Source organism: Sminthopsis crassicaudata, chromosome 2 (assembly GCF_048593235.1).
Source record: "Sminthopsis crassicaudata isolate SCR6 chromosome 2, ASM4859323v1, whole genome shotgun sequence".
NCBI classification, from domain to species: domain Eukaryota; kingdom Metazoa; phylum Chordata; class Mammalia; order Dasyuromorphia; family Dasyuridae; genus Sminthopsis; species Sminthopsis crassicaudata.
In genome coordinates, this window is record NC_133618.1 from 497,156,844 (window position 1) to 497,437,348 (window position 280,505).

The 280,505-nt window shown below is 38.9% G+C and overlaps 4 protein-coding genes across 18 annotated transcripts; 2 read left to right on the forward strand and 2 right to left on the reverse strand.

The window, feature by feature from the left end:
* Window positions 1-45,345: 45,345 nt before the first annotated feature.
* Window positions 45,346-217,615, reverse strand: RGS3 (regulator of G protein signaling 3). 12 transcript variants are annotated; one of them, XM_074293639.1, is made up of 24 exons: window positions 217,570-217,615; window positions 210,081-210,307; window positions 201,184-201,234; window positions 200,330-200,388; window positions 196,410-196,504; window positions 195,337-195,405; window positions 187,400-187,460; window positions 184,791-184,881; window positions 183,957-184,021; window positions 170,733-170,814; window positions 169,740-169,845; window positions 169,189-169,531; window positions 167,815-167,854; window positions 155,133-155,329; window positions 152,947-153,030; window positions 147,074-147,185; window positions 137,314-137,357; window positions 128,542-128,664; window positions 71,436-72,281; window positions 65,534-65,598; window positions 48,798-48,899; window positions 48,299-48,360; window positions 47,123-47,289; window positions 45,346-46,251 (listed from the first exon to the last, which is right to left on the reverse strand). In XM_074293639.1, exons 2-24 carry the CDS (start codon window positions 210,241-210,243, stop codon window positions 46,066-46,068), a joined length of 3,213 nt encoding a protein of 1,070 aa, XP_074149740.1. In that variant the 5' UTR covers window positions 210,244-210,307; window positions 217,570-217,615; the 3' UTR covers window positions 45,346-46,065. The 12 variants fall into 12 exon arrangements, with proteins under 12 accessions (XP_074149740.1, XP_074149739.1, XP_074149742.1 ...); XM_074293638.1 differs by lacking the exon at window positions 217,570-217,615 and adding an exon at window positions 212,800-212,938; XM_074293641.1 differs by lacking the exons at window positions 210,081-210,307; window positions 217,570-217,615 and adding an exon at window positions 208,054-208,205.
* On the reverse strand, window positions 212,884-239,102 carry C2H9orf43 (chromosome 2 C9orf43 homolog). 2 transcript variants are annotated; one of them, XM_074293652.1, is made up of 13 exons: window positions 238,526-239,102; window positions 237,626-237,824; window positions 237,381-237,525; window positions 235,198-235,282; window positions 225,335-225,459; window positions 224,901-224,988; window positions 224,249-224,409; window positions 223,500-223,641; window positions 221,780-221,861; window positions 221,361-221,446; window positions 220,949-221,036; window positions 220,047-220,256; window positions 212,884-212,960 (listed from the first exon to the last, which is right to left on the reverse strand). In XM_074293652.1, the coding sequence occupies exons 2-13, from the start codon at window positions 237,822-237,824 to the stop codon at window positions 212,947-212,949; spliced, it is 1,425 nt and encodes a 474-aa protein (XP_074149753.1). In that variant the 5' UTR covers window positions 238,526-239,102; the 3' UTR covers window positions 212,884-212,946. The 2 variants fall into 2 exon arrangements, with proteins under 2 accessions (XP_074149753.1, XP_074149754.1); XM_074293653.1 differs by lacking the exons at window positions 212,884-212,960; window positions 221,361-221,446; window positions 221,780-221,861 and having other exon boundaries at window positions 219,710-220,256.
* A 133-nt stretch (window positions 239,103-239,235) lies between these two features.
* Window positions 239,236-242,838, forward strand: POLE3 (DNA polymerase epsilon 3, accessory subunit). The gene is made up of 4 exons (XM_074293657.1): window positions 239,236-239,586; window positions 239,667-239,752; window positions 240,839-240,957; window positions 241,190-242,838. Exons 1-4 carry the CDS (start codon window positions 239,521-239,523, stop codon window positions 241,360-241,362), a joined length of 444 nt encoding a protein of 147 aa, XP_074149758.1. The 5' UTR covers window positions 239,236-239,520; the 3' UTR covers window positions 241,363-242,838.
* A 1,500-nt stretch (window positions 242,839-244,338) lies between these two features.
* ALAD (aminolevulinate dehydratase) lies at window positions 244,339-254,823 on the forward strand. Of its 3 annotated transcripts, none has more exons than XM_074293654.1 (12): window positions 244,339-244,867; window positions 247,915-248,048; window positions 248,836-248,886; window positions 249,332-249,428; window positions 249,589-249,724; window positions 249,881-249,964; window positions 250,173-250,261; window positions 250,573-250,628; window positions 250,750-250,837; window positions 251,028-251,114; window positions 251,454-251,583; window positions 252,129-254,823. In XM_074293654.1, the coding sequence occupies exons 2-12, from the start codon at window positions 247,936-247,938 to the stop codon at window positions 252,188-252,190; spliced, it is 993 nt and encodes a 330-aa protein (XP_074149755.1). In that variant the 5' UTR covers window positions 244,339-244,867; window positions 247,915-247,935; the 3' UTR covers window positions 252,191-254,823. The 3 variants fall into 3 exon arrangements, with proteins under 3 accessions (XP_074149755.1, XP_074149757.1, XP_074149756.1); XM_074293656.1 differs by lacking the exon at window positions 244,339-244,867 and adding an exon at window positions 245,306-245,328; XM_074293655.1 differs by lacking the exon at window positions 244,339-244,867 and adding an exon at window positions 247,290-247,427.
* Window positions 254,824-280,505: the final 25,682 nt, after the last annotated feature.

A 280,505-nucleotide genomic window follows, 5' to 3' on the forward strand; every position in this document is an offset into this window, starting at 1 on the left:
TTATAGCCCTACTTTGTTAGCCATTTTCTTTCGATGACCGGAACTCCTTTTCATTTAGGACCACTCAGCCAGGGGAAGCCTTCCTTTCAGGTCCCTGTTTGGGAATCAGTGGGTCATGGTCAAATGCCTACTGAGTGTGAAGACAGAAAGAATCACATGGATGGGCCAGGTGGGAAATGTGAAGAACAAGCTTCTTATTAATCTGAAGGTAAAAATTTAGATATCTTAGCTAAAGTAACAAGCATTTTTCCCAAGAAAACCTTAACCACGTTGCTTAGCTTGCAACTTCTGGGCACCGTGGCTGTTTCCTAAACTTCCTTATAATTTTAAAGATAATACTGAGCTCAAGAGATGAACAGATAAATGGTGAGCCAACATCTTGAATTTAAAAAGCCATCAGCTTCAAGATAAGCTACCGGGAAAACCTGGGCTGGTCTTAATCCTCTGATTTCAAAGCTGGCCCTCAACAGTCTAGCAAATAATGGGTACTTAATAAATGTTTATTAGTTCAATTTAGTTTGGCCTGTTTGCTACTTTCCGTTCCCCCCCTCCCATCTCTTTTCCTTTTTCTTCCCTGAAAATCCCCTATAAGCTGTGTGCTTCCGCATAAACAGAAGAGCAGCTGTGGAGCAGGATAGGGAGGGAAAAGAGCCCTGTACTGAGAAGCAGGAGCCCAGAGGTCCAGTCAGGACTAAGCCACTGACAATGATCTTAACACTTCTCCTCTCTGGGATTCAGTTCCTCCTCAGTAAGAGAAGGGGTTTGGCTGGATGGTCTCCAAGGTCCTTTTTGTGCTGTCAAATTAAGTGCCTCGGAATCAGTGAGATGGTGTTCTATCCCACCCATGAGGCAGAGCCACTCTGGCCTCTGGAGCAGACAGACAGTCCTTTGAGGCCCCCAGAGAAGAAGTGTGACGAGGGGTTGGCCAGGATTAAGACATGTCTGGGGGGATTTGCACCATCAGAAATTTCTGTACCTAGACAGGCTCCCATAGCAGGCTGGGTGGTCCAGAACTCAGCCTCCTTTTCTATAAATAGCCTTCTTCCCTCCAGGGGGAATTGCAATCTGAGGTCACCAGCTGGAGGAGCTCCACCCCCTTGCAGCTGTTTAGCCTTCATTCATTTCCCCTTGGACTTGACACTTCCAGCCTCTTCTGATTGCTCCAGCCCTTGGAGTTTGCTCATGAATTAGCTGCAGGAACATTGCAGACCCATCCAAGCAAAATCCACCCCACCTCCATCCTCTCCAGCAGATGGCCAGCATTATCAAAAAGACTCGACTTCCACATTCTTTTCAAATCAGGGTATTTGGGAGGAATGGAAAGAGTAGGTGGCCTTCTTCCTTTGGCTCCCTCCTCTTCCCCCAGTATATTTGTACAGGTGGTTGTGGCTATGAAGGACAGAAACAGAATGAGAAGGTCCGTGAATAGGATAAAAGCACCAAGCCAAGAGATCCAGGTTCTAGTCTCTGCTGTACCATCAACTAGCTTTGATATCTTGGAGAAGTCAATTCCCCTCTTTTGGCCTCAGTTTCCCAATATGTATATGATGGAGTCAGATGAAGTTATTTCTAAGCAAATCTTTGTGAGGTTCAAAATGAGGTAATGGATGTAAGCATTTTGCAACCCTTAAAGTGCTATATGAATTCCAGGTGTTGTTATCATCATCATTATCATCAAAATCCTAAACCTCCAATCTGGCAGTGTCTTCATTCCCTAAGCTTTCTACTGCACTCCTGCTGAACTCAAACAATATTTATAAAGTCATACAGGTTTCTTACTTCTCCTTGCTTTGCTTTAGAGATAGTCAAGAGGCTCCCATGGCTCTCTATTACTTTTAGGACCAAATGCAAAACACTGTTTGCTGTTTAAACCACTTCCTAAACTTGCTTCAACCTATCTCTAGCTCCTGTTCAAAGCTGCCTTGAAATCTCCCAGGTCCTGAGAGGAAGGATGAGGAATGTATTCCTATTCCCATTTAAATTTAATCTGCATTATTAATACTTTCTTAAATCTAGACAATGAACAAAACAATAAATCAAATTCTGATTTGTAGTAATTACTTACCCTAAAAATTGAACAATCCCTCTCCAGAGTCAGCTAGAGCTAACACTAGGACACCCTTGTCTCTAAACATTCTTTCAGCTCTAACATTCTTTAACTCTATGATTCTAAGTAAATATTAATTGAATTCAGCAGAAGACAAAGCACTGAGGTCTCAGAGGTGGAGAGGCTTGATAAATGACCTAGTCTACTCCAGGGAATGATGTTGGTGCTGGGAGATTTCAAGGCAGCTTTGAACAGGAGCTAAATAGATTGAAGCAAGTTTATGAATGGCTTTAAACACCAGAGTTTTGCATTTGGTCCTAAACATGACAGAGAGCCATGAGAGCTTCTTGACTATCTCTAAAGCAAAGCAAGCAGAAATAAGAAAAGACCACAAGAAGGGAATGAAACTTCTCCCATCCTCCAATCAAAAATGTGTAGCTAAATTACAAAAGACAAGCAGGATCAAAGAGAGATGACACCTGTATCCATTCCTTTGCAAAATGGGACTCGACTTGGCCATATTGCGTGGAATGTTGGCTTGTTTGATATATTGATTGTATTTTCTGGAGCATGGGGCTTCCTCTTTTTCTTTTTAATTCTTTGTCATAAGGAATTACTTTCTGTTAATGAAAAGGATACAGGGAAAAGCAAAATGATATAAAAATTTCAATAAAAATATATTTTAAAACACCACTGCTCATTGAGGTGTTTGGCCTGTCTCAATCACATGTCCCCAAAGACAATCAATTGCTAAGTCTTATGGATTCCATTTTCACTCCAGCTCTGAGCTCTGTTCTCCTTATGGTCCTCACTTTAGCCCCGGTTCTCATCATCTCTCATTTGTGCTGTTGCACAAATTCTCCTATTTCTCCCCTACTGCATCCATCCTCCACATAGCTACCAAAAGAATTTTCCTAAAGCATGCCTGACTGTGTGTCTTTCTCTCAGCTCAATAAGCTTCAGCTCCAGAGCAGCTGTAAGATAAACTATAAACACCTTTGTTTTATGTTTCAAATTCTTAACAGTCTTGGTCCAGCCTACCTTTTCGTCTTGATATACATATTTCACTTGATCAGCATTCCAACCAAACTGAGCTAGCTACTGTTAGCTAGCTTCTCATAGGCCATGAGCCTGGAATGCCTTCTCTTCTCACCTTTGCTCCCAAGCTGCTTCCTATCCCATGAGGCTCAGATCATGTGTCCTCTCCCACTGCAAGCCTTTCCTGACCCATTTAGCTCAATCCTTCCTCCTCAAATTATTATGTTTGCATGTTATATTCCCCAGGAAAATTACCCAGATTTCGGATATGGCTGATTAAATTGTGATATCTGAATGCTATAAAATGTTATTATCTTGAAAGAAATAAGGAATAGATGATTTCAAAGAGATGTGGAAAAATTTACATGAATTGATAAGGAATGAAATAAACAAAACCAGGACAATTTATATTAATATAATTATATATTATAAAATAATATATAATGACAATCAATATTATAAAAATCAGCAATTTTTAAATGAACAATTTCAAAAACTTTTATAAGCTAGTGAAGAATGAAATAAACAAAACCAAAATAACAATTTGAACCATGATAGTAACACTTCAAAAAAACAACCAACTTTAAAGGTTAAGAATAGCACAAATTTAGAACTGAAATGGATCTTAGAAATTATCCTTCATTTTATAGATGAGGAAAGTAAGGCCCAGAAGGGGGAAGGGATTTGCCCAGTCATATAAGTAATAGGTGACAGCATCAGGATTTGATCATAAATCCTCTGATTTCCTGATCCAATGTGTTTCTGTCTGTACCATGATGCCTTGTAAGGGCTCAGGGTATTTTTCATTTTGTTATTGTATTCTCAGTACCTAGCACAGTGTATCACACATAGTAAATATATAATAAATATTAGATGGATTGGATTGGATTGACAGCGCCTTGAGGCTAAGGGTTAGGGGGTGCTGAGAGGGGAGGGGGAAGATGGAGAGAAAGCAGATCATGGGGATCTGCCACCTACTGCAGATATAACACTTGGAGAGTTTACTTTGGAATGGTTAAGTATTTAGACAATTGTTTTCCCAGCATCAATCATTTAAAAATAGCAACAGAGATATTGTGGACTTGGAATGCCCCTAATGATTTGCTCCCAATTCCACTGCTACTGGAAGAACTATAAGCCAGAGTTCCAAAAAAAGGAAGGTAACAAAGAGGGAAATGGAAATTCAATCTGTTTCAGTATATCCCCAAGATTAGAACTTGTAGATCATCTCTTGCAGCCATTTTATTTCACAGATAGAAAAACTTAAGACCCACAGAGGGGAAGTACCTTGCCAGAGGTCACACAACAGGAGCCCAGAACCTCGACTCCTAATTCAATCCTTTTTATACTACATTGATAATCACCAAAAATGTAAAAAATCATAAGGGATATGCCTGGGGATAGCATTATTTCTAAAAAGGGACAAATCTTTGTATGATGAAAAGCAATGTTTCCAAAATAAATAGAAAATAAGCAGATTGGGAGGAATCTTTGTGGTAAATATGGTTACTTTAAATATGATATGCAGAATCCATAAGGACCTAAACTAAATCTGTAAAAACAATATCCATTCCCCAATGGAGAATGGATACAAACACACATCCAAAGAATATAAATAGACAGTGTTTGAAGGAGAAAGTATAGTAATAGTTATTTGAAAAATCACATATTTTAAAAATTGTAAAGTTTCTAGTAATCATAGAAATGCAAATTAAAATAATTTTACATTATTCCTTCCCCTTTTAAACCATTTTAATTGGCAAAAAATATTATTAAAAGTGATTGTATTCAATGTTACCATAGTTGTTTGGAAGCAGGCTCTCAGCTATATTATTTATAGGACTATAGATTGGTATAAACCGATGTAATTGTATCGTAAGAGCTGCAAAACTGATCCAACCTTTTGCCTTCTACTCAGGCTATGTCCTAAGGATGTCATTAAAAGAAAGGACATAACTGTATAAAAATATTCACAGCTATTTTATCTGTCATTAAAAACAACAACAACACCCAACCTGGAAACAAGTTCTGCAGCTGAAGAATAACTAGAGAATAATAATAACTAGCACTTTTTATATACAAACTCTTGAGCCTCACAACAGGACAGCTAGGAGTTGCTATTATTATGCCTATTTTACAGATAAGAAAACTGATACCAAGAAAAGCTAAATTACTTACCCAACATCCCACAGATAGTGTCCGATATAAGAATTTAGTCCAAGTATTCTTGATGCCAAGTCTTGAATGGGATTGATTGGATGAAATTTTCTCAGTTTGAGATTAAGTCACATGATCCCTATTCCCAAGAGCCAGAAGATCAGGTCTTGGACTTTGGGTTGCAGGGAGTCACATGGTCTCTAAAGGTCAGATCCATAGGAAATTAGGGTTAATTGAGGTCTAATGGCAGGTTCAGGGTACAGGGAGTCAAATAGAGCTCCCCTGCAACCCCTTTGGATTGGGCGCAAAGATATAGAGTTAAATGAAGTCTAGTAGTAGCACAGGATCCCCTGTAAAGGAATTTACAGACCTGAAAACCTAAATTAACAAAAGAGGTTTATTATGGGATTTGGAAGTAAGTTTAGAAGGTAGAAAGATACCAGGGCCAGGACTAGCACCGGGCAGACAGGAACCCTTGACATGGCCAGCATAAGGATGCCATGTTTGGGGCTCCTGCAAAGAGTGGACTCCAGTTTCCCTCTTTTATAATAGGGGGCTTTTGGTGAAGGGGCCCATGGGTGGAGTCCCAGGTTGGCTCCTGGCTGGCTTCAGCCAGGGTTAGAATTTGAATAGAATTCCATGGGTTTTTTCTTAAGGAACTGTTTGTGCTTGGGATAGGGATTGGGGAAACCTGAGTAGATCATTAGAATGGGGGCTGGGACAGCCCAAGTTAGCTCATATCCGATGGGGGATGGGAATTAGAAAGGAATCTTAACCCACATCATCTTGCGCCACTACTAAATTTCATTTAACTCTGTATCCTTGCACTGAATCCAAAGGGGTTGCAGGAGAGCTCTATTTGACTCCCTGTACCCCGAACCTGCCACTAGACCTCAATTAACCCTAATTTCATTTAGGTATTCCTTACTTAACTCTCATCATGTGGTTCCCTGACTGGGAACCCTGAAAACTGGAATCCCAAAAACTAGACATAATTTGGCTATCAAACGGAACCTTAACCTTTTCAGGGCTCTCAGAACCAATCTAGGTTTTCAGCTGTTCACGCAGTATTCTTCTGGAAAGGATATCTGTGTTCCTCCTTTCGTCTCACCCTATCTCTAAAACATAGTAGGCACCCAGACCAGGTCTGGGCTGCAAGAAATTCTCCTCATGAGGAGATAAAACTATCACTTTTTGCAGATGATTTGATGATATAAAGAATCCTAGAAAATCTTCCAAAAACCTATGTGAAACAATTAACAGCTTTAGCAAAGTTGCAGGATATAAAATAAACACACACAAATCAGCAGCATTTCTATATTACTGACAAAGCCCAGTAGCAAGAGATAGAAAGAAAAATTCCATTTTAAAAAATTGTAGACAAAATAAAATATTTGGGTGTTTCTCTGCCAAGACAAACCCAGGAGCAATATGAATACAATTATAAAACAGTTCTCACACAAATAAAATTAGATCTAAACAACATCAGTTATTCATTGATAAGCCAAGCTATTATAATTAAAATGACAATTCTGCCTAAATTGGTCTACTTGTTCAGTGCCATGCCAATCAAACTGTCAAAAAATTATTTTATAGTATTAGGAAAAAATAATAACAAAATTTGTCTGGAAGAACAAAAGATCAAAAATATCAATGCAATTAATTTAAAAAAAAAACAAAACTGGGCTACCAATACCAGATCTAAAACTATATTATAAAGCAACAGTCATCAAAACCATTTGGTACTGGCTAAAAAATAGAATGGCCAATTAGTAGAATAGGTTAAATACACACTACAACAAAAATCTATGATGACAGTAATCTAGTATATCTAATTTTGATAAACCTCCAAATTCCAGCTTCTGGGATAAGAATTCACTATTTCATAAAACTTGCTGGAAAAACTGGAAAATAATATGTCAAACTCGGCATAGACCTACATCTCACATGCTACACCAAAATAAGGTCAAAATGAGTACGAGATGTGGGCATAGAAGGGATACCATAAACAAATTAGGAGAACAAAGGATAATTTACCTATCAGATCTTTGGAGAAGGGAGAAATTTATGACCAAAGAAGAACCAGAGAACATTATGAAAAGTAAAATGGATAACTTTGATTATAATAAATTAAAAAGTTTTTGTACCAACAAAAACAATAAACAAGATTAAATTAATTTTAATTAAATTAAATTAAACAAGAAAATTAAAGCCATCTATAGTTATATGAAAAAATGCTCTAAATCACTATTGATCAAAGAAATGCAAATTAAAACAACTCTGAGGTAGCACCTCACATCTCTTAGATTAGCTAAGATGACAGGAAAAGATAATGATAAATATTGAAGGAGATATGGGAAAACTGAGACACTAATGCATTGTTGGTGGAATTATGAAATGATTCAAACATTCTGGAGAGCAAACTGGAACTATGTCCCAATGGCTATTAAATTGTGCATACCCTGGCTAGAAGCTGGAAGATGAATGGATGTCCATCAATTGGAGAATGGTTGGGTAAATTATGGTATATGAATGTTATGGAATATTATTGTTCTGTAAGAAATTACCAACTGGAGAAATACAGAGAGACTTGGAGAGACTTACATCAACTGATGCTAAGTGAAACGAGTAGAACTAGGGGATCATTATACACTTCAACAATGATACTGTATGAGGATGTATTCTGATGGAAGTGGATATCTTCAACATAGAGAAGAGCTAATCCAATTCCAATTGATTAATGATGGACAGAATCAGCTACATCCAGAAAAGGAACACTGGGAATTGAGTGTAAACTGTTATTTTTACCTTCTGAATCCAATTCTTCCTGTGCAACAAGAAATTCGGTTCTACACACATATATTGTATCTAGAATATATTGTAATATATTTAACATGTATAAGACTGCCTGCCATCTGGGGGAGGGGGTTGGGGGAGGAAGGGAAAAAATCTGAACAGAAGTAAGTGCAAGGGATAATGTTGTAAAAAATTACCCATGCATATGTACTGTCCAAAAAAAAAGTTATAATTATAAAATAAAATAAAAATTAAATAAACAAAAAAATTACCTATACATATGTACTGTCAAAAAATGTTATAATTATAAAATTAATAAAAAATTTAAAAAATAAAATTAAAAAAAAATTGTGCATACCCTTTGACCCAACAATGTCATTACTGGTCTGTATCCCAAGGAAATCATAAAGAAGGGGAAAGGACCCACATGTACAAAAATGTTTGTAGCAGCTCTTTTTTGTGGTAGCAAAAAATTGGAAATGATTGAATAAGTTGTGGCATATGGGGTAATGGAATATTATTATCCTATAAAAATAATGAATAAGATAATTTTAGAAAGACCTGAAAAGATGTACATGAATTGATGCTGAGTGAAACAAGCAGAACCAGAAATACATTGTATACAGTAACAGCAGGATTGTGTGATGATCATCTATGAAAGACTTGGTTCTTCTCAGTGGTTCAGTGATCTAAGGCAATCCCACTAAACTTTGGGTAGAAAATACTAATTGCATTCAGAAAGAGAACTATGGAGAATGAATGTAAATCAACACATGCTACGGTCACTTCTTTTTTCTGTTTTGTTTTCTTATTTGTGGTTTTTCCCCTTTGTTCTGATTTTTCTCTCCCAGCATGATTCATAAAGAAATGTGTATTTTAAAAAGTTAACTTACATGCAAAAGCACAAAAAAATTAATAAAATGAAAAGAGAACAGCCTTCAAAATATAAACTAGTGAGTTTGGCTTAAATTACTAGCAAAATTCTAGAATAGATCATTAAAGGGAAGGATGGTAAATATCTGGAAAGAGAAGCTTTGATTTCAAAGGGCCAGCATGACTTTATCAACAAGTCCTGCTAAACTAACATTATTTTCTTTTTATAATGGAGTTACTAAAACTAGTAGAAGAGGGGAATTCTATGGATATATATTATCATTACTTTAAATATCTCATATTATTCTTCCAGGGAAGGTGGAATGATATGAATTAGAATGGTTCAATGTCAACATGGCAGGTCACCAATGGAGTATTCCAGGAAGTTGTGTTAGACTCTGTGCTATTTGACATTTTTATCATTGACTTGGATAAAAACATGGGTAGAATGGACCTCAGATTTGCAAATGACACAAAGCTGGGAGAGGTGATATCATGATAGATAAAATAGTCAGAATTCAAAAGTATTTTAAGTAGGTGAGAGCATCAGATTGAATGTCATAGGATGAAATTCAACAGGAACAAATATAGAATCTTGCTCTTCAATACAAAAAAAAATCAACTTCATGGATATAAAATAGTGGATGTAAAGGTAAATAAATTATTCTGAAAAGGATCTTGGGGTCTTAATGGACTGGTGGGTCATCACAATGATGTGGCAGCCAAAAAACATTGTCATAGTCTTTGACTGACTCTAAAAATATTCCAAGAATTCCAAGAATATTCACTATGTTCTCTAGAATTCTCACTTCATAATAAATGAACTCCCCTTTAATTTGAACTCTATTCTCCCATTTATTAATTATTACCTGAGTCCTTGACACCTGAGTCTCCCAACCAACACTACACACTGCCATCCTATCCAGTACCTTCTCTCACCCTAAACACTAGTGGTAGTGAAAATGAAATATTCCTTGTTCCACATTCCCACTTCCAGACTCTCTTTAATCTCTACCACTCAGCAATCTTTCCTCCTTTGCAGTCCACTCAACCAAAATTTCCAGTCCAATCCAAATGTGGAGACTACAGTAACCAAACCCCGAGGCATTCTTCACCCTTTTTCCAGGGAGTTCAGTATTTGGTTCACCAACCACTATCCTTATATAAGGGGGCTTTAATATTTACATACATGCCATTTCAAACTGCTTAACCTCCCAAATTCTCAGCCTTCTTAAATCTCTTTCTACCACAACCACAAATATGGATGGTCACGCACTAGACTTGCCTATTATTTATAGATGTTCTACTTCCCTAACTATAAACTTTTATATTGCCCCAGAAGTATGCTGGAATTGTTTAAACCACTTTGTCAATAATTATATTATTAGTGTGAGCATTTACACTTTGGGAAAAAACACTATAAAACAGTACTTGATTTATTATTTTATTAATTATTTACTATTAAGAAAATGATGGGAAATGTTAATAATCCATATTAAACTTATAAGCATTAAACTTATAAGATACTTTTCCCACCAAAGAGCCTGGTTGCTAAACATTTACCAGCATGCCCCTGCACTCCCCTATTTGACCACCATACCTACCTACCATTCCATATTTCACTATACCTCATCGTATACCTTCATTCCTATACCTATATTTTGCTATCATTCTTACCTTTTTCACTTTTTTCAGTCTATTGTCACTGCTCTAATTTCATCTTCCTTTCTTTCCAATTTCATTCCAATTAGACATTTCAATTCTACACTGCCTTCTGATCTTGAGTCTTAGCCCCCTTGTTCTGTACCCATTCAATTTCTACCATCTTCTGCCCTCAGCATTCTTACTCATGAGCTACTGAACCACAGAAGGCAAAATCTCACAATTATGCAAACTGGGTTTTATCCTCCCTCAAATGGATCCTCAAGGCAAAAAGATAGTCCTTTTTTCCTCTCTAATTGAGTCTTTGCCTTGCTTTTTTACAAAATCTATTCCAAACCCTCCTCAAGTTTCCTACAACTTCCCCTTTCCCTACTCAACTGAACACCAAATCTTGTACTTTATTGAGAAAATTTAGACCAATATGAGTTCCTTCCTTTGCCCTTCCTTTCATCTTAAAACTCCTTGACATCACCCCCAATTCCTCATTTTTCTCAGTCTCTATCACAGAAGGGATAATTCTCTTTGTCAATGCCAATTTCTCTACACATGCCCTTGATGCCCATCCTTCTCATCTTCTCCAGCTAATTATAATTTCAATTCCTCCTCTTTATATTTAGTATTCAATCTTACTCTGATTTCTGATTTCTTCCCTACTACCTTCAAACATTCCCAAAACTCTCCCATTTTTAAAAACAAAAAGAAAACTTTGGCTAGCCACTACCTTTAAGCTGCCATAACTGCCATAACTGATCTCACCTCCTTTCCCTACAAGTCTTCAACTCATCATTTACACTTCATCTCCTTTCACTTATTCTTCAGTCCCTTACCATATGGCTTCCAGACTCATCATGCAACTGAAATGCCCTCCACAATTACCAGTGATCTCTTAATTGCCAAATCTGACAATCTTTCCCCAGGTCTAACACTCTTGACCACCATTGTCTATTGCATTTGACAATGATGCTCACCCACTAGATTCTCTTCTCCCTGGGATTTTGTTATTCTATTCCCTTTTACCTATCCTCCCCATCTGATTATGTCTTCTCAGTATAAGTTGCTGATTTATGACCCATTATCATAGCCCCTGATTCTGAGTATTTCCCAAGATTCTTTCCTTCTTGTTTTGCTCTACACCCTTTCAATTGGTAACTTCATCAGCTTCTCTTTATTCATAACTTCCAAAACTATCATCTCTATGCAGATGACTGTCACACTGATGTACGCAAGACAAATATAGAGAGACAGACAATAGATAGAGAGAGAGAGACATAGAGACAGAGAGATAGAAAAAGAAAGAGACAAAGAAAGACAGAGACAGAGACAGAGAGAAATCTTCAGAGTTCTAGGAGTACCTCTGAGGGGTTAAAGGTATCTTTCTCTACTGCCCTCAGCTCAAACTTCCATTTTAGCTATGTTCTCTCTACTGTTAGCAATCAGTGGTATTCCATTTCTATCCATTTAACAAATTGACATCAATTAAAATTTTAAAGGGGATCATTACTTTAAAAATATAGCAGGAATAGAGATTTACTTTCCATATACCATCTTAATCTCTGGAAAGAATGAGCCAAAACAAGACGATTTCTGCTTATCATTGGCCTCAAATGTTTACATCCAAATGCAACATCAACACTGGTTGAGTTCATTTCAGCTATTCCTAGGCTGGGTAAGACCTCAAGGGTCACTCCTCATTCCTCAGATATCACTATTAGGCTTCACACAACACTCAGCATGAGCTTTCATCTGGACTCCCAGATTCCTGAACTTCAGGTAATTCTCCTAATCTTTCAAAATTCACAAGGTCACAATCTCTAATCTATTTTTCCTAAAATGGAAGAATAAACACCAAGGCGAAGAACAAAGACCTGCATTCACAGATCACACATCAGCCTGTGATGAGGTAGGGCTGATGTCTCTCCCCCTTATAGCATTGTTTCTTTTCAGACACCATCAGCCACAAAGAAGTCAGGTGAAGGACAAGGTCCTAGTCACCTAGTGCCTTTTGAATGCACCCTCCATCTTGGCAGCTAATCAGAGAAGTTCCTCTTCACCATGTGACAGATGGAAACTAGTTATAGAACATTTGTGCATGTTCCAAATTTCTTCAAGGTACTTCCATTTCCCATTATATGTCATCATGCATCTCCTGGGAAATGCATGCACACACGCACACACGCATGCACACACACACATGCGTGCACACACACAATCGCCAGTTACTGATCAGAAATGATACATTGTAGTCTCAGAGACATCTCAAATTCAGCATGTCCAAAACCAAATTCATTATCTTTGCTGCCAAACTATCCCCTTATTCAAATAGCTCTGTTTCTTCCCAAGGCACTATCTTTCCTCCAGTTTCTCAGATTCATGACTTTAGTATTATTCTCAATTCTTCATTAGTTGCCAAATTTTGTCATTTCTACTTTCACAATATTAATCCATCATTTCCCTTCTTTCTACTCACCTAGCTACTACCTTAATGCAGATCCTCATCAACTTCACCTATTGCAGCCTCCTTCCAACTGACCTCTCTGCCTCAAGTTCCTTATGACTGCCAGGCATCCTATGCATGGCCACCAAGGGAATTTTCCTTAAGAATAGAAGCTGACCATATGAGTTCTCTACTCAACCAATTCCTGGTTTTTCCCTGTTGCCTCTAGGATAAGCTCCTCTAAAACACTTTACAACCTGGCCCCAACTTACCTTTCCAGACTGGGGAAGAGAAATGAAATATCCAATGGGCCTAATTTACCTTTCCAGGACCACAGGATATTTCAATCCTCTTCCTCAGTCTGTCCCCGGGTCAAAGCAGCCTTCTCTTTGTTCTTCATAGATAATAATCCACCTCCCAACTGTAGCTCATAGGAGTAGCCAACTGCCATCCCTTCAATGTAATCATTTCTTACCTTTAAGTCACAGAGGATCTCTCATTTCTTAGGATGCATGGTCATCTACCTGAAGTCTTGCTTGATCCCCCCAACTCTTAATATTCTCTCTCCCAGAATACTCTATGTTTATCATCTTGCATTTATTAAACTTTTTAATTATGCTATACATAGTTTTATATTACTTGTTTTACCCATTAGAATGGAAGGTCTTTGATAGTGATAATTTGCTTCTTTGTATTTATATCCCCTGTGCCCAGAATGGTAGATGCTTAATAAAAATTTGTTGACTGATTGATTACCTATACCCTGCCTTCAGCAGACCTCATCTAGAGTATCATATTCATTTCTGGACACCACAGTTTAAGAACATCAAAATTGGAGGATGTCTAAAGGAGGGTGCTCAGAATAGTGAAAGGCTTTGAATCCATGACATGTGAGTATTGGCTGAAGGAACTGGGGAAGCAGAGTCTGGAGAAGTATCTTCTAGTAATTGAAGGTTGCTATGTGGGAAGAAAAAGGATATTTACTTTACTTGAATCCACAAAGAAGAACCAGAAACACTGAGCTATAGTATAAATAAGATGAATTTAGGCTTGATGTCCGCAAAAAGTTGTTGACAATTAGAGCTATCCAAAAGTAGAATGGGTTGCCCACATAGGTGGAGGATTCCTCTTTCTTGGAGATCTTGGTAAGCAAGGGTTGTGCACATCTTAAATAAACATATTTAAGGAATAAAATAAACATAATAGGGATCCTTCTGGTACACGATTGGACATTGAGTTCCTTTTCAACTCCCAAATTCTTTTTTTAAAAAAGTTTTATTTTTTAAATTAACAGAAATCTATTTTCTCTCCCTCCCCATATCCCATCACATTGGAGAAAAAGAAAAACAAATTCCTTATAATAAATATGCATAATCAAATTAATTTTCTCATTGGTCATGTTTTCTAAAAAATATGCTTCAGTCTTCACCCTGAATCCATCATCTCTCTATCAGAAGGTAGAAAACCTGCTTCATCATTTCCTCAAAAATCATGGATGGTCAGAGTTCTTTCCAAAATTGTCTTCACAATATCATGATTATTGTATCAATTGTTCTCCTGGTTCTGTTCATTTCATTCTGAATAAGTTTATAAAAGTCTTCCATAATTGTTCATTTTTTTTTAATATTGATGTTAAAATATACAATGCTTCTCATCCTTTCTTAACTCTGCATGAGTTCATACAAGTCTTTCTATGTCTCTTTGAAATCTATTTCCTCATTTCTTATAGCACAATAGTATTCCATTATATTCCTATGTTGTTGTTTTGTCATTTTTCAGTCAAGTCTGACTCTTCCTGATTTCATTTGGGGTTTTTTCTTGGCAGTGATACTGGAGTGGTTTGCTACTTCTTTCTTCAGCTCATTTTATAAATGAGAAAACTGTGGCAAACAGGGTAAAGTGACTTTCCCAAGATCATATAGCCAATAAGTGTCTGAGGCTACATTTGAACTCAGAGAAATCTTCCTGACTCCTGGTGCTGCACTCCAGCTACTCTAGCACCTCACTGCCCCCACGAATTTTTCTGTGATTTGTGTTTTGTGAAGGAAATATTGGTGGGTGGGAGGGAAAACCAGTGGCTTGAAAGTCAATAAACTCAGGCATTCCTGATAAACCACTGTGTGACTTTAAGCAAATCCATCTCTGGTCTTCCCATTTCTAGATGTCAATATTCCCACCTATAAAACAATGGCTGTGTCTGGGTCTAGTTCCTTTCAGCCCACTGATAGAAGCCTTTGTGTGGTATTAATGATATCTCCCAAATTAGGTGTGAAATTACCTTTATGAATTTAACTCCTTTTTAAATTGTGACTGGCTGACTTGTTGATACCACATGAAGACTTTAGGTTACCTCCTTGGATAGAACCTTTAAAGGAGAAACTGGAGATCTGTGGAAATAAAGAATAAGAAAGGAAAGGGAAGATGACATAGAAAAGGTGGCTGGACACCTCTCTCCTTCCCAGGAGAGAAGCCTGTGGATATGCATGGTCTCTCCAGAAAACCATGTGCTCCAAGGAATTACATGACCTCTCCAGGGAACCATGTGCAAGGTACAGAAAAATTGGAGAAGCAAACTTGAATATCTTTTTTCACTGGCATTGTGAGTTATGTGGACTGTGCCAGTTCAGGAACAGGGGCTAGTTCTTTAACAAGCCTGAAGGCTTTCTTCTTAAGGAAGGAGGGAAGAGTTAAATCTTGGGGTAGTCCTATATATCTGGAGAACTCTATATATCTCTGGGGAAGGTGAGACTTACTAAAAAGGAAGAAGAACTGTCTTTACTGTTTATGGACTAGGGTGCAAGTCCCTTGGATTTTCTCTTAGGTTAAAAATAGGCTGTCCTGTAGCCAATGTTTTATTAGTTTGTGCTTACATGGGAACAGAAGGCCTTTTTCTTTTTTGTCATAGAAACACAGACACAAGCCAAATTCTAATGTTCCCAAGGGAAAACCTGGGTGGGGGCCCAACCCAAAGAGTGTGATACTGAGAAAAACTACCAAGGTTGAACCTAGTGCCTATAAATCCAAAACTTTAGTTTTGGGTCATAAGTTACATTTGTGGGGCATCTCAGAGATGTTTTAATTAATTTTATGTTTTTTATTGCCTAGCTTTTCTAAATTAGTAATCTTGAAATGCTAAGATAAGTGTGAAATTAGAGAAGCATTGTATTATTGTATAATTGGAGGCAAGTGATTGTCCAGTTGTGGGAGGACCTTACAAAGTATTGCTGACTTGAAGTCAGTGCTATGACAAGGACCTCACTGAAAACATTTCACACACTGCTTTGCACTTTTGGAGGAATGAGAAGTTCTAGAAAAGATATTATTGAAGGACAGCAACATGACAGCTACCCTGAACAAACTATCTGCCACTGTAATGCCTTCCAGAGTCTTAGGAATATACCCAGAATCTCAACTGTAGTCTTGTGTGTTGAAAGTAACTATAGTTTAATTTGCAAAAACTGCACATTTTAAAACTAGATCTAGGGTCCATGAACTTTTTATTTTAATTTTGATAACTACATTTCAATACAATTGGCTTCTTTTGTATTCTTACACATTTTATTTTATGCATTTTAAAATATTCAGAAAAGAGATTCTTAAGCTTCAACAGACAACCTAGGGAACTGACACTTTCACTCTCTCTCAGGTGCCATGACTTATGTAATGTTAGACAAATATTCCTCATTTTCCTCAACTATAAAATGAGTGGTTATGATATATTTTATCACACTTTTTATTAAAGATGTAGGGATAGTTTACTTTGGGCTACTAATTTATAGTTTCTGGGACCTCATTGGTTATTGAAAATTGAAAGTAAAATTATAGATTTTTCCCCTAGAAAATACACTCATTTATTTAAAATTGTATGCCTCATCACCAGAAGTTTTCATTTTTGTGCCTTCTGCCTTATTTGGTGGGGGGAGAGGGGAAAGCAGTTTCTTTCACACTCAATATTTCATACTTTTTCTCTCAAGATTAAAAAAATTAATTTTTAAAAATTAGTACCTATTAAGTTTAGATTTGTGATTTCCAAAATGGGCCACAGATTGCTAGAGGCCTAAGAAGTAAGTTGCTAAAACAGGAACCAGAATCCTATAAGCATTATATATTGTCATTTTAATCTTTATTTAGCTCCAAAAAATTATCCAGATAAGCAACTATACTTTAGGATTTATTCCTATACAGCACTCATTCCCCCTTGGCTTTGGCTTTTCCAGTGCTGAAGTATAGCTCTATTTATTCCACCTATAACATCTCATGGCCAGGTAAGACATTTCTGCATCTCCTACAGCTGTGCTCTACTGACCCCCCTGGACCTTGGCCTTGATGAGACAGACAGATATATCTCCAGTCTTAGAGGAAGCCAACAAATCCAACAAGGTCACAATTTCTCCTCCTGGGATCCTACCAGATGTGCCTATCCCTATTGCAATTGAGCAACTGAGAAGCTTTTTTTTAGAAGGCCTGTTAAAGACCTGAATGCCATCACCACCACTACCACTACCACCACCACCACTACACTGGAAGTCTTTCCTGCAAGCAGAATCATAGTACATAGGGCATCAGGACATGGAGAGGCCCAATTCCATCTTGGTGTGACCACTAATGACAGGATACTAAAAGTCTTGGAGCTGACTATTCACAAGATCTATATTTTTAGCCCCAGGACTGGCAGCTTCTCAAGTCCCAGACAGAGGTCCAGAGCACCACCATAAGTGAATAGTTTAAAAATTCTAAGCTGATAGGAACATCTCTGCTGAGGAGGAGACCTAGCCAGAGTTTGTTAAGGAAAAGGATCTAGGTTGGCATTTGAATAATTCACCCAACCCATTTTTAAAATTTTAAGCTTCCATTTATTATCATTGTTGTTAGACTTTACCTGTTTTTTTGGTTTTCTCTATTTTTTGACAAGGGGATCAAGGATAGGGATCAGACCTGTGATTTTAGGGAATTTTCTCAACCAATATAAAATCAGCACTTGCTCTGACCTTAGAAAGTTGCATGAAGCACTGAGAGATTAAATAACTGATCTAGGGCCACCAACTCAGGTGGTATCATCGGATTTGAACCTAGATGCAGCAGGCAGCTCACTAGCCATTATTAAATATAAAATGCTCTGTTGGCATCCAAAGCTCTTTATCATCCTGACCCTTCCTATCTTTCCAGTCTTTTTATATCTCATTCTCCACAGAGAACTCTTGGATACAGTAACACCAGCCTCTTAGCCATTCCATGAACAAGATCCAACATCTTTCAACTCTGGCCATTTTCTCTGTCCACTCTCCTATTCCTACTTACCTGGCTTCCTTAAGACCTTAAATCCTCCCTTGTACAGGAAGCCTTCCCCAACTCCTTTTTATTCTAGTGTCTTCCTTCTGTTAATTATCTGCTATTTATCTTATAGGGCAGGTAAGTGGCCCAATGGATAGAGCCCTAGGCCTGAAGTCAGCCCCAAGTTCAAATCTGGCCTCAATCACTTATTAACTGTGTGACTCTGGACAAGTCACTTAAGCCTGTTTGCCTCTGTTTCCTCATCTGTAAAATGAGCTGAAAAAGGAAATGGCAAAATGCTCCAGTGGTTTTGCCAAGAACACCCCAAATGGGGTCATAAAGAATCTTAAATGACTCAACCATCAGTATTTACCCTGTATGTAGCTTGCTTTGTATATATCTGTTTGCATATTATTTCCCCATTTGATTGTAAGCTCCTAGAGGGCAAGGACTGTGTTTTACTTCTTTTTGTATGTCCAGCATTTAGCACAGTGCATAGCATATCATGTGTTAAATAAATGTATATTGACTATAGATTGATAGATCAAGTTGTTTCTCATTAAACAATTTGAGACTATGCACAGGATGATGCCAAAAAAAGAGGAAAAATACATCATCATAATAAGGTATTTGATTTTAAAGGAACCAGAAATGAGCACTAAGTCAATTGGCTTTATGTAGATTAACCTAGAACTTTCCCCCACCTCTACTGCCCCACCTCCAAACCCAGATGTAGGACTGTTCTCAGCTGGCAACTTAACATCCACCCCAACCCCAGCCTACAAGGGAGTAGCAGATCATTTAAGATTTGGCATTCTGAAGTCTTTTAATAGATAAAGGGATAGATATTTAGAGGCTAGAGTCCTGTCTGGTTTCTCTCAAATCAAAACAAACTTATTGACAAGGCAGCCCTGAGCACAAGGAGAATCCGGAACCAAAGCAACTAGCAGGTTTATGCAGCTGGAGGCAAGCCAGGATTTTGGCATTTCCTTCTTGACCTGCATCCTCACCCAAAATGATGGCCTTTTACAGCAGGGAATGATGAGAGAAGTAGGCAAGGAAGCGATAGGTGGGACATCCATAGAGCCACTCAGGACACTTAAACAATTTCTTTTGATACATCCGTGAGGAAAGAATTGATGAAGCAGAGGCAGGGCATTTGTGGTACTGGTTTGAAAGGTGGGCCTCCTTATTGAGAACACAGGTAGAAAAGAAAGGAGGAAAAAAACAGGTCAGAGCTGAATAGACTCTTCTCTGGGAATAGGGAATGCATCTGACTTTTGTTCATTCTCTTTCTCCCAGACAAGTGACCTATATAAAGGGTGAGAGAACTCAAAACCAAGGCCCAGCCCACAGAACCAACTTCAATGGCAGTGGTTATTGTTTAGTTGTGTCCAACTGTTCATGACCCCATTTGGGGTTTTCTTGGCACAGATCTTGGAGTGGTTTAAAATTTCCTTCTCCAGCTCATATTTACAGATGAATAAAAGGAGACAAAAAGCTTTTAGTGACTTGCCCAGGATCACACAGCTAGCATGTCAGAGGAAAGATTTGAACTCAAACCTATGCTCTATCAACTATATCATCTAGCTGCCAACTTCACTGGCAAGGGCAGCTCTAATTATATTAATTTTTCCTTATATCAAACCTTGTCTCTTTGCTACTTCCCCCCAACCCCCACTGTCCTTTGGAGTTGAGCAGAACTAGACCATTGCCCAAGAGGAAGTCTCTGAGGAAGAAGGCACATATATGTGTGTGTGTGTGTGTGTGTGTGTGTGTGTGTGTGTATGTGTATGTATATATATAGATAAACATACATATATATATATAGATATACATACATATATATATTGCTTCTATGTAGATTTTTATTATACATATGTACATTATTTATATATATTTATATATTATATAGAGAAATTATTTCTATATAGATTATTTTCCTTGGCGAACTCATTTGCTTTCATGGATTCAATTATCTCCATGAAGATGATTCTGCATTTTAATATTTGCCCCAAATCTCTCTTTAGTCATACATTATCAACTGCCTGTTGAGCCATCATCTATGTTTCTCAGGTACTTTAAACTAACATATACAAAACAGAATTCATTAGTTTTTCCCTTAACCACAGCCCTCCTGATTTTTCTTTCTGGTCACCTCCCAGTCACCTAGGTTTACAAGTTAGGAGTCATCTTTGACCAGTCATTCTCCCTCATCTCTCATAGCAAATCATTTGCCAACTTTACCTCAATAAATGTCTCCCCTCATCTCCTTCTCTCCAGTCATAGCCATCATGCTAATTCCTACATCTCCTTTTCCCTAGACTGTCCCTAATTGCTATTCCTGCCTCAGATCCCTCCTCTTACCTATCCACACTCCACACAGTTGTGCCCAGCTATAACCATGTCATTCCCCTGATTCAGAAGTCTCCCTACTTTCTAATTCTTTTAAGATCAAATACAAACTTCTATCTTTGCTTTTTCCAATCTTTCACAGCCTGGCTCCAGCCTATTCTTTCAATTATTTACTCTTCCACACATTCTGTTTCAGCCAAATTAAGTTATTAAGTTCATTCTCCCATTCTATGCTTTTATTCAGGCCACCTGCCCACCTCTTCCAAAGGGCCCTCCCTTCCTATTTCTGTCTCTTAGAATCTTCAGTTCCTTTTTAAAGCTCAACTCAGGAGTAGCTACTTTGACATGCATCCTTATCTTGACTTCCACCCCTCTTCCCAGTTGTTAGAGCTCTCCCTTTCTGATATCATTTTGTATTTATTTTGTATTTGTATTATCATTGTATCAATTGTATCACTCCGGCAGAATTGTATCACTCCTTGAGGGCAGAAACTATTTCATTTTGTGTTTCTATATCTCCAAGGCTTTGCAAAATGCCTTGCACTTAGTGTTAAGCACTTTAAATGTTTATTGAATTGAGTTTCATTTATTCTTTTAACTGACCCTCATAAGACTAGATGAAAGAGGAGATTCTTTGCCTTAGTTGCTACCTATCCTTAATTATTGAATGGGTGCAGCCTCAGTCAAACAGACCTGTTAAAGACCTCATTTTTAAAAAGCCAAGGTCTCCCACTGTATCCAGGACCATCTCCAGTTGTCCTGACCTATGTCTGGCCAATGGATCCAGATGACTCTGGGGGGAAAGTGAGACTGGTGACATGGCCCTCCCTCACTTAAGTCCAATTCACTTGCATGTGATGGCATCACCTCCCTGATGGCCATGGTCCTCTTTAAAACAAAGGACAAACATGTCATGATATTAAGAGCCTTCACCATCTTACACTCCTGCAGAGAGCACATCTGTCAGCTTTCAAAAGTCCTCCCAATAAGTGACATTCAGAAATGAACACATCAATATTGTTGTGGTTCAATCTGAGCAGAGCATAGTGGGGACCATTCCCTCCCTCATTTGGGACATCTTGTCTCAATGTAGCCTCAGATTACATTAGCATTTTTAATTCCCGTATCATACTGCTGACTTACTTTGAAGCTAAAGTCCATTAATCCTCCTCCCCACCCCAATCTTTATCAGAGAAATTCATGCACCATTCCTCTCCATTAGACTTAGCTTGAATACCTGCAGTAATGGGGAATACAAGCCAGATCCTCCACCTTTGGATATCTCTGATTTATAGAAAATTCTGCCTTACATAGAATCTAAATCTGCTCCTTTGTAGCTTCCATCCTTATTCCCAATTCGGGCTTCAGAAACAAAGCAGAACAAATAAAATCCTTCCTTCACAATATGTCCTTCTCTGATACTCAAATTAAATCTCTTCTCCACATTAAAACATTGACAGGTTCCTTCAATCCTTGTGGGGTTGGTTTTCTGTCTCTGTCCATCCTGGTTGTCCTGGCCTCAGAAGCTAGCAGGCTTTCCCTTTCTGGGGGCTAGTTAAGAGCTATCTTTGAAATGGGACAGCAGACAGGATGACAATCAAGGCTGGGTGGGAAGTGTGGAGTCTAAAGAGCAGACATAAAAACTCAAGGGGAGTGATCTAGGTTTGGACAAGCAGTAACACACCCTTTCACAGGCCCACTGTGTCACATGCTATGAACAGATCATTGATTATGCATGTTTTACCGACCTAGAGTTGGAAGGGACCTTACAGGTCATTTAGTTAGGAGTCCTCATCTTACAGATGAGAAAACTAAGATCCTAAGGGTTACATGTTTGGCCCCAGGTGACTCAGCTAAGAAATAAATGAACTGGGATTCAAACTGAGATACTCTGACTAAGTCCAAAGCTTGTACACTTATAATAATAGTACTGACTCATTAAGAAAAGACTAAAGAATAATGATACTAAGAAGAGAACAAAAATCATAACTCATTTCACTCAAATGTCTCCATGGGTTCTCCTTATAGCCATCCTAGAGAGGAAGGATGGCACAAAGTAAAAAATTATACATTTATGTGGTCTATGTACTGTGGGACTGTACTTTGGGAAATGAGGAGGACTTTCAGGGAATTCTGAGAAAACTTCAACTGATGCAGAGTGAAATGAGCAGAGCTAGAATGTTTGTACAATGACCACAATAAGGTAAGGATGAACAACTTATAGACTATAGAGCTCTGATTATCTCAGTGACCAGGGGTCCTATGGTGAAGCATACTATACATTTCCTGGCAGAACCAACAAACTCAGGGTCAGAATGAAGCATATATTTTTTGGATTTGGCCAATATGGGAATATATTTTGCTTGACTATAATAGCTAGCATTTATAAAGCATTTTAAGGGTTTCAAAGAGCTTGACAAATAGTATCTCATTTGATCTTTACAACAACCCTAGGAAGTAGGTACTATCATTATCTCCATTTTACAGCTGAGGAAACTGAGTCAGACAAGGTCACGAAGTTAGCAAGTATCTGGGGCAGGATTTGAATTTGACTTCTTGACTTCAGGTCTACCTGACTCCTGGTACAACCCTCTTTCCACTGAGTCACCAAGCTACATATTTGTTATGAGGATTTTCTTTTTCTCTCTTTTTTAGTTTGGGATATGGGAGGTAGGAAAGAGAGAAGGTAGATTTTTATTAATTGAAAAAAATTAAAAATTTTTAAAAAGTTTGAATAACAGGTTTTTTACCTTCTTTCTAGATTCTATTTCTCTTATGCACCAAGATAACTATACAAATATGTATACGTATATTGTATTTAACATATACTTTAACATGTTTAACATGTATTGGACTACTTGCTATCTAGGGGAGGGGGTGGGAGGAAGGAGGGGAAAAGTGGGAACAGAAGGTTTTACAAGGGCCAATGCTGAAAAATTATCTATGCATATGTTTTGTAAATAAAAAGCTATAATAATATAATAATAAAAGTTTGAGTAAAATAGTGGATAGATGTTGAGGAAAAAAGAAAGAGACATATCAAAGTATTATTTTGAGGAGGAAAGCTGTCCCTTTAAAATACCAAACTTTCTTGAATTTTTTTTTTTTTTTTTGCTTTGAAGGCCCTGAATAATGATTTAATCAGTGCTCATTCCTAAGAAATTCTTCCCATGTAATTAACATAACATTTTCCTAGATACCAGAAGATTGCAAACTCCTTGAGAGTAAGGACTGGTTGGACTTTTTTGTTTTTTCTTTCTTCAGTACTACTTAATAAATATTTGTTGGTTGTCCAGAAAACCTGGATTCATAGATGTATAAGAATGTATGTATATCATTGTTGGTGGAGTTGTGAAAGAATCCAACCATTCTGGGGAACAATCTGGAATTATGCCCAAAAAGTTATCAAACTGTGCATATCCTTTGATCCAGCATTGCTACTACTGGGCTTATATTCCAAAGAAATACTAAAGAAGAGAAAGGGACCTGTATGTGACAAAATGTTTGTGGCAGCCCTTTTCATAGTGGCTAGAAACTGGAAGATGAATGGATGTCCATCAATTGGAGAATGGTTGGGTAAATCATAGTATATGAAGGTTATGGAATATTATTGTTCTGTAAGAAATGACCAGCAGGAGGAATACAGAGAGGCTTGGAGAGACTTACATCAACTGATGCTGAGTGAAACAAGCAGAACTAGGAGATCATTATACACTTCAACAATGATACTGTATGAGGATGTATTCTGATGGAAGTGGATATCTTCAGCAAAGAGAAGATCTAATTCAGATCCAATTGCCCAATGATGGACAGAATCAGCTACACCCAGAGAAGGAACACTGGGAAATGAGCGTAAACTGTTTGCTTTTTTGTTTTTCTTCCCAGGTTATTTTTACCTTCTGAATCCAATTCTTCCTGTGCAACAAGAAATTCGTATCTGCACACATATAGTGAATCTTGGATATTTTATAACACATTTAACATGTATGGGAATGCCTGCCATATAGGAGAGGGGGTGGAAGGAAGGAAGGAAAAATTCGGAATAGAAGTGAGTGCAAGGGATAATGTTGTAAAAAAAAATTACCCATGCATATGTACTGTCAAAAAAAAAAGTTATAATTATAAAATTAATTTTTAAAAATGTAAAAAAAAAAGAATGTATGTATATGTATGATTATAGATATCTATGTATAAAATTTGTATATATGGTTTTTTCTTTTTGTTTTTTCTTTCTCTACTTTCTTTTATTTTTTTCTATTTTCTATTTCTATTTATTTTCTATTTGTTTTAAATAAATAATTTTTAATGAAGGAAAAAAAGGGGGGGGAAGAAAACTTGGGTTCAAATCTTGAACCCTACAGGATGTTGCTCACAGTCTGTGTGATATTAGATATTATTTAACTTTTCTGGGCCTCAGCTCATTGTTCTTCTCCACTCTTCTACTTCTGCTGCTACTGCTTCTCCTGTTCTGCCCTTCAAGCCAGATCACCAGAGACTATATGTTAAGCCACTCAATTTGTACTTCTGGGTAGCTTGGATTCTTATTTTCATCCTACCCATTCTCTCCCTTGCCATCCTGTCTTCCCTTTCCTTAGCCCTTATCTCCCTTTAGCCTTTTGCTGTGAGAACTATAATCAAATCAGGGCCACCCTTACCTCTGGAAAGGATATATCAGCGTCTTACTTTCACTTCCCAAACCATGTTGCCCTTGCCTGACCACTGAAATTCACCTATCCGTGTTGTTTCTCCTCATTAAAATATAATTATATTCCTTGAGAGCTGGTACTGCCTGCCTCACTTTTGTATATTTATCCCTAGCATTTAACACAGTAATTGGCATGTAATTTGTGCTAAGTAAATGTTTTTCATTTCATTTCATTCATTTCATTCAGCTTTATAGATCAGAGATTGTTAACCTGACCCCCCAAAAGGGAACTTGGATGACTACATATAGATATAGATATATATATGTAATATATAAAATATATATTTATGTATGCATATATGTATATACACACATTCATATAGAGAAAACATAATTATATAATGTTATAGATTAATTTATACTAATTTCTTATTGAAATTTAGCATTTCCTTCCATTCTAGAATATTTTTTGCATGTTCTGAGAAAGATTCCATAGGCTTCCCTAAATTACCAATAGAGTCCATAATGTCAAAAAAGGAAGTATTACCAGACCAGATGGGCAATATCTAGGTCTAAATCTATGTTCCAGGTTTGAATCTATGCTTCTATGAATCCTATGAGGAAGTAGTTAAAAGGATGTTATCCCCAGTTTACAGGTTAGAAGGGTCATCTGACTAATACAATGCCAGCCTCAGGACTGGAATCTAAGACCCTTGACTTCAAATCCAGCACTCTTTCCATATACTAGGTTGATTCTTTCATCCAAGGTGCTGTTTAAGGAGCCAAGAAAGTGTTAGCAGTGGAAACTGCAGATTTCCATCTCAGCTGGAGAAATAGAACATGTTTTGACTGAAGGAGTAATCTGGAAAATTCTCCCCATGGTACAACAAGAGCAATGAGATGCTGTAGTAGAAACATATAAAAATCAATCATCAACCTTTACAAATGGTAACAGTTTCTAAACATGGCTCTGCCTTTCCCCACTTTGCCTTTGTCCACAAAGAGCTGACATGCAATCAAGACCTCAGATCCTATTGAGAGTCTGTGATGATTGTGACGCAGTAACTGAGGTCCCCTGCTCCTGGGACCAAGGTTCTCAGGTGTTTCCTCCTCCTTCCAGAGAAAAGGAACGTACAAGAATGGACCCCTGGCGTGGGAGACTCCTGCTTTCCTGGAATGTCAGGCCTTATGGCTGGCCAACAGGAAAAGGCCATATCCAGCTTTCCCTGTCCCAGCAATTGGCCTCCTCTAGAAGCAAGCCCAGTTCCAGGGTTACAGCTCTGGAAGCACCAAAAGCCAAGCTTTCCAACCCCAGTTCTTTGGCTCTGGGAGTATATTACAAATGTGGGAATATTTGTGTATATGTTTTTTCCTCAGAAAATAAATATGGTTTTGTTCCAAGAAAATTGTACAGCCTAAGGAATGTTTCTTAGCTGTGTTAGGACCCCTTTCTACCTCACTCCCCTTCCCAGCTCTGGGCTCTCATTACATCCCCTAACTCTCAAGGCAGGCACAGTTGACAAGACTTCTGACTGAGCCCCTTGCTCTACTATTGACTGGGTTATGCTGAAAGGTCAAACCACCTCCCTGAGTCCAGTGCCTTTCACAATGAAAAAGGCTATTCACTATTCTCTGAATATATTTTATGTTCATCATTGCATAACATTTTTCTCCCTCTCTGGAATTCTGTTCCCACCCTAGTATTTCTGACTCCTTTCTCCAAATCCTAAATTCTTCAAGGCCAGATTAACCGACTCCTTCTTCAGGAAGCCTTTCCTGCCTACCCCAGCCCACAGCATCTTTCCCTTCTTCAGTATCACTCATCCATTGCATAACACTTTGTATACACTATATGACTGGTGAGTTCTGGTCATTTGTGCCCAGGTCTTACCTTCTCTATGGGGCTAAGAATTCCTGGAGGGCCCAGACAGTGTCTTATTCTTCTTCTTCTTGTCCTAGAAAAGGAAAATCAGTGAATTCTCAGATGAGAAGTAGCCTGCTATGAACCCTATGAGGAAGTAGTTAAAAGGATGTTATCCCCAGTTTGCAGCTTAGAAGGGTCACCCAACTAATACAATGCCAGCCTCAGGACTGGAATCTAAGACCCTTGACTTCAAATCCAGCACTCTTTCCATATACCAGGTTGATTCTTTCATCCAAGGTGCTGTTTAAGGAGTCAAGAAAGTGTTAGCAGTGGAAACTGCAGAAAAGAGTCTCTGAGTTTAAATTCCCAGTATAACTCCTGAATTAGTCTTTGTCTGGCCTTCAGTAAACTACCTAGTGTCTTTTGACTCAGTTTCCTAATGTAAATAATAAGTCAGCTAGTCTGGAATCATAGATAAAGAATTAGAAGAAAGCTGAGATTTCAATTACCCTCTCTACAAATGAAGAAACTGAGAGCAGAGGAAGTTAAACATCTTCCCCAATGTTACTCTGACATTATTAGAAGATAGAGCTGAAATTTGAACCCAGGTCCTTTATAGTTCCAATATGATCCTATGAAATGCCTGTTGAATGAAAGAATAAATGAGCAAAGTGGGTTGGGATGGTGATCCTGGGATCACAGTGAGCAGAGGGAGATTCTACTGTTGAGAGAAGCCTCCAAAGTTTGTTCTTTGGGCTGTTTTACAGAGTAGTCACTCAGCCTGAGCTCTTTCAGGAGGGATGGAAAAACCATTCTCTGTAAGATGACATCAGTTTGTAAAAATGCATGCCTGGTGTTGCCAAGCAAACCCCAAGAGGAGAGGGGGAAGTGAGTCTAGCAAGAGAAAGGGAGGGGGGAGAGACAGAGAGAAGAGAGACAAAAAAGGAAGGGGGGAGTGGGCTCTAGCCATGATGGAAAGGAGGGGAAGAAGCATAGGAAGAATAAAAGGAGAAAGAAAAAGGAAGGAAAGAAGAGGGGAATGAGAAGAAGGAGGAGGAAGAAAAAGAAAGGAGGAGGAGGAGAAAGAAGAGAAGGAGGAAGAGGAGGAAAAAGAAAGAGAAAGGGAAAGAATAGAGGGAAAGGTGAGAGAGAAGGGGGAGTGGACTCTAACCATGGTGAAGAGAAGGGGGAAGCACAAGAAGAGTAAAAAGAGAAAGAAAAGTAGGAAAAGAAGGAGAAAGAGGAAAAGGGGGGAAGAGACAAAAGAAGAAGATGAAATAGGGGACAAGAAGAGGGGGAAAGGTGAGAGGGAAAGGAGAAGGGAAAAGAGGGCGAGAGAAAAGGAAAAAAAAAAAGGAGAGAGTGAGTGAAAAGAGACAAAGGAGAAAGAGAGCAGGAGAGAATAGTGAAACAGAACATAACAAAGCATATAAGTTCCAGGAGGCATCCTGAGCTGAGAGGGCCCCTTAGTGGAACAGGGGAGGGGAAAGACTGATTTCTCAGAGCAGGAACCATCCAAGAGGAAGCCATGATGTCAGAAAACCTAGATTCAGATCTTGCCCTTGCCATGAGTAAAGATAATATGATAAAATGCAAAAAAGACTTTATGAACTAAGTGACCCTAGACACTAAACTTCAGTTTCTTTATTTATAAAATGGGGATTAAAAATAGTTATACTTCCCAATTCACAGTATTGTTGTGAGTGTAAACCTTAGTGTTACAGGAATAGTCTCTTTGTCACCATAGGATACTACTAGGGGGTAGCAGTTCTAGGGGTCAGGGCTTAGACAAAGCTTTTCTTCCTCTTGTGGGTTGTGGGTTGTAACAAAGGTTAATCCATCTACTTTTCCCTATTTTTATTTTAACCCTCAATACAAGCCCATTTGACTTGGTACAAAAGGTAGCCCCCAAAATGCTCAAGAACTTCATTCCTTTAAGTAAGTTGAACATGTCAAGCCAGCCTAAGGACCTTTCATAACCCCAAGTCATCAGGATCTCTCTTGGGTATTTATTAGCTGTCTTTTGTTCACATATACTGGGTCTCATGATGCTTTGGGATCAGATAATACTCCTGGAAGAAGTTTAAGCAAAAGGAAGTCTTAGGGGCCAAAAATTAGCCTGATTCTAGTGACAGCAGGGAGATGGGGGGTTGAGCAGGATCGACTTTCCTGAACAGAGCAACAATAAAATTGCTCTCTGTGACTCATGAGACCAGTATTTTTGTCCCAGGATTTAGTCCTACTATCTGTGTGACTTTGGTCAGGTTCTCTCTCTTGGGATCTTTGTTTTTTCAAACATAAAATAACAGGTTTGGATTAAGTAGAAAAGAACAAATCTTAGAGTCAAAGGGCCTGGGTTCAAATTCTAGATATCTCTCACTGCCTATGTGCCATTGAGCAAGTCACTTTGATCCAACCAATACGTATCAAACTCCTAATATTTGTAAGGCACTGCTCTATTCTAGGTGCTAGGAATACAACAGTGAGAAAAGTTCTAAAAGAGTTCATCATCAAATGAGGAAGAGGGAAGGAGATAAAGAAGACAGAGAGGAGAAGGGAAGAGGAACAAAGGATGGGACAGGGTCCTCACAAAGTTCTCTAGGGGAGAAAAAATGGATTGGCGAGTAACTAAAAAGTCTTTTGGAGCACTAAAACGCAGAGGAAATAAAGTACGTGGTTTTCTCCCTCTTCTCCCAAATAAGTAGCTTTTTAGCACTATGCATTTACACAGTAAGCCTTCTGTTCAGAAATTTAATTTCACCTCTTTTCAACAATGAAGTGATTCAAAACAGTTCCAAATATTCAGTGATGAAGAGAGCCATCTACATCCAGAAAGAGGACTGTGGGAACGAGTGTGGTTCACAACATAATCTTCTCACTCTTTTTGTTGTTATTTGCTTGCATTTTATTTTGTTTCTTTTTTTTACTGGTTTGATTTTTCTTGTGCAACATGATAATTGTATAAACATGTATGCACATGTTGGATTTAACATATATTTCTACCATGTTTAACATATATTGGACTACTTGTTATTTAGGGGAGGGTGTGAGGGAAGGGAGGGAAAATTGGAACACAAGATTTTGCAAGGGCTAATGTTAAAGAATTTTCCATGCATATGTTTTGAAAAATAAAAAGTTTTAATTTAAAAAAAAGAAATTAAATTTCACCTTGGCTGCTTTCAAAATGGCCTCTGGTTTCAAATGAGAGTCTTTTATTGCTCATTAAAAAAACAAAAAACACTTCACAGTTTTCAAAACACTTCAGTAATTGTATCTGTAAAAATACCAAAGTATACCAAAGCATGATTTTGAATAAACATACAAGATGTGCCTAGATCATAGTTTCTTTAGCTGTAAAATAGTAGAGAATTGGACTCAAAGCTTCTTAAACTGTGGGTTGCAACTCTGTATAGGGTTTCATAACTTATTGTGGGGGTCATGAAATTATGTTTTTTAGTATTGATAAATGTTTAATTTGTATACTTATTTTATATTCTCATATACCTGAAGTCATATAAACATTTCTCAGGTGAAAATAGTCACAAGTAGAAAAAGTTTAAGAAGCCCTGTACTCAATAGCTCCTGGAATGCCTTTCAGTCCTAAATCTATGATCAGTTCACTAGACTGGGAGCTGCATAGGACAGAAGCCGTGTCTTAGTCAAACTTTGTACTTCTTGTCTTTTTTTTTTTTTTTTAAGTTACTTGGAGTTAACTGACTTGTCCTGGGTCACACAGCTATTGCCTGAGCCTGGATTTGAATTCAGGACTTCCTAACTCTAACTCTGTCCACTGCACCCTTGCATTTCTTTTTAGTGCTCAAAACTGTAGAAGTCTGATAGATGTTTGTTAGATAAATGAATAAAACATAATCGCACTCGATTTTTACAAAAGTTCTCTGGAGTAGGTAGCATAGAGAGTATTTGTCCCATTTGATAGATAAGAAAGCTAAAACTCATATAGGAAATTTAATTCCTAAATGCTGAGATGCTTACTTTAGGCTGGAAGAGCCTATAAAGTACGTATCTTTGCATTCTGCTAGCAGCATTACTGAAGTAGAGGGTTTCACTTTCTTCAAGATCCTTTCCTAATTCCTTCCACTGTGAGTGACCAACTTTCAAATCACTTTTTATTTGACATATAATCTAGATTTGCCTAAGAACAAGTTGTACTTCCCTGCCCCAAGCCCAGGAGAATGTAATCTCTTTGAGAGCAGGTTTTGTCTTGATTTTAGATTTTAGATTAGTATCTCCAGCACAGAGTATAAGGCCAGGGACTGAATCTGTATAGAGTACAGTATTACTAGATTATTAGGTATTAAAGGTAATAAAAGGTGATACTTCACTAATATGACTAGGTATTACCACTTCAAGCTACAAGCTAATAAAGTATGAGATTTCACTGAGACTTTAGGGACAGCCTGTGTAGAAAATGGCAGATGAGATCTTCCTCTACCAATATAGTAGAGGCTTTACAATTTGAAGTCTTGGAGATTTGTGTAGACTGCAGAGCTTCTTAAACTTTTTCCACTTGTGACCTTTTTTTGCCCAAGAACTGTTTACATGACCTTGAATATATAAGTACGTAAAATAGGTATATAAATCAAACATATACCGATAATAAATCATAATTTTGTAAGCCGCACATTCAATTACAAGACACTATATGGGGTTGTGCCCATAGTTTTAGAAGCTGGGTGCTAGAGCATTAGATGGGCAGCAGGGTGGCATAGTAAATAAAGCTCTGGGCTTGGAATCAGAAACACTCATCTTCCTGAGTGTAAATCTGGCTTCAGACACCTATTAACTGAATGATCCTAGTCAAGTCACTTAACCCTGTCTACCTCGGTTTTTTCATCTATAAAATGAGCTGGAGAAGGAAATGGCAATGAAACCCCAAATGGGGTCATGAACTACAGAGGAAGTTAAACAATTTGTCCAGGCACATGGCAATATGAATTAGAGACTGAACTTGAACCCCACCTTTGTCTCCTTAACTTTACCTGGCATTTAGTGGGTGTTTGTTTAGACTGAATATTAATTAACTCATGGGGAAAGATCAGAGAGAGGTAGTGTTCAACTTCCCTGATGAGGTGGCAGGGTGCTAAGCTACCCCATGTACCTGATGGAGACGTTCCCCACCTGCTCCTCCTGACACAGGAAGGGCCTCAACACTATACCGGGTGCAGGGCTATGGGAGGGGATGTTGAGATTTGAGGGAGTGGACAAGGATTCTCCGGAGCCAAAGCTTGAGGGACACTCTCTGCTGAGGCAAGCAGGAAAAAAAAGTTTTCCTTCTAAAAGGGAGAGAGAAGAGATTTTTATTTCTGTCCAGGAGAGCAGGGAAAGGAAAAGCTGAGCCTGAAAATAAGAAAGCAGGAAACCGTGATTCAGCCTGGGCAAAGCTGGCTTGTGGCTTGGCAGAGCAATTTGGCCATTGGGGCCAAGTGTAATAGGAGCCTCAGAGGCCAGTGAGAAAGGTTCTTCCTATGAGGCCGCTCCCCCAGCCAGACGTTCACTGTCCTGGTGCCAGGAGGCCGCCACAGGGCAGGCACTTGTCAGGGACCCACCCAGCCCTACACACCTACTCTCATGCCCCTTCCCCAAGGCAACGGGAGGAGTGCCAGGACCTATCAGTTCTGCCCTCTCCTGGCCTTCACAGGATGACAGTGCTCAGGCCAGGACTTCTGGTTCCTGCTGCCATGGGGCTCTCAAGCCAGGAGGAGCTGAACTGGATGCTTCTCATCCCATTGCCCCTCCTACCCAGAAGCACAGAACCAAAGATCTAGAGCTGGCAGGAGGAACCTCAGAAGCCATGGTAGTCTGCCCATCTCATTTTACAGATGTCAAAACTGAGGTTCAATAGGCTAACAATACCCATAATGCTTACACTCACAGAGCAATTTACTATTTACTTTGTTACTTATTTATTTTTACCATTTATTATGTCAGGGAGAACAAGACTTAAAGTATGGCTTTAAGAAAGATAGGCTTTTCTCTCTGGATTACCATCATTATTTGACAGAGAAAGAAAACTGAGGTCCATATAGGCAATTGATTAAGACAAGATCCCACAGTGAGTTAGCAGCAGAGGTAGGACCAAAATTACTCTCTGGGGACAAGAAACTGGGAGCACAGAAATAGGGGAGGGAGCTGACCTGATAGGCAATTTCCTCAGATTTCCAAGTTTTTCTGCCTACTGTGGGCCTGGCTGAAGACAGATTCTATACCCCAAACTCTAAACTCATCCCAGCCCTCAAGATTTATTAGTGTAGAGGGCCACAGTCCGTGGGGGAACTCTGGGTAAGGTATAAAGACCCTTCAGCCCAGAGGCAACCTGCTAACAATGTCAGGTTCAGCTCCCCGTCTCCCTCTGGTGCTCTCAGAAGCAGGGAGAAGTGTGACCATCTGTGTTCTACTTGAAGCAAGGGATACTTACAGTAAGAGGCATTTACAGGGTGCTTATAGCCCTTGCTCAGTGTGATGTGGTGATGTAATGGTTCTCTAGTTGGCACATGCTCAGTATGCTGTAGTGATGTAATTTTACTAAGGTATTTAAGGACTGAGAGGACTTGAAATAAACAGACTCCATCTTTGACCATCCTTGTAGGTCCTCTGCCTCATCACTCCTCCACTAAAACCAAGGACTCAGGCTGGTCCCAAGATCCTCCAGAGAGCTGGTCTTGACAGTATATTTTTGGCACCCCAATTTGGGGGCTCTAGAAAGCACACTACATACGAGGATACCACAAATTCCCTTTTCTATTCTGGTTTAACCAACAAAATTACACCATTTCCCATGGTCCTTCCTACTTCTCAGAGCTGTCCCAACTCCTCCTTCCCACATTTTAAGTTAGGGGGCAGGAAATAGGAAGAAAAAGGGCAATATTATAATAACTCCTATTTCTATGATGATTTTCGTAACAACTCTGTGAGGTAGTCTAAGGATTTTTTTCTTCCCATTTTATAGAAGAGGAAAGTGAATTCCTAAGAAGTAGAATGATTATCCCTTGGTCACAAATGCAAAGTGTTGGAGGCTAGAGTAAAACAAGTTGTTTTTGAAGCTTTCCTAAGCTCTAGGGAACCACCTTCTCCACACTGCAAACAACCAGGAATGTTTGCTTCGTCCATTTCTTGTTATCTCTGGGAACACAAGGGTTTCTGTGTCCTGGCCCAGCTTGACATTATGTCTTCTCAGGGCACTGGGCACATCTGGCAGCCTCACTCCCAGTTCAGGAGGAATCAGCCCTCATTCCAGCAAAGAACAGGAACATATGAAAAACAAGGCATTGCGAAGTCCTATGTTTCATGGAAGAATATCAAGATCACAGATTTAGAGCCAAAAGGAACCTCCGGGACCATCTAATCTGCTGTCCCAGTTGGGACTCCAGAATAATGGATGACTCAGAGCCTGGGGTAAAGATATGCAATTTCTTTAATAAAAACATATTAAGCAACTCCCATGTCAAAGCCATCCAAAAGGTTGTCAAAACAACTGTATAGGTGGTGACTGGACTAATTAATTCTTGTTGATTGGTTAAAGAGGTACATATAGTGAAAAAAGCAGAACCCAAAGAACAGTATCTTCAATGACTACAGTAATGTCACTGAAAGGAACATCAAGAGACAGCTGAGCTTGAAATAAAAACTTAATCTTGGTCCTGGAGGACAATGTGAAATATACTTCTCTCCTTTGGGGAAAGAGGTGGGGGACTACAGGTGCATATGCTTTTAGACATGGCCACTTTGTCAACTGGGATGTATTTAGCCTTTTCTTTGTTACAAGAGAAAGTTGGGTTTGAGGAGGAAGATTAAGAACTGAAAAAAATCAGTAAGCAGTACAACTCCTTAAAGATGGAGGGAATCCCAAAAGCAATGAAGTTCCCTGGAGCTTCTGTGCATCCCACCAGCATCCTAGAACTGTCTTTCTACTCTCTGCTCATGCAGCCCACAGCTAAGTCCCAGATCAATCCCCCTGGGAACAAGGTTAAGACAGACTGCTATTCCCTCCCACCCTTCATAGCTCTTCCCTCACAAGATCTAAGTGTTTTGGTGATAGTAAGAATACTGGGGATTAATTCAAACTGCCACAGTTCCAATAACGACAAGGCCCACAAAATATGGCATTTCACATATGGGGAAACTAATAGGCCCCAATGAAGTTATCTGCCTATGGTCACAAGTAGTATGTAGTAAAGCAAACCCATGAACCCAGTTCCCTCAGAATCCAGATCCAGCCTTCCATCCACTGCATCCCTCTGCCTCCAAGGAACAGCCTCCCCAGGGGAAGGACAGATAAATGGATACATAGAAACTTCTCCTGGTGTCCAGTGTCCTCCCAAAGCTTGGAGAATAAGGAATGAAAAAAAAAACAATACAAGGGATTCCTCTGGGGAAACCCTATTAGAGAAACTTAGGAAAATACTAAGTGCCATGTTATAAATAGGACTCAGGGTTCCAGAGAGGTCAATGCTTTCTCCAAAGACATACTGGAAGGGAGGTATCTTGGCTATGTCAGGATAGTCAAACAAATGGTCCCTGAGCTATATTAGGTCATAACTACAAAATATTCCATGCAGGTCTCCTTCAAACAGTTCCTTATCTCCCTAGTGAACTTAAATATTTGTCTATAGACTATTCATTAATGGTGGGGAAAAGAAATTAAGGAAAGAAGGAGGAGTCACAGAGTTATTATGGGTATAAAAGGAGGGAAAAATCAAACCAGGGGAATGGGAAATGGTTCATCTCTATCATAATCTACACCATGGTCCCAGGATGACAATGATCTTAGGACCTTAGATATGACCTAGAATCAGAAAAGCCTTTTCCAACCCCTCAACAGCTAGTGTCCTCTTTGTCCTTACACACTTTATATTAATTTTCATTGTATTTACATACATTCTTGTATGTCTCCCCCTTAAGAATGTAAGATCTTTGTGAATAGGAATTGTTTTATTCATTGCATCTGTTATCTCCAGTGCCTTGTACATAGTAGGTACTTAATAAATACATGTTTGATTGGAAAGAGCATTAGATTGGAATCAGAGAATCTGGTTTGAAATCTAAACTTTGTAACTTCTTACCTGTGTAACCTGAGGCCAATAACTTAAACTCTTCTAAGCCTCAGTTTCTTCATCTGTAAAGAGAGGGGATTGGACCAGGTAATTAGCTCCCATGATATGGTCCATCCTTCTCATTTTACAGAGAGAAACACGACTGTCAGAAGAGAGTATTCAATTGTTGTTCTGTAAGAAACGACCAGCAGGATGATTTCAGAGAGGCCTGGAACAACTTATATGAATTGATGCTGAGTAAAGTGAGTAGAACCAAGAGAACATTGTACACGGTAACAAGATTATGTAATGATCAATTCTGATGGGCATGGCTCTTTTCAACAGCAAGGTTGATTCAACTCAGTTTCAATATTGTTGTGATGAAGAGAGCACCTGATTTTTCTTGTGCAGCAAGATAATTGTGGAAATATGTACAAAGAAATTGCACATGTTTAACATATTGGATTACTTGCTGTCTAAGGGAGGGGATGAGAAGAGAGGGAGGAAAAAACATTTGGAACACAAAGTTTTGCAAGAGTGAATGCTGAAAATTATGCATGTTTTGAAAAGAAAAAAAAGGCAAAAAAAAAAAAGTATTCATGTAACCTTAAAGATAATCAGATCTAACACTTCACTTTATAGAAATTGAGATTCAGGGAAGGTAGGAGCTCACCCTAAGTCTTCCAATGAGTTGGTTCACCCTGGCCCTACATGATCCTCACAAGTAAACAGGAGTCTATTTTCTAGTGAGCTGGCACAGTCCGAGGTCTGTGGTTCCAAAGGCCAACAGTTTGCTCAATGGATTTCACTGGGAATAATTTCACCCAGTACCCACTTTGAGAACTTCACTAATATTGTTTTCTCTTGATCAGCAATTTGGCTGGAGCATGTGGAAGACTTTAATAGGGGCGTGTGTGGAAGGGTCATGTGATTGCAATTGGTTTTGATTGAACAGACGCTTAAAAAAAAAAAAAAAAAAAAAAAAAAAACCTGAATATTTTTAGGGGAAGGAAAGAAACTTTTTTTTTTTTTTTTAAATCTCTGTCCCAATAGCAATGACCCAAAATGAGGCTTCTTGCCAACCCTCTACTTTCTTTTTGGGGTAAATGCCCAAGAAGGAACATTTCTTGGTAAATATGGTACTTTGGTAGAAGTTGATGAGATCATGCAAACAGCAGCAAGAACAGATAGCCAAGGATGAAATCCATGAAAGCACTTGATTCTGACATCAATTAGGAAATAATTAAGAAAAGTAAAGAACAATAAAAATTCAATGGAGATCTTAGAAATGTAGACTCATAAAATGTTAGGCCTAGAAAAGATCTTAGCACAGAAAAAGTTTAAAATGGAAGGGACCTTAGGGACCTTCTCATTCAGGGACAGAGGGGTCAAATTTGTCCAAAGTGAGTGAGTGAGAGTGAGGGGAGAGCTGGGAGCATTCTCAAGATGGCATCATGTTGGAGTTAATAACTGAGAGCTTTCTTAAACTTTTCCTCCAGATAACAAGCATTTGAATAGGAATAGAGTGTATAAAGTTTTGGATTTGGAATGTGAAAGACGAGTTAGAATTTTACTATCAGCAAGACTATAGGCAAGTCACTTAAGTTTTTTAGGTCTTGATCTCCTCTTCTGTAAAATGGGAATAGTATTGTCTACAGTATAAGGTTGTTGTGAGGAACAAATGAAATAGTAATATACACAAAGCAAAGAAATAGTAATATACACTATATAAATGCCAACTGGCAACCTGCTGGATACCCCAACAAGAGATGATCACTTCCCTTAAAGAAGTTAACAGTGTATTTGGAGAGATAAAACAAAGTCTTATAGAACAATCTGGGAAGCTTTGAGGGAGGCAGGCAGTAAGTGAGGATGCTGGAGTAGATGGCAGAAGACCTGGAACTACTTCCCAGCCTTGCCATTTATTTGCTCCTGTGGACTGTTTTGGGGTAGAACTGGTATCTCTGGCTAGAATTCAAAGTGCCTTTCTCTCTCTCTGATCCGTTTTCCTCAGTCCTGCTTCCTTCCTTATCAGGTTTGTCACAGAGGGACTGATCAGTTGAATTCTGCCCTTACGAGGAAGCTTAGGAAGCTTGGACCCCCGAGGAAGGGAAGATGTGTTTGCTGGGAGTCACTGAGGTGCCACTTAGTTACAGAGGCAACTTTAGTTAAAATGAGAAAGTCTCCCTTTTCAGCGAGCAATCTTAAAGAAAAGGAAACCCTAAGCCTATCCCCGGTCAGTTTCTAGAAAGCAGTCAGAGGCACTTCCCCAGAGCAGATCTGGGGAGGGAGAATTGTGGAGAGGGTAGCCATAGGCCTGGGCCATGACAGAACCCACTTCCTGGCCTTGCTCCAGTGACTGAGGACATGAACTTTATCCTTTCTGACTAATAGCCGAGGCCCCTCTCTTGAGGCTGCTATACTGCCTGTTTGCCTAGGCAGGATTCAAGGCAGCAGAGCCTGCCAAAGTGCTGGTGACATGACAGTCTGACCTTGTGATGCTTGGACATTAGCTTTAGCACGAGAAGGGACTGCAGAAGTCAGTCCTCTCCTGTCAGAAATGAAAGAAGACTGAGGGACCCATGTAACCTAAATCAGAATTTATTGTTAACAGCAGTTCCCCTCCCGTTCCCGCCCCCCAAAGACAGTAGTCTTGTCCAAAGAGACACATCAGGTTGACAGCTAAACTAGGATTTAGAAGCAGGTCCCCCAGTTCCCACCTTTCCACTGTGCTGTGAGGAATAGTGCTGGGAAACAGGAATGGCGCTTTGGGTGAAGAATTTTCAAACTTGGGGGACAGTACCCTGAGGTGGTAGTGGGATGGAGAGAGGGAAAGGAGAGCTAGCCAGTGCCAGGGAGCAGGTCAGGGTCTCGAGACCAGGAAGCAATATGGAGCCTCGGCCTTAGATTTGAGACAAGCTACACTTTGAGGCAAGAATACTCAAATCTGAAGAACCCATGCCTGAGTTTGAGTTCAAGACTGTTTGCGGTCACCAGCTTAGCACTCACCAACACTCCTCATTCCTGACTCAGAGTTCCCGTGAGCCAGACTAGCACCTGGGCTCCTCAAGGCTCCCACCATCGCAGGAAATCCAGGAACAAAGGGTGTGGAACAGAAATCTTCCTGCAAGTCAGCTGGAATTTCATTCATCTTTTCCTCCAGCATGCTATATCGGAGCATCAGCCTCTAATCTGCAGAGAATTGGCCCTTTCTTTGAACTGTCCCTAAATAAGCTGGTCTTCATATGATCATTCCTTTCTATCTCTGGACCTCAGTCCCCAGAATAATACTCTGTGGCATCATTGTTCTCCCTTCTGCTTTCAATGAGAGACATTCTGCCCAGAGGCCAGGAGTGCTGGGAACTGGGCTCTCCCTCAGCTAAAAATAACCCCAGCCAGCCACAATTGTTTGGTTCTTGCTCCCTTATCTGTCCCCCTGGAGGTCAGAAGCCAACTTCAGCCCAGAGCAAAAAGTGCTGTCCCTGACTCTTTTGGCAAAGACATTCCGCTGCACTGTTGAATTACATAGCCCCAGTCCCAGCCTCCAGCCTCTTCCCAGCTAGGAGAAAGGCAGCTAGCTCTGGAGTTTAATGTCATCTCCTGTCTATGTGATCTGGGCCAACGCACTTTCCCTCTCCAAACATCTTATGAAAATTATTTCTTTCTAATGAATATCCTCTTTATAATCCCCTCTGTGCCCCCCCACATGCACACCCATTGAGAAAACAAGAAAAACAAAACACTTATTACAAACATGGATGGTCAAGCAAAAAAAAACATTTTTTTTCATTGACCATGTCCAAAAAAAATAAGCTAAGAACTAAGATTATTTCATTCTCTAAAAATTAAGGGGATTGGACTGAAGATAGTTTAGACAGTGTCTGGCACATAGTGAGTGCTTACTAAATGTTTATTGACCATTTCATTTCATTTTTCATTTTCCTTCAAATTACTCTTAAGAAACTAACACCTAAGGTAGTATATAACTCTGCCCGCTCCAGGATTCTAAGGTACCAAGACATTCTTGAATGCCTCCTTTCAGGAAATGTGCTTCATTTTAACAGGGTCTTTTTAAAGATCATTCTTTAAACTCGAAGCTGGGACCCCAGGGAGATCAGGCCTCTCCTTTCCCCCAATTGGAACTGGAGGTCCAGTCCTGGTAGCATGACACATACCTTCCAATATAACACTTCAGATTTACTACAGACGGGGTCTCTGAATGAGGAATGCTATTCAGAAAGAATTGGAGGGTTTTTTCCATTTCTCAAACGTTCCTTATTTTCTTTGAGTAATCTAAAGCCAGAGGCTTTAGTGGTTAAAAATAACCTGGAACAGCACTAAATTGATGGAATCAGAGAATTACAGAGTTGGGGGAGGAGGGGCAATGTCAGCTAGGATCTCATAAAATCTCTACCCAAAACATGAATCCTGGCTATATTTCCCCTGACAAGTGGTCATCTAGCCTCCAGATGAAATGACAGGAAATGCACCATGTCTCCAAAGAGTAAGTTCCATTTGAGGGGAGGTTTTAAAAATTAGGACACTCTAATCCCTTCTCCTCCTTCCTTTCCCCATCCCCCCTTGCCCACCCTGCAAGTTCCATCCATTGACCCCTTATGGTCCTTATTCTCCAGGACCACACTGAAAGCACTGAATCTTTCTTCCACAGGACAACCTTTCATACAACTGAACATAACAATTTTCCCTGTTTCTGTTACTTAAGACTTCTGTTCTAAACTGACCCTGTTATGGCGTGGTTTCAAGACTCCTTTCCATCCTTCCTTGGAAATGCTCTACCCTGTCATGTTCTTCCTGAAATGCAGCACCCAGAAATGGACATGATGTTCCCTCTGATTTACCAGGCCAAGAACAATGGGACGATGGCCTCCCTTGCCATGGCTGCTGGACTTCTATTAATGCAGCCTGAGATTCAATTAGCTTTTCTGACAGCTTCTGCCATCGCACTACTGGTCTGTATTGATTTGACACCACTAAGCTCTTAAGGATATTCAAGCCAGAAGGGACTTCAGAGCTCATCTCCTTCATCTTACAGTGAAGGCCCAGAGGGGACTGATGTTATCCAACATTAGAATCCGCATCTCCTGATTTTAGGCTAGTGCTCTGTTATCTCTGTGATGACAGCTATTTCAAAAAAACAATAAATAAAAATCAAAACTCAAATCAATTACCTCCCAACCACTTAGCATTTGCTGAACAGTCCTGATAAAGAGCCAGCCTGAGGGTGGGAATGAAGGGGGAGGGAAGAGAAGAAAGGACAAGTAAATGCACTACATGCTTCTCTTTGGGGACTATTTTTAATCCCATTCCTCCCTTCCCCCGAATTGTCCAAGGACCTAAAGCCTAACAGAAGCAGGGATTGACCCTTTGGTTTGAGTTGATGAAAGGAATGGGGAGATGGAGGGAGGCTAATGGTCACATGGATAGAGTGCCATGAAGGATGAATCAGAGCGGGATGGTATTTATGTACCAAGTGATCTCATGTCAATGCCCCGAAGCATGAATGAAAGCAAGGCTGCTGGCAGGTGTAGGGAAGGACCCACTTAGGTGGGTTCTAAAGGCCCTCATTGAGCTTGATTCTGAAGGAAGCAAGCCTGGTTCTGCAAGTGGCTGGGGCTGAGCGGGGGAGGTTCCCCAAAGTGGGAGTTCTGGGAGGAGACAGAGCGAAGGCAGACATGAGCGGGAGATGGAGTTAGGAATGACAGAGCTGACACACCGACACATGTAGCTGGAGAATGGCATGAAGTTGGAGGCTAGAAGAACAATGCTCAGAGCCAGGCCAGGCCCACCTAGGCCCTAGCTGGAATCTCTTCGCCCATCCCCCCAAAATCCCCCGATGAGATTGTGTCTCAAAGCTGGCCCGTGACAGAGCCTGGGACCATGGCTCCCGGCTCCCAAGGCAGCTTTCCTTTTCCCAGCCACACTTCCTTCTGGAATTTCAAAGTTGCCTCTCTAAATCTGAAGGCGGGCCTGGAAGCTGGTATCTTTCTTTCTCCTAATAAGTCCCTGGGGATGTGTGACTTTAAACAAGCAATGAGATCTGCTCTTCCCCCTTATTGGGGTCAGAAGACACAGTATCTGCCTCCTTTAAACTCACTCAAAGGTGGTCTCCCCCTGCCCATTTCCAACCCCCACCCTGACCATCCCCCGTTGACCTTTAAGTTCCCATGGAAACAAACCCCAAAGGGAATATAAAGCCAAAGCAGTCAGAATTCAATTTCTTTGAAGCCAGCTGCCCCAGTTCCATTAATCCCACCCTGATTTCTTTTGAGATGCTGAGTGTGGAGAACCAGAGGTAATATTTTATAATGCTTTGTTCGTGCCCTCTCAGGTATAAATCGGCCATGTATGATGAGGCATCAGGATGCAGTGGAGAATTTACAGCAGCCAGTTACACCAGTCAGGAGGTCTGCCACTGACCGGCGACCTTGGAGCTCTATGGCCTCGCTTCTGCTCTGTAAAAATGAAGCCTTGCACTGGGTGACCTTTAAGTCTAGAATTCAAAGTTCTAAGGGGACTAACCTCAGAACTGTCTATCCCCAATTTTCAACAAGTTCTCTGGTTCTGAAGCTACCTCTCTAAAGTGTGGACTCCTTGGGGCAGAGAGAGAATGTTTCTCCTTGTCTTTTTCTGCCTACATTCCCTTCGCAGACTTTCCAAGTGGAAATTGTCTGGTGAGGAAGCAGAAAATTGGATCAAGAAATCCTACTTGCTGGTTCCCCGCAGGGGCCAAGGCACATCATCCCAATTGGAAGCTGCTTCCCCTAAATCAGCAGCAACTGGGATGTTGCTCCAGAACAAAGCTCATGCATACACTCCATATGCTAGTGTGTCTGTCCCACAGCTGGCTGTGATTCAGGCCCAGGATGCAGGGAGTGTGAGGTACCTGACCATATGGAGTCACCTCCTCTGCTTATATTTTCAATACTTTTAATTCAGCATTTCTTAAAGTTTTTATTATCTACTAGGCACTGTGCTGTTAGGAATATCCCCTGTAGAATAAAAACTCTTTAAAGGAGATCATTGTCTTATTTTTCACTAATTTAATATTAGGTGATTTAATAATCATTTGTTGGATTGGATTGGATTCTTCACAGTCAAGTCCCAGGGGACAGCCAGACCTAGACCAAAATACTAGTCCCTGATGGGAAGTCAGAGGGCATGTGGAAAATAAGTGTCACTGGACATTTAGCAATGGGATATGTAACAGGTTTCTGAGCACTACTGTCTGCTGACTGACCACAAAAGTTCTCTCTTTTCAAGACCCTGGTCTCTGAAAAACTGATATCAAAACCTCGAAAAGCTTCCTGGAAGAGGGGACTTTTGAAGAAAAGGTCAGGTGGGAAGAAGGGGAGAGGAGACACTAATAGGTAGAAGGAACAGGCAGGAAAGGGAGAAAGGGAAAAATCCAAGGGTCTCACTGCAGGTAAGTAGTAGTCAAAGAATCTAGAGTTTCATTGCTTCCTGCCCAAAAGACAGGCCCAGGACTCCCCCTATAAAGGATGATACAGGGTAACTCCATATAATGGAAGATGAAACTTGGGTCCTCACTATCCCCTAGTGACAAGGAAAGTCTTCAGGACGTGGAAGAGAGTGATATGGGAGGTGGGGGCCTGTTAAAGAGTCATTCATCTTACAGCTGAGACAAAGCTCTGCCTCTTATAGGAAGCCTTCCCAGATAATTCTAACCCATAATGTTCCTCAAGTCTAAGATTCAGTACTGCACAGGTTAGCTCTGAATAGCTCTCAGACTATTTCTCCTTTAAATGTAGACTTCTCATCACTATACACTTCAACAACAATACTGTATGAGGATGTATGCTGATGGAAGTGGAAATCTTCAACATAAAGAAGATCCAACTCACTTCCAGTTAATCAATGATGGACAGAACTAACTACACCCAGAGAAGGAACACTGGGAAGTGAATGTAAATTGTTAGCACTACTGCCTATCTACCCAGGTTACTTATACCTTCGGAATCTAATACTTAATGTGCAACAAGAAAATGGTATTTACACACATATATTGTATCTTATATTGTAACACATGTAAAATATATGGGATTACCTGTCATCTGGGGGGGGGGAGAGGGAGTGGAGGAGGGGAGGGGATAATTTGGAAAAATGAATAATAAATAAATAGATAGATAGATAGATAGATAAATAAATGTAGACTTCTCTCTCCTAGGAGGCAAGGAAGCAGCTGAGGTGGGGAGAGGTGAAGGGAAGGCTCCTGTGTTGGGGTGTCCCATTCACAAGGCCCAGGCAGAGGCTGCTTCCTAAGAATGAGGAAACTCTTGGAGATCTCGGTCCTATCCCATTCTGACCCAAGAGACAGTGAGTTTACAGAATTAGACCTGGAAGGGCTTTGGGGCCACATCATGTAGGATCAGATGCAGTGTAGCAAGGGCCAAGCCCCTCATTCTGTGGATGACTTCTGAGGTCTTGAAGACCCTCCGGACAGCATTCAGTTGGCTTTGGGCCCCACTGCTCTTTGGACTCTCCCAGCAAGCCTCAGCCTGTGTTCTAACTCGAGTTCTCTCACCACTACCTGTGACCTCATGCAAGTCACCCCCACCTCAGGGGGCAGCTTGACCAGTGATGCTTGGGTTCCTTTCAGGTCTGTGAAGGCTCTGAATTCTTACAGTCCCAGTTATCTAATAACATTCTTAGAAAGATTAAAGGGTTAATCCTGGAAGTGACAAGGCGGCTTAAGGAGCCAGACAAAAAAGACAGCAATCATCAATAGAAGTCCCATGGGCCTTTTATTCATGCCATCACCTGACTATGTGGATAGTTCGGGAACCACAGAAACGGCTCTCAAGGACTAAATGTGCAGTCCGGAGGCAGGTGGGCCCCTTCAGAGATACTGTCCCTCTGACAGTCTGAAGGTCAGCCTTGCACGGCACTTTGTTCATATTATCCAACTTGAGATTTTCAACATATGTACATCCAGGGGCCCCAGCTGCCTGCTGCCAGGGCCCCTTGGACAAAAACCAACCCTCCCTCCCACCCCAACTTATAAAAGTGTGTACACCTTCTTAAAATAGAACGGTCATTCTGCTTTGTAGCTTCCCACAAAAACATATTTAAAATATTGCACTTGTAAATTAAGAAAATAAAGAGGCAAGGATTTCCTATTACAGAACAATGCATCAAGCATTCGGCTACAGTGTTGAAATAAATAAAATCCTGAGGCCAGGGCCCAGGGTGGGGGATATCAGGGCGCTGAGCACCAGGGCCCCAGGGATGGCACCTGGAGGTCAAAACCTACAGGACAAGCCACCTGAGCACTTGCCACCCGGCCTGGGGGAACACCTTCCCCATTCCCACCTTCTGCTACCCAGTTCTTTCAGGGCCTCGATCAGCGAGAAGTGACCCGGAAGGGGGAGCAGACCTGTGCTGGGGAATGCTTGGTGGAGCTCCTAAGTTAGAGGTAAGGTTCCTGTACTGGTTGGTCCCCAGCTTCACCCCTGCCCTGGCTCCTTGCTGCCTGGACAAGAACCTTTCAGCCTGTACCAAAGCCCTGCCTAGGGGTCACGCCCGTAGGCCCAATCCTGGGGTAGGCCTCGTCGTACCAGAATGGCACTGGGGAGGGGGCGGGGCGCCAAGACACCTAGCACCAGCCCACTGGCTTCTGGAGTCCGCAGAGACTCCCGAGTCCAGACCTCAGACTTCTCATATGTCCATGGGCCAGTCCAACAGATACGCGGCTTCGAGGAGTCCCCGGCAAGAATGGCCCATCCTCTCGGCCATCCTCGGGAGAGTGAGGGGGAGGGGCAGGCCATTGGCTGGGCAGGCTCCATGTAAACATTTGTCTCTCCCGGGCTGCCCCGGGAGGGGAAGGGAGCACTCCTACAATGGAGGGCTCAGCTTCTTCTGGTTAATGAGGTCTAAGTAGAGCTCTGAGCGGAGGAAACGAGGATAGGAGTCCTTCTCCATGAGCCCATAGATTCGCTTCTGAGCCAGGTCAAAGCAGCCCCTGGTGACATTCTGCAGGTTATCCTTGGTGTGGTCCCGTGTGTAGGAGTCCAGGTTCACCTTGGGGGGAGAAGCAGATACAACATCAAGTCCTTGACCTGAAAAATGGCTGTTGAGCCCGAAAGGGGGGAATGCGCCCAGGAGACCAGACCTGGTCAAGGACGGCCCTTTCTTACCAGAGTGTTTCGAAAGCTAAGTCTACACTGGTATGCTCACTCATCTCCAAGCCCTCGGAGATACAAGAGCTCTGGCTCTGCTATCTGTCCATCTTGGGGAACTTATCTAATCAGAACCCCAATGTGACTTGTTTAATTTCCTGCTAATTCCCAATGATGTTCTCAGTTCATGTCACTGGGAACAAAGGACTAACTTTCTGTCCAGTCTCCCAACTGTAAAAAGGCAATAAAGATATATGCGCCTCCCTCTAAACCCTGTAACCCCCATTAACCAGTAAGGGAGAGCAGCAAGGGAGGATCCTATGAGAAGGAACTTACAACTTAAGATGAAGCACTGGGGGGTTCCAAGAGCAATCTGACGTGAGGTCTGGGGGGGAATCACTCCTATAGAAGAGTCAACCAACCAACCAGTAAGCATTGATTGAACTCCTACAAAGTGCCAGACACTGTGTGAGGTGTTGGACATACAAAGACAGAAACAAAGAAGACCCTGTCCTCAAGGAGCTAATGTTTTCCCAGAATAAGAAGCAGGCCCACTCCTAAGTGACAGTGCCCCAAACAGTAGCACTGGGCTACAATCCAATCCTGCACTAATGTTATGAGCTCCTACTATAAAGTGGGCTGATCAAGTTTCTATTCATAATGTTGCTGCAATGGAACTACCTTTCCCTGGAAAACTGTTTTGCCTAGAGCTGTTTTTATATAACCAGTTATTGACACTGGTTAGGGAATACGCAGTCACACAAATGGATTACCTCTTTACACGCCTGGATGGCAATATATTCTGAAAAGATCTTCTTTGCCTTGGATGCCATTTTGGATTGGGACTTGACTTTCTTGAAGTCCTCACATGCCAGCCAAAATTCTAAGTTCTCTTCACTGAACTCTGTTCGGAGGAAGGCACGAAACACTGCTAGTCCATCTGTCAGAAGACAAAGAGGTTAGGTTACACTGAGAAGGGATAACCTAGCACCAGACTGAGATCCCTCCCAGCCCCATCATAGGCCCCCTCACAAAGAAGAGAACAGAACAAACCTCAGAAACCTCCTCAGACTCTGCCCTGAGACTGTCCCAGAAAGCTAAGGAAGAGCTCACTAAAGAGCTCACAAGGCTGGGAATCAGGAAGACTCATCATACTATCACAGGCAAACTAATTCACCAGAGTCAAACCTCAGTTTTCCATCCATTAAAGGAAAGAGTTGGATAAGATCACCTTTAAGGGTCCTTTCCAGTTCTCTGAAAATTTGCTATAAGACTCAATTCAATCCAAGAAACATGTATTAAATCTACTAAGTCTATAATACAAGGCATTATTCCAAATATTGGGCATACAAAGGCAAAAACAGTGATTGTTCTCAAAGCTGCCCTCTCTCTTATCTATCTCTTGCTGGTTGTGGGAGGCACCCATCCTGGCTTAATGCCTGGCTGTTGTGGGTACAAAGGTACAGCTTAAAAAGCTTCCATCCCTCCTACCTCTTTTGGGGGGCTCCCAGTTTCTCTGTCAGTCAGAACTTCAGAACAACAAAGAAATCCCCATCCTATCAGAGACCTCCACATTAGACTTTTGAAACAGCAATTTCCCAAGAGGGTATATTGGGCGGGGGGTGGGGGGGAGGGAGAGAGGTCTGACATTCATCATAGAATGATGTGGCTAACGAAGGACTTAGGACTCCCTAGAGATTGAGGACAAGGGTTGGGATAAACTTTTCACACATTCTCAAGGGATATCTAGCTTCCATACTGAGAGAGAACAAGCCTGGCCTGGACCTGCCCAGAAAAAGAATCCTTTTCTTATAAATTCTAAAGGGAAGAATGATAAATGGAAGAATGATACACAAGTCCCTAAGCTGAAGACTGGAAAGAAGGTAGGAGAGAGGGACTGTGGAACTAATGGGAGGGGAGAGAAATGGACCCCACAATAACATACTCACATTTATGCAACAGCAGTTTCTCCAGAGACTCTCCCCACTTGAGCGCCTCCTCAGAGGTGGGCCTGCCAACAAACAGGAGAGAGATGATGTGAACTCGGGCTGTGCCAAGGCTAGTGCCACAGCTGCAATTTGCTAAGAAGCAGCAACAGCTGCGCCCATCCAGGAACACAAAGGTGATAGGAGCCATGCTCCCAACCCCTCGGGATGGCCCTCAGGTCTGGGACTCTCCAATAGATGGTCAAAGTTAACCAGCAAAGTCTTTGGACGTCTCCACCATCACTCTAGGGTGTCGGGGCTATAGGAAAATAATGGATTCCAGATCCCTGAACTCTTGGGGGGGGGGGTGGAGCTGATCACAGCTGGCAAAGGTTCCCACTATTTCTGACTCTGCCAAGGGAGAAAGGATCTTCCAAAAGGAGCCCAGGTGTGGGTTAGTGGTAAGGAGACAGGAAATGTGGGGGTAGAAGCAGATCTACTCAGGGTCCAGAGAAGAACTCACTTCAGGGACTTCATCCCTTTGTCTGCCTTGCCAGCCACGTTGCCCCCAGGAGAGTCATTTCTTCTCCGGAAAATCCCCAATCTGTTCTTCATATCTTTGGCCCTGAGAAAGAAAGACAGAGAAATCTTTAGCTTCAAGAAGGAAAAAGACAACCAACCAGCAAGGGTGGAAATGCCGGCTAGAGCCCATCGTCCAAAGATTTCTTGTGCCTGAAAGGGGGGTTCAGTTGCACGTACTCTTTCATCGTGTGTCTCCGTTGCAGGTTCCCACTCCGTGTCCGGTACATGCTCAGGAGCATCTCTGAGTGGAACTCTAGAGGCCCTGGCTTGGACAGATCTCGGAAAAAGGGCATGACCCCAGAATCAAGTTGGTCAATCTTGAGAGCCTGGAACTTCAGGCAGACAAGAAGCAAACCCCCCCACAAAGCTCCTTCCACAACCCTGCCCTTGGGCCTGGACAGGCACACACTGCCCTGCACAGAAAACTCGGCCAGGCAAGGAGGCAGGAGCCAGGCTGGGTCAGTGTCCACTCAGAGCAGCGGGAACTCAGCGTCTGGGCTCCGAGCAGAGTCTGAAGCTGGGATTCAGACAGGAGGAGTCAGGAAGTAGGAGGGGCTGGGAAAGCAAATGAACAGAAAAAACACAAGCCAAGCCTAACAGCTAGTGAAAGAGGCATGTGTCTTCCACTGGGCTGGCCCGCTCCCACTGAGGCCCGGCCCCCACACTCCAGCCCCTCCGTGGGGCTGAGGCAGGAAGCTGCTCTGAGCTATTTGTGACCAGGCCTCCTCTGTTGCCATGACAGCAAGGGAAGGGAGAAAGAAAATAAGTCAGCAAATACCAGGGATGGGCATCAACACGTCCTGCCAGGATGGCAGTAATGGTTATTTTTAGAATACACTCATTTTTAGCACTTTCCCCCCAGAATGTCATTGGAAAAAGGAATGACAGATTTCAAGACGGGGTACTCTTCTGGGGGAAAAACAGTATAAAAACAGCTGGCAGGGAAGGGGGTTAAATAGACCATAGCCATTACTGCTACTAACCCCAACTCTTGGCCCTTGGGATTAGGGGACTGGCCAAACTTGGGCAGTGGCAAGAGATGGGTGCTAGATATAAGCATCTGCCTGAAAACTCTGCTCCCTCTGGGCTCTGCTTTTAATCAGCAGCACTGGAAGACTCCCAGAACCCAGCCATGCCCATGCATAAAGGTGCAAAATTAACAAACAAGGCAACCAAGCCCTACTGGCTCAGACCAGAAGACTAGATTTGGGGCACCTACGGGAGATTCGGCCCCCAGACGCAGGCTTTCTAAAGGACCAGGCATTGGAGCCCAGCCCAAGCAGTGTCAACCAAGTGAAATACACAGGGTAGGAAAGCTCTAATCACAAGGCAGAAAACAATCATTAGGATAGGGAGTGGGCCAGTGGCTTAGGAAGAGGAGCGAGCATTTCCTCTGCTGTTTACCTTCAGACACTTGGCTCTCAGGAGCTTCGGTGGGAAGGTGGGGAGGGAAGGAGACTTTCACCCCAAGGAAAGATTTCAGATTTAGGGAGTCTAGAAACCCCCAATTAAAAGTCTGCATCTTTCACCCTAGGTGCTCAATTATGGACTTGATGTTTACAAAGATAAAATACTAGGATCTTACAGGGAAGTCACCTAACCCAACTCCCACATTTTTCAGATAGGAAAACTGAGGCCCTGAAAACGGGGAAACGGATATCCCTAAAATCATACAACTCTTTCTACTAACAATGCTTTTCCTACCATAGCTTATTACTGGGACTTGAAGATACACATACAATGACGGACAATTCCCAAAACCACTGAAAGTTGTGAACCCAAATCTCTTCCTCATCCTTTAAAATGTAAGCAGCAATTAACTGCACAAATATGGACAGCTGTTATTCTCCTATGCCTTGATCAGCCTCAGGTGGTAAAATAGTGATATTCATATCTGTTAGGAGGGGTTTTTTTTTCCTTTTTTCTGAGGGAGGGGAGGGAATGGGATAGGGTGATAAACAAATGGTTAATTCAAAAGAAATTTAAAAATTGCTAAATGAGTTTTCCCCCTGTTCTCTGCTTCCTTAGCTCTCCTCAGGACCACTGTTCTAGACTAATTCTGCTCCTAGAATAGAGAAAGAGAAGGAATAGCCCTGCTACGATTATTCATTCTCTGGAATGAAGGAGCCCTAGCCCCAGGATAATTAAGAGATAACTCTACTGTTCTGGGCCTGTCACCAAGTGCTTACAGATAGAAGCTTGAATACTCTGCTGGTCGTTTCAGAGGTCAAGAAGTATTCCAGCAGCCTAGAGATGCTGTTATTAAAGAATGGATTAGTGGCTCTTGACTCTCCGCCCAGCCCCTGTGTCTCTTCCATCATACTACATGGTTTCCCCTCTGCTATGTGACAGGTGACTATTCCTTCCATTCCCAATCAGAATGGAGCTGATCTCCTTTTTGCTTCCAAAGTGGGAACGGGGCCAATAATATCTGCTCAGAGTGGGACAGGGTGAAGGACAGGGCTTATAACATCCGAGAAGAGATCTTAAGAGGCCTTCTAATATAATCTATTCATTTTACAGACGAGGAAATTGAAAACCAAACGGGTTAAGGCTCTTATGCCTAAGGTCACAAATGTAAGGCAATAGAAAGACAGCTGCCCACCCACCCAGGGGATCTATGCTTTATACCTTCTCCATCCCAGCCTCTAATAGGAAACAAGCCTCCCCTCTCCAATCCACTATTTTTACTCTGACAATGCTCTTTTCCCTCTTCCCCAGTTTCCTCTCTCTATCCTGGTAAGTGAAAGTATTGGAAGTCCTGTGGGGAGAGGTCTGGAGCAAGGACGGAGGCTTGTTTCTAAGTCTTCCATTAAGCTAACCAATAAAAATCATGTTCTTTTCTTGGGCCAGAGGTCTCTCTGGATACTCTCTCTTTCTAAAGGAAAGGATTAATGGGGTAAAGGGTTTTGAATTAGGTTAGGTGTTAGGCCAGACTAGTGGAGCGTTATTCCCTAATGTAAATACAGCATTAAGGATAAGCCCTGACCCATGAACAATAAATATATATTCCCCCTTGGCCTGCTCCCATAGTAACCCCGCTTCCCCCCCATACATCAACTTCTTTTTGAGTTTACAAGGACTCAGTATTTTTCTGCAACTCCAGAGCAGAATCTAGAACCACAAAGCATGCTGAATAAAGGGGAATATTGTAGCTCCAAAGTATATCCAAGTCTGTTCATATGCTAAGCTGCCTCTGCAGTCAGCCTCAAATACCAAGCAGCCATCCTTCCAAACACACATTTGACCAAATGCTTGTCTGTAAGGAATGTCAAGATTCTCCCCCTTCCAATCTGCCCCCATCCCAAATGTAGAGTTAGTTAACTTTATGTCCACTACACTTCCTACTTTCTTGAAACTAATTAAAATCTTTTTAACCCAGAACACTGAACTTAGAGCTGTTTGTTTTTCTTTCATTTTTAAATTTAATTTAAAAATTTATATATGTATGTGTGTGTATTTATATCACCTTCATTTCCAAATATATCCTTCCCCAAAGTATAATCCCTTATATAACAAATCATAAGAAATGAGAAAAAAAAAAAAAGTTGTTCAGACGTACTAAACAGTAAATAAACCTAGCCTGGACATTTTATCAGTATATACAATATTCCACCCTAGAGTCCCCAGCTCTGCAAAAAACAAAGAGAGGTCAAAGAAAAAGGGGGAGGGGGAGGAAATGTGTGACACGGCCCCAGTTTATAAACAGTTAAAAATTATGTGGCTTTGGGTTGTACACTGTTTTTCCCTCCTGGAAAATCCAAATCATTCCAGGCTGTCCACAGTGAAAGAGCTTCCCCAATCTTTGCAGAAAACTGGGGAGAAAGAGAGGAACACGAAAGGACTGAAGAGCAGGGGCGTCTATAGCTGTTAAATTCTGGAAAACAGTGTATTGCCCAAATCAAGCATCCATAAAGGCCTCCAGGTTATATACAACCTTAGATTAAGAGAGAAAACGCAGAAATCCAGCCTCAAACCCCAGGCTCTTCCTCTGGTACCCCTGGCCCTCACACATGCGGCTTATTCACAGTGGCAAAAGCACAGCCCGAGCTCCTACCTTTCCAGATACTTTTCAGAAAAGTCGACCATCATGTGGTACATGGGGAGAAAGCGGTCAGCTGGAAGCAGAGGGCCAGGCGCTGCACAAAAGTCCACAGGCTCCAAGCACAATAAATACTCCGAGGAGACTGCCGGCAACCAAGCCCCTGCAGCCAGCCAATGGGATGGTGCTCAGTCCCAGGCTCCCCAAGGTCTCTTGCTAACCGCCTGCAGGGCAGGGATGTTAAGACAGTCACACCTCCCCCCCACCACCACCTCCAGAGTCCTCCAGACTTTACCCTGGTTTTTAACCATAGTCTAATCTGAAAGAGTATGTTGGGAGAGAAGGAAGGAAAAAACCTGATAAAGGCATCCTTAGTGCTACAAACTTTCAGCATCTTTTTTGCAAATATGACTACAAAGGTCCCATTAAATCGAAGCTACATGAAAAAAACCCAATGGGAGAGGGGGGAACAGAATTGAAAAGGGGGAGAAGGGAGGGAAGACAAAAAAAAAAAAAAAAAAAAAAAAAAAAAAAAAAAAAAAACGTTAACCAAGATGGGCCTTTGGTCTAACAGCGCCACCTGGTGGCAATATTTAGGGTAACTAATTTTGCAATAAATTCTGGTTTGCACATAGCTCTAATATTATGGATCTAGGATGGGAAAGAGCCTTTAGAGGTAATTAGTTGACTCATTTTACAAATGAGCCATACATAGGCTAAGCAACTTGCCCAAGTTCATGCAAAGTGGTATAGCTAGATTTTAAATGCATCTCAGCTATTCCCACTAACTCCACAGCCTCCCTCCCACCACAGGATTCAGAGCTTCTGAGGGTGTAGAAGTCATCTCTACCCTTTCCCTTTTGCATGTAGCAAAACTGAGAAACAGAAATGTTAAGTGATTTACCTAATGCCATGTAAAGTAATAAGAAAACTGTCTACGCTTCTTCCTCTTCTCTCATTCTCCTCTAAAACTCTGGCTTCCCGCCTGCGCCCTCCGATGTTACAGGATCTCCTAATTGTCAGATCTCACGACATTCTCAGGCCTCGTCCTTCATGACCTCTCTTTAGCCTCGGGCACGATCCCTCTCCCTCTAGGCCAGCACGAGCCTGCTTTCTCCTGCTCTCTCTCAGGGCTCCTGTTCAGCCTCCACTAATTTTCATTCCAGTCTTGTCCACTAATAGCCAGGGCCCCCCAGCTCTGCTGATCCTCTTCTAAACTATATATGCTTTCTCACTTGATGATCTCATCAGCTCACATGGTTTCAATTTTTCCTCTGTGCCGATCATTTTCAGATGTATTTATCCAGCCCTAATCTCTCTCCTAAATCCACTCTCACATCAACAACTGCCTACTGGACATATAGTATACATCTCAAACTCAACACAGCCAAAATAAAGCTCATCACCCTTCCCCCAGACTTTTCCCTCTTCTGAACTTCCCCATTACATCAAGTTCACCACCATCTTGCCAGTTGCTCAGGCTAGTAACCTCATTGACACTTCAACTCCTCACTAGTTCTAATCCTACAAATCCAATCTGTCACCAAGTCCTGTCACTTCACTCCTCAGACATGTCTTACATACAGATGCTCCCCTCCCAGAGGCCCAGTTGACACACAGATGCAGGCCCTCATTGCCTCACAATCAGACTATTTCTGTCCTCTACTCAGCTTCCAAAGTGACCCTCTCAATTCTGGCCATATTACCAGTCCTCTACCCCCTGCCCCCCCTTCAATAAACTTCAGTGGCTCCCACTACCTCCAGGATAAAATACAAACTCTTCTGTTCAGCTTTTAAACTCCTTCACAATCTGATCCCTGCTTGCCTCTCTAGTCTTCCATTTTTGTTCCTTTCATATATGATGAATCCAGCAACACTAGCTTCTTTGTTCCTTGAACTGTTCATCTCTTTACTCCACACTTTTTCACTGGTTGCCCCAGACACCTACCAGACTCTACCAGAGTGTCGTTGAAACTGGCCTGAACCAGATCCAGAGAGCCAATTGTTAAATTTCAATGTGCACATTTATGCCTCGGAAATTGACAAATAATAATATATCAACCCCAAATTTGTATTTATGTATCTATATATTTAATATATAAATAAATTTATATAATAACATATAATAAATTTATATATAATAAATAAATTTATAATATTTATATAATAAAAATATATTATTTTACTAATTGACTTAAGAAACAGATGGAGAAAATGTTGTTAATGCAGATTAACTTTAAAAATGTACCATTCTTTTCAGACAGCGGTTAAACATTTACCAACATATACTGGCTTCACATCCCCTATCCCCTCCCTCAGGCTTCCTAGTTTCCATTAAGACTAAGCTCAAATTCCAGGATTTCTGAGAAGCCTTTCCTAAATTCCTTGTTTTCCATCATCCCTCTTCCACTCCTATCTTCCATTAGTGCTTTGCCTCTGAGATTTTTGTTATATTAAATTATAGTACATACCATATTTAACACATTACTTAGTCATAAATACAGAGTTGGTTGCATGCTGTCTCATTAGAATGTGGGTTCCTTTAGAGCAGAAACCATCTTTTCTCCTTTCTTTGTATCTCCAGCACTTAGCACAGTGCTAGGCACAAAGCCTTTAATCAGTGCTGCTTAATGATGAAATACAGAATTTAAACTTAAGCTTCTAAGATCCCGGTGTAAAGATCACCCCACTCTACTGTGTGCTGCTATTCTGGTCCAATCTTAAATGAAAAGGGCTCATGTTGTATCAAAGACCATTGATTGACATGATGGAGCTAGGAGTGGACTTGTTCCTGTTTGCTGGCTGGGAATAGGATCAGCATTACAGAGGGGCTAAGCATAAGAGACTTAAAGAACACCAGAAGGGTCCTTTTGTCCCCACATCCTTAATAAAATCAGCAGAGTCATCCCAACTCATCTGAAAAATAGCTTATCCGACAAAAATTCTATCAACTTCTCTCCTCTCCATATTCCTACTCAATCCTCTCTCTTCCTACTTTCTTATCTCATCTGAAGGGAAGATCCTTCATCTTTATCTCTCCACCAGTCTCTAAATGAGCTAGCTTTATCAATTAACCCTTCCCTTCCTCGAATCTTTAATTTCTTTCTCTACTGGTCATTCCCCCAAGGTTCACAAAACTATCCAGGTCACCTTTAGCCCCAGGTGCTTTCCCTTCCTCTGCTGGGCCCTCCAGATTTCTCCTTTATACTCCTAAATTTCCTGAAACTAGAAGAGTACACCACTGCCTCCAACTCCACTGAACCAACCTCTAGCAAGGTCTTACACTGAGCATGGTACTAGGTGATATAGGGATAAAAAACAAAAACACAGGGACTCTGTCCTCCACAAAACTTTCATTCTACTGAAGGAACCAACACTTACAGAGATAAGTATGTAAAAAATAAGAGGAGAGATGCAAACAATGAGGGAGATCAAGAAAGGTTTCCCTTAGGCAAATGACATTAAAGCTGAGCCTTGATGTTTAGAATTTTTAAGAGGCTTTTATTGATTCTCTTTTATTTATATCACTTTAAAACTTTCCACTACCTCCAACAGTACAATTCTTCCTTATCTACATTGGCCACATGTGGACATGCATGCTTGCACAACTGTTGTATATATCTATGCTATAATGCAACACCTCTCTTTGTGGAGGGGAGAAGTCATGAAGCTAAGAACTTTAAGAAGCAGAAGTGAAGAGGAAATGTGTTCTACACATGGAGGGACAGCTTGTGAGAAGCACGGAGCCAGGAGATGGGATGTACTTTGGTTCAGATGAAGACTAAAATAAAACAAATTGAGAAAACTCAAGTTAAAATGATAACCCCAAGAGTTAGTATTTTCTTTTGAAAGGAATGGGGATCCACCAAAGCTATTTGGGCAGGGCAATGACAGATCTGTGCCTAAAGCAAACTGTTTTGTCAATGTGGGGAATGAACTAGAGGAGTGAGACTAGAAGCAAGAGATTAACAAGAAGGTCACCACAGTAGTCCACACAAGAAGAAATATGGCACTAATATACGATAATGGCCAAGTGAACAAAGGGGATGCATAAAAAATATGTTGTGAAGAATATCCAAGACATGGAAACCAATCCAATGTGAAAAGGCACAGGCAAGAGAAATGTCAAGGCTGACTTTAAAGTTGCAGACTTGTCACAGAAAGCCAGTGATCTTGGCTTTCTGTAAATTACATTTAAAATCTTGCTTTCTACAGGGACCTTATTAATTCCAGTGCCTGCCTTCTGTTCATTTTCTATTTGTCTTAAATGTAGTTTACTTTATACTTATTTGTTTGCATGTTGTCTTCCCTATTAGATTGTAAGCTTCTCAAGGGCAAGGGTTCAATTTTGCCTCTTTTTGTATCCCCAGCACTTAGCACAGTGCCTGGAACATAGTGGATGCTTAATAAATGTTTAGTAATTAACTACAGGAAGATGGTTATGCCATTTACAGAAATAAGGAAATTCTGGAAGAAGAACAGATTTAGGGGAATTTTATTTTGGACATATTGAATTTGAGAAAGCTGATGATAATATCCAGGTGAAGGTGAGCAGTAGAAAGCTGATGATGTAGGTCTATAGACAATAACAGTAACTGATACAAGGTGCTTTATCATTTACAGTACACTTTACATGATCTCTTTTAAGCTTTATAATAACCCATCAAGGTAAATTTTACAGGTATGGTTATCCTCATTTCACACATGAAAAAGCTGAAGCTTTTTCCAGTGTCACTAGTGGCTTTCCAATGACCTAGAAACTACTCCCAGTCTAACATACTGTATTGCATACATCATGCTGTCTCCTAAGGAAACAGACTAGAACCAGAAAAAAAGAGATTTGAGAGTCTTCTGCATGGAGATTCTGAGCACAGATGAGCTCATCAAGAGGTTAAAAGGAGAAATGATTAGAAGTCATAGGGCAGCATTTAGGCAATCCTAGTACTCAGGATAGGTAGCAGTGAGCGGGTTCAGCAAAAGACAGTGAAAAAGCAACTTTAGAAGAAAACATGGACTTTGGAATCCAAGAGTTTGAGTTCAAACAATGCCTCTCACTAAATTAATTCTCCAATCTGGGCTATTAAATTTGTAAATTAGAGATACTAGCACCTACTTCCCAGGATTGGGAGAGGATAAAGAACTTTGTAAAATCTTAAAGTGCTACACAAATGCCAGCTCTAATTATTATTATGATTGTTTCTGGATCAGTTACTTATCCTAAATCTGTTTCTGAGGTAAAAGATAAGGGTTCAGATCTAAGATGGCCTTTAGGATCCCAGGAGTGATCGGTCAGAATAGTCCTGTCATAAGAGCCAGGGAAGGAGAGAGCACTTTTAATAGTGCTTTTAATAATCAGAAGACAGATGCAAAGGGTTTAGAAATGAGTGGGATGTAAAGAAGCAAAAGCCAAGACTACATACAACTTTTTTCTAAAAGTCTGACTACGAAAGAGAAGAAAGCTATAGGAGGAGAACTAGAGGGGATAACAGAGCCCAGTAAAGCTCTTTAAGACTGACAGAGACCTGGGAATATTTCTCAGTAGTATAGCTAGAGCTACGTTAGGAAGAATTTGAAGATAGGAGACATAGTGAATGATCGAAGGAGAAACTTCTAAAGGAAATGGAAGAGAGCAGAATGAGGACAGAGGTAAGAGAGATAGATTTGGCAAGAAGAGTAGTCACTTCTTCCTCAGAGACTAGAACAAAAAAGGAGAGAATGATGGGAGAGAGGCAGAGAAAACAGTGTGGAGAAGAAAGGAAGGGGAGTTCAAGAGCACTTTTCCTGATAAAATATGAAGTGAGGTCATCTACTAAGGAGAGAAAGGAAACGTGCTGATGGGACTCAAGGAAAGGAGAGATTTGAAATAGCCACTTTAGGGAGCATGATAGTCATTCAGGTGGTGAAAAGCGCCAGTCACCTCTTGATGATGAACAATAGGTATAGAATGGGGCACACATTTTCAGATGAAGCCACTGCAGATTTGTTTTGCTTAACTGTGCTTATTTACTCCAAAAATGTTTGCATGTGGTGGGGGAGAGGAGGTTAATGAAAAGTGAATGACATGGTTAAAAAAAAAAAAAAAAACCATCAAAACCTTTTTTTCAGGAAAAAAAAACAATTAGGGAAGATAAAAACATTACTGTGCAGCATTAGGACATATTTGAGGTTAAACTACATAAATTTGTAGGGGATCCAACTGAAGAAAAGCTGTGTGACTTCTTCAGTGGCATTCAGTAGTATATGAGTAGGCTCAGAGTGGAAGAAAGGCCAGGACCAAGGTCTAAAATGGCTTGAACAATGATAAAACAAAAGGGCAATGGTGGAGCAAAATGTTAACTAACTTGTCTAAGTAGGGACCTGAGAAAGGAATAGGAATAAAGGTAGAATTAAGGATGGAGATAGAAAAAGGGATAGAGATGGGGCTGGCAACAGGTTAGGGGTGGGCATAAGGAAAGGGATGGAAATAGGGTCAGGGATAAGGATATGGTTAGGGTTGGGGATTGGGTTAAAGATGGGGTTAGAAATAAGGATAGGGATAAGGATGGGGATTGGGCTAAGGCCAGAGACAGGATTAGGGACAGAGTTAGGGATAGGGATGGGCATGGAAACAGGTATAGCGATTAGCAATAGGAATAGTAGATGAGTAAATAAGAGAATAGGGATAGGGAAAGATATTGGACTGGATCTTTAATTTTTTATAGGGAACTTCCGATTAGGGAAACTCTTTCTACTTAGGAAGGTTGACACTATCTCTACAACATACAACTCTTTCTACTTAGGAAGGTTGACACTATCTCTACAACATACAATCTTAAAGAGCCCTGGGAGCAATTTAATAACTTGCATGCCCAGAGTTACACAGCCAATGTGGGTTCTAAGCAGAACTTGAACCCAGTTCTTCCTGACTCTGAGGTCAACTCTCTAATTACATGATAAGGACTAGAACAGAGAAACAGAAGTAGTAGAGGTCATTGTAAAGGTCAAAGAATAACTTTTGGAAGGAAAGAAACAAGCATTTATTAACTTTAACTTACCATGTACCAGGCAGTATTTTAAGTGATTTATAATTATCTCATTTAATCCTCACAATAACTTTGGGAAGTAGGTGTCATTATAATCCCCATTTTATAGTTAATGAAACTGAAAGTTTATAGTTAAAGGAGTTAGACAAAAATTGTGAGTAGTAAGTAACTTCCTAGGCATTTATTCATTGCTCAAAACTTTGGCAAAATGGCTTCCATCCCCTCTCTAAGGTCACATTTGATTTTAGCATCAAATAAAGAGACATTTTTCCTGTCCTCATACTCCTTAATCTTTCTGTGACATAACACTCTATTTACTACCCTGTCTCTTCCCTTGATTTCCTGACATATGTTATTTTTTTTTTCTTGAGGCAATTAGGATTAAGTGACTTGCCCAGAGTTACACAGCTAGAAAGTGTTAAATGTCTGAGGCCAGATTTGAACTCGGGTCCTCCTGATTTCAGGGCTGGTGCTCTCTATCCATTGTACCAACTAGTTGCCCTGACATTCATTCTTTATAATTCATCTCTTATTCTCTGAGTAATTTCTTCTCTATCTCCTTGTGCATGTGTATGTTCTATCCCTAAAGTTCCACCATCAGCCCTCTTCTCTATCTATTTTCTGGCCCTTTCGTGATCTCACCTGCTTCAATCATCAGTCTTCTAGCCAATCATTTGACACCTCGAAGTAGGGTGAAAGTAGAGGCTGCAAAAGCAGAAAAACCTGATCCAAGTGCCTAAAAGAGGAGTAGGGCCAGTAGAATAAGGGGAATGCTGAAGTGCTGAATTGCTGAATGATCGGTTGGTTGGAGAGTATAGGAGACATCCCTGAAACAGTTACTGGATATGACTAGACATGCTTGAAGTTTCTGAGCAGGCCAAATTAGGAAATGCTTTCTATGTAGAGGTTCAGTTACCTTTGTCCTAAAGACACTGTGATCTGTGATAACGATGAAGTGTGACTCCTGAGACACCATCACCAGCAGAATTATATATCTTACCCTTCATACCCAGGGAACTGGTGCTTCTGAATCATGTTCTGGGCAAGTCTTTGATATATACCTGAAAAAATCAAGTCATTTTTGACATCTTTTTCCCTCTTTTCTAAAATCAGATGGTCATCTGAACCAGCAATTACATAAACAGATATATATTTTTATGCCTATTATTTGTGTTCTTCTATGTATTTGTTTATATTTGATAGTGTACATATCCAAGGAAATATGATTGCAGCATACTATTGATCTCTTTGTGTATCTGCCCTTTTTTCCTTTCTTTTTCATATCATCTTGCACAAAATGACTTAATATGGAAATGTTTTATATGATTGCATATGTATAACCTATATCATATTGCTTTACCATCTCCAGGATAAATAGAATTGGGAACTCAAAACTTTTAAAAATTGAATGTTCAAAAAATATTTTTACATGTAACTAAGAGAAAACAAATGTTAAAAAAAATCTCCAGGTAAAACATTAGGGAATATCAACTTTGGAAAAGATAAATCTTTCTTTGGTTTTTTCAAAGACTTTTGGAAATGGAAGAACCTCAAAGATCATATAGCCCAATCCCCCTCATCCCACAGATGAAGAAACAGGCTCTGAGTCACTGTCATTTTCAAAGCTGTTTCTATACACATCAATGCATAACAAATTAAGGTGTGATAGCTCTAAGAAATTTATTCTTTAAACTATACAACATAAAGATATTTTTAAAGGTATAAGTATTTCCACTATGAAATAAGCAAAGGATTAAATCTAATACCATGATGAAGGAAGAAAAGACCCATGGGAGCTGTACGTCATGGGAATTACTGCGACTCTCAAAGTTAAGTGGGGAAGCTTTTTGGAGCAGATGCAATTTCAAGAAGTGTCTGAATGATGAGAGGGAATTTAGCAAGGGGAATTATGGAATCATGCTATAACTACTGCATAGGAAGAAAGTAATAGGAGCAGGAATCAAGAGGAAATGAGAGGCCAGCAACAGGAGTCCCTGGTGTATAGGAGCTGAAGAGAAAAGGACAAAAAGACAAAATGGAGGAGGGGAGCAATTCTCAGACCTTAGAAGAAATTTCTTATAGTAATAAATTGACAGCTAGGATTTCTTCTCCAATCCCTCCATATGCTTTCATTAGGTTGATCTTATCAGCTCCCATGGATTCAATTACCAGCTCTATGCTAATGATTCTTAAATATATTTATCTACCCCTAATTTCACTGATGACCTCAAGTCTCACATCTCCAGTGCCTATTGGATATCTCAAATCAGGTTGCCATTGTCGGGATTCATTATCTTTTCCCCACAACTATCCCTCCTTCTGAATGTTCCTATTACTGGAGTGCCTGATGTTTCAGTGGACAGAATACCAGGCCTGGAGTTAGGAAGACTTGAGGTTCAACTCTGGCCTTTGACATTTACCAACTGTGTGAATAGAGAAAGTCATTTAACCCCTGTTTATCCCAGTTAAAAGCACCTGCCTCCCAGAGCTGTCAAGAAGATAAAATGAAATGCTCATTGCAAAGAGCTTAGCACACAGCCCGGCATTATGTAAATGTTAGCTACAATTAGCTCTGACTATTGAGTACTGTCACCCTATCAGTTAGTCAGACTTTATAGTACCCACAAATCAGCTCTGTCATTCTTCCATGGCCAAACTGTCGCTGAGACCTGATGATTTTCGTTGTCACCATAGTGGTTCAGGCTGCCTCATCACCTCATGCTAGGACTACTATACAAACCTGCTTGTGGGTCTTCCCGACTCAAACCTTTCTTCATCCCAACTAATCTTCCTAAAGTGCAAGGTCTGACCTCATCTCTGTTTCTGTCTCTGTGTCTGTGTCTGTGTCTCTCTGTATCTATGTATGTCTCTCTCTCTGTGTGTGTCTATGTCTGTCTGACTCACTCTCTGTCTCTGGCTGTCTCTTTCTTTCTCTTCTCTGTGTGTGTGTGTGTGTGTGTGTGTGTGTGTGTGTCACACACAACACACACACACATACACACACGCACACACACACACACCATTCTCTCTCCTTCTCAATCTCTCTCCCCACAATTCAGTGACACCGGCCTCCTTATTCCAAGGAGACAATATCTCCTTCAGTGCATTTTCAATGGCTCATCTTCTAATCGCTATCTAACAATAGCCCTGACTTCTTTCAAGTTTTAGTTAAAATCTCACCTTCTACAAAATGCTTTTCCCAATTCCTCTTAATGTGATTGCCTTCTTTTCTGCTGATTACTTTCCATTTATGATAGACAGAATGACAGATTAGATATATAAAGAGATAGACATCTTTGTGCACAGCAGTCTCCCGTTAGGCTATGAACTCCTGAGATCAAGGTCTGTCTTTTGCTTCTCTTTGTAACCCCAGCACAGTACCTGATACAAAATAGGTCCTTTAGAACTGCTTCCTAATTGACAACTATTCTATTCTAGTATGATTTCAAGTTCCTTCATCCTATGGACATTGATAGCAAAAACAAAAACCAATTACTAATTGCCTACCATGCACAAGTCACTCTACCAGATCCTCTATGGTCACAATTTATAAATTACCAATGCTCGCCTGAGAGGTTTGAAAAACCAGTTATGGGCTAGAATGGAGCCTTGACAGCAGCCACTGTTACCTCTGTTTCTAGGACATGGGCCAGAGTTCTCCTTTTTTCAGCTACATGTCTGCACCAGCACATGTAAGGTTCCTAACCAAGCCTTTTTCCTTCTTTATGTCAGCAAAAAAACAAACTTCTGACCCTGCTGACTCTAAAATGGCATATTATGAGCTGAATATCAGCTATAATATAATATATATAATATATAATATATAATATAATATAATATAATATAATATAATATAATATAATATAATATAATATAATATAATATAATATAATATAATATAATATAATAAATCAGTCTATAAGAGACACTAAAAATAGTTGGTCCTATTACCAAAGACAGATGAGAATTTCAGAGGGTGACTGCACAAGCAGCAAAGGCTGGTGAAAAGGGGAAAAAAGCACAAGTTCTTGGCCTGGTGTCAGAAGGCATAAGTTCAAATCCTAGCTCAAGACTAATTACACAGTAGTCACTTTATATCTTGGGGCCTTGATTTTCTCATCTGTAAAAGGGGGTCAAACTGGATGGTCTCCAGGGGCTTTTCTATCTCAACATCCCCCATTCCTCTGCAGGTAACTCCCAAATAGCTCTTTCCACCTCCCTCTCTGCCAGGTTTTCAAGCTCTCTGACTATCTGCTGACTTTCTCCATTAGAGGTTTTATCTAAAAACTTAAGACTATATAAACTGCTTTCCTCCACAACTGTATAATTGCTGTTCCCTTCTCCAACCTCCCACCCTTCCAGGTTTGTGATCTTGCTTCCCACTCTTACCCCATACATTCAATCAATTACCAATTTTTTGTCATTTCTATCTTCCCAACTTTTTGTCATTTCTGTCTTCCCAACCTCTAATCTCTTTGATATTTGGCCCCTTCTGGCCCCTTCTCTGAGCTCTCCTTGAAATTATCTTAACCTCACTCTAAGAGCCCCCACTCCCATTTTCCCAACTGCAGTCTACCCCCTCCCCTCTTCAACGCAGCCTTCATACTATCAACTAAAGCAATATACCTAGAGCAACATCACCCCTCCACTGAAGCCACTACCAAACAAATTATAAATCCCCATCCTTGGCATTCACGGTGCTCCATGATTGGGTTCCAAACTAATTTCCCACTACTCACACTCATCACTTTTCACTACAGTACTCTCCCCACCCCCACACTTGTTCTATCCTTATCCATCCCCCTGTCTTTGTTCACAACATCCTCCATGCCTACAATGAACATCCCATCTCCACATGTTGAGATGCTTTCTTTCTGGGCCAAATCAGTTCCCACCTCCTCCTTGAAGACTTCCCTGCCCCTCCTTAATGAAAAGTGATCTCTCCCATCTCAAAATTTTTCATATTACTTCATTTCATCTGTTTCATTCTTTCTCATATCGAGGCAAAATAGATTTCTCTTCCTCCTCTCCATGAGCCTCTAAGCCCCTTGGCATCAGACTATATTGTGTCTATAGGCATTTAAGAGATGTCTACTGAAACAAAGTCAGATGATTTTAGAGCTGGAAATAATTTCTGAGATCTAGATTAACATCCTTATTTTTCAGATGGGGAAATTGAGGCATACAACAGGGGAATAACTACAACAAAGTTTCCTGTTAATTTAATAGTAAAAAGCCTGGACTGGACCCTAGCCTCCTAACTTCCAGTCCTCCATTCTTTCTATTATGCCATGAGTCTAAGCCCCTCCATAGTGGATAAGAAAACTGAGATCTAAAAACAGGAAGGGATTTCAGAGAGTCTTCAAGCAGAGCCATGGGCTAGGCCATAGGTTGTGTGTCAGGTAACCAGCATAATGCCCTTTCCATCTCAACTTCAGGCAGAGGTGCAGATAATGGGCTGAGAATTCTGGTCTGGAAAGGAATTCGGTGAAACGGAGAGCAACCCCCACCCCCAAGTGGAAGAAATCTGAAAGGAAATGGAGAGGTGAGCCCCTGAGGCCAGCCAGTTGGAAGCTAGGCCCTGTGCAGGGGGCCAGGCCCTTTCCCACTTACAGTTTTGTGCTCCTCTTCTGAGATGCCTCAGTGCCGTCCTCACAGCTTGCCTCAGTGCCGCTCAGCTGGGGAGACAGAAAGATTCTCTGTTTAGGCTGAGGACATAGAGCTAGGACAGGGGAAGCCCAGAGGCCCAGCAATCTGGGATGTTACTGCCCAGTCCAGTTTACTGCCCAGCCCAGCTCTCCTGCCCTGGTTCTAATTCCAAGGGGAAGGGGTATGTCTATAGGCTCCTACCACTGAAGTGATACTTTGGGGACCAAGGCCAGCTTAGAAAGTAGACAAACAGTTGGAGGACCTCAGGCTGAGGAGCCCACCTCTGGCTCTGAGTTGCCATGCCAAGGAGGCACGGCCTGGGCTGTGGCCAAGATTGTAAAGCAAGGGCTAACTTGGAGGAACCTGTCATTGCTTTGGTCCCTATTGAAATTCTGATCTTAGTATCAGAGGTCACAGAATATATATGATAATGGAAGAAGTAGGGACTAGAACTTAGGGCTCCTGACCCAAAGTCCAGCTGCAGTCACTCTACAATAGTGTTTGGCTTTTTTCTTTGGCATTAAATTCATAATGGATGCCCCACCCTGCCTATCTAGCAGCATCTTGCTCTCCTCCTCATAAAAGTTTATAGAATCATAGGATAATTGATTTAAAATTGGAAGATACCTTGGGAGTTTATCCAGTCCAACCTCCTTGTTTTCCAGATGAGAAAGTGAGATTCACAGATGGCAACTGATTTGCTCATGGTCACACGGGTAGGAAGGAGCATTCTCCCACTACAGCACATATATTTTTCCAGCCAACTCTACTTACGTCACAGTTCTAACACGTGCCATATTCCCACCTTCTCACTAGTGCTTGTGGCTTCTGCTCCTCCTTTTTATCTAAACAATGTTGTCTGTTCTCCTTTCGACCTAAACAAACCCTGCCCATCCTTTCAGGCCTTGCCCAGGTTTGGGCCCTCTCTTAGAGCCTTCCCGGCTCCCTTACAATGCTTACATTTGTACTACAGAGTTTAGCATTTGATCAGATTCCATCCTGCATTGCTCTCCAATTGTGAAAACAATTAGTCTTATCTCTCCAACTAAAATGTAAGCTTTTCTAAGGCACCAATTGTGTTTTCCTGTATTTCCCACAGCACTGGTCACAGAGTAAGGATATTTAATGAAAGCTCGTTGACTGACAGGCTGGAGCAGTAAATGTTCTGTGCCCCTAGGATGGGTTCATGTGCCACTCAAGTGGACAGGTATTTTATCACTGAAGCTAACTGATTCTTACAAATGTGTGAGTTATAGTATTTTTCTTTTCTTTTTTAATCTTGAGGAAAATAACTACACACATTAGTTTGTAGTCATGTTCTCCTTTGGACACAACTCATTCCCCACCTACTATACCAGCCTGTCCATTAGGCATATCCCTCCCTGCCCCCCCCTCCCGCCCGTGGGAACGAGCACCTCTAGTCCCTCAGCCTGGCGCTGGGCTTCCTTCCATTATAACCTTAAGCTTCCGCAGTTTATCAGCCCAACACAATGGTACTTTTGAGTCCCTCCCACCTCCCCCACCTCCCTCTATAGGAGTTGGGGAAATCAAAGCAGCTCAAACATGGGAAGAAACTTCCTTCCATTGTTGGACAGGACTTGTCTTGATTCTGGTGTCTGCTGGGATCTGTCAGTCTCAACCACGACCGTCACTCCCCAAGCAGAGCCTCAGACTCCTGAGGCTGGCCCTCAGGAAAGCGGCCAGGGCTCAAAGTCATAGTCAGAACTATTATTCCAACTCACTCCTTGGTACAAAAGGACAGAGGCACCCTGATGGCGGAAGGGCACTGTCCAAGGTTGTACAGCAGGTTTTGAAGCTCAGTACTGTCTCCTCAACATGGCCTAGATATGATCAACAGATTTGCTGTAGTTAGGGGTAGTTTGGACATGAACCTCAGAGTGCCTGACTCCCAAGGAAATGATCTTTCCATTCAACAAACTGGAATTTAGACTTTGGGGGTGGGAGAGGAAGGCAGAGATAAAGGGAAGGAACCCTAGGAGAGGGGAAAAAAAAAAAAAAAAAAAAAAAAAAAAAAAAACTTATTTTACTGGTACCTAAAGAGAGGGGCTATGAATTGAAGTCATTTGACTAAGAATGTATCCAGCAGTTCCAGTTCCCAATTCAACATCAAATGGAAATGAACTGATTCCCAGTCCAGTTTAATGAAAAGGTTTTGGCAAGAAGCAATAGTTTACCCCACCCTGGCTCTCTTTTTCCTGCTCCAAAACCATTCTTGAGTGCATGGAGTGCAAGGCTGCAATCTTCCTCAAAGCAAAACTTTAAGACTGGGAAAGTCATAGGAAGGTTAGCAGGACAAGCTGGGGACTGGCACAGAAACTACCTAGGCACAAGGCGGGGCTGGAAAACCATTAAATGTCTGTGGAGGGGAATGACTTTCCATGTTAACAGTCAGGTAGACATAGCTCAGTTTAATGATTCTTACCATCCTCACCCATAAAGGACTGAGCATCTTTCAGGCCTGGCCAAGGACTGTTCACTAAGAGAGACTCAGCAGAGCAACAGGCAAGGAAGCTAAAAGCAAGAAAGAAGACAAGCTGCCTCGGAGCGGTTGACAGGGGAGCATGGTACAGTGGAAAGAAGACAGAATCTGGGGTCTCAGGACTTGGTATGGCAGAAAGAGCACCAGCTTTTGGACAAAGCATTTAGCCTCAGTTTCCTCATTTGTAAACCTTGTGTTATTTCACAGTATCATTGTGAAAAATCAAATTAAAACAAGGTATTCAAAAACACTTTGTTATTCATCTGTCATTTTAACATCTTTCTGCCTCAGTTTCTTCATCTGCAAAATAGGGGTAACAACTCAAAGGGTTGTCATAAGGCTCAAATGAGAAACAATATGTAAAGGGCTTTGCATGCCTTACTCTGGCCTTCAAAACTGGGCTCAAATCTTACCATTCGCAGCATGTCTTTCTGGGTATTCTTCTTGCCTCCTCCTGCTCCCTCTTCCCTCCTCCCTCCTCCCACTGGAGACTACCTTCCGTTTCCTTTCTGTGTATCTTGTCTGCACATAAGTTTTTCCATGGGTTTCCCCATTAGAATGTAAGGACAGAAACAGTTATTTTTGCTTTTCTTTCTCTGTCCAGCAGTCAACACATGCCTGATTGTGGTAGACATATAACAAATGCTTGTTGACTCACTGATCACAAATCATTATGAATAAGTTATTATTGTTGTTGATAATAAAAATCTAGACCCTACTTCTACTCAAGGGAGGATCTGATGAAGGAAAATCTATGGAAAAGAGATCATTTGAAAGATGAATATATTGATGCAGAATTTTTTTTCTATGCACAATAAAGAGTAGGTCTAGGAAATCTATTCAGAAGTGTAGCTTATAGAAGCTTTTAAAGAGAACTAACTTCTGTGCATACTTGGCATGAAGGCAGGCAGATCGGGGAATCAGGAAACTTAAATTTTAAAAGTCCTGGCTTTTTCACTAACTTGCTTTGTGTTTTTTTCCTTGAAGAAATCAATCACTCCCTGCTCCTCCCTTTCCACATAAAAGGTATTAGATTGGAAGATTTTTTGGGTCACTTCCAGTACCAACATTGTATGGTTCTAAGATAATCAGGTTGTAAAGGCATGTAAACTGAGGAAGTGGGAATCCTTTTTTGGAGGGGAGAGAACAGAAAAAAAAGGAAGAGAGGAAAGATTTTAAAGCATAGTGTACTTTGAAGTAATGGACAGTTAGGTGGTATAGTGGATTGCGTGCCAGCCCTGGAGTCAAGTAGACTCATATTCTTGAGTTCAAATGTAGCCTCAGACACTTACTAGCTGTGTGACCATGGACAAGTCATTATATCCTGTTTGCCTCAATTTCTTCAATCTATAAAATGAGCTGGAGAAAGAAATGGCAAACTCCTCTGATATTTTTGTCAAGAAAGCCCAAATGGGGTCAAGAAGTCAGATACCACTTAAAACGCGTGAACAACACCCACCTTTTGAAGAGTTGATATATTTGCCGCTGTAGGTCAGCAAACAAACCATGAGTGAGGTTCACCTTAAGTCAGACCTGAGAGCTGGAAAACTAGGGACCCTGGAGACTTCCATGGAAATGAAAGAGCCAATCCCTCTCAGAAGCTCTGGCTGGGCCTCTCTCCACTAGAGGGCAGGGGTGATCCAGCTCTAAACCTCTGCTCCCCAGATCCCATTAATGAGCTTTCCCTGCCGGGATGCCAATATTTCACTCAAAACCTAACATATTCTTGGGCCTGAAAGCTTTAAGGATTAATGTAAGCATGGGCCCCACCCCCAAGTCTAGTTCTAACCTTAACCCATTCAATTCCACAAGCTTGTATTAAATGCCTGTATGTGAAAGGTGCTCACCGTCCTCTTCCAGTCCTGTGTGACTTGAGCTAAGTGCCGGCTCCTCCCTGGGCATCAATTGCGCCACTCGTCAGAGTGACCCCTCTCAGCTCCCAGCCAAGTCCAGAAAGATATGTTAATCAAAGCTCGGGGGCCAAGACTTTACTTTGTTTTGCTTAGTTGCAGATCTTAGTTTTGAAAAGGGTACAAAGTGAGAACCCCGTAGAAAAAGTGTGTTAATAAAATAAAGATTTAACTCTAAATAAACAAACATCTCTGTAAGGCTTGACACTCAGGATGCAGAAGGTGGAGTTTCTATACTCCTTCAAGTTTGATCTCTCTCCACAAACCCTCAGCCTCAAATTCTCCTGAAGAAAATATTTCTTAGACCAAAGATAATTAGAGAGAGAAAATGGGCCTTCTTTTCAGACATTTCTAGCACCAAGTCCAATGCTAATCACCCTTCCTCTCTAGCCTCAGCCAAAGTCTACTCATTGTCTCTAAAACAAACCTGCCCTAGAGATTCCTGCCTCTCTTCCTTCCTTCACATTATTTCTCTTTGCTCTGCTTTAGGGCCAATGTTTAACTGTCCTTTAAGGCCCTAGTCATTTTCACTTCCCTCGAAAAATCTCAGCCTATTCCAAGCCACAGGGATTCAAAGGCCATCACCCTCTGAAAGCCCACAGTTTTCTGTGACACAAACTTGGAATTCAGCATCTGCTACCCTGTTACATCTCATTGTTGTACTGATCATTTAATTTTCTAAGTATGCTTTGTTTCCTTAACTAAGTTATAAGTGCTGTGTGTGACAACAAGGACTATTGTTTTAAACTTTCTTATTAGCCCCAGCTGTCCTATTCTTCAGCCTCATCATCCAGGGCCCCATCCTGCTCTACCCCCTCTGTCCCTAAGCTCTGGCTGAAGGTGGGGTCCAGGTGGACCTTGGGGATCACACAAAGGGCTGCTTGTCAGTTAAGGGATGGGCCTGAGAACCCGTAACATACTCTGTGGGCACTTCCTCTTGAGGACAGTCCCTGGCGGGAAGCCCAGGCTCCTCAAGTGCCCCATTGGCCACCCCCTCAGTGGGCAGGGGCACCTTCAGGTTTCTAGGCTCCTCTGCAGATGGCTCCCCTTGGCTTGGATTATTCTCAGTCTTCCTTGTTCCTAAACAAGTTTTCTAATCCTGCCTCTTACTGGTCCTGGAGGAACATCTGACTTCAAATCCAGCCTCAGACATTTCCTAGCTGTGTGATCCTGGGCAATCACTTAACCCAGTCTGCCTCTGCTTCTTCATCTGTAAAGTGAACTAGAGAAAGAAATGGTGAACCACTGTGTATCTTTGCCAAGAAACCTCAAATGGGACTCAACAACAGTCTTGCCTCTGCTACCTATGGCATGAATGTGGGCAGGTCCCTTAAGCTCTGTGTGCCTCAGTCCCCCTCCGTAAGATGACCTTAGGTCTGGTCTAAGTGCTAAGCTGATGCTGTTTAGCCACAGGCTGGGCAGGGCCCAGGTCCCACCCCGAGGTGTCCCCACCTACCTTTCTGTGCCCTGTGAAGAAGAGAGACAGCTGGTGCATGGAGCCCCCGTTGCGGGCTAGCTCCTTCTTCACCATGCGGGGGGAGGCCAGGCCCCAGCCACTCTTGCTGCCCTCGCCATCCGAGCAGTTGAGGGTGGTGTCCGAGGTGAAGCAGTGGCTCTTGGTCTCCTGCAGGAGGCTACCCTCACTGTGGGTGCGGCGCCGCAGGGAGCTCTGCACCGTCAGCATGAAGGCCCCAGGAGGGCCCGAGGTCTCGATCATGCTGCACCGCTTGGGCTCATTCCGCTCTAAGTAGTTGTCATCGCTCTCTTCGTCCTCATCCTCATACTCTTCCTCACCCTCTCCTTCCTCCTCCTCTTCTTCAGCCTCGTCATCCAGGGCCCCATCCTGCTCCACCCCCTCTGCCCCCAGGCTCTGGCTGAAGGTGGCATCCAGGCGGACCTCAGGAATCACAAAGGGCTGCTTGTCACTTAACGGAGACACCCAAGAGCCTGTAGCCACCTCTGTGGGCACTTCTTGAAGACACTCACTGGCAGGAGGCTCTGGCGCTTCTGGTGCACCATTGGCCACCCCCTCAGCAGCCTGGGCAACCTCTGCACTTGTGGCCTCCTCTGCAGAGGCCTCCACCTGGGATAGGTAGTCTTCAAGAGGTTTCTGCTCCTCAGGTGCTTCACTGGCCACCTCTTCCAGGCCTGTAGTCTCCCCTGCAAGTGCTTCCTTTTGGGAACAGATGCTCTCAGAAGGCCTCCGTTCCTCAGATGCTCCACTAGCCCCCACCTCAGTAGGAGGAGGTATCTCCTCCTCCGAAGGCATCTCTTTTCTTTCATCTACGTCTGTCTCAAGCATCTAGAGAGAAAAAGAAAGGAGGAGGAGGAAGAGGAAGAGAGAGACAGAGACAGAGACAGAGAGACAGAGACAGAGATTGAGAGACAGACAGACAGAGACAAGGAGAGGAGGAGAAGAGAGAGAAGAGGAGAGGGAAGAAGAAAAAGGGAAGAAGGGAGGGAGAAAAAGAAAGAAAGAGGGAGGGAGGGAGGAAGAGGAGGAGGGAGAGAAAGGAAGAGGGAGGGAGAGAATACACAAGATCAGGTCAGGTCAAAGAACATCAAATTGTGTAAAAGTCCCAGAAGTCTTAGCTCTTATATTTCAGGCTAATGTCCATAAGACCAGTTTTTTAAAAATTTATTTTAATTGAAAGAGCGTTTAGAGATTATCCAGATCCTCACAGTGATTTGCCTGGAGTAACAAAGGTATTAAGTAGCAGAGATGGACTCTGAACTCAAATCCACTAGAAATCCAAATGAAAAATTCTTTACCGGGTCCTTTCAAACTGCCCACATCTCAAATGACAACCTGATACCTGAACACTGATTTCCTACCCTTGAGAGAGTCCCATAGCTAGAGACCCCTGAAGCCAAGACTTTTGGCTTTTTAATCAATGCTAGGCATGCAGAGACATGGGAGTTGCAGTCACCAGGAGGCCTTCCGATTCTTCCTGCTGTATGTAACAAAATTCAGTAGCTCTCTTCCTAGCTCTGGATTGAATCTATCCATCTCACATGGCAGGTTGTGACTGAGCCTGGCAGAAGACAGAGGCAATACCATCATGTGACAGATAGGAAAGAAAGAACAATAAAGTGAAAAGTAAAGGAGATATTTAACCAGTACCAACATTCTGGGGAACATTACTATGCCTTGGAAAGCAAAGAAGGATGAGTGTGTTAACTTTATATTTGGCCTCTATGCATCAGGTTCCAGGGGTAACAAACCAGAGAGACCAATTCTACTTTCTAAGCCCTGATAAGAATGTCACCAACTTTTCTGCACAGCTCTGAGCCATCTCTCTGCTCAGAGATTCTTTGCACAAGGTCCCAAGTTCTCCCTTTCTCAGTATTGTAGATTTAGTGGAAAAGACATTGCAGCAGGAGGAAGAAAATCTGAGTTCAAAATCGTACCTCTACCAATTTACTGATGTACAGGATTCATGAGGGTTAATGAGGTTCTCTCAAATAATATTCATGAAAGAACTCTGAACAAAGAAAACTTTCGGAGGCCAGACAGGAAGATAAATGGAATCTCCCCCCACAGTTAAACCCCACCGAATGCCAGAGAACTGAAGCCTCTGGCCCAACGCCTCTTCCCCCTGGCCACCCCAGCACACACATTCACCCTGAGCAGTGCCCATGCTGAGAAACGAAGAGCTGAACTCCACCTCGGCAGGGCACCTCCCTGAGACCCTGAAGAAGGGGTCTGAGGCAGCATTAGAGTTGGAGCTTTCCTACTGTCCCTTAAATGTGACTTGAGACTGCTGCTCCCTGAAAAGCATCCTCATCACTCCCAGGTTTCAAATCCTGGCTTGCCATGCCACCCACCAAAGGAGTTCAGCAGCAAATTGTAGAACCCCCACTCTCCCAGACAATTCTCTACCTACTTCCTTATGCATCAGCAGAAAAAATGATGGCAAACGGCGACTCAGTTCTCATCCGTAGTCAGTGCCACCACCGAGGCACAGCACCTCCAGATCTGCCTCTCCAGGGAAGTGACTAGCTCTGAATTTCCCCTTTCCTGGGGTGGCCTAGGGTGGAGGAGGGGCAGGAGTGGCTGTGGCCTGCCCCGTGGGTGACTCCTTCACCAACACCCTGGTGGGCTGGGGGGGCTGGAAAATGCAGTGACAGACCCAGAACCAGAAATGCAAGTCAGGCGGCTCAGACCATTCCCACTGGCAGATTAGAGCAAAAACAAACAATGCTGAAAAAGGGGAAGTGCCTCCTAATCACCTCTGCCTCCTCCATCCAAGAAGGCAGGTCCTTCTTGCTTTCACCACAGGGGATTTCTATGAGAAACTTCCTAGTCAAAGGGCCTATTTAAGAATCAATGGATGTCAGGGCAAGAAAAAAAATTAAAAGTCAACCAAGTCCAAGCACCTCATTTTTAGAAAGGGAAGCTGAGGCCCACACAGAGAGAAAATCATAGGCTTAAAGGGACCCTTCTAGTCCGAGGTTTCCTCCTCTGTACCACATGGTCACTAGCTTCCTCTCTGCTCCTAGTGCTGACCCGCCCTTTCAGCTATGGGATCACGGGGGTTTTGCCTGGAAGTTTCATGCTGCCAGAGAGGCACTTCACCAGGAGGCCAGAGCGCAGCCCTTTGGCCCAAGACTGGAAACTCCTGATCTTTTCCTAGGGGATAGGAGAGGCAATATGAGCTACAGCATCTGGCAGCTGCTACAAGCCAATCAGTCCCAGGCCTTCATGGTACAAAGATTCTGCCAGTCCCATTCTGTAGATTCCCAACCCAGTGTTCTTTCTACTGCACCAGACTGCCTTATAATACATACAAACTTGTGGAGCTCTGAGAAATCCTAGAGGAAAGAGAACAGGGTGAGACAACGTGTACACAATCCAATCACCTACAAAAGGATCACAAATACCTCCTCACTTGCCCTTGGAAAGAGTTCTGGGCCCCGTAAATTTACTCCTACCTGGGAGGAAGGTTGGATTGGAGACACCCTGTTCCCAAGCCTCAGCTCAGCTGGACATGCCATTCTACTGGTCCCTGGTCCCTGAACAGAGTTTGAAGACCTGGCCAAGAAGACAACCTTAGTGGTATTTAAAGAAACTGGACAGCACCTTCTTATTCATTCCAAGCCTAGCATTTTCAGACACCTGATTTTTCTCTCCTTCCAGGAACATTTCTAGAACTACTCCTATCTTTTAACTTGGCTTAGCTGTAGCTTCATTTAATTCTGCCCATGCTCACATCAGATAACACAGGAGCAGGAAATTTACCAAAAGGAGGCTCAATTTAGTATTTCATTAAATTCTCTACCAAAGTCAATCCAGGGTTTTAGGGCTGCAATAGAGAGAACAGCAGATAGTAAACCCAAAGCTTATCAGGAACTATCATATTTATCTCTGACTTGCCCAGACTACAAGAAATATACAGGCAGGCCTGAATTTTTGAAGGATTGGTTAAGCCACTAAGATACACTGGCATGGCACCAGATATTGAGCAGGTATTGGGTAGGAGAAACAATGGCAGAAGGATGGGTCCTTGGTCTAAAAACTGAGACTCCTTCAGAGAAAGGAGAAACCCACAAAAGTATGGGTTTTTAGAGAATCTGGTAAGATCATTTCTTGACTATACACTCTTTTAAGGCAAGGGAAAGTACTGCTTTCCTATCCCACATAATAGTTAACACAAGTCTAGGAATACTAGTTGTAAGTGATCGATACTGAATAAGTGAATGAGTAGTTGAAAATTTGGAAAGGCAACCCTTCTAGCCAGCACTCATAAATGTAAATCTTATTTGCTGTGTTGAACAAACAAAAACAATCCATTTAGGAAAGCTGGTCATGAGATTGAAAAATTAGTTTTGACAGCACAAAAAGAGTAGAATTAAGTTCACTTTTTTATTTCCCTGTTCAATGACTCTGTGTAAAGGGTGGTTCCTCCCTTCTCTAAAAGAGAGGGTTGAACAAAATGGTCTAAGATCTCAGCTCATCTACTCTAAGTTTCCAGTGGACAAGATAAGATTTCAGCAATTGTATGGTTCTGTGAAAGCTGCCTTTTATAGTTTTACATAACCAGACAACATGGTTTCTTGTATGTTTAACCCTGTTCTTTCAGAATAAGTGCCTCCAGAAGGTTTGCCTACAACAATATTTTAAATGTTTACCTACCCTTGTGTTATACAACAAAAAGCTCTCATAGCCTCAAATTAGAAAAGGTTCAACTATGGCAGTGTAACTCAAACTTGCCTAGGAAGAAATAGGCAAACATCCCCTTTTCTATTCATGCTCTAAACCTCCAAATCTCCCATCTCATTAAATGTTTGCCTCCTTTAAGTTGGTAAGATTCTTCAAAGAGACCCGCATTCTCCCTCATTTATTAGGAATATTTCCACATTCTAACATCTCAGAGCAGGAAAGTTTTTGTATAGAGAAAATCCCTAGAAGAGGGATGGAACTAGGGGTATGTGCTAAAACCAGCTCTCAACAGCCAGTAAGAATCAATTTTAAATTTTCATTGTGAATAAATTGATTTATTGTTTTGTCAATTGTCTGGACTTAATAAAATGATGGAGAAAATATCAATAGTACAGATGAAACCTTAAAATTTGGCACTTTTTCAGAAACCCTGTTATTAAACATTTATTAGCATGCCCCTAGATGGAACCAATAGACCAAAGAAATGAGAGTGGGAGTTGTGGAGAGTACATTAGGCCATATGACCTGGTCTGCAGATTCTGAATTTGGTCAGGCCTGGGGATGTTGGTCTCTTCATCTCAGCCTGAGATGCATGCCCAAATATATAATCAGTGCAGCTCTTATCCCATAGATTGCTCACAGGAATCTACCCACGGTCAAAGGTCATCAAAACAAAGGCAGATATTTTTCATATATACATACATACATATAGGCCCTAACCATCAACCCACATAAACTATTAACCATCAACCCACATAAACTATTTTCTTGCCCTGGCAGGAAGTATATAAGGAACAACTCAGATCAAACTCTTCTTGCATAAATATTAAGGTTCCTCCACAAGTCCCAGGCATCATCTGAGACTCCTAGTCCTATTCTCTAACTTGATGTGACACAATAATAAATTAACTCAGTCTAAGTCAGGAACTCCCAGGATCCTAGAGATATGTATTATCCACCCTAATTCACCCTGTGTCAGCTTCTCCAAGGGAAGCCATGACATTCCTGCTATATGTCATGAACAACTTTCCAAAAGAAATTGATGGAGTTAATGGACTTATTCTCAGAATAAAAGTAACAACAATTTAAAACACTTAAAGAGTCAACAAAGTATTTTCCTCATATTAGCATTACAAAGTAGGTATTTTATTATTATTATTCTTTATTAAGAGAAAGCTAAGGCTCAAATTCAGAGAGTACTATTGGTCACTCCGGGACCAGAATCCTGACTCCAAGTTTACCACACTGGAAAAAAAAAAAAAACCCAACCTATTTCTTTTGGTCCTAATTCCTAATTGCTTCTTCTCAATATCCCTACTTGGGATTTCCCAATAGAGAATGAGGAAGACATTGCAAAACTACAGCTCTCCTCAACTTATGGGAATTCCCCAGTGTCAAATGCCCAGAATCCTCAATCTTACTGGTAATACGCCTTGGCAAGGGTAAACTTTATTCAGAAGGAACCTTCTCAGGTTCCCTCCAAGCTCTGGGGCAGGAACTGCATCAAGAGCTCTCTTTAATCCAATCTACACTTGAAAGATCTGAGGTCCATCATTAGGGCCCAGGCCATTCTGGAAGAAGTGTATGGTCAACATCAAAACACAAGAGAAGGAGTTAGAAAGGGTATAAGAACAATGCAAATATTACTATCACTGTCCTTTCATTTATTATCTCACATTTGCACCCTTTCTTAAAGGAAAACACTAACAAAGACAAACTCAGTGGAATTCAGACATGACAGTCCAAGGGTCACATCTCCTGTATATTTGAAGAAAAACACCACTTCTTATCTGTAGTATTAAGGAGCCCAAATCGTGGCTATCATAATGGGGAAACAGAGGTACTGGGCAAGGGAGAAAGGACTTGCACCAAGCCCTATCAAGAGAATGTGGTAGTTCCCAAAAGGTTCACTCAGACTGAAGATTTACTGAGGAAGAAAAACAAATGAAATCTATTTTCACTTTTTCTTCCTTTAGGAAACTCATTGGCTGAAATTGTTAGAGGGGGAACATTATTTACTGAAGACCCCCAGTAGAAGGCTAGTCTTTGGAACCCCCATTTCAGTAGAATTCCCAAGGGAGTGATCTTAGGAACTCCTGCCTGACCCATGGTCTCTGGACACACAGTCAGTCCCAGCCTAAGTGCCCTCAGAGGTTCAGAGCATTACTGGTAATCATAGTCACAAAGCAGGAACTTTCACATCACTCCTAGGGAACAGGAAGCAAAATACTACTAATGATCCTGTGGCTCAGGAAAGCAGAAGCAAGGGAATTTGTGCACCTTTGGGATGAAAGTTAAAGCTCCTCCCCCTCCCTGTGGTCAAATGCCAACACCACCAGGGATCACCAATGGAAATGAAGAAGCTGCCTGAGAGCTCTTCAATACCAGGACTTCCATCCCTCCCTCCACAGAATCAAAATGTGAAGAAGGGTCAATCAGGAGCCACATTGAAAGAATGTGCTTGAAGCTGGTACAGCAGGGGCAGGTTAGGGCCCTCCCTGTTGGGACAGGAGGCAGCATGGTGTAGTGGAAGGATTTGTTCAGTTCCTGGCTTTACTTCTTACTATCAATGTGAGCTCAGACAAGCCAATTCATCTTTTTGTGCCTCAGCCTCCTCATCTATAAAATAAGAGGATTAACTTAATGACACTTTAGTTCCCCTTCTAGTTGTAAATCTATGTTCTTGTAATCCCAGATGCTGTGGGAAATAAAAATAAAAAACAAAACAGGGCCAGTCCCTACCTTTAAGAAGCTTACAGACAAGTAAAAGACACAAAAAAGGGACAGGCCCCACAATTCACAATAGAACATGACAAAAATATGAGAGAGACCTGAGATGCCAAGGAAAGCATCCATGTGGAGGGATTCAAAGGCAGCTTCATGAAGAGATCTTCCCAATTACATAAGTATCTGTTTCCTACATGTGGAGATGGGAGGAGCATTCGCTCTGGAAACCAGCCCATGAAGTAGCAGATTGTTTAAAAACTGCATCAATTACTTATAAATTCCACAGACTCCCTCCCCTGGCCATTTCAGTACCACCAAATCGCAAGTCAGAACAAAGCAAGTGGGGAATAGTCAAAGTTCAAAGTTGCTTTTCAGCACCCTGCCATCCATTCTTCTCCCACAACATGTTGAGGAGGTAGGTACTTTAAAAATCTGGTTCTCATCCACATAAATCCTCAGCATTTTTATACATTACCAACACAATCCAACAGCAAGAGATACAAAGAGAAATTCCATTCAAAATAACGGTCGATAGTATAAAGTATTTGGGAATATATCTACCAAAGGAGAGTCAGGAATTGTATGAGCAAAATTACAAAACACTTGCCACAAAAATAAAGTCTGATTTAAATAATTGGAAAGACATTCAGTGCTCTTGGATAGGCCGAGCAAATATAATTAAGATGACAATACTCCCTAAACTAATCTATTTATTTAGTGCTATACCAATCAGACTTCCAAGAAACTATTTTAATAACCTAGAAAAAATAACAACAGAATTCATATGGAAGAACAAAAGGTCGAGAATTTCAAGGGAAGTAATGAAAAAAAAATTAAATGAAGGTGGTCTAGCTGTACCTGATCTAGAACTATATTACAAAGCAACAGTCACCAAAACCATTTAGTATTGGTTAAGAAATAGACCAGTTGATCAGTGGCATAGGTTAGGTTCACAGGGCAAGATAGTGAATAAAAATAGCAATCTAGTGTTTGACAAACCCAAAGATCCCAAATTTTGGGATAAGAATTCATTATTTGACAAAAACTGCTGGGAAAACTGGAAATTAGTATGGCAGAAACTAGGCATGGACCCACATTTAACACCACATACTAAGATTAGATCAAAATGGGTCCAAGATTTAGGCATAAAGAACGAAATCATAAATAAATTGGAGGAACATGGGATGGTTTACCTCTCAGACTTGTGGAGGAGGAAGGAGTTTGTGTCCAAGGGAGAACTAGAGACCATTATTGATCACAAAATAGAACATTTTGATTACACCAAATTAAAAAGTTTCTGCACAAGCAAAACTAATGCAAACAAGATTAGAAGGGAAGTAACAAATTGGGAAAACATTTTTACAGTTAAAGGTTCTGATAAAGGCCTCATCTCCAAAATATACAGAGAATTGACTTTAATTTATAAGAAATCAAGCCATTCTCCAATTGATAAATGGTCAAAGGATATGAACAGACAATTTTCAGATGATGAAATTGAAACTATTTCCACTCATATGAAAGTGTTCCAAATCACTATTAATCAGAGAAATGCAGAGAAAGACAACTCTGAGATATCATTACACACCTGTCAGATTGGCTAAAATGACAGGAACAAATAAGGATGAATGTTGGAGGGGCTGTGGGAAAACTGGGACACTGATGCATTGTTGGTGGAGTTGTGAAAGAATCCAACCATTCTGGAGAGCAATCTGGAATTATGCCCAAAAAGTTATCAAAATGTGCATATCCTTTGACCCAGCCATACTACTACTGGGCTTATACCCCAAGGAACTATTAAAGAAGGGAAAGGGACCTGTATGTGCCAAAATGTTTGTGGCAATCCTTTTCATAGTGGCTAGAAGCTGGAAGATGAATGGATGCCCATCAATTGGAGAATGGTTGGGTAAACTATGGTATATGAAGGTTATGGAATATTATTGTTCTGTAGGAGGAATACAGAGAGGCTTGGAGAGACTTATATCAACTGATGCTGAGTGAAATGAGCAGAACCAGAAGATCATTATACACTTCAACAATGATACTGTATGAGGATGTATTCTGATGGAAGTGGAAATCTTCAACATAGAGAAGAGCTAATCCAATTCCAATTGATTAATGATGGATAGAATCAGCTACATCCAGAAAAGGGACACTGGGAAATGAGTGTAAACTGTTATTTTTACCTTCTGAATCCAATTCTTCCTGTGCAACAAGAAATTCGGTTCTGCACACATATATTGTATCTAGGATATACTATAACATACTTAATATGTATGGGAATGCCTGCCATCTAGGGGAGGGGGTGGAGGGAAGGAGGGAAAATTCGGAACAGAAGGGAGTACAAGGGATAATGTTGCAAAAAATTACCCATGCATATATGTACTGTCAAAAAAAAAGTTATAATTATAAAATTAATTTTTAAAAAATCTGGTTCAACTCCCTCATTTTACAAATGAGAAGAAATTGAGGCCCAGAAGGAGAAATTATTTGCTCAATCAAAAAGCTTTCAAGTAAAAAGAACCTGAACCAGAATTGGGCCTTCAGGTTTTCAATCTAATGCAGTCTCTGCTAAGATTCTTTTTTGGATTTGTGCAAAAAAATAACTCTAGTTAATAGAGGACAATTTCATACTGAAACAGCTCAACGACTCAGCCAAGACTAAGAGGGTTAGAGATGCCAAGAACACTAAGAGATTAAGTAACTTGCCCAGAATGTGGCTAAGGCAGAACTTGAACCCAGGTTTTTCTGGCTCTGAGTCCTCTTTACTGTGTCAATCTATCTAGAACTGGCTAATTATAGCCCTAAAGATGAGAGGTTCTGTTGAACAGGAAGTCTAGGGTTTAAGACCTGATATATGAATGGTGCCTACAGCCAAAGCCTTGCAATTGTCACACAGCTATAAGTGTTAAGTGTCTGAGGCTGGATTTGAACTCTGATCCTCCTGACTCCAGGAGGCACCATCTAGTTGCCTTCATATCAGGGCTTTTTAACCTCGCATCCAAAGGGTCCATGCATTTAGATGCGGGAAAATTCCATCTTTAGTTTCCCTTGTGATTTTTTTTCCCCCCTGAGGCTGGGGTTAAGTGACTTGCCCAGGGTCACACAGCTAGGAGGTGTTAAGTGTCTAAGACCAGATTTGAACTCGAGTCCTCCTGACTTCAGGGTTAGTGTTCTATCCACTGCACCACCTAGCTGCCCTCTCCCTTGTAATCTTATGTGTTTTATTTTATGCAGTTAAAAACATTATCAGAAGGATCCATAGGCTTCACCAGAAAGTCAAAGGGGTTCAGGACACAAGGAAGGTTGGAAACCTTTGGCCAGAACCTTCCCTTTAATGCTTCTGCAAAGCTTCCTTGATTCGGGATTCTCCATCTGCTCTTCTCTTAAAAGCCTATAGGGTTCCCGCTTTGGGTCTGCATGGCTCAGGGCCAGCATCAGCACTCTTTCAACTACATTTTGGATTCAATGGATCTCTGTGGGCTGGCTCAGAAACCTAGCCACCATGGACCCCTGTTTCTAAAGGAAAATGTGCTCTGTAACTAAGATAAAAGTTCACTTATATCTGAACTTTTGGAATAGAACCTGTATTCAAATTGAACATCCAAAAAGGACAAACTCTGAAGCTGAGTGCCAGGCAGTACACGCAAGGTCAATCTCAGGGAGAAGAGATGAATGCCGTGGGAAGGACTTTAATGACATCTGGGCAAGACAAACTGTGCTTTCCCCCTTATCCACACCCTCCAACTGGCCCAGCACTCTGCTATTAGAGTAAAGCTCTACGACCTGTTAGGGAGCTCTCATATCCCCAAGGTCCCCGGACACATGGCTCAAGTTTTCTGCCATTCCCTAAAGAAGCAAGTTCTATATCTAGGCCCACTGCAGCTGTGCCCTGCTGGCAAACCAGAACTCTTTTCCTTGGAGAAGAAGCTGGGTCTGAGGAACAAGGCAAGTAGCTAGCTCACCCAGACCCACCCCCGGGGAGAGGCGCCAGCCTCTCCCTACATCCTGGGACTGAACTGTAAACAAGCTTGTTTATTCCTGGGAGGAATAATAGCTTTCTCTGGAGTGATGACATCTTGGAAACAGCATAGCTTCACAAACAACAAACAAGCTCTGGCCGCTTGGGCTTTCTCACAAAAGCTGGGGAAGGTTTTCCAGTGAGAACTATTTGTCAGGCTCCAAAGAACTAAGAAGGGAATAGGGGCAGTTCCTGGACATGTACAGTTAAGGCTTTTATCTGCAATGGGTACCCCATTCTCCACCCACATCATCAGGAAAAGGGGGACAGAAGAGAATTCAGAATGGACCTTGATACTCATAGACTGTTCAAGCTAAAAGAAATATGAGAGCATAAAAGGTTGTAGTCAGAAGAGACCTTAGAAAAAAATCCCATCCAACTCCATTTTATGGAAAAGAAAACTGAGGGGAGGTAAAGTAAATAGTGTCAAGTCACATAGCTCACCTTACTTTCCTATGTGGTAGCTATCTCCTCAAGCTCCTGTCATATCCCTCCCACCCTTCTCACTCAATTTCTAGAAAAAATCTGTCTCTCTGGATTGCCTCCTTTTCTCTCCTCTTCCTCACAAGAGGGCTTCCAACTTCTTTGCTCAAATTAACATACTCTTTCCTAATCTACTCATCATTAATTGCAAAATCTGGGAGTCTTTTCTCAGCCTTCATCCTTCTTCATTTCTCTGAAGTCACTGACTTTCTCCTGGAAACTCACTCTCCTCTCAGTTTTCATGATAGCACATTCTCTATTTTTCCTCCTCCCTGTCTAATCACTCCTTAAGTTTCCATCAATGGATCATCATCTGTGCCCCCATCCCCCTGTCTTTAACTCTCTTCTCTTCTCTTTTTCTAAACTCTTATTTGGTGGTCTTATCAGCTCCCGTGGGTCCAACTGCAATCTCTAAACAGATCACTCCCAGATCTATACATCTATAGAGCCAACCTCAGTCTCTCTCCTGAGCTCCAATCCCACATCAACTAAATTTTCAAAAATTTTCAATTACATTTTCAACTGAAAATCCTGTAGATATCTCAAATTTAACATGCCTCAAATAGGATTATCCATCCCATAAAAAACAACTCAACTCCTCTTATTAACATCCTGCTTCTGTGGAGATAAGCTGCATCCTTCCTTTCAGAGATGACAGACTGTTGAGTCTGCAGTCTAGAAATCCTGAGTTCTGGACAAATCACTTAAGATCCATTTGTCTCAGTCTCCTCAATTGTAAAATGAGGATAATTATAGCCTTCACTATCAACTAAGGTTGATGTGAGAAACAAATGAGGTAATATTTGTGTAAAAAAAATTGTTTGGCACAGTTTTTGGCACAAAGTAGATGCTATATAAATGCTTATTCCGTTCCCCCATCACTCAGGTTTTACAACTTTGACTTCTCCCTATCTCCCATGTCCAATCAGTTGCCAAGTCTTGATTCTCCCTCTATTTTTCTCCTACCCAGCCTTACTTCTCTATTCACATGGCCACAATCCTATTTCAAGCCATTAACACTTCTTGCAAGAACTTCCTACTTGGCTGCCCTGCCTCATGTTTCTTCTTTCCCTGTCATCCTCCAAACAGCTATTAAAGTGATATTCCTATACTTACAATATGATCAGACTACACTGCTCCCTAGAATTATTATACATTATTCCCCTTTACAGTCTAGCCAAGCCAGCCTCAATTCATTAGTCCATCTCCAGTGTTGAACACCTCATGCAATGCATGACACAAAACAAGCACTTAATAAATGCTTATTAACTGAGTGATTGATTAGTTACACAGCTGAGACCCAATTGTCCAGCCTCCCAGTACAGGACTTTTTCTATTATACCCCACCCCCTCTGTTTCAGAGGCCACTATCACCTTTCCCAGAAAACTACTAAGCACTTCCTCATCAATGACCCTCATCATCTCAATGGAGAACATGCTTGAGGCGAGTTTTGGAGGAAACTAGACATGGGGTACAAAGGCATGGGAAAAGGAGATAAAACCATGGATTCGGGAATGGCAAATAGTAAAGGAAGGGGAATAATGCATAATATTTCTGCAATGGTACACTAGAGACAGATTATGAATGGTTTAAAATGATAGAAGAATCTGTATTTGATTCTAGAGGTCACAGGAAGCCATTAGAATTTACTGAGTGAAAGAGTAATACAGGCATATCTGTGCTTTAAAAGGGATATCACTTTAGCAGCTATATGGAAGATGGGATGAAGAAGGGAAAAGATGCAAGGCAAGGAAGCCAAAAAGAAATTATTCCAGTAGGCCAGGGGACAAGTGGCTATGAGAGTAGATAGAGGAGCATGGAGGCAAAGAATACTGTGGAGATCTCCAACTCTCAGGTGAATTAATAGAATAGAACATCATATAAAAGAAAGTGCTAAGTTTATAGTTAGACACCTATATTTAAATCTCAGCTCTAATATACATGGTCCTATTTATCACTGAGCAAGCCCCTCCAATTCTCCAAATCTCAGTTGCCTTAATAATATTTGCCCAGGATTAGTGTGAGAAAACTTCACAGTAAACCTTACAGAATTATGGGAAAGTGCACAGTCTTAATTTGATGCCTGGGTTTCTTTTTTCTAGGACTCAGTTTCCTTATTAGTAAAACAAGTAGATGAATAATATCAAAAGTCCCTTCCAAGTCCACTAGTCTATTTTAAGTAACGTTACTGATGTTCTCTGATGGAAGAAGCAAGAAGTGGAAAATTCTCAGTTACTGGGAGGTACAGCTGAGAGTGTCTGCAGCTTGGCACTCCAAGAAGCCAATTTCCTTCTGTCCCCCTGCCTTTCCACCTCATGTCCTTAACCAAAACTTTTAACCAATAAATGCCACTGAGTTGCTCTCTTCACAAAATACATATTTTACATCTAATATCAACACTCATTAGTCTAATTGAATGTCCCTTGCTTTAGAAACTGTGACAAGAAACTAAAGCTTCAGTCAATAAGTCAGCAAGCATTTATTAAGTGCTTACTATGTGCCCCAGGCACTATGCTAAATGCTAGGGACATAAAGAAAGGCAAAAAACAGGACAAAACAAAACCCTGTCCTTGTAAAGCTTAGATTCTAAAGGAGGATATGATATATTCACAAACAACCAAGCACTTACAAGTTTTATCCAGGTGAGCTTCCTACAGAGTTAGGGTTAGAGGAGAAGGCAGTAGCAATCTGACTTGCATGCAATAATATCCCATCTATTGGAGGGATGGAAGCACAGCCATTCCCTGGGGCCCAGGAAATATATGCAGTACCAACAATCAGCGTCTAGGCCACCTGAGTTAGATAACATGATGAGCTACTAACAAAGAACATTGAATTTGTTTCACTCCTTACTTCATATGGGTTCCAAGAAACCAACAAACATACACATACACCAACACATTTTCAGATCTCACTGGAATGCACCAAAAAAAACCTCCTCATAACAAGACTAACATACATATTTGCTCTCAGGGGAATGAACACAACTAGTGGCCAGAGAAGTCCTCATGTCTCCCTCCCCCACCATGAAGAACCAGAATTTCTCAGTTCTCAGATCCCCATCCTGCCTAAAAACACTCCCCTCATTCTGTAAATAGTTATGATAGAAAGCCTGCTCTGGGTGGTATCATATAGACACTTACATTCTGAAATCTCTTAACTTCTTGCAGGAACATGCTCTTCTTAATAGTCTAAAGCCAACAACTGCCTCCTACCAAGAAGAGATCCATCAGATGTCAACAAGGCCACCCCAGATAGCCAGAGAACTGCATGCCCAAAAGCTGTCCCACTTCTGGGAGATTTTCTTTGTTGTAACTTAGCGAGGGGAAATGTAGGAGAAAAGGGAAGAGAGTTTCCCTAACCCCTACCACACCTAAGTCCAATGTGCACTATTAGGTTGCCTGGAAAAGTAACTAGCAGCAAGTCCAGCGAAGCAAATACTTCTGAATGACTTTTCAGACACTTAAGGAGTTGGGGGCTTAAGTGCAATCTTGTCAAGAAAAGGCACATTATGTGGAGAAAGCAAGTCATCCCCCAGCAACCTGAAGTCACTGCTGGCTCTTGCAACAGCTTGGTGAGAGATTTATTCTTTTGGCTTTTTCCTTCCTTCTAAGGTCCCTGAGTCTGTATAACTTAAGGGAGACAGCCCCACCCCTTGCAGAGTTCAGTCTGGAGTGGCCCTTCTAAAAGGCTGTCTCAAGAGAGGAATTAGAGAGAGAACTGTCTTAGAAGTGGGTTCGGGGAGGATCTGGCACATTTCATAAGTGACCCTAAGTACAGAGTGCAGAACAAGCTGACCTCAACCTTAATACTTTACAAGTAGCTCATTATACATTTCAACAGAAGCAGTCTCCTGTTTAAAGCCCATAGTTTGGTCATCACATATATTCACTTTCACATACTTAAAATTGCCAATCTCAGAAGTCTTTTCTGCCCTCAAAACAAAGAGTTGTAACAGTTTGAAACCGGCACTCATCGGCATCACTGATGAAACCACAAATCCTCTTATTTACTGCCAGCTGGATCCCAACTTTCCATTGAAAGCTGATGCTTTTAACCAAATAAGCCTGTTTGATTCCTACAGTCACCAAGTCTCAGGTCACAGGACAAATTTTCTACACATTCCAACTCCTTTCCTCCCCTCCCCACCCCTAAAAAATGACATGCCTAGCAATAAGTCAGAAACAGAGGCTGGAAAGCAGCAGAGACTGAAATAGAATCCTAGATTCTCAAGAGCTTTTCTCCTTCTTCCTCTTCTCCAGAATTAACTCAATATCTCTCTCTCTCTCTCTTTCTCTCTCTCTCTCTCTCTCTCTCTCTCTCTCTCTCTCTCTCTCTCTCTCTCTCTCTCTCTCTCTCTCCTCTTTCTCTCTCTTTCTTTCTCTCTCTCTTTCTCTCTCTCTCTCTCTCTCTCTGTCTCTCAATCTCTGTCTCTTTCTCTCTTCTGTGTCTCTCTCTCTCTCTCTCTCCTCATCTCCTCTCTCCTCTCTCTCTCTCTCTCTCTCTCCTCTCTCTCTCTCTCTCTCTCTCTCTCTCTCTCTCTCTTTCCTTCCTCCTTTCCCTTCCTCACACCCAGTCTTTTTCTTTTTCTCCACTTCACCTACCAATACCACACCCAGCCATCTCACAGCAATATACACCATTCTCTCAGGTTGCAACATCTGCATCAATGGCTGCCTTAGAGGAGATTTTTAAAAAGAAAAAGCACTTGGAATAGAACGGAGAGTAGCTCTCCCCAAAGCACCTACCCAGCACTCTCTGACAGGAATGAGCTGAGTTTCAAGCACAATGAGATCAATCAGCCCAGCTCCAGCTGCAACAATCCTCCAACGACAGAGTCCCCAGGAACTAACGGCATGGGCACCCAGATCAAGCTTGAACCAGGATCCTCCAGCAGGCAAGCAGCTCCCAGGCAGGCTGCAGCACTTATTAGTGGTCCGAGTCAAGTGGCTGCCTGAGACATGTGAAAGGCTCTCCCCAGACAGAGTGCCTTTGTGTCAGCCGGGCTATTTATGGCACTGCCCAACTTCCCCGGGGGGACCATTACCTGCCGATAGAAGGAAAGCCAAAAGACCGGCTTTCTGCTACACTCATCCATGTCGCTGAATCCTTGAATCAGCTTTTCTCCTCCCCTTCTCTTTTTCTCTCCAAACATGTACCCCATCCTGTCTTTGGCAACAGAAGGTGAGAGGTAAGAAGGGCTTAGTTGCTCCCACAAATAGAAAACTCTGCTAATTGCCAAACCACTGTTGCCTGTCTCTTGGAAGTAAGACCTCAAATCCAAGGCTTCTCTGACCTTTGCAATTATTGTACCTCCCAGCTCACCAGGGCTGTGCATTACTTCTACCTAATGTTGGGACTCCAAGAGTCACAGAGGACAGCTGGGGAATTCCATTTTCCCTTCCCATAATGGAAGAGACTAAGCTCCTTAAATTTCCAAACTTACAAACACAGGTTCAGCTTCAGCTTCTGTTTCTCCAAATTCAGACCCCATGACAGAGCCCAGCAGCCAATTCCTCTCTAAGGCTGGCTTAGGAGTTCCTCTTGACCCAACTGGCAGGCAGCTCAGGACACTACTCCATAGAAAAAGATATCCATCCATTTTTCACTCAACTGTGACCTGGAACATGATTAACTATTCCCAACCAGAATTAATTAGGCTCCAAAATTTCAGTACATCCTAGAAGGGCTCAGCTGGTCTGAGACAAGGTGAACAAGGAAATCTAGAATAAAGTCCCCTTCCCAGAGGAAGACCCAATCAACTTTGCATCTTTATCAACTACTCCCCTCCCCCACCCCACCATCCTACCCCTCAGTAATCTTATTGGCAGAACATGCTGAACTCATTCCAGACTAAGAATGCAGCCATCTCTAGGGTGTGACAGAAGAGGCCTTTCAACATCCTCAAAGCAACACAGTTGAACAGTTTAGGACTCCTGTACTAAAAGAAAACATGTAAATGGAATCTATGAGATGAGGAAGGAAGAGAATGGCAGATACAATAACTCAAAAGAGGTATCTTTCTAAAATCCTGCATTGGTTCCAATGACTATACCATGTCGAACTTCCTCCACTATGTGGTAGACCCGATTCCATTTAGCAAACACCTAGTAAGCACCTCTGGGCATACAAAGTCTGGCTGAGGGTTGGCTGCAACAAAAGTAAATAGAAGTATTTACCTTGGGATCTACAGTCATTTATTCACTTAAGGGCTACATAGGAGAAATGAGGCTGGTGTTAAATTAAATGTTAGCTTCATACAGGAAAAAGACTTAACTAAACAGTGACAATTGCCAGGATTATCCAAGAGGCTTCCTCAAACACATTACTTGTTCACAAACCTCCAGCTCATGTATTGATGCAATTATAGGATATAATGAGAGTTTCTGATATTAACTCAACAGCATCTCTGATAAAACTATATGACCCAAGGTCATTAGGATCATAATTCCAGAACTTGTAAGAGATTTCAAAGATCATTTGATCCAATAGCTGCATTTTATAAACAAGGAAACGGAAGCCAAGGGAAATAAAATTACTTGCCTAATATTACACATGTAGTAAAGGTCAGAAGTAGGATTTGAATTCGGGTTCTCTGAGTGCAGAACCAGAGCTCTTTCCACCACACCACAACAAATTAAAATTGCTCACAAGGCTGAAGAGAATCTCTTCTTTCTTGAGGAAAGGTCCTCTGAAGGGACCTAGCTGATGGTGATGGATGAAGAGAAGCAGTATATCTGTGGGCTCCTGCTGGACCACTCACTGTAGAAAAGGCTGTTCCTTGAGCCCAGTGCCTGCACTAAAGCAATATTCTATTGTCTTTATTCAATAATAGTGAATTAAGTGAGTTAAGTCTGTGCCAGAAACCAGCCAACTCCAATGATCCTCTTGGCTCCAGATGACAATCAACCAACAAATGAGCAGGCAATGTTTTCTGTGTCTCTGTCTCTCTCTGTCTCTGTCTCCCTCTCTCTCTTGTCTCTGTCTCCCTCTCTCTCTGAGTCTGTCACTGTCTCTCTATCTCTCTCTCTCTCGCTGTCTTTCACACACATTCACACACACACAATTAATAAATTGCAATAGCTTTCTATTGCCTCCACAAGTAAATATAAAAATACTCTGCTATTCAAAACCCTTCATAAATTAGTCCCCTCCTACCTTTCTGGTCTTTTTGCACCTTATTAACCAACACATACTAGTCTCCTGATTGTTCCACAAACAACATATTACCTTGGCTCTGGGAATTGTCTCTGACTGTTTCCCATGTCTGGAATGCATTCCCTCTTCTGATCTATTGACTTCCCTAGCTTTCTTTAAGTCCTAACAAAAATCCAAACTAGTATAAGAAAGCCTTCCCTCTGTTCACACTTCTTATTTATACTGCACATAGCTTATAGAATATATATTTGTCCACATGCTGTCTCTCATAAATTCTTTAAGGGCAAAAATTGTCTTTTGCCTCTTTTTGTATCCCTAGAATTTAGCACAGTATCTGGCATAAAATAAGTAATTAATAATTGTAGAGTGGTTGATTGACTTGTGAAGCTTCTACAGCTAAGTACTTAACTCCATAAAATATACAGGAAATATAGAGAGGGGACAATTGAGGAAAAAATACAAGATTGTTGAATGTCAGAAATTGTTGATATGAAAGCCAAAATCTTATTTTAGTAATCTAATAGAAATTAAATCTACTCAAAACCATAAACTAAGAAAAGCTCCAAATGTATTCATAATCTAAATATAAAAGGTCACATCATTAAAAAAAAAGAAAAAATTAGAAGCTCAGCCTGGAGTCAAGAGGACCTGAGTTGAAATCTCTCAGATACTTACTAGCTGTGTGACCCTAATTATATCTCTTAACCTCAATTGCTTCCTTGCAAAAATAAATAAATAAATTTGAAGAATAAGAAAAAATTTACCATTCAGATTTATATGGAGAGAGGACATACAAAATAAAATCAACATTTTTGATTATGTAAAGTTGTAAAGATTTCACACAAACAAATCTAATTTAGTAAAAACCAGATGGAAAACAGGTAACTGGAAGGAAATCTGTGCAACAAGCTTCTCTGATAAAGGTTCATTTCCAAGAAACATAAGGAACTAATTCAAATTTATAAGCCAAAAGGCTTCTTCCTTAACCAATAAATAGTTACGTGGTCAAAAGATATGAATATAAGTTTTCAAAGGAAGGAATCTAAACCATCAACAATCATGTAAAATTGTTCTTATTCACTATTAGAGAAATGCAAATTAAAGCAGTTGTGAGACTATTTCATACCTATCAGATGGACAAAGATGAAAAAAATGACAAATGTGGGAGATGCTGCAAGAAAATAGGAAAACTAGTAAGTACACTGTGGGTGAAACTATGAATCAATTACTGGTCCCAACATTCTGAAAAGCATTTTGGAACTATGCCCAGAAAGTTACCAAACTGAACTTACCCTTTTAGTATCACTAGGCCTAAATATAAAAAAAATATATATAAAGATGAACTAGAACTAGCTTGATGATTTTTAGGTATAGCCAAAATAGCTATTTTATGCCACTTTATTGGGGAGATACAATTAGAAACATTGGATTTGAGGCAAGGTTCAAGGAAGGAAGTGGAAAGGAAAACGAAAGGAGAAAAAGAGAGGGAGAGAGGAGAAAGGAACTAAGAAAAGTAATAGAAAGAAAGGAAAGGAGAGATAGGAGAGAGAAGAAAAGGAAGGGGAGAGATGGGAAGAGGGAGGGATATTTGGTAAGAAAAACTTCTCAACAATTCCACCAAGTAGGCTACTGAGAAATTAAGGGATCCTTTTCACTGAAAGTCTTCAAGTAAAGGGTTGATGACCATGTGGCATATATGCTATTAGTCAGAACCAAACTGAGATTCTATGAATGTCTATCATATATGTTCCCATTACCTCAGAACATTTGTTCAATGTCATTTCAAACTGGAATATAAGAAGGTAATGTAAAATGGGCAGAAGTTACAATCTTCTTGTTTTTCTGGGCCTCAGATCAGCCTGGAAAGCATTTACAAAGAGATTTAATAAGGATCATTGGAAAAAAAGGGAATATTATCATGATTCTAAATGACTATAATAATTCTGACAACGCAGATTACTGGTAAAAAGCCCATGACAAATCTCAATTCAAAAGCTCAAAGTGTAGGCCCCTTAGAAACTGGAGCCAAAGTTTTGGCCACTGCATAATTAATACTTTCCCATTTAGATCCAAGAACTATACCATAGTTACTTGCCTAGCCTATAGTGGTTTACTTAGCTCACACCAGACAATTGTAGTTTCAATTTCCTAAATAGAAGATGACTCTTTCACAGTCCCAGATTGCATATCTAACTCCTAGTAGCTGTCTTGTACAGATATGCTAATAGTCACATAAAGATAATAAAGACTTGGGATAGATTCCAATGCATATGATCCAGTACCAATTACCATCATAGAAATTAAATAAATACTGAATGATTGGTATAAACTCCATCCACATTACTAGAAAAACAACTTCAAATGATTGTAAATGGGACCATTTCCATAGACAAAGATCTAATCGTTCTTCATAATATCACCTAATAGGATAAAACGCCTTGATAGGATGATCAGTTTTTTGTCCAAGAGTTAAAAAGCCAACTCCAAATGGAGCTATTATAGGGTTCATTTGCACAGTCCATTTATTGCAAGTTTGGAAAGGGCAAAAATCACATCTACTTACTTCAATCTCTCCCCATCACATTCACCCTACATTCACCCTCTCCCCATCACATTCACCAAAGGATCAGTCCATTTGTTTATACCAAAGCTAGTACTGTTGTTAAAGAATGAGTCAGGGATGACATAAGGCATTAAGTGATTGATCTCCACTAAAGAAAAAAACTAAGGTATCAGGGATAGGGGAGGGATATGTTCTTCCCATTTCTGGCTTAGGAGCAAAAAAAAAAAAACTCCTGGGAACAAACCCAGGATGTGAATAGCAGAAAGACCAAGGACTTATTACACAGCTTCAGCATAGGGGTGACCATGCTGACCATAATTCTGCCAGACTGCAAATGCTTAGAAAATGTATAACTCTTAGCCAGATTTTTCCCTAGGTCTCTGCAAAGGATTTTCAAATAGGATTGCAGCAATGTCTAATGCCTGCCAGCCAGTATGTGCTTATTCAAACTCTTTAGAAACAAAGTGTGTTCCTTAGTAGACTGCTATTACAATTTTTTAATTAAATTTTATATTTTCCCTAAACAAATATCTGCCTTTCCCACACCCCATTAAGGAAGCAAGAAAAACAAAGTTACACTGTTATAAACATAGTATCATCAAATAAAAAACATTCCTGTATTGGCCACTTCCAAAAACTATTTTTTTTTTTTTTGAGACTGGGGTTAAGTGACTTGCCCAGGGTCACACAGCTAGGAAGTGTTAAGTGTCTGAGACCAAATTTGAACTCAGATCCTCCCGAATTAAAGGCTGGTGCTCTATCCACTGCGCCCCCTAGCTGCCCCCAAAAACTATCTTTCAATATGAACTGAGTTCATCATCTATCAGCAGATTGGTATCCCGTTATATCATGAATTCTCTGGTCATTGAATTGCTCAGAGCTGCCAAGACTTTCAAAGCTGATTGTCTTTACAATATTGTTGTGACTGTATAAATTATTCTCACTATGCATCAATTCATACAAGTCTTCCCAAATTTCTCTGAAACTGATTCCCCCACCTTCATCAATTCTGATAGCACAACATTCCATCACATTCCTACACTATAACCTGTTCAGCCAATTGATTGATACTTAAGTTTCCAATTCTTTGCTACCAGAGAGTTGTTATACTTTTGTACAATGGGTCCTTTTCCTCTTTTTGTCCTTAATAGCTTTTTATTCTTCCAAATACACATAAAGATAGTTTTCAACATTCATTTTTGTAAGATTTCTGTATTCCAAATTTTTCTTCCTCTTTCCATTACCTCTCCAAGACAGCAAACAATCTTACATAGGTTCAATTCTTTTAAACATATTGCCATATTTGTCATGCTATGCAAGAAAAATCATACCAGAAGGGGAAAAAAAAACATAAGAAAAAGCAAGCAAACAAAAGGTGAAAATGCTATACTTTGATCCACATTCAGTCTCCATAATTCTCTCCAGGTGTGGATAGCATTTTCCATCCCAAGTCTTTTGGAATTGGTGATCACAGCATTGCTAAGAAGAGCCAAGTTTTCCATCACAGTTGACCACATAATGTTGTTGCTATGTGCTATGTACAATGTTATCCTGCTGACTTTACTTAGTATCAGGTCATGTCTCTCCAGGCTTTTCTAAAATAATCCTGCTGATCATTTCTTATAGAACAATAATATTCCATTACATCTTTATACCATAACATATTCAACCATTTCCCATTTGATGGGCATCCACTTGATTTCCAATTCCCTGCCTTTTCTTCTTTGATTTCCTTCAAGGTATATGTACTGACATATACTGGCACTACCAGTCAAAGGGCATACATGGCCTAATAGTTTTGGGGCATAGCTCCAAATTGCCCTCCAAAATGGCTAGACCAGTCAACAGATCCACAAACATGCAACGATTGTATCTGTTTTCCGACAATCCCTGCAGTATCTGTCATTTTCATTTTTTTAAATCAACTCTGCCAATCTGGTGAGTAGAATTTTATTTATTTTATGTTTGTATAATTATTTGTGATTTAAAGCATTTTATATGCTTTTTGATAGCTTACATTTTTCCTATGGAAACTACCTATTCAGATCCTCTGGCTGTTAGGGAATGATTCTTATTTCTAGAAACTTGAACCCATTCCCTATTTATCTTTGAAATGAGACCTTAATCAGAAAAGCTGATTTTGAAAAATCAGTAAAGATCTTTTCCCACGTACCTACTTTTCTTATTTTGGCTGCATTAGTTTTGCTTATACAAAAATGTTTAAATTTTATATCATCAAAATTGTTCATTTTGTGTTCTGTGACCTTCCCAATCTTATGTTTTGTCAGGAAACTCTTTTCCTATCCATTAATCTGACACAATTTCTTCCTTCTCTGATTTATGATGTCACCCTTTCTCAGTCATGTACGCATCTGAAGTTTATCTTAACATAAAGTTTGAGACATTGGCTCACTTCACCTAGTTTCTTCTGACTGCTTTCAAGTTTTCTTGACAGGTTTTGTTGAATAACGAATTCTTACCTTAATAGATAGCAACTGTGAGTTTATCAGACAGTAAGTTACTATGCCCATTTATATATTGTGTTCCACTGATTAATATCTGTATTTTAAAACTAGTATATATTGCATATGTGTGTTTATGTGTGTGTGTCTGATTACTAATTTTTTAGTATTATTTGAGATTTGGCATTGCTAATCCTTTTCTGCTTTCTACTTTTTTCATTAATTCCCATGAGATTCTTGACCTTTCATTCCTCCAGATGAATTTTGTTATTTTTTTAGCTCCATACATTTTTTGGTAGTTTAACTGGTATGGTTTTGAATAAGTAGATTAATTTAGGTAGTATTGTCATTTTTATTAATGGCTAAGCCTACCTATGAACAGATATTCCTCCCATGACAAAAATTTTATTTGTTCAAAGAATATTTTGTAATTGTTTCCTGTAGTTCCTATATGTATGACATGGCAGGTAGACTCCCAACTATTTTATATTTTCTAAATTGTTAAAAATGGGAATTCTCTATCCCTGATAATGTTTTTCCTTTTTGATCATATACAGAAATGCTGAAGATCTGTGTAAACTTATTTTATATTCTGCTACTTTTGCTAAAGATATTGTTTTAATTATTTTTTAGTTGATCTTCTATCTTATTAGCTGCAAAAATGTCAGTATTTCCTCTTTTCTATACTCATTGGTTTTTTGCTATAGCTAATATTAGTTATATTAGGTAATTATTACTCATACCATATTTGATAATGGCATCCCTGCTGTATCTCGAATCTTTTTAGAAAGGATTCCAGTTTATTCCCAAGTTGGTTCTTGGTTCTAGAAAGATACTATTCATTGTATTTAGGAAAAATTTGTTTATTCCTATGCTTTATACTGTTTTCAACAGGAATGGGTGTTTTGTATTAGCAAAAACCTTTTCTAAATCAACTGATATAGTCAAACAATTTTTGTTGTTCTTACCATTAACATGGACAATTATGCTTACTGTTTTTCTAATATTGGACCAGTCCTGTATCCTAGTATAAATTCATTCTGTGTATATATTACTGAAGTCTCTACTAATCCTTTTATCAAAATTTTTGTTATCAATATTCAATAGGGATGTTGGCCTCTAATTTCTTTTGCAGTTTTGACTTTCAGAATCAAGACTATATCATAAAAGAAATTCCTTAGGATATATTGTTTTCTAATTTTTTCAGTTTGTGTATTATCAGAACTATTCTTTAAATGTTTGATAGACTTCACTTTTAAGTTCATTTGATTCTAGATTTTTTTTTCCTTTTATGGATTATTCAATTTCTTTTTCTGAGATTGGGTTAAATCCTACATGTCCAATTTCTTAAATTGTGGTTCACAACTCTATATGGAATATATGGAGCATGAAATTATGATTTGTATATCTATTTCATATGCCTATATAGCCAGGATCGCATAAAAATTTCTGAGGCAAAAAAAAGATGGTAAATAGAAAAAGTTTAAGAAGCCTTGTTCTATGTCATATTCCATTAATCTGGGCATTTTACATTTTTATAAATATTTCATTTAGAGTGGCATATAATTAGGGAAAATAGCTCCTAATAATATTTCTTTCTTATTGGTTGTAAATTCACCTAATTTTTAATATTGGTAATTAGGTTTTATCCTTTCTTTAAAAAAATTAAATAAAATTAAATAATTTGTCTTTTTTATTTTTTACTAATTCAATTTTTAAGTTTCAATTTGTTCATTTATTCTTTAATTTTCAAGATTTCTATTTTGGTGTTTAAATGAGCTTTTTGAATTAGTTTCTAGTTGTTCTTATTTTAGTTGCATGTTCAATTTTAAATCTTCCTATCCTCTCTTTTCTTGTTTAAATATATAAATTTTTTCTCCAAGGATTGCTTTGTTTGCATCCCAATGTTATTTGTTTTCATTATCTTTAACAAAATTAATTGTTTTTATGATTATTTGATCCTCTTATTCTTTAGTATTAAATTGTTTGATCTCCAATTAATTTTAATTGTTTTTAAATGGCTCTTAATTGAGCATAATTTTTATTGTATTATTGTGCATAAAATATATGTTTAATATTTTGGCTTATGTTTATGGATTTAATGCCTTAAATAAATAATGGTTGATTCCATTTGGTTATCTCCAGAATTCTATCATGTCTGATTTTTCTAAAATTTAGTTCAGGTCCTTCACTCCCAATTTGTTTGTTTGGTCTGAATTTGAACCTGAAAGAAGTGAATCCCCCACTATGTAAGTATTACTATTTCCCTTGTAATTCAATTAACATTGGCATTATGTATTTAAATACAATGCTACTTGGCCCATATGGTATCTTTCAGCAAAATGTAATCTTCCTGTATGCCTTTTAATTAAGCCTATTTTCTATTGTTTTGTCTGAGATCATGATTACTTCCCCTACCTTTTTTTTTCTTCAGCTAAAGCATAATAAATTTTGCTCCCTCTCCATTTTAACCATGTGGACATCCTGCTATTTCAAATTATGTTTTTTATAAACAATGTTTTATTGGATCAGCCTTTCTAACCAATTCTGCTATCCTCTTCCATTTTGTGAGTATTACCATTCACATCCATGGTTATGACTATTAACTATTATTACTTTTTATCAAACTTTTATTTATTACTATTATTTATATTATATTATTTTATCTTCTCTTTATTTCCCACTCCCCTCTTTATAAAGAATAAGAGGGAGGTAAAAAAAAGAGATAAGTTCAGCACCAGTGCTCTGGACTTAATGTAATCTGCTTCTGTGACCCTGGTCCTCTTCTTTCTTTCATCCAATAACTAGTACTTACCCAAGAGTGCTTATCCTTCCATTATTTTCTTTTAAATCCCTCTTTTTTTTTTCTTGCTTAAATAAATCCTTTCTTTACTCTATCCTATTCATTATTCCTACCTCTCCCTATTTCCTTTTCTTTCTTGTTTCTCTGTTGAAATGCATTTCTATATACAAATCTATGTAAATTCCTGGGAGTTTCCATTTTGGACTTTCAGGCAGTAACAATTAAGATTCTTTGTATTTCAGCTTTTTCCTTTTGTAAGGGCATATTTTTAAAAATATGAGCAGTTTTATTTTTTGTTTCAAGGAGTCATTAGCTTGTGTTTGGTCAAATCCAATTTTCTGGGAGTTTTCTCTCATTAGGTAAGGTTTTATATCTCTTATTCCAGGCTGTTAATTCCTTTTCCAAATTATTCTTTCATAGCTCTCATTTCTTTTCTCACTTTTTCCTTTTATACCTTCAGTTAATTTTTAAAATTATGTCTTAAGTTTTCTTCACTATAATAGCTATTAATGGTAGAATTTTATTTTTGTTTATTCATTCTTCCAGACTACTTCTTGGCTTCAGACTTTTTGTTAGGTCCAGGCTCAAGTCACTTTCCAAGAAGAATGTCTGAGGTGAGCTTTTGTCACCTTGGAAGTCCTGGAGCCATAGCCACATCACTTCTGTTTCTGAATTTGCTGCTTGCTTAGTACATAACCAACAGCCCAGCTGTCTCCCCCTGGCACACTATCTGCAAGCCAGACTGGGGTAGCAAGTATCAAAATTAGCCCCAGGACCTGAAGGTCAGGGTCCCTCCCAGGGTCTATAACCTCTTTTGTTTTAGGATTACTAGGTGAGAACTCAGGTTGTCTGGACAATGAGAAAGTGAGAATTCAGGTTGTCTGGACAATTACAAGGTGAGAACTCAGGTTGACTTGATAAGAGGAGCAAACTCATTGGTTGAAGTACTTCTTCCCAGAAGCCCTTGCATTATCCCACGCCCATTCTCTGAGAGGATAAAAGAGGACACCACTCTAGAGATAGGAGAAGACTCTGCACTACATCAGGCTTGACGGGGCTCTCTGCAGGAAGGGAAGTCACTTCTCTGGACAAGAGTTAACAGCAACTGCCTGGAGACAACAGTTCACTACAGGAAGAAGAATCTGTCCAAGAGATTTGAGTAGACACAGCAGATCTCTTCCCAGAGAGCGATCAGCAGCATCTGGAGACAACAGCACGCTACATTTGGCGTCCACACGTGGGGCCAGGACTTTTCCTTATTCTGACAAGGACTTATTCTGAGCCCTTCAGAGGAGCTAGATTGGACCATAGCAATTTGGCGCCCGAACAGGGACGGACACAATCCTGATTCCAGTGGAAAAGCCTCCGATCCAGATCTCAGTCTCTCTGACCCAGAACCGTGAGTAACAAGGAAACTTTGTTAAAGATTAAGTGAGTGTGCTAATAGATAAATAAGGAACTTAACTTGTTAAGGGCTAAACCAGCAATCTCTTATAGCTGAAATGGGGCAGATGTTAGCTAAATACAATCCCTTGACCTCAGCCGACTCAACCCCAGCCCCAGAAGCAACCTCAGCTCCACCCCCATTCAGGAGTGGTACTATAAAGAGTATAATCAAGATAATTGAGGAGCAGAGTTTACTTGTAACCTGGGTACAGATTGCTAAACTCTTGGCTGCATTAAGACGCACATCCCCTTGGTTCTTAGAGGAAGAAAAGATAGATGTAGATAAATGGAAGCTAGTAGGATTTGAAATGAAAGAATTTCATGCAAAAAATGGGCCTCGTTCAATTTCTGCAGAAGTATTTTATATCTACAACATAGTTCAATTAGCCTTAAACTATCAAGCAAGTTGTAGGAGAAGGAAAAGTTTTAAAAATGAACAGAGGAGTAAGTGTGAAGAAAAAAAGGAGAGATCAAGATTTTGCCCTAGAGCAAGAGGATTTAAATGAGGAATTAGGGTATGATTCTCTTGAAGAAGCTTCAACCCTGCCTAGAGAGCAGATTATTGACAGACACACATCAACTCCACCTTCAGAGGTGGAGGAAGGAGGAGGAGGGGAAGAGGCAGAAACACAAACAGAATTGCCTGTGAAGCAGCCTAAGCCTATGACAAGATTAGAAAAAGCATTGGTTAAAGCTAAGAGAGAAGGACAGGATATAAGTGATTTTATACATGCATATCCTGTGATTGAAGATATTGACTCTGTAGGTCAAAAAAGGAGAAGATATGCATCTTTAGATTTGAATAAAATTAAAGATTTGAAAAAAGGTTGTACTCTTTATGGGGCTACATCAGCTTATGTTAAAATGTTACTAGATGGTTTGTCTTATGAAGTCCTAACCCCAAATGATTGGAAATCCATAGCAAGGACATGCCTGGAACCTGGAGAAAATTTATTATGGCTTGCGGAATTTCATGAATTATGTAAAATTCAAGTCAGATGCAATTTGGAAATAGGAGTTAACACACAATTCACTTTTGAGCACTTAGCTGGTGAAGGTTGGTATGGAGAGAATTCAGAACAGATTAATTATACCATGACAATATATGAACAAATTGCTAAGGCTGCAATAAAAGCTTGGGGTGTCCTCCCTGGACAGAAAGATCGCGGAGAGGCTTTCACTAAAATACAGCAAGGTCCCAGTGAACCTTTTGCAGATTTTGTGGGACGTTTGCAAACTGCTGTCAAAAGAACTATTGGAGAAAATGCAGCTACAGAAATAATGACCAGACATCTGGCTAAGGAAAATGCCAATGAGATTTGCAGAAGAATTATATGGGGATTAGACAAAGATGCTCCTTTAGAGGAGATCATAAGACGCTGTGCTACAGTGGGAACAAATGCTTTTTACACCCGGACAATGATGAATGTGGAAAGACAGGGTCCCTCCTGGCAAGGGCCTTCTAGAGAAACTTGGCGATGTTTTCAATGTGGAAAAATTGGGCATCTAAGAGCTCAGTGTAGATATGGAGATACAGTGAGAAGACAGGGTGAGAGAAGACCTAAAACTCCATGTCCAAAATGTCACAAGGGCTCCACTGGGCCTCTGAATGTAGATTGACCCAGGGAAATGACAGGTGGGGCCCAGCTTCAGCCCCCCAAGTGGGGCATGATGGCAGCCGAGGTTACATCCAGAGAATTTTAAGACATGATCAATCAGCCAAAAGGCAATCAGATGGAAGAAAGGGACTGAAATTAGGAAAAATAGAGTTGTGTGCAGTAGAGACTACCGAGATACTCCCTGGAGAAGTGAAATCTGTTCCTGTTGAGCCTATGGATCCTTTGCCTCCAGGCACAGTAGGCTTGACCATTTCACCTTCTGAGAGTGCCTACAAAACAGTGTCCATCCATACACTGATGTGGGAAACTGGAGAACGTGTATCTAATATCCCAGTCACTAACACAGGCAGAAAACGTGTAATTTATCAACCAGGAGAAGTAGTAGCATCAGGCTTATTGTTACGTACTCCTAATAATCAACTTGGTGATAGTCGCCTAGATTCTGACTCCAATGAACAAAATCCAGGAATATATTGGACAGCAGCTGTGACAGCTGACCGACCTATGCTTACTATTTATATAAAAGGAATACCATTTGAAGGATTGGTAGACGCGGGTGCAGATCGTACAGTTATTAGAGGTGCCAATTGGCCCAGTCACTGGCCAAAGATTAAAGCAGACACCTACATGTCTGGGGTAGGAGGATCAATAGCAGCAGAAGTTAGTGCTAGGCCTTTGAGATGGATATTTGAAGGAGAAACAGGAGTTTTTACTCCTTTTGTGGTTGAAAAAATCTCCATCAATCTGTGAGGAAGAGACATTTTACAGCAGATAGGATTACAAATAAGGACTTCAGCATTTTAGGCAGGGCTGCTGTTGAAGGCCTACCTGCACTTTCACCGGTACCTATTCAGTGGAAGACTGATTCACCAGTGTGGGTAGAACAGTGGCCCTTAATAAGTGATAAAATTCAGGCCTTATTAGACATAGTGTAAGAACAACTTGACCAAGGACACTTGCGGCCTTCTCTAAGTCCTTGGAATTCCCCAGTATTTGTGGTGAAAAAGAAATCTGGAAAATGGAGGATGTTAACTGATCTAAGAAGAGTAAATGAACAGATGGAAACTATGGGAACTCTTCAGCCTGGACTTCCATCTCCTACTCAGTTGCCAAGAGAATGGCCTCTATGGGTTATAGACATTAAGGATTGTTTCTATTCTATCCCTCTAGATAAAGAGGATATGAAAAGATTTGCTTTTTCAGTGCCTAGTGTTAATTTGGCTGAGCCTTATAAAAGATATGAATGGACGGTTTTGCCACAGGGAATGAAAAACAGCCCTACTATGTGCCAAATGTATGTTGCTGCTGCTCTTGCTCCAGTAAGAAAAGCCTTTCCAAAAGTAATATTGTTACATTATATGGATGATATTTTGGGATGTGCACCTGAGGAACAAATGTTAGAAGCATGTCTACAAAAGACCATGGAAACACTAAAGTACTACAAACTGCATATAGCTACAGAAAAAGTTCAAAGACATGCTCCTTTTCAATATTTAGATATGAAGTATATCCTAAGACACTCACAGTACAAAAGCTTTCTTTAAGAACAGAGAAGTTGAACACCTTAAATGACTTTCAAAAATTAATAGGAGATATCCAATGGATGCGTCCAGTGTTAGGTTTAACTACCAATCAACGACAACCTCTATAAGACATTTTAAGGGGAGACAGTGCTTTAAATTCACCATGCCAGCTTACAAAAGAAGCACAAGAGGCTTTGAGAGAAGTTGAACTGGCTTTATCCAATGTGGTTGAAAGAGTCACTCAAAAATCCTTGGAAATATCAGTTTTTGCTACAAAAGAGGCACCCACAGCAGTCCTTCATCAAGGAGACAGTGTGATTGAGTGGGTGAACCTCCCAGCACAACTAGAACAAAGCCTTACTCCTTACCCAGTGCTTGTGGCTAGGATTTTATTAAAGGCTATTAAGAGAGTAACACAATTATCTGGAATAAGTCCTGAAAAAATATACACATTCTATACCAACGCACAAATTAATGTATGCTGTGAGACCATCCCAGAATGGCAAATTTTATTGGCCACCGCTCCAAATTTTGCACATGGATCTCCATTAAAGATAACCTGGCTACTACATAATTGGCGATGGATCTTTGAAGAAAAGATTTCTAAGGTTCCTCTTAAAGGACCAACAATCTTTACAGACGCCTCCAAAGAAAATATTTGTGCTGTATACTCTCATGATTTAACCATAAAGAGAGTAGTCAGGACTCCTTTTCAGTCCACTCAACAGAATGAATTATTTGCTATCATGCTAGCTCTTACTTATTACCCAGGAGACATAAATATAATTACTGATTCAGCCTATTCAGTAAGTGTAGTAAAAAGAATTGCCACAGCCCAAATAAAATTTGCAGCCTCTAATATTTATCAGCTCTTTAAGGAACTTCAAGAGCAAGTGAGAAAACATCCAGGCAAGATTTATATCTTGCATGTCTACTCACATAGTGGACCCCCAGGTCCTATTTTTGATGGAAATTCAAAGGCAGATAGCCTTTTAACCATGTTCGCCAGTAGTCCTTTATTTCAGGAAGCACAAGAATCTCATCCTAAATATCATCAGGCTGCTTGAGCTTTACATTTACAATTTGGAATCACAAGAGAGGAAGCTAGGAGCATAGTAAAAAGCTGTACAGCTTGCCTTCCTTTCCATGCTCCTATACTCCCTCCAGGGAAGAATTCTCGTGGTTTGAGACCCAATGAAATCTGGCAAATGGATGTGACCCATTATAAATCTTTTGGTCGTCTATCTTTTATTCATGTCATGGTAGACACCTTTTCAGGATTCACATTTGCAGTGCCAGTAGCAAAAGAGACAGCCCGAGTGGTCACTGAATTCCTTATACAAGCATTTGCAATTATGGGTATGCCACAAGCAATAAAAACAGACAATGGACCTGCATATACGTCCAAACATTTTACACACTTTTGTGCACAGTATAAGATTTTACATACCACGGGCATACCCTTTAATCCTCAAGGGCAGGCAATAGTAGAGAGAAGACACAGAGATATTAAGATACTCCTCCAAAAACAAAAGAAAGGGGGAGCCACAGGTAACCCTAGAGAACTTCTAAATTTAGTTCTCTATACCATTAATTTTCTAATTTTTGACAAAGATGCACTGGCTCCAGCAGACAGGTTTTATAACCCAACAGAAGAGCAGTGTCCAGTGCGAGCAGCTCCACTGTCCTTAGATAATTGCCAGGTGATGTGGAGAGATCCAGAAAGTGGTGGATGGAAGGAACCAGATAGGTTAACTGCCTGGGGGAGAGGGTTTGCTTGTATTTCTTCAGCAGGAGAAGGAATCAGATGGGTGCCAACGAGTCGTATTCGCCTTGTCCATCAGAAAGAGACAGAAAAAGAGAAAGACCTCAAAAATAAAAGAGAAAATCTAAGAAACATCTGGCACTGAAAGAGCATGGCTAATAAGAAGACTGTTAAAGAACTTTAAAAACCAGCAGGAATCATTGGATTTCCTAACACAAGATGAGACTAATGGACAATGGACTTATGGACATTTATAAATTCTCAATTTATGATTATTTGATCATGTTATTTGTTATATACTTCTAGCATGTATTATGTTACTATGTGTTTATGTAATTTATGTAATTATGTGTAATACCTCCCATATTGATGGATTTATGTTTCAAGGTCATGACTATCCTATGTTCTAAATCAAAAGAAAGGGGGAGATGTTAGGATTACTAGGTGAGAACTCAGGTTGTCTGGACAATGAGAAAGTGAGAATTCAGGTTGTCTGGACAATTACAAGGTGAGAACTCAGGTTGACTTGATAAGAGGAGCAAACTCATTGGTTGAAGTACTTCTTCCCAGAAGCCCTTGCATTATCCCACGCCCATTCTCTGAGAGGATAAAAGAGGACACCACTCCAGAGATAGGAGAAGACTCTGCACTACATCAGGCTTGACGGGGCTCTCTGCAGGAAGGGAAGTCACTTCTCTGGACAAGAGTTAACAGCAACTGCCTGGAGACAACAGTTCACTACAGGAAGAAGAATCTGTCCAAGAGATTTGAGTTGACACAGCAGATCTTTTCCCAGAGAGCGATCAACAGCGTCTGGAGACAACAGCACGCTACACTTTTGGGCCTGGTCCACAGCCTTGGTCCTCCTTTGAGTTCCTATGGGCTAGAAGGTTCAGTGCAGGATACTTCTGAACATATCCTCTCCTCAGTGTTCACAGTATTCGGTCTCCTTATTCTGACCTTTTTTGTCTGTATTAATTTCTGTATCAGAACTTGATCTGATTTATTTTCTAGATCTTTATGAAGATAGTTGTACTATGAGAAAGAGCTCGGCAGGCAGCTAGGCGTGCAATGGATAGAGCGCCAATCTTGAAGTCAGGACAATCTGAGTTCAAATCTGGTCTCAGACACTTAACACTTCCTAGCTGTGTGACCCTGGGCAAGTCACTTAACTCCAATTGCCTCAGGAAAAAGAAAGAGAGAGACAGCGCTCAGCTGTCCTTATTGCTAGTCTACCATTTAGCCTCTACACCATGATACTATGATTTTCCTGCAAACTGCCATCAAAAAAGTTTCCTTCAATTTAACTTCATCTTAATAAATAAATGGACCATACTTCACTGGGGCAAAATGTTAAAAAAAAAAAAAAAAAGAATGTGAACTTATCACAGAGTAAAAACTGAACCCATATATCTAGATGTTTGGAGATAAGCATGAAGAGGTAAAAGCTCTTCATGGCTATGAAATCAAATAGTCTACTTCAAACCCATAATGGCAGGTCCTTAGGAAGGCTAATCCTGATGTAGCTCCAGGAAAGAGAATTCCATAGCTTCACCAGAATACCTTCTGTAGCAGAGTCTGGGCTAGTGCTCAATTCCTAATTAATGAGATTTCCACCCTGGTCCTTGGAGAGTTCATTTCATAATCCAATTGTCTTCATCACCACTAGGAAAATGTGCCAGATAATCAGCTTGAGCTTTCCTTTAATTCTGTCCCAGAGCTCCTAGCTGTCCCAACTTGTACCCTACTAAATTAATGGTGAATGTGCCTCCAAGCTGCTACCAAAAGTTTGATCATACTATTCACATTTGTCTTGTTTTACTATATACCTTTCAATCAATCAAATATTCATGGAAATCCTAATACAATGTTACATTCAGGTAAATCATAGTCTCCCCTCTAATTTCCTAAAAATAAAAGCATTTGACTAGATCAGCAAAGGTCCTTCCAGCTCTAATAGTCTATAATTGATTCTCAGTGAAACACTATCCTAGGTAATAAGACATTCAAAGAAGTACCATACCATTATTGTCCTGAAGGAACTTACATTCTATTTGTGGTGAGAAAACCTAAGCTGTACATCATTAACTTATCATGTTATTTTCATATGAATGGATGGATCCCAAGTTGACTCCAGTTCTCAGAGCACTGATTTCCATCAAAGTCTTTAGGAACTCACTAACTCTAGCACTAAAAACCTGAAAAATTCTTAGGTTCTCATAGTTCACTGTTACATTATCAAAACAGTTCAGTTTTGTTCATTGGCTCATTTAGGATTTTACAGCTTACAAATGCCTGATACTACATTAGAATTCTCATCTTTCAGTAAGTAATTGATAAGATCAACAGCAAGGTGAGGAAAGTGGAAAAATGACAATATGGATCTGACTACAGAAGGAAGGAGAGGTAGAAGAGGGAAATTATTAGATGCCAGAGGGCTCTATGAACCTTAAAAATTAACATTCTTAGGGTAGCCCAAACCTGAGATTTCATATTTTGGGATCCAGAAGAGAAGCCTCCTGTTGATGCTACTAGATAGAAAATATCAAAGAGATACTAATGTTGACTCAAGACCACAAATTTCAAGGTCTGATCTCTCTCCATCTAACTTCATCTCAATTTTGTTGTGATGCTGCTTTTTAAGAAGTAGAAGGAAACAGAAAAGATTTCGTCTTCCCCTTCCCCAGAAAAACTTGTTCCTACTAAAAGCCAACATGTGAAAAAGAACAATTAGAAAGCTGGAAAGGAAGTCTTTAAGCCTAGAAAAGGACACTAAATTTCTCCCCAAGTTCCCACCAGATATTAGTCCCATCAAAGATTAATCTCCTTCCTCTCTTTCCTGACCCTAAAGCCTAGAGATGAAACAAGGCTCATCTAGGTAGGAGCAATATTTCCAAAAGGAAGTGAGCATAGTTGGAAGGAGGATTTGAGGAATTCCCAGGCTCTGTTTTTGCCCAGGGTCAATAAGAGACCCCACAAAGGAGCCTGCATTCACCTTAATGAAAAAAAAAGAAACAGGAAAAAAAAGACTAATTCTTCCCTTCATCCTGCCAGGTCCCTTCTGGATAGCACTGAGATATAGAGGGACTAGATTACAGTTCAGATAAAGGGATTTTCCAGCCAAGCTTCTGTGTACTCTAACCATGACCTAAGCAAAAGGGGCAGGAAGAGGTTGAGAAGCCACTGCTCTTCCCAGGCAGGGTTCCACCTCCTCCTTAGAATTGTTCTAGGCTTGAAAACTATTTTTAGGACAAACTTCACAGGCTGCTTCTTTACTAGTCCCATGTTTTCAAGGTCCAGGTGATTCATCTGGGCCCCACTCATTTTGTTCCAGCAAAAGTAGCCAGGAATTTATAAGTAAGCCAGTCAGCTAGGCCAACTCTTGCAGATTTGTTAGCTGATTTCTTATTATTTCCATCACATTCTGAAATGGTAACTTAAATTTCCCAAGAACAACATACTGGAATGCTGAGATGGGAAAGTAAAAAACTTATGTGACACTATTTATCCCATCCACTCTCCCCGGCAAAGCTTTCAAAAATTATCAGTGACGGAGAGACAATGAAGTTTAGGAGAAAGAGCACAAGAATGGTAAAAGAGTCCAATGGTAAAAGAGATGAATTATATAGATGCAACTCTGCTGTACACCTGCTTGTGTAAACTTGAGTAAGTCATTTTCTGCCCCTCACTTCCCAACTCTTCAACAATTATAAAATCAGGGCATTAAGACTAAACATTCTCTAAAGTTTCTTCTAGTTCTAAATTACACACCCCCATCTCCCCACCACTTCCCCACAAGGCAATAGGGAATGAATGACTGAAAAGAAACATTTATTGAGCACTATGTGTAAAGCACTATGCAATGATTAACAACTACCTCTTCTCCCATTACTACTCCTATTACATCTCAGTCCAAATCCCAATCCAGTTTTGCTTTCCTCTTTCATTGCGACTCTAACAATCTTCTCCCATTAACAAACTCCCCTTCATCTTAAAACTCTTCCTTTTGTGCTCTTACCATCTTCTGGTAGTCATAAGGACCTGGCTCTCCCCAGAAGACACAGCTTCACTGCCGATTTTCTCTTATGCCTTTTCCCCCCTCTGCAAGATAAGCTGTTCCACATTCTCCTTCCACATTCTCCCTCTGCCACCACCAGACAACAACGTCTTCTCCTTTTCTATACACCTAGCTAGCTACATTATTATCCAGATCCTGATGGCATTTACCTAAATGGTCTTCTAAATCACTGGCCATTCTTTGTCAAGAAATTATTTTCCCTTCATCCTAATCCCTGCTCTTAACCTAGAGGACTTCAACATAGACAAAAATGTTCACTAAAACACTCTGTCCCTCTTCCAACTCTTTTAAAAAATCTCAATTCCTACAACATATTCTTTCACTCCACTCAGTCATACACAGGAATCGTCACAATATTGATCTCCCTATTACCTATAACTATCTCACTCCCATGAGCAAAAATTCTGAAATTTTTCCTACTATAACCTTCCATCTTTCCATCTCTCCCTCTACCTTCTCCACATCCCATTACTTGTCTTCGCCATGACCTCTAATTTCTCCACTCCTCAACAAGTCTCTCAAGCCCCTCACTATTCTAGCTTTACTTCCTTCACCATCTTAAACTCATAGTTAATTGAAGTTCAACTTCATGCTGTCCTCCTCTTTCTTATCCTTCACTACCTTGTACTATCCTCACTCACATCTTCCTAAACCTCATCTCTAGACTATTTCTCCCAACTTTCTTCTTACTTCTGCTAATATAGAACTAAAGTCATAGTACTGTGTTGATTAGGTCTCTAATAATTTTATGGTTTCCTAACATGATCCTCAATGATACAAAGCAAAGTTTTCTCACTCCCTAATTCTCTATTTCCCATACCAGCTGTTCCAAATTTTCCCTTCTTTCCTCCATTATCAATATCCCCCCCCCTTTTAGAAAAATACTTTCTTACTTTACTGAAAAAATATTCATCAGATTCACCATAAGCTCTCTTTTATCCCCTTCTAATATATCTCAAAATCCCTTAAAATTATGACTATTCCCTCCACTTTTACTCTAGCTCTTCTTGTTGCTAAGACTAACCCTTCTATTTGCATCCTTGATCTCATTCCTTCTCATCTTCTCCAGTGGGTTGTCCCCATGACCATCCCTACCCACTCCCTCTTATCTTCAATCTCTTCCTACGTACTGGCTTCTTCCTTCTGCCTACAAATATTCCCAGCTCTCCTCTATCCTTAAAAAAAAAATAAAAAATAAAAAACCTGTCACTTGACTATGCCATCCCCTCAAGCTAACATCCTATTTCTCAATTCCTTTGCATAGTCAAATTCCTAGAAAAAGCTAGGTACAGTCATTGCCACCACTTCTTTTTCTTTTCATTCACTTCTTAGCTCTTTGAAAACTGGCTTTAACTTCATCACTCAATTCAAACTGCTCTCCAAAGTTGCCAATGTCTTACTTGCTAAACACACTAGCTTCTTCTCAGTCATCATCCTTCTTGCTTCATCTTCTCTGTACGATTTGACACTGTTGACCACCTTTTCTTTTGGTTACTCTCTTCTATAGATTTTGCGATTCTGCTCTCTCATGATATCCTACCCATCAGGCCATGCCATATCAGTATCCTCTCCTAAATTATCATCTATGTTCCATTCCTTAACCTTGAATGTTTCCTTAATGTTGTCCAATGTCCTCATCTTTCTCTATATTCTCTCTCTTTCCAATAATGAAAAATATTGGTATTAAAAAGATGAACTTTCCTTTCAGGGAGAAGCTTCCTTTCAAGAAAAAGTTATTAAATATGAGCTCTGCAGTTTCTTATAGGAAATCCAGCTTCTTTTTCTCCTCTTACCTAATTTTGGGCCTAATTCTCTGCTTCTTTCTATGTATATCTTGATAGACAAGTTCTATAAGTTGTTCATCAAACTGCATGTGACTTTAAATCAGGGCTTATTAAACTTTTTCCATTCATGATTTCTTTCCACCTAAAAAAATTTTATACGACCCCAGGTATATAGGTATATAAAATAGGTATGCAAAGCAAACATTTGCTGATAATAAATCATAATTTCATGACTTCCACATTCAGTTACATGACTCCATATGGTAAAGTTTAAGAAGTTTTGATATAAAAAGAAATTTTTTACCTACTTAAGTTTTTCCTGTGTGAACTGTACAATCTCTAAATCTGATCTCCTCTGATAAAGTCTTCCTGGACCAAGCATGTCCCCTTTATACTCAGTGGCCCAACACATACACACTCCCACATTATTTATGTGTACAAGTCAGTCACCAGTCTAGAAATGAATTGTATTCTAAAACATTACGTCAGATATTTTACTACAGAAAATCAAGCCCATTCATCATATTACCCCACAATTCAAATCCTTAACTGTCCTCACTCCAATTTTTGAAGAAAATATCTTTCTCCTTGCCAAGACCAATGTATCTATCTGTATCTTTAAGCATATTCCTCATCTCGAACCCATGGATCATCCATACTCTTTCTCATTTTTAATCTCTCCCTAACTATGAGTTCTTCTTTACTACCTGAAAGCATACAAAAGTCTCTCTCATCTTAAAAGCTCTTCCATCAGATCTTTTCTTCCTTTTCATTACTAAACACCTAAAATCATCTATAGTCACTATTTATACTTCTTTACCATTCACTTTTTAACTCCTGGGAATTCTGGATCTCAACATCATTACTTAATTGAAACTATTCTTGCCAAGGTTATCAGAGGTTTATGATGGGCTTTTCCTAATCTTTTATCTTCCTTGATTTCTCTGCATTTTTTGGATATTATTGATCATCTAGACAATACCCTCTCCTGGCATACCCTCTACCTGTTTTAGCTATTTCTTTTTAGGTTTTTGCTACTAAATTATCATTCCCATTTATAAGTATGGTTATCTCCCAAAGATCCATCCTGAGATCTTTTCTCTGTATATTTTCTCTTTTGATTTTATCAGCTTCTATGGGGTTTAATTTAATTTAATCTATATAACTGTAACACATTTAATATGTATGGGATTGCCTGTCCTCTAGGGGAGGGAGTAGAGGGAGGGAGGAGAAAATTTGGAAAAATGAATACAAGGGATAATGTTGTAAAAAAAAAAAAAATTACTCATGCATATGTACTGTCAAAAACATTATAATTATAAAATTAATTTTAAAAATTTAATCTATATAGATTAAATCTATCTCCAGTCCTCATCTCTCATTTAAAATCAAGTCCCACATCACCAACTTGCAATAGCTACCTAGATGCTTTGTCACGATCCCAAAATTATGATAGCTGTAACAGAACTGATTGTCTTATCTAAATCTGCTGCTAGCCCTCATGATTGCTAAAATCCTCCTCAGGCATAGACCTGGCTATTATTCTTTTCTGCTCCCAAACTTTCAGTATCAACCCACCCCCAACCTAATTCCAGACTACCTTCTACCTTTACTTCAAATCATTGCCTTTCACATACTCTCATTCCAGTCAAACTTCACATAGGACACACCCCACTTCAGCAAAGAACTTCTTTCTTAGCTCTATTTTTTAAGATCTCTATTTTCCTTTGAGAATCCATTCAGGTACCACCTCTTTCCTTTAAGTGTCCTTGATCCAATCTAGTGATTGTTCATGCTCTCTTCCCTCCTCAGATTTCCCTGTTTTTACATAACTATCTACACATAATTTTCTAAAATACATTTTTTTCTAAATACATTTAATACATATCTTACGTATCACGGCTGCATACATATCTTACTTTTCTACTTAACTGAAAATTACTCAAGGACAAGGTCTATATATAATATTTAATCTTTGAATCCCTAGCACTGACCACCACTAGATACATACTTAATGTTTGCTGAATTAATTGAACATATAATTTTACTCACAAAATGAATAACTTGGATTTTCCTTGACAAAATTATCTAATACCATTCATTTATATCAGAATTAGAATGTGGTCTGGAGGGAAAAGTCACAAATGGAACAAAGGAGGACAAAAAAGATTTTCTTCAACAAGAGGTAAAAGAAATCAGAGTAAAGGAATTTATATGTATGAATATATATATATTTGTATATATATACATATATATATACACAATGTATATGGATGTATGAGAGCAAAATTAAGAAAATTATTGAGCTATGATTAGTGAAAGAAGAAAAGGGTTGGGAGGAAGAGGGAATAATAACAACATACATACAGTATCTTGAAAAGGAAGAAAATAAATGATGGAAGAGCCCTTGGATCAGAAACTCTGAATTAAGTAGTAGGTACTATCATCATTTCAAGACTATTCAACTGCTGTCCAAAAGTTGGTTGTCAGGAAGGAGAGGTAATGAAGAAACTATCTTTTATACATATGAAAAAGGCATAAATCCAAAAAGTTTACAACCAGGGTTCAATTTTACCTAAATGTTTATTTTTGTTGATAGTTATTCAGTTTAGAATAAAAAAGAATTGCATTCAGTTATTCTCTGAGGACCACAAAATAAAAGAAACTTACTTGGGAAAAAATATCATGTTAAATGAAATAGTAATCAAATAGTTCCATAGGAACAATGCTTTAAAGGCATAATAGAGAAAATAATGTTACAGAAGCATTTGGCGATTACATAGTGGCATTTAACAATACGGTATTAATAATGTCAATGGTATATTTCTGGTCAGGGCAACCTGTTATACAGAGTATTAATGTACACATATAGGTTATGGATATATACTGAGTATACAGAATTATTTGTGTAGTTTAGTCCCTCTCCAATGACAAATCTTTTGTACCAGTGTCAACATTGGAATGTTTTTAAATAATGTTATCAGAGAGCTTTAATCTAGTTTTCTAAAAATCTTTAGAGCACACAAATATGATTAGAAATCCTCAAATGCTTATGTTGATTTCTTTTCTTTTCTTTTTTGCTGAGGCAACTGGGGTTAAGTGACTTGCCCAGGGTCACACAGATAGAAAATATTAAATGTCTGAGGCTGGATTTGAACTCAGGTCCTCCTAATTTCAGGGCTGGTGCTCTATCCACTGCACCATCAAGCTGCCCCTTGATTTCTTTTCGATAAAGAAACTGGATCAAATTCTTCTGTCCCTAAATTTTTGTGGAAAGGAGAATTTTTATTTTTTTAAGTCTCAAGGTCACTACATAGGTTAGAAACAAGAAGGAAATGCTCACAGAAATCTATAAGGAAATGGGAACTATCCAAAAATTACAGGGAAGGATTGCAAACCCAACATCAGAAATGACCATGAGGATGGAAAGAGCTGTGGCTACTGCCTCAAACTACCCAGGTGTGCTTTGAGACAAGACATATGAAGACTCCTACCCGAGACTCCCTCAATTGAGGGGTCTTATATATCAGCAGAAATGCTTTTAGGAGCCAAAACTTCCATTTGACATGGAAAGGTGATAGGAGAAGAAACAAGGACAGGAATGGGGAAAGAAGAGATTTTCTAGAACTGCAAAGCAAGCAACAAGACATCTACAATTGGGGGCAGGATCAACAGTATCTAGGATTAAATTTTCTGAAGTAATCTGTAACTGACCCCAAATTCTATAAATTCTTCTTCTCAATGCACTGAATTGGGAATGGCATGAATTTGGACTGGGAACAAAATTTGGCAGAACAAAAAGCCTTTCTTTAGATATTTCTAGATCCTTACTTTCTCTCTACAACTCTAGAGTTGTACTTAATATTTTTTAGGAAAACACTTCTACTTCCTTAGATGGAAATCTGAAATTCAGTTTGATTAAACTGACATTGGCTTGACAATTTAGCAATACTTCTAAGAATTCTAGTGGTAACCATGATTGACAATTAAAATCTAAGCACAAAGAACAGGAAGAGCAGAGGACCTTCCATCACACTGAGCAAGGTTCTACTTAAAAGCCTTCTTTATGAGATTTCTGCTAAGTGCCATATACACATGAAAGTCAGAAGCCCTTTTTTTCCTACTCCCAACAAACATCAAAATATTGTAATCCTGCCCATCCAGTCCAGGACTTGTTCCTATAAAGAAGCAAGGGAAGAGTATACTTGTCTCCTGTAACCGCGACCTAAACATTCCAGTGTTCTTTTTAAGATCCTGCTATAAAGCTGCCATCCATTTCTTCTTAGAATTCGGACTTCTGGATTCCTCTTTCTTTTACTTTACCTAACTTTATTTATTTCAGGCTTTTAGGAAGATCTCATGTCCCTGAATCTGGTGAGTCTGGAAGAAGTTTCCCTTCCTCATAAAATACTTGTTGATTAATTAACCAATCTGTTCTTTGTGATTGTCCTTTCAGAATAAAGAGTCCCAATTAATCACAACATCTTTAATTTGTGCTGAAGAATCTTTTTTTTTCCAGGTCCAGCCTTGTAATTTCATTGATGTAGAGGTTTCCAGATGAGCAGTGTGTGTCAGAGGGAGTCCTGGAACCCAAATTTTCTCCACTAAGAAGCCAGGCCAGCCCTCTAAGCACTGCTGTATATGAGCCATAGAGACTTTGATGGCAGGATTTTCTTTTAAAAACACCCACAAACATACAAACAGACAACATCATAAAGAGAAGTTAAATGTTCTCCAAATACCCAGAAGAGGGCAAAACAACAAATAACCCAGTCAGTACTGTCTATAGAAAAGGTAAGTGAAAAGCCTGGCATCTGCTCATACATGAAAACCTTATCAAGTGCTTATTAGCGTGCCAGAGACTAAAATAATCACTTGGGTTCAAACAGCAATCAAATAACCTTCTCAATAACAAATGGTTGTGTTCCCTTCATCTTAACTATTAGGATTTAAGACACTGAACTAAGATAACTGACCAACTAGTAAAGACGCTGTTATGGAGCCTTTAAAGTGATTAATGGAGAAGAGAGGAGGTGGGTTCTTTGTTATAATTATGAATTTTAAATGTAATCCATTTCGATAAGACTACATATCATGTCTAGACATTTGTAATAGACTGAGATGATGAACAGCAAAGAATACCAGGTCATCTTTCTTCTTCCACAGCAAATGAAACGAGCAAGATTAATTGGTTCACTGATTTTTGAGAGAGAACAGGGATGGTCACTACAGTTCTTGTGCTTGGCCTTAACAACTAAACCCCTCCTTTATCAGGAAGTCTCTCATGTTCCCCTCTGGCCATTCAGTATGAGACAGCAGAATAAGCAACAAATTTGGAGAAGACCCAAGTTCAAATCTCACCTCTGCTGCTACTTCCATTTGGCTTTTGGGAACTCATGCTCACTGGGCCCCATGCACCTCATTTAACAAATGAGGAAGTTGCACTAGAATTGCATTAGCCTCCAAGATGCCTTCCCATTCTTGATGTATTATATTCTGATCCAATTAATCAGAACTCCATGGTAAAGTTTCATGCCCCGGCTCAGTTGTAGCGAGAAATGAGGATACCAAACCTGGGAGTCCTGGAATATTCTCCCTTATTTCTTCAAGTCCTGACCAAGTCCTGTGCCCAATACTCATGAAGATTTTCTAGAATGCCTCCACTGAGAAGCAAAGAGGAGTCATGGGGAGACAGCCTGCTCACTGCTTTCCCAGAAATGTAATTCTCCCGAGTCTTACTCAGTCACTCCCTTTAATGTCATTTCTGAGCAGAATTAAATCAAAGGGCATCTTACTGTCTGTGCAGATCCTGCAAAACTTCTTTAGAGATTTCACTGTTCATTCACCTGAGGCAGCTCAGCATTAACCCTGAACAGCTGGTCACTGGCAAGAGCTGGCTTTAATTTCTTCCCTGAGCCCATGGATCGACATTAACTGAGGCCCTAGTTCCCCAGAGAAGATCCTTATTATAATTCATTTTGTACTTTCTTAGGGGATCAATCTCTTCTCCACTGTCACTGGGATTCCAACAGATATACCCATTATAAAAATTCATGTGAGCAAAGCAGCCCAAAGTTTAAAAAATAAATCAGGCAATAAACTAAGTAGAATCCCACAAAGAATGAACAACACAGGCCCAGCATTGTGCTACATCATACAGAGAGCCTGGGATAATGTATTGGATTGACAAAATAACATGCAGACAAAATCACTTTATTTGATCTAAAATTACGGGTTTATGAACCCTAATCAGATAGTTTGTGGGCTTGAGTCCCAGAGACTCAGATTTTCTTTCCTGCTTTCCTCTGAGTTCTGGCCAGATTACAGTAAAATAAAAACAATAAATAGCTCCCCCAAATTTCATTAGCATTTTGAATAAGATAAAGGACAGTAGCAGGAGAGGTGTCAGAGGCTATTATGGAAAAATACTCTTCTTAAAATATACCTATAAGGTAAGTTGTCCTTCAAACTCAAAGGCTGACAACCTAGGCCTACATCAAGGCATCTACAATCTGGAGTGTTTAAGTCCACTTATGATAGATAACTGAACCTTTCTTAATCCAAAAGGAAGCAAACAAAGAGCTTCCCTGAAGTATTTCCTGATCAACTACTCTATAAATGCTGCCATTTGTTTCTTTCTAAAATTCACTTAAACAACAATGGGAAAAATAACTTCCTGCTAAGGCCTAAGGATATATCACTGTCTCTTGGATAGATTAATAGATTAAGCCTGGTGGCTCAGTTCAGAGAACCTAAATGCACTTGAACTAAGTCAGCATATTTCCTACCTTCCATGACACTGACCATATTCTTTGTCAAAATATGGAAGGTTCAAGGAAAAAATCCAAAAACCCTCTTGATCCATCTGCTGGTTGTACTGATGGAAAGTGGGAGAGACATTTAATCTCTTCCATTCCAGAAGCCCCTACCATCTTCAATGCTCACATGACTTTTTTCCCATAAATCTAAATCCAGGCATTCAGAAAATGGTTAAGCTTCCCAGAAGCTAATTCTACTCTGGATTATAAAGACTCTCTAGTCATTTCCTGCCCTTCCAGTAGAGAAGGAGATATCACAAGGAATGAGGAAGGATAAACGAGATTTTATTCATTTCTTCCTCATCAGAAAGCACTCCATCAAGTCTCCTCTGAGTCTCCTCTGTTGTGGACCATTAGGTACCAATCTGCACAGTGCCTTGGAGGCCCTCTCTTGGGATAGCCCTGCACACCATCGAGGCCACATTTTAGTCCTCCACATTGAGATGACGTTTTGTGAAATGGAGGATACTCAAGTGGAGGATACCCAAAAAAGGGTCAAGTTGTTAGAAGCAGAGTCCTGCCCTTGGGTTTGATCATCCAATGAGAGTTTGTCCTGATGATGTAAAGCTTCTATGCTGAGTTTCACAGGTTGAGCTGGCTTGCGCTGTCTCCTGCTGGAAAGAGCTGTGAGGGTGGAGTTTCTGTGGAACCAGACAGAACTGGAATTAGCTTTCCATCTACTTCAGTGAGTTCACTTCATCTCATCTGAATTTGCCTTTCTTGCTGATCTCAATTTTATACAAATTTATAACTAATAAGACTACTAGACACAAGCACAAGGATCTAAGTAGTTAGATAACAGTTATCATTCTCAATTTTCCCTTCCCTAGCTGCTGCAGGAGAATGACAAGATAATAATCTCATGATCAGACTAACTCAGAGGAAAATGAAATCAAGCCCTAGTATTCTATGTAGTTCCGTATCCTGTTTTGACATCATGCAGGCTGTTTCCCCACTTTTATCCAGATACTCAAAGATAATATGCAACGCAACAGGAAAAACATGGAGTGAGCTATCCTTTTATTTCTGGGTTTAGGCTTTACCACAAATGTCTTCCCCAAACTAATCTTCTTATAAGCCTTTCAGCATGCTCAGAAATTCTCAAGACCTCTTGCTACCTCTAAGAGCAAGTCCAAATTCTTTTGCCTGTCATTCCAGGTTATTTATAATCTAGTCACAACCCATCTTTTCTAGTATTATCTGTTTCCTAGTACTTCTATGTACACATTCTCTATTTCAGCTAAATTAGATTTTGCCTAGTCATAACGCCTATCATCCAGGCCATGTTCCCCTCCCAGCATGGCCTCTCTCCTGGCCTAGCCTTCCAAGACCAACTCAAATCCTGCTTTCTCTATAAGGCCATTTCTGATTTTTTTCCCCCTCTTTTTAGCTTTTTTTTTTTTTTTAAACCACTCATCTTTCCCAATTTATATTATACTTATTATACATTGTTTTATTTCATTTAGTTATCTTTATAAAGCTCTTTAATGCAGAATCCAAGTTAGACTTATTTTGTTATTCCTACAATATTTGGAATAGCACCTTACATAGCATAAAAACAAATATCTGGTGACTGCCTAAAATAACAAATACTTTTCTATACTCACTTTACATTAGATCTTAAATTGATAGAAGGCAGGAAACTTTTTGGGCAAGGAATTCCAAGAGAGTAATATCAAATTCAACTAAAAACAGAACCCACTAAACCTTACATAAGAAACCCCGGAGGTCACATACTGACTCAGAAAACCATACATATTTATATAATTTCATTTTTCATGAATATAATAAATTCCAAAAGGAACTACAAGATTCATGCCACATTCAGGAGTATGATGGGTTACATTTTTGACATTTCTATTCCAGGGAATATTGTACCAAGCATCATGAACATATCAGAATTTTATATGAGTTTTCAAGAAAGAAAGACATTTTCCAATAAGAAGGTAAAAGAAAAACTATACAGGAGTTTATTGAGAGAACTATGAAGAGAAGAGACTAGAACAGAAGAAAGAAAGAAAAAAAAAAAACTTAACCCCAAACAACTAAGCAACTCCTTAACAAAGTACTAAATCAGAACGTGAGAAAAAGAATTAAGCCTCCTGAGGAAAGAATCCCAGAGCTACCTAGTTTTGCCAATACTCTCTCCATTATAACTAGGAACCTCTATTGCCATAATGGGCCCCCATATCCATGGCAACACAAAAGCTTATAGCCAACAAGATACAGGTATAGCACAATAACCTTGCATAGAGCTCCCCTTTGGCTTTCCTCTCTTGCAGCCTCCCTAGATGATATGCTTTGTCATATCATCACATCAATCATTTTTAAACATTTCCAAAAGGGCATCTTATAACCATTTGTTAAAACTCTGAGGCAGTTGACTCTAAACCTTTATGGAGACCCTTTTAGCCTAATTTTAGAGTCACTGTTTAGATCTAGAAAATAGCTCCTAAGATCATCTAGTTCAATCCCTTCTTTTTACAAATGTTTATGATATGGAAATTTGTGACAGAACTCAGACCTCATGACATAGACACTGCTGTTTCCATAAGTTTCACTGACTCCCTTTGATTCTTTTAATTTAACTTCTGCCATTGCCCTGTCTGAAATCATGAGGGCTACTTCTGCTTGTGTTCAACTGAGGCAAAATAGATTTTGATCCAACATCTTACTTTAACTCTGTTAGTCTTTATGTATCAAGTATGTTTCATGTAAAATGACTTATCATTGGATTTTGTACAGTTATGACAGCTATTTATTTCCTTCTTATTCTCTTATTTTTTTTCTCTGCTTTACTCTATTTCAAGTTGTTACTTTTTTTTCTTTTAAGTTTCTCTTCACTATCCCCTCTCTGTTTTGATTTTGCTTAACCTCTTCTTCAATGTATCTTCCTTCTACTACTTCTTTTCCCTCTTTTTGTTCCTATCTATATCCCTATAGCCCTATATTTCTAAGCTAAGCTTTTGTGTTGATTGCATTCTGTACTCTGACCTGTTCATATGAAAGTAGTGATGCCTATTTCCCCTCCTCATTCCTTCCATGTTCACATACATATATTCTATTTATGCAACTCATTTGTATATTACATGTTAAAATGTTCCTCCATCTTTTCTCCCATTTTTTCCTATTGTATCCTCCTCCCCTTTTTTTCATTTTCTTTTCTTATAGAATCTTCAAAACATAACAGAAAATTAGTAGGTACATCTTATGATTTCTTGTGACATTAGGATTCTGAAAGAACCTATTTAAAATCCCCCATAAATTAGAATGTAATAGTTCACTCATAAAGGACTTTCTGGTTATCCACTTGTATTATTTTTTTCCTTTAAACTCCTGTATTTATATTTCAGTATTTTCCTTTTCAACTCCATTTTTTTTTCATCTGATGTGCTATTTTTTCTTTCCTTATAGGATTCCTTCATTGGATAAAATTATTCTTGGTTATATACCTTTGTGGTTTTTTTTTCTGCCTTTCGGAAAGTCATTCTTTCTCTATGTTCTCTGATCTTTTAAAGGGATAGCTACAAAGTCTTATATGATCTTGATTGTGGCTCTTTTTGAATATTTGAATTCTTTCTAACTGCTTGCATAATTTTTTCTTTTGTCTTGGAAGCTCTGAATTTTAGCAACAAAATTTCTGAGAGTTTTTATTTTGGTGTTTCTTTTAGGAGAATAGTGCTTTCTATATTCTATATTTTAACATATCTGTCATTTTTCTTTAATAATTTCTTGAAATATGATGTTCACAGAGGGGGTTTTATTTATTTTTAAGGAGTTTGTTACCAGGATAAGATTTTGTACCTCTTCTACTAAGCTGCTGATTCTTTTTTTTTTCAAAATCATTCTCTTATATATATATATTTTTTTTAAATTCTTGAATCATTTCATCAAGAATTCTAATTTTTCTTGTGGGCAAGTTTTTTTCCTTTTTTTTGGTGAGGTTTTAATTGTTGGTAGTAATTTGGAGTTATTCTCTTCTGGGCTCATCTCTGGCATCAAAAAAGTCCTTAATTCTTTTTGCTTTGTTCACTTTTGTGGTTGAGGCCTCAAGAGTTTAATTCTAGATCTCCCAGCTCTGGGGAGATCTTACTTTCTTTGGGATTTCAACCTGGATCTTTTCCTTTAAGAAATTATCAAAGTTTCCCAATAAGATCAGGAGTGAAACAAGGTTGCCCACTATCACCATTACTATTCAATATAGTACTAGAAACGCTAGCCTCGGCAATAAGAGCCGAGAAAGAGATTCAAGGAATTAGAGTAGGAAATGAGGAAATTAAACTATCACTTTTTGCAGATGACATGATGGTATACTTAGAGAACCCCAAAGACTCTGCTAAAAAGCTACTAGAAATAATTCAAAATTTCAGCAAAGTGGCAGGATACAAAATAAATCCACATAAATCCTCGGCATTTTTATATATCACTAACAAAATGCAACAGCAAGAGATACAAAGAGAAATTCCATTCCAAACAAATGTTGAGAGTATAAAATATTTGGGAATCCATCTACCAAAGAAAAGTCAGGAATTATATGAGAAAAATTACAAAACACTTGCCACAGAAATAAAATCAGATTTAAATAATTGGAAAGACATTCAGTGCTCTTGGATAGGCCGAGCGAATATAATAAAGATGACAATACTCCCCAAACTAATCTATTTATTTAGTGCTATACCAATCAGACTCCCAAGAAACTATTTTAATGACCTAGAAAAAATAACAACAAAATTCATATGGAAGAATAAAAGGTCAAGAATTGCAAGGGAACTAATGAAAAAAAACTCAGAGGAAGGTGGTCTAAGTGTACCCGATCTAAAGCTATATTATATAGCAGCAGTCACCAAAACCATTTGGTATTGGCTAAGAAATAGACCAGTAGATCAGTGGAACAGATTAGATACAAAGAACAAAAAAGGGTACATCTATAGCAATCTAATCTTTGACAAACCCAAAGATTCAACATTAGGGATAAAAATTCATTATTCGGAAAAAACTGTTGGGAAAACTGGAAATTAGTATGGCAGAAATTAGATATGGATCCACACTTAAACACCATATACCAAGATAAGATCAAAATGGGTCCATGATTTAGGCATAAAGAGGGAGATAATAAATAGATTAGAGGAACAGAGGATAATCTACCTCTCAGACTTGTGGAGGAGGAAGGAATTTATGACCAGAGGAGAACTAGAGATCATTATTGATCACAAAATAGAAGATTTTGATTACATCAAACTAAAAAGTTTCTGTACAAATAATACTAATGCAAACAAGATTAGAAGGGAAGTAACAAATTGGGAAAATATTTTTAAAAACAAAGGTTCTGACAAAGGTCTCATTTCCAAAATATATAGAGAACTGACCATAATTTATAAGAAACCAAACCATTCTCCAATTGATAAATGGGCAAAGGATATGAACAGACAATTCTCAGAGGAAGAAATTGAAACTATATCCACTCACATGAAAGAGTGTTCCAAATCACTACTGATCAGAGAAATGCAAATTAAGACCACTCTGAGATACCACTACACACCTGTCAGATTGGCTAAGATGACAGGAACAAATAATGACAAATGTTGGAGGGGATGTGGGGAAATTGGGACACTAAAACATTGCTGGTGGAGTTGTGAAAGAATCCAGCCATTCTGGAGAGCAATCTGGAATTATGCCCAAAAAGTTATCAAACTGTGCATACCCTTTGACCCAGCAGCGCTACTACTGGGATTATATCCCAAAGAAATACTAAAGAGCAGAAAGAGACATATATGCGCCAAAATGTTTGTGGCAGCTCTTTTTGTTGTAGCTAGAAACTGGAAGATGAATGGATGTCCATCAGTTGGAGAATGGTTGGGTAAATTGTGGTATATGAAGGTTATGGAATATTATTGCTCTGTAAGAAATGACCAGCAGGAGGAATACAGAGAGGGTTGGAGAGACTTAAATCAACTGATGCTGAGTGAAATGAGCAGAACCAGAAGATCACTGTATACTTCAACAACGATACTGTATGAGGATGTATTCTGATGGAAGTAGAAATCTTCAACATAAAGAGGATCCAACTCACTTCCAGTTGATCAATGATGGACAGAGGTAGATACACCCAGAGAAGAAACACTGGGAGGGGAATGCAAATTGTTAGCACTAATATCTGTCTGCCCAGGTTGCATGTACCTTCGGATTCTAATGTTTATTGTGCAACAAGAAAATGATATTCACACACATGTATTGTACTTAGACTATATTGTAACACATGTAAAATGTATGGTATTGCCTGTCGTCGGGGGGAGGGAATAAGGGAGGGGGGGTAATTTGGAAAAATGAATACAAGGGATAATATTATAAAACATATATATAATATAAATTATCAAAGTTCTCCCCTCCTGATCAATCTTAGTTGAAGCCCTTCAGATGAGGAGAGGGAGGAAGGAGAGGCCTTTTCCTTAAAACTCAGTTAAATCCAAGGTTGCCCTCCTCTGGTAGAATAATCTAGTTGAAGCCTTTTCCATGAGGAATAGGGCATAGAGACTTTTTTCTTTACCTTGGACTATTAAGATCCACAACACACTAAGGATCATCCATTCTCCAACCCCCATCCCTTTTTTTTCCTTCTCTAAAAAACAACTGGCAGACTGCATAAAAGCTTCCCCGTCCCATCAAAATAAGGGAGCTTTTTTCCATGTTAGTATAGTAGGAGATTTGAGGGGTTTTTATTTGTTTTTACCTTGGCTGAAGTCTTTCACTTTCATTTTTGTCTCTCTTGGATACTTACTGACCAGGAGCTTTTTCTTCCCTCTTCTTCATCCCCAATCCCTTTGACATTATCATTTGCTGTTTTTCTCCAGTCTCTAATAATAAATGCAGTTCTTCTCCATAAGACCAACCCCTTTACAAGTACCCTTGATCCTGTCTCTCTTGTGTCTTTACCATCAAACTGCCAAGTTCAATCACCTCCCACCTCCAATCTTCAAACTGTCTATTGGTTCATTTCCTCCTATCTTCAAACATGCCCAAATGGTCCCCATACATAAAGAACTTGCATCAGATCTATCATTCCTTCAAGCTATCATTCATCCACACTATTCAACCTTTTCTCACCTTTTCTCAATTAAGCTCTTAGATAAAGCTGTCTTCACTCACTGTTTCTACTTTCTTATCAACTCTTTACAATTTGGCTTCTGTCCTAATCACTCAAAGGAGAGTGCTCTCCCTAACCTGTTATCAATTTTTTAAGTACTAAATCTAATGATCTTTTCCCACTGATCTCTCTGCAACATCTAATACTGTTGATGACTATCCTGTATATTCTTTCTTCTCTGGATTTTGGGGACACTATTTTTTCCTGCTTCTCCTATCTGTACAATCACTCCCCAAGTCTCCTTTGCTGGATCATCACCCATGTCATCCCTCCTAACTGTAGGTGTTCCCCAAGGCTCTCTCCTCTCTCTACACTTTCTCTCTTGTTGACTTAATCAACTTCCAAAGATTTGTTGTTGTTCAATCATTTCAGTCATATCCAACTCTTCATGACCCAATTTGGGGTTTTCTTGGTTTGTCATTTCCTTTTCCAGCTCATTTTACAATGATCAAACTGAAGCAAATGGAGTTAAGTGACCTACCCAGACTCATTCAGTTAGTAACGGTGTCAAGGCACTTACCCCAAATATCCAGTTAGATCCCAAACCTTGCCATTTCTACTTCCACAACATTTCTTACATATTCCCCTTTCTCCTTATTTAAGTGTCTTCCTGACTCTTATGACAGCAAGCCCAGCACTCTACTCTCTCTATTGCCATGACCTAGCTATCATCTTTAGGCATATGTTTCAAAGAACTATGTATCTGGCCCTTCTCTGTTGCCTGAGTTCCAGTTTCACATTACTAACTTTTAGATATTTCAAATTAGAGACATCTCAAACACCATGATTCCAAAGCAGAATTCATTATCTACCCCCTCAGCTGCACTCCTCTACCAAATTTCCAGTTTCTAACAAAGACACCACCATTCTTCCACATTTATAAACTCAACATCATCCTTAAGTCCTCCCTTACCCCAAATATCCAATCACTTCCCAAATCTTGCTGTTTCTACTTTCATACTATTTCTTACATATGCCTTTTTCTCTTTCCTGCCAGAGCCACCATCTTAGCTCACCCCTTTCCGAACCACTGAAATGACTTCACATTGATTTCCCTGGCTCACCCCAAACATTGGCCTCACAGCTGCCAAAGTGATTTTCCTTAAGATCCAACATGCCCACCCTTCTATTCAATACTACAGTGGCTATCTATTGTCTCCAGGATAAATATAAAGTCTTCTATGTAGCTCTTAAAAGTTCTTCACATCCTGGTCCCAACCTATATTTCCAATTTCATTACATATGTTGTTTGTTGTTCAATTGTTTCAGTCACGTCTGATTCTTTGTGACCACATTTGGGGTTTTCCTGACAAAAATACTGAAATGGCTTGCCATTTTCTTCTCCAGTTCATTTTACAGATGTAGAAACCAAAGTAAATTAGGCTAAACTGTATGCTCAGGATTATACAACTAGTAATTTCAACTCAGGACTTCATGATTCCAGGTCTAGGACTCTTTCCACTATTCTACCTAACTGCTTTTACATAAATTCCTTTTCTGTACCCCATAATATAACTAAGCTGGCCTTCTCTTTGTTCCTCACATATGGTACTCCATTTCTCATCTCTATGCCTTTTCAATGACTATTTCCCTTGCCTAGAATGTACTACCTTCCTCACTTTCATCTCAAAGAATTCCTCATTTCCTTTAAGACATAACTCAACCATCATCTTCTTTATGAAATTTTTTCTATCCCTTCCTATTCAAGACTTCTCTTGACTTTATTCTGTATATGCTAATTCTATATATACTTGTATATGTACATATTAACACCCCCAAAAGAATGTAAGCTTTGCCTCAATACTTAGCATAGTACTTGACACATAGTAGGAACCTGATTAATATTTAATTGACTAACTGACATGATAACTGGTTTCCAATTATCTGAAGGGTCATGAGGTAGAAGTAGGGACAAACTTGTCCTGTGAGGCTCCAGAAAGAAGAACCAAGACCAATGGAAGTTAAAGTTTGGTGGATTTCAACTCAATATACTTAAATTACACTTAAAGCTACCTCCAAACAAACAGACTATAGGATACCAAAGGAGATAGGATCATACTATCTTCTTCCTCATGGGTATCCAAATAGTTGTTCAATGACTACCTCTCAGGGATGATGTAGGAGGGATTCCTAAACTGGATAAAAGGCTGGGCTAGATGACATGAGAATGACATTGCACAGAATCAAAAAATGTCCGAACCAGAAGGGACCTTAGAAATTATCTAATTTGATTCCTTCATGTTATATACGAAGAAACTAAGACCACAGGAGCTAAGTGGCTTACCCAATATGAAAGTGGCACAACAGAGATGAGAATCAATAATTCCTGGCCTTTAGGGTCCCTTCTAATGTTGAGATTTTATTTTATAACTCCATAAAAGAAATTCTCAAGGAAGTTGAAGAACAGCTCTTTCCATCCCCTACTAGCTCTAGCCACGGTCACCTTCTATGCAAAGTTTCCTATCAGATAGCCATGTCCTCATTATCACACCCCTGTTTAGCATCCTATAGTTCTGCTGCCATATGTATCTAATAGCTCAGAATGAGGCCAAGAGGACAACCTGTTAGCAAAGGCTCATAAGGAGGTGGAAAGAAGGAGCCAGTGGACTCTTGGGTGTTTTATTCAACTTGTCTCTTCACACAATTGCATCCTGCTGTCCATGTACCTTAGGTAGGATGTCACTTTCTGACCAGCACAAGGCAAGTTAAAAAGTTAGTTACATTTTGAAAGAGATGAGAAAAGGCTGATTTAGGGGAAGAGAGAACTCCCTAGGATCTTTGAGGCTTATCAGTTAAGATGGTGCTTTTCACCAGCCGGGAAAAAAAATATATCCTCCTATAGTAATTTTCCTTGTTTGTAATCACAAGCAAAATCCCCAGGATTAGTGGAAAAATTTAAGGCACAAATTGTATTAGAACTTAAAGGCTCTGGTTTCCTACACTGATAACTTGTCACAGAACACTCCTATTTAAAACCAAAAACATCCAGTACCCATTAGCTAGTGCATAAAAGCTCTACATTATAGCCTCATTCTTTCAAGATTTCAAACCCTTTAAAGATATAGCTCTTACTGAAAAGGTATTACTGTAAAATACCATCAGACAGAAAGGAAGAGGAATGCTATATTCTTCTTAGGAGAGGGAACAGAGGAAGAGATGCTACTCCAAGAAACAAACTCACCACACCATGGACAAAGAACATTATTCTACAGACCTGCTAGGAGCTATATTTTCAAGATTAATTATCTCCTATAGTGTTCAGACCTTGGCCCAGCTTCCTGTCCTTTCCACGTCAAATGGCCTGGAAAAAACAGATCTGCTATGTAACTATAATTATCCATATCATCAAGTGGACCAGGATAATCCAAAACAACCTCACATGGTTTTTCTTGTCTTTAACCCATATCATGTGATTTATTTTGCCACCGATTTATTCTTCAAATTACATTTGATGTAGATTAATATTACCTATTAAAATATGCCTTTCTGAGGATCCTCCTAAATATTGTTGAGTGAATGACTATGCAGTAACTGATGACAAAGAGAAGATGTATGCTTTTTTGGGAGGAGAGAGGGGAGGAAATAACAGAGGAAGTGGAGGAGTGGGAAGGAAGGGAACAGAGGATAATACCCAGTTTAAATTCTGCACTGCACTAGATAATATAAGTAATGAACAGAAAATTATTCCACTGTTTCTACACAGCATTTGCCACTTTGGGTCCACTAGAGAGTAGTGGGTTCAAATTTCTTGCGTGTAAGCATAGCTAATCCCCTTCAGCTGACTAATAAAACACTTGGGGAGGGAAAATGAAAGCATCTATGCCAGAAACTGGTGTGGCAGATGTAAATAAATCCTGGAGGCTATGATACCCAGTTCTCCCACAACTCAATGCTCTGATTTCTGAGAACTTCACAGTCAGATCAAGTACTTACCAATCTGTGACCAAGGCCATAACACTGCCCTCTGAAAGGTGAAACAGCTGGGGAAAAGTAAAGTGAGGCATCCTTACCTTGCTCTCCTGTGGCGCTGCTGCCAGCTGTTGCTGCTTGGCAATGTTCTTGGACAAGCACCAACACACTCTCTTCTTCTGCTCTTGAGAGTAGGCTTCCAAAGTTAATAAGCACTCCGCCTTCTGACGTCAAGGAAAACAGAGAGAAGATCATCATTAATGCCCCATTGCTGTTTAGTTCTTAGCATCTTAGACCCAGCATCCATCTCGGAGAGAGAGTAGCAAGTGTCCGTTAAAAGCCACAAATGCACATTAATCTTGGTTGACCCAGAGGCCGGGAAGAGGAGTAGGGAAGCTCACTGATTCAGTGGCCAGCTGGCAAGTCCTTAGAAAAGGCTGGGGAGGGGGAAAGGAGGGACAGCAGGGAGAAGGGCTTTTCAGTTCCCCAGAGAGAAAAGCTGTATAATGAGGTAGAGAGCAAATGTCAATGAGGTCATACCATGTGACAGGAGAGCACAATGGAGAAGGCTGCTAGAGCAAAATCTGAAGAATAAAAGTGCTGGGGTATTTTGTACCAATGTCATGAAAGGCTAGCCCCACCCCAGCCCAACAGGAATCTTTCTTGGTTCCTCTGGAAGCCAGCTGTAATGTAAAGCCCAGACTCAGAAGCCAAATAGCTAGGATTCTAATCTCAGTTAGCCAACTATCTATGTGACCTTAGGCAAATCAATGAACCTCTGAGAGCTTCCATTTCCTCACCCTCAACACAAATAATATCATTTTAACTCACAGGTTGTTGTAAGGAATCAATGAAATCTACAGGAAAATATTTTGTAAATCATAAAGCACTTAATTGTTCATCTTACAACTTGTACATATCGTTAGCAAATCACTATTTCATAGTTATGTTCTAATTATACTTTTTTACAAGTTATATATTTCTTTACCCCATTTCCATGTCCCACAGCACAATACTAAGCACAATTTTGGACATAAGATGAAATTATGAAATCCAGACATAGGCAGCTGGGTTAGTCAGAGGGCTCCTAAGGGCATTCATGTGATAATGAATAGAAAGGTGTTGACCATCTTGGGAGAGCCAGTGTCAGAATCTGACACACAAAGCCTGAATAAAGTTACTAACATCAAAGGGCCATGATTTCAGAAGCATAGATTCAGAGCTGAAAGGCACCTGCCACATAATTAGTCCAATCTCTTCACTGAGAAGACTTAAGCCCAAACTGAGGCTCAAAGTCACACAACGATAAGTAGCCGAGTCTAGCTCTAATCCCAGGTCCTCAAGCATTTTTTTCTACCTGTACCATGAAATAAGATTTCTTTTTTTTTTTTTTTTCCTTTCTTTCTGAGGCTGGGGTTAAGTGACTTGCCCAGGGTCACACAGCTAGGAAGTGTTAAGTGTCTGAGACCAAATTTGAACTCAGGTCCTCCTGAATTCAAGGCTGGTGCTCTATCCACTGCGCCCCCTAGCTGCCCCATGAAATCAGATTTCAGGCTAAAAAACTCCCCTTGAGTGGAGGCAGCAGTAAAGTCTGGATGACATCTTTCTTTCTTCTCTAGTCATTCCATTTGGGGTCCACAATAAATAAGAGATGCTTCAAAAGAGCGATTTAGTTCAATACCCATGATCTAAGTAATCCAACCCATTAAAAGATAAATCCCAAATGTACCATTCACTTCACATAAAAAAGCATTCAGTCATATCCTAAGCAATATTAAATTTTTTTTTAAAAGAACAAAAGGAGAGAAACAAAAAATCTCTCCATTCCAGATTCAGGGAACTATATATCTTTAGCTTCTGGAGCTAGGCTCCCCCAGTGTAGAATAGCAGAATGTAGATATCAGTTAAGCTCCTAATATCAATTGTAATACCCTGCCTTCTTAGAAATAGGGATGGACTGTGATGGCAACTGACTGGGAAGAAAACTTTTGAAATCTACAATGTAGATCCTAAGAAAAGAAATTGGGAATCAGAGAAAAAGGACAGTATCCTTCCTGTCTTCCACCAGATCCTCCACAGTCTTCCACCATATCCTCCGCTGACTGGATGTGACCTAACACCTAACATCTGACCTCCCCCATTTCCCTCTGGACAACTAAAGCTCCCTTCTTTAAAAATTGCCTGCCAGAATTTCATGCAACTCTTCAAAATCCATTAAGCTTTCATTTACTGGGCAGTGCAGATGTTCCTTACAGACTAGACCCTAAAGGGTAGCAGGAACTCAAATCATTTAAAAGAAAAATCAATAGAATCTAATAGGCTTAAGAACAAATGTAGTCACCTGGAGGGTTGTTGATAATGGTTTCAATTGCCCTCTAGCAACAAGTATTTGATAGTTCCTTTTTTAGGGATGATATTGGATAAACATTCCCAGTCTCTCACAATAAGAATAAGTTTTAATCATTCTCTTGTACTTAATCAAAATGTTCCAGTACTTGGAAGGTAAACTATTAATTCAGGGAAACTATGTTAATGTGGGCTCCTTCAGGTCCTTCCAGGTCCACTACTTGAAAGTGCTATTTCTTCTGGTAAAGTCAAACCTGGAGCATTAATTGAATTAAGTAATGTCCCTAATTCAAAATAATTCCAATACAATGCAGTTCACCGTTACATTGGCTTTGATAGATAATATGACCAAATAATAAATGCATAAAGTTAAAGCCTGTTTTGACACTTTTAGCCTATGATCTTAATCCAGCTACTGACACTAGCTTTGTAAAGAAGTTCCAGTATAATTCCTAAGGACAGATGCAAAGGATTGGCCTTGCTCCCTTTGAATTTGAGAGTTTTGTGGGGTTTTTTGGTTTTTTTTAAAGCATGTTCTGCATTTTTCAAGAACAAGAAAAAACTAGAATTTTCCCTGGCTCAGGAGCAGAAGATGCATTTTGAGTCTTAATGAAAGCCCAAACGTCCATCTCAATATGTGGGGCCCTTCAAGCATGGCCATTCACAACTAGCTCAATTCATTGCTTAGATAAAGGAAATTAGAAAAATCTGAAAAGTCTCCAATCCCACTCTCACCCCACTGTCCCCAGCTACAGGGGGACTCCTACCCCACAGAAAATGGGACAAATGGTACTTGGTTGCAAAGCCTGGCAGGGTAGAATCTGAATTTAATTCTGCTCTCAAGGACTCTTTTCTTCTGATGTACCATCATAATCAAATATAATTTACTGAGATACTAAAAATAGACTGAAAATCATGCCATCAGGGAAGAAAAGTGAAGAATATATAAGAAAACAGATAAGAAAGAAGGAATTTATCACTCTCTCTCTCTCTCTCTCTCTCTCTCTCTCTCTCTCTCTCTCTCTCTCTGTATATATATATATATATATATATATATATATACATATATATGTATATATATATATATACATATATATATGTATATATATATATATTTTTTTTTTGTCATTACTACAAAATGGAAACAAAGCATGTATCCAATGATTTGGCAATATCTGAGCAAAAGCACCTGAATATAATGAAAAAGTACTAAAAATCAATTTCACAAAGGATGGGTAAGATGTGGATAACTATCTCTTTTTTAAAAATTGGAGGGTTTTGGACTACAAGCTCAAAAATAATTCAGTAATAAAATGTAACATACAAGAGGCACAGTTTCCAGAAATAAGGAGACAATAGTTCCCTTGTTCTCTGTTCAGTCAAGAAGGAATAGTAAGAATTGAAGAAAACCAACAAACTAACCAAAAGGCTAGAAAAAAAGCTGCCTGAAAGGAAATTTTTAAAAATTTTAATAATTGAGAAAAAGCAAGTTTGTAAAAAATTATAAAACATGGAATAACATATTAGAAGGTAAACAAAAACTCATTTTAACTTACAAGACTAGTTAAAGCAAGAATTCTTAGAGTCTACATTTGTTTTTTAAATATTTTGTTAACTATTATAATTTGTTTCTTTTCTAATTCTATGTATTTAATTTTATGCATTTAAACAAAAGCATGTGCATCTTAGAAAAGAAAGAACATAAAGGATTCTAGATAATAAAAAATTGGGTCCTTTCCTTTCAAAACACTTATCAGTGGTAAAACTGGGAATAAAGTTTTTAAAAAATACACCTGTTCTAAAGGCAATATGAATGCAAAACTTTTCCAAATCATTTCCTTAGTGAAAAAGGAACACTGATAAAAGATAAGACATTTTGTTGGGCCTGCTGCAGTCTCCAACTACAAACAACAGATTCTATTGTTTGGAAATCTGAAGGTGGCAACAGCTTTGGTTGCCAGTACTTGTAATGAAACAATCAAGCTGAAGAGGAGCATGCACATGATGCTAAGGGAACATCACCCATTTACCATCAAATAAAATGGTCAATCACCAGGATTTCTCCCAGGTGTTCTATACTTGGATTGTTTGCATTTCTTCAAAAACATGTTTTCCTGGAAACCTTTTCAATAAGATCAAAGATAAAGAAAGGAAGTCCATTTCTTCACTATTATTCAATATGGTATTGGAAATGCTAGAATTGAGACTAGGAGAATATTACACACAATAATAGCAATATTGTGATGATGATCAACTGTAAAGACTTACCTACTCTCACTGAAACAATGGTCCAATTCAAAAGGACCCATGATTAAAGAAGAAGAAAAAAAAAAAAGTTATGCACCTCCAGAGACAGAACTAATGAACTCTGAGTGCACATTGCAGATTTTTTCACTTACTTTCGCTTGTTTTTATGTGTTTTCTTTTGTAACATGGCTAATATAAAATGTTTTTACATGATTTCACATGTATAAGTGATATATTACTGCTTTCCTTCTCAAACAGGAAGAGAGAGAAAAGGGAAAGGAAAAAATTTGGAACTCACAATTTTTAAAAATGAATGTTAAAAACATTTTCAGCCTAACTCCTATTAGGACCTAATTCCTTTTAGGGTTAGCCCACCAGTCAATGCATAGTTTCTCTCCCAGAATAAGGCCTTATTTCCCCCTACTAAATATGATAGAATCTGCTTTCTACCAAACCAAGACATCAGGGAGCAATTACTCTTCATTTCCAGGGGCTCAAAAGGCTTCATATCCTCAAGTTAATAAAGCATTGGCTTTACAAACCTATAAAGTAAATACTGCAAATTTTATGCCCATTTTACATGTGAGAAAAGTGAAGCTCAAGGGTGGCTTGTAAAATCTTGGCACTGAGTCACACAACAAACAAATGGTAAAGCCAGGACTTAAGCTCCCAGTTCGGGTTTTCTAACTCCAAGGGCAGTGTTTTCCCCACTTTTTCCTTTGAGCACATTGTATCACTTTGGTAGTCATAGTAGTTCATCTTTATGGACAACTCATTGTTGAGAAATTTCAAGTTATGCCCTACTCTTTGTGACCCATTTGGGGTATTCTTGGCAAAAATACTGATGTGGTTTGCCATTTCCTTCTCCAATTCGTTTTACAGGTGAGGAAACTGAGACAAAAGAGGATTAGTGACCTGCCCAGGGTCACAAACCCAGTGTCTGCGGCCAGATTTGAACTAGTGAAGATATTCAGGCTCCGTACTCTAGCCATTGTGCCACCTGGTCCCCTTTAATTTAGTCTAATTCTCTCTTGTTCTTTCATTAAAAAAGAGACAACAAGTGAGACTGAGGACATAAAGACTAGCTCTTTAGCATTCTATACAATCAAACAATTTCATGCAGAAGGGACATTGGAGAGTATCTGGTCTAATGCTCTCATTCACCAGTGAAGAAACTTAAGTCCCAGAGAGGGAAAGGAGCACCTAGGGTCACAATATTAAGTAGGAGATAGAGCCAGGATTCCACCATGGACTATAATGTCCAGTGTGCTTTTTTCCCCCCAGTTTTATTCTTTCTCTGACTTTGTCCATTTTCTGAATGTCTTTTTTAAAGTGCTGTGACCAGAAATGGACACAGAATTTTAATATCCAGAAAAGTGAAAATAATGCTTCCCAGTTTTTACTTTTCACAGTCTTTCTAGCATATGTTAAACTTCATCAGTTCTTTCCACAATTGCTTAAGAGTGACCCATCTTTAATAATAAGCAAATGAGACAATGTTTTAAACCAGAACAACAATGTTGGTCATTGCATATTGTCCCAGGGGGTTAGTCTTATGGCTGGTATTTGTCAGAGACCAAAACATTCTTTCAGCCTTCCTGCAGTCTAAAGCACTGTCAGTTTGGAGGGGTTTTTTTGCTTTTGTTTGAGGAAGGGGAGAGGTTTTTTTTTTTTTGTTTTTTGTTTTTGTCTATTTTGTTGCCATGGCTCTGCAGGTCACCAATAGTGATATATTAAAAGAGTACTAACCTTACTCTGAGTTGGAACCCAATATCCAACCACAGCTTCTCTGGCCAACTTCAATGAATGTCAATATATTATAGTCTGCTAAAGTTGGGCATAAAATTTTGCTTATCTCCTGGGCTTGTGATGGCTAAAAAATATTTCTCCAATAGGTCAAGACACAGGTACTTAAAGCACACTCAGGAGACTTCAACACACAATTTCTTGACTGGTAACAACTATTTTTGCTTCATACTAACATAAGTAGAATCTAATAATTTATTTCCATAATGGAAAAACATAATTTTATCTGTTTGACAGATAAAACTTCCAGTTTCTTCTACAAAAAATTAATCAATAAGCACTTAATTAATACCTACTATATGCCAGGCATTATGCTAAGTAATGTAGACTCAAAGAAAAAATAATACTACCCTCAAGAACCTCATATTCTAACAGAGAAAACAATGTAAACATAATATATATTAATTATCAACATCAATTATGTTTGTAATATATACAATATTATAGCAATATAATTTGCATATTATGTGTTATATTTTTTAATATATAGTACATAATATACACACACAGAAAATACACACAAAGTAGATTATAAGGTAACCTTAAAGGAGAAGACACTGGCAGCACATTTATTACAAGAGGGTAAAGAAAAGAAGGAAAATTCCTTAATTGTAATTCTATGATAATATGTATGGCCACTTAAAACTACTATATAGGCTAATTTGTGGGACTCTCAATGTAATTCACTTAATAGAAACTCTTTCTGGAAAATCCCAAGCAACTCATATAAGACAGACAGACAGAGAGAAAAAGAGAAAAAGAGAGAGAGAGATAGTGTGTGTGTATTTGTCTCTTTCACTCCCTCTCCAAGTTCTCTCCTCTTTTTCTCCCTTTCTCTTTCTCTTTTCCTTCCCATCATCCTACCCTTCCCCTTTATTATAATTACAATTCCATTAAGAGAAAAGAGATTATTCTTCAATCACTACAAAATTTCCATCCCTAATCCTTCTGTATCAGATTAGCAAAAATGCTTTCTGTATATCAGTGAAGAGAAAGGCCCAAAACTAATATGCACTCATCAATCATTACCAGAGTGGCAGGCTACCGGCCCCTAGAGATCAATGACCCAAGGAAAAGTATTTTTCTTTGTGAAAAACAAATTGAGTCCAACAGAATGGAATTTTGCTGACCATTAAAGAAATTAAGAGTCTCTGGGTAGATGCTATCCAGGAGACTTAGAATCACAGAATCACAGAGGTGGAAGGAACCTTGAGAGGTCATCTAGTCAAATCTACTAACTTCAAAGAAAGTAATTCTCTAAATCACCCAGGAAGAATGGCTATCTTGAAGCTCTCCAGGGAAAGAATCTAGGCCCTCCCTTCACTGTTCTATTTTAATGCTATTACCAAGCCATTAAAGAAATACTCCCTTTGGTATGACCCAAATCTCTCCTTTTTCACTTTAAAACCATTTCCTCTTAGAATCACAGATGTTAAAGCTCAAAGGCACAGTTAGAAATAAAAGGCATAGTGCAAAGAATACCACTGGACTCGGAGTCAGGAAGACACAAGTTAAAATCCTGCCTCAGAAACTAGCTATGTGACCCTGTTCAAGTCATTTAACCCCTCTCAGCCTCAGTTTCCTTGCCAATAAAATGGGGATAATAATAGGATCTACCTCATAGCTCTGTTGTCAGAATCAAATGAAATAACATACAAAAAGTACTTTGTAAACCACAAGGCCCTACATTAAAGCTAGCTATAATAATTATTATTACTATATTATTATCATCTTTAAAGGGACCTTGGAGATTATCTAGTTGAAGTCCTTTCTTTTACAGAAGCAGAAAATGACAGCAAGAGAAGTGAAATTATTTGCTCAGTCATACATGCTTGATAGAATCCAAAACTATCCAATTAACTAAAAACTAAAAACAATATAAATCAAGTCCAATAAATCAAGTATTTATTAAACACTTACTGTGTACTTGGCACTATTCTGTCCTTATAGCTGAACATCATTAGAGTTTTGAAATAATTTCACATCTATTATCATTTTTATCCTATTATCACTTCTACTAGGAAGACAAAGACAAAAATTATTATGCCTTTCTTAAAAAAAAAAAAAATACAAAAACTGAGGCCACAGAGGTTAAACATCTTACTCAGAATCACATTTCTACCATTCTTTTTATGTTTCCAAAATGCTTTTCACCCAACCTTTGAGTTAGTGGAAGCATTATTATCCCAACTTTACAAGTCAAAAAAACAAACCCAAAAGCTCCAAAAAGGGAGAGACTTATCTGTGAATGTCACAAAGGTAGGTCACCACTGGGATTCAAACTTCTATCTCTTGTTCTACATTTAGTTCCTTTTCCACTGAACCATACTGCCTCATAAACATGCTATAATTGCATAACTAATGGGTCTGACTAAGACCCTGCAAATCAAAGGCACGGCCCACCCCACCATCATTGAAGAACAAAGGGCTCTACTGTTGCTCAAGAGAATAACCTCCAAATAAAAAATACTTACCTCTGCCAAATAGAGTACACAGAATTTCAAGTCTTCTGACAAACCTTTAGAGGGGAAAAAAAAAGTCCTACATTAGATGCCACTTACGGATGCTACTATTTTTCCTTAAGGCAACAACATCCCACAGCCTACAATAGGCAGCATTCTTCCTGTGTGCCTATGGTATATATAACTTTCAGTTGCCCAGATTTTCAGAGGAATAGCACTATGAGTGCCAAATGAACTACACCACTCCAACATGCATTACCCACAACCCCAAAAACTAAAATGACATAATTTGGTCAAAAAAAGAAAAACCAAAAGGAAGACAAAGGATATTATAAGTAAGAGAGGAAAAAAGAAACAGAAAAGGCAACTACAGAGAGCAGAGAATGGCTATTAAGACATCCAGATGTAAGGGTCTGATTTAAAAATTAAATAAGAGCCAAGATAAACTAAAGATCATAAAGTAACTCTTTGGAGACAACAGGAACACATATACCAGACCTGAGACTACCCATTAAGACAGGGTAAAAATGAAATCCAAGAAAAGGAGAGCTGACATAGTGGAACATGTCAAGGTGGCAACAGGCCTGGCCAAGGGAGAGAGGGTGTCCTGAACTCAAAAAAGATCCTCTTCTTTTGACAAAAATAATTCTAGAGAATGGAGGGGCATAAATTTTTAGGGAAAGATTAAAATGCCATTTGAGAAGAGCTAATTCCTTTCATTCTGATTCAATTTTAACAGCTTTCTGAACTGTCATTCAATTTCCTGAATGTGCTGGCCCACCAAAAAGAATTGTCTTATGCAGAATATTAGTCACAATTTGTAGAGATATACCCAACTGTAAATTAGTGAACTACCTTTCTGACACTACTGACTCTCATGGAAGAATGATTCAAAAACCTTTAATAAGTCTGTATTTGGAATAGGATCCAAGGCCCTTCATAATCTGGTCCCTAGCTTTTTACAGAAACTCTTAACTCCATGCAGACTGATCTCTTCACTCTCCCGGGGTGGTCTTCCTGCCTTTGCTTCACCTTTTCTTTGTACACTGTGTCTCTTCTCTATCAAAGTCTAATCACCCTTCAAAACTCAATTCAAATCTCATTTCTGTGAAACCTTTCCTAATCACAATGTGTTGTTTTTTCTTGTAAAATACCATGACACTCTTGCATCTCACATATTAGCTTCCCTGGTTTTTAAAATTTATTTTAATATGCTTTTGCCTTATGTCTCCAACAGGACACAATCAGCCAATAGTGATCTTGAGGGCAGGACTATGTCTTGTCTTTCGTTTTCATCACTAGATCTAACACAGGAGAGAAAATATGGTATAATGGAAAGGGCACCAGCTTTGAGTCAGGAGCCAGTGAGCTTTGGTTTGAATCTGTGTTCAAATATTACGTCAGATGCTTACTATGTAATGATACTATGTAAAGAAGTTGCAAATTACAACTTCTAAGGATCTTATTTTCTTCTACTGTAAAACAAAGACAATAATACAAACAGTTGTAAGGGAAAATTTTTTTAAATCTTAAAAGTGCTATATAAATGAGTTGTACATTAGTATTATATAACAGTTAGACAAAAGGATTTTTGAAAACTTATTAAAGAGGATGACTTGTCTGTTACCCTCACCCCAGAAAAGTACACAATCTTGGAAGGAGACAGAGAAATGGGCAAAGTAATAGGTGCTACACCTCAGAGATTCCCAGAGGTTGGAACTTGAGCCAAGTTCCCAGGCTTGAGCCCCTTCTCCCCCCTTAACACACATTCCCCCATGGGTGGAGCCCCAAAGTAACAGCTGGAAATTTCCCAGCCCTGTCCTAAGAGAATAGAAGCTCCATTCAAAGAAGCAACATTGGGGAGGGGGAACAGAAAAAGTGGGGGCAGGGAAACATGGGTCAGCTCAGTCAGGCTTTAGAGACAGGAACACAGTGCATTGTGAGACAGATTTGCTCCAGCAACTGGTGTAGAGCACTGCAGAGACAGGAAACGTCACAATGGCTCTCTGAAAACCGGAGATGTCTCAATTGTTAGAACCAACTCTCCGCCTGTTCCCATTACAGTACTGCTCAGTACTTCTGAGTAGAAGTCCAGGAGAAAGTCCTTGCCAAGTGAGACAGAAAGGTTGGACTAATGCTAGTGAAGACCAAAGTAACAAATGGTTCAAAGGTCAATCAAGCCCCATATGCTTTTAACTCTCCTGCAGATTCCCCCTTAAAGTAGTCAATCTGAAAGAGCAAGCGCCTCCAGATAGCCAGCAGGGCTAAGTATACTTAGCAGAAAAACAATTAGCCAAATATCTCCACTAAAACTTTTGGTCACTGGGTTTCCTTTCCCTCTCACTCCTCCCTTCCAGTAGAAAGAAAAGCTCCATTCTTTGCATCTGTCCTTAGGAATTATACTGGAACTTCTTTACAAAGAGACTGGGTGTGGTATTCATCATCTTTACTGTATAGTGTTAAATATTTTTTAAAACAGATGAATAATTTGACCTTGTAATTCCACTATTGGACTAATACACCAAGGAGGTAAAAGCAAGGTCTTTCATATAAAACAAGATAGGAGCAGCAGCAAGGTGCCCACTGATGAGGGAATGGCTGAACAAATTGTGGCATACAAATGTAATAAATTTTGCACAGGAAGCAATCTCAAAGATGAGAAAGTCAAAAGAAACAGAAAAACTGCTATCGATGAAGTGATGAAGAGGAAAAAAACAAACAGAAAAACTGTTACGAATGAAGTGAGGAAGAGGGGAAAAAAAAAAAAGTAGAACCAAAAGAATGTCCCCAATGAAATAAAAATGCCAATACAAGTCAATCAAACTCAGATTTGTTTCAAAGACTAATCCTAAAACCCAGAGAACAGATACTGGAACACATTTTCTCCATCTTGGGGAAGAGACTTATAATTACGGAAACAAATATTTTACTTGCCACCTATGGCAGTTATTTTGTTAACTGTTTTTCTTTGTTCCAAAAGAGGATTCTATGGAAGGAAATAAATTGGCAAATTACCAGGTCGTCAAAAATATTTCCTTTTATGTTTGAATCCCCAGATCTGAACTTGGTGCCTGGCACAAAATTAGTGAATATTTGTTTAATTGAATTTAAAATGGACTGAGGTAAAGTGAAGTTAGGAGAACAATTTATAGGGTAACAACAATATGTTAAAGAAAAGCGACTTTGGAAGACTTAAGGACTCTGATCAATGCAATCAATGATCAACCACAATTCCCAATAGGAATAGGATCCCCAATATCTAATAGGATTCCCAATTAGATAAGACTACAATTTGCTCTCTAAATTGAGAGGACCAAGATGCTAACTCAAACTCAAAAAAATGCTAACTAACTCAAAGCCAAAGTAGAAATGTTTTCTTTGACCATGTGTATTTGTAAGAAGGGCTTTCTTTTTCTTTAAGGAAGGAAACAGGTTGTAAAGGTAAGAGGGAATGGGGACAGAGTATCAAAAAAAAAAAAAAAAAAAAAAGAAGGTCTGAGGCACCTTTAAAAAAATGCAGAGAATGGAAAGGTCAGAAAACACAAAGCAAAATAAGAGGTATGAAATATCCTCAGTTTCAAGTACAATTCTCTTCTGTTCTACCACGTACATGCAACAGCCCATTTTATTTGGTGCTCATTGCAAAATAAATTGTGCAAATAGTGCAAAAATAGTACAAAATAAAACATTTTTTAAAACATGAACTGAACTGGAAAAAAGAGAGATGAAGGAAAATATCTAGTTTTGAGCAATATTAAATCAAGGAACAATTCTACCAATGGTTGTTTTTGCCTGCATGATATCCCAACAGCTCTGTATTAGGAAATCATCTCCTAAGTCTCTGCAGGGTACACAACAGCATCTGTGGTGAAATGGAGCAAGGAGGAGGAGGAGGATATTGGAACTTGAGAGCTTGGTTCCCGATTCTCCTTCTTGATTTTCAGGAAATGAGGTGAGTGAACTTTAGTGTCTCTAGACTTATTTCACCAGTCTCAGGAGATGTAGAGAAGGGAGAGGCAGTGATACTGACCAAAGACTGAAGAGCAAAATGAGAAATATAACTATTAAGTGCTACATAAATGTTTAGTATCATCAAGTCATTTCCTCAGCTTTTAATTACTCCCTATCCCTCTAAGAGGCACTTTTCTAGTGTTTGATAAATGAAAGACTGATGTGGGGAAGGATTCTTTATCAAACACAACCATGTTAAGATCTAATCTATTGTGTGAGAGCATGCACATGTGTGCACAAACACACATACACACCACACTTCATGCTCTAAAATACTCAAGTTTATTCCTCCAACTTCATATTATAGATTGAATCAAGTAGCCCCCTGAGCCTTACCTCTACCTACCTTCACCTATAGGAAAAGGAAGTGGTCTCTAACCAAAAAAAGAAGTTATACATGCAAAGGTCACTTGAATTTACTTAGAATAGTGAAGGAAATGAAACCTCTCTCAGAAGGTGTTTCTTCCATCATGAATGTGTGAAACCTTCTGGCCTCTCCCTTTCACCCCCAGTACTTATGGGGTATATAATTGCCAGATATTCCACTGATAGTTTTTATAACTTAATACCTCCATACTCAGCTTGAACCCAATTTTAGCCCTAAAGACTAAAAAGAATATTAAGTAGCTATCACTGAACTTACATTGGCCCACTCAGCTTTTACAAAATAAGTCCTTTTTAAAGAGAGATCATAGAAGTGAACCAAGTTGAAACTTCCATCTACAACTTATACCCCTGTCCTAGTGCAGATCTGACCAATTTCTAAATAATTCTACTCCTACATGCTATTAGCTAAAAGGATGGGAATAAGGCTGGGAGATAAAGTATGTCAAATGGGTTCAGCTCTGTAACCTACAAACAAAATTAATACCACTATGATACATTCTTGAAATCCAGAAGTTCCAGGTGTAGGATTGAGTTTCTTGAATTTAACATTTGTCATATTTGTACTAATCAAGCTCCCACACTGGTCATTACTTGCTCTTTGAACACAGAATACCCAAAATGCCTCACCAATTCAATTACCAGTACAAAAGTCTCAATAAAAGAAACTCCAATTCCTTTCTTCTCTTCTCCTCCTACATGAACTACATGGACTCCAAAGGGAGAGGTTAAAGGCCTAGAACTAGAGAGTTCTCTGCATCCTTTCAGTAGTTAATTGTGTCCCTCTCAGCTCTGGGGTATGCATGATATATCAAGAACAGTTTGTCATTCTGTCTTAATATCCAACTCTTATTCTGCAGCAAGGATCAACACCTAGTTAGAAACTACTAAGACAACTGATAATTGTCCTATATTGCAGATAGGTTCTTTTACAATTCCAATTCAATGTCTACTTAATAAACAATTATTATACCATATCAAAAACAGAAAGTATGAAAACTCTACTAACAAAAATTAAAGCAATCTTAGAGCTATTTTGTCCAATTACATGACAATAAATTTAACAACTTAAATGAAATGGAAGAATACTTACAAAAATATAAACTGCCCATATTAACAGAAGAGGAAATAGAATATCTAAATAAACTTATTTTAAAAAAACAAATTGAAAAGGCCATAAATGAGATTCCTAAGAAAAAAAATCAGGATCAGATAGATTTACAAGTGAATTCTACCAAACATTTAAAGATCAACTAATTACATTATTAAATAAATTATTTGGAATAATAGTCAAAGAAGGAATCATACCAAATTCCTTTTATGAAACAAATATGATGCTGCTACCTAAACCAGGAAAAACAAAAACAGAGAAAGAAAATTATAGATCAATTTTCCTAATGAATACTAATGCAAAAATCCTAAATAAAATACTAGCTAAAAGTCTATATCAATATAGCACAAAGATTATACATTGTGACCAAGTGGGATTTAAACCAGTAATGCAGGTTTGGTTCAATATCAGGAAAACTATTAACATAATTGATTATACTAATAATCAAATCAACAAAAATCATATGATTATATCAACAGAGTCAGAAAAAGCTTTTGCAAAATACAATACTCATTCCTATTAAAAACATAGATATAAGTGGATTTTTCCTTAAAATGACAAGCTGCATCTATATAAAACCATCAGCAGGCATAGATAAAGTTAGAAGCCTCTTCAATAAGAGTGAAACAAGGTTGCCTATTATCACCAATATTATTCAGTTTTGTACTAAAAAATGCTAGCCTACCATTAAGAAAAGAAAAAGAAATTGAAGGAATCAGAATAAGCAATGAAAGCAATAAGATCATCTCTTTGTAGGCAAAATGAAGTATACTTAGAAAATAGAAATTCAACTAAAATTTTATTTGAAAAAATTAATCTGGGCAAAGTATCAGGATATAAAATAAACTTATTTAAATCATCAGCATTTCTATATATCATTCACAAAAAGCCCTTTCAAGAAGAGATGAGATATTTCATTTAAAATAACCATAGACAATATTAAAATACCTGGGAGTAAAGCAGTACCAGATCTTAAACTGTATCATAAGGTGGTAATTATCAAAACTATCTGGTACTGGCTAAGAAACAGAATGGTATAAATGATGATAGTGACTTCATTACTTTGATAAACACAAAGATCTAAGTTTGGGAATAAGAACTCACTATTTGGTTTTAAAAAAATTTTGGGAAAACCAGAAAACAGTTTAGCAGAAACCAGGAATAGCCTGATATCTTATAACATTTATCAAAATATGGTCAAAATGATACATGAGTTAGACATAAAGATATCATAAATAAATTAGAAGAGCATGGAATCTACTACCTATCAAATTTATGGATAAGAAAAAAATTATGAATAAATAAAAGATAGACCTTGTGGGAAGTAAAAAGGATAACTCCAATTACATTAAATTAAAAAGGTTTTGTACAAATAAAACCAATGTAGCCAAGATTAAAAGGAAACCAGAAAATTGAGGGGTAGGGGGAATTTATAGCCAGTTTCTCAGATAAAGATCTTATCTCTAAAATACATAGAGAATTATGTCAAATTTACAAGAATTTGAGTCACTCCCCAATTAATATAATAGTCAAAGGATATGTACAGGCAGTTTTTGGAAGAAATCAAAGGTCATATAATTATATTTTTAAATGCACTAAATCAGAAATATAGAGAAATATACATTAAAATAACTCTCAACTGTCATCTCAATCTATTAAATTAGCTAAAATGATAATGCTGGAGGGGATATGGAAAAATTAGTAATCTAATATACTGTCAGTGGAATTGTGAACCAATTTAATCCCTTTGGAGAGCAATATGGAATTACGTTATAAAACTGCATAGACTCTGACCCAGCAATAACTATTAGATCTGTTTTCTAAAGTAATTAGAGAAAAAGGAAAATAATCTATGTGTTTCAAAATATTTGCAGTAGCTCTCTTTGTGGTGGCAAAGAACAGGAATTGAGAAGATACCCATAAATTGGGAAGTGGTTGTATAAGTTGTAGTATATGATTGTAATAGAATACTGATGTTGTTGTTCGTCCTTTATTCTCTAAGAGGACCATGGCACCAGAGAGATGATCCCATGGCCGTGTCTGTGAACAGCATTTCAGGGAGGGAGGACTGAGCAAGGTAACCAGCCTCACTTTTCCCTCTGGAGCCAATTAGGTCCAGTGTCAAGATATAGATCAAGACAAGTGAAGATGGCCTCTTTGTGTGCTCTGAGAAAAAATGAGCAGATTGGTTTTAGAAAATCATGGAAAGACTTGCATGAAATAGTGCAGAGTGAAGCAAAAAAAACCAAAAAAATACTGTATACTGTAGCACTAATATTATTCAGAGAGTAACTGTGAATGACTAGTTTTGAGAATTATCAAATTTTATCACAATTTGAATATGAACATATGATTATTCAAATCAACTGTGAAGGACTTATGAAATGCTTTCCCCTCCAAAGAAAGAACTGTTATGAGCCAAGTACATTTTGTATGGTTCTACATATGTATATCCAAATCAAATACTGGTCTTCTCTAATGTGGGGTTGAAGAAAGATAATTCAGAACTCAAAAGGTAACAAAAAATAAAAATAAAAACAATTTTTAAAACCTATTATAGATAGGGGCAACCAAGTGGCACAGTAGATAAAAGCACTGACCCTGAAGTCAGGATGATCTGAGTTCAAATTTAGCTCAAACACTTGACACTAGCTGTGTGATTCTGGGCAAGTCACAAACATAACTACCTCATTAAACAACAACAATTGTACTATGTCTGAATTTAATGACAATGCTAAATGAGTAGGCAAAGACTCATTCCTAGTCCTACCATTTGTGCCAAACTATTTGTGCCAAAGTTTCTTTCTTCCTAATGTAGAGACCAGAAAAGAAACTGATTTCTCCAAGAAAGAAATGAGATGGGGTAGAGAAAGGATACAAGAAAATGTGTAGAAAGAGCTTTGCTAGGAGAAGAAACTCTTTGGCTTTAGACAATTAATTCTTGAATAACTGACTCAGACTCTATGAAAGATAGTTACAATCTGTGAGCAAATATTGGTGTCGTAGTGTCATAGTACTTTACAAAATAATCAAAGAAGGAAAAAAATGTCCAAAAGAAGTGAAGCTGGTGACTTTTCACAGCTTTCCCTCACTTAAATCCAATTCACTCGCATGACATGGCATCACCTCCCTGATACCATGGTTCACTTATGTCTTAGAAATCAACAAAGCTAAAAGTTCTCTGGACAAGACAGCACCTGTATTTGGTTATTTAGAATTTGAGAGACTGAATGAAGTGATGGGAATCGTGGCCAAGAAAGGGGAGGAATGTCTATTCCAGATACAATGCAACTTTTCCTTCCGTTAAATCTCAGAGATTAAAAGAAAAGATTATATTCTTCAAGGAATACCAAAAGCAGTGATAGGTACTACCTAGATGCTTGGGACAATAGGCAGAAGAAAGTCAAGGGAGGAGGAAAGACTACTTTCTTTCAAAGAAATATAAGTAGATTTTTTATACATTGACTGGATAGCTAAGGAGCAAAAAAAAAAAAAAACAAAAAACTCAATCAACAACTACACAGGATAAGCTAACAAATATCCGGGAAGTTTTCCTGTAGCAACAGCCATCAAAACAAAATTATTTTAACTTGATAATATTTTCCTCCCATCTCTTGCCACTTTTATACAAACAAGTTTGTTGGTTTTAGGTGTTTTTTTTTTCTTTTAAATAATTTGAAAGAGGAAATCAAGCCTCTTTACAGCAGAGACCTCAGATGCCAAACTAAACTCAAAAGATATTCCCAGCTGGATCCAAGTACCCAGATTATAGAAATATATATGATGGAAAGTTTGAACTTAATACCCTTTTCACAGTCTCACACCCTCACATCTCATTCCCCTCTTTCTCTGTTTTTCTCTCTCCCCACCTTTAACTCTCCTCCATTTCTTCCTTCTCTTCACCTCTCCCCTTTCTACTATGAACCACGGGATATGCCCACAGAAGAACAAGCCATAGCTTCTTTTCCCTCTCTTCTTCTCTTCTACAGTCACTCCTCTTATTAGAAACCACTCAACAAAGTTCAAGGGAAGGTGGGGCAGAGTAGGTAAATGGGCAAGTATAAAGGGAAGCTGGTGTAAAACAAAATGAAATGATGAATCATCCAGTTTGAGAATTGTAAACTGCACTATTGACAGTTACCAGTGTGTACTAGGAAGACAGACCCAAGTGGCCCAAACTAAATTTTGTATTCATTGGTGCAACAATGCTCCCTGGGAGAAGAAAAAGAGAAAAGAAAAGTAGAGGAGGACTTCTCCCACACTTACCTTCCTGCAGTTTTATACTCTGGAGGTACAGTGGATTCCTTAGGACATTGCATCGTCCTGGCTCATCCTCCTTAGTGAAGAGCAATAGATCAGAATACACAAATAATGTCACCTGAGTAAGGAAAAGAACCACAGAGGATAAGATGAAGAACTGTGGAAAGCACTTGCCAATAAGCAAAATCTCAGAAGGCCTTCTTAGTTATGAGGACAGGAACTGAGTCTTATATAAATTTTGTATACCTTCAGTACCTCATACAGTATTCTGAACACAGTAGGCATTTCATGTGGGCTGACTGAATTACTAACTTATTGAATAGAAGAATGACTAAAAATCATAATGTGACTTACTAGATTTGTTTCATCTGATTGAACAATCTCCCCTAATTTCAGGCCTTTTACCAGGTCATTTCTTCTCTTCTGATAACCATGTCCATTGCCATGACAACCAAATTCCTCCAGCTGAGTGACAAGAGTATCAAAAGAACTGCACTAAAGGATCTTTACTATTATCTTTTATTTTGATCTATGCCATCTAGAGCTAAGCCAGAAGTCTCTCAGAAACAATTTTAACTAGCATTCATTCAAGAACACTTCTAGAAAAGCAATGGTATTCATCTACTATATGTGTGCATCTCTTTTTAATCTGCGACACTCTTTCATATACATCATCTCATTTGATTTTCCAATAACCCTATAAGAAAAGGCAGAAGAGAAGGTATTAGCTCTATTTTTACAGACAATGAAACGGAAGTTCAAGGAGATCACCCAGCTATGTCTCCACAGACCTGGAATCCCCAGGACTATCCAGAACTGGTACAATGTACTTTCCACTATCTTAGGTCTCTGACTGCCATTTCAATTATTTAGTCTAACAAAAACATGCATATCACTTATATAGTTTCTTTTTGTAATGTTCACTTCAAAAATCAGCACTCAAATTACATCACAATTAAACTGACTCAGCACTGTATTTATTTGATGGTTCTTTCTTATTAATCATTTTTGAAAGATTTAATTTCCTATTTCCACATTCTGAAAGTCACTTTACCAGCCATATGCAAGATTAGGCTGCATATGACCTTTTCTTCTTTGGCCAAAAAGCAACAAAATGTAACTAACCTGAGATCCTGAAATGAAAGCATTACTCATCGCTGTGTAAGACTCTGCCCTTCTAGTACTTGATCTTCTAGAGACTCTACTCTACTCTAACATCCTAGTTCTCTACCACATTAATCTTTACTTTTTTACTTTTACTTCTTAATCTTTTTTGAGTCCTATTCTCCTTAGGCTGACTAGTGATAGCTACAAGCCCTTTCTCAGAATAATGTTCATTGCCTGCATTCATAATTGGAAGAAATGCTAAATTTCAATTAGAAACTAGTAAAAGTAAACATTTCATTTCTACCCCTTCCAAGTTCACAGACCCACTAAAACTCTATTCATAGGTGCTTCTAGACCATGAATTCAAGGTTAAGATCTGTAGCTATTTCTTTACTACTGAAAGTCAGAGCTTAGACTTAAATCTAGGTTTTCTAATTCAATGTGTTTACATCTATACCACCCTACCTGTGTCCAACCTAGCAGCAGCAAAAGAATCACATGATTATAGCCTTTTATAAGGCTATAACTTGTAAGACTATGGTGGCAGAGGAAGTGGAAAAAATAATGAATATCATGAGTGAAGGAGTATGAAAAGACAAGAAAACACACATGAATATAAGAAAAGGATTTAGGATGAAAGGTGGGGTGGAAACAAGAGATTAGGTTGGTTACATTTGAGAGTTTTTTCTGTTTTCTTTTTCCCCTGAGGCAATTGGGGTTAAGTAACTTGCCCAAGGTCATACAGTTAGGAAGTGTCTGAAAAAAGTGTCTGAAGCCACATTTGAATTCAAGTCCTCCTGACTTCAGGGCTGGCGGTCTATCCACTGCACCACCTAGCTTCCCAGGTTAGTTACATTTGAAAAAGAAAATCCAACACACACAGACACACATATATCACACCTCAATCCTTCCTCTCTCCTCTCAATCCAAGCCACAAATAGGCAGCAGTGAGTGATGGGTAGGATTAAAACACCTTCTGCAAGCCAAAAAAGTCATAGAAGTGCAGAAGTGGACAGCAAATGGAGAAAAGACAGCAGGGAGATGAACAGAGCTCAAAATTAGTTTATGAACTCTCCAGAGCCTCAAATTGGAAAAACATGGTTTTAAGAAAATTGTTAAAACAGGAATCACAGTGTAGTCTAGACAGGAAGTGATTAAGGACTGAATAAAGAATTTCCCCAAAGGTCAGGTCAGGGAAAAGGACAGAGCTGGCAAAATCTAGATATGGTGACAGAGAATGAAACAGTAGAAATAGAGTCCTAACAGTTCCTTAATCTCACTTTCATCTGGCTAGTCTTGGTTGAAACCCCACCAAGGGGCCTCTGAAAAAAAAAAGATCCAGGAAGAGACATAATAGAACTTCAACCAAGCAAACTCTAGTACCAACCTCTAAGGAAGACAAAGAAACACAACACTGCAACTTTTAAATAAGTCTCAAGAAGGTCTCCTTTCCCAAGGATCACAATGAGCTACAATTTCTTGTTTTCCCCCACCACTATTGCATCAAGAAAACATCTATTGACAGAATAAATAACTACAAAAGGAATGTTCTCAAAGCTTAGGGATACACCCAGAATATCTCAACCTTCTTCTTGACCTTCACTACAAATCCACCATCTAAAAATTTATCTTAAGTTTTTCTCAAGTCGTTTTTATTTTAGATTTTGTAACTTCTCCAATTAATAAGCTCCATATATTTCTTACTTTCAATTTTAAGCATATACTTTTTTCTTTTATATCTCAGTTAATCTTTACAGGGGCCTTAATAACTCAGCAACTAAGAGTAATGCTGCATTGCCTTTAAAAAAATTATTTTAAAAAATGACACTGGCAATAGAGTGAGAAGCTCTGGGTATATCCATAGTCTTTGAAAGTATGCTAAATTGTCAGAAATCCTTAACAAAGGAATCGCCATAAAGTAATGGGACTGGCAATGTGGTCCGAAAAGTAATGACATGAGAACCAAAAGGCTGAAGTTCTCATCTCTAACATTAGCTCACTATATAACCCTGCTTTTCCCTTCTCTGAGTCTCAATTTCCACATCTGTAAAATGAAAAGGTTAGACTTTATTCTGAACCAAAAAAGACAACAATAAAATGCTCTAATTCCACAGAGATGAGGAGAAGGATGGGACTAAGGGCACCACCATTCTTCCAGTTCCCTAGGCTCACAATATTAATGTCATCCCTGACTCTCACCCCTACTACACATTAATTCATTTTTGCTTACAGAAAACATCTTTTTGGGGGCAGCTAGATGGCGCAGTGGATAAAGCAGTAGATTGAGCACCAGCCCTGAAGTCAGGAGGACCTGAGCTCAAATCTGGCCTCAGACACTTAACACTTCCTAGCTGTGTGCCTCTGGACAAGTCACTTAACCCCAATTGCTTCAGAAAATTAAAAAAAAAAAAACAAAAAACTTTTTTCTCTTCTCACACTCTCATCACTTTGGTGCAGGTCTGGACTATTGCATATAACCTGTTGATGGATCTGCCAGGACCTAGTCTCTCTCTTCTCTAGCCCCTCCTAAGTCAGCTGCCCAGGTGATCATCCTAAAACTCAGGGCTGACTATGTCACTCCCCAACTCAATGAGCTCCAACAGCTCCCTACCCCTTCTAGAAGCAAAAATGAACTCTTCTGCTTAGTATTGAAACACTTCCTAGTTCCTCAGTCTTCTTCAGCTTCACTTCCCTCCTCCTATAAAGGACTGCATCTCGTGGGTCTGTCTCTATACCTCTGCACTGGTTGTCTTCTAGGACCGAATACTCTCCTTCTTCATCTTGGCCTCTTAGCTCCCTTGGCCTTCTGCAAAAGGCCCTTCCTGCTCTCCCAAGATGCTGCTACATTCCCCTCTGTGGCTGCCTTCCATCTACTCTACATATATCTACATATGTACATATATACATACATGTATATCATATATTATATATACATATAAGTAAGAAGGGACCTACTTATTTATGTGCTATTTGCCCCAACAAAATATGAGTTCCTCAACAGTAGAGCCTCCCTTTGTGGTACACAATAAGATCTTAATAAATGCTTATTAACAGACTAAAGGCCTGAACCTGAGATTTTTTTGGTATAAGGAACTACAAGATGAAAAAGACTCCTTTTATCATTTCAAGTCAGCAGCTCCTCTGTAACTTATGGTCATAGTTACTTAGAGCGGAAGTATCCGACACCTCTGCTCCCAAACCAGACTAAAATGTGAGTGAGCTGGAATCCTCATGTTGGCTTAATAACCCGGACTACTATTTGAGTTTGACACCAGAGAACTGAGAAGTTAAATGAGTTGCTCAGGATCACATAACTAGCCAATTATGTGTCAGGGATGGGACTTGAACTCAGATTTTCCTAGCTTCAAGACCAGCTCTTTTTCTACTGATTCTATATACAGCTTATACATTCCAATAAATGCTGTCCTTCAAAGTAATTACCCAGAAGTTGGAGAAAAAATGTACAGTGACAGCCAGTTTTTTTTTTTTCAAATATTTCTATACTTCTGCTTTGGATACTGTAAGCTTGTCACACCTCATTTTTAAGACTAATATAGACTGTCTGTCTTCTCAGGGAGGGGGGGCTAAAAGAAAGGGAGGGTGAAAAATGTGAAACTCAAAATCTTGTAAAAAATGATTCTTTATACACATAATTTGAAAAAATACCATTTAAAAAATTAAAACAATACAACCCATTCTAATCTGACATCATTCACTAAAATCAGCTCCAAATGAATTTTTAAAAAAAACCCAGAATATTAGAGATGATAAGTACCTTAGAGATTATCTAGTTCAATGCCCAGTTTTATCTAATCCATTTTCATCACTTTTAAAATGAGGAAACTGAAGCCTTAGCTTAAGATCACTTCCAAAAATCAAATCTATAGTCAAAGATTTTTTCACTGAAGGCATTCAAAATAGTGTTCTTCAGACCATAAAAGCCATTCCTAAAGAGAAGTGCCCAAAATGTTCTAATGAAATTCATTATTGGGATGAATATTTTCCAAAATGGCTAATCTGAGAGGATTCATTTGAATGAATAGGCTATTTCATTTTGTTTTTTCTTAATCTATTTTCACCTGAATGACACCAAAGGAAATACACAAAATAATAGCCTCCCTTCACAAAAGAAAGTATGACTAAAGTCTATCTCTAATTCCAGGGATGAAAACCTAATTGGTCCAGCAGCAAAGTCAAGCTCAAGATTTAATGCATGATGTAATGGGGCCAAAGTAGCTCAAAGGCTAGATGAGTCCTAGATTCACTGGTAAATAAAACACAAAACTTCCAACTCCCCAAAAAAGCTCCTGGAAATGAAACTTCCTAGGGCACTTGCCCAATAGCATTCTAGGGATTTTCTTTTTAGAGAATTATCACTAATTGTGTTAGCTGGAAGCAATCCTGAAAATTGTGTAAAACAAGTAGAAATAACTATTCAGCTAAGGAGGATGAGATAGACAGTGGAGTGAATTTTATCTTGGCAGAACTAGAGCCCAACAGAAGTCAATCTACAAATATAGAGCAGATTCTAGATTTGTGCTAATATGGACAAGAGAAGCCTAGATAACCATTCTCTACATAAGCTAAAAACCCCATTTCAATTAATCGATATCTTCGATTTCTCCCTCCTCCAAATCTCTCAACAGAGTCATTCTCAGTTTATCCTCTTTTCTCTGTCTATGGAGGTACCCCAAGTCTAGCAATGATGAGGGGGAAAATCAGGCACCTCAATGGTTTATAAGAACAATTGAGAACTCACTTAAGTACCTTACCTTGGAAGTTTTGTTTCTCCCCTCATAAAGCAGAAGCTCCTCAGCCAGCAGCAGAGTCCGAGCTGTGTTACAGAGATCTAGAGGCTGAAAACAAAGTAGAGGTTGAACTCACAGGATAGGGATGAAGAGTTCCAATGGGACTGGGGGAGAAGGGAATCCCAGGGTCAGATTGCCCCACAGGGGCCTGGGAAAGATATGAACCAGCTGAACCACCTGGGGACTCAATTCTTATCAGGAGGAAAGCTTGCTGACCAGTTGGCTGGAACGGAAGAGGGGAGAAACCACCCACTTGTGCTTAACACTTACATAGTCTCAAAAGAGAGGAAAAAATATAACCACTGTCCTCGTGGGAAGCAGTCTGACAGACAGCCCAGAGGCAACTCTAATGAGGCTGCTTTCTTTGGGCAGGAAGCAAAACCACACAGCGTGGGTCCTTTTGAGGTCCAGCCCCTTCCCATAGCCTGCCCGCTGCTTTGCCAGAGACACCATCAATGGCTTCATGCCACACACATTCCTACCCTCTTCACCCCAGGGAGAATCACAATGAGGATCTCTCTGGGAGTCAGATTAGCTCCTTCCACAAATTGACTGCTGGCAGTGTGTAATACCTACTGGGTTCTTTTATCCTCACATCTCCTGATCACAAACCCAACAGATTCTTACTCCACTAGTTACTGGCTTTCATCCAAAAAGCCCTTTCTTGTAGCCCCTGCACTTTCTTGATCAAACTGATTGATTCTCACAGAACTTCCCAGAGCATTCTCAGCCCTCTAGGTCAATGCATCACTGTGCTAACCAACAGCTATCATATTTCCCCACCATGTCTCCTCTTAAGTCCTCTTCTTTATCCAGCCCAAATGAAGCTACATATGATAGGGACAATATATGTTTTCATACTCATATAGCAATATTTATTGAGGCTCATCATTGGATGCTTACTACTGGGGCGAGATTCTTAAAGAAAAACATGGGTTAACCCTAACACATTTATATCTTCCAGTCTAAAACAGATACGTCAGTATATTGAAACAGACATATAGAAATGAAAAAAAGAGCATTCAGACATATATAAAGACATATTTGAGGCTGATAAAGCCTCATGGACAGATATAGACTATATGCTGTCAAAATGTGTTTGCATGCTAAGGTGTATTGGACAGTACTGGCTCCAAAATAGATAACCAATGGGCCTGGAGAAATCTCAGTCAGGGACAAGAGCAAGTAAGACTGCAATCTAACAATGTCTAAGGAAAATGGCTAGAACCCATGTAAGACAAATTTAATCATAAAGTGCAAAGCCGGGGGATCAGATCAAATGAGAAGAGCAAAGTAGGAATCACATTATGAAAGATCTCAAGGCTCCTACTCAGTAATTTCTAAAAGACAAATTACTCGTGCTCAACACAGAAGCCAGAGGAATGAGAACCTTTAATATTTACAATGAGAAACATAAGGAAGAACTGGCTCCCAAATCGGCATGAAATTATACTCTGCCTTAAATACAATTGCTGGACAAAAATAAAAATCCCCAGAGAAGAGGAATAGAAGCCACACATGTTAGTGCACACCAGCAATCCCTGCTAAGGCTGGTGAATGCCTTGAAAGATCCCTAAATTAGACGGGGCTAGGCTCATCAAGTGTCTGCCCTAAGTCTGATACCAGGAAAATGAGTTCCCAGATTCATCTGGCCCACTGGCCCAAGTCAGAAACTGAGCAAGATAAAGCTCCTATGCTGATCAGCAATGGGATTCTGCCCATCAGTAGTAACTGCATTTCCAACCTGGTTCAGATATCTAGGCTTTAAAAAAAGACATGCAGAAACAGATCTCCCAAAGAGATCATAAAAAAAGAAAAGGACCTACATGTACATCAGGCAAAACAGATAAGATAAGTTTTCCCTTGGCCAATCAAAGTCCTATTCTCCCCACCTAATACCTCTTGCCTCTTTCCCTACACCCAATAATATGAGCAATTCAATAAAGAAAAAATTTACTTTATTCCCATAAGGTACTTGAAATCTTTGAGGGTATTTGGATGGGAGTACCCAGTCCAGTGCAGAATCCTCACTCACTAGTTATTATAGCCTTACCCCATGATTTCATTTTTTTCAAAATGGAATTCTCAGAGACAATTCAGACCAAACTTCCAGACTGACCACACCATTCCTCCGGGAGCCACCATCTCACCTGTACGAAAACGGGAAAGACCAGGACTTTGGGAGCCAGTGTCACATAGGTGCCATAGCTTGAGTGTGGGCTGTGGGGCTTCATGATGGTACAGTTCTGGTAGTTACCACAGCCTTTTACAGTCTGCACTGTCTTCATCAGTCTGGATTTCTTCCCCAGGCCTGTGTGGGATTTTCCTTTGCTAGTGTTCCCTGTATCTGCAGGAACAAAGAGGGAACAAATAGAAGGATCTGAAATCTAAGATTCAATACACAAATTCACAAAGTATGGATAACAAAGTGAACTAGAGATCATAACAAAAGCAAATTTGATGCTTAGACCTATTAAGATGAGAACCATGAGAGGAATATGGGTCTGGAAAGATGGTGTGTCCTATTCAAAAGAAAAAGGACAAAGGGAGGGGGAATGAATTAACTTTGTATGTTAAGAAGATAGCTTGTCCTATATCAAGATAAAGCTGAAATAGGTACAAAATAAGAGTGGTAGCATAAGCTAATTAGGAGAACAAGAAATAGCTTGTTTACAAATATTTACAAAAGGGAGGAATTTATGGCCAAACAAGAGATAGAGAACATTATGAAATGCAAAACTGATAGTTTTGATTACATTAAATTTAAAATTTTTTGCACAAAAAATCCCAATGCAACTAAGAGAAACAGAAAGCTGAGAAACAATTTTTACAGAGAAAGATCTGAATGCAGATTGCAGTATACTATTTTTCACTTTCTGTATTTTTTCCCTTTAAGCCTAAGTCTTCTTTTACAACATGACTAATATAGCAAAATGTTTTGTATGATGAAATACATATAATCTATATCAAATTGCTTATCATCTCAGAAAGGAGGAAGGTAAAGGAGGGAGAAATAAAATTTGGAATTCAAGATTTTTTTAAATGTTAAAAGACTATCTTTACATGTAACTGAAGGGGAAAAAATTTTAAAAAGTGGTAAGACTTGTGAGAAAAACTATGAACCGCAGAGGAAGCATAATGAAGATCAAAGATCATTTGAATGGAAATCAGCAGAGACATAAACAAAAGTGATATTGTCATTTGAGCTTTGAGCTTCCCACAGACCTCGTAGACAAGAAAAAGGCATAAATGAGGAGTTCAAGAAATAGATCACAAGCTTGACATAGAAGCCTGATCTAGAAGTGATAGGAAACTTCAATTATCCAGATGTCTGCTGAACTTCAATTATCCAGTTATCTCTGCCAAAAGCAAATGATTTCTTGACTTGCTAAAGTAAGTAATAATTTCATACAAAAAAGTTTAGAGTAATCAACAAAAGAAATACCTATTTTGAATGTAGCTCTAATTAACAAGCCGGTTGCTAAAGTAGAAGTAATCAACACCTGAAAAGAAACTAACCACTCCTTAAAATTTGTGATAGAGAATAGGAAATCCAGGTTGTGATTGTAGTTGTTTGTCCTTTTTTCAGAGGACCATGACATCAGGAAGGTGATATGACACGCAAGTGAATTGGATTTAACTTGAGGGAGGCTGTGCAAAGTCACCTGCCTCACTTTCAGAGACATCTGAATCCCTATGGCAAGATGTAGATAAGATGCCTGGAGATGGCCCTGGATCCAAAGGAAAACCTTGGCCTTTTTAGACTAAGGTTTTTTCAACAGCTCTCAATTTAACTGAGGCCACATCATTCAGTAATTAAGGCTAGGTAACAAAAGAGGCAAAGATTCTCTCTTTCACCTCATCCAAAAGAAAAAAAAAAAAAATCTAAGTAAATAAATGAGTGAATGAATCTGGGAGGAGAAGATCCTCAGGGTTTCTGGCCAAAGAAAGGATAATCTCACATATACACTAGATTTTGAGAGAACAGATTTCAAAGTGTCCAAAGAAAAAACAGATGGGGATAAAATGGACCAAAAAAAAAAAAATCTTCTTGGGGAAGTTAGTCCAGGAGGGATTAGAAATTCTTAAAAAATGAAATTCTGATGAACAGACAATTTTCAGATGATGAAATTAAAACTATTTCCACTCATATGAAAGTGTTCCAAATCACTATTGATCAGAGAAATGCAAATTAAGACAACTCTGAGATATCATTACACACCTGTCAGATTGGCTAAGATGACAGGAACAAATAACGATGAATGTTGGAGGGGATGTGGGAAAACTGGGACACTGATACATTGTTGGTGGAGTTGTGAAAGAATCCAACCATTCTGGAGAGCAATCTGGAATTATGCCCAAAAAGTTATCAAAATGTGCATACCCTTTGACCCAGCCATACTACTACTGGGCTTATATCCCAAGGAAATACTAAAGAAGGGAAAGGGACCTGTATGTGCCAAAATGTTTGTGGCAGCCCTTTTCATAGTGGCTAGAAGCTGGAAGATGAATGGATGTCCATCAATTGGAGAATGGTTGGGTAAACTATGGTATATGAAGGTTATGGAATATTATTGTTCTGTAAGAAATGACCAGCAGGAGGAATACAGAGAAGCTTGGAGAGACTTACATCAACTGATGCTAAGTGAAACGAGCAGAACCAGAAGATCATTATACACTTCAACAATGATACTGTACGAGGATGTATTCTGATGGAAGTGGATATCTTCAACATAGAGAAGAGCTAATCCAATTCCAATTGATTAATGATGGACAGAATCAGCTACATCCAGAAAAGGAACACTGGGAAATGAGTGTAAACTGTTATTTTTACCTTCTGAATCCAATTCTTCCTGTGCAACAAGAAATTCGGTTCTACACACATATATTGTATCTAGAATATATTATAATATATTTAATATGTATAAGATTGCCTGCCATCTGGGGGAGGGGGTTGGGGGAGGAAGGGAAAAAATCTGAATAGAAGTAAGTGCAAGGGATAAAAATTACCCATGCATACGTACTGTCAAAAAAAGGTTATAATTATAAAATTAAAAAATAAAAAAAAATAAAAATAAAAAAGAATGAAATTCTGAAGTCACAAAAGAAACCAATTCCAATGAGAAAGAAAAGGAAAGATTGTCTTAAATATGGATATAGAGGCAACCCACCAATTAATTTGCTTTTTAGAAAGATAAAAAAAAAAATGAAGAAAAAAAAAAGACAAGTAAATCTGTTAGAATAGTGTCAGGAGTGCTCAAAATGAACTGAGGACAATGGATGCTGAGGATTCAAATACAAAGAATAAACCAATCTTTACTTGCAATTAGTGTACATTCTTTAAGTCCCAATTAACATCCCAACTTCTACAGGAAGCCTTCCCAAATCCCTCCTAATTCCAATGCTTCCCCTCTACTAATTATTTCCTAATAATCCTCTAAATGGCTTATTATATATATATTTTTTTCTTGTTGTCTTCCCCATTAGACTGTAAGCTCCTTAAGGGCAGGAACTCCCTTTTGCCTTTTTTGTATCCCCAGGGCTTAGTACAGTGCCTGGCACATAACTTAATATTTTGATTGATTGATTGATTTTAATAGGGGAGATAAATACATATAAAAATACAACATAAATATGAAGCTAATAAATACATACATGTATCTACACAAAGTTGTTAAAAACAAGATAGTTTGGGAAGGGAGAGGACATTAACAGTTGGTAGGATCAGGAAAAGCTTCATGCAGAAGATGGTGCTTCAACTGAATCTTAAAAGAGATGGACTATTAAACAGAGGTAAGGAGAGAAAGCATTCCAGGCATGGAGATGGAACACAGGAGTTGCATGGGAGAACATGGAGAGAAGGCCTTTTTGGCTAGATAACAGTTTGTGGAAGAAGTAATGTTCAATGAGGCTGGAAAAGAAGACTAGGGGGGGCATGCTGTATAGGACTTTAAGACCTAAGCATATTTTATCCTAGAGGCAATAGGAAGTCATTAAAGTTAGTTCAGTAGGAGAGTCATTTAGTCAAAAATGGAAAATGGACTACACTGGGGAGGAGCTTGAAGAAGAAACCCCAGTTAGGAGTCTTCTAATAATCTAGGCAAGAGGTAATAAGGGCCTGGACTTAGGTTCAGGAGTGGAGAGAAATCTAAGCTGTTGAGCCAAATCCTACAAGAGAAAAATTTAATATGGATTGATGTCAAGTTTTATATTCAAATTCACAACTAGCTCAACAACATCTGGAAAGGATCACTGGGTTTGGGGAGGATATAAAAAGCTCAATATTTTTCAATAGTCTTATATGGCAGCAATCTTAGGTTTCACTGAGAGACACAATGTCCAAAGCTGGAGATATGAGCAGTGATAACCTGGCATGCAGAGAGAGCTAGCAGAAGGATAAAGTGAAGGACCCTGAAGTCCTGCCATAGGGGAACTAGTGAAGTGTAATACCATCTCATGCCTACTGGTTTTAATGCTCTCCCTTACCTCCACCTCTTGGAATTCTTAGCTTCCTTGGAGGTTCAATTCCAGAACCACCTTCTATTGAAAGACTTTTCTTATTCTCTAAGTTAATATTCTCTTTCTCCTCAAATTAGTTTATTATTGCAGTACATGTTGTATCCCACTGACCCATTCCATGCCCCAGTATAAACTCCTTGACAGCTGGTATTGTCTTTATACTCTTGACCCCTAATAGGTATATAATAAATGTTTGTGAAATTGGACTGGATTATTGATCTTTTTTTTAATGTCTTGGGCATAGGAAATGGGAGAGAGAGGAAGTGAGAGGGACATGATAGAAGAGAGATTAGACTTATTCTGCTTGGCCCATAGAGCAAAATTAGGATCAGTGAATGGAAGTTACAAAGAGGCAAAATTAGTTTTGATGTAAGGAAAATTTTGATATAACCGCAAAGGCATGGAAACATGGAATGGGCTATCTCTTCATGTAGTCATTTAATCAAAAATTAAATGATGATTTGAAGATGTGATGAAGAGGATTTCTGTTCACATATAGATCATACTATTTGTGTCTAAGAAACTTTCCACTTAAAATTGTGTTTTTTTCCTTATAGCTATCACCTTTCAATGGCATTCTCCCTAAAAAGAGACAGAGACCTAAATATTTAAAAACAAACAAATAAAAAAAAAAACCAACAACTAGAATAACCTCCCAATAGTACAGTAGAATTTAAATTAATGTCCAGGGGAGTAAAGACAGGAACTTGCCTCCCCGAAATTGCTCCAAATTCCTTTAAATAATGACTTTATAAACAAATTTTAGAGTACCAGAACACCCAAAAAGAAGTAGAACATTTTCCAGCTTAAGTCAACTTAGAAGCTCAGCAGAAAAGGTTTGTGATATGGTGTGGCCCCAGACCCAGCCCTAGCCCCAGCAGGCTCAACCAATGAATCAGCAGCAGTACTAATGGCTTCCAGACCTCTCAGCTCAGAGACACCAAAGACAACCTGGAAGGTCAGCATTAAAAAGTCTGAGGAACCAGGCCTAGTCCCTAATCCCAGCACAGACTTTCCCACCACAGACCCAGCCTCAGCTGGACCCCAGCATCAGCCAGACCTCTGAATCGACAGTACCTACTATGTGCCAGGAATTGTGATATGTGCTAGAAATATAAAGATAAAAATGAAAGAGACCCTAATCTCAAGAGAATTCTATTCAATATTCAATTCTGCTCAAAAGAGACAACACACACATAGACAATTAAATTAAAATATGTATCTAGTAATTTTAGGGAGGGGGAAGGTACTTGTAGAAAATGGTGCTTGATCTGAGTTTGGAGCAAGCAAGGAATTCTTTGCATACAAAGCTCTAAAAATTTTAGTTTGAAGTTTGATTTTGTCTGTGTGTATGTATTTTTAAACAGCAGCACTTTTTAACTACAGCTATCTAGCCTCTGCCACTTAGTTCATTCAACTCCTACTCAGTCTCTTTTCACCGTAGAAATCTCTTCCTCTTTCCCTAAAACCCCAGATTACAAAAAGGCTTTATTTCTCAACATCTGCTCCACTGGCCATGTACAGTAATTACACTTCTCTCCTGCTGCTTCTGAATCTGACCCTGGCAGCAATACTAAATCACTTGTTGGGAACCTCAAACCAGGCATTTTCAGGTCAGCAGACAATGCTGAGGGTGTACTGCTACCCTTCTCCCTCCTCTGCCCAGGAAACATAACCAAACAGCATGCTGTCCATGTGCCATGGAACAATTTGGGACTCTGTTCACCCCAAGAAATCTCTCACCACTGTATCCTAAATTAGCATTCACAGGTATGTGGAATGACCTAACTAGAAGACTGTGGGTCTAGCTTTCAGGAACCTATTTATCAGTTCAAGCCTCAAGATGGAATATTTGGGCCCACTTCGAAATTCTTTGCCTCAGTTTCTACAATCTATAAAATGGATCAAGAGCAAAAATAAAATAAAATTAAAAAAAAAAAAATATATATATATATATATATGTTGTCCCTCAGGGTTCTATATTAGCAAGATTAATTCTGTCAAATGTCCTGAAACTGCTCATATAAATAACAGGCATATAGAAAGGGAAAGGGCTGGTTCCCTGCCTACAAAGCTCCCCTTAAAGGAACTAATTATAGATTTAGAATTAAAAGAAGCCCAACCACCTCATCTTAGATAAGAAGCCGGTTCAGAGATATTCTATGACTTGCCCTGGATCAAGCAGACAGTAAGCACAGCTAGGATTCAGTCCCCTTACACACCTTGGGAGATCTGTGACCTCATTGCTGTAGGGATACACTAAATGCAGATCCTTGTGCTCTCCTGTGATTACTGTCCGTGTTCTCCTATAGAGCCTTCAAAAAGGATTACCCAAATTTCTGGAAGACTTTCAGGCTTTTCTAAATTTTCTAGGTTTCAGGGAGAATTCTCAGGTTGGACGCTCCATCCCCATTCTCTTTTTCTCGTCAAACATTTTCCCAAAGGCCTTTGTACCACCAAATTTATGCCACAGCCAGTTTGTAACCACTATGTATCTCTACATTTCCTTGTGGGTCATCAGTAACTTTTGATTCTTTGGATTATATTAACATAGATTTAGAAGAAGGAACACAAGCCCCCTCGTGACAAGAAAACTATGACCCAGAGAGGATGAGACTTGCCTAAAGGACTGTGCTACTGTAAGATTCACATGTGAAGTTTCCAAAATGCAATCCTCTTCTATTCTCTCTTCAATTCTGTATTCAACTCATTTTCCATCTGCAGTGCCTCTCCCAGTTAATGTACTGGTAGACCAACACAATGGAACAGCTGTCCAACAATACATCATAATCTGGACAATAGACAATTTTCATCCATTTAGTTTTTCCCATATAGAATGATAGGCCAATCACCTCTTAGCAATAATGGATCTCACTGAATACCTCTGGGATTTAATGCATTCTGAACAATATCATCTGCAAACAGTTGCATCTTCTAGATGGGAATTTCTTTTCCACATGGATCTTACACAAGACATCCTCTATAACATCCTGTATACATCCTCTATAACAGTGCTAAACACACATCTCCCTGATACATGCTTCATTTGGCAATACTCAAAAAGTTGCTAAACAGAATGGCTGTATTTATCAAGGAATCACTAATGGTCCTAACTTGTGCATGCAAGACTCTACTGAGACAAATATCTTTTGGCAAGCAATAAATACAACAGTCTTGTATTCTCTGAATCTTTCAAATAATTTCATAAATATAGAAATGTTATCAGCTATAGAGAATTGATTGCAAAAGCCTGTCTTTTCCTGTTTTTCATCAGATTATTCTCATAAAAATAACATGGTGAAAACATATAGGTTGGCAGTTATGTCTGAAATTTTTCCCCATTCCTTTGGTATCTTCCACTCTCCTAAGACACCTTGCTAAATGATGCCCCAATGCTTTCAAGACTATATCACCTCTGGCTCAGATGTCTTTAGTGGGTATCAGTCTGATCTCAGGGCTCACTGTTCTTCCCAACTTCATCGACTTAAATGGTATTTTTACCTTCTTGTAAGCTACATTAAGAACTGAGGTTCTGAAGGTTCCACTGTCACTGCTGATGAAAATAGAAACACTGACAAATTTGTTCCATTTGTTATTCTCCTGCCAGTTTCATCTATGAATGCTCTTCCAATGATGTGGCTCACTTGAATTTCATGCCAACTTTTCTTAAACTTCTTTTTGCTTCTACCAGTTTTTGCTATTCTTAAATGGATGCTGCTCACAATTTTCTTCTACCTTATTCTATAGTGTTTTATAAATGTGAAATTTTGTGTTAATTTTGCCTTTAATTAGTGGATATGATTGCATAAAGGGAGCTAATATTTATATGACTTGAATTATCAGTAACTCTTCATTTCCTATCTGATAAGATGGAGTAAGTTTCATTTCTGCCATATTGCTTAGGGTTCATTAGGTTTAGCATCAAGTCTCTTCTAGAAAAAAATTAATATGTAGTTATAATGTCTATAATAATCTTTTGCCCTCTTTTTTTCCCAAGTCTCTACCATGTTTTTCAATATATCTTTCACCATCCTTCCCTGTGCCCACCTTCGTAGTAAGGTCTCCGAGTATCAAAGGATACATTGGTTTGACTTACCAATTTCTTAAGTGATTTTATCAAATTCTTCACATATTTCTCTTTGCCTTCTGTCTTTGCAACAGATATTAGTACACAAACTTATCATATTTAGGGTACCATCAGTTAAGACCTGTACAAGCAATGTTAAAACTATGACTCTTAGAACTTTCTGCTTTCCTTTCCACCATTCCACCTTTTCCTACAGAAGCACAAGGAAGCCACACATGACTAAGGTTCATTTCTTATTTTATTTCATGGATTACCAAGTCCAAAGAAATCATCACCTTGTGATAAGCCTTCTAATGACAAGCCTCTGTACCCAAAGTCAAATTAGTCCTCTAATACTTAGATTCACTCATTCATAAAACTTTTCTAGCAAAATAACTGGCAAAAGCTAAAAAGGACTTTAAAGATCATCTAGTCCAACTCTCACTTTTCAAAAGAAACTGAAATCAAAGGATATAAATCAACTTGTCTAAGATCATACACAAGTTGGTAGCAGATTTGGGATTTCCTAGTCCAATGGACTAGGAGCATTATAGTGCTCCTTAAACATGAGCTGATCTGGTCAGGGAATCTGGAATTCTGCTAACCCAGCTCCAGAGTAAATATGAATTAACCAACACAATCACATCTGCTCCTAGCAATAGAAGCTAAGACTTGGAGGCTTTTATTTCAACCATTAGCAGTATCATCAATAAACTATTTGCATTCTTCTTTGATACTTAGCATTCTTCCCAAGGCAAAAATTGTGTTTCATTTTCCATGCAAGTTAGGGAAAGGAAGTAAACCTAGGTACAGCCACAAAGTTGTCAGCTAATGGCCAAACCAAAACTAGAACTCAGGAGTTCTCATTTCAGTTGTAATTCAATATATACCTAGTTTCTTCCCTAATACTAAAGTCATATTTATTACTTTCCAGTTAATCAAGTGCTTTATTTTCAGGAGAGAATTAAATCATGGTGAGCTGGATGTTGATGGCCTCCTAAAGAGATGTATGGGGGGGGGGGGAAGTGAGGAAAGTGGGGGGAATATCTCTGGGATCTTCCTCTGAAACTCTTCATCGATTGCTTCACTTCTCTGCCACACAGTGTCAAGCCACAAGTCACCCCCACAGCATAATGAACCTATTGTGCTGAAAGAAGACTTTTCTCTTGCTTTGCTCAATTTCAAACCAAGATTTTTTCTCCTTTTTGGTAAAATATAAGTTCCTTCAAGGAAGATACTGCTTCATCCCAACTAGCAAAGGGCCTTGTACATATTAGGCATTTAAATTTCTGAAATTAGCTACTCAAAACTTTTAAATCTCTTCAATTCAAAATGTACATCTTACTCTTCCTATACCTAACAAAAATTCACTCCCCTTACAATTCAGACTCACGGAGCACCATCTTAGAAGGAAATGGCATTTTCTGCTGAGTGATCAACTATGAAAGTTGGTTCTTCTCAGTGGTTCAGTGATCCAAGCAATCCCAATAGACTTTGTAAAAAAATGCCATCTGCATCCAGAAAAAGAACTATGGAGATTGAATGTAAATCAACACATGCTATGTTCACTTTTTTTTTCTGTTTGTTTTTTTTTCTCTCCTATGGTTTTTCCTTTTTGCTCTGATTTTTCTCTTCCAACATGATTCATAAAGTAATGTATATTAAAAAAATAATTTTAAAATAGAAAAAAAAAAGGAAGTGGCATTTTCCCTCATCCCAAAGGCTGGTAATGTCTACTGTTATCTTTTCATGTCCAGTGAACCAAGGGAGTTTTTGCTTGCTGAACTGAACCAAATCAAACTGAGCCAAATCAAATTGGGATCCTTAGACTTCCTATGAGACTTGAATTCAGAAACTGATTCCTGCCCTTGCTGATTGAATCTTTCAACAAAGAACAATTATCAACTAATAGCACACAGGGGATGAGCTTTATATTGACCTAGCTAGTACCTTTCACCCATAAAAGGGAAAAGATTTTCCAATTGTTACCTAGAAAGAAGTATTGTCTTCTTTTATATGTAAGCGAGAAAAAGGCAAGTAACACTGACAAAAAAAAAAAAAAAAAAAAAAAAAGACAAAGGCAGCTCTGAAAAAGGACAAAGGTCATTGTGAAGCTCTCAACATTTCAAACTCATTCCACAGAGTTAATCTCCAAATTTTGAGTACTTTGTACTGTATTTAGGGATTCCCTTCCCAAAGTAATATAAGAAAGGACCAATACTCTCAATAGACTATAAGTCAATGACCTCTGCTGGAATCATTGGACCTGAGCTTTTAGTCAAATTCTTCACCATATAAGAGCTGATATCTTAGGCTTCCTGGAAAAAGGAATTGTTTTCAGAACACAGCAAACAAGTCCAAATTTGTCCCTTTGGATCCAACTCAGTAAGTAACATGATGTCAGAAGGCCTTAGTTCTACTTCTATGGTAGGGAAGAGAAAGCCCAATTTTAAAAGATCCTCAGCTAGTAGCCAAGTACCCAGGAAAATAAAAAAATAATCACTCCCTTAAAAGTGTTTGTCAAATGATCTATTTGCAGAAATGAAGTGATTTACCAGCTCACAACAGCATATCACAACAGGACTTTATACTTGAAGGAAAAGCCAGCATGGTATAATAGAGAGAAAACAAGACTAGAAGTCAGAAAGACTATTTGGCAAGCAAGCAGATAGATTTTTACTCTGCTTCCTGACTTTTTCAAATTGGCCAGAAGGAGCTTGATAAGTCACTATAATAATTATCCAAATAGAGGGCTGGTTCCCTTCTCTGTTAAGTTCCTGGCAGAAGCACATGTATATGTATGTGTGCATATACACACACACACACACACACACACACACACACACACCCCTACTTCTGCTCATATTCTTGCTATATTAAGCACAAAGGAAAATCTGAGCCTAGCATCTAATTCAAAGGGCTCCAGATTCTGCTCTCACACAATTCATCTGTTTCAGGAAATCAAAATAAACTTGAGAAAGGAATTTCTGCTTGCCAGTGTAGAAAGGACCCCCATTTTCTTCAGTTAGGAATGACATCTGCTGAGTAAGTTCAGAAGAGAGCTTAGTGTCCATGAGAGCCGCTTGATATTCCCTGGCCAAAAGCAAAACTCATCAGGAGCTACTCTCCTCAGAATCCAGACAGTTTTGGGGAAATTTGAGATCAAGTTACATGCATGTTTTCATCAAAGAACCTCATGAAGTCAGATCTAGAAGAAGAAGGAATCTTAGAAATTATCTAGCCCTATCTCTTCAATGGGTAAATGGAGAAACTGAAGCCCAGAGACACTACAACTACTTCTAGCAGGCTATATTGCTATATAGCAACAGTCAGATCCAAAACAGGTCCCTCCCTCCTCCTCCAACGCTCTACCCATACCAAAGTACCTCTCCATGTCATAACCTGCAGAGTCAGGGGAGTTTACCCAACTGCAGTGGAAACCATTAATTTGGCAAGTTCCTTGAAGTAGTTCCTAGTCCTAGGATCAACCTGATATTCTTTATTCCTATACTGTGCTTAGTTCACATGCAAGGAAAAGGACCTCAACATTTCCCAGAGGGACCTGCACATCCAACAATGACCAGGTAAATAACACTTGAGAACTCAATGGTTCCAAAAACTGGACTTGAAGATACTAACTGGGAGTGACTCCAGGCTTCCCAGGAGCAGCTGGTTCAACAAACTATCAAATTCAAGACTTCACTCTAGCATTATCCTGATTCTTTCCTCACTCCATAGAGCAGCGGTTCAAAATATTTTATATTATAGAGCACACCACCATACCCAAAGATAGTAAAAGATCTATTTTTTATGAAGGAAAATAAGTGACTTCAGTCTGCAATGTTTCAAACCTTGAAGTTGCAGTCTCTTGGGAGGTCACCAAGAAAGAATTCAGATGGAAACCTCCTCTGTATGAGGAAAAAGTACTGTCTTTGGAGAAAATGTCAATTTCAATATGATTGGGACAGTTTACAAAGAAACAACAAAAATCTAGGAACTGTGATTGGGCAAGGTGTAAAGACTAAATTATTCTAAAAATTTTTGTCACTTTCATTTACCCAGACTCCCTTAGGGTTGGTTAGTCTATTAGAGCTTAGTGGAAATGAAGGGAAAGTCCCAGAAGGCTTTGTTCTTCATACTGCAACTATAAGAATTACAGAGGGGGAGTCACTAACCCAGGACAAAGAGGTAGTCCCATTTCTTTTCAGGGACCTTTATGGTAACAGAAACTGGCAGAAAACACTTACCCTCTGGGATGCTGTCCTCTTGATACAAGGGCCTCAGAAGCTAAAAGGAAAAAACAAAACAGCATAGAATCACCAGCTTAACTATTAAAGCAAGACCTCCTGACTCCACCTCTACCTTTAACATCTTTTCCATCTCTTCCCTCCTCTCTTTCCCCATCCTCCAGCATCACTTTCTCTGGTCTACTGCAAGCACCTCTCACAGGTGTTCTGAGCTCTGTGTTTCTTTTCCACCCACCCCAAACCTGACCTGTTCTTCATAATATTACCAAGAAATCTTTCTGGTGCATAAAATCATATCTTCTGCTTTAAAAAAGAAAAAGTCTTCAGGGACTATTATTCAACTATTAACTGAATAAAATTCAAACTATTTAGCTAGACATCTGTCTCCCTACGCCATTTGTCACCCACTTGTCTTTCCAGCATTCTCCCACATTATTCCCTTCTTATACTGTAAGTTAGAGCCAGGTACTACCACATTCCCTCTGCCCCTTTAAACCTTCCCAGGCCCTCCAGCTTCCATGCCTTTGTTCATGCTTAAAAAGCCTTTCCTTGCCCTCATCACCTGTTGAATTCCTACCCATTCTTTTAAGCACAAAGCAGTTACTACCTGAACTAGGTGGACTTCCCTAGTGCCTTCAATCTTACAGTAAAAACTTTCCTCTATAGACCCTACATAATACTTTGCATTGTACTCATCTCACTCACTTATCATGTATATTCTATTGTCTATGTTTGTATCTATTATATTTAAATTTCACAAGAATAAGAACTCAAGTCTTATTTAAATTATGCATCTCTGCTAGGACTTAATACAATTTTCTGCACCCAATAGGCACTTAATAAAATATCTGTGGAACACATTAATGAGGAGAGAAGTGTCAATCAAGATCTTCAAAGGAGATTCTCTAGGATAAGTTTCAAAAAGAAATACCCAATAACTTGGTCAAAAGGAAAAGAAACAAGATGGGTCAAATAATAAAAAGTTGAAATCCCAAGATGTGAAGAAAGTAGATATCATTACATAAGCAAGGGGACAAGGAAAGAAAGCTGACCCCAGAACAGAGAACCAGTATCCAAATCCTGTTTCTGAGGTGGTACCAATGTGTTCTGAGACAGCTCATTCATCCTGAGCTTCAGTTTCCTGTATGTAAAATGAGGAATGAGTCGAGGTGCCTCTGAGGTCACTTCCAGCTCTAGATCCACAATCTATGCTATAACCTGGTCCCAACTCAGCGTGCAGCCCAAGTTTCCCTCCCTCTTCTCAACTCTTCTCTGGGACATAGCATCCCTGTCAGGTAAAAGACATCTTCAGACCCTTCCTTCCACCCTCCTAATTGCAGCCAGTGTTCCACAGGCTGCAGTACACACTCCTACCTGGCTCCCAGGGTTCAAAGGGGCTAAGATGATGTAGTTGGGGTCAGGAGGAGCTGAAGGCCGGGACAGTGGTGGCAACGTGTGCTGGGTCCGTTTCCCCACTTCACTATAACGCTCCCAGCCGCCCACAAGCAGCCCATCAGAGCTGTCACACACCAGGTGACAGCTGCGGCGCTGCTCAGGTCTGGTCCCCAGACCACTGTTCTTCTCCCGTTTATTTGGGGGTGACTGGAGGTCATGAGTTGACTTGCACGAGGCCCTGCGCAGGACACCACCATCAGGCCCAGGTTTGATCTGAGGGATAATGCGCCACACTAGCAAGATGATCTCACCAGGGCAGTTCCTGAAAGAGGGGTTAAGGAAACAAGGGAGAGGGAGGAGATGCCAATTAGCTTTGATTCACTGATAACCCAAGGAAGAACAGAAGCATTTGAGGGCACAGGAATAGGCAGTGGGGTCAGATACACCAACGTGGGACAAGACAAATGGATCGGGGAAGGCTCAGACAGTCTTCAAGAGCTTGGGGTCCTGCCCCCTTGCTCCCCAGTCACCTGATTTCATGGGCCAGCTCCACGCATTTCCAGTGTTCCACAGGCTGCTCATTCAACTGTAGCACTGTGTCTAGCTGCTGCAGCCCTGCCCGCTCTGCAGGGCCCCCTGCCGGGAGAGACCACCCCCACCATCACTCAGTTACTTGAAGGAAACCATCAAGTCCCACATCTCTCTAGTCCACAGACATAGGTATGGCCTCCAACACGTCCCACAAGTGCTGAGCCTTAAGTTTCCAGATCCAGATCCATGAGCTATCCTCTTTGTCTTCAACCAAAGCCAGGGTCTACCCAAGTTTCCCTTTCCCTTTTCTCTCCTTCTCTGGGATGGTCAGGTAAAGACGTCACTCAATACTCACCCGGGCCTCCCTTCACTCCCCAACCACCCCTGCCTGTCTAAGGCCCACCCTCGTTCCCCTGCTATCCCCCTCTCTTCAGAACTCCTTCCCCACAGAGGCCGTGGCAGCTCTGCCTGACTGCCTACTTTCACCACCTATTTCCTCAGAGAAAAGGGAACATTAGTTGCATGGAAAAAGAGGACAAGTTTGATTCTGTCAACAACTTGCTATGGGATTTCATAAGTTGTTTAACCTTGTTTTCCTCTGTTGTAAAATGAGGAGGCTAAGTTAAATGATTGCTGAAGTGCCTTGAAGCACTGAAATTCTATGATTTATTTCATCTCTGTGCTCATTAGAGCTTGTAAACAAATTGAATTTTGATGAGGTTAAATTGAAAATATTTCTGATAAACTAAATAAGTTTAGTTTTACTTCAAATTGGTCCCCTGATTTTTTCCCAAGAAATTTTTGTTTTGTTTGCAATTCTTTTTTTTTTTTTTTTTAATAATGGTTGACTGGGTTTAAAACATTTTAGCTTTTGTTTCACTATTCAGGTCCCTATTTGCAGTCTATACAAGGTAACAAAACTACAGAGTTAAAAGCTTGGACCCTAAGAGCCTAAAGCCAAAAAGCTGCATCATAATCAATCATTTACTTACCAGAATCTACAGCTTGTACACGAACAGGAGAGTCACAGCAGATGGTGAAACCAAAGCCGTCCCTTCCCCTCGGGATGGTGATCTACAACATATGCCCAAAACCCATTATTCCCAGAAACCCATTCCCTGGAGAAGTGGTATGGAGGAGCTTACAGTCCTCAGACAAAGTAGAAAGAGCAGCTCCAGATTTATAGAAAGTGAGTCTCAAATGCCAGGCAAAGTCTGACATTGTCAGGGAGAACTCAATTTTCTAACCAGCTCTCAGTGGGGAGCTTAGCTTGTGGTGTTCTCCTAATATTCTTACAAGTTTCACAACTTGTACAATTAGTCAATGCTCCAGGCTGACAAATTGCAGTACTTGGCTAACACTTCTGAACAGTTTACAGGTCAAGGAAACCACAATTTTGTTGCCAGGCACAAGCTATAGTAACAATATATCCTGCCCTATCAGCTCTTTCCATACTCCAGGTTCTTTGACAGAGTGATGTTGTATACTCTGCCTCTCTATCCAGAAACTTCAGGTGTGGACTGGGATCAAAGAGCTAATAAATGCTCATCAAATTGTATTCCCTACAGGAAGGTCTCACTAACAAGAAAGCATGTGTCTGTACACAAAGGTAGCAAATACAAAAAATATTTATTGAACACCCCTTTATGTGCCCACCTCCATGCTAACTGCTCCAGAAGATATAAAAGATACAGTTTCTATAAAAAGCTTAGAACCTAGCTGTGGAAACAAAACACACATAAACACACATTCTCCATTTCCCACCTCATTGGTCCTACTTTTCAATTCCCCCAAGAGCCCTCTCCCAGCTCATCATGAACTCTGGCGCAATGGATAGAGCACCAGCCTCAGCACCTTGGTTCATCAGTACCCTCTGCTCCTTTGTTGGAGGTAGAGAATGAAAGGAAGAGATCCATTTAGGAAAGGCAGTCCTGGACAGGGCCAGCCATTTCTATTCTTCTCATGAACTGAGCCAAGTCCCGTCTCCTTTCTGCTTCCTTTTGTGTGTCGTCTCTTCAATCTGTCAGCTCCTCGAGAGCAGGGTCTCGTTTTCTTTTTCACATGAGTAACCCCAGCACTTAGCACAGTGGCTGGCACCTCATAGGCATTTAAATGTTTACTGATTTTCACACACAAATGGTTAAATAGTAAGCAATTTAAGACTATATAGAACTAAATGCCAAGTGAACAATATCAAACAAGCTATTGAAGTTAAGCAAAAAGAAAAATCAGCATAGATTGGAGGTTAGGGAAGGCTTTATAAAGAAGGTAAAATGTAATTAATCATATTTCTACATTACTCATGTTGTAAAAGAATCAGAACAAAGAGAAAATAGTATGCTTTGATTTGCATTCAAACCCCATAGTTTTTTCCTCTGGATGTGTACAGCATTTTCTTTCCATCATTAGTCTTTTGGAATTGTCTTGAATTATACCCTATGGCTGAGAAGAGCTAAGTTAAACATTGTTCAATGAAACTGTGTACAATATTCTCCTAGTTCTGCGCACTTCATTTGGCATCAGTTCATGTAGGTCTTCCCAGGTTTTTCTGAAATCCACAAGCTCATCATTTAAAATGAGCATTTTCTTATATAAAGTCCTACTTGCACTATTTTAACTTAACCAAAGATTTAATTTTTTGTTAATATTAGCTCATGGAAAAATTCCAATGCATGAGGATTTTTTTTAAATAGGCAATGAAAGCAGTTCTTTGGAAATAAAAAGGAAACCATATTATAGAAATATGAGCTAACCTGGAAGACCAGTCTGAAATTACATTTTCAAAGGAATTAAGGTTGATTATACAAATACAGGAAGTAAATTCAAATATATTAAACAATAAAAGAACAATTTAAGTTAAGTCCTATTTTGATGTATGATAAATAGTTGTTCTTGTTTTCAAAAAAAATAATAAGAAGAAAGCAAAATGTAAAATGGGCCCTAGAGAATGGGTAGGTTCTAGATGGAGAACTGATAGGGTATTCTAGACAAGTTGAGAAAACTGGCCTACCTGAAACATAAGGTTTTAGAATTAAAGTTGGCTAGGAAGCAAATTGTGGAAAGCCTTAAAGGTGAGTCAGATTCACACAAGAAAAATTTGATCTCCCAACTAGCTAGCCCTTTCACTCTGGATGGAAGTTTTTCATTTACATAGAAACTATCTCAAGGCCCAAATTAAATCAGGGTATCTGAAAGAAACTAGTTGCTCTGAGTTCCCAAGACCTGTGAGGAGGATCACTAGTCGGCCTTGCTGCTACAGCTCAGGAGATTGTTTCCTATGAGCCCTGGAACGCAATACAAAGCAAGTTTATAAAACAGGAAATCTGACAGACAAGAAGGGAGGGGTGATGTGATGGGGAACCCTAGTCCCATAAGAATTCTGGGAAAATACATAGCCAAAGCAGGAAAAAAAAAAAAAAAAAAAAAGAAAAAGAAAAACAAACTTCAGCAAAGAACACACACACACACACACACACACACACTCTGCCCATGTTCAAGTTCCAAAGGCAAGCCCAATAAGATTCCGGAAACTATGTACTGCACCAGAAGACAAACACATCCTGATATTGATGGCGATGAGGGGAATGGAAGAAAAAAAAAAAAAGATGGAGGTCAATTGGTTCTCATGAGGATCTGTACCTACCAAAAGCAGAGTCTAATAACAGTAGTGCTCTGTTCTATCATACCTTAAGCTATAAAGATAAAAACAGAAGGCATTAGGTCTTATGTTTCTCTTGCTATTTCCTGACAATATTAAAATCCAAAAGAATTATTTTTAGTGTCTAGGAAATATTGAGCACTAAAAATCCCCAAGCAGAAAATATTAATATATTTAAATATATTTTATATAATACTAAGCACATTTCTTACCTATTATTCATTCATATTTTGTAGATAGGCAAAGTGAATCCCAGACAGGTAAAATATCTTATGCTCACATTTCCAGATGTCAAAATCATCCCTTATCTCTTACCTCATATTCCACCTTACTATACTAACCATCTTCCTAATGGGATTTTCCTATTCACACCCACAGACCCTAAATCCAGAGTTGGAGAGAATATTTAAGATCATGGAATCCAAACATCTCAATAAAGATCTGGACAAACTAAAGCCTGAAGAAGTAAATGGCCTGGCCCAAGAGCACAGGAAAAGCCATGGCAGAAATAGCTATAACAGAAACAGAACAGCATGGTTTGGGCAAGGCTTCACCTCAACAGAAAACATCTCAACATTTTCATGTCTGAGTTGAAATTCTTCTCAAGGATGCCTCATGCTACTGTCTCCTTGGTCTTATTTTGTTTGTTACCAGTTTTTTCCTTTGGCTCCACAAGCCAAAATGTTCACCTAGCTTTTAAATGCAAGATCTGATTTCAGCTTTTAAGCCCTCACCAGGTATGCCCATTTCCAGCCTCTACTTTGCCCAAGTTGCATCCCATCCTATCTGTATGATTCACTTCTGCTCCCAATTCCCAAACCAACTACTGATCTACTAGTATTATGTTAACTATATGGCCACCCAACAATCTAGCCATGCTGAGTGTTCAATACATGTTGACTCGTGTATTTCCAAAAATGGGTACAGGCCAGAATAAGAAGGTAAATAAAAGAGAATTGGATGCAGAACAAAAAGCCAAAAACTACTGATCTAAGAAGTATTTCAGAAGAGATAGGAACACTACGTTTAAATTTCTGCTCAGAAGCTAAACGCCTAAGTTACCTTAAGGCAATGGTCTCCTCCAGCCCAGAGACAATGAGCAACAAATGGAAGTGCTTTCACCTCTTTTTCTCCCCTGCCAAAGAAGCCACAGAGGATTCAAAGAACATGAGGAACAAATTAAGTCTTCCTTAAAGAGAGGAGCTGCCTTAAGGAGGATAAGATACTCCTTGCTTTCATACTATCGCTACCTTCTTTTTTTGGGGGGGGAAACCTTCATTTCCTAGTCTTTGACCACCCTCCCCAAAGACCCAAATATCAATCCTCTTTACTTCAAGAGTTTACCCAGGGGGCAGATAGGTGGCGCAGTGGATAGAGCACCAGCCTTGAATTCAGGATAACTGAGTTCAAATATGGTCTCAGACACTTAACACTTCCTAGCTGTATGACCTAGGGCAAGTCACTTAACCCCAGCCTCAGGGGAAAAAAAAAAAAAAAAAGAGTTTACCTGGATCATATTTGCCTCCTAAGACTGAAATGTAAGGATCTATTCCTCATTCAGAAAAGTTCCAGGGTCCATCAATAATCTTGTATCATCCCAAAACAACTCTGCTGGGCGAAGGAAAAGGATGCCTCTCCTTACTATTTCTGGGGAATGTTAAGTCACCTTACTTCTCGAGGCTTCAGGTTTCTCATCTACAAAATGAGGGAAATGGACAAAGCCAATGCTAAATCCCTTCTAATTCTAAAGCCTATTATCCTAACCCCTGAAAGCTGACAGTTATATAAGCCTTTAAAATTCACAAAGTATTATTTCAATAAAGCCTCACAACAACTCAAAGAAGTGAGAACCATAGTTCATTTTGGCAGATGAAGAAACTGCCAATAGTTAGGGTCACAATAGTTAAGTCCTTGGTCACCAAACTAGGAATGCCAGAGGCAGGATTTGAAGCCATGTCAGTACTCACTCCCAGCCCAGTGTGCTTTCTACTATACTACCCTATTTCATTCTCAGAGCTGGAATTGCCCTTTATTAAAAATCCTTTAAAATAACTTTTAAAGGATCATGGAAAAGAAGAGGAAAATAACAATGTTTTTTTTAAAAAGGAAAATCTGCTCAGCAGTTAGAATCAAAAATATGGATTTTTAAGATAAGAGGTATTTTAACAATGGGGAGAAGACAGAAGTAAGATCTTTTGGATCCTTTGAATCCCTTGGATTCCTAGGAAAATCTCCAGCCTACTCTACTCTCTTCTCTCTTCCCTTTCATTGAGGTCAAAGAGAAATATGCCAAACAGGTGTAGAGGATAAAGTTGGGACACAGAGAGAAGGGGATACATAACAGTAATACCAAACAGCCACTACCAGTCCACCCCCAATGCCCTTACTTTTCCAGAAATTGAGTTTCCACCCACCTGTCGATAACGCCTCTCGGAACACACTTTGCAGAGCCCATTGAAGCGATTCATAGCTACAGGTCCCAACTCAGCTGTTACCCCATGAAAACTCAATTCTCCAAAGCAGTAGGAGATCTAGTCACCCTACAGCACGACAGCTTGGACTGAGCCACAGTTAACTGGCATAACCGCCCATGGGAACCCAGCTCTACAGAAGAATGGCAGGAAATCACCTTTCACCTCCCCAAGCCCTGTCTGAGCTGTATGCCTCTTTACGATAAGCCTGAGGGCTTCCTGAAACCTCTGAATGACAAGGAAGAGAGAGTTTTATATTAAAATTCCTGTCAACTATTTAGTATTCCCTAGCCCCAGTGCTATTGATGTGGCTTTTGTTCTGGCTGCATTCTTGAGCATGGAGCACTTTGTTATTGCAGTGTTCTCACAAACACTGCCTAGATGGGAAGTCCAGGCAGAAAACACAGTTCTCCTCTATCGAAACCACTCCCCCTCCCTTCCATCTAGCACAGAGGCTGCCCAGTCTGGGATGAGGAAGAGCAGGGCTTGGGGAATCCAAGAAGGACCCACAGTTGTTTGTATCTTGACATCCCATCCTGTTTGTGTTCAACACAAAATACAATTGTGCAAAAAACCTACCCCCAGGGGATCCAAAACAAATAATATATGTGCTTTCCTAACCCTAACATTTCTATTTGTGTGAAATCTGCTCAAAATGAGCAGCTTGGAACAGGAATAGAGAACCATCACAAAAGGGCAACATGAAAACTTGAAGACTGGATAAGGAAAAGGTCAGGGAGATTTACCAGAAAAGCACACCCAGTATAGCAGAAAGAATCCAGGATTTAGAATAAGGGGAGTGAGACTGAAATCCTGGCTCTACCCTCCTAATAGACATAAAACTTTAAAACATGCTTCATTCACTTCTTTAAGTATTAAGTTTCTTCATCTGTGCAACCAGACTCTGAATTTCCAAAAAATGAGCATACTTTATGCTACTTACCTCATAGGGTTGTTATAAGGGAAACATTTTGTAAAGTATTACATAAGTAAGAATCCAGTCTAATCATTATGACATGATGACTATATAACGCTAACTTTGGTGCCTCTTTGTCCAGCTACCAAGTTTCCAAAGCAGCTTGGAAACTACCAAAATCTAGGTTCATCACCATACTTTTCTTAAGGACAAGTCTTATGGACAAAATAAAAGCAAGCTAAATGAGACTGGTGGGCTTGCCACTAAAACCCCAAGTCTTTATCAAGTAAGTAGACATTTGACTTGATTCTATGTAATGCACATAAATTTTCTAAGGCATTCTCTGGTTTATGGTACATCCTTGTGTTAGGATAGAAAAAGGAAAAATTATTCTTTATAATTACTCCAACAAAATTGGAAAAAAAAGGTTTGGAAATTGGAAAAAAAGATGAGCCCAGTCCATCTAGGCAAAAGACATCTGAGTAATGAAAGACCTGATAAGTTGTTTCTAAAATTATTAAGTTGCTACTTGTCATTGGCCCTGATCATCTTTCCCAACGTTCCCCGAGTACTTTGGCTCTCCCATTCCTTATCTCATTAGCCTAAACAAATATACCTGATTTAGGGTCTGAAGTTATTGTTATAGAGGCAACAGTACTAAGGACTCAAAAGCCAAGGAGATAATCCTATTGGACTGTTAGCTATGTTACTCATAGGATGCATACAGGGCATTTATGGACAGAGCAATAAAGAAGTGTGGCTCCACCTCTAAAGCTTTGCTTTAGTACTTGAATCATAAAGTCTATGTTCAGAAGTAAAAAGGACTTTAAATATCCTTTCAAATAGTAGATAATGTTTGCTGAATCAAACTATCCTAATCATAGCAGCATACAATCAGAATTGAAAATACCTTTATAAATAATGACAATCCTTTCCATTTACAGAAGTGGAAAGTGAGGGGAAATGATTTGGTCTTGATCACACAGTAAAGCCAGGGTCAGAGAATAAATCTGACTTTCCGTAGCACCATCATGTTTGTCTCTCTGGGTGATAAAAAATATGGGCCTCACTAGAAGCCAGAGAGGCAATGGTAGCTGTAGCAATCCAAGCCTGTCCCCCTGGATGAAGCCCAGGGAGATGAGGAAGGAATAGCCACACTGTGTGGACCCTCCCACTTCTGAAACTCAAAACATCTCTAAGCTGCAGAGACTTGGTGTCTCCCACCCAGATACAGTCCCAGAGGAACCAAAATGAAAGGAAATTAAGAAGAGGCATAGAGCCAATTCCATTTCCATTAAAACTTGGAGACATGGGCCAGTATTATAATCTATATAAAGATGCCACTACCAGAAGTCATCAACTTTGTCACTTTTGCTGGCTTTCCCACTAACAAACTGCTCAACCCAAAAGAGAAGTAAAAGGGAGATATCTTAGCTCCCAATCCCAATTGCTGTGTTTGATGGGAACACTACAAATTCATGTCATGTAATTTCAACTAAGCCCTAAAGTTACACACCAAATACTTTAATATTTTTTATATTCCATAATGGCTTCCCTAAATGACTCCCTATATCATTCCCCAAAGCATGTTTCAAAGCTTCTCTTCCCACCCCTCTCAGAAGACCGAATTTATCTTAACACTTCCTAAAAAAACAAAACAAAAAAACAAAACAACAACAACAAAAAAAAAACCTCCCTCTTATGCTTGAAGGATAGAAAAGGTGAAATTGCTGTGGCTACTCTGAAGCACAATTCCTTCTGTATGCTGGGATTACAGATTACAGATCACCACAGTCACTCAATATTAGAAGCATTAGCACAAATAAAAATCCCAACAACTTCTCTCTTATGCCCAAACTTCTGTCCATGTGTTTGGGAAAAGAGGGCCCTCAGATTTAGAAGGAGTTTAAAGAGCTGCTGCTTTCATGCTGCTCTCTGGGTAATACTACACAGAAGTGCAGCCTGACTAACCAGGGAGCTTTCAGAGCCAGTTTTGATTGTGTGAAAGGAAGGGAGGGGAGATTAGACCCTGGATTTGTTTGCCTGGCAAAACCCTACAGTTTCAAACAAATAAGTAAAAATGTAGCCAAAGGAAAGCAGCCAAACAGAATTGAATGCTGATAAATCACTGGCCTTGTCGAGTCCGATTTTCTTTTGGGATCCAATGTTGTGTAGCTATTCCCCATTTAGGATCATTCATAAAAATCAAGGAAAATTGACCCATATCAGAGGATCTCGCTCCAAATCTCAGGACTGCTCTCACATGAGGGCAGACAGCAGTACCTCTTAACAAATGAGGTATCCAAATCAAAAGACAACCTTCTCTTTAGCCTTACATGGCTATAGAACAGATAGCTCCTGAATTCTCCTTTAACAGTTCCCTAAAGTTACAAACCAAAATCCCTATTCATTCAGAATTCTTTGCAGAGGGGAAATTAAGTGTTTAGGCCAGAAGCCCAGGCTAAGTTTTTGCACTGCAGCTACCCTGTGGGGTTTCTCCTTTAGCCTGAGAACAGACTCAAGAGATATAGATGCCAGCCAGCTGTGTCCCAGGCCAAGCAGATTGTGCTGGGGCAACCCAGAGCCTGGCACCAGCATATATCATGAATAGCTAATCTGATGTCAAGTTCAGGGCCTGATGTGTCTACTTCTCCTCAACCAGTTAGCTTCTGGAACTTGGATGGAAGAGGCCCAAAGTCTCTGGGCTAAAGAAGAGATGTCAAGGGCTTGAGTGAAGTGAGCAGAACCAGGAAAACACTGTGCACAGTAACAGCAAGGTTGTATGATGATCAACTCACTCTTCTTCTCCACAGTACATTGATCTAAGACCCATGATCTAAGATCTATGGAATTATAGACTTGGGATCTGCATCCAGGGAGAAAACTATAGAAATTGAATGCAGATCGAAACATACTATTTTCACTTTTTTGTTTCATTTTGTTCTTTTTTTCTTATTTTTTTCTTTTGTTTTCATTCCCAACATATGACTCATATAGAAATATGTTTAAAACGATTGTACACGTATAACCTCTATCAGATTGCTTGCTGTCTTGGGAAGGATGGAGGTAAGGAAGGAGGGAGAAAAACAATTTGAAACTCAAAATCTTACAGAAATGAATGTTGAAAACTATCTTTATATGTAACTTGAAAATAATATACTATTTTTTTTACTGATGTAATTGGAGTTAAGTGACTTCCCCAGAGTCACACAGCTAAGGAGTGTTAAGTGTCTGAGGTCAAATTTGAACTCAAGTCCTCCTGACTTCAGGGCTGGTGCTCTCTCCACTCTGCCACCTAGATCCTCTAAAGTAAAATTAAAAATAAAAAAGAAGAGGCATCATGAACCTACAGTTAGTAATACCAATACCAACACTGCCAAAATAAAAACTCTAAAGGGAACTTTTTTAAAAAGTTAACATTGTCCAAGTCATTTAATTTCTCTGACTTCAAAAGCCTCATCTCTAAATTGGGTATACCAATTTACCTGATTATAGGATCATGATTAAACTAGATCATCTTTAAAAATCCCTCTCCTTGTTCTAATATTGTTGTGGATCTTGTGCTCTCAGCATCAGTCCATTCTCTCTGGGAATAGGACCAAAGAGGAGCAGCAGTATATGTCTTAGCTCTCCCAATTCATCCAAATGGGCAGAGAAGTGAGAGGCTTGTGTCTTTATTCAGGGAGAAGGAAAATATTTATGTCTAAAGTGAAAGATATTGCTCTTCCTTTTATGACTCCAAATACACTTGTTATTTTTATTCATATATTTAGTCCTTTATTAAACAGTCTTTCCTAAAAGTTTTGATGTACTTTTGAACTTTTAAGAGCTTATAACTGCTCCAAGACTGAGGCACTCTATATATGATCTTATTCTCACACTGACTTGTGTCTTAATTTCCTGGCTAGACTATATATAGAAGCTCCTAGTGGGTCTATACTTCCTCTGTGTAATGCACGAGTACAATGCTGGGCATAAGCAAAACCTCATCCATGACCTACTAATTACTATTATTTCCAATAATCTACCCTGTTAAGGAAAAGACAGAATTTCAGAAATCCTCCCCACATTCTCATGTCTCCTAGATAGGCTTCTGTGCATCTTACCAATGAAATAGCATCCAGTCTCAGATCCAGGAATGACAAAATTAGCAGCTGCCAACCTCCTAAGATGTTACAATAACCTGACTTTTGGAATGATGGGTCATATTCAGCCATTGGGGCATGTAAGATGGGGAAGCTTATGAGAAAGGTTTCAAGTGCTATAAAAATCCTCAAGACACAGTCCTCCCCCTCACAAACTAGGGCTATGTTTCGCCCCATTCTCTTAGTATTGAGACTAAGACATTGACTGAAAGGGAAGAAAGGCTGAATAATGGGAAGAAAGCACTTAGCTCATAGGGAAGGGATATAGTGTAGGCAAGAAATAATAAGCAACTTAATAAATTCAAAAAGTTGCTACTTGCCCAGTCATCACCAATCTTGTTGTCCTGGAGTGCTTCTTGGAAAATATGGAAGAATGAAATCACAGCCTCATAGCATTTAGAGCTAGAAGGGTCCTAACCCCCCCCCCAATTTACAAAGAAGGAAATTGAGGCCCACAGATAATCAGTGAGTAGCAGGGCACGGATTCAAATTCACCCTCTCTGACTTGCAAAATTACCAAATCACAGAGTTAGAAGGAGGCACTTAGCTAAGTCTAAACCTAAAAATGAATCCCTCCTAATACACACATACATACCTACACACACACACACACACACACACACATACACACACATACACACAGTGATTATCCAGCCTTTGACCAAAGGCCTCCAGAGAGGAGGACATATCACATCCTGTTGCAACTCGTTCCATTTTTGGATAATTCTAACTGATCTGACTCTAAGATTTCTACCCATTAATTTCTACCCATTAATCCTAATTTTATCTTCTGGGGCCAAATAGAAGCAAAGTTAATCTTTCTTCTATAATTAAGACTTTCAAGTATTGATGACAACTATCATATCCAGCCTCCAGGCTAAACATCTCCAGTTTCATCAACCAATCTTCAATTAACTGGTCTTAATTGCCCTATTTCTGTTGTTGTTCATCTTTCATTTTCAAAGGGGACCAATGACAACTTGAGGTGATGGTTTGACTTGTGTGTGAATTGTATTTGGTGCTCTCCAACTAAGAGTTAGCTTCAACTCTTTATTCTACCTTTATCCATCATATCCCAATTAGTTGCCAAATCTTGCCGATTCTACTCTCTACAATACCTCTCAGATCTGTCCCCTTCTCTTTATTTATTCATTCAACCATTACCCTAATTCAGACCCTCCTCTCCTCCTCTAGCCTGGACTATTGCAATAGCCTCCTAATCAAGTCACTTCATAAGGAGGGCCTTTCCTGATCCACTACCTCTTGTCTAAGAGAAAGAGTCTCCCACTTGAAATTACATTATATTGACTTAATATTTTATTTGTATTCGCTTTATTTTTTTTATTTCAATAGAACACATGCTTCTTAAAAGCAGAGTTTTTTTTTCAGTTTTGAGTCGGTAACCCCAACTTCTGACACATAGAAAGTACTAAATGTTTGTTGCACCATCGTGATTGCCTTCCCCCTGAAACTCTCCCGATTGCTAGCAAGGGGAAGTTTTGAGCTACCTCCAAGGTAGCTCTCTATCCTTCCTTTCAGGATTCATCTCGTCCAACACTCCTGATTCCACTTTTCAGATGTTCTGTATTATGTTGTGCTCCTCCATTAGGGCATAAACTCCTTGAGGGCACAAACAATACTTTTCCCTTTCTGTCTTATACTTTCACAGTAAATTTCTTGGACCAAAGCTTAACACACTCTTTTGTTGTAGTGGTTGTCCCAGTTTTTTCAGTCATCTCTAACTCTTCATGATCCCATTTTGGGTATTTTCTTGGCCAAGATACTGGAGTAGTTTGCCATTTCCTTCTCTAGCTAATCTTACAGATGAGGAACTGACGCAAACAGGGTTAATAGAGCTAGCATGTATTTGAATCTGGCTTTGAATATAGGAAGATGAGTTTTCTTAACTTCAAGCCTAATACTCTATGCACTGTGTCCTAAAACTTTATCCTATTCCTATTAAATTCAATACTATAATAAAACCAAGTTACTTCTCCAAGAGATGTGATAAATACCTTTTTTGCATTACCATAACCTCTGTAATAGGAACTTTGAGAATTTCAAGAGTGGAATTTGACTATTTCCACCAATGAAAATCTAAATCAATAGAAAGGAGGGGAATCTAAAGCCAACATAGATTATTGCTCCAAAAGGCAATTTGGAGAAGTATCTAGTAGAAGGCAAAATGCTTGGTCTCAAATCTATTCCTTTGCACTAGAAATCCTCCATGTCTTCAGCATTCTCTCTCACCAACAAGCTGCAAGTGGAAGCTAGTTTCAGACTTTACAGGGATAGATGAGACAGAAGAATCTTAACTCAAAGCAGGGCAGAGGAGAGGCATTAGTAGCAGCTCAGAGAGCTTAGTGGGAACAAAGGATTAGGGGTGGGCAATAGACAAAAGTCCTCACAAAAGCCCTTGGACCCTAAAGATACTTAAGTCAATACTTCAAGGAGCTATAATTTAGTCAAAAGAGCACAGACACAGATGACAGAGAGCTGCCTGAAACTCAAAAAGACTAAATGACGTATTCATGATCACATAACTAGCAAGTGTCAGAGTTGGGCCTTGACCATAAACTGTCCTCTAAAACTAATTCTAGCTTTCTTTTAAGTGCACCATGCTATCTCAGGTCCTGATTATTTGGAGTTTCCACTCCTCAGGGAAGTGACTCTATTTTGTTCCCAAATCTAGCAAAAGGTCTCTGAGCAAAGTCTCAGTTGATGTTGCATATTAACTCCTAATTCTTAAATAGTTGTAACCAACCAGGTTTCCAAACCATCCATTTTCCAGAGCTCCACAAAGTTGTGTTTTAAGTAATAAATATGATACTTAAGAAACTAACAGCCACAATTATGTGAATTACAGCATTTTTCCTATTGATTTTCAGGTACCTTATAAGGTGATTCTACTAGAGATACATTAATGGATGTCCAGCAAGCTACAGACAGTAAAACCTTGAGAAGTGTTCTGATGGTCGACAGCTGTTCTCATTATCAGTTGGTATCCAGGTCTCCCATTCACCCACCTTTAATTGCATGTTTTCACTGTCCACATGTTTCAGTGCTAGATCAGGTTTTCTCAGTAATACATCTAAGAGACAATCAAGAGAAGCAAGTCATCAATAGGGATACCCAATTAGTCTCTGTTATCTACTGTTTAGCCCCAGATCACTTATACAAAGGGATATACTGTAAGAAAAGCTTCCTAAGAAATTCCATTCTCAGTGTTGTTGCAGGGTCCACTTCTGCCCCTAAACTTATATAGCACATAGCCAATAACACCCTCTTCTCCAAAAGAAAACTCAATCAAAACAAAGAGTCATTATAAAAGGTCAGTTTTGAAGAACTTAACATGTACAAACTTTAAACATTTTTTAAAATTTTTCATATTTATGTTTTATATATATATATATATATATATACACATATACACACACACACACACATATACACACATGTATGTATATAAGATTCACATCAACAATAGGATAGCTCAAAAGAAAAAGTTAAGTTAAAGTTAAGGCAAAAATAGCAATCATGTTATACAAATGAGGTGTAGAGGAAGAATAGACACAGAAGCATTAGAGGAAGGTCTCAAAACTTTCTGCCTAGAAAAGTTGCCTCTTCTGCCTAAGGTGAACAAATCATTAATACCAGGTCAGTAAAGAGAGAACTCTTTACTGATTATTCACTTTACAAATTATTCACTTTTATCAAGGTTCTAATACAAACATAGGAATAGAACCATCTAGATGCCTGGAAGAAAGTGAAAGCAAGGGAAGTATTAAAGGAAGTATTGAAGGAAATGCCATTAGTGTGGTCTCCAAATAAAACTCCTTTATAAACTGTGGAAAACATACCTCTGCTCTTCTTCAACCGCCGAGTTGCCACCTTAAGATGCTTTGTGAAGCCTAGGTCCTGTCCCAGAAGATAATACCAGCCACTGATCTCCTATGGCAGGAAGAGCATTAGTAGGATGAGGAAGGAAGGGGGTCATGTTTAGAATTAGATTTAGAATTAGGTTACCAAAATCATTTGGAAGGAGGAACAGTGTGGCAAAGACCCCATTATCAGATCTGGCTGCCATTACCAAGTGTCTGTGATGTACAATCTACTGTTAAGACAATGAGAAACTTGGCCTATTTGGACAGTTCTCTCATAGAGAGAGCACAGAGGAGGAGGGGGCTGCTGATGCTGTGGCTAACAGAGAAGAAATGAATTTAAGAGTCCTAAAGAAAAGAAAACATTCCCAATTCTAAGAGAAAGGACTCAAGTCTACCCCTTTAGCCTGAACAAAAATATCTCTCTGAAATTATTTCTGCTTTAAATGGAACCACCATAAGAAGTCGGCCTCCTGCCCTCCTCAATGCCTCTGATAAGTGAGAAGTCAAGCAAGCAGCATAAACAGCAGCTCCCTCCCCATCCTCTGAAATTCTGGACTCTGGAGATATTTTGAAGCCAGTTTAAAAAAAGAAAAAAGTCTCACCACTGCTTCTTTAACACTATCAGTGAATAGAATGTAAGCTCCCTGAAGGCAGAAATGGCTTCATTAGCACAGCATCACGTAAATGGGAGGTGCTTCACAAATCTTGGTTAACTTAAGTTCTACTCCCAGTTCATGATGCAAAAGTTCATGAAATCTGTCTCCTCATAATCCATGGTGTACCTACTGCCATTTTAAGGATGCACAATTCAGATTAGTCCTTCACTTTAAAAAGTCTTTGAGGCTTTTCATTGCCTGTGGAACAAAGGTCAAACAGAGGGCCCTCCAGGCCTTCCTCAAGATCAGCCTAGCTCATACTTATTTTGTCAGCCTCAAATCACACTCCCCATTTGCACATCCTGCCTCCCACCAAAGGGGCCTCCTTGCCATGTTTTCCTACTTCTCTACTCTTATCTCCACCTTATGAACCACAGTGCTCCAAAGTCTAGTTCAGATTTCATCTTTCCTGTAAGGCCTCCCCTTACTGAGGCAGATGAGAAGCAGAAGGCAGGAGGGGATCTGGGGCTCAGCCAGGGAAATAAAATAACAGCAAACTGCACATTTAGTTAGCATTTTGAGAACAGGTTAAGAGAATTTAACAACTACCACAAAAGTATTTATCTTCACTCTCATAAGAACATTTTGAAAGCCACATCACCATTTAACCCACAGACAGATGACAGCAATAGGACATTCAAATAAAGCAGTTGTAGAACAAAGAAGGTATAGGGCAATATGGAGCACTGAACTGGGAGCCAGGCATCTGGGTTCCAATCCCAGCTCTGGAACGTCCTGATTGGTACTTTGGACAAGTCTCAGTTTCCTATATCTAAAAACATAAAATAGAGTTACTGTGAGAAGCAAATGAGATAATAGATATATTCCTTTATGTATCTAAAAAATTATATAGAAATGTGAACTACTTTTGTTTTTACTTTTTCCTCTCCTTTTCTACTATTTAGAGTCCCTAGTATACTGGTTTGTCCTTTCCCCCCCCCCCCCCCGAGGCAATTGGAGTTAAGTGACTTGCCCAGGTCACATAATTAGGAAGTGTTATATGTCTGAGGTCACATTTGAACTCAGGTCATTCTGACTTCAGGGCTGGTACTCTATCCATTTCGCCATCTAGCTGCCCCCTCACTGGTTTATCCCTTAATTGGTATACTCAGGGTTCAAAACTTGCTGAGCCTAGTTCCAGTCAGTTCATCTTATGAGAAACTCTAAAGAAGCAAATGGCAGCCTAGGATATAGGTTTACTCCCTTTGTGAAAGTCAGAAAGTCCTAGATTTGGAGTCAAGAGAAATGTGAATAATACCTAGCAATATATCTTGAAAAAGTCAATTAAGACTTTTTTTTTTCATCTGCAAAATACAAACAATAATATCTGCACTATCTACTTCACATCAGCCATGATAATGTACAAGAGGGGGGACAGTAATTTTATATCTTAGTCCTTTCTATGCACCAAAGACCTTTTTTAAACAATATCCCTTTCCCAAAATTCTGCTCCTTTTGGAAGAATTCTGAGCCAGTGGTTTTAGTTATGGAACAGCAAAGAGGGATGGTTCTAGCTCAATCAGACTTGGTAACAAAACAACTTCGTTCCACTGACCCAACTGCAAATAATATTTATACAGTCCTTTAATGTTTATAAAGTGCTTTACAAATGCCATTTCATTTGATTCTCACAACAACATCATAAGGGCGGTTCATCTCCTTCAGTTCATAGATGAAAAAACTGAGGTTGAAAGAGACTTAAAAAATTAGTCCAGGATTACAAAGCTATTAAGTATCTGAGGTAGGATTTTGTGATTCTTAAATTTTATTATACTCTATCCATCATGTCATCTAACTGCCTCTTTGTTGGACAGGCAGAGTCTAAGTCGGGGACTTTATCACCTCCCTAAAAGTTTTCAGAAAAAAATTTCCCAGGCCTGCAGCACTTTCAGAGTCATGATTATCACCAGGACTCTCCTGGGGACTTACCTTGTCAGGGGCCAGTAGAGATTTCACCCCAAAGCTCATGCAGCCGATGAGTTGATTCTGTCTAGATAAAAAACAGAACTTTAATCAGTATCCTGACCAAAATGGGAGAAAAATGGACTCACTCGGCTTTTGAGAAATTTTAACTAAGCAGCAAGTAGATTTAGAGCCAAATCCACATATCAAAGAAAATCCAGGATGGACTAGAATTGCTTGTTATGAAGCTCTACTGATTCAGGAGGGATATTTGGCCACGTATCCAAGAGGTAATCTATAACCGGTGGGATATGAATACTGGAACAAACTGCAGTTAGTAATAAGAAAGTGGAATTAGTATTGGTCCCATAATCCAAAATGTCTGAACTGGCCATTTTCCAACTTCTCCATTATCTTCCCCATACTCCCTTAGGTCCTCTCTTCAGTTACAGAACCTCAAAGTGGAAATGAAGATGTGATGAGATCACTGTGCACTGTTACAGCTTTTAACATTCAAAATCTTTTCCCATCCACATTTTGATTTCATCCTCACAGCTTTCCCGTACGGCAGATAAGGCTAGTATTGCCCTCCCTGTGTTATAGAGGAGGAAGCACAGACAGAAACAACCTGCCTGAAGTCATCCAGTTCTTCCATGCCTACACCCTTCTGCATTCCTAACTGGAGCAAAGAGACTAACAAAAGAATGAGTGGGATATTTAACAGCTCTACTGTTAATCAGTATTTTCCAAGTAGCTCATCATGAGGGATAGCAATACTGTGTCCATAGGGATGATGGAGCATGGAAAGAAGTAATCAGTAGCAGGCTCCACAGAAAAATGTCTCCATAGTGATCCACATCACAGAGACACTTTCAAATGTACCAAAATAGAAATTAATCATGGAAACCCAAGGTTCAACCAAAAAAAACACAACTTCTAAAATCAATTGTGTAGGTAGGTGGTACAGTAAATAAGAGTGCTGGGCCTAGAGTCTGGAAGACTAAGTTCAAATCCAGCCTCAGGCACTTAAGAGCTGTATGACCTCATCTGAATCACTTAATCTGTTTGCCTTCTTCCTTACTTGCATCATGGGGATAAAAAAAGCACCTACCTCCCAGAATGATTATTAAGAATCAGATGAGATACTCGTAAAGTACTTAGCACAGTGCCCAGTACATAGTAGCATTATATGATTGGTAGTTCTCATCACCATAATCATTTAGTGAATAACACTTGTGCTATACAGTTAATATGGGCAACATAAAACTTAAAGAGTAGAGGGAGCATCTGACTAATCCTAAACAAGAAGTATTCAAAATCGATTAAAGACCTTGTATTTAGACTTTCTTTTACAGATGGTAGCTCTCCATCTGGCATTCAAAGCAAGGTTAATTTACACTGGCCAAAGATTCCCTTTCCTCTGTAGAGGTGACAAGCAGGTACATCAAGGCAATTTTCATGATACCAAATCAAAAGATAAAGTATCAAGAGCACTAGTTGTCTTCGAATTGGTCCAACCATTCTGGAGAATAATTTGAAACTGGGCCCAAAAAACTATATTCTTTTACCCAGCAGTATCATTCCCAGGTCTATACCCCAAAGAGATAAAAGAAAAAGAAAAAGGACTCAATACATACAAAAAGAGTTTAGAAGCCCTTTTTGACACAGCATAAAAATATAAATTGAGGGGACGCCTATCAAATGGGGAATGGCTAAACAAGTTGTAGAATATTATGATAATGGAATACTACTATGCTATAAGAAATGATAAGGGGGGTGGATTTCAGAAAAACCTAGGAAGATTGATATGAATTGACATAAAGGGGTGTGGGAAGAACCAAGAGAACATTGCACACAGTAATAATATTATAATGATAATCAATTGTGAACTACTTAGCTTTTCTGATCAATACAATAATCTACAACAATTCCAAAGAATTTAAGATGAAAAATGCTATCTGCCTCCAGAGAACTCTTTGTTATTTGGTTTTTTTCCCCAAAATATGGCTAACAAAAATGTTTTGTACAAGTTCATATTATAATGGTGCGATATTTAAGGTAAATATGAAATTTAAGGTAAACTGAGACAGTAGTCTGAGCATAATCAATTTATTAGTTAGTCTAGCAGTAATCAGTTAATTGGGTCAACAAGCTCTCTCAATGACCAAAGACAAGGTGGAACTTACTAGCTTTCACATAGTTTTGCGAAATATAAGAGAACAAAGAACAGAGTTGGGTAGGTAGGGAAAACAGTGCAATTGGTTACAGAATAGACAGCATCATGGGAATGGACACATGAATAGCTGTAAATTGGGAATAAGAGATTAGCAACAAGCCTCTTCTTGTCTGTGACTAAAAAATGTTCACTTAAGTCTATTTGCAAAATCAGAGATAGTGACTACACTTCTCTAAATAACAAATGAGACATCCTTAAAGGATAGTAAGATGATATAAAGATTCTAGACTCCTTAGGGTCCACCTGCCTCTTTCAAGAGTAACATATTTCCTTGACATAAGAATAGAACAGTAATAAAAAGGGAATTGGATTTCTAAATTTGACTCATTACAGAACAGCTGAATTTCCGAACTAAGTTCAGAGGCAAGAAGTCATAACTTGGACAGTTACAAGACAAAATTAACTGTAAATAAGTTGAATTTTTTAAAAACACAAACTGATTTTGTCAACTAGCATTATATTTCTTGCCTTCTTAATAAATGGGGGAAAAGTAAGGAGAGAATTCAGAACTGAAATTGGTTTTAATTTTAAAGGTTTTTTTGGAATTTTTGTTTTATTTTGTTTTGTTTGGGGTTTGTTTTTTTTTTTGTAAGCAATAGCTGTCCTATCCTATATATCCTATATACCAGGAGACATAATAATGACTCTACAGAAAAAAAATTTAAAATCACTGTTCTTTCCCACATACACACATCCTAATCCCTTTTTCCTTCACACCTTGGTTATTTTTTCCACTTTCTCTTATTCTCCTAATAAATGCTCGCCAGACTCCTTACCCTCATTTTCATATGCTGTCCTCTCTTCATGCTCAATTCTCCAAATATACAATCATACCAATAATCTATTCACATTTGCGAATACTCTCAATTTCTAAAATACTAAATTCTCAATTCCTAAATCCATAGCCAAAAATATATACCATTCTTGGTGCAGAGAGGAGATTTATATATAATAAAAACAGACAGGTAATTGGACACTTGGATGGAGAACAACGAACTCTCCTCATTGGCTTTTTTGTTCTGATTCAAATTTATTTGCATGCCAAACAGAAAAGGATCTTGGGAAATTAGAAAAACCAATGGAGCTCTCGAGGAAAGAGGACTATCAGATCCTTGGTGGTTTGTTTAAAATGAATCTTCCCAAAACCATGCTGAGGGAGTGTGGGCTGGCAATAAGAAGGGCTGCAAGGTCAGATTTTACCCTCTTTGTGTGAGGCATGTGTGATATTCCCTCCCCCCAAAAAAAACTGGCAGCTAAGCTTCTAGGCTCTAAGCTAAAAGAAGACTTGTCCTCTGATGAAGAAGAGCTAACACTTCAGGTAAAGGCTCCAGCTGAAGTCAGAGCTGACAGCAGAGACTGCCCAACCACGTAGCAAGCTAAGCCACAAAATCAGCAAAACTCCGTTTGATGGAGATGCCAGAGCATACAATGTACCCACCACTCCAGCAAGGGGCAGCCCAGGAGAAACACCCAATGGGCACTATCACCTGGCATCAGTCACGTCCGGCTTATGCTCTCCCCCATTAGCCATTCCTAGACCATGCCCCTGGCACTCAGGCCTTCTCCATCCTTCCATCAAAATAATCCTGGCTTTGGAGCTTTCCCTTTCTGTCATCCCAGGCTAACCAACCACATCATTTCCAGGCCATTTCAAGCCCTGCTGTCCCTCCTTGATCCACATATCACCTTGGTAACCCTGACTATCCTTCATGAGTCTTCTTTCCCCATTAGAAACAAAGCTCCTTGATGGCAGATGCTTACTTCTCTTATTATCTCCAGTATTTAGCACAGTGCTGACACTCAATAAGTGCTTAATAACTGGGGGGAGGGGGGTTTATTCATGAATGAAAAAAATGTTTCTCCTATGTGCACTATTCTATAAGTGTTTTCTAATCACACTTTCCCACACATGTTCCCTCTCTTCCCGTTGATGGTATGTGAGATAGCATATCCCAGATTTATGGAAGAAAATGTTAGGGTGCTACTTTTCTTACTATGAAATTTCATTAAATGACTGTTTTGAATTAATTGGGTCCTCTGGCTTACTAGTAAAAGCAAATATACTGGTAGGTGCTCACAAACAATGATTGTAAATAAATGCCAACACAGAATAACACCACAATTATTAGCTTTTCTGGGACTTGACATCTGAGAGGAGATGTCCTGGATACTATAGAGTTTTTGCCATCATTAAAATTAAAGCAGCCATCATAACATCTACAAGACTGACCTAAAATGTTACTCTAGAAAACCAAACAGCCTCTGTGAAAGTCTTGTAAACCTGTTTATGTTAGTGTTTAACATTTTGAGACATGTTTAACACTAAATGGCAACCCATTCAAAAGAAATCTGATATTTGGATACACAAAGTATTCCACTGTACTAGTTGAATCTTGGTATACTAAATATATGCTATAGTATTATGAATTTTACACTTCTACATTTCTACAAGAATAATTGCTTGACCTAAAGAATACAGCTTCTGTAATATTCTTTGATAAGTAGAATTCACATTCCCACAGGAACTGAAAGTACTAAATTGTTAATAACTTTCCCACAGCTTTGCTTCCTACTCAGGCGCCAATGATTTCATAATCATTCAGGTACAGTAAATTGTCACAATTAACATTCATAAGTAGAAATCACTTAAATGCTCTGTTACTTATGGTACTTAAAGCTATTAAAAAATTTTTATATGTAATGTGAATATGGCTCAGGTTATATAGGTCAATAAATAATACCAAAAATACTAACCCAAAACTTATACTTAATTCACAAATTGTGCTCCTACTATGTGCAACAAATTCCAGATATAATTGTTCAAGTTGATTACAAGTGTCAGCAAAATGAGAAACACATGAAAAGCTAAGTAACAATACAAGAGTTTTTTAAACAGTTCAGAATGAAACAACAGAAGCTTTATGGTATGGTAGAAAAAGGGTAAGACTGGGAAAAGATTCAGATGTACTTCTAGCCTCAGCTCTACCTTAACCATAGCCTCACACAAGTTTTCTCATTTGTAAAATAAAGAAGTTAAATTACATAATCTCTAAGGTTTCTTACAGTTGTAACAATCTTTTTTCTAACATTCCATGCTCTATATTCACCTCCTGCTCCAAATTTGTGATTTCAAATCTTACAAGGCAAGTGTGTGATTACCAAAAAAAAATAGAACAGATCATATTTATGAAAGCCATCTCATGAAAAATCGCCAAAGCATTAGAAAGAGAAGGCTCAAGGAAGAGGGTGGGCTTGGGCTAAACTTTGGAGGACAGGCAAAATTTGGATAAACAGTGAAGTGGGGACTACAGACAGGGTAGCCTTTGAGAAGAAACCCTTAGGAAGATTCTCAGACTCCTACAGTGTACAGATAAAAAAGAGGCAAGTTCAAGCAAGACAATATTAGAAAACCAGTATGGCTGATGTAAAAAGCTATCAAAAATGATCAAACCTAACTGTATTCTTTTGAAATCCTGATATAAATTCATTAAATTTTCTTTTCAAATTGACTAATGACTATACTTAAGAAAAAATGCTTTAAGAACACATGCACCAGTCTGGACAGTATTTTTCATACAATTTTCCTTTCACATATTATGTAGCTATAAAAAGCATTCTCTCTTAAGAAAGCTCAGTGACACATTTCAGTATTATTCATCAAGTTTGTGTTCAACATCCTGAGTCATGTCAATGAGAACTGATAGGCTCTTTACTAACAACTACTCAATGTTTTTTTTTTTTTTTTTTTTTTTTTAAGTAAGGCTGTCAATAATACAATTCAAAGCAATTTGAGAAAGTTACATGTATGTGTCTCTTTTTTTGTATGCTTTTTTTTAAATTTATTTTGACTGCCTATTATGGATTTTTTGAATAGGGAATCATACTTTCCCAAAAATAGGAAAGAATGTGAAAACATCTCTTAGTACATTGTCGTATTGCTTCAACTTGATGCTGACTCATTCGCTCCAACATAACTGTGCCTTTCTTTGCCAATAACTTGAATTAACATTAATCACTCATTGTTAAACTACACTTTGCTTAATTTATTCTACTGTCATGAAATTCTAGTTGTAAAACAGAGGTGAGTGGCTGCACCTCCAAGAGTTCTCATAACATATCGATCAGTACAGTAAAATAACTTTAGATTACATGTTCCATATCTGCATCTAGCCTATCCTGGATAAATTAAGTTTTCTAGGATCTGTCTCTATTCAAATGTTAAACATATACTGAACAAATACCCTAGAGAAGAAAGTTAAGTCCAGGACACTATTTTATACCACTATGACAACATACAGATTTTCAAGAATATACTACTATTAAAAAACATTCCAATTTGTTAAACTTTAGGGTACAGGAACAAAAATTCTAACCTAGGGTTATTCCCTGGTTCTAAGGACACAGTATTTTCATCTGATATTGAATTAGATAAATCTATATTCTTATGACACTTGCCTTCTAGTATTTGATTCAGATAAGGAAGGATATATAAAGAAGGAATAATTTATCATGTGCCTGCTCTGGGCCACACATTGTGCTAAGTGCTTTACAAACATTCTCCTACTACAATAAGGTCACCTGCAGTTGCCTTGGCAAGACAACTACAAATGATTTTACAGGCTTTTTAAAGCCTGCGGACTGAACATTCCCCAATACAGCTTTATGTTAACATCTTACTTTATCCAAATCTGTTCCGCTATTTAATGTCTCTGTGTGGTTATGTTATCTCATTTTACCTGTCTAGAATGCTCTCCTCTCCCATTTCTCCAAATCTTCCCTTTGCTTCAGAACCCAAATTAAATCAAATTCCAAGTCTCTAGGAAGCCTTCCTTGAAAACACCAGCCCACAGAGCTTCTTTCCCTCCTCTGAATTCTTACAGGTAATAAATACAAATTTGATATTTATTACACACATTCCATTACTGACTCTTAGTTTTATGTATCAAATCAACAAATCAAACAGACTGAATTTACTAAGCACCTACTAAGGTCCATGAGGTTTCTCAATTTGCTTTGCAACACTACCCACCAGAACCTAAACTATGCCTAATCTTTCTATTTGCCACAAAATTAAATTCTTTATAGCGAGTCTTACCCAATTAAAATCTAAGCTTTGTAAAAGTAAAAACTGCTTCAATTTTCTATCTGTATCTATAGCACTAAACAGTGTTTGCATATATAAGCAGTCAACATTTAATAAATGCTTTTCCACTCCATCCCATTTTCTTATGTGCCAGCCCCTGTGTTAGGTACTAGGGATACAATAACACAAGCAAAAGGAGCTTACCACTTAGCAGGGAATACAATGTGTACATAAAGATCAGTACAAAAGAGATACAAGGTAAATTGAACCACAAAGACATTTGCAGCCTGGAAAGTCAGGCAAAGTCAGGAAGTATTGAAAGTGGTTTAACCTTAAAGGAAATTAGGGATTTTGCAAAATAAATAGGGAAAGAGATGGAGATGAGGCAATCTCTTGTCACAACTAAATTATTAGCTCTTTAAAGGCAAAAACTCCATGACCTCTCTGCATCTCTAGTACCAGATTATAACATAACTATAACATAGGACAGTACCTGAAAACAAGGTGGGAGAGAGAATAGAGAGCTCTGACTTCTATTGTTTGGGGAAAAAATGGAGTTTTGTATTGACATCAGATGTCCCTCACCATTTCTATCCAAAGACAGGGGCAGGGTCGCCACATTTCTGTCTAGGAAATCCTTCTTACCTATTATCTCTTTCTCTGTTCCACACAGCAACCAGAAGCCGCTTCCGCTCATCTGCCTCTTGGATGGGACTGTAAAGTAAATCCAAAGCATCAAGGGTCTTCATGGTTGACACAGGACCCCAAGTTGAATCAAATAGATATTATCATTAAGTAATCTTTATACACATGGTCCAATTATAGCCATCTGCTAAGAAACTCTGAGTAAAAATCTTTTTGTCTTTGGAAACCAGTTTTCTTCCCAAGTTATCCATGCTATAAGCTTAGAGAGGGAATACCAGCCTCCTGCTTTGATTAACTCTAACTGCAGAGAAAAAAGATTTTGGCAAAGGATAGATTCCCCTCACACTACTCCCCTCCTACCCCCGCCACCCCAGAAAGGGGAGCAGCTCAACCTGAATAAATTGCTAGTAAATTAACTCGTATGGTTAAAAACCCTGATGAGTTATGTTACCAAAGCACCACAACCAAGCCTTATTCAGAGAAAAAAGACCATTGAAGAGAAATGGGAGTCTAAAGATCCATCACAAAGCAGAACTCCCAAGATTTCCTTCACCTAATTACAAGTGCCCAGAAATCAGAACAGGGGGAAAAGGTATCTCATTCTATTTGCTCTTTATCCACCAAAGAACATCCTAACTCAAAAGATTCCTTCATGGTTAACAAAGGAACCATATGCAATTTTTGTGCCAGTGTTCCTTCAAGCAAAATTTTGTCTTGAAGCCCTTACTTCAGCCTACCAGACTTAGAAGGGTGCTCATTCTGTACCTCTAGGGCTACGTCCTTCCAAGAGGCTGAACATGAATAAGCTTCTAATTCTAGTCCTAAGGCATTTCAATTATGAAAAGTAGATAAATCACATCAAGCACATTGATTTTATTGCCATATATCAGATCTACAAGAAAAAAAAAAAACAGGGGGAAAAACATAAATGGCTTTTGGAAATAAGCATGTTTTCCAAGTAGAAATGTTTGTTATCTTACAAAACAAAACTATCTCTGAGGCAAAAATCTCTTTTCCACCTAAAAGGAGAAAAACAGGGTAGGATAGAATTATACTACAATAGATTCACTTACAAGAAAAAACGTTCATGGAAAGCTGGATTTTTACAGTCTGGGATAGTCTGAGTTTTCTGCCCTCGTTTTCGATCATTATCAGGTACCACAGACACCTTGAAATGGAGACATACTTGTATTAGTTAATCATACCCACTCTCAATCAGATGCAGCTTGTTACCAACCACTGTAATTATCATTAATCAGCTTTGTTCACCAGCTCATTCTCAAAAAAAAATTCAAACAGCAGCCAAATATCAAAAGCCTTCCCAGTGGTACCTCTTATGTCTGTCAACAAGTGACTTTCACCATTGAGCAGTTCAAAAGGTACATAAAAGTATCTGCTTCTTAAAGTAGTTTTCAGAAGAGCCAGAATGTTATGAGAAGAGAGACCACCCAAGCTAAGCTAAAAATAATTATTCCCCAACAATTGACATAACTTCTGGATTCCTAATTAGACCTTCAGGCAAAGTTGACTTTTTCATGGAAAATCTGATTCTCTATTTTCACTATTCATAATCATTCAACTAAAGGAATGCATAAGTCAAGATGGCTCCTCAAAAGGTTTCAAGTTAAGGAGAAGTCTGAGATGAATCAGGATGACCTTGACTCTCAGTTTAAGATGCTTTTTTAGTCTCCTTAACCAGACCAAGACAAATGAAGTTCTTTCTCTGCTCTCCAGACCTTCCAACATGGGATAAAACCCTGAAGTATTACAACCATCCAAAGCAAAAATGAACAGTAAGAAAACATACCAGTGTCTATCCCCATTTTGTCTATTGCTCTGTTCAAGGACCAGGCCTCTACTTGTTCCTGAGTCTTGATTCATGACTTGAGCTATGAATTAATTCAATACTCTTTTTAATCTTTATCATTATGGGTACTCATTTTACCAACCCAGATGGCAATCTCTTCATTCCTCAGTAGACAATTCACGAGTTACAATAGCCAAAACATATATCATCAGATAGCCAACTTCCTGGTCATGAGAACTTCATACAGCTGGTCCTTAGGTGACAGATCACTGTCACATCCAGATCCAAAGTACTTCTAGCTTTGTAGAACCTGTAGAAGTTTTCACTTCCTGGTAGGACCTAGAAAAGTTTGCCGTCCAGTGGAACAGCCTTCAAGAACTAAAGTCATCTCTACACTACAACATGTCATCATAGTGGAACGTTAATGGACAAATTCTCTAATGGGAAAAACAGAGAAGGGGCCATCTTACACCCTACCACTAGACACCCTGGAAAAGGCAAGTACCTGCAGACCCGACCCAAGTTCAACAGCTAACAGCAACTACAGTCTATCATTCTCCCCAATGTTCTGCTCCTTAAAATAAGCTACCAGCTACCCAATTGAAGGATCAGACCTATGGCCAACTCAGCTTTCTCTGCAAATCTCTTAAAAGACCCATTTAGTCCACTATTTCCCCTATGGCTTTTGTTGTTTCTCTCCCTATCTTTGTAAGAGTTATTTAAGAGAAAAATGTCCCCAGCACCTTCCTCATCTTATTTCATCCTCATCCCCCTCAACGTCCCCACCCATATCTCATCCCAACCTTACCCATCCCTTACATTGTGCCCTCTGTTCCCTAAAGAACTCCTCTTCATCCTGGACTTATTATACTCTTTCCATGTATTAGCCCTGAGACCTGGGTCACCCCCCTCCCAATGATACTATATCTTTACCTAGCTATCATCTCTACCCTTATCTTTTAAGAAGTCAGAATATTCCTCACTTGCCACTGGCACTTTCAGACCCTCCCTTTATATCCTTCCTCCTTTGAAGTCCACCAAATCAAAATTTCCCACTCAGTCAAAATTATGTTGTTATGAAGTATACCTGGCTCACCATCTGCTTACTCCCCAACACTTGCTTCATATAACAAGGCTTTCAGTTTTTCTACTAGGATTATATCCCAAAGAGATCTTAAAGGAAGGAAAGGACCCACATTTGCAAAAATGTTTGTGGCAGCCCTTTTTATAGTGGCTAGAAACTGGAAATTAGTTGCCCATCAGTTGGGGAATGGCTGAATAAGTGATGGTATGTGAATGTAATGGAATATTATTGTTCTGTAATAAACAACCAGCAGGATGATTTCAGAAAGGCCTGGAGAGACCTATATGAACTGATGCTAAGTGAAATGAGCAGAACCAGGAAATCATCATATACAGCAACAACAAGACTATACAATGATCAATTCTGACGGACGTGGCTCTCTTCAACATTGAGATGATTCAAACCAGTTCCAATTGTTCAATGATGAAGAGAGCCATCTACACCCAGAGAGAAAACTGTGGGAACTGAGTGTGGAACACAACATAGCATTCTCACTCTCGCTGTTGTTATTTGCTTGCATTTTGTTTTCTTTCTCAGTTTTTCCTTTTCTGCCTTCTTGATCTGATTTTTCTTGTACAACTATATAAATATGTTTACATATATTGGATCTAACATGTATTTCAACATATTTAACATGTATTGGACTACCTGCCAGCTAGGGGAGAGGGTGGAGAGAAGGAGGGAGAAATTTGCAACAAAAGGTTATGTAAGGGTCAATATTGGAAAAATTACCCATGCATATGCTTTGTAAATAAAAAACTTTAATAAAAAAAATTTTAAAGAATATAACAAAGCTTTACTCTCCATGAAGATATCCCTCAACTACCCTGAGTCTCATGGCATATTCCTTCAGTCCACTTCAAGTCATGAGGATGACATAAATCCCTTTGATCCTTTCTCTTCCTCTCTTTCTTTTCATAAATAAATTAAAAAAAAAAAAAATTGGGGAAGCTAGGTGGCGCAGTGGATAGAGCACCAGCCTTGAATTCAGGAAGACCAGAGTTCAAATCTGGTCTCAGACACTTAACATTTTCTAGCTGTGTGACCCTGGGCAAGTCACTTAATCCCAATTGATTCAGGAAAAAAAATCAATGGTAATACTGAAATTGTAAATCTCAGAGACTATAAGGATGGTGACATCCTTAAAAACAAAGAAATTCTGAATAGGATTGGGCTCAAAGGGAAAGGTAATGTAAAGAAATTATCTACTCATACTTGTTCATCTTGTGCAATTCATTCTGTCTCACTCAAAAAAAAAAAAAAAAAAAACTCACTGGTCACAACTGTGGATCACAGAACCCACCAAAGGAGAGGCATTTGCCACAAGCATGAGGTGATCTGGGGGACAAAAGGTAGTTTTCCTGGAGGAGAAGGTAACTTTTCCAATGGCATCTATACAGCTGCTGCTGTGAGTACTCAGCTATCACTTGAATCATATCTACCCAGAGAGGTTGAGGCTCAGTTCAAAAGGGAAGAAGCTGGAAGTTCTCATAGCAAAGGGAGGGGCTGATTTAAGGACTGTTAAGAGGACAAGGGTAGGCGTGATTATATTGGAGACAAACTCCCCAGATGACTGTAGCAGGAAAGGTGGAATGTACAACCCATTTTCCCACCTTCCAACTGGTTGATCACATATTCTTTTGGGTCAGGACCATATTCTCAGTTTGAAAACCATTAATCTAAAGGTTCATTAAACAGGTCTTAGAATTATCCTCTTTTCTCCTACTCTCTAATTTTTAGCTAGTTTGAATTGCTAATTTTAATTAAATATTTGGTGGGATTATAACTGAAACTGCTCAAGATAGTCTTGAACTAAATGTGAATTTCAAATATCCATATTATACCTATTATTCATTAATAATCCATTAATGTAAAACCATTCTCTATATAAAGCACTATATAAATGGGAGCCATGTCTGTTGACATAATAGAATGGCAACCATTGAAGGAGAAAAAAATGAAGATTTCCTAGTACAAAGTACAATATACAATAAGTACTCAATAAACACTTGTGTTGACTAAACCCTAATATCTATAGCAGAAATAGATTCCATTTTTAAATCTCTTCGGGGCACTTCCCACCCTACTCCACCATTACATACCTTCACATAAGCATCACAAGGTCGAGAGTCTTTGATCATGAGATCTTTGGCTTCTATGACTAAAAGAAAAGTAAATATTTGATAGAAGGATTAATCATGGAAAATGCATGTGCCCCTTTGTCTCAAAAGATTCCCTCCTTTCTTTTATGATATTATCCCTTCCATAAATCTGTCACAGCCCTCCTTTCTCTTCCCTAGGACTACCCATACTAAATCATAATGAAATGAACAAGCAAAAACTAATTAAGAAGACAAGGCTAACTAACATCATCCAGCAATCATATATGAACCAGAGTATAAGGAGAGGCAAAAGCAGTCATGGAAGCAAGCATTAGCTTTTGTAGCTAAAGCCTAAAAGAAATCAGATGTAAGCCTCAAGTAATCAGAATTTATTTTGCTCTTCTTTTTCATTCTCTTTGATTTCAACTAAAAGCTAAAGATAAGGGACAGCTAGATGGCTCAATGGATGCAGCACCAGTCCTGAAGTCAGGAGGACTTGAGTTCAAATCTGGTCTCAGACATTTAAAACTTCCTAGCTGTGTGAACCTGGAGGGGGAGAGGGGGAGGGGGGGGAAGCTAAAGACAAACTCTGCATGAGTTCATTGAAGACTGGGCACTGCTTCCTGGGGTGTAAAGCTGACCTGGTTGGGCAAAATGGCCTGGGATATGAACCCAATACATACATGAAACAGAAGCAGAGAAACTGCCTTACAAAAGGTCTCATGTAAAAGCCACACTTTTTAAAAACCAACAGGACATTTTACAAAGAAAAAGATAATTGAAATCAGTTTGAATGTAATTGAAATGATCTGTATCTAGCCCTTACTGAATGAGATGTGCAAAAACATACTTACTATAAAGAAGCAAAATTCGGTCTTGTTTATCTATTGACAGTTTCAACTGACCTAAGGAAAAAACACAAGCAATCCATTTTATCCCATGTATAATCCAAAAATCTAATGGCTTGTCATAGATGTGATTTGTTTTTATGAAATAGTTCTAAAGAACAAAACATCTAAGGAACCATAATCCACTTAAGACTTTATAAGCAGTTCCCACTGCAGACTTCTACACCATGGGATAGCAGTAATAAGACAAAATCAAAGAAAAAACATGATCTCGCAACTACAGAAAAAGTAATATAAGGAAGCAGTGTTGCAAAAAGTCACAATTAGCTATGGAAATCAAGCCCTTTTTGCACCTTGATTCCCATGAGTTGGGTTCCAGACTATCCTTTCTACATGCCCCTAAAAAATGTTCAAATTACAGATCCTCTACTTGTTATACAATGAAGACAGTATCATCATCTTGCATTGTAGGATGTGAATGCAAAAGTCACAGTCAAAAACAAGGTTTTTTTGCAACTGCTAAATTCAATGAGTCTGGAACTCCTTGGGGTTAAAGCCAAAGACTCTGATGGTTTCTTGACCCCTCCATATTAGACATGTCTCCCGTTAGAGGAACAAAGTACAATCCTGTATAGTTGATAACTGATAAATGTTGAGTGAACAAATGGATGAATCTATGCTTTCAAACTTCAGTCTTAGAATATTCTGAATGTAGAAAACCTTATATTCAGCTCTCAAATCAATCTTATTTCCCTGGGACTCTGCTGCTCATGACATTCTAGGACCAGTATGATCGAAAATGACCCCGGTCTCAGTACCAGCCCTAGGATAAGTGGCAATACTCACTTAATACTCACTCACCTAATGGTCCAATCTACTCCTCTCTGACCTTCAATTTCTACCTGTATATAATAGAGATAATAATACTGGTAGCTTAACCCCAGGAGATTAGTCAGATAATACTAGGAGGTACTTTAAGCTTTTTGGATGAAAGGTATCACCAAAATCCATGGTATTATTATCTGAAGTTATAGGCAATTATTACTTCCCACAGCCATGACCCTTCATTCACTGAATAAGGACAGCAAAAACACATTATTTTTCACACACCATTGTACCAAGGTACAATGCTTGCTAGTACTATCATTCTGAACTATGAGAATGGTGGACATCTATGCCTTTATCCTTTCAATTTCATCCTCAACATCCAAGGAAAAACTTAGGGTTAACTGTGTGGGAAACAGTAAGTCAGGGAGTAGGGAGAAAAAGAAGAGAAAGAAACAGATTGTCTTCTGCTGTAGAGGAGCTATGAGGCTGTGTTCTACACTTAAAACATGCTTCTGACTAGTTTCCTATCCTGTCCCACAGTCAGTTACTGATACCTGACAAGCAGTCACAGACACCAGCGATGTAAGAATACCTCAGCTGGGCTCTTCCACAGTCTCATATAGACTCCTTCGCCAAAACAGATGAGATAAAGCTTCATTATGCTAGGGCCTCAAACAGCATTTCCAGAGGTGGCATTGGTTGCTCCCTTTTCCCTCACATTGTCCCTACTGAAGAGGAATAGTTACCTGGCAGGCCACCAGATAAATGTCGAATTGTCCAAGGAAAGTTCCATGCTAAAATGCCCAACAAGACTAGTATACTACCATGGTATTTCTCTCTGCTCTCTAACCCCAAAGGCTTCATGTTGATCCAGTACTTTGTTGAAACCATTCATTTAACTCCAAATATTACAACTTACCAAGATTCTAGGGATAGATTTTGTCAGGAAAAAATAAGATGCAATCAAAAAATAAGGGTAAGAGTCATATGAGATATCTAGGATCTATCTATGAAATATTCCCACACATACCTTCCTTCCAAGTTCATAAGCTTACTGAGAAAAATTCTCCCCCAAAAAGTCTCATGAGTTTAGGAAGAAAAGTAACTTATTTTTAGAAGTCATCAACTGGATCTGCTTAGTCCTTATGGTTTTGTCTAATATGAGAAAATCTTCCCAAAACATTAGCAACATAAACCCAGCCCCTAACTTGAACACATTTAAATTTACAAAGAGAGGGGAACCATTTAAGTCATAAATTAATTAGTATCTAATAATATTTATAAGAAATAAAAATGGGGTCTACTATGCCAAATATAAAGACCTCTGCAGACTACATATTATATTGACTTAGAAAATCACATGTTTTTATTTTTCATTAGTATATTGATATGCTAAAACCAGATAGCAACTACATTTTAATTTGATTCAACCCATATTGAAAAGTGTTGTAGGCTACATGTAACTCCTAAGCCACATTTGACACCTCTGACTCTAGATAATGGGAAACACAGCTACTATGCTAACTTTTTTCTTTTTAAGAAAAGTTGATGAAAGAAATGGCTTTTCAAAAATTGATAACATGCAATTTAATTGCTATGGTATGTTTTCAGAAGATAAATGTTGAAATTTTTAAACTAGCATTTTATAGCTGCCTTTTATGAAAAGTATGTAGTGGTTTCATTTTTCTTAAAAGGTTCAGTATCGCTTTGCTTAGGAGCTAAAAGGCTTGCTGATTTACTGGATTCTTTGATGAATAAATTCTATCATTGATTTCTCAATGCAACTAAATTAGTCCAAAGCTACACATCTCAAAGTCCAGATTAGTCTTACCTATGGAACATCTTTCTAGGAATATTATTACATGTAAAAAAAAAAAAAGTCCATTATTGTTGAAGTCCATTATTGTCACTGAGAATTGATACCATATTAAGAAGCATATCCTAGGACTGAAATCTAAAAAGACATAGGCTTGAATCTCTACTCTAAATTTTTTTTATTTTTTATTTATTGACTAAAACAAGCATTTCCATATTATGATTAAAAAAAAAGATTGCACATGAAATTGCAAATCCATTATATACAATTTGCTTTTCCTCTTAAATATATAATCAAGTTATGTAAATCTCTTTTTTTTCTTCCCTCCCACTCGTCACTATAGAAATGGCTAGTATTAGAGACAAATAAGTACAAACATGTAAAATTATTCTATACATAACTATTAATTCTTTCTCTGGATGTAAATAGGGTCTTTTTTATATGTCCTTTATAATTAATTTGGGTATTTATAATAGTCAAAATGATTTATATGCCCCAAATCATTCTTAAAACAACATTGCTAGGGGTACAATGGATAGAGCACCAGCCCTGGAGTCAGGAGGACCAGAGTTCAAATCTGCACTCAGACACTTAACACTTCCTGGCTGTGTGACCCTGGTCAAATCACTTGATCCCAATTGCATCAGCCAAAAAAACAAAACAAAAAAAAAAAAATTGCTGTTGCTATATATGATATTTTTCTGGTTCTGTTTATTATTTCATGCAAGTTTTTTCAAATTTTTCTTTTTTGTGAGGCAATTGGGGTTAAGTGACTTGCCTAGGGTCATACAGCTAGGAAGTATATTAAGTGTCTGGGTCAGATTTGATTTCCATGTTTTTCTAAAATCACTAAGTTTATTGTTTCTTATAGCACAATAGCATTCCATAACAATCCAACCAATTCCCCAATTGATAGGCATATTCCTGCAATTTCCAATTCTTTGCCACCACAAAGAGAACTGCCACCAATATTCTAGAATATAGAATATTTTTCCCTAATCATCTTCGAAAACAGATCTAGCAATAGTCTTTCTGGGCCAAAGAGTAGAGGCCGATTAATAACTATTTGGGCATAATTACAGACCACTCTTTAAAATGGCTATATCGGTTCACAACTCTAGCAACAATGAATTAGTGTCCCAATTTTTCCATATTTTTCACCAATACTTGTCTCCTTCTCCTTGCAATCATTTTAAGCAATCTAGTAGATATAAAATGATATCTCAAAATTATTTTAATTTGCATTTCTTCAATCAATATTGACCTAGGTCATATAACTATAAATTGTTTTGATTTCTTCATTGGGAAATTGCCTGTTCATATTCCTTGCCCATTTATCTATTGGAAAATGACTCATATTCTCATAAATTTGACAAAGTTATTTATATAATTGAGATATGAAACCTTTAACTGAGAAATTGTCTAAAAAAATTTTCCCCAATTTTCTATTCTCCTGATTTTTAGATACATTTGTTTTATTTGTACAAATCTTTTTAATTTGATATAATCTGAAATTAATCACTTTTCTACCTAACTTTTCTATCTCATAACTTCTTCACCTGTCCATAAGTTTAATAGGCCATGTTCTTCCAATTTAAATATAATATTATATAATATATATATATGTGTGTGTGTGTGTGCTGTATGTATATATATATATATATATATGATTTTGACCTGTTAAATGTTTAATGATGACAAGTGCTTAATTAGGAAGGACTTCATTTTAAAAATGATTATTTTTCCATTATTTTTCAAAGAAAACTAAAATCATATGACAGTTACTTCAATATTCTGTTTCTATTATTTATTTTTGCTCCAAAATTGGCATTTCTGGGGAACAAAGTCTACCACTCATTATATTGTGAAAGGGTTAATATTAATCTAGGCCTACTAAAAACCATCATCAAAAAGAACTCATTAAATGCTTATATGTACTTGATGGGATGCAATAAGGAATGACAGATAAGCAGCCACAGCTGACTGAGACTAAGCTTCTCAATGCCCCCATTTTCTTATAACTGGCAGAAAAGATATCAACAATGGTTGTGCCAAAGAAGTCCAGAGCCATCTAGGTTTGAAACAGGGTAGTAAGAGCAGAGATTTGCAGAGTCTCTTACATATTAGGGCTATCTATGTACACTGGCTTTTTTAAAAACCCTGAGAGTTGGGTTATTATAAATAGGGTAGTAGAGTTTCTAACTCCAGGAGGAATAACCCTAAGGCTCTGCTCTATCCACTAGGACAATCACAATCATAACTTCTAGGGAAAGCCTATCTCACTGGTCAACCCATTAAGTCAATATATATTTATTAGACACCTATAGTGTGCTAGGCAATATGTCATCTTTGCCTACCCTCCAAGAATCAGTTGTTGCTCTATACCAATGGTTCTCAAACCATGTGTTAGTCTCAAAATACCTTTACACTATTAAAAACTATATAAGACCCCATAGAGTTTTTATTTATATTTACCATATTAAGGATTAAAATATCTTAGTATTATTATGAAAATTATTATGCACTTAACTAGTGCAACTGTTCAATCTCAGAGAACAATTCCCCAGGCCCAGAAGGAACTGACAATCAGTATATGGTCCTTTCAACTATCTTCCAAATGGATTATTATTTCCAAACTCTCTGCTTCAGGACAAGCCACTGACAGTAAACAGTATTTACATGTTAAATGATGTCCATGCCACTTTTCAAGGTATTTCAAATTTAAGATTATCAAAAAGAAAGCTCCACCCTTTTCAGCATCCATCAATATTATTTTGCTCTGGTGCTTCTGACAAAGTCACTATATTTATAGATGGCAAAAACTGGCTCTCTACTACAGTGATTATCAGGCCTGGAATTAAATGCTGAGGACTCAGAGTCCTCCATCTCCTGAATCTATTATTATTTAAAAAGGCCAAATGTTGATTACGAAGCAGGCTAGTAAATTCCAGGAAATTAAGCCATTCACCAATTCCAGGAGCTTAGTCCTGTGTTTAGGAATTGTAGGCCCCAAGTTCTACATGTGGTCTTGTTGAAAAAAAAAAGAGCAAGTTTAGCCTGAAGTAGATGCAGGAGAAGCATGTGAACTAACTGTAAGAATTTGAAGGGGATTAAACTTGTTCTACTTGGTCACCAAGAACACAACTGGGAGTAATGACTTGAGTTGCTGAAAGAAATTTATACTTAATGTAAGGAAAAACTTGTTAACAGTAAGAAAAAACTATTTATAAATGGGATGGGCTGCCTCAGGAGGCAAGGAGTCACCTCGCTTCCCTGACTAGAAGTTTCCAAGATAAGGAATGAAAACTTGATGAGTACATGGTAGAGCAGTTTCCTTCTCTAGTACTGACCACTGAGACTGCTTTCCAATTCTGAAACTCTGCATATGTCTGTTATTTCTTTCTTCTGTCCCCACTGGATAGATGGAAAGGGGGCAAATTATCCCCACACCCCACAAATGTTCCAACTGCCCTCTAGGAATTAAGCTCTAGTGCTAGCTTCCATAGAGTTTTTTTCTAATGACCACTGTCCTACTTGTTCTGTTTTGTTTTTTTAATTCCAAACCCTATGGGCAAAAGTGTTAAGGCCCCTCAGCACCTTACTAATAATCTCAAACTGTCTTCAGAAACAGACATTTTTTAATTGGCCTCAACTAGCCCCTTCCCCTGCCTGAGATGGTCCCCAAACCAGCTAGCCAGAAACAAAGTCCCTCTCCTGCGCCCCACTGTGAGCTATAGCTTCCAAAATAGTCAGCCAATTCTGCCTCCCTGGCCACTTATTCCCTCAAATCTAGGCAATGTCAGGAACTCCCCCAAGTGGGTCAGGAAACCTTGTATTTTTTCATCTCTTTTAACCCTAAATTTCCCATGAACTGACAGTTAATAAAGAACATTCTATATAGCAAATCTGAACTCTGAAAGACAGAACATTGTGCAATTATTCCAGACTAGTGAGGCGGAATTCACCAGATTTGGTGCTAATGGCAGGACAGCAGTTGATTCTCAACAGCTCAGAATGCCTGAGTGTGTACAATTCTGAGCCCCTTTCCACAGGAAGCCACTCAACAACCACTGAGAGGGAGTTAAGTAGAGGGGAAGCTAAAGAAACTGGGAGCAAGTCACCTGTCTCAAGGCTTGGGAATCAGAAATGGAAAGAGCTTCACTTTCACAGAGTATAGGCCCGATGTGACATGGACTCAGGACCTTTTCTGGGAGTCTGAGGAAAGCACTCACCAAAGCTCGTGAGGTAGAAAGAGGAGTCCCAGTGGGCATCTCTACTAAGGAGGGAGACTCGGTGGATGTTGTCTGGCTCCATAGCAGTTCCTACTCCTAAGGAGTCCTCTGTGTTGCTCTCCAGTAACCTAAGCAGCCGTTAAATCAGTGCCCCGCCCCCTCCCCACCATCCCCCAGGATACACACACTGCAAGGCTTCGGGAAAGGCAGGACAGTTGTAACCGCCATTCATTTGATTAGGGTAAAAGGGGCCCAGAATGTGATTGGCCATGACATTGTTTGAATGGTAATGATTTCTACCTGACTGGGCAAACAAGTTTCCGCCCAGAGAGGAGGAGGAGGGGCCATGCCCCTATTGAACTGCACAAATGTTGCTCCCTCCCCTCAAGGCACCTGTTCAGACCATAGCATCTGTGAAAAGGCCACACCCATGGGCCCCAACCTGCAGAAACCCTCTACAACTGGCTTTTCCTGCTCATTAACCCAGTCACTGACTCCCAGAACTGCCTCTAGTCAATACTTCCTGTATCAAGGGGACTGAAAACATCAGAATTAAGTGGACACTATTATTGCTAGGAACCTTTCTTCATTATTTAAGGTGATCATTTCTTCCTCTCTATTAAAGCAAAGCATTTTGAGGAAGCTCCATACTTGTACTAGATAGTAGCTCCTTTAAGAAAATGAGAAGGATTTTTAATCCCTAGAGAACCTTTAGCATATATCCCAAGGATCTGACAACAATCAAAGACTCTCAGAACTGAAGTAGGTGGATGGAACATAATAAAGACATTCTCTTTTCCCCTATTCCTTAGAATAAAGAAACTAAAATAAGAAGGACATGCCCTTTGTGAATAAACACTCAAGTCACTAAAACTCCAGGGATCAATCTCACACTACAACATCTGGTCAAACTTCAAGTTATTAAAGACTGATAAAAAGAAAAAAATTTGAAGTCTTGCCTTCTGAGGATCCACATGCTATTATTCCCTCAAGGTCACTAGCAAATGCCTCTCCTTTGAGATGAGTCCAAGAAGAGTTCCTCTCAAGAAAAAGTCCAGAGAAGAAGGACAACTAAGACTCACAATTACAGAATTTGAGAATTGGAAGGGTTCTCAGTGATTATCTAGTTCTACCCATACATGAAGGGGATCCTACTAGAACATCCCTGACTAGTGTTCATCCAACTTCTAACTGCAAGATTTACAAGGAGGAAGAATCCACCATCTCTTGAGGCAATCCAACTTTTCAAAACCAAATAAGCCCAATATGTCAATGGAAAAAATAAAGTCATAAATCATGATTATTTGCCACAAGGGAAAAGAAGCAGAGATTAGGGAATTCACTAAGTTTTTACATTAAATTTCATATAATCGGAAAGGGTTTTATCAAGGAATCAACTAGTAGTTGCCTACTGCCAGATGTTTCACGTGTTAGTATCCTCAAAGGATGCAGACTGAAGGCCCTTTAAAACCCTGGCTATTATCATTGGACAATTTCTATATCTTCCTTAAATCTTGGGGCTTTGTGTACCCCTGGTGATCATTTGGCACACAATAAGTACTCTCTTAGTCGTTCCTGAGAGACACCAGAAATCTCACCCCATCTCAGCCAGGTTGGTCTCAAGGACTATTACAAGAGAACAATAGAACACAGATGAATGCAGCATCTTTTCCAGGCTGGACTGGACTCCAACCAGATGCAGTAACAGAATGGGTATAAGTCAGATTCATAAGAGAAAGAGGATAGACTACGGAATGTAATTTATTTGGCTCTTACAATTAAGTTTAAATGCTAAAACATGCATAATGAGATGCAAATTATCTTCAAGTTAAATACTCAGGCATACTTTGTAACAACAGACTTAAGAGCTAGAATAAAAGAAAACTTCATTGAATGGAGACTGCCTGAGTTCCACCCTTCTCATCCACCATGGGCATAGCTAGCTTTTAAAGGACTGCTTTCTGCTCAGCATCCCCAGGAAGAGGACTGCTTTCTACTCAGCATCCCCAGGAAGACAGTAAGTGTACCTGCACCCTCAACTTGCAAGTGGCTGATCCTCCTCTTAGTGATGACCTCTGGCTCTCTCCTCTCAGGGAGGAGAGGAAGGACCTGGTCCTGTTGTTCCATTCTTCCAAGTCCCTTATGGCCTTCAGATAGTTGCTCTTCCTCCCTTCGGTCCAACTGAGCCATCTCCCTAGGAAAAAATTGGAGTCTGCAGCAAAACTGGCACCGTGATCCGAAAAGACTGCCCAACCTGCAGGAACAGGTAGAATAAAGAATGATCATGTACCAGATGAAGGGGCCTACATATGCTTCCCTCCCCCAGGTTCTCCGGTGTATGGAAATCCTCCACCACCACCAACTTCTGACCTTCTCCATATCATCTGCTTTTCTCTAAAAATAGGGGAGACCTAGGCTTCACGAGGGCATGGAGAATCTGAAGGGAGAAAGGCAAAAAGCAGCACAGAATCCGGGAGGAAGGGGTGGGTTAAAAATAAAGTTTGCTGCTTCTGTCAAAGGTTAAGGCTGGTAAGAGTCAGAATGCTGTTTAGTTTCCAGAATATTTCCAGAATTGCTGTGGGTCCTACACGAGTTAAGTTGCCAGTCAGGCTAAGTTAAGAGCAACCCTGTTAACAAATGTTCTCTCTTCTCAGACCACAAAGCCGAGGACATCTCAGAAGCCTAAATATGCTATATTGGAAGTCAATTCAGCAAGCTCTGGCTCCTGGACAGTGCCATGGAATCCAGGGGATCTTTGTTATTTGCTTGTTGTGGTGGTTTGTACATCTAGATAGAAGAAAGAAGACAGTAGCCATAGCCAGGACCTAAGAAAGTACATTTCAACGCTGTAAAGTAACCAAACCAGAGTATCCCAGCTCAAAACATCCACATACTATCTTAGCAGCTCCCTCAAACCTACTAATCTCTATTTATTTGCTCTTTCCCCTAAACCCAAAGGAAGTCACACTGTTTATCTCGCTGGTCTTTAATCCCTAGTACAAAAGAAACTCAAATCTTGCTATTTCCCTACTTCAATTCTTCACCTCACAATCCTATTGCTTTTGGGAACCCTATCCCAGGCAGCTACCAAGAGGATCACTCTTCAGAACCCCCAAAGGTAATTCTGCTTCTACAGAATCATCTTGTAACCCACTTGATTAAAAGAAATCAAATGGTGTTTGTGCTTATCTGGCAAAAAGAAGCCTTGGAGAGATTTGTGAGTAAAGTTCCTGTAATTAGGAGGCTCAATGCATAGAATGCCAAAACCCAGTCAGGAAAACTCATCTTCCTAAGTTTAAATCTGGTCTCAGACACTTGCTAACCATGTAATTCTGAGCAAGCCACTGAACCCTGTTTGCCTCAGTTTTCTCATTTGTAAAAGTGAGCTGGAGAAGGAAATGGCAAACTACTCCAGTATCTTTGCCAAGAAAACTCCAAACAGGATCACAAAGAGTCAAATAAGCCTGAAAAACGACTATAATAACACATGACAATAAGGATCCAGGTAAACTTTGAGGACCTCTAATTTCTATAGTTTCTTTCCCTCCACCAAAGTAGAATCTAAAAATGGCCATCAGATACCCTTATAAGCACTCAAATTCACAAGGCATCAAAAATAGAACAAATTCTATTTACTCAAGAAAAAATATAGAACTCACACTCAGGTGAGAGCCCTTTTCTTTCTAAAAAATGATCACTTTTTCCCCTATCCCAGAAATTTGTATAGTTGATATACCTCATAGCACTGCTCTGAATTAAGCTTCACTGAAGGAAAGGTCAAGATAGTATCCCCTAGTGCTCACCCTGGTATCTCCTCTCTTGACAGGCATCCAACACTCTACCTTATCATGGTCATTGCTCCCTACTCCTAATCAGCATTACAGTTGTCCTCTTCAGTGTTACTGGGCTCATTTCTAGTAAGCAAACTGCCTAAAATTCTACCCAACAGTTTCATACCTCCAAGGCCAAAATGATTTTCAACTATTGACTCATTATCATCCTTTTGCAGTAGGTCCCATCATCTTATAAACAAAAGACCTCTTCAGATGCTTCTCAACCTACTCAATAAAGTCCTTGTTTCCCATTCCTCTCCTAGATTAATCCATCTCATTATCTCCGATTTCCCCCAGAAGTCCAGGAAGTGTGATTTTCCTTGTTTCAAAGAGTGCATAGTAATACAGTAGCTCACTTTCCATATATCAGTTTATTCCTATTTTCCTCCAGAAAAGCAGATCCAGAGTTATAGAAAAGAAAGCAGGGAGACACTACCCTGCCCCTGAAAAGAAGCTAGCAAAGATTCATCTGAATCTCCTCTAAGACTTAATGGTAACAAAGAGAAGGCAACTGAAACACCTAGGCATGATTTGGTAAGGATGCTCATTAAGATGAAAGCAGTGGGAATGGAAAAGATGAGACACACTGAAAAGGAAGAAGATCTGATGTTTCACACTGAAAATATGGCAGCAATATTAGGCTATTTTTTAAGATCAATAATCCTGCAGTTAGAGAGCATTTGGGATGGAAAACCAATATGATTAGCACCAATAATATTTGCCGATCTCAATCACTGGGAAGAGTCTCAACATGAATAAAAAAAAATTGTATGGAATTCACTGCCACATAAAAATATTCCAGGCCCAAAGCCAAAGAATATTCTTGGACTAGACTTTTTCAGCACCCTAAATTTAAGTAGCTGAAATTATTTTTTAGTAATATTTTACTCAACCTCTTAAATGAAGGACTTGCCTTTTAATAAGATATTTTCATTTCATCTTAACGGCATAGAGAACACTGTCCATAGGTCAGTAATTCTTCACTGAAACATTTATTTCTTGCCATGGGTCTGAGAAACTTTAATATGCCAAACAGCATCAAGACAACTTGATGTCCAAATCAGCGTGCAGGGTCTGCATAGGAAATAAAAGTAGAAATACAAGCTTTCAAACTTGGGAAATTTTGCTCAGAAGTATCAAATCCATACCATCTCTACCAAAGTAAATCATTTCCTCCCTCTAGGTATTAGTTTCTTTTAGCAGTCACCTTGCTGTTCTAACATTCCACTACCCCATGAGTAAGGGCCAGGAAAAAAAAAAGTGTGTTTTTTAGAATACCTTAGGGAACTGCAGCAATGTTTAATATTAGTGCAAATGCTGTGTGGGGCTAGCCCATACTTTATATGTTCTGGTGTCATTTATATCACAAATGTCATCTCCTCCAATATTATATCAACATAACAAAGATCTCATATTTATTGTACCATTGGCTAAAGAAATTTATAAATGGTCTAAAAACTCTGATTTTTAGAACCATCTACTCTCTCTTCTGCTTCTGTCCCTCTGCCACCATCACTGCCAAAGCAAAGGGAATCTATGCTGTTCTAGAGATGCTGTTGTATGTTTTCTTTCTTTTTTGGGTCACAATGACAAAAAAAATTTATCACCTGGGAGCTAACCTTCTGGCAATAAGCCTAGTCATACTCAGTTTCATTCCCTGCTCAGTTACAACCTACTACTGGAATGATACTTTAAACCTTTCTCAGATAGTAGAATATGCCAAAATTACCCTTGGGTACTTTGAGAATCCTAGGTTAATTCCTTATTATGGGGAAACATCATAGTGGAGTTTTTGTGTGGGAATGATACACACACACACACACACACACAAACACACACACACACACACAAGTATATATGTATATACATACACATAAGAAACTTGGACTGTACAGATGAATCTGGTCAAATAATTATTAAAATAATTTCATTCTAGGGGGTGACACGATTTTAAAAGATTTTAAGAATCAATTGTCCAAACATCTAAGATTACAAAATACTTATAAAAACTGGTACTATTACCTAAAAAAGTGATCTAAATCACACCAACTACCAGCTACTATGATTTTTCTCAATCTAAAATCTTCAAAGAGAATGCTTTATGCATATTTTTATGGTGAAAATTTAAAGGCCACGGGGTGGTGAGGAAGGGAATGCAGAAATGATCTACAATAGACACAAAATCATACACAATCAAAAAGTGAGATACAAAGAAGTCAGGAAATCCCATTGTTTACACTTTGTTGCCTGAAAAAAGGCATGATTCAAAACAATGAATTGTCGCAGGACTTGTCTCCCATATTACAAAATAACTTAATAGATACAACCATAATCTACTAATACCAAGCAAGGTATAAAAAAAGAAAACATGAGTTTGTCAAAGGCATTTGACAGTATCATTGAAAGTATCAAATAGAAGAGAGATTCCCCACTGATAGTAAAGTCCTTTGGATCTTCCAGTTTATAGATGACATTGATCTGATTGCATGAGGACCAAAAATACTACAGGATCACTTTGACAAGATTCCCAAGGAAAACTGCACAAGAGACTAGTTGAAAAAGCGCTCAGAAATCATCTAGGTCAAACCACATCTGACTATGAATCTCTTCTACAACATGCCCAATAAATGAATAATCAACCTTTGCTTGAAGAATTTCTGTGGATAGCTCTATTAGGAAGCCTCAATTTACCTTCAACTTCTACCCCATTATTCTAAGTTCTTTCTTCTAATATAAGCAAAATAAAGCTAATTCCTTTTTCACTTCAAATACCTGAAGAAAACATGTTCCCCACCATAACTAAGTCTTTTCTACTCCAAACTATCCCCATTGCCTTCATTTAGTCCTTATATGGCATGATCTCATCAAAAGAGATGAACTTAATAATTAGCAAAGTAAAACTGAAGAGTATTAACCTAAATTATGAAAAATAGCTTAGCCCATTGAGTTAGTCTAAATACTGTAAATGATCAATAATCCAGCATTGAATAGGAAGAAAAAGAAGAGGCTAGACTACATTTAGGAAATTACAAAGTGTTTTCAATGATACAAAGCTGTGGTCTACTGCAAAAGTCCACCTTTTAAATACCAATATCCTTCCCCTGACAGTTGCAAATCATGCAATATCTCACTCTTGGAAGAATTAAAATTGCCTGTTCCATAAAGAACCACATTAAAGATATATAATGTAAGTAGCATTCAATGTATCACCAACAATTATAAGTAGTAGAGTGACATAAAAGATAACATCAATGATAGAAAAGGGATTGGGCTACTCATGAATAAGGAATTTTAGATAGCTTTACTGTTGTACTGCTATTCGCAAAATATTTAAAAACCTAGAAGAAAGCATCAGATTAGTGTTCCTCTGTGGAATATTTATGGTAAGACATGAACAAAATGACAAGATGAAAAGGCATGGATAGCATACAATCTGCACTGATGGAAGGAGTAGCTACACCAATAAAATCAAAAATCCAGTGAAGTACCCAAGTATCCTTTTTTTTTTTTTTTTTTTTTTTTTTTTTTTGGCTGAAGCAGTTGGGGTTAAGTGACTTGCCCAGGGTCACACACATAGGAAGTGTTAAATGTCTGAGACCAGATTTGAACTCTGGTCCTGCTGACTTCAGAGCTGGTGCTCTAACCCAGCTGCCCCCCAAGTATTCCTTTTAAGAAAAGCCAAGTAACTTTTCCCCAGGGTTTATATTTATCTGGTCTCTAACCTGAGTTTGACTGTAGAAGTTTTTTCTACCTTGAATATCAAATCCAGGATAAGAATCAACTAAAAAACACTTTAGAGCTCTGTGCTTATTATAATGCACAAACTATAATACTTTGGCAAAACTAAATTTCAGGGAAGCTATTAACAATTTAGTATTTGCTATTTGCTGTTTCCACTTACAGAAAACATGGAAATGCTTACTATAAACTCAAGAGTACTGAATCAGAGGGATTGGGCTGCTCAGCTCTCAACTTTGTTACATATCAAACTTAAATATAGATGTAGAAGGCAAGTACCACTCTTAAATTAGCTTCCTCTGCTTGTGGTGGCCATTTAGAGTCCTTAACAGTATAAAGGAAAAAAAAAATAGAGGTAATATAGAGGAAAAAAACATGAGCATTTCAAACTAGTCCTAGTTCACTCAGGAAATGTTATGCTATGCTTTTGAAGCTCTTGATTGCTTTGGTGCAGATGTATTCAGAAGAATAATTTTATACCTTTTCACTCCCATCTTCTCCTCACTTATTTTTTTTAATTCCTTGAAATCTGATTTTCATCACAACTGTATCTGTTCCTTTACCAGTCTCCTAATTACCAAATCCAATGACTGTTTTATCTTAGTCCCAGATCAATATTCTCAGACCTGACTTGACTCTTAAACTCTAGTCCCAAATTTACAACTACTGCTAGACTTTTCCACCTAATTATTCCATTAACACCTCAAATTCAACATATCTGATTGAAATCAACCCCTCAAAGCTATTTCCTCTGAGTTGTTTCTGATCATCTCCCTCCATAAACCCAGATCAAAATCCATGATCTTTATTCTACACTAGCCTTGTTGTTTCACCATGAGAGGTTCTCTGGATTTATTCTCTAGTCTTATAGATGTCTCTACTCCTAGCTCCACTACTATCATTCTAACAAAAGTTCTTACTACCATGTGCTTTGATTTTCAAATGCCTGTCACTAATAGCTAAATGAGGTCAGTCTCTGTTCTAATCCATCCTTCACACCTCCACCTGATGAATGCTCAAGTACTCCTTCCATGTCACTCCCACTCCTCAACTCCTCACCATTCAAAATCTTTAGTCATCCCTGATTGTCTTCCAGTAAACTCCAAACAGTTTAGCCTGAAATTAAAGGCCCCCAAAAAGATAGTAATTTCTTTCCTGCATTATCCTCAATCAGAACACTGAATTTTAGCAATCATTCACCATCCTCTAATTCAACAAACCTTTAGAAACCATTAGTTACATGATGCAAGGCATTGTTTTAGATTCTAGAGACACAAAAATTCAAATATTCCCTGCCCTCAAAAGACCTTGTACTTTCCTGCCTCCATGCTCATGCTATTCTTTCCAACTCAATGCCTTTTCCACCCTCAATCCCATTTATAATCTGAACCACCTAAACTTTAATCTCGCCTCTTCAATAAAGTATTCCCTATCATTCCAATGATCTCACTTATACCTTCAACTTCCAAAGCACCTTTGGCTGTGCCACTCATAAGGCAATTTGCCAGATAGGGCCTTTTATGTTGAAATGAGTTTAATATTTTAGTTAATTCTATCCAACTTCTAATATAAGCAACTAGAGGGCAGGAACCAAAATTTTTAAAGTTTTGTATTCCCCACAAAGCTAACCAGGAGATATATAATAATTTGTTGAATAAACATGTTGAACAAATGAATTAACAGACAATTGGATGATAGGTAAAGTCCCTTCTAGCTATAGGAGTCTATCCTAGAGTTAAGGTCCTAAAAGTAACTAGAGACCTCAAAGAGATTTAAAGGACCCTTGAAGTGCCATCATGAGAAACTTCCTTCCAGTAGTGTAGGATCACCATCTAGTGGTTACTAATCAGCTTGATCTGTTGCTCTTACAAAAAAAAAAAAAAATCACTGATATGGGCCCACATTTATCAGGACCATCCACAAAAATCTCTACAACTTTTCTTACCTTACCAAGCCCTAGGACCTTCTAGGACTTGTGGGTTCATCCCCTGAAAATAGACTAAACAAGATCTGGTGCCTGAAAGTGAAAACTACATGTAGATTCTTTCCCAGATTCTTTCTGACTTCATAGAGCCTCACATACCTCAACTAGTTCCATCCCAAAGTCATAAGGCATTTTATTTTAGCACAAGCTGGACTGAAACAACTTTAGAATCATTTAACCAAATCATTTGGTTTTTAAAACACAAGAGTGGCTTCCACCAAGAACAAATGCAACTCCCAAGAGAAACAAATAAGTACCTACACAATCTCCATTGATCAAACCCCACCTCAGACGTTAATGCTAACCTCAAAACTAAGGATGTAGAACCAATTAGATGCAGCCCATCAGTACCAAAAAAAAAAGTCAGCAAACTAGAGTTAAAGTAATCCATTTGTGGCAAATATCCTGAAGCAACAAGGGTCATACTGGAGAACTAGGAGCTCAGGTATATAATGACTAAGGCAATTCTCAACCATACTGAGTCATCTAAGCTTTTTAAAGAAAGCTGAGACCATTTGACTAGATTTCTTGTAATTCTGACTTTTAAGGCTCTTAACTTGCTGTAGTGAGGACACTGGCAGTTAGTGACAGTTACCTTGTTCCTCCTCTCAGAACATTGGGGGCATATTCCCCAACAGAAAAGTTGGGGGAGGGGTGTGCTGGGGCTAAATCCTTCTCCACCTTTGTATCACAGTAGCAGCTTTGGGATATTTCAGGAAAACTGCCCACATAAAACTTATTTTCCTAATCCATGAATATTCAATTAAATGTAGTTGATTCTTCAATACAGTTGAAAAGTGGCACAAATAATGAAAAATCCTTTTGGTATGACTTTGGAATGTAGTAGCAAGGGCAGGCAGGGAGAAGGGAAGTGATAGATGTACTTTCCTATTTGTGTTTGTTTAGGCTGGTACTGTCATTCCAATTGGGACATACCCCAATTAATGACCAAGAAAGATCACTCACAAGTAGAGATGGGATAAAGAGACCATTCCAGCTGGAGGGAAGCCAAACTTAGATGAAAACATGTGCCCCGGCTAATTTGAAAGGACCTCATTCCATAGAAATATCATGGCCTTTAAAGGGGCCAGTGGACTGGGCTCTGTGGTACAGCAGAAAGGGCACTGAACCTAGACAACAGGACATGCATTCAATTACTGGCTCTGCCACTTACTCTGTGTGACTAGATAAGCCACTTCTCTGAGGCTCAATCTCTTCATCTATAAAATAAGAGGGGGCCAGCAGGTGCTAGTTTACCACCAACTTTTCTGGGCCTAATAGATCATCTCTAAGATAAGGGGCCAAAGAGCAAAGAATCTAGATCTCTCAAACTCTCACTTCATGCTTTGGGAGAATTCAGGGAATCATAACCTTCTCCACCCTCCAGCTTTGAAATAAAATTCATCCTAAATAGTAAAGTCTCTGACATTTTCTCAAATCTAAAATTTTACAGACTCGATTTGAAATTCAATATATTATTTTCCTGTAAATTCAAACACACCAGAAACTGTAGTTCTTTCTCTATCATTATCACTTATAATATTTTTCTTAATAATTGCCCTTTTGAAGCTTACAATGTGCTTTATATAACTCATCTGCATTTCACAATAATCCTATAAAGTAGGTACTACCTGTGTCGTCCCCATTTTGTAGAGTAGGAAACTGAAGTTCAGACAGATTAAATAAATGACTTGCCCATAATCACATAGCTAGTTTCAAAAGATCTGAATTCCAGCCTTCCTGAAGAATCCTAGTTCAGTGTTCTACTATAACATGTTTAGTTTAGTGTCAAACAATAAAGGTCTTTAATAATTATTTGATAATGATCCCCCTCCCACTAGGGAATGCATCCAGAGAGTTAATGAAGCCTCACTGGTGGACAAGCTTACAAATCAAATATCTACTCTGTGCTGTGGCCTCCACCTGTGAAACATTCCAGATTTCCAACAAGGAAAGGAGAAGTACTTCACTCAATTCCAAAATGTTTATGCAGAAGAGCTAATAAAAGACATAAACTGGTATTTCTACAAGGAATATTTTTGCCTGGGTTCCTGCTCCCATGCTGAAACAAACCCCCACCAGAACAAATACATGAATCTTCTGAATGAAAATGGCTATTTTAATCATTACATCAGAACCACTTAAGAACAATAATCCAGATCTGATTAACACAACCTTCTTAGGCTCAAAGGAACCTATTTTTCAATCCCCTTTTTCTTAAGCCCTTAAATCCTTTTCTTAACACCTAGCCAGAGACCAGAAACAGGTAGAAAGAAGATAAACAGACACAGGCCTGCCTAAGAGCTCCAAAGAGAAACTCATTTTCCCAATGGAAAAATGGAGGAGTCAACCTTATCCTGAGAGGACTGACTACCCTCCTGGATGGAGCTGACAAATATGACTGACATCTTCAATATTCTATTCTCATTCTTGGCTACTTGGTGGGGTGGGTGGGTCATCCTCTCGCTCTTCAGAAGCCTGAGGAATTTGTATGGAGTCTGAAGGTTCCTCCTTCAACTTCTTTTCATCAACACCCAAGGGAATCTCAGAAGTTTCCTCTGGTTTCACATCCTGATCTTCAAGCTCCTGCATTTGTGCCTTTCTTTCACTGTCTTTCTGGATCTGCTCTTCCTTTGCTGAGGCAATACCTGAAAAAAAAAAAATCAAGCCTCATCTGGTGCTTTTTGGCTTTTCCTAAATTCTCAAAAGCAGCAAAGAGACAGAGTAGAGGACCTAGGGAAGTTCCATCTAGACAAGGGAAGTCCCATCCTGGCCCCATATGGCTCAATTTTTCCCACCCTCTGCCACTTACAATGTCATCCCTACCAACCACTTATTGTCATGTGTATCTTTTTATTTTGTAAAATACATGTAAAGATCCTTTTCAACATTCACTACTGCAAAATTTTGTATTCCAATTTTTCTCCCTCCCTCCTCACCTTCTTTTTCCCCTAGATAGCAAATAATCTGATATAGGTTAAATATGTGTAATTCTTTTAAACAGATTTCCATATTATCATGCTGCACAAAAAATCAGATCAAAAGGGGAAAAATGAGAAAGAAAACAAGCAAGTAGACAAGAACCAAAAAAAGGTGAAAATACTATGTTGTGATCCATTATTCAGTCCCTATATTCCTCTTTCTGGATGCAGATGGCTGTTTCCATCCCAAGTCTATTGGAATTGGCCTGAATCACCTCATTGTTGAAAAGAGCCAAGTCCATCAAAATTGATCATCATATAATCTTTGTGGTTGTGCACAGTGTTCTCTTGGTTCTTACTCACTTCACTTAGCATCAATGAATGTAAGCCTGATGATTGTTTCTTATAGAATCACTTACTGTTTTTTTGAGGCAGAATGTTGTTACTGATGGAAACTCGATTTAACTCCAAAAGTTCCTTTCTCTTCTTTGATTCCTCTTTGAGCTCCTGAAATTAATGATTGATAAGTACATAAGCTCATATGTGTGTGTAATATGAAAATGAGAGAGAAAAGACACTTGAAAGATTCTTGGCTATTAAAATGACTTCTCAAACTCAGCATCTAATATAAGATGCAGAAGACATTTAAAAGACTATGGAACATCTTAACATCTGTATTAAATATCCTGAGTACTTAAGAGTATCCACCTTTCCTTGATAATTCTCCCTGTCTGCACTAATGACAGGATCAAACCTTCCCCCATTACACAGCAACTTGAGAGAGGCACCTAGGACTCCTCCTCAATCCAGGGCACCTTCACCATCACTCACCATCTCTGAACTTTGTGGTATCTCATTCTTTGAATGGCCTGGCTCTCTGTCAGCTTTGTCACTTTTCTGCACTGGAATCTTGAGACCTAATGAGCAAAAAGCCAAACTATTCTTCTTCTGTCAACTTATATGTCATCCCTAAGCTCCCATTTTACCCTGTGTTAATAGTTGGTGCTCCCTTCTCTCAGAGGAGAATATTATTAAGATGGCAGCTTGGTAGAGGGTAGGGTAAAGTCCTATTCAAAACTCTGCATGACTATTCATTTAGGATTATTACCCTCTCCTGCTTTCCCCACCCCTACCTCATTCCTCCACACACCATGGGCAACCAGGACAATGGATGGGAAGTGACTCTGGACAATTCTGTGGGGCCAAAGTGGCTTATCCCTTTATCCAAGAGCAGATCCCCTTAACTCTACCTTTTTTCTTCATCTTAGGAATTGTTCTGGCCGTTCTAGAATGTAATTCTTTTATATTTGCTGGATATCTCAACACTGGGCTCTGAGGAAACATAAGAAAAGCTCCCATTTAAATAAATTATTTTGCTTTAATACTTAGACCCAACTTTTCCCAAATGATTTCCTTCTACAAATATGTACTGAGGCCCTAGGATCCACACTTCACTATATCCATATTTCAATACCTGAAAGATCTGTGATTTTGGCTGTGTAATGCTCCCTGAACAGTCAGAGAATTTAACAAGTCCTACACAACAGTATCCAATCTGATGATAAGTAAGTCTCTCCAAACTTCATGGAGACTAGTTGATCCTCAGAAAAAAAAGACACTTAGCCCATCATAGAGCCCTAACACCAAACTTTCCAGTCTGGTAGTGCCTGCCAGAGTTGGGCCAGCACTGACAGTCTTCCAGGGCCCAGAGTCATCTCTTCACCAGGATGCGATCTCAAAGGAGGACTGTGCAGTACACTGCACTACTAGGCGTTGTTATGTAAGAGTGGCAGAAAGTATGCAGAAGAAATAGAAGGCACTGTTCTTACCAAGAAGGATTATATTTGTAGGGGAAAAAAACATTGCTTTTCTTAAGACTTTTTTCCATCTGAATTTTGCTAATTCACTTTTCCTCCTTCTATATCATTATACCACAGAGAAGTTAAACTTTTTGGGAAAAGGATGTTCATTGTGCCTTTTTCTTATCCAATATCAGCTATAGACATTTATCTCTGATCTTACAGGTCATCAGATTGATAGATGTCCTCAGTTACTATTGGTACCTTGGGCTGAAAATGCATAGCCAAAAATACAGCAGCTTAAGTGAGGACCAACTCCAACATACTCCTTGGGTTTTCTTAATGACCTTGGCCAAACAAGTGTTCAGGATATAATTCCTGTTATTAGTAAGTAGACTACTCCATATAGATCAGGTCCCACTCACTGCCTTGAGTAACAGAATTTAAGTAGCATCTCAATTCCAAGAGTGAACCTTGCTAGAGTCAGCATAGTATAAATAGAAAGAGCCGGACTGCAAGTCAGATTTCTAGTCTAAACTAAGCCAATAATTAACTATGTGACTTTAGCCAAATCACTTCTTTCTGGCTTTCGTTTCTTCTCTCCTGTAAATGAAGAATTTGCAATCCATAATATATAAAATCTCTTTGAGATTAAAAACTCTAAATCTTTAGTAGCAATACATGCTTAATGCTCTGCTCTAACAGACAGGTAACAATGAACACTTTAAAAACCACAGATTTTTTTAAAAAGCACAAATTCTATTAAAATTTTAATTTCAGAAAATGAGGATAGCTTCAACATTACAGATTTTTCATGCTATAATGACCAAAAAAACCTGTTGTCTGCTATTATGTTATATACAAGATCCATGATATATGACCAAGAGCATAACTTCTAAATTCCCAAGCCATTTTATGTGCATGTTTTATCTACAAAAATGAATTCTAAGATTCTTAAGGACACTTTCAGAGACTGAATACAGGGCATCACTAAAAACCTATAGTCTGCTTAAAAAATGCATAGCTTTCCTGCTGTTAATCCTCCCCTGAGAAGACACTTCCTAATATCAGTTCTGACAACAAGGTTATCAGTGCTTTAGACTTCAGTACTCATCCTTTGAGTCTGGTCGAGTGAAAAAACACCTTCCCCTTAGAACCTCCTTATTCTTACCTGAAGGTTTATTCTATGCACAGCCAGAATCATCTTTGTCTTGGACAATTTAAATTGATGCCTTTTTTGAAAAAGGCTCTCTTCATCTATTACGTCCAATTGGTCCATCTTTGCAATTGCTTTCTCTTCATTAGACAAAGAGCTGAAGAAAAGGATAAACAGAGAAGAAATAGTTCTATTCTGAAAGAATATGAATAAACGGTTAAAAATGGCTGAAGGATCAGTGAAATTTCACTACTGGACTATGAAAGAGGTTTGCACAAATCAATACTCTGCAGTAAAACCACTTAGAGATACTCATCTAGACATAATAACTTAAGGCAAAAGTAGAAAAAGATTGGGGGGGGGCATTCATTCCACTTCTTGACTCAGAAAGAAGCAGGTTCATCTTTTGGTATTGACAGAGAAAAGCAAGGGAAAAGAGTAGAAAAAAAAAAAAAGGAAGAATACTTAGGGGAGGAGGAAGGAAGGAAGGAAGGAAAGAAGATTGGGAAGGAAAGGAAAACAAAAGATAATAACTCAACACTGATACCATGTTTTAGGGCTTGCAAAGTACTTTCCATACTTAATCTCATTCAATTCTGCCAATAACCCCATGAGACAGGTGTGTCTTTATTTATCCTCATTGTATAAGGAAAAACCAAGGCCAGAAAGATCCTAAGGTCAAAGAGCTAATAAGTATCAGAAGGATAATTCAAACCCAAGTCATTCTGATTGCATCTTGCTGTGCTCTAAGGAATGCTGCTCACCTCATTAATGACTGCTTGGGGAATGTGAAATCCCAGGAAGAAAGGGATCCCATATTTGAAGACACGGTGACTGGTGATGGTGGGAGCACCTTTAGCCATCGATGCATTAACTGGGCAGAACAGGGCTGCCCACCAGTAGGGACTTGTGTTGTTTTCTTTTTCTTGAAGAGAAACAAATAGGAAAAACAATTCCCTCATTTTCCTGTCACCACCTTAGGGTTCTTATTTCTTCCAGTTAAGACACTAGCTTTATAACACTACTTCTAACTTGTCCTTTACTTTCTTCCAAGCACAATTCCTGCTTTATTTTGCACAACTTCTCCGTACAACACCTTTTTTGTTCCATTTCCTTTCCAGAAGGTCCCTGACACCACTCTGGTAGCCAGCTAATTCTATGTCATCTTCCCCGGCATTCAATTAGAGGTGGTCCCCTTTAGAAAGATCTACAAAAAAGCTTTTCTCCACAGATGGATAAACATAAAGGAAAAGATTTTTGGAATGAAAGAGTTTGGTGATTCTACCTGGAAGAGGATGTCTCTTGGGTTCTTTCCTTAATTGGGAGTTGAGGAGAACTGGTAGGAAAAAAAAATCTACCTAACAGACGAAAAACATCAACACTTTGATCAGTGAAATTAAACAAAGAGTTTACAACCTTCTGAGCTGCTCTTTTGGTGATCCATTCCGGGCTTGATATATCTTCACTGTTCTTCAAAGGTACAGATGACATACCTGGGCTCAATCTAAAGAAACAAAGCATGAAAAGGCCTATGAATTACAAACTTTCCCAGGACTTCTCTACTTACTTCCAGATACTTTATATACAATAAACAATGATTAGGCAGAAAACTATAAGGCCTCATCTGTAATATCTGTAATTCTGTAAAATCTGTAATAATCTGTATTGGTTAAGAATGATGGTGATTTCTCTTTCTCACACTAGCCATCCAACTGAGTTGGGGGGAGGGGGGGAATTCTAATTTCTGTTATGAAAAATCTTTACCAGAGAGAAACCTAAAGGGGAGAATCTCTAGGAGTTTCCTACAGGTATAAAATCTAAGAAATCCCAAGGTTAGGAATAATGCTCACTTTGTCCTACGCTTCTGGTCAGGTTTCTTGTATTTCACAGGTTCATCCGGAATCCATACCATAACTAAATTCCCACTATCTGGAGATTTTGGGATATATGTTGAATTCAAATTCAGCACTGGGAGCTATAACAAAAAAAAAAAAAAATGAAAAGACATGAACAATGCTAATTTATGTGTGTTTATATGACCCAAGTACTCAGTTCAAAATATGTACCCAAGTGGCACATAAGTCAGGGAAATTGATAATAACAATGATAATAGCTGACATTTATATAGTGCTTTATACTTTATGGTTTACAGAGCAATATATGTATGTATATGTGTATAAATAAATTGAACATATACTCATTAGAACCTCATAATATATATTTTTTCCTCATTGGAACCTCACAACAACCCTATGACAAAGTATTATTATCATTTTTATAAGTCAGAAAACTGAAGTTGAATGAGGGTACACAATATGCTGCATCCAAATTAAGTGATGGAACAAGGATTTAAACTGAAGTATAAATCTGTTTTCCATTAGCTAACATTGTCTCTAGTAATTACATCTATATATTGCTTCCTGAGAGGTAATAGAGTGGATTAATTCTACAATATGTTGTTTATAAGAAACACATCTGAAGCAGAGAGACATACAGAGTAAAAGTAAAAGGCTGGAGCAGAATATATTATGCTTCAGCTGAAGTACAAAGCCAAAAAAAAAAAAAAAAAAAAAAAAAAAAAAAACAAAGATAGCAATTCTGATCTCAGACAAAGCCATGGCAAATATAGATCTAATTAAAAGAGATAGTAAAGAAGAGTACATCTTGCTAAAGAGTACCATAGACAATGGAGCAAATATACACAAAATGGCATAGCATCCAAATACTTAAGAGAAAAAATTAAGTCAGTTACATGTAGAAATAGACAGCAAAACTAAACTTGTGGGGGACCTCAACTTCCCCCCTCTCAGAACTAGATAACTCTAACCACAAAATAAACAAAAAAGAAGTTGAGGTAAATAAAATCTTTAAAAATTAGATCTGAGGGTAGCTAGGTGGCACAGTGGATAGAGTACCAGCCCTGAAGTCAGGAGGACCTGAGTTCAAATTGACCTCAGACACTTAACACACTTGCTAGCTGTGTGACCCTAGGCAAGTCACTTAACCAACTGTCTCAGCAAAAACAAAACCAAAAAAAGAAAAAAAAAATAGATCTGATGGATTTACAAGTGAATTGTACCAAACATTTAAAGAACAATTCTAATATAAACTATTTGAAAAAAATAGGTGGAGTCCTACCAAATTCCTTTTGTGTCACAGATCTGATGCTGATATCTAAACCAGGAAGGGCCAGTGCCAAACAGAAAAAGAAGATTATAGACCAATTTCCCTAATGAATACTGATGCAAAAAAAAAAAAAAAAAAAAAAAAAACTTTTAAAAATATTAGCAAAGAGATTACAGCAACTTGTAAACAGGATAATACAGTGACCAAGTGGAATTTATACTAAGAAAGCTGGGCTCCTTCAGTATCAGGAAAACTATTAACATAATTGACTATATCAATAACAAAACTAACTGAAATCATATGATTACCCGTATAGATGTAGAAAAAACATTTGACAAAATACACCACCATTCCTTTTTTTTTTTTTTTTTCCCTGAGGCTGGGGTTAAGTGACTTGCCCCAAGGTCACAAAGCTAGGAAGTGTTAAGTGTCTGAGACCAGACTTGAACTCAGGTCCTCCTGAATTCAAGGATGGTGCTCTATCCACTGCACCACCTAGCTGCCCCAATACACCACCATTCCTAATAAAAACACTAGAGAGTACAGGAATAAAAGAAGTTTCCCCTAAAATGATAAGTAGCATCTATCTAAAACCATCAACAAGCATTATATATAATGGGGTAAATCAAAAGCATTCCCAGTAAGATCAGAAGTGAAATAAGGTTGCCTATTATCATTAGAAATGTTAGCATTAGCAATAAGAGAAAAAAAATTAATTGAGTTGGAGAAGTCAATGAGGAAACAAAATTATCACTTTTTGCAGAAAAGATGGTATATTTAGAAAATCAACTAAAAAATTACTTAAAACAATTAACAACTTTAACAAAGTTTCAGGATATAAAATAAACCCACATAAAATATTAACATTTCTATATGTAACCAAGAAAGCCCAGCAGCAAAAGATAGAAAGAGAAATCCCATTTAAAATAAGTGTAAACAATATAAAATATCTGGGAATCTACCTGAAAGGAACTATACGAACACAATCACGAAACATTTTCACACCTGGATCTAAACACCTGGAAGAATATCAGTTGCTCATGGGTAGGCTGAGCTAACACAATAAAAATGACAATTCCACCTAAATCTGCTTATTCAGTACCATAACAATCAAACTGCCAAATATTTACTTTATAGAGCTAGAAAAAAATAATAATAAAATTCATCTGGAAGAACAAAACAACAAAAATATCAAGGGAATTAATGGGAAAAAAATGCAAAGAAAGATGGGCTAGTAACACCAGATCTAAAACTATATTATAAGGCAGCAATCATCAAAACCATTTGATAATGGCTAAGAAAAAGAGTAGTTGGTCAGTGGGATAGGTTAGTTACACAAGACAATAGTAACTACAGTAATCTAGTGTTTGATAAACCCCAAAACTCCAGCTTCTAGGATAAGAACTTACTTTTTGACAAAAATTGCTAGAAAATTGGAAAATAGTATGGCAGAAACTAGACACAGACCAACATCTCATATCCTATACCAAGACAGGGTCAAAATAGGTTCATAATTTAGACATAAAGGATGATACCATAAGCAAATTAGTCAAGCAAAGGATAGTCTACCTGTCAGATATGTGAAAGGGAGGAATTTATGGCCAAAGAACTAGAGAACATTACAAAATGCAAAATGGACAACTTTGATTACATTAAATTAAAAAGGTTTTACACATACACTCACAAAAACAAACAAACAAACAGACAATACAGCCAAGATTAAAAGTTAAGTAGAAAGTGGAGGGGAAAGTTTTCATAGGCAGTATTTATGATAAAGGCCTCATTTCTAAATAGAGAAACGATTTGAATTTATAAGAATACAAGTCATTCCCCAGTTCATAAATGGTCAAAAGATATGAACAAACAATTTTCAGATGAAAACATAAAAGCCACTTAATAGTCATATGGAAAAATGTTTTAAATCACTAGAGAAATTGATTAGAAAAATACAAATTAGTACAACTCTGAAGTAACACTTCACACATCTCAATGGGCTAAGATAACAGGAAAAGATGAGTGTTAGAAGGGATTCGGGGAAAACTTGGGACACTGATGCATTGTTGGTAGACTTGTGAAACAATCTAATTACTCTGAAGAACAATAAGTCCTCTGGAGAAAATTAAATGGTGAAAGAAAAGAACATGCCTTTTTCTCAAAGGCAAATAGCACCTACACAAAACTGACCAAGTATTAGGGTATGAAAACCTCACAATCAAATACAGAAAGGCAGAAATGTTAAGTGCGTTCTTTTCAGATCATGATGCAATAAAAATTACATGCAATAAAGAGTCATAGAAAGATGGACTAAAAAGTAATTGAAAATTAAACAATTTAACCCTAAGAATGAGTTGGTCAAATAACAAATCATAGAAATAATCATTTCATCCAAAAGAATGATGATAATGAGACAATATACCAAACTTGGGTGCAGACAAGCATTTCTTAGAAGAAATTTTATGTCTCTAAATGCTTGCATGAATTAAATAGAGAAAAAGCAGATCAATGAATTAGACATGCAACTGAAAAAGATAGAAAAAGAACAAAAGTAAAACCCCAATTAAATATCAAATTAAAAATTCTGAAAATCAAAGGAGAGATTAACAAAATTTAAAATAAGAAAACTTTTGAACTCATAAATAAAACTAGTGTTGATTTTATGAAAAAAATTAATAAAATAGATAAGCCTTTAATATGATTAGAAAAAGAAAAGAAAACCAAATTACCAATGTCAAAAACAAAAAGAATGAACTTAACATAAATGAAAAGGAAATTAAAGGAAAATAAATTAGGAGTTATTTTGCCTAATTGTATGACAATAAATGTGATGATATAAATCAAATGGATCAATATTCATAAAAAAATATAAATTGCCCAGTTTAACAGAAGCAGAAATAAAATACCTAATAACCTCAGTTTAGGAAAAAAAAAACTGAACAAACCAATAATGAACTCGCTAAGAAAAAAATCTCCAGAGCCAGATGTTTTTACAGGTGAATTCTACCAAACATTTAAAGAACAATTAATTCTAATACCATGTAAATTATTTTGAAAAATAGGTACAGAAGGAATTCTACCAAAATCCATTTATGATACAGATAATGGTATTGATACCTAAACCAGGAAGGGTCAAGGCCAAAACAGAGAAAGAAAATTATAGACCAATCTCCCTAATAAATATTGATGCAAAAATCTTAAGTATTAACAAAGATTAACAGCAATCACTAGGATAATATATCATGAATAAATAAGATTTATACCAGGAATTCAGGGATGGTTCAATATCAAGAAAAATACTAGCATAACTGACCATCTCAAATAACAAAACTAACAGAAATCATATGATTATTGCACTAGATGCAGAAAAAGCATTTGACAAAATGCAGCACCCATTTCTATTTAAAAACACTAGAGGGCATAGGAATAAATGGAGTTTTCTTTAAAATGATAAGCAGCATCCATCTAAAATCATCAACAAGCATTATATGTAATGGAGATGAACTAGAAGCATTCCTAATAAGATCAAGTATGAAACAAGGATGTCACTACTATTATTCAATATCATACTAGAAATGTTAGCTTTAGCAGTAGGAAAAGAAAAAGAAATTAAAAGAATTAGAGTAGGCAATGAGAAAACAAAATTATCACTATCTGCAGATGATATGATGGTATATTTAGAGAATCCTAGAGAACCAACTAAAAAACTAATTGAAACAATTAACAACTTTAGCAAAGTTGCAGGATATAAAATAAACCCACATAAATCATTGATACTTTTAAAGTTTATTTTATTTGAAAAAAAGTAGGAAAAAAAGCGGAAAACTAATATAAAACAAAAGAAAAGAGAACACAATCATATGCTCAGCAGAATATCAGGAAGGATTTCAAAAATACATAACAAAATTACCAGATCAAGAAGGTTATAATATATATATATATATATATATATATGTGTGTGTGTGTGTGTGTGTGTGTGTGTGTGTGTGTGTGTGTGTGTGTGTGTGTGTGTGTGTATAAATAGAAGAAATTATATTCATGAACTTCTATTTTCTCTTTACTTCCTTGTAAATTGCTCTTTGGTTCTCTGCTGCACACCTTATTTATTTTTTTTTTCCCCTCTTTCATCCCCTCACTACTCCCAAGCAAGCTACTGTTAAGATATATTTTTGTATACATGTGTAAAATATATACATACGTGTCTTTCCTATCCATGCTGACTCTTCAATTAAATTCTGTTCTATAATTTGGCTTCCTATTACTTAACCTCCCTTGTCTTCCCCATCTGTTCATCCCTTCCCCCTTATTACTTCAAAGATTTTACAGAGTGTTATGCCCTTCATGGTATATATGTAGTGTTGCCTCTTGAATCCATTAGATGAGAGCAGGTTTTCAGAACTACAAGCCCTCCTCCCTCCTATAATGCTTCTGTGTTTATTCTTCCTTTGCACCTCATTTGTACAAAATGATTACTATTTTTACCTTTACTCTGCCAATCTTTGCGACCCTGTTGTTGATATGAATCTTAAATATATAGTTTACATTCCGCATGTAAAAAACAATTTGTCCATGTTTAAACAGTTTATGTTGAGTTCCTTAAAATTTATATCTTATTTTGGCTCTTACATGTTTAATTTTCCATTAAATTCAGGTTTGGTTAGTAGAAAGTTCTGAAAATCTTCAAGTTCATTAAATATCCGTTTTTTCTCATTCAAAATTATAATTTTTGCTAGATATATTTTTGGCTGCAGGCCTAGTTCTTTTGATTATTAATAGATATGATTCTAGGAAGTATCATCTTTTACTGTGACTGCTATTAAGTCTTATACAATTCTAATTGTAGTTCAGTTTATTTGAATTGTCTTTTTCTTGTTTCGTGCAAAATTTTCTCTTTGATCTGGGGATTTTAAAATCTGGCAATTTATGTGTTTTCCACAAAGAAGCTCTTTGAGGTAGTAATAAGTGAATTTTTTTCTATTTCTACTTCCCCCTCACGTTCTATCACTCCAGGATAATTTTCTAAGATTATTTCCTGCATTATTGTGTCAAAGTTCTCTTTTTAGTCACAACTTTCTGGCAGTACAATTATTTTTATATTTTCTTTTCTTATTCTGTTCTTCAGATCTGTTGTTTTTTTTATGTTTCATATTATATTCCATTTTCTCATTTTTTTTATAATTTGTTTTGTTATTACTTAGTCTTTCATAGCTTCATTGGCTTTCCTTTACCCAATTCTAATTTTCAAAGAATTGTTTTCATCTTTGAGACCAAGTACCTCCTTTTCTAGTGTATTAACTTTTTTTCTTCATAATCTTGTTTTTCTTGGATTTTTTTTTGTTTGTTGTTGCTGCTTGTTTTTTAGTTTTTCCACAATATCTCTTATTAAATTTTTAAATTTTTTATTGAGTTCTATAAATTCTCTGGGCAGGGAGCAATTTCGTGTTATTCTCTGGGGTAGAAGTTTGTAAAACAAGCAAACAAACAAACATGTCCTCCACTGTAGATGAACCTGGTCTTCCCTGGTCCCATAGTAAGCCGGTTCATTTTTTTTTTAAATAGGTATTAGCGTAAGCACCTCCAATCTTGGGGTGGGTGGATGGTTCTTCAAGCTTCCCTTCAGCTCTCCCCTCTATTCTGGAACCCCAAACCAAAAGCTCCATCTGCAAGTGCCCACAGCCAGCAGTATCCCTGCCTGCTGCTGCTACAATCACAGGGTGCTAGTTCCTTCTTGCCCAGGACAGCATCTCAGCAGCACAGTTGGGCTTGGCATCTCAATCAACAGAGGTTCACTCAGTCCTCCCAGACTCGAAACCCAACTAAACAAAGACTCCTGGAGGTGAAAGTCTCTGCCTTACCTAGCGAGCCTGAAGGGTCCCCACTTGCAATTTCTGCAGAGCCAGCCCTAAGGTCTTTGCACTTCAGACAGGTTAATCCCTAGCCTGGGGTCTTTCTTCAGATCTTCTTGGGTTGTAATTGGACCCCCACAGTTCTGCCTCAAGTCTTGATTTTTCACCAGTCTATGTTTTGCCTGAGGCACAAATTTGTGGGGAAAATTTGGACAGCCTGAAATTTACCAACCTACCCACCATCTTCCCAGAATTCTCCCCTTGGTATTTCTACATGTTATCAACAAAATCCAGCAGCAAGAGATAGAGAAATACTATTTAAAATAACTTTAGACAATATTTTTGGGGAATTTACTTGCCAAGACAAAGCTAGAAACTATATAAACACAATTACAAAACACTTTTCACGTAAAGTCAGATCAAATATGGAAAAATGTTTAAAAGAATTGCACATATTTAACCACTGTCAAATTGACTGCTATCAGCTACTGGGCTCATATCCCAAAGATATCTTAAAGGACAGAAAGGTACCCACATGTGCAAAAATGTTTGTGGCAGCTCTCTTTTTAGTGGCAAGAAACTAGAAACTGAATGGATGCCCATCAATCGGAAATTGGCTGAATAAGTTATGGTATAGGAATGTTATGGAATATTATTGTTCTATAAGAAATGATCAGGAGGATGATTTCATAAAGTCCTGGAGAGACTTACAAGAACTGATGCTAAGGGAAATGAGCAGAACCAGGAGATCATTATACACTTCAATAACAATACTATATGAGGATCAATTCTGATGGAGGTGGTCCTCTTCAATAATGAAATGATTCAAACCAGTTCCAATAGAACAGTAATGAAGAGAATCAGCTATACCCAGAGAGAGAACTATGGGAAATTAGTGTGGACTGTGCACAGCATAACATTTTCAACTCTTTCTGTTATTGTTTGCTTGCATTTTTGTTTTCTTTCTCAGGCTTTTTTCTTTCTTTCTAGATCCGATTTTTCTTGTGCAGCAAGATAACTGTATAAATATGCATACGTATATTGAATTTAACATATATCTTAACATATTTAATATGTATTGGACTACTTGCCATCTAGGGGAGGAGGGAGGGGGGAAGAAGGGGAAAATTTGGAACAGAAGGTTTTGCAAGGATCAATGTTGAAAAATTACGCATGCATATGTTTTATAATAAAAAGCTATAATAATAAAATTTTTTAAAAAGAAAAAAAATTGATTGCTCTCTTGGGGAGGAGGGACAGAAGGGAGAAAAAGAGAAAATTTTGAAGCACAAAGTCTTATAAAAATGAATGTTAAAAACTATACATGTATTTTTAAAAATAAAATACTATTGAAAGTTTTTTTTAAAATAAAGTCAAAATCTAAAATATTGGCAAAAACATTAATTGCGTCTAAGTAGGCTAAGATAATATAATAAAAATAGGACTTCTATCTAAATTGATCTGCTTATTTCAGTGCCATACCAATCAAATTGCTCCAAAAAAAATGCTTTATAGAGCTAGAAAAAATAAAAATAAAATTCACCTGGAAGAACAAAAGGTCAAGAATTTCAAGGGAATTAATGAAAAAAATACAAATGAAAAGTGCCCTGGCCATACCAGGTCTAAAACTATTATAAAGCAACAGTCATCAAAACCATTTAGTACTGGCTAAAAAAGAGTGGTGGATCAGTGGGATAGATTAGGTACACAGACACAATAGTCAATGTTTTGTAAATAAAAAGCTTTAATTAAAAAATGAAAAAGTAAAATTAAAATTAAAAACAAATGTATTTAATCTATTAATCTATTTACAGTAATCTATTTATAAAACATACGCATGGGTAATTTTTCAACATTGACCCTTGCAAAATCTTGTGTTCCAAATTTTTCTCTCCTTCCTACCTCCTCCTCCCCTAAATGGCAGGTAATCCAATACATGTTAAATATGTTAAAATATGTTAAATTCAATATATGTATACATATTTATAATTATCTTGCTGCACAAGAAAAATTGGATCAATAAGGAAAAAAAACTGAGAAAGAAAACAGAATGCAAGCAAACAACAGAAAGAGTGAAAATGCTATGTTGCTGTCTACACTCAGTTCCCACAGTACTCTCTCTGGGTGCAGATGGCTTTCTTCATCACTGAACAATTAGAACTGGTTTGAATCATCTCATTGTTGAAGAGGGGCACTTCCATCAGAATTGATTATTGTATAGTCTTCTTGTTGCTGTATATAATGATCTCCTGGTTCTGCTCATCTCACTCATATATACACACACACACAATCATCATCATCATCTTATCGATGAACTTCCCAAAGTTATTCTGTATACTTCAGAGGTAAGGCTTTCTTTAGTCATGAAACAACAAACACTACCCAAGAATATTGTTGTGTAGTCGTTTCCGTCAAAACAGGCTCTTCATGACCCCATTTGGGGTTTTCTTGAGAAGATACTGGAATGGTCTATCATTTCTTTCTCCAGCTCACTTTATAGATAAGGAAACTGAGTCAAACAGGGTTAAGTGACTTGCCCAAAGTCACACAACTAGTTAAGTATCCAGATCTGAACTAAGGAAAATGAGTTTTTCTGACTCTAAACCCAGCACTCTGTGCACTATGGTGCCACCTAGCGCCCTACCCAAGAATACAGATTATATAAAGGAAACATTTTATTCTGTGCTATTCAGCTCACCTGGAAAGATATACTATACTACAAATGTGAATTAATTTTCTTTGCTTACTTTGGCAGGTTTTCGAAGATTCTGGGCAAAACCCTTACCATGGAAGTGTCTCAGAGATCTGAAGCCTAACAAAGGTTCTTCCACACTGAAACAGAGACATAAAAGAAATATTAGGAAAAGTGAAAGGAAAATAAAGGCTAGTAGAGGGAAGATCTAGGAATAACCCTTCCTCATGCTTATGGCAGTAATGCTTCTACATAATTCCTCACTATTGTATAGTTTTCCTTTTTAATTTCTACTTCCCAATCTGGTGGTAAAGAAATATATCATGATCAACAGACAAGTGTGAAACATGTACTATGTGAAGGACACATGATTAGGACACAAGAAAGTATGAGATGCAGTCCCTGTCTTCAAGAGCTTTATACTAGTTGGAAAGATAGGAATTGTACAATGCATCATGTGTTAGCTAGATAACGAGTTGTTTTTCAACCATTTTCTATTACGTTCAGCTCTTTATTAACTCATTTGGGGTTTTCTTGGCAAAGATATTAGAGAGGCTTGCCATTTTCTTCTCCAGCTCATTTTATAAAAAAGAAAACTGAGGCAAATAGGGTTAAGTGACTTTCCCAGAGTCACATAACTGATAAGTGTTTGCTACTAGATTTGAATTTAGGAAGATGAGTCTCAGGAGGATAAGTCTTCCTGACTCCATGCACCATGCCACCTAGCTGCTACAGGAGTTCTGAGAAAATGGCAAGACTAATCCCCCCCCCCCTTTTTTTTTTTTTTTTTTTGAGGAGGCAATTGAGGTTAAGTGACTTGCCCAGGGTCACACAGCTAGGAAGTGTTAAGTGTCCCAGATCAAATTTGAACTCGGGTCCTCCTGAATTCAGGGCTGGTGCTCAATCCACTGCACCACCTAGCTGCCCCAACCAATCCCTTTTAAAAGAAAAAAAATCTGGTTAAATTTCATGGAGACAGGAGAACTTGAGTTGAGCCTAGAAAGACAATCCAGTAAGGTGTAGAGAATGTCAGACAGACACTTACTGCATATGTGATCATGGGGTAAACACTTCTTTCTTAGACTCAAGTTCCCTCATATGTAAAATGGAAATATTTAAAATTCCTCCCTCATAGGTTTGACATTTAGAAAGGGCATTTTAAGTTTTAAAACAAAAAGTAAACATGATGTGTAGACTAGTTTAGATAAAAGGTAAGGTTCCTATAGAACAGTAGGGGATAAAGTGGAAAAGGGAATAAAAAGGCAGGAATAACAAACCTAAATTTTGGCTTTATTCTGTAAGCAAAGAAAAGCCTATGAAAATTTTGAGTAGGAAAGAAGACACATAATTAGTGCTTTAAGAAAATCAGTCTGGTATAGATATACAAGATGGACTGAAAGAAAAGGCAGAGATCTGTTAGAAAGTTATTGACACAAGCCAGGCATGAGTTGGTACCTTCATGGGTCTGAATGCAACAGCCACAGACATGGAAAGTAAGAGCTAGAAAAGATACATTAATATAGCTGAACTGAAAGGATTGACTTGCTATAGCAGTTCCCCATCAATTCTGCACTATAGCTTTAAGCCAGGAGAAAAGTGTGAATGCCTCCCAACCATATGTCCATTTTCACACAGTAAAAAGGTAGTTTTCCATTCTTTTCTCCAAAGCATGAAAATGATTTTACTCTTTGCTCAGTTTCACCCTCTCTCATTGAGCCACATTGAACAGGAAAAACTAATCACTAAAAAGTATGTAAAAGGGTCCAACACCTGTACCTTGACTCCAAGATGATCCACTTTTCAATCCAAGTATTTATTGTGCACCTATTTAACTATGTGCCAGTTACTATGGTACTATGGTACAAAGCAAAAACCACCCTTTCTCCCTCTCAGAGTTTGCAATATGGTTTCAAGCATGAAGAAATTAAGGGCAATCCAAACAATTAACATCTGAAAATTTTTTAATCTACTTGCAGTAATGACCAGGTACATTTCATTTAGCAGGTCTATTGGAACCCAATAATGGGAATATTTCTTTCCCCTTCCTCAACATCTACTCAACACTTCATTTCATTAGGGGGAGGTAACTTTCTTCCCAAGCAGACCTACTGTGATAAAGCAATTGTTTCTTTTCTTAACCTGGCATGCTAAATTCTGGAGCACTGGCTCTAAAAAATAACACCTGAGATCCTGAGGCATATGATTTCCAGGGTTTCCATGATGATTCAGATGATTCACCTGCTTTGTAAATCCGACTCAAGTTTAGAGTCTCCACTCAAAGAAGGAGGATGCTTGAAAAGTGGGACCGAATCACTGATTTTCTTGGCCAAAATAAAAGAATCAGGTAAAGATAAGTCCACTATCTTGAGAGTTGGCAGTTCATCTAGAAATGCAGGCCAGAATAAAAAACTGGTCAGAAAGGAGGCTCAATATACCAATCAAATGGTTCTTAGTACAAATGTGATTGGGCCTCTTCCATTCACCTTCAATTTTCTTAGGAGCTCTGGAAATTGGTTGAAGAATTCGAGGATGGCCTCTTTGAAGCCTTCGGATTGCTGCCCAACAGTGTGGATGCTGGCAAACAAGCTGTGAGCAGGTGGTCTCATCCAACTGACTGAGATCTGGCAATCTGATTTTTATCACAGGTTGACTACAGAAACCAACCTCAAGATCATTAGCCATCTAGGGAAATAAGAATTTAATAACATAGGGAACATTACATAATGTTGATAGTTATATCTGCACATTTTAATTTCATTGTGAATACCTATATTACCTCAAAAAAAAAAAAAAAGCATTAGAATGGGGACCAACGGGGAGGTGGTTCAGATACCGTTAGTGAAATTAAAGTATCAACTCCCTCCTACAAACACAGCCAATAAACTAGTACAGTCCTGAGAGGCAGGTGACTGGAAAGAATAGTGAATGTGGGGCAGAGGAATCGGATAGTGAATCTGTGACCTAGAACAAGCAATTTCTCTTTTCCGCCAGCTTCCTTATATATAACAAAATGGTCAAATGATGATCTATAAATTCTCTTCTCATTACGAATCCCATTATCCTATGAAATGAATAAAAAATATATAATTATCTTGCATTTATATGGCACTTGTTTTTCAGTACTTTCACCTATATTACTTCATTTTCCTCACACCAGCCTGTTAGCGTACTATCAAGAGTGGTACTACTACTAATTATATATATTATTTTTAAAAAATCTCTAATGGAAAGTTTCAAGACCCAAAGAAAGCAGAAGCCTAGCCGGGATTCTTTTAAGAAAGGAGCAAAATCTGGAAACCAAAGAAGCTTAAAGAAAGAAAGGATTCAGGAGTTTGGGGGAGCCAGAGGAAAGAAGAGGGGGAGGGCACGGGAAAAGCAGAGACCGTTCTTAGCGGAGGACTCGGAGGCAGCGATCGCGGACAGCGCGCGGATGCGGGTCCCGCCCCTGACACTCAAGGCTGCATGCTGGCTAGCTAAGGCTGGAAGTCGCTGAGAAACCGCCACGCTGCTCCGGGAGAGGGCGCTCCTCACACGGGGATCACCGCTGCGGCCCACGGGGGACGGTCCCGGGGAAACACCAGACGAGCCGGCCCGGCGAGCGTGGGGGCGCCCGAGAGGCGGGGCACGGCAGAGCCGAGGCGAGGGCCGAGAGGGGGGGTGCGGGGTGCCTGGGCAGCGCGGAGAAGGATGAGGCGGGGGGCGGTAAGGGTCAGGCGGGGCATAAGGAAGCGCAGACCGCCCGGGGAGGTCAGGGCGGGGACACGAGGACGACGACGGGGAAACAGGACTCGGGAGTCAGGCTAAAGCAGCGCGCCGGGGGCAGCGGGCGCTGCCAAGCCGGGGGGCCGGCGGGAGGACGCCCGCTAAGAGGGACGCGGAAACGCGGCTTTGCGGGGACCCCTGCCCCGGCATGGAGGTGCGTAGAACTTCGCCAGTGCAGACTTTCACCCCAGCCCAACAGACATATGTTCATTCAGCCTCCACTAAGTCTGCGCGACACAGAGAGAATTAAAGAAGTCTCTAGGCAACCGCGCGCTGCACCATGGGGGACCACCGGGAAGGGCGGGGCTTTCAGGTTTCCCGGCTGGGCCCAGGGGCCTTTGGATTGGCCGAAGCCCGTCGGGGGAAGTGGCTAGTCGTGAGAGCACGCGGCGGGCGCCGCTCTGGGACGGCGTGGAACGCGCTGGGACGGGGAGGCGGGTGTACGAACGGAAGCCCAGGCAGGACACGCGGTAGGGGGCGGGAAGTACGGACGCCAGAGCGGCGCCTTGGGCGAGAAGCGAGACCGGCGTAGTCCGGGGTGCAACTGCCGCCTGGGCCCGGAGGCCGGCGGCCGCGGCGTGGCGACTTTCCCAGGGGAACGAGGGGTGAGGCGACCATGGCGGAAAGGCCGGAGGACTTGAACCTTCCGAATGCCGTCATTACCCGGATCATCAAGGAGGCGGTGAGCAGAGTCGGGCCGGGGCTGGGGCTGGGGCTGGGCCCGGGGGGCAGCCACTAATCCCGATGCCGTCTCCCTTGCAGCTCCCTGACGGCGTCAATATCTCCAAAGAGGCGCGGAGTGCCATCTCTCGGGCCGCCAGCGTGTTCGTGCTGTACGCCACGTCTTGGTGAGAAGTCTCCGGCGGGGCTGTGTACTCTCCCTCCCCCCGGGCGGCCGGTGTCTCCCCCTCCCCCAAACCCCGTGGGGCTCGGAATGCCCCAGCCGGCCTCCCCTGTCCGGTTATTGTTTGTATTTGTGAATCTGATCTTGGCTCCTCCGTGGGCTCTGAGGGCAGGGACTTGCGTCCCCGGAAGGTCTCTCTTGGAAAGGGCCAGAAACCTGGAAGGCCCGGGCTCAGGCGCAGCTCCTGACACTTGACAAGTCCCTTGGTCTCCCTCAGGGCCTCCCCGGGCGTTGAGATTCTGAGTAGGGCAGACTTGTCTTCGGAGGAAGTTTTCCTTTACCGAGTTTCCTATTCTAGTAAAACCAGTGTCCAGCGAAAGCTCCTCTCTAGGCCGTGTCTCAGTCCTGCCCATTTAATGTGCTGAAGAAGTGAGGTTAACGCGCGCCTCGTGTGCACAGTTAACTCCTTCTCAAATTGGCCTCAGCAAGACTGACAGAGGAGGTTCCACAAGAAACGAAAGAACCAGGACTAGAACTCCCATCTCCTCGCTCTCTGCCGCTCTGTACCACTGAGCCGCGCTGCCCTCCTCAGGAAGTGAGCTTGGCCATCCCAGGCCTCCCAGGAGCAGAGAATAACTGGCCATCAGTGTTTATGAGAAATGTAAATGTGTTAGTGTTGTGAAAATACTGATGGACCCTCTGAAATGATCTGAGGGAAGGACCACTAGTCTGATCTCACCAGTCACTCTTTCTACATAGTGAAATAAGGCAGTCAGAAGGTGAGGAGTAATATTTATATCAAACATTTACAACAGTCTTTGGGGGCGGGGTAGCCCTTCAAGTTCCACAAGGCCTAAAGCTGCTGCACCTGATCTTTCATACTTTCCTTCCTTCCTTTACCAGAGTCATTGTGTTGTGTAATTACTGACTGAAGTTTGGGGCAATAGTACTTTTCCTAGATGTGAGATTGGTCAGGCAAGCAGATTTGCTTATACATTCCTATCTTTAAATGTCTTGAAACAGGAGTTGGCCAAAATAATTTCTCTCTCCTTTTTTTTTTTTTTTTTTTTTTTTTTTTTTTTTTTTAAAGTGCAAACAACTTTGCAATGAAAGGAAAGCGGAAGACCCTAAATGCTGGTGATGTACTGTCGGCTATGGAAGAGATGGAATTTCAGCGATTCATTTCTCCTTTGAAAGAAGCATTAGATGGTAACAACCCCTGTATTATCTTGGGCTGTAGACATGGCTCCTTGGTACAGTGTTAGCCATATGATTTAACCAGTTGGACTTAATATTGTATTGAGTGTTAGCAGCATCTTCATTTGAACCTGTCTCAGATGCTTTAGTGCCTCTACTTTTGAAATGGAATAAGCTATTAGAGTGAGATAATTTGCATCTGTTCATTTAGCTTTGCCTTATTATAGCCACCTTCTATTTCTAGCATATAGACGTGAACAAAAAGGTAAGAAGGAAGCGTCAGAACAAAAGAAGAAGGATAAAGACAAAAGAACAGATTCTGAGGAACAAGACAAAAGCAGGGAAGATGATAATGAAGACTATGATGAAAGAATGGAAGAGGAGGAGCAGAATGATGAAGAAGAAGTTGATAATTGAGTTTCATGGAGAGAACACAGAATCAGACGATAAGAAACTGGATGTTCAACATTTGCCTCCATTGTACTGTTTGAAAGAATTGTGGCCTTTTCCTCCACTGCTAAGAATGCTTATATATGAGAACCTAAGAATACTTCTTGAATAACTCCCAAACCAGAGTTTTTATGAATGAGATCTTTCCAATTTTGTCTTACATAATCCATAAATTTTGACCTTTTGACAAGGTAGGTTATAAACTGCCACTTAATCAGATTTTTATAGGAAAAATGTGTAAAAGAGTCATATATTCCACTTCCTATTTTATGACCCAAAGTTCATAAAATTTAGGGACTGTAGAGGGAGCTAAAAAATGGAGGGGTTTGAACTCTTGAGTATGAGCTAACCTATGAGAGATTGAATATATCTTTGGAAAGAGTAACTGAGGCACTCTGGATTTGGGGGAGCTATCCAAAAAGTTCGGGGTAAAGAATGAAATTGTCATCCCTTGGAAAGTAACTTTCATCAAAGTTCTGCTTTCTTTGGTTTGTAACTGATTATCTTCTCTTCCTGAGTCTTCCTTCTCCTAGTCTCTCGATGAGTTTGGAGCTCGGTCCCGGTTTACCACACTCTATATAGCACTTTGTATGTTTTGAGGTTTGTACTTCACTATATTAGTGGAGTATTGGGTCTAGTGAAATGTCTAATGTAAAGTAGGCATTTCTCTTCTAAATTTTCTTCCTTTTCACCTGCCACCTGAACATAAGTTTGAAAATAAATTTTCTAATATATGTAGTATATGACCTTTTCAGGTGTCTCATCCTTTTTGTGCTTGTCTTTTTTACTTAACAAATGACAAGCTCTAAAATTCATTTCCTCCAAGTACCGTTCTCCAGTCTAATATTGGCTTTGCTAACTTATGATCTTCAGTCCAGTTTAATTGAACAAATGTAAAATTTTCTTCCAATCCCAGAGTTCTGTCTCTTGTCTTTTAAGGATAACTTGATAGAATACGTAATAAAATCTAATAATGCTTAGTAATGTAATTATCATAAACCACCCTTCTAAAGTGGTTTTGATAGGGCTTTCATTTTTTGTTAGACTCTATTTACTCCCAAGTTAAGTGGTTATTTCTGAAGATTGGAAGCTGCCAGAAGAGCTTTGTCTCCATGGCCAAAAAATTTGAAAAAATATCTGTGTTTAACTAGAAGGGGACTCCTTCAGAGACCACATTCAGTCCTTCTGTTAAGTGCTACCTTGAGAATTGGGAATAAAGGTTCTTGTAAACCTTTTAGTTTTAATATTTTGGTCTATAAAATAACAATAGTGATCCCATTCCAATTGGAGTTTACAGGTGGAAAAATGTAGTCTGCTAACATTTCCTTATTATTGGATTATAAGGACAAGTTTGTTAATAAATGAGGAAGGAATTTCATTTTATTCTATATTTGGGGGAGGGAAATGGGATGGTTTGTATAAATAAAAAATGTTGTTTAAAAATTGTTATATTTTACATCTACATCTGTGACTATTTGGAAAGAACTAACATCTTCATTGTGTCTTCTGTATTTTGCTATATGGGAACCATAGAAAAACTTGCAATGCCCTGGATAGCCAGCAGGTGTTCCTCAAGTACCAGAAAAATAATAGCTCATCAGTTCTTTTCTTCATGACACTGCTTTCATGATTAAATATTTTCATACCTTAAAAATTAGCTCCAAAAGTCCCTGTCCATTAATCATTCAGCCTTGTTAATTCTTCTTTAACAAATACATTCTTTGCCTTCTGGATCATATCACTAATGAACATATTTGTTGCCAGGGGGAAGGAGGACTGTTGGCCTAGTCATGAAATAATTAAGGGGAAGGAAAAGATAGGATTGCTGGTCTTAAAAATACCAGAAGAGCTATTGTGGGAAAGAGAACAGCCTTTGTTTTATTAAGTTCCAGAGGAGAAAAGTAGGATCCAATTAATGGATGTTACAGGAAAGCAACTGCCAGTTTATCATACAAAGGAAACTTTTTCTAGGAACTAGGATAGAAAAGGTTGCTTTGTGAGAAACTGAGTATTTTTCTGAAAATATTCAAGAACCTGGATGACCATCAAATAGGAAAGTGAATGGATTTTGAGTTTGTGTTATGTTGTAAAGTGGCATATAAATGCTAACTTCTTATAGCCAATCAAAACAAATTCTCACATCTAAAATATGTGAATGTCATTCTACATCTTGAATCCATTCCTTTTTAAGTTTTTCAAAATTTTGATTTTGCAGTATTGTTATATACAGAGTGTACTATTCCCAAATTTCTTTGGATCCATACCTTTAGTATTTTTAAGGCACATTAATTGAATTCCTATACCACAATTCGTTCAGTCATTCCCCAGTTAATTAACATCCCCTTAGTTTTCAGTTCTTTGCCACAACAAATGAGCTACTCCAAATATTTTTATATGTATGAGTCCTTTTTCTCTGATCCCTTTGGGTATACACCTAGCAGAGGTTATTATTGATTCAAAGAGTAGGTATGTAGTTCAGAACCTTTAGGGTCAGAATTCCAAATTGCTTTTTACAGTGGAAGTATCAATTCATACATCCATTAATAGTGCATTACTGTAGCTGTTTTGCTACAGCCCTCTTACCATTTTTCTTCTTTGCCAATGTGATGGGTGTAAAGTGGAACCAAAGAACTGCTTTAATTTGTATTAGTGACTTAAAGCATTTTTTCAGATAGCTTGGATGCAAAAGTTTTGCTCGATTTACTTAGTTTGGACTAGCTAACTTCTAAGGCTGACACTTGGAGTTTTTGTCCTGTCACACTTGAATTACTGCACTTGCCTCTCAGATAATTTTCCTTTCTTCTAGTCTTAAATCTCTCAAAACCGTTTTAAATGTAAATTTCTAAGTCCCAACTGCACTCAAGCATCCCAAGGTCCTCCATAAATGTGGCCCCAAGTTAGTTGAGTTCTTGACCCTTAACATACTTGTGTGTCAATTTCCAGTGTCCTTTCAGATCCTCCTGTGTGAAAGCAGTCTCCCTGCATTGGTCACACTCCTGACCATTCGAGTCTTCTGTTCACTTTGGGTTGTAAACAGGCCAGGAATGTCTTCGTCATCTTTTGTCTGCCAGCGTGGTCCCACTTGGAAGCTCAGTAAATGCTTGGTGTTTGTGCTCCTCACTGGAATCCACAATCTTCCCCTTCCCACCAGCCATTCAGCTGGATATCCTGGGCGGATTGACGGGGGACTTTCATCTCAGCTGGGGGGCCCTGCTTCCTGGCTGTCCCCACCTTCTTGGACCGCCCTCTCTCTCGTTACTCTACGAAGCTGAATTGAGTAACGTGGGCTGGCGGGGAGGGACCGTGACTCGGAGCCCAGCCAGCCAGGGCAGGGACAGCAAACGGGGGCGGAGCCTGACCGAGAGAAGCTGCTTCCGGGTGAGCCCGCCCCACCCCCACGTGGGCTTACTTAGACCCGCGGTGGCCACCTCCGAGAGCAGCCTCGATCTCTGCATCTCTGCTGCAGCTCCTGGTAAGCGGGGACCTGGGTTGTGGGGCTGGGGAGCTGGGGGACCGGGGGATCCAGCGTCTCTGCGATCTGTCCTCCCGAGGGAGCGTGCGCACAGCCTACCCCAGGTCAGGGCAATCCTGGTTGGAGGGTCTCCTCCCTCCTCGGCCCTCCGGACAATTTCTGCCCCGAGCTCCTCCCCTTCTGAGGCCTCCTCTCTCCGTGGAACGCGTGGAACGCTCCGCGTGGCGGAGCGGGAAGCATGTCTGAGACATCCCAGTTCAGATGTTGGAGCTGATTTTACCTAGGAAATAGACTAAAGGAGGACAGTTGACTTGCCCAAGGTCGTGTTGTCGGGAAGTAGCTCTGGTCTCCTGGCTCTGTAGACTCTTTTCTAAACTCGCTGGCTTCCGCTATCTGCCTCAAAAGAGCCATGCTTCCTTCCCCTTGTTGCAGCCTCCGGGACAAAACTTCTCCCCGGGTTGGTGCGTACCCCGGCGCAAGCCCCCCTGGCCCTTCCCTTGGCCCTGTGACTTGGGTGGGGGGCCTCCTTTGCCTATCGCTCCGTCCCGGGGACTTACATGTCTCTGAGGCCGAGCTCTTTTCCTGTGACTGCTACAATAATTGCACATCTGTGGAACCCTTCCTCCCCCTCCCCCCCCCCCCCCCCCCCCCCCGCGGATGTGGAAAGCGAGTGTCAGGCCGGGAGCCAGGGCGGGGGTCACATGGCCTGCCCTTGAGTATACCTTGGGGGCCGGGCCCAAACTCGCCAAGCAGCTGCAGCACTTTCAGGATTGACCCTAGAACTTTTTACCGTTTCTCCCAACTCCCAGGACCAGAACTTCCCAATATCAAGCCCACTCCACCTTGAAGGCTCTCAGGGCAGATATGCCCGGCTGGGGGAGTGAAAGTCCAATGTCCTTTTTCTGACCAACTAAGTTGATTTCTCAGGCCAGACAGTGTCTCCCTCCCCCCCTCCTTGGCAAGGAGACTGACTGTTTTCCAGCCTGTAAGCTTGAGGAATGTTTTCTGCTTCTGCCTGGCTGGCTGTGCCATTGTCTGCTTCTTCATGCCCCTCTAGGTTCTAGTTTAATGAGATGGTATTAACAATCACTCCCTCTTCCCTCACCCCTTCAGGAGTGACTGCTGAGCCTAGCATCCAGTAACTTTACCATTCTTTGTTGAAACAACTCTTTTTCTTGATGCCCACTTGTTGCTGACCGAGGGAGAATTCTTCTCCCAGTCTTTTTTTTATTAGATAAAATTTACTGATGTTAGATGTGTCATTGAAGAAAGTGTTTGGATAGGGAATAGTCTAATTCTGGCATTACTACTAACTGTGACTTTTCCTGCTCTCAGCATCAAGTTCCTCTGAAAACTGAAGGCGTAGGCTCCTTCTAACTTTAATATCTTAAGACTATAATAATTTCTCCAAAGCTGAGCCATCCCCATCTCCTGATATGTAGCGCCTGGGTCTTTTTGTTGCTGCTGGTGGCAAGCTGTGATCTCAAACTCCTTCTCTGAATCACTAGTGAAATGATAAGATGGCCTAGTATTTGACAAGTAAACCTACTTTTGAAAGGTTTGGGGAGCCTTTCCTCAGTATCTTCCAAAGCTCCTAAAATATGGAACAAGTCCTTCTCGGTGTATAACCTTGCCTAGAATCTGACAGTGTAAAGAAGCCAGGCCTTGTGGAACATTAGCAGCTTTGGCAGAAAGTGCAGTAGAAGTTGGAATGGTGGACTCCAATGAGGTGACCGAATTACATGGGATTTCACCTATCCAAGACTAGCCTTATGATGATAGCCAAGAACTGGTTGTTCTTAGGATTGCTTAAGGGACCTTCCTATTGAATGCTTACCTTGAACTTGCTAAGGGCGAGAAAAGGAAAGGGTTGACATTGATTCAGAATACCTGGAAGAAAGTTTTCTCACAAGATTTGACCTTCAGAAGCCAAAGAATGGGGGCCAGTATTAGTTATCTGCCCCCTCCGTGGTCCTATGGGTTCCCTTGCACCTCAGAGTCAAGAGTTGTATAAGTTGTCAGAACTGGAAGAGACCATCAAGATCTTTTCAGTACAACCTAATTTTACAGATGAGGAGCCTGGAAAGGTCTGGGATATGAACACTTGGATGTCCTCTTCACATACAATCTATAAACCTGTAGCTCACCTCTGTCCCAGTTGTGGCCTCACATGAAGTGTTTGTGGCCCCAAGATATACTTTTGGAGAGAAATAAAGGGCTGAGTGCATATTCTGGGGAAGGTGGGAATATCTGAGGAATAAGAATCCAGGGATTGTGGGGAAGGGGAGGCACGTGTTGGGGTAGGGGAGATTGTGTGTTGGCCCTAGGGTGTGGCAAGAGGCTGAACTTGTGTTTCTAGAGATAACACAACCTTCTAACAGGCACTGAGCCTCGAAAATTAAGATAAGGCTTTTAGGTTGACTGGGAAAGGAGCCGGAAAGTGCCCAGTGCCAGAGTTCATCTATAATGGGTTAAGCAGCAGGAGCTCCAACCTCCTGGTCACAATAAGACTGAAGGAGACCCAGTCTAAGATAAACCAGCCTGGAGAACTCAGCTGCCTGTACAATCAGTCCTCCCGCTTATCTGCCTGCTAGAATTCTTATTACTGCCTCAAAATTAACAGGTTTAAAACTGAACTCCTCTCTCTCTCCTTCTGGCCCAAAATTGTTACACCAGCCTTTTAATACAGTATCTTCCCTATTTTAGTCCATGCTAGGCCTGCTGCCAGATTCAGTTTCCAGAGGCATAGCAGATTGTCACTTAACTCCTTTACTTCCCTGTCCCCTTCAGGATAAAAAATTTGAGATCCTCAGCCTAGTCATCAAGGCTATTTTGCCCCTACTTGCTTTTTCATGTTGTGCTGTATCTGTGTTGTATCTGTATGTATATACACATATATGCTTATACATTTGTATCTTTTTTTTCTTCAGTGAAACTGTAAGATCCCTGGGAGCAGGAACTATCTTGGAGTGCCTTTTGTCTTGTTAAAGCCCCTAGCACCGGGCTGGCTATGAGGCTTTAGTAAATATTTCTTTGCTTGTCTCCAGAACCCCTGCTGAGCCCTAGTCATGCAGCCTGAATCCTTGCTTCACAGCGGCTACTTCCACCCCTTGTTACGAAACTGGCAGACAGCAGCCAGCACCTTCGATGCCTCCAATCTTATCTACCCCATCTTTGTCACGTAAGTTCATGGGATTGTGTCCAACTCAGTCCTGCTTGTGGGGTTTGAGAGCAGGAAGAAAGTTCTGCAGGGGTCTGCTGAGTGTTTCTTGTACCAAATTGATCTGAGGAGGGTGTCTGGTTAGTGAAGCAGTCATCTGGCTGCCTCTTCTCTTCTGGGGGAAACTAGAAGCCATATTTAGGAATTACCTGCTCCTGACCCTCCCTGTTTTACCAACTTGGGCAAATAACTTTTCCTCTCTGAGCTTATGCTTTGTCTGTAAAATGGATATAATAATCCTCCTCCAAAGCTCACAAATACAATGATCAAATAGCAAAGTACTTTGAAAATCGTAAAGTTTTCACAAAGTCATAAAATTTAATTGTGAAGTATTATTGTTGTGATTGTTGGTGATGAGAAAGAGGCTGTGCAGGCTACTGAATCCTGGTGTAAGCACCATGGATAAACATCTGATCTTAAATTTTGCTGGGGTTCAGAAAGTTTATTTTGTTATTTTAACCAGAGATAATTAGACTGTGGAGGGTCTTTTCACACCAGTAAGAAGTACACCACTTACAAAGCTCATGTATTAATCAACAATGTGAGTTGTGGCTGCTCCTGATTACAGATTACTGGTTTGTCTGGGACACACCCCTCTACCCTTGTGGGTAGGAACTAACTTCTAATTCAGAGGATTATTCCAAGGCACTTGATTCTCCATTTTTATTTCTACCCAGCCCTCAAAATCATCTTTTCCCCTTATCCTTTACTCCATCCTCCCACAGCTTATCCCCTCTGCTTCCTTCAGGGACATTCCTGATGCTGTGCAGCCAATCGAGAGCCTTCCTGGCATTTCCAGGTAAGAGAAGCTCCTGGGAGATCTCTAGGGGAAGAAAGAATGGCTATGGGTAAAAGGATTCTGGGTTGGAATTCAGGAGATCTGGGATCTAATCTAGGCTCACCCATTTCGTCAAGGGGAGTCACTTCAAACTTCTTGGCCTTCACTGCCATATGAGAATGACTCGATTTGCTCTTCATATTCCATGAAGTTATTGTGATGATTAAATGAGAGAACAGGTGCAAAACCACTTTGGGAAGTACAAAACAATGTAAAGCCCCCCACCCGATAATATCCCCATGCCCTGCCACTCCTGCCTTGATCAGACTTTTATTAAACATCTGTACATACAATTCCTTTAAAAGAGATTGACACAGATAGGTCCAACCTCTCTTGCCCTGCCCGACCTCAATCTGAAATCCTAAGATCCCAGCCCAGGGTTCAAGCTGGCCTGTCTGCTTCCCAGGTATGGCGTCAATAAGCTGGAAGAGATGCTGCGGCCCTTAGTAGCCAAGGGCCTACAATGCGTCCTGATCTTTGGGGTACCCAGCAAAGTCACCAAGGTGAGTATATGGGGAGCAAGGTGTAATGGGGTGAAGAAAGGAGAGGTTAAAGTGTTGGGGAAGAGGAGGACAAGGGGTGAGTAGAAGGGGCTGAGAGTGGAGGACGTGCATCTCAGAGGAGGCCTGGATGTCAGTGATAAAGCCATCCTTGCTCACCCAGGATGAGTTGGGCTCAGGAGCTGACACAGAAGATACCCCCGCCATTCAGGCAATTCGTCTGCTGCGCAAGGTGTTTCCCAGCCTCCTGGTGGCCTGTGATGTGTGCCTGTGTCCCTACACCTCACATGGTCACTGCGGTGAGTACTGAGCTCCCCAATCCTACCAAGGATCTCTTTCCTCCACTTCTGGCAACAAGACTAAATCTTGGTGAAGTAATGCCAGAGTTTCCCTGCATTGGGAGGCAGAGGGGAAATCCCCGAGCTTTTCCTGAGTTACAGCTGGTTGTCCTGCAGGGCTCCTGAGAGAGGATGGCTCGTTCCGGGCTGAGGACAGCAGCAGGAGGTTGGCAGAAGTTGCTCTAGCCTATGCAAAGGCAGGTGAGTAACCAAGTACTACATGACCTGGGATGGAAGGGGAAGAGAAAGAGAGCACGTTCTAGGTATTTGAAGGCCCAATTAGTTCTGGGAGACAAACAAAATGCAGAATCAGACTACATAGTTTATGGAATCAGACACCATTAGAGCTGATGGAAACCTTGGCAAGGGTCTGGTTCAGTCCCCTCCCATCTTCTAACTCTTCCTCCAGGCTGCCAGGTCGTGGCTCCATCAGATATGATGGATGGGCGAATTGCTGCCATCAAGGAGGCACTGATCACCCATGGGCTTGGCAACAAGGTAAGAGGGCAAGAAATCAAGGTAATGCATTGGAAGAGGTGGAGAATGAGAAGGGGATGGTTGCCAGGGACTGGAAGCCGATCCCCTCTCCAACACATTCCTAGCGTCCACATGTTTATTAGCTCCTAGGATATCGAGCTGTAAAGTCCTCCTGCTTCATTTTATAGATGAGGAAACTGGCTCAAAAAAAGTAGGGGATTTATCCAAAGTCACAAGGGCAGTGATTAAAGTTGGTATCCCCTGGGGCTCCTGACTCCAAATTTAGAACTTTTTTGGCAGAATACTCAGCCCAAGAAACTATCTCCCAACAGGTATCAGTGATGAGCTACAGTGCCAAGTTTGCTTCTTGTTTCTATGGTCCTTTCCGGTGAGTGAAAATTGGAGGGCATGAGAGTTAGAGGCCCAGGTAGTTCTGGTAGTCCCAATCTGTGGTAAGACCCAGGAACAATCTGTTGTTCCCCTCCTTATGACCTGGCTTTTCTCCACAGGGATGCAGCACATTCTAGCCCAGCTTTTGGTGACCGACGTTGTTACCAGTTGCCTCCTGGGGCTCGGGGCCTGGCTCTTCGAGCTGTGGTGTGTAAAATGGACCTCCCCTTCCCAGTCATTCCTTTTGAGATCCTTCCTTTCCACCCTTCCTTCCTTCCCTAAGAAGTCTGTTCCAACTGCCTCCTCCCCTCAACTCCAGCATTTCCTACAGTCTTCCCTGAAAATAGGTTTGAGAAAAGAGTTTCAGGGGTCACATTCTCTATCCCATGTACCTTAGGATCGAGATGTCCGGGAAGGAGCAGATATTCTGATGGTCAAGCCAGGATTGCCATACTTGGACATTGTAAGAGAAGTAAAGAACAAGGTGAGTCAAGGGCAAAATCAAAAGCAGAATTGAGAGAGGTAAGGATTCTGCAGAATTTCGGAATCAGAATGAGTGAGAAGGCCACATTTAGTTGTTTCTGATCCAGTAGCAATCCCCTTCTGTATCATTTCTGACAGATCATTCAGCTTCTTAGATAGTTCACCACCTCAGAATAAAGTTAGTCAGTCTTGTGTTATTAGTCCTAGAGTTTGACAGATAAAAGTCAGCTTGCTCAGGCTTGATCAGAATGGGGCGAGTCAGAGTTGGAGAAGATGGGAACATGCTTCCTTAGGGGCACCATCAGCCACTCCCTGTAACTTAGCTCATTCCTCTCTCCAGCACTTTGTCCTGCCTCTTGCTGTATATCATGTTTCCGGGGAGTTTGCCATGCTGTGGCACGGGGCCCGAGCTGGGGCCTTTGACCTCAAGACTGCTGTTATGGAGGCCATGACAGCCTTCCGAAGAGCAGGTACGTAAGGCAGGGATGGGAAAAGGACTTGGAAGGAGTGGGGAGGACCTTCCTCTTCCACTTCTGTTCTTCTGCCAGCTGGGATACTGGAATAAAGAGTGAGTCAGTATTATGTGTCTGGATCTGATGGAATTGGAAGTTTTAGCTTCAGTTGAGAAAACAGACCCACAGCTTAATACTAAGACTTTAAGATGCACTAAATTATTTCCTCCCAACAGTCTTGTAGGGTAAATAATAGAAATATTATGCCCATCTTACAGATGTGGAAACTGAGGCTCTAAGAAACAAAGGATTTGCCTAGCTTGGATATGTGAGAGACAGGGTCAGTGAGACAATCATTTATTAAGCACCAAGCACCATACTAAAGGTTGGGTTTGAGCTAGGTCCCTTTCTAGCCTCTTGATGCTTTTCTGGTGACTGCAGAAACAGCAGAGGTCCCAGGCAATGCCCTTTGCTCCTGAGAGTGGGCAGCATACACAGACCAGCTGGAGCTCTCTATGCCAGCTGCTACACTCTTGTCCTTTTTTTATTTCCCCTAAATACAGGTGCTGACATCATCATCACCTACTACACACCTCAACTCTTACAGTGGCTAAAGGAGCCATGATGGACAGATAAAAAGTGCAAGAACTAAAAAAAAATTTTAATTATGAAAAAAAAAGAAAAAAAAAATAAAGAAGATAACCCAAAAGCCATGGAGAAGTGGAAACTGGAGTAAAAGATGATTCAGACTGTCCCCTTCTCCCTTCTTCCTACACCCTGTACCCAGACTCCTGGCACTCACCTTCTTCATCCTGGGGAGCATGCAGTACTTTGGAGCTTCCTGGGAGGGCCCTCAAGGCCACTGCCTCCTGGGGCATCTTTGCTTTCTGGGATCCTGTGGAGAAAACTCCGTTGCTCCTCCGGCTGTTCCAGATCCACCCTGCCCCTCTTGCCTGGACGCTTCTCTCTAGTTTCTCTTAGAAAATCTTTAGCTCCTTGAATGTCTTGACCTGCTGAGATCAGGGAGATCTTATCTTCTCCCAGAATTATTTCAAGCCTACAAAAACCATCCAGCAATAAGTAAACAAGGAGCGAGGGTCCCTCGGAAGAGGGACATTGGGCAAAGCAGAATCTCTGAGAGTGAAGTGAGAGTGGCAATTGGGTACCAGACATGGGATAAGGCCTCCGGAAGAATGCTTGCCGACGTCAAGTAGCAGAAAAAGCGCTAGACCTGGAGGTCAGACAGCAGGATTCATCACTGCCCCTTTGTGGACCTCAATTTTCCTTCTGTATGTGAAATGGGGGTCTTAGTACTTGTACTATTGCCTCACAGAAGCTCTGTGACAAGCACCTTATGCTATGAAAATGTGAATCATTGTGATTACTATAATTTCCAGGGCTGAAGTTTCTCAAGTCTAATGTGGAGGTTTTGGGCTATTGTTGTTGCTGCTGCTTTATGTGAAGGGTAGGTTCTGTGATTCTCATAGGCCGGTGCTGTTCTCTATACTTGGTACCATGGGCCTGACTGTCCCCTGCCTGCAAGGGGCAAGGAAGGGTTGTGTTGGAAGCCACTCCCACCTAGTGTGTCAGCCTAGGTTTTATCCACCATTCCCAAGTTAATTTGTGAAAGTTTTCTCCTCTTTAGTCCTCAGTTTCCTCATCTGTAAAATGAGGGGAATATATCTCTTGAGGTCCCCCAAATCCAATATTCAGTGGTCCACAGGCTGGCAGATAAGAGCTTTTGATGAAGAACAGATTTGATTCAATTTTCAATTTGGAGGACAAATTCAATTTAAATAACAGCATCATAGAATTTTTATTTTTATTTTTTTTTTTTTTTTTCCTCTGAGGCTGGGGTTAAGTGACTTGCCCAGGGTCACACAGCTAGGAAGTCTGAGACCAGATTTGAACTCTGGTCCTCCTGAATTCAAGGCTGGTGCTCTATCCACTGCGCCACCTAGCTGCCCCAGCATCATAGAATTTTGAAAACTAAAGGGATCTTAGGGAAGTTATTTTTAAAATATAGTTTTATTCAGTCCAAGGACAAGTATTTGCTTTTCAGCTCAAGTTTATTTCAGTTTGATTATATTTTTTGCCCTGAAGCAAGCTTCCCATGTTCATCAGATTCACCAGAAGGGATGGACCCTGTTCTGTATACTGACATAGTACTTAACTTTGGCTGTACTATCTGCCTCACTGCAAACTTGTAAGCAAATAGTGTAAATGCTATATTACACCCATTTTAAAGGAGGAAACTGAGCCTGAGAGGAGTAATTTTCCCCGATCATAGAGCCAGTCAGCACTGGGAATGGGATGCAAACCTTAGATTCTTGTTACATGTATATTATTTGATGCTTCTACTCCCCTCATCAAAGGATACCTAAGTTTGTTGGAGAAGAGTTTTATTTTTCTGTTAATGGGATGGATTATACTAAGTGCCCAGCTCCTTATCCCATATATTCCAGGGAATGGCTCAAGTCTAGTATGGGGAGAGAAGAGCAGGTGGAAGACCCTTCCCCACAGCTTCATTGATCATAGAAGTATGTTTTATCCAAGTGTTTTAACCAAACTAACTATTTAAACTGGGAGAAGTGGGACATCAGCATAAAAAGACTGCCAACAGCATCAGGAATTGTAGGCTGGCTGCCCATTGAGTGGTACAGTTCCAAAGTGTTGGAGGATCCAGCTTGGGGATTCATAAAGAAGGTGGAGAAGTCAGCGGAAAAAGACAGACAGGGTTTGGGTGAACCAAGAGGAGGAGAAAAAGGGAATGCTTCCAGCCATACAAAGGTGTGAGCAAAGGATGGAGCAGGAAAAGAGCATAAAAGGAAAGGGAAAGGTCCCTGTAAAGGGACCTATGAGTTCACTGAAGGAGGGAACTAATAGAAAGAAAAAAGTGGACAAATTCAATGGAATCAGATAAAAGATAGCTGTCAGTGTTTGGCTGAGAGTTTGGATTTTAAATAAAGGGAAATCATGGAAGGTTCATGAGCCAAGGCTGCCATATGAAATCATGTTTGTAAAGTGTTTTGCCAATTTTAAAGCTCCCTATAAGTGTCAGTTATTTAATAATGTTTAGGGAAATCTGGCAATGGGTGCAAGAATCCCATCTCTGCCAGGCTTTTTAAAGATATAATGAGATCATGTATAGAAAACTGCTCTATAAATCTTATAAAGTGATATATATAAATGTAAATTTGCTATCTTTGTTGGACAGAAGAAAGCCCAATCAATCAATAAATATTTATTTATTAAGTACTTACTGTGCTAAGTGATGAGGATACAAAAAGATAAAATACAGTCCCGACCCACAAAGACCTTATTATCTAATGGGGGAGGCTAGGTACAAAGCAAACTATATACGTGATAAGAAGTAATTCAAAGAGAGAATGCTTTCTGTGAAAGGGGGAATTTTAGTTTAGTTAAAGGAAATCTGGGGAGGTCTGTAGTTGGAGCAGAAGAGGGAGAGTGTTTCAGGCCAGAGAACATGTCCAGAGCTGAGAAATAGTGTTTTGTTCACAATGGCCAGGAAGCTGGTGTCACTAGATCAGGAGGGATGTGTGGAGAGAGATATAAGAAGGGTAGGTGAGTGAGTTTTGAATGCCAAATAGTATTTTATATTTGAACCTTGGAGGTGTTAGGAAGCCTGTGCTTTAGGAAAATTACTACTGGCCCAATCAGGATGGAGTAGAGTGGGGAGAGACTTGAGGGGATGAGATGAGGTTTTTACTAACAACACTGGCATTTCTCTGGAGCATTCCCTCCTTAGACTTCCCCACCCTCTGCCTCTCAGGGGTCTGACTCACTCTCAGGATCTTAAATCTTCTCCCTCCATCTCTTCCTGGCACCTCCCTATCACCTCAGGGAAGGGAAGAACCCCCAGAAGGTGCCTGTCCCATTCACAGGTTGCAGATGCATTTTCATCCCTTCTTTTGCCAAATCTTGCATTTTCCAACATGTTTTGGTGAATGACTTTACAATGGCATTTTACCTCATTACTGTTCTGCAGACCCAGTTTAAGGGTTTAAGCAAGTGACCTAAACACCCAAGTCCAGGGACAGCTAGGACTGACTGGATCTTGGACTTGAAGGTTTCTAGTTCATTCCCAGCCCTTTCTATTGGCCACACTGTCTCCTTTAGGAGGTGAAGAATCTAACCTCTTAATTCTTCATGGAGCTCACATTCACTACTACACCCTTTCATCTGGACTCACTGTTCTTCAGCTAGTTCCTCAATAGAGTTCTTCTACCCAAGTCTTCCTTGGAATTTTATTCAGCTGGCCCAAAGGGTCTCCATGCATTAGAGAAAAATCCTCAGGATTCATACTCCCTCTAAAAATGCAGACAGCAGCTCAGCCTGCACTTCTTGGCCTCCATGACCCAGCAGCAGTACACTAGAGGCCTCCCTTCAAGGTTTCTTGATATTGCACAAATACCAATCTCTTGTTGAGATTAGAAAGGGGGAACTCCAAAAGTTTGGATCCCAGACTGGTGCTGCAAGATGTCTCAAAAGAATTGGCAGACTTGAACCTATCTCCTTAGCCAAGGGGCAAAGCTTTATTATAAGTAAGGCCATTCCAAAGTGGACTAAAACAGTTACCCAGCTTTCAATCAAAGATAAGCTAATTCTAGGGTTTATAGGTAGGAAGGAGTGGTCTCCAGAATTTGGTTCTCTTGGCCAGATTATCTGTTAACAAGGATTTGAGTGGTCTGTTCACTATTGTCTCAGGAGTTTGATCTGTGGGAGCTTCCTGAAGCCAGAAGCTAAAAGACTGAGGACTTGTCTATTCAGAATCAAGACAGATTGGGCCTGGAAGTTTCCTGAGGCATATTACCAAACTAGAAGATTTAGGACTCCAGACTTATTGTTAGAACAGAAGCCCCCCAAGGTCAGGGACCCCAAAATCACTGCTATATTTCCCTAGAAGCTATACCATAACAGGCTGACTTGGCCTCCCTCACTATGTGACCAGTTATATATTTGTTCTGTCATTTGGCTCTCTGATATCATCCTTACTTTTCCGATACTTCTCATTTTTAACATTGTCTGCTCTGGCCCATCCTGCATCTTTGTTATTTTGTTGATTAACTCTTCAGAAACAATAATCCTGTTATTCTGTGACTTGCAGCTACATATCACTAGAATATTTTTAAAATGAAAAAATTATACTTCACTTTGCACTTAGAGTTTATCAATTCTGTCTCCAAAGGTGGATATCATTTTTCCATCAGGAGTCCTTTGGAATTGTCATGGATCATTATGTTGATCAGAATAGCTATGTCATTCACAACTGATCATCATTGCAACATTTCTATAATTGTATATAGCAATCTTCTCATTTTGTTTACTTTACTCTTCACCAATTCATATATATCTTCCCAGGTTTTCCTGAAACCAACCTGCTAATCATTTCTTATAACAAGACTGTTCCATCACAATTATATACCACAACTTGTTCAACCATTCCCCAATTGATGAGCATCCCTGCAATTTCTAATTCTTTGCTACCACATAAAGTGGCTATAAATATTTTTTGAATATATAGATCCTTTTCCTTTGATCTCTTCTGGGTTGCAGACCTAGTAATGTTATTGCTGAGTCAAAGGATATACAAAGTTTTATAGTTCTTTGAGCATAATTCCAAATTGTTCTACAGAATGGTTGAACCAGTTTACAATTCCACCAAAGGACCATAATATTGATGTTAAAAGGGTAAAATGGACAAGTTACTTAGCTTATCAGGACCCCAATTTCTATAGCTCTAAAATGAGAATCTTGACTCAACCCCTAAGCCCTTCTACCTCTAAATCTGTGATTTTAAGGGCCTAACCTTGTTTTCAAGGGAAAGTATGGCTATGTTAAAAGTCCTGGTAATTTCCCAAAGACATTTCAACCTCTCCACTTTAGCTCTGGGTCCAGCTTACTGTCTACAGATGCCCCATTAGACTTTTGGAAATGCAAGGGAAAGGCTTGTTCTTCCAGAACAGGTAAGCTTCAGTATCGTTTTGGGATTCACCTTCACTTAATTCTAATGTGTGGGTTGGAGGGGGTTTGTCTGAGAGGGAGAGAGAGATAATCTGAGTCTTTGTCACCCTAATCAATTCTCACTTCACACAGAAAATTTAAGCCATAAACCTAGTCAGTATTTATTTAGGCAATAAGGTGGCATATAGGATAGAGCACAAAGTGAAAAAAAGACAGGAAGACCTGAGTTCAAATACCACATTACCTCTTCGTAGATGGGTGACCCTGAGCAAGTCATCTGACCTCTCTCTACCTCAGTTTCTTCATCCATAAAATGGGAATAAAGTACCTACCTTCTAAGGTTGTTATGAGAATGAATAAAATAACATTTAGCAAAGCACTTTGCAAACATTAAAGCCTATGTAAATGGAAATTTTTATTCCATTTACCATTCCTACCACATTACTCCAAGCCAAAAAGACTTTTTCATGTGCTGCCTATGATGATAGATCTAGAGGTGGAAAGACTTTGGGGACCATTTATTCCAACCCCACCCTCCCATGTTTTATAGATGAGAAAACAGGCCTAAGATCACACAAATAGTAGGTGAGCACTGGAGACAAAATAACAAATCCAAATCCTCTGTCTCCAGAATTAATGTTCTTTCCAATATTTCATGTTTTAAAACTTCTAATTTCTGTGGCTCAGTTGCTTAAGGGTTTTTGCAGCAGAATGGTACAGTAGAGGAATTGGAATCAGGGAGACCTGAATTCAAATCCTATCTCAGACTCTTCTAGCTATGTGACCCTCAAGATCACCACTTCTCTTACACTAGTTTTTCTCATCTATAAAATGAGTTGTTTGAGCTTGATGCCCTGTTATATCTCTTCAATCTCTAGATCTATGATTCAAATATACTGCCATGAGAAAAGTTAACAAGAACTTTAGTAAGCTCCTTCTGTGTGCCAACTCCTGGGGATGTGAAGAAAGGCAAAAAGTCCTCAAGGGACTCCCATTCTAATGGGGCAACAATGTGCAAACAGCTATACCCATGCAGGATACAGACAGTATAAAAAGGAGGCAATCTCAGAAAATAATCTTGGCAGTGGGGCCACTAATTTTTTTAATAGTATTTTATTTTTCAAAATACATGTAAAGGTAGTTTTCAACATTCATTGTTTTAAGGCTGTGTTCCAAATTGTTCTCCCTCCCTCTCTTACCTCTCCCCACCCCTAGACAGCAGACAATCTAATATAAATTAAACATGCAATTCTAAACAAAGGAAATAGATTTAAAAGAATTTCATATACATAACCTGCATCAGATTGCTCCATGTCTTGAGGAAGGGGGAGGTAAGGGAAGGAGGAAGAACAATTTGGAACACAAGGTCTTACAAAAATGAATGTTGAACACTATGCATGTTTTTGAAAAAATAAAATACTATTTTTAAAATTTTTCCATATTTGTCATATTGAGCAAGAAAAATCAGACCAAAAGGGGGTGGAGGGAAACATGAGAAACAAACAAAGGTGAAAATACTTCTGGATAAAAGGGCATCGTTTAAGTTGGCAAATTAGAAGACTGTGAAATAGGGTGGGGCCAGAGCATGGAACGTTTTGGAAAGACTAGCAGAATTTTTTCCAAGTGTCAAAGGACAAGGAAAGTGATTAGAAGCCTTTGCACAGAAGAGAGGTCTACCAGAAGACAAGTCTGGTTACAGGTGTGTTAAGAGGTCAATAAGGAGGGGAGTTAGAACAAGTCAGGTTAAGGTTTTAATAAGAGTATTACATGCAAATAAAATCCCTGCCCTCAGGGACCAAAAAGGCTTTTGGCACCATCCACCTATCCCTAAACTTATAATTAGAAGTTCAGAATCTTCTTTAAGGTCATCAAGTGAAAGGGCAAATTACCTACAGTGCAAAGTAAACTAATTGTTAATGAACTGACTTCCTCCTCAAATGATCATATTCTGTATATATTTCTATATTTACATGTTGTATCACACACACACCTGATACCACTAAAATTATGCTTCTTAAGGGCAAGGGGTCATTTTTTGTTGTGTCTTTGTACCCTAATACCTAGCCCAGAGCCTAGCACATAATTGCAAGAATAAGAACAACTGACATATATGTAAAGTTTTAAAGTTATCAAAAAAAACTTTATTGTTTGACCTCATAACTCTGGGAAGTGACCGGCAGCCCATCTTATACTTGGAACACTGCAGCAGTATAAGAACCCCATATCAGGTCATGTACCACCTTCAGTCGACCCACAAAAAAGGCATTGTGTTATTCCATTATTTAAGCAGTAAGAAAATATAACATATATTTTTCCCACCAGGTGACATTCTATTCTGGTCCCATCAAGGTCTCTCTGACACATAAGCAGAGATAGTCTACCATTTCCCATACACAGAACTCATTCTATCATGACAAAAGGCTTCAAACAGGTAGACAAGAAAAAACCTTTTTACAGGATCTATGGTTTCATCAGTGTGTGAGAAAACTCCCATCACCGATGCAAATCAGCAGCCCTTGTGCAATTTGTAATTTCAGAGAGATTCTGGGACATTAAGAAATTAAATAACTTGCCCCAGGGTCACATAGTGTTTATCAGAAGTAGTCTTCCCAATTCTGGCTCTTCATCCACTTCATTGCCTGTTTTATTAAAGTAAATTTATTATTTTGTTGCATTATTAAAAAAAAAAAAAAAGTCATGTTGACTTTCTGTAGCAGTGTGAGACAAACTAATGGGACCTATGACAAATAATCAGTTTTGACCCAAAATAAGTTAATACTATTCCATGCAACATTCATTAAACCCCAGCATTAAATAGTTCCTGCCCTCAAGGTGCTTATAAGCAACTTTAGGAAGGGGAAAGGGGAAGTGATGAAGTGATGAAAAGTGATGAGAGAATGATAGCAATTGCAAGAATCAGAATTGAGCTTCAACAGAAGACAAAGCTTCTAAGGTGTAGAGATGAGGAAGTGCTTTATAAGGAACAGGATGTGGACTGTGCAAATAATGCAGGGAGTATTATGAGTATTACACTTAAAATGTTTCATTTTTCAATCATGTCTGACCCTTCATGACACCATATGGAACTTTTCTTGGCAAAGATCCTGGAGTGGTTTGCCATTTCCTTTTCCAGCTCATTTTACAGGTGAGAAAACTGGAGCACATTGAGTGAAATGACTTACCCAGGGTCACGCAAAGTTGAGTTGAGGAGAGGAGTCTTCCTGACTCCAGAGCCCGTATTCTATTCATTATGCCATCTAACTTCCCCATATTCAGTTCAGTGGGAAGCTAATAGTCTAATTTGACTGAAATTCAGAGTTTATGAGAGGAGTAGTATAAAATAAGTATAAAGAGATAAATAGAAACCAGAGTGAGAAAAGGCCAAACTGCCAGTCTAAGTTAAGTTTATTGCCTCAAGCCAATAGATTTGATTTGATTTGGTTTTTTTGTTTTTTTAATTGAAGAATGGCATGGTAAGACTTGATGGGGCAGTAGATAGAGCACCTGGCCTGGAGTCAGAAATATGGGAGTACAAATCTGGTATCTGATACTATGTGACCTCACACAAGTCATTTAACCCTTAATTGCCTCAGTTTCTTCATATATAAAATTATTGGGATAATAATGGCATCTACCTCCCAGAATTGTTGGGAATAACTAGGTGATACAGTGGATAAACACCTGAAATCAGGAAAACTGAGTTCAAATCTAGCCTCAAGATGCTTACTAGCTGTGTGACTCTGAAGAAATCACTTAACCTCCAGCTGCCTCAGTTTTCTCTTCTGTAAAATTATTATAATAATAGCACCTCATCCAAGGGTGGTTGTGAGGATCAAATCATATTTGTAAAGTGCTTTGCAAACCTTAAAGTAGTATAAAAATACTAGCTATTATTAACAGAAATAGAAAAACTAAGATGAGCTTATCAAGATTGTATTATCAGGCTTTAGAAGAACAAGAAAATCCAGTTGGTGATACTTTTCTCTTTTTTTCCTCACTAGAAAGAAAATTAAAATGAAAATAAAGTGGAATCCACGATGTTGTAACAGCTGGATGACCTTAAATAAGGTACTGAAGTCACAATGGCACATTAGGAAAAACATTGACTCAAGTCTCAGAAAGTCTTAGTTTGTGTCCCACTTCTGAGACAACTGTGACAGGGTGGGGGGAGTGGGGGGGATTTGAGTCAGTTGCCTCAGAGATCTACTGTATATCTAGGATCCTTTTTCTCTATGGGATCTCCCTTTTTTCCTCTGTACTGTGTAGTGGGCCGGACCAGATAATCTCTGATGTTCTACCAAAAGCTAATCTTTTGTGAGCTTCTGGTTTATCTTCTCCTCTAAACATTTGCAGCTCCCACCCCCCAGTCCTTCCCACACCCACTTCTGAGAAACTGAAATTCTTAGACAAAACCTGTTCTACAGGGTTGCCTTCTCCAACTTTTTGAGATTGCATTACCTCCTCTTAATACCCTTGTGACATAGCAGTTTTTAATCTTCCAACTTTGGGGGGAGGTGGGGATTATAATTGAGAAAACCAAGAATAGACCGATACTTTAAGCTTTCAAGGAGTCATTCCAGGCAATTATTTTTTTAGCATGTCAGGCAGCTAGAGCTGGAAGGGACCTTGGAGAGCAGCCAGCCTTTCCACTTTACTGAGGGGCAAAGTAGGATCAAAGGGAGAGTTGTCCATGGTCTCGCTGTCAGCGAGAGACAAGATTATAACTCTACACTTCTGAGCTCTTTATTCAAGGCTTTTTGCTGAACCAGGTTCCTACTAAATCAGGAAATCAGCGCATCCTATGGAGTCAGAGGATCTGGCTTCAAATCTCAACAGAGCTGCTTGGGGAAAAAGTGCGTTCCTTCTCTGGGCCTCAGTTTTCTCCCTGTAAGTTGAGCTCTAAGGTCTCTTTCAGCTCCAAATCCTAGCGAACTATATTCAGCTGCGTTCTGAGCCATCATTGCCATCCCCCGACCCAATCAGGAGCCCTTGCCCGCTGACCAACTTTCTCCGGTGTAGTGAAGCAGCGCCCGGGAAGAGTGGGAGAAAGGAGATGCCGAGCCTGTTCTAGGAGGAAAACAGAATGCAGCGGCTCCCCCGTTGCTGTCTTGGGGGCCACACCGGCGCAAGTCAAGAGAGCTCTCCCCGTATGTGGGGAAGACGAGATGCACAGAGACCGCTCGGGGGTCCCGAGGGGTCCCAACTCAGCGCGTCATTTACGGCCTCCACCGCCGCACTCGAACAGTGCTGCCTCTTGGTGGCTGTAGCCTGAATCTCATCCCACTACTCGCTCCCCTCTTTGCCCCAATTTACACTTTCCCCACCAGCCTGCCTGTTTTATTTAGTACTCGCTCAGATTACAAAGCACCAGGAGGGGCATCAGGCCTTAAGGGATCAAAACTCAGAGTTTCCAAAAGAAGATATTACTTACGCTTTAGGGGAGGGAAGCCCTTTGCGATAGAAAGATGAGAAGAAAGTGCTGGAAACCATACTATAACTCAGTACCAAAATATGTAGGTTACACTGGGGAACAGCTGACTGTTACCAAAAGCTTGGGTATTTTGGGTGATGTCCCTAAACTCCTATTTGATACAAACCCATTGTACGGGGGATTAAAGGATGGCTAAAAATTGTTCTCTTCTCCTTAGGCCACTGCTCTTTGACAGATCTTCCTGTTTTAGCCTCTATTAAACCTTATCATAATCACTTTCCCTAAAGAAAACTGGAGGAGAAAAGAGTGCGGGAAAGGAAATTAGGGAGGAGGGGGAAAAAGCAACTCTATAATTTGTAAAAAAAACAATAGTTCTGAATTATCATAATACTTTAAAATAGTAAAGTAGCTGCTTCTAGTAGTATGAATGAGTCCTCTCTTGGAAAGAAAGATTGCAGCCAGACTGAATGTCTTTAACTGCTTAGCTGAGGAATCAATTTCTTAGACTAGAATCAGTGGAAACTTTTTGAGCAAAGTCAAATAAGCCATAGAAAGATTCCATTGATAGTAGGATAGCTCTAGAACTAGTGGGGACATTGGAGACCCAGGGAAGCTATTTCTTGCCAAAGATACTCCGTTGCAGAGTTGGGTCCACAGTATGTGAATTTGAAAGGGAAAAGTTGGAAACGGGAGACTAATTAGAATCCTATCCTAATAGTCCAGGCAAGAAGGAGACCAAGGTAAAGAGGGGAATGAGCAGTGGGGTGTGATTAAGGCTACAGGCGAGCTTCTAGCTAGCATTTCTCTAGTTCTTTTAGATTTGCAAAACACTTTCCATATGTTATCTTACTTGTTCCTTGACACCAGTCTGTGAAAAGCTATTATTATGCCTGTTTTGCAAGGTCATACAGCTAGTAAATATGAAGGAATTAGAATTTGAACTCAGGACTTATTTCAAATATAGCAGGCTAGCCATCATTCTATCTAACTGCCATGCTTACTTTGCTCTTCATATATAGGTTCTGAGTTCAAGACTCCTCCAAACTTAATTCCTGATTAGGTGTGGGAATAAGCCCCAGCTCTTCAAGTTTGACAGGGAGGTCACAGGAGTAGACACTGGGGCAAGAACATTGAGTGCTTCATGCTCATGGAAGTCAGAGGCATTTTTTTCCAGGTGGCTTTGTAAAGGGAAGTAACATCACAGAGCTCTGCATTAGCTAAAGATAAGGTGGATTCAGATGAGTGATGCCTGCTTTCTTTCTGGGGCATCCCTTGTGTCAGCTGGCTTTTCTCTACTCCTGGGATAGGGGGAGTTTGGAAACAGGAAGACTAACACAGTTCTCCTGTGGATAGGAGGAAATTCAACATTAAATTTGGAAGGGAAATCCCAGAGCACTTTCCCTGACTCTTGCCTCTCTGACAAAGCCTACAACTAGATTGTTTTGCCAGGATCAGGCCCTTCCCAGATCCTGATTCAATAATGAATTGTGTTCCCATCTCTCAGAGGAAAGCCCCTTCTCAGTCCCTCAGCCTCTCTGCTTTCAGTTCCTCTTGATGCAGATCTCTTTGCTCTCAGCCCTACCCATGGGGCCTTCTAGCTTATTTACTGGAGGTGGGACATGGGGAGGGCCATAGAACAAACAAATACTTCTTTCTTACATTTCACAAAGCCAACCTGGGTGAGCCATGCCAAACTAGAAAAGGTAATAATTAGACAAAGCATGAAGTGGTACCAACTTCAAAAACTATTATGTCAATAAATAACTCCTGGAAAAAATGGAAATTGATTATTCCTATCTCCCATGTCTAAAGGCTCAAACATAATTCCTTGAGGTCTGTGTTCTGTGGGAGTGAATCTAATATACTTTAGCCTAGTCTGATGATTTCGTTATGCAGGAGGAGAGTTTTCTCTTACAAATACAAAGAGCATCTCTTTGATCAGGAATCTTGGGAACAAGTCAGACCCAAAGGAGGAGAGATAAATAGTTTATTTTAGAACTATTAATCTTCCCTATCTTATCCTATTTATGTTTTAAGACTTCCAGGACAGAGCCAGGAGAATGTAGATGTGAATATTAGAAGGAAGGAGGGGGAAAGAACCAATATTTATTAAGTGCTTAGTATGTGCCAGGCTCTATGCTAAGCATTTTACAAAAACTACCTCATTCATCTTCACAATGACCCTAGTAGGTAAATATTATCCTCATTTTACCATTGAGAAAACTGAAGTACACAGAGGTTAAATGATTTGTCCAGTAAGTGCTTGAGACTGAATTTGAATTTAAGTCTCTCTGACTCCAGACCCACCCTTTTACCAGTATCTACCAGTCATGGGTGACCCAAAGAAACATGGAAAACCACAACATACAATGGGTCCAGGGATCATATTTCTATAAATATTTCTATCATATTTCTATCAACAATTACCGTAATCTGTTCATTTATTAAGTACTTGAGCACACCAGCCCCTGCCCAAAGAACTCACATGCTACTAGAGGAATATGACAATTGAGAAGGAAGAGAGTACTACTAAGTAGGTAGGTCAGTCAGGAGATCCTTCACAGTGGAGGTGACACCTGACAGAGTTCTTGTTTGTCAATAGTTTGTCAATAGTTAGGAAATATCTCATTTGAAGTGGAAGTAAGCTAGGTATAATAGTTATAATAATTACATGTTATAACATATTATGTTAAATATTGACTCCATATATAATAACTATGCATAATAACTATAATAATTAAAACTATACAGTGTTTAATTCTATATTCCATTGTGAAAGTGGATTGTATTACTATAAAAACAATAAATTAAACTTCAGGGGCAGCTAGGTGGTGCTGTGGATGGAGCCCTACAGAAAAGCTGAGTTCAAATTCAGACTCAGACTCTTAACTTCTGTGTAACTGAGCAAATTACTTAATCTCTGTCTCAATTTCTCTACTGGTAAAGTGGAAAAATAATAATATTTCCCTCTCAGAGTTGTTGTGAGGATCAAATGAAATAATATGTATAAAGCACTTTGTAAACCTGAAAGCACTTTAATAAACATGAGATATAATTATATAATTTAGTCCAAAGATGAAAAATACTTCCTTGGACTATTTTTAAGTAATTTGAATTTAGATTGAGAAAGCACATTGTCATCTGCTTCCTCTGAAAGCCATACTGACATATTCCTTTTTTCCTTTGGGTTGTTGTCCAACTCTTCTGGCTTCTAGATTTTTGGTCATGATAGTATTTTCAATATTTGCCGTGCAATGAAAAAATGGTAATTATAGCATTCTGATTATTTTATTTCAAAGAGAATGGAGAATTAGAATCATTAAATCAATTAATCAATGAAGTACCTGTGCTAAGCCTTGGGGAAATAAGGAGGGGAATTTTATATATGCATTTGTATTATTTTAGATGTCACCTATAATTATAATATATTACATAAATACATCACATCAATATTTTGTGTTATTATTAATAATAATAGTGAATATAATCTTATTGCTATAAATTATAATTACATGTTACAGGTAGCATATTACATATTTATTGTATTTATATTTTTATATGCACATGCATGTATATGTGTGTGTTTTTAATGTATTCTATGTGTCAGGCATGGTACTAAAAACTTTTTATAAATCTAATACTATTTGATACTCATATCAATACAGCTACCTTTGAAGTAGCTGCTGTTATCACTATTTTACATGTGAGAGACAAAGTTTAAATGATTTACCCCAGCGTGATAAAAATATTTCTGGAGAATGCAAAGAACTGAATGAGGAAAAATATTAAAAATTTTCAAAAATAGTTTTTAGTGATTTTTTCCAGGGCACACAGTCTGAAGTTGGATTTTAATTCAAGTCTTCCTGATTTCAAACCCATGCCTAGATCCACTGCCAGCTGCCCTAGGAGACACAGGTATAAAAATAAGAGATCCCTGCCCTCAAGAATTACAGTATCTACTGGGATTCTTAAATTGAGAACATGAACTTGTAAAACATATTTTGATAACCTTATTTAATATAATGATTTCCTTTGTAATCCTATGTATTTTCTTTTATGAATTTAAAAATGTTGTGAAAAGGGATCCTCTATATTCCTTGAATACAAAAAAAGTTACAGTTTGTAATTTTGTATCCACAAAACAAAAAAGCCAAGAATTTCTGGACTCATAATGAATAAATACAGGCGATACATGCTTGCACACACACACACACACACACACACACACACACACACATCCACATATAGCGATGAGAAAGGAGTTGCTGCCACCAGGAGGAATAAAGAAAGGCTTTTAAATGAGGTCTGTAATAAATTGTTCTCATGAAGTTTCTTTCTGTAAAGTCTTTGGAAATTGGTAACTCTGGAAGTAGAGAGAAGTTGTGAATGGAAAAGGGAAAGGGAGAGGTTGTAAAAGGTTGCTGACGTTAATAGATCTCTTGAAGTCTGGTGTTCTGAGTTACTGTGGGTTAAACTAATTGAGCTTCTGCTCATCGATATAGGGAGGAAAAGAGGGACCATGTTACCTGAGGAGGTGAAACCAGTTCAAGTCAAAATCAGAATAAGCCAAAGCTACCATGGTGACAGGGGCTACTAAATAAGCAATGCTTCTTTTAATTGGATCTGTACCATCCAAATCATTCACTGTAATACTAAGAGTGGCAAAGACTAGAACTTAAAGGTTCCCTTTACCAATTTTCCAGCTAGATGAGCCATGTCAGTGACCATTTTCGTTCTTCAGGAGTGAATAATATTAAAGAAATTCTCTTCTCTCTCTAAAAAGTCTGATCCTAGAATTCCAGAACTTGGGAACTCTTAGACAGTAATCATTGGAGAAAATATTTGAACCTAATTCTTCTGACTCCAGAAGAAACAGTTCTCTAAAACATGAATTCAGTCAAATCCTTAGAAACTATTTCCAAGACTTACATGAACTATTCCAAAGTGAAGTGAGCAGAACCAAGAGAACAATTTGTGTAATAACTTTGTAAAGATAATCAACTATGAAGTGACTGATCAATATAATGGCCAGACACAATAGAGGACTCAAGAGGACTTAAAATAAATCACTTTCTAGAAGTTAATGGTCTTATAAGCTATATCAAAGCATGTTTTCTTTCCTTTCTTTCCTATTGATCTTCTTCCTTTCTTTTTTTCTTGACAAGGATAAAGAAGGAATTTTTTGCATGACTATCACATTTGTATTGCCCTTTTTGTTTCTGTCTTCTCAGTGGGTAAAGAAAAAAGCAGAGGAAGAGAATTTTTGAACTAAAAAAAAAAAAAAAAAAACAACTATTCTTAGTGCTATACCCTCTCCAGTCTTTACTTGGCACCATTTTGCAGATGGAGACCACTGAGAATAACTAGTTCCAGATTTCAAGGTATTCTGCAGATCCACACCTACGATTCTTTTTTTTTTTTTCCACACCTATAATTCTTGTTCTCCCACCGGTACACTCATCTTTTAAAACTGGTTCAGTAAATATAATTAGTTCAAAAATAGCATTCTTATCACAAATCTGGGACACACTTTCCCACAAAATCAGTCAGAAGAACAGAATAGAATGAGTAAATACATTGCTAGTGAAATACACACAAGAAACTCATGTGGCCAAAGCATCTTATTTTTCCATGAACACAAGATCCCAGTGTTCTTTTTCTTCTTGGGGTAGCCTTCCTGATCTCAGTGACTCTGTTGAGCTTAACCAGATTCCCTAAGCCTTCTCTCATAAGTTAAACTCCCAACTGCCAATGTTAATTCTTCTTCCAAGGCTTTTTAAAATCTGTCTCCAGGGATTATACTTCTTGGAGCTGCTTTCATTCATTCATTCATGTATTCTTTGTAGTCTCTGAGTGACTATCTGTCTCTTTTGTTATCTCTGTCTTTGTTGCTCTCCTTCTGTATCTCTCATGCAGTTACTTCTAGGTAAGTAGATCTGCTGCAAAATACCATGGCCAACAAAGGACATGAACAGACAATTAAATTTAAAAACTTTTGTACAAACAAAATCAATGCAGCCAAGATTAGAAGGAAAGCAAGAAAGTTGGGGAGGAAAGTTTTACATGCAATGTTTCTGACAAAGGCCTCATTTGTAAATATAGAGAATTAACTCAAATTTATAAGAATACAAGCTATTACCCTATTGATAAATGGTCAAAAGATATGAACAGACTATCTTTAGATGAAGTAATTAAAGCCATTTCTAGTCATATGAAAAAAATGTTCTAAATCTCTATTAGATTAGAGAAATATAAATTAAAACAACCCTGAAGTACCATTTCACACCTATCTGATTGTCTAAAATGACAGGAAAAGATCATGATAAATGCTGGAGGAGATATGGGAAAACTGGGACACTGATGCCTTGTTGGTAGAGTTGTGAAATGATCCAATCATTCTGGAGAGCAATTTGGAACTATGCCCAAAGGGCTATAAAATTGTGTATACCCTTTGATCCAGCAGTGTCACTACTAGGTCTGTATCCCAAAAAGATCATAAAAGAGGGGAAAGGACCCACATGTGCAAAAATGTTTGTAGCAGCCCTTTTTGCATTGGCAAGAAACTGGAAACTGAATAGATGCCCATCAGTTGTGGAATGGCTAAATAAGTTATGGTATATGAATGTAATGAAATATTATTGTTCTATAAGAAATGATAAGCAGGCTGTTTTCAAAAAAATCTTGGAAGATTTACATTAATTGATGCTGATAGAATCAAGAGAATGCTGTAGTAACAACAAAATTATATGATGATCGACTGTGATGGACTTGGCTCTTCTCAACAATGCAGTGATTGAAGGCAATTCCAATAGACTTGATATGGAAAATGTCATCCACATTCAGAGAGAGAACTATGGAGATTGAATATGGATCAAAGCAGACTATTTTTTACCATTTTTTGATTATTGTTTGTTTTTTATCTTTCTTGTGGTTTTTTTTCCTTTGAGTCTAAATTTTCTTGCAGAACATAACAAATACAGAAATTTGTTTAAATGAATTACACATATTTAACTTAGATTGCTTGCTGTCTTGGGGAAAGAGGAAATAAATAAGGGAAAGAGAAAAATTTGGAACACAAAATCTTATAAAAATGTATGTTGAAAACTATCTTTACGTGTATTTGAAAAAACAAAATACTATTGAAAAAAGATTTTAGGAGTCAATGAGATATGTGTTTCTGCCTATAGAAGTAAAGACAAATGACAGGTCAAGGGAAAAAAAGCCTACAAAAGAATATTATAGACAAATTTCATTAATGAATATGGATACAAAAATCCTGAACAAAATATTAGCTAAAAGATTAAAAAATAATATATAACAAAGATTAGACATTATGACCAATTTATGCCAAGAATCCAATGACAGTTTAGTAGAAGGAAAATTATTGTAAGTTATTATATCAACAATTTTAAAATCATACAATTATGTCAATAGATGCAGAAAACCTTTTGATAAAGTTCAACACTTATTTTTATTTTTTTTAATCATTTGGGGAAAAAAATACCATGACCAACAGAGGTAGAGGAAAAGGAGAGAGAGATTCTCTCTTCCCCTGTATTCAGGGAGTAGCCTTGACTCCCTGTGTTTCCAGTCTTTTTTTTTTTTTTTTTTTTTTTTTTATTATTTTAAACCACCAAGGATATGGCCTATTCTTGGCAGGCCATTAGCTAGCTGTTCTCTAAATTCATCAAAGAGAAGTTCATAGACCTTGCAAAGGAGTTATAAATTAACTCCCCAATAAAAAATTTTAATTTAATTTAAAGAGCAAATTAATATTTCATTACCTGTCTTTTTAAAAAAATTAATTTCAAAAACTGTGCTGGGATGTGAGGAAGGAGTTCCTATCCTATGCAATAGAATTTATGGTTGGTAGAAAGAACTCTAAAGAACTACAATAAATGTGTCCCCAAATTTAGCTTACATTTTGTCATTTACCTATTACCTATTATTCCTACCTTATTTACTTTAAAATTTATAATTTGCCACTACTGACTGAACTCTTTAAATCATTTCATAGTACATAGTATGTATTATGGCTCAAGAAAAATTATCTGGGGAAAACAAATATAGCTCCCGTACTCCCCAAGCATAGAGAAAAAAAAGTTTTTCCAAGTATTTCTATCTCAAGCTATTGTTTGTAAATTTTATTTTTAAATTCCAACTATAATCCCACTTTCTACAGGAATTCTTCCTCAAAGTATCTTAATTCTAAATTCTAGCGTTTCCTCTACTAATTATCTTATTTATCCTGTATATAGCTTGCATGTACATATTTGTTTGCTTGTTGTCTCCCCTCTAAGTCTGCATGTCCCATAAAGGGCAGGGAATGTGTTTTGTCTCCTGGTACTGCTGGCACTTAGCACAGTGCATGCATGATATGTAGCAAGCATCTGATAAATATTGACTGATTGATTAACGTTTTATCCATGTTGTGTTTCTGAATAGAAATTCCTTGAAGATAGGAAGGAGTTTTTTTTATACCCAATACCTAGACAAGTGCCCTGAATATAAAAGACTAGTTTTAATGCTTGTTGGATTGTTTAATTGAACCTATTTTGACTCACACATTTTAAAAATGAGAAAACAGGGAAAAGGAAGAAAGCAAACAAGCACCTACTATGTTCCAGGCACTTTACTAAGCACTTTACAAATATTAACTCATTTTATCTTGAGTGCAGCTTTAGGAGGTAGGTGCTATGATTGTCACTCCTATTTTACAGTTGAGAAAACTGAGGCAGAAGTTGAGGGATTTACCTAGCCATGTAACTAGTAAATGTCTAAGGCTGGATTTGACCTTCACTTTTTCCTGATTCTAGACCGAATGATCTTTCCACTCCTATCTGCCTTTCACGCCTTCATTTCCAGAGAAGCCAAAGCTCTTGATTAAAGGCAAGTGGGTAATAAGTATTAGAGATGAGTTTTAAACCCAGGTCTTTAGTAGCATTATGAAACAAGATCTTGTAAGAGTCAGGAAATCCGGAGATCAATCCTTCTTCAGACTCTTTAAGTAGTTATATGACTAGCAAGCCAATTAACCCTAATTCAGCCTTAGTTTTCTCATTTGTAAAATGGGGGTAATAAAAGCAGCGACTTTACAGTCAGTTGTATCCAATGAAATAATTTACATACTATTATTTGCAAGCCTCAAAGTGCTTTAGGAAAGTTAGTTATTTATGTTGCCATAACATTTTTTAAAGACCAGCATGAGAAAACCATGGCCTGCAATATTCCAGTCTCCAAAGTCTGATTTTCCTTATGAATCTCCTCCTTCATTTGCCTTCCACAGTCATAAAAAGAAATAGTTTTAACAGATCCATATTTATACAGATTTGCATATTTACACTATCAAAAAACTAACTACTTCCCAATAATCTCTGAACATAAAGTTGTTGGCAAATTGAAGCAATCAATAAGCATATATTGTTTACTGTGTGTTAAGAACTGTATTAGACACTAAAGATACAAAAAGAATAAAGGGGAGAGCAAAAGTAATTCACTGAAATCAAGGAGTTTACAATTTAATTGGGGAAACAACATATAAATATGGCAAGGGCTGTACCCCATGTGTAGCCTGGGGTGTCATTGTATGGCTTGAAGGGAGGCAGAATAAACATCTCTAGCCTCTTCTCCCTCCCCCCCAAATACCACTATCTTCTCCAAAGACTAAAGTGGAAACAGAGACCCTATATTCAGGTAACTTAGATTCAATTGGGTAAGATAACATGTACATTAATGAGAATATACAATATAAAAACAAAGTAAAATTTGTTAGGGAAGGGTATTAACAATCCAGAGCAGCAGTAAAAGCTTCATGTAGAAGATGTTGCTTGAGCAGAGTTTTGTCTCTTTTTTTTTTCTTTTTTTTTTAATTGAAGCTTTTTATCTTCAAAACATATGCAAGGATAATTTTTCAACATTGCCCCTTGTGAAACCTTGTGTTCCAATTCCCCCTTCTTCTCTTTCTCCCCTCCCCTACATGGCAAGTAATCCAATATGGTAAAAATATATATGTAAATCCAATATATAGTTATACATATTTATACAATTATCTTGCTTGAGCAGAATTTTGAAGGAAATGAGGGAGTCTAAGAGGCAGAGGAGGTAGTTATGCATTTCAGACCTAGGAAATAGCCAATACAAAGACACAGAGATGGAAGATGGAATATTGTGTGTGAGTAACAAGAAGACCATTTTGTCTGGAACACTGAGTGCAGGAAAAGGAGTAAATAAGTTAAAATTGATAAGAAGGGAGTAAAAAAGTTTAAAATAATAATCTTATTAAGTGGTAGATTGGAGCCAAGTCATAAAGGATCAAAATTTGGGGTTCTTTTTAGTTGACTGGTTGGTTTTACTATTAAAAAGTAGTTTTTATTTTGCTTTATATAGCACTTTGCCAGGAGTAAAGAGCACCAAGTGAGGAGGCAGAAAGAGTCCTGTGTGATCAAATGTGTGAATGACTACATATACTTCATCCCATGAAGAAAATAAAGGATTCTCTGATACCTATTGCAAAACAGAGTCATTGTCAGTAGTCATCTAGAGTGGGAAAATACTTGTAAAAAAAATTAAGACTGAAAATATTGAGGCTGGTAGCAAGTTTAGAAATACTTTTATGGAAAAAATTATTAAAGAAATGCAAATTAAGACAACTCTGACGTACCATGGTATATGAAAGTAATAGAATATTATTGTTCTATAAGAAATGATGAGCAGGTTGATTTCAGAAAGAGCTAGAAAGACTTACATGAACTAATGCTAAGTGAAGAGAGCAGAACCAGGAAAACACAGTTAAGATTATGTGATAATCAACTGTGAGGAACTTGGTTCTTCTCAAAACGAGGTGTTTCAAGGCAATTCTGATAGACTTGTGAGGGAAAGTGCTATCCACATCCAGAGAGAGAACTATGAAGACTGAATGTAGATCAAAGCATAATATTTTCGCCCTTTTTTATTGTTTTCTTATGAATTTTGGGGTTTTTTTTGGTCTGATTTTTTTTTTCACAACACAACAAATATAGAAATATATTTAAAAGGAATGCATATATGTTTATCATATATTGGATTACTTGCCATCTAGGAGAGGGGATAGGGGAAAAGGAGGGAAAAAATTTGGAACATAAAGTTTTACAAGGGTAAATGTTGAAAATTATCTATGCATGTGTTTTGAAAATAAAAAAGCTTTAATAAAAAAATAAAAGTGAACATATCTAATTTATATCAGATTGCTTAGAGAGGGGGAAGGTAAAAGTGAGAGAGAGAAAAATTGAGAACACTAATGTTTTACAGAAATGTATGTTGAAAACTTTATTTTCATGTATTTGAAAAATACTATTGGGAAAAAAGACTAGTTTTATGGGAATTTGGCATCTGGAAGGAAAGAAATAAAGGGAGGAAGAAGCGCAGGAAGAAAGAAAGAAAAGAGAAAAAAGAAAAACTGAAAGAGGATATAGGAGAGAGAAAGTGAGGACAGAAAGAAGGAAGAGAGGGAAGAAGGAAGGAAGGAATAAACGAAGGAAAGAAGAAACAAGATAATAAAAAAAGAGAGAGAGGAAAGAAACAGAAAAAAAAAAAAAAAAGAAGAAGAAGAAACCAGCAGCAAGGAGTAGTTATGTGTTTTGATAAGCCTCAGGATCTTTGTCATACCTTGAATACATGAAGAGAAAATAGACTTCCTTACTAGTGTTTTCATGTAGACAAATAACCACCTCAGTATCCCTTAGCAGAGAATCATCCATTTTTTTCCCCTGACCTTACCAAATGATCTCTCATGGGATCATATTGATGGAGCTGCTTTATCATTTCCTGGAGAAGTAGCTGCTTCCTCTTTCTAGCTCAGGGCTCCTCCTCATCATGAAAAGTCTCAAATCTGATTATTAGATCCAAATATTCAGGAATCTTTTCTCTCTTCCTTTGGGTGTCAACTTTCTGTTCTTCAGCTTTCTGATAAGTGGAAAGGAGTTTCTGGAGTCTGAGGAACCAGGTTCAAACTCAGCCTCTGATACTCAATGTGTGACCTTGGGCAAGGACAAATCAGAGCTTCCCTTTATAGAAAGTGTGTTAAAATAGTATCTTGTTCTGGTCTCCCTGACCACTGCCCCCCTCCCCTTCTAGTCTGTAGAGTATAGTAAGTTTATAAATAGCCAGTATAAAGGGGCAATAGTAGGAATTAGGCTTACAAAAGGGAATCTGGAAGTCAAGTACATACTGTCGCAAAGATCAAAGTAGCATAATTTATAAATTGTATTATACATTAATCAAAATTCACATCCTGGTAACGTGCCAGATCAACAGAAGCCATCTAAGTATTACTGATCTCATGTAAATTCCAGACAATTCCAAAGATGCTGATAACTTTGAGATGATTTGGATATGTTAATGAACTAACCCCAAGGTGGTCTGTTTCTCCCAAAAAATGAGACTCAAAAGTCTCCCCCCTTCCAAGAATTCTTCCATCTCTTCAGGGTCCATGACGCTCTGGTGCTGCCAACTAATCCCCAATTACATAAGCATTCATGCCTTCCCCATCCCATTTCCCACACTGTCTGCCTTCACCCCATGCCCTATCCCCAGGTCACTGTCTGCCTTCCTCTCACTATCTACTTACTCTTCACCATCTTTTTCTGCCTTTAGGGACTTTTTTGACCCCATACACTCTGTGTTTAATGAACGTGAGATTTTTGCCCTATTTCCCACTGCCAACTGTGATTTTTCCCAACTGGCATCAAAATAACCAGGTGTACCTGCCCCCATTTCATAATTTTGTAAATTAATAATCAGTTCAAGAAGACTCAAAGTTTTCCAGCTAACTTAATTCACCATGGCAGCTAGGAGGCTCAGGCCTGGACTCAGGAAGACATCTTTATGAGTTCAAATCTGGCCTCAGATACTTACTGGCAGTGTGATCCTGAGTAAGTCACTTATCCCTTTTTGCCTCAGTTTCCTTAAATGTAAAATGAGCTGGAAAAAGAAATGGCAAACCACTATAGTGTCTTTGCCAAGAAAACCCCAAATGGAGTCATAGAGAGTACACTGCTTAGTCTGACTCCTACAACTTCATGCCCCCATCTTTTCCCCAAAATAAACTCATCCCCTTAAATCTCTTCAAATTGGAGATTGACTCGGTTGATATCTCAACACCCTCTCACACATTGGAGGGTTGGAGGGCAGAGCAATGAACTCTTGCCAAGTTCTTCTTTTATAAAAAAATCAGTTCTGTGGTAGCAAAGAATTGGAAAAGGAGTGGATGTCCATCAATTGGGGAATGGCTGAACAAGTTGTGGTAGATGAAGGTAATGAAATATTATTCTACAAAAAATGATGAACAAGCTGATTTTAGAAAGGCCTAGAAAGATTTACACGAAGTAATGCTGAGCGAAACAAGCAGGAATATATTGTACAGAATAACAGCAAAGATGGACAATGATCAACTATGAAAGGCTTGGTTCTTCTCAATAGTTCAATGATCCAAAGGAATCCCAATAGATTTTGGACAGAAAATGCCACCTGTAACCAGAGAAAGAACTGAGACTGAATGTAAATTAATACATGTTATGTTCACTTCTTTTTTCTGTTTTTTTTTTTTTCATTTCTCCCATGGTTTTTCCCATTTGCTCTGATTTTTCTCTCCCAATATGATTCATAAAACAATGTATATTAAAAATAAATAAAATAAAAAATAAAACTTAAGAGGAATAAATTTCACCTTAGATACTTATTTTAAAAAAGAAAGAAATCAGACTTTTCCAGCTAATCAACTAATCTAAGTGGAATTGATTCCAGGAACATCATTCTCCCAAGGGAGGGTCCTTTCCTGCTTTAACTGTGTGATCTAAGGGTCTGGATTTCCTATCGACTCTGAAGATCCATTTTTATTTATCTTTTCTTTCATATTAAGGATTTTCTTTAGGTTTTGATGAAGGAACATGGTCATGGTCCCTATTTACCCATAGTGAAGAGGCTTCCCAAGGCCATTTCCCTTTTTTTCTAGGAGGACACTATATTTTTGGGTTCTCTATTCCCATCTGTCCAGAGTTCCCTTGTGAAATCCAAGCCTGTATGTACTATTCTAAGGTGTCAAAGGTTTCCTTCAGCACCTTCTGAATAAGATATCAGAGAAACAGAGCCAGCTTCTAGCATTCCTTCCTTCCCTTCCCAGGCTCAACTTTTTCCTTAACAAGCAGCAAATGAATGAACATTTATTTTCTGTCAGAGATCAAAAGCATTATAGGAATCCTTTTTTTTTTCCTTTAGCTGTTCAAAAGTAGAATGGCTAAAGGCCTACCAAGAAGAAAAAAGATTCCTTTTTTGCAGAAATATAAATCATGCAGAAATTTATCAGCTTCTTCATCTTCCTAGAGGAATATTATCAATAAGCTCTGGTTTGGATCTAATTATGTAATAAACAAGTTATTAACTATTTTATTTAAAATTTTTATAAGATGTTTTCAAACATTTTATTGACATCTTTTAATTTTACATGACCCTCATTTCCAAATACATGCTACCTCTTTCCCCTTCTCAGCAATCTATCCCTTATAACAAAGAAACAAAAATGAAAGTCCAACTAACACACCAAGCAATTTTGCCTGATAATATATGCAATATCCCACTCCAATGGTCCCCCATCTTGGCCAAAAATAGAAGAAAAAGAGGAGAGATTTTCTTTACTCTGGGACAGGCTTGAACATTATAATAATAAAAACTAGCATTTATAAATCAATATAAAGTGTTTTATCTCATTTGATCCTCATAACAACCTCTATTTTGTAAATGATTAAATTAAAAGTGATGGAGGAAGTTAAGTTGTATGGGCTAAAACAGATAGTCTGAAGCAGGAGTCAAACCTACAATTTCTTGATTTACACTGCAGTCTCATTTTCCTCTGCATCATTTCATGCTTCTTATGCCTCTCTGAATTCTTTATATCTGTCCTTTCTCATGTAGAGGTAAAATTCTATAACTATTCCCATTTGGGGCAAATAGAAGGTGCAGAGCATAGAGTTCCTGGCCTGGAGTTAGGAAAACTCATTTTCCTGAGTTCAGATCTTGCCTCAGTCAGTTAACTAGCTGTATGATCCTGGGCAAGTCACTTTACTCTGTGTACCTCAGTATCTTTTTCCATAAAATGAATTGGAGAAGGAAATGATAAACTACTCCTGCATCTTTGCCAAGAAAATCCCAAGGGGGATCACAATAGGATTAAAATGACTGAACAGCAAACTCCAATCTGACAATTAGATTGTATCCACTTTAAATTAGATTTTTCTCTTTGCTCTATTGAATATAGTAAACTATAGGAAAATAAAAATGACACAGACTGTCCTGGTATCAAAATTTGTTTAGTTATTATCTAATACCTTGTGAAAGGGACAAACGAGAAGTGCTCCTCCTCATCCCATCAGCAGAACTTGGGTCTTCCTAGAATCATGAGTAGAGTTTAGCCTATGCCCTGGAGCCTCCAAGTGAACTCCTCACACAAGAAGATATTTAGGCAATTCATATGCTCAGGTTCCCAGATGAAGGATTTGTTCATTCATTGGTCTTTGTTACTGGGGGACTGTTAGAGATGAATAGGAGCCTAACTTTCTTTTGACCCCATGTGATTTTACCAGTTCAGAGGACTCTACCTAGAACAATACTATAAATGCAGAGGACTGTATATGTCCCTGGAGAGGTTGAACTCACCAAAAGAAAGGGTTGTTTCATTCTCTAGGATGAACCATGGGATACAAGTACATGGGGTATCATGTGTAGTACTAAAAATCCGAAGTCTACATAGGTCCCTGGGGAAAATGGGTAGCTATTAGAAAAAAAAAAAAGAAGAAGAAGAAGAAGAAACCAACAGTTGCGGTTCAAATTCCTTGTATTCTGTAGGTTTAAAATAAGTTTTGTCTTATATATAATGCTCACTTTTATTAAAAAAAAAAAAAAAAACAATCATAGACATGAACCAATCTCTGATAATCCCAGGGAAAATCCTTGATAGGAAAATATTCTGGATAAAATTCAATTTTAAAGATTTTAAAGAGACTTCTTCAAAATGAAACCAAGTACATACAAACCCAGAGCTTTAGCATGGAGCCATGATTTACATCAAAAATTTTTGGGTACTGTCATTCATTCATCTACAAATCCAGCTTTTTCATACATACTGTGTTTCATTTAAAGTTCTAATGACAGTCTAAGATCATCCAAATGAAAGCAATATATACCTTGAAATTCACTTATTTCAATTCAGAGGTAAACCTAGGAGAATGATAACAAAATACATTGGAAGATAAAGGTTCACAATTAAAATATGAAATAGGTCATTGGTTCCAAAGTTTCACACCTGCGTACCATAAATACTTTCTTTAAGACTGAAGTTAGGTGGAAAATAGTATGGCAGAAACTAGGCATTGACCAACATCTAATGCCAAGATAAAGTCAAAATAGATTCATGATTTAGACCTAAAGGATGGATACTATAAGCAAATTAGGACAACAAGATCACAGTTTACTTCTCAGATCTATGGAGAAAGGAGTTTATGTCCAAAGAAGAACTAGAAAATATTCTAACTTACTAATGATTAGACAAATGCAAATTTCTCTGAGATACTATCTCATACATATTAGATTAGCTAATGGACCAGAAAAGGAAAATGATAAATGTTGGAGGGAATGTGGGGAAACTGATTCATTAATGCATTGTTAGTGGAATTGTGAAATGATTCAATCATTCTGTGAAGCAATTTAGAACTCTTCACAAAGGTATACTCTTTGGCCTAACAATACCATTACTAGGCATGCATCCCAAAAAAGATTAAAAAAAAGAAAAGAAAAGAAAAGAAAAAGAATACCTTGTGAAAAATATTATATCAGCTTTTTTCAGGACAAGATTGGAAATTGAGAGGCTATCCATCAATTGGGGAATGGCTAAATGAATTATGATATGTGATTATGATGGATTACTATTGTTTTATAAAAAATGATGAGCAGTATAACCTCAAAAACACCTGAAAAGGTTTCCATGAACTCATGAAAAATGAAATGTACTGTGTACAAATAGCAATATTGGGAGATGATCAATGATTTTTGCTGTTTTTAGCAATACAACAATCCAAGAATTCTCTAAAGGACTCCTGAAAAATTCTATACATACATACCCAGAGAAAGAACTGATTGTATCTGAATAAAGATTAAAACATACCTTAAAATAAAGAAAATAAAGATGATATATGTAATGTCTGTTCCACTGAGCTAGTTGAGAAGACAATCTCTCAGATAAAATTTTGAAGAAAGACATACACCATTCTGAGGATCTGAAAGCAAACTGCCCTTCAGATATATGTTGTGAGGATCTATTTGAAGGCAGACCATTCATTGAGAAAAAGACAGTGTTCTGTGATCCATACAATCATTTACATATATGACTGATTGTCTTCAAAGTCTGGAAGGTTATAACTGAGAAATTATAATTTAATTATTTGATCTGTGGAGCAATTATAGAAGGTTTGTTGGAACCATAGTTCATAAAAAGGAATTT

Coding starts and splice junctions, on each gene's coding strand:
- RGS3 (XM_074293639.1), bottom strand. CDS start 210,243: ATGGCTCAGTTGGACCGAAGGGAGGAAGAGCAACTATCTGAAGGCCAT. Junction 184,882..187,399: donor CTCTACTGGCCCCTGACAAG/GTAAGTCCCCAG, acceptor TTCCTGCCATAG/GAGATCAGTGGCTGGTATTA. Junction 153,031..155,132: donor TCTTTCCCGTTTTCGTACAG/GTGAGATGGTGG, acceptor CTTTGTTTTCAG/CCTCTAGATCTCTGTAACAC.
- C2H9orf43 (XM_074293652.1), bottom strand. CDS start 237,824: ATGGCTAATGATCTTGAGGTTGGTTTCTGTAGTCAACCTGTGATAAAA. Junction 225,460..235,197: donor ATCTTCGAAAACCTGCCAAA/GTAAGCAAAGAA, acceptor TTTTTGTTATAG/CTCCCAGTGCTGAATTTGAA. Junction 224,989..225,334: donor GACCAGAAGCGTAGGACAAA/GTGAGCATTATT, acceptor TTGTTTCTTTAG/ATTGAGCCCAGGTATGTCAT.
- POLE3 (XM_074293657.1), top strand. CDS start 239,521: ATGGCGGAAAGGCCGGAGGACTTGAACCTTCCGAATGCCGTCATTACC. Junction 239,753..240,838: donor GTGCTGTACGCCACGTCTTG/GTGAGAAGTCTC, acceptor TTTTTTTTAAAG/TGCAAACAACTTTGCAATGA. Junction 240,958..241,189: donor TTTGAAAGAAGCATTAGATG/GTAACAACCCCT, acceptor TTCTATTTCTAG/CATATAGACGTGAACAAAAA.
- ALAD (XM_074293654.1), top strand. CDS start 247,936: ATGCAGCCTGAATCCTTGCTTCACAGCGGCTACTTCCACCCCTTGTTA. Junction 250,629..250,749: donor TGTTTCTATGGTCCTTTCCG/GTGAGTGAAAAT, acceptor TTTTCTCCACAG/GGATGCAGCACATTCTAGCC. Junction 251,115..251,453: donor TAAGAGAAGTAAAGAACAAG/GTGAGTCAAGGG, acceptor TCCTCTCTCCAG/CACTTTGTCCTGCCTCTTGC.